General features: G+C 38.0%; 50 protein-coding genes across 50 annotated transcripts; 22 read left to right on the top strand and 28 right to left on the bottom strand.

Annotated features, from left to right (window-relative positions):
* Positions 1-682: 682 nt before the first annotated feature.
* Positions 683-883, top strand: BO82DRAFT_247541 (uncharacterized protein; the record flags this gene model as incomplete). The annotated part of the gene is made up of 1 exon (XM_025630837.1): positions 683-883. A coding segment is annotated over one exon (201 nt), but the record flags the coding sequence as incomplete, so codon positions are not given.
* A 779-nt stretch (positions 884-1,662) lies between these two features.
* On the top strand, positions 1,663-5,361 carry BO82DRAFT_415455 (histone deacetylase hosB; the record flags this gene model as incomplete). Its single annotated transcript, XM_025639954.1, has 1 exon — positions 1,663-5,361. Exon 1 carries the CDS (start codon positions 1,915-1,917, stop codon positions 5,359-5,361), a length of 3,447 nt encoding a protein of 1,148 aa, XP_025491662.1. The 5' UTR covers positions 1,663-1,914.
* A 435-nt stretch (positions 5,362-5,796) lies between these two features.
* Positions 5,797-6,786, top strand: BO82DRAFT_336278 (AN1-type zinc finger protein; the record flags this gene model as incomplete). The annotated part of the gene is made up of 2 exons (XM_025633338.1): positions 5,797-6,301; positions 6,350-6,786. 2 exons carry the CDS (start codon positions 5,797-5,799, stop codon positions 6,784-6,786), a joined length of 942 nt encoding a protein of 313 aa, XP_025491661.1.
* Positions 6,787-6,967: 181 nt separating this feature from the next.
* On the bottom strand, positions 6,968-8,146 carry BO82DRAFT_336274 (thymidylate synthase; the record flags this gene model as incomplete). The annotated part of the gene is made up of 1 exon (XM_025633337.1): positions 6,968-8,146. One exon carries the CDS (start codon positions 8,144-8,146, stop codon positions 7,076-7,078), a length of 1,071 nt encoding a protein of 356 aa, XP_025491660.1. The 3' UTR covers positions 6,968-7,075.
* Positions 8,147-10,099: 1,953 nt separating this feature from the next.
* On the bottom strand, positions 10,100-10,686 carry BO82DRAFT_365116 (double-stranded RNA binding motif domain-containing protein; the record flags this gene model as incomplete). The annotated part of the gene is made up of 3 exons (XM_025636987.1): positions 10,100-10,284; positions 10,475-10,534; positions 10,614-10,686. 3 exons carry the CDS (start codon positions 10,684-10,686, stop codon positions 10,100-10,102), a joined length of 318 nt encoding a protein of 105 aa, XP_025491659.1.
* Positions 10,687-13,505: 2,819 nt separating this feature from the next.
* On the bottom strand, positions 13,506-15,241 carry BO82DRAFT_85724 (uncharacterized protein). Its single transcript, XM_025641602.1, has 3 exons — positions 14,024-15,241; positions 13,598-13,966; positions 13,506-13,516 (listed from the first exon to the last, which is right to left on the bottom strand). The coding sequence occupies exons 1-2, from the start codon at positions 15,094-15,096 to the stop codon at positions 13,789-13,791; spliced, it is 1,251 nt and encodes a 416-aa protein (XP_025491658.1). The 5' UTR covers positions 15,097-15,241; the 3' UTR covers positions 13,506-13,516; positions 13,598-13,788.
* Positions 15,242-19,255: 4,014 nt separating this feature from the next.
* On the bottom strand, positions 19,256-21,137 carry BO82DRAFT_85655 (uncharacterized protein). Its single transcript, XM_025641601.1, has 3 exons — positions 20,476-21,137; positions 19,850-20,366; positions 19,256-19,781 (listed from the first exon to the last, which is right to left on the bottom strand). The coding sequence occupies exons 1-3, from the start codon at positions 20,894-20,896 to the stop codon at positions 19,559-19,561; spliced, it is 1,161 nt and encodes a 386-aa protein (XP_025491657.1). The 5' UTR covers positions 20,897-21,137; the 3' UTR covers positions 19,256-19,558.
* Positions 21,138-23,165: 2,028 nt separating this feature from the next.
* On the top strand, positions 23,166-26,447 carry BO82DRAFT_374877 (Zn-dependent exopeptidase; the record flags this gene model as incomplete). Its single annotated transcript, XM_025637448.1, has 5 exons — positions 23,166-23,351; positions 23,455-24,201; positions 24,261-24,448; positions 24,506-24,537; positions 25,354-26,447. 5 exons carry the CDS (start codon positions 23,166-23,168, stop codon positions 26,445-26,447), a joined length of 2,247 nt encoding a protein of 748 aa, XP_025491656.1.
* Positions 26,448-27,481: 1,034 nt separating this feature from the next.
* On the top strand, positions 27,482-28,541 carry BO82DRAFT_365111 (DUF1774 domain-containing protein; the record flags this gene model as incomplete). The annotated part of the gene is made up of 4 exons (XM_025636986.1): positions 27,482-27,491; positions 27,566-27,779; positions 27,839-28,278; positions 28,339-28,541. The coding sequence occupies 4 exons, from the start codon at positions 27,482-27,484 to the stop codon at positions 28,539-28,541; spliced, it is 867 nt and encodes a 288-aa protein (XP_025491655.1).
* An 855-nt stretch (positions 28,542-29,396) lies between these two features.
* Positions 29,397-33,734, top strand: chsB (chitin synthase class II). Its single transcript, XM_025640790.1, has 6 exons — positions 29,397-29,595; positions 29,680-30,070; positions 30,435-32,161; positions 32,213-32,397; positions 32,446-32,612; positions 32,662-33,734. Exons 2-6 carry the CDS (start codon positions 29,847-29,849, stop codon positions 33,563-33,565), a joined length of 3,207 nt encoding a protein of 1,068 aa, XP_025491654.1. The 5' UTR covers positions 29,397-29,595; positions 29,680-29,846; the 3' UTR covers positions 33,566-33,734.
* Positions 33,716-34,987, bottom strand: BO82DRAFT_354696 (PhzF family phenazine biosynthesis protein). Its single transcript, XM_025635262.1, has one exon. The coding sequence runs from the start codon at positions 34,948-34,950 to the stop codon at positions 33,757-33,759; it is 1,194 nt and encodes a 397-aa protein (XP_025491653.1). The 5' UTR covers positions 34,951-34,987; the 3' UTR covers positions 33,716-33,756.
* A 179-nt stretch (positions 34,988-35,166) lies between these two features.
* On the bottom strand, positions 35,167-39,041 carry tof1 (putative DNA repair protein (Tof1)). Its single transcript, XM_025633336.1, has 4 exons — positions 38,935-39,041; positions 38,630-38,867; positions 36,442-38,565; positions 35,167-36,374 (listed from the first exon to the last, which is right to left on the bottom strand). Exons 1-4 carry the CDS (start codon positions 39,022-39,024, stop codon positions 35,344-35,346), a joined length of 3,483 nt encoding a protein of 1,160 aa, XP_025491652.1. The 5' UTR covers positions 39,025-39,041; the 3' UTR covers positions 35,167-35,343.
* Positions 39,042-39,277: 236 nt separating this feature from the next.
* Positions 39,278-40,773, top strand: BO82DRAFT_354694 (3-hydroxyacyl-CoA dehydrogenase family protein). Its single transcript, XM_025635261.1, has 3 exons — positions 39,278-39,537; positions 39,608-39,707; positions 39,817-40,773. Exons 1-3 carry the CDS (start codon positions 39,409-39,411, stop codon positions 40,545-40,547), a joined length of 960 nt encoding a protein of 319 aa, XP_025491651.1. The 5' UTR covers positions 39,278-39,408; the 3' UTR covers positions 40,548-40,773.
* Positions 40,774-40,938: 165 nt separating this feature from the next.
* On the bottom strand, positions 40,939-41,920 carry BO82DRAFT_268560 (BRcat and Rcat domain-containing protein; the record flags this gene model as incomplete). The annotated part of the gene is made up of 3 exons (XM_025630963.1): positions 40,939-41,173; positions 41,239-41,763; positions 41,823-41,920. Coding segments are annotated over 3 exons (858 nt in total), but the record flags the coding sequence as incomplete, so codon positions are not given.
* Positions 41,921-43,096: 1,176 nt separating this feature from the next.
* On the bottom strand, positions 43,097-45,148 carry arp6 (actin family protein). The gene is made up of 4 exons (XM_025641600.1): positions 44,506-45,148; positions 43,696-44,404; positions 43,583-43,645; positions 43,097-43,522 (listed from the first exon to the last, which is right to left on the bottom strand). The coding sequence occupies exons 1-4, from the start codon at positions 45,011-45,013 to the stop codon at positions 43,384-43,386; spliced, it is 1,419 nt and encodes a 472-aa protein (XP_025491649.1). The 5' UTR covers positions 45,014-45,148; the 3' UTR covers positions 43,097-43,383.
* Positions 45,149-45,374: 226 nt separating this feature from the next.
* On the bottom strand, positions 45,375-48,064 carry BO82DRAFT_354691 (uncharacterized protein). Its single transcript, XM_025635260.1, has one exon. It carries the CDS (start codon positions 47,967-47,969, stop codon positions 45,465-45,467), a length of 2,505 nt encoding a protein of 834 aa, XP_025491648.1. The 5' UTR covers positions 47,970-48,064; the 3' UTR covers positions 45,375-45,464.
* Positions 48,065-50,346: 2,282 nt separating this feature from the next.
* Positions 50,347-52,110, top strand: BO82DRAFT_85469 (uncharacterized protein). The gene has a single exon (XM_025641599.1). The coding sequence runs from the start codon at positions 50,458-50,460 to the stop codon at positions 51,880-51,882; it is 1,425 nt and encodes a 474-aa protein (XP_025491647.1). The 5' UTR covers positions 50,347-50,457; the 3' UTR covers positions 51,883-52,110.
* A 669-nt stretch (positions 52,111-52,779) lies between these two features.
* Positions 52,780-54,024, top strand: BO82DRAFT_374885 (60S ribosomal protein eL13; the record flags this gene model as incomplete). The annotated part of the gene is made up of 5 exons (XM_025637449.1): positions 52,780-52,782; positions 52,910-52,943; positions 53,094-53,140; positions 53,276-53,434; positions 53,590-54,024. The coding sequence occupies 5 exons, from the start codon at positions 52,780-52,782 to the stop codon at positions 54,022-54,024; spliced, it is 678 nt and encodes a 225-aa protein (XP_025491646.1).
* A 510-nt stretch (positions 54,025-54,534) lies between these two features.
* On the bottom strand, positions 54,535-56,957 carry BO82DRAFT_336224 (uncharacterized protein). The gene is made up of 2 exons (XM_025633335.1): positions 55,950-56,957; positions 54,535-55,900 (listed from the first exon to the last, which is right to left on the bottom strand). Exons 1-2 carry the CDS (start codon positions 56,813-56,815, stop codon positions 54,901-54,903), a joined length of 1,866 nt encoding a protein of 621 aa, XP_025491645.1. The 5' UTR covers positions 56,816-56,957; the 3' UTR covers positions 54,535-54,900.
* Positions 56,958-57,528: 571 nt separating this feature from the next.
* Positions 57,529-59,337, top strand: BO82DRAFT_374865 (uncharacterized protein; the record flags this gene model as incomplete). Its single annotated transcript, XM_025637447.1, has 3 exons — positions 57,529-57,977; positions 58,462-58,710; positions 58,842-59,337. 3 exons carry the CDS (start codon positions 57,529-57,531, stop codon positions 59,335-59,337), a joined length of 1,194 nt encoding a protein of 397 aa, XP_025491644.1.
* Positions 59,338-60,057: 720 nt separating this feature from the next.
* Positions 60,058-62,745, bottom strand: BO82DRAFT_85314 (HSF-type DNA-binding domain protein). Its single transcript, XM_025641598.1, has 6 exons — positions 61,951-62,745; positions 61,757-61,855; positions 61,619-61,686; positions 61,218-61,558; positions 61,073-61,142; positions 60,058-61,019 (listed from the first exon to the last, which is right to left on the bottom strand). The coding sequence occupies exons 1-6, from the start codon at positions 62,331-62,333 to the stop codon at positions 60,211-60,213; spliced, it is 1,770 nt and encodes a 589-aa protein (XP_025491643.1). The 5' UTR covers positions 62,334-62,745; the 3' UTR covers positions 60,058-60,210.
* Positions 62,746-64,282: 1,537 nt separating this feature from the next.
* Positions 64,283-65,892, top strand: BO82DRAFT_284293 (F-box domain protein; the record flags this gene model as incomplete). The annotated part of the gene is made up of 3 exons (XM_025631454.1): positions 64,283-64,450; positions 64,531-64,931; positions 65,076-65,892. Coding segments are annotated over 3 exons (1,386 nt in total), but the record flags the coding sequence as incomplete, so codon positions are not given.
* Positions 65,893-66,373: 481 nt separating this feature from the next.
* BO82DRAFT_374863 (succinate--CoA ligase (GDP-forming) subunit beta) lies at positions 66,374-68,152 on the bottom strand (the record flags this gene model as incomplete). The annotated part of the gene is made up of 8 exons (XM_025637446.1): positions 66,374-66,508; positions 66,581-66,873; positions 66,930-66,976; positions 67,031-67,576; positions 67,641-67,740; positions 67,797-67,869; positions 67,934-68,017; positions 68,099-68,152. 8 exons carry the CDS (start codon positions 68,150-68,152, stop codon positions 66,374-66,376), a joined length of 1,332 nt encoding a protein of 443 aa, XP_025491641.1.
* A 309-nt stretch (positions 68,153-68,461) lies between these two features.
* BO82DRAFT_336206 (SDR family oxidoreductase) lies at positions 68,462-69,987 on the bottom strand. The gene is made up of 6 exons (XM_025633334.1): positions 69,900-69,987; positions 69,569-69,793; positions 69,512-69,519; positions 69,298-69,449; positions 69,127-69,221; positions 68,462-69,066 (listed from the first exon to the last, which is right to left on the bottom strand). Exons 1-6 carry the CDS (start codon positions 69,941-69,943, stop codon positions 68,688-68,690), a joined length of 903 nt encoding a protein of 300 aa, XP_025491640.1. The 5' UTR covers positions 69,944-69,987; the 3' UTR covers positions 68,462-68,687.
* A 1,458-nt stretch (positions 69,988-71,445) lies between these two features.
* On the top strand, positions 71,446-72,444 carry BO82DRAFT_284260 (xanthine phosphoribosyltransferase; the record flags this gene model as incomplete). The annotated part of the gene is made up of 5 exons (XM_025631451.1): positions 71,446-71,478; positions 71,663-71,769; positions 71,833-72,145; positions 72,212-72,324; positions 72,396-72,444. 5 exons carry the CDS (start codon positions 71,446-71,448, stop codon positions 72,442-72,444), a joined length of 615 nt encoding a protein of 204 aa, XP_025491639.1.
* A 540-nt stretch (positions 72,445-72,984) lies between these two features.
* Positions 72,985-73,857, bottom strand: BO82DRAFT_354674 (dolichol-phosphate mannosyltransferase subunit 3). Its single transcript, XM_025635259.1, has 3 exons — positions 73,593-73,857; positions 73,460-73,528; positions 72,985-73,380 (listed from the first exon to the last, which is right to left on the bottom strand). Exons 1-3 carry the CDS (start codon positions 73,638-73,640, stop codon positions 73,219-73,221), a joined length of 279 nt encoding a protein of 92 aa, XP_025491638.1. The 5' UTR covers positions 73,641-73,857; the 3' UTR covers positions 72,985-73,218.
* A 777-nt stretch (positions 73,858-74,634) lies between these two features.
* BO82DRAFT_374858 (ABC1 kinase family protein) lies at positions 74,635-81,128 on the top strand (the record flags this gene model as incomplete). Its single annotated transcript, XM_025637445.1, has 10 exons — positions 74,635-74,872; positions 74,924-75,058; positions 75,115-75,234; positions 75,293-75,414; positions 75,699-75,876; positions 75,913-76,667; positions 79,104-79,445; positions 79,506-80,848; positions 80,902-81,042; positions 81,086-81,128. The coding sequence occupies 10 exons, from the start codon at positions 74,635-74,637 to the stop codon at positions 81,126-81,128; spliced, it is 3,417 nt and encodes a 1,138-aa protein (XP_025491637.1).
* Positions 81,129-81,220: 92 nt separating this feature from the next.
* On the bottom strand, positions 81,221-82,879 carry BO82DRAFT_85019 (holocytochrome c synthase CYC3). The gene is made up of 3 exons (XM_025641596.1): positions 82,617-82,879; positions 81,894-82,558; positions 81,221-81,816 (listed from the first exon to the last, which is right to left on the bottom strand). Exons 1-3 carry the CDS (start codon positions 82,698-82,700, stop codon positions 81,567-81,569), a joined length of 999 nt encoding a protein of 332 aa, XP_025491636.1. The 5' UTR covers positions 82,701-82,879; the 3' UTR covers positions 81,221-81,566.
* A 393-nt stretch (positions 82,880-83,272) lies between these two features.
* BO82DRAFT_374854 (ubiquitin-conjugating enzyme E2) lies at positions 83,273-84,233 on the bottom strand (the record flags this gene model as incomplete). Its single annotated transcript, XM_025637444.1, has 3 exons — positions 83,273-83,996; positions 84,067-84,146; positions 84,207-84,233. 3 exons carry the CDS (start codon positions 84,231-84,233, stop codon positions 83,273-83,275), a joined length of 831 nt encoding a protein of 276 aa, XP_025491635.1.
* Positions 84,234-84,622: 389 nt separating this feature from the next.
* On the top strand, positions 84,623-87,913 carry BO82DRAFT_374852 (Yip1-domain-containing protein; the record flags this gene model as incomplete). Its single annotated transcript, XM_025637443.1, has 7 exons — positions 84,623-84,655; positions 84,737-84,853; positions 84,959-85,145; positions 85,203-86,412; position 86,585; positions 86,840-87,214; positions 87,311-87,913. The coding sequence occupies 7 exons, from the start codon at positions 84,623-84,625 to the stop codon at positions 87,911-87,913; spliced, it is 2,526 nt and encodes an 841-aa protein (XP_025491634.1).
* A 3,288-nt stretch (positions 87,914-91,201) lies between these two features.
* BO82DRAFT_84946 (uncharacterized protein) lies at positions 91,202-93,741 on the bottom strand. Its single transcript, XM_025641595.1, has 3 exons — positions 91,704-93,741; positions 91,560-91,652; positions 91,202-91,508 (listed from the first exon to the last, which is right to left on the bottom strand). The coding sequence occupies exons 1-3, from the start codon at positions 93,345-93,347 to the stop codon at positions 91,458-91,460; spliced, it is 1,788 nt and encodes a 595-aa protein (XP_025491633.1). The 5' UTR covers positions 93,348-93,741; the 3' UTR covers positions 91,202-91,457.
* Positions 93,742-95,623: 1,882 nt separating this feature from the next.
* Positions 95,624-97,233, bottom strand: BO82DRAFT_84906 (proteasome regulatory particle base subunit RPT6). Its single transcript, XM_025641594.1, has 3 exons — positions 96,848-97,233; positions 96,097-96,769; positions 95,624-95,993 (listed from the first exon to the last, which is right to left on the bottom strand). The coding sequence occupies exons 1-3, from the start codon at positions 97,080-97,082 to the stop codon at positions 95,735-95,737; spliced, it is 1,167 nt and encodes a 388-aa protein (XP_025491632.1). The 5' UTR covers positions 97,083-97,233; the 3' UTR covers positions 95,624-95,734.
* Positions 97,234-98,159: 926 nt separating this feature from the next.
* On the top strand, positions 98,160-101,793 carry BO82DRAFT_383730 (calcium/hydrogen antiporter; the record flags this gene model as incomplete). The annotated part of the gene is made up of 5 exons (XM_025638039.1): positions 98,160-98,319; positions 98,396-100,227; positions 100,319-101,236; positions 101,301-101,464; positions 101,520-101,793. 5 exons carry the CDS (start codon positions 98,160-98,162, stop codon positions 101,791-101,793), a joined length of 3,348 nt encoding a protein of 1,115 aa, XP_025491631.1.
* Positions 101,794-101,877: 84 nt separating this feature from the next.
* Positions 101,878-104,378, bottom strand: BO82DRAFT_354664 (FGGY-family carbohydrate kinase). The gene is made up of 3 exons (XM_025635258.1): positions 103,867-104,378; positions 103,239-103,799; positions 101,878-103,174 (listed from the first exon to the last, which is right to left on the bottom strand). Exons 1-3 carry the CDS (start codon positions 104,086-104,088, stop codon positions 102,119-102,121), a joined length of 1,839 nt encoding a protein of 612 aa, XP_025491630.1. The 5' UTR covers positions 104,089-104,378; the 3' UTR covers positions 101,878-102,118.
* Positions 104,379-105,159: 781 nt separating this feature from the next.
* Positions 105,160-105,840, top strand: BO82DRAFT_284209 (uncharacterized protein; the record flags this gene model as incomplete). Its single annotated transcript, XM_025631448.1, has 2 exons — positions 105,160-105,716; positions 105,777-105,840. 2 exons carry the CDS (start codon positions 105,160-105,162, stop codon positions 105,838-105,840), a joined length of 621 nt encoding a protein of 206 aa, XP_025491629.1.
* Positions 105,841-106,589: 749 nt separating this feature from the next.
* Positions 106,590-111,372, bottom strand: ptpA (putative protein tyrosine phosphatase (Pyp1); the record flags this gene model as incomplete). Its single annotated transcript, XM_025637442.1, has 6 exons — positions 106,590-106,799; positions 106,836-107,000; positions 107,043-107,409; positions 107,493-108,100; positions 109,628-109,870; positions 109,957-111,372. The coding sequence occupies 6 exons, from the start codon at positions 111,370-111,372 to the stop codon at positions 106,590-106,592; spliced, it is 3,009 nt and encodes a 1,002-aa protein (XP_025491628.1).
* A 2,033-nt stretch (positions 111,373-113,405) lies between these two features.
* Positions 113,406-113,876, bottom strand: BO82DRAFT_402446 (cytochrome c oxidase assembly protein COX16; the record flags this gene model as incomplete). The annotated part of the gene is made up of 2 exons (XM_025639321.1): positions 113,406-113,486; positions 113,553-113,876. The coding sequence occupies 2 exons, from the start codon at positions 113,874-113,876 to the stop codon at positions 113,406-113,408; spliced, it is 405 nt and encodes a 134-aa protein (XP_025491627.1).
* Positions 113,877-114,135: 259 nt separating this feature from the next.
* On the top strand, positions 114,136-117,863 carry nic96 (linker nucleoporin NIC96). Its single transcript, XM_025638616.1, has 6 exons — positions 114,136-114,192; positions 114,257-114,762; positions 114,833-115,484; positions 115,531-116,512; positions 116,570-117,315; positions 117,383-117,863. Exons 2-6 carry the CDS (start codon positions 114,329-114,331, stop codon positions 117,707-117,709), a joined length of 3,141 nt encoding a protein of 1,046 aa, XP_025491626.1. The 5' UTR covers positions 114,136-114,192; positions 114,257-114,328; the 3' UTR covers positions 117,710-117,863.
* A 154-nt stretch (positions 117,864-118,017) lies between these two features.
* Positions 118,018-120,335, top strand: BO82DRAFT_354661 (RibD family protein). The gene has a single exon (XM_025635257.1). It carries the CDS (start codon positions 118,229-118,231, stop codon positions 120,128-120,130), a length of 1,902 nt encoding a protein of 633 aa, XP_025491625.1. The 5' UTR covers positions 118,018-118,228; the 3' UTR covers positions 120,131-120,335.
* A 643-nt stretch (positions 120,336-120,978) lies between these two features.
* BO82DRAFT_354660 (RCC1 domain-containing protein) lies at positions 120,979-123,097 on the top strand. The gene is made up of 2 exons (XM_025635256.1): positions 120,979-122,007; positions 122,057-123,097. Exons 1-2 carry the CDS (start codon positions 121,192-121,194, stop codon positions 122,879-122,881), a joined length of 1,641 nt encoding a protein of 546 aa, XP_025491624.1. The 5' UTR covers positions 120,979-121,191; the 3' UTR covers positions 122,882-123,097.
* On the bottom strand, positions 122,989-124,296 carry BO82DRAFT_392374 (Chromosome segregation in meiosis protein 3; the record flags this gene model as incomplete). Its single annotated transcript, XM_025638615.1, has 4 exons — positions 122,989-123,627; positions 123,685-123,763; positions 123,823-124,144; positions 124,215-124,296. The coding sequence occupies 4 exons, from the start codon at positions 124,294-124,296 to the stop codon at positions 123,193-123,195; spliced, it is 918 nt and encodes a 305-aa protein (XP_025491623.1). The 3' UTR covers positions 122,989-123,192.
* Positions 124,297-125,472: 1,176 nt separating this feature from the next.
* Positions 125,473-126,497, top strand: BO82DRAFT_336139 (putative NADH-ubiquinone oxidoreductase 21 kDa subunit). The gene is made up of 5 exons (XM_025633333.1): positions 125,473-125,586; positions 125,652-125,668; positions 125,723-125,928; positions 125,989-126,191; positions 126,274-126,497. The coding sequence occupies exons 1-5, from the start codon at positions 125,527-125,529 to the stop codon at positions 126,340-126,342; spliced, it is 555 nt and encodes a 184-aa protein (XP_025491622.1). The 5' UTR covers positions 125,473-125,526; the 3' UTR covers positions 126,343-126,497.
* BO82DRAFT_310887 (nucleoside deaminase) lies at positions 126,060-127,662 on the bottom strand. The gene is made up of 5 exons (XM_025632393.1): positions 127,377-127,662; positions 127,213-127,317; positions 126,858-127,066; positions 126,707-126,804; positions 126,060-126,651 (listed from the first exon to the last, which is right to left on the bottom strand). Exons 1-5 carry the CDS (start codon positions 127,437-127,439, stop codon positions 126,560-126,562), a joined length of 567 nt encoding a protein of 188 aa, XP_025491621.1. The 5' UTR covers positions 127,440-127,662; the 3' UTR covers positions 126,060-126,559.
* A 476-nt stretch (positions 127,663-128,138) lies between these two features.
* On the top strand, positions 128,139-137,048 carry atrA (protein kinase MEC1; the record flags this gene model as incomplete). Its single annotated transcript, XM_025638038.1, has 26 exons — positions 128,139-128,815; positions 128,866-129,503; positions 129,561-129,865; positions 129,918-130,313; positions 130,368-130,520; positions 130,581-130,677; positions 130,738-131,220; positions 131,271-131,513; positions 131,572-132,801; positions 132,857-133,397; positions 133,457-133,934; positions 133,991-134,279; positions 134,336-134,433; positions 134,481-134,573; positions 134,632-134,793; positions 134,883-134,979; positions 135,028-135,222; positions 135,271-135,556; positions 135,608-135,805; positions 135,872-135,996; positions 136,058-136,140; positions 136,199-136,321; positions 136,392-136,479; positions 136,538-136,622; positions 136,685-136,803; positions 136,857-137,048. The coding sequence occupies exons 1-26, from the start codon at positions 128,221-128,223 to the stop codon at positions 137,046-137,048; spliced, it is 7,392 nt and encodes a 2,463-aa protein (XP_025491620.1). The 5' UTR covers positions 128,139-128,220.
* A 710-nt stretch (positions 137,049-137,758) lies between these two features.
* BO82DRAFT_392371 (RNA-binding protein with serine-rich domain 1) lies at positions 137,759-138,451 on the bottom strand (the record flags this gene model as incomplete). The annotated part of the gene is made up of 3 exons (XM_025638614.1): positions 138,085-138,451; positions 137,918-138,023; positions 137,759-137,863 (listed from the first exon to the last, which is right to left on the bottom strand). Coding segments are annotated over exons 1-3 (513 nt in total), but the record flags the coding sequence as incomplete, so codon positions are not given.
* A 159-nt stretch (positions 138,452-138,610) lies between these two features.
* On the bottom strand, positions 138,611-141,313 carry BO82DRAFT_354656 (putative AAA family ATPase). Its single transcript, XM_025635255.1, has 2 exons — positions 139,447-141,313; positions 138,611-139,394 (listed from the first exon to the last, which is right to left on the bottom strand). Exons 1-2 carry the CDS (start codon positions 140,953-140,955, stop codon positions 138,663-138,665), a joined length of 2,241 nt encoding a protein of 746 aa, XP_025491618.1. The 5' UTR covers positions 140,956-141,313; the 3' UTR covers positions 138,611-138,662.
* Positions 141,314-142,513: 1,200 nt separating this feature from the next.
* srgA (Rab family GTPase srgA) lies at positions 142,514-143,250 on the bottom strand (the record flags this gene model as incomplete). Its single annotated transcript, XM_025631452.1, has 3 exons — positions 142,514-142,836; positions 142,898-143,165; positions 143,221-143,250. The coding sequence occupies 3 exons, from the start codon at positions 143,248-143,250 to the stop codon at positions 142,514-142,516; spliced, it is 621 nt and encodes a 206-aa protein (XP_025491617.1).
* A 771-nt stretch (positions 143,251-144,021) lies between these two features.
* Positions 144,022-146,474, bottom strand: BO82DRAFT_392368 (NCA2 family protein). The gene is made up of 4 exons (XM_025638613.1): positions 146,432-146,474; positions 144,834-146,378; positions 144,658-144,783; positions 144,022-144,603 (listed from the first exon to the last, which is right to left on the bottom strand). The coding sequence occupies exons 1-4, from the start codon at positions 146,446-146,448 to the stop codon at positions 144,363-144,365; spliced, it is 1,929 nt and encodes a 642-aa protein (XP_025491616.1). The 5' UTR covers positions 146,449-146,474; the 3' UTR covers positions 144,022-144,362.
* Positions 146,475-147,909: 1,435 nt separating this feature from the next.
* BO82DRAFT_383712 (sterol desaturase family protein) lies at positions 147,910-149,411 on the top strand (the record flags this gene model as incomplete). Its single annotated transcript, XM_025638037.1, has 4 exons — positions 147,910-147,917; positions 148,217-148,460; positions 148,516-148,601; positions 148,659-149,411. The coding sequence occupies 4 exons, from the start codon at positions 147,910-147,912 to the stop codon at positions 149,221-149,223; spliced, it is 903 nt and encodes a 300-aa protein (XP_025491615.1). The 3' UTR covers positions 149,224-149,411.
* Positions 149,412-149,503: 92 nt separating this feature from the next.
* BO82DRAFT_336121 (ubiquitin-specific protease UBP14) lies at positions 149,504-152,563 on the bottom strand. Its single transcript, XM_025633332.1, has 6 exons — positions 152,334-152,563; positions 152,186-152,253; positions 151,995-152,135; positions 151,663-151,936; positions 149,918-151,607; positions 149,504-149,871 (listed from the first exon to the last, which is right to left on the bottom strand). The coding sequence occupies exons 1-6, from the start codon at positions 152,362-152,364 to the stop codon at positions 149,727-149,729; spliced, it is 2,349 nt and encodes a 782-aa protein (XP_025491614.1). The 5' UTR covers positions 152,365-152,563; the 3' UTR covers positions 149,504-149,726.
* Positions 152,564-244,168: the final 91,605 nt, after the last annotated feature.

Genomic DNA, 244,168 nt, shown 5'->3' with positions numbered 1-244,168 from the left:
TCCCCCCCCCTCACCTCGTGGTCTTATCCTCTATCTCAGTCTTCACCTTCAACTCGTCCTGGTGACTGGTGGAAGTATAGCTCATTGATATACTTCTCTTGCTGGGTGTCACTCCAACACTACGCCACTATCTATCACCACTTCCACTCACCATCTCATCAACCACCAACACGAATCGCACGGCCGTCTATCCGAGAGGGACGCTCCTAAAGAGCAAAAAAACTTTGATTCCGACAAATTGGACCGGATATCCACTTCCGCCTCCACCTGCAAACTGTCACTTTTTCTGACTTGCCTTGCTCTTCCGAGAAACGCCCGGAAGGCCGCGGGACGAAACGAAGAACGCCCAGTGCGACCTTTTTTCTCCCCCCTCAGGGCTGTCCACACCGACTGCCTGACTCGATTACTCATTCTTCACCCTCAGTTTGGGCACTTACCGGAGAACGTCTCGGCTTCTATTCTTTGGGTCTCTTTTTTCGATTGGCATATTTAACCTTGGTGTCGATCCTCCGCGAGTAACCCTGGGTTGGTGTTCGTCTTGCTATCAGACCTGCTCCGGCTAAACAGACGAGCCCTACATCTCCTACATCTACTTGACCCTTACCCGCCGAACTATATCCTCTATCACCACACTACACACTCCACACATCACATCCTCTCCACAACACACCACACCACAAACATGTGCCAACAATACTTTACCATCTACTCCTGGTGCCACTGCGAGGAGGCCGCCGGCGAGCACTACTGCACCGAGCGCAGCCGCGACAGCTGCCCCAGCCTCGATGTCAAGACGGTCCACATGCAATGCTTCTGCCACCTGCACGCCACGCGCGGCTTCAAGTCGGAGCGCAAGTGCCGCAAGCACGAGCGCAAGCAGGAGCGCAAGCGCCTGTCGATGATGAGCGCCTCCACAAGCTCCACCGGCAGCTCCAGCGGCTCCTCCAGCGGCGGCTCCAGCAGCGAGAAGAGCTCGCTGGAGCCCCGCCGGCGCAAGTGGTACCATTTCCACTTCCGATCGCGCACGATCTAGAGGGGGATATTTTCTTGAGCAACATATCTCTCGTTTACTGTTTTCCTATGTTTTCGAACTTTTTTTTTTTCTTTCGTCGTGTCATTTCCTTTGTCATGTATCGGTGTTGGTGGCTGTTATGATATTTGCTTTTGCTTTTGCTGGCAAGGCGCTGCGGCTGTGGGTTTAAAGGGTTTTCTTTGGGATGGGATTAACAGGCGTTTTGTGAACCTGGTGGAATACACCAGGGAAAGAGGGTGCAGGGCGTTATTTTAAGGTGGTTTTTTTTTTTTTTTTTTTTATTTTTTGCTGTCCATTTTCAAGCAGCACTTGAGTGTCAAGTGTGCAGTATGCATGTTACCCTGGAGTAGAGTATTTGGGCGGGACTGGTGATTGACACTGCTTCAACAACAAGAGATTCCCCTCATTGTTTATGGGCTGGGCTGCATCGGATTTGAACCTTGTGGTGGTGTATGACCAACAAACAATACAAGAAACCTTTTCAAGACCAAACAATACAATCAATTTTTTGTTGATCATTGCGTGTTTCGGAGAGAAGAAGAGAGAAGTCAGCTGTCAACTTCCTCATTAGCATAGAATTTGTGAAATGTGAAGTGATGGACTGCTCATGCACAGCACAGGACTTAAAACCCTGATTAAACCCCTGAGGGGAAGATCCAAACGTACCAAACCACACGTACTGTACAGACCACCTTCATTCCTCTTCCCCTCCCTGTTTCGCTTTCTCCCTTTCAACAACAACTCCTCCCTTCTTGTGTCTCACCTGCTCGTTTACCATCACTCTTATAAACCCTCTCTGTCTCACAATCCGTCAGACATTGGGCACCTATTCTGATTGTCGTCGTCTGTCTTTGTGTTATACTTCATCCAATGGGCCCGTCATGGACCCCTCACAACGCGATGCGGAGCCTGCGTCATTCACTGCGACTGTGTCCGATAACACCACCACCACCACAACCACCACAACACAACCTACGACCGCGATAAACACATCCAGCTCTAATTATCCTGAGTTCTCTGCTTTTACTCATACTCAGACTCTCCTAACCGACCACTCCATCGCCACTCCGCATCCACCATCTCCCCCCGATCGTGTATCGTCGCGCTTATCGCCCCCCGATCCCCCCGCGCGTTCGCATCCGCCCCCTCGGCGCATCCCCAGTTCTGGTTCCCTGGCGGATGATCGCCGCAAGTCCACCCCGGGCTTGAAGAAGCGCTCATCAACCGCATCGCTGCACTCCAACCGCGGCGCCTCGGCCTCTCCGCGTCCGACCACCGCGTCGCGACGCTCCTCCTCCTCCCCCTTGGGGTCATCTCCGCCGACCGCCGCCGCCGCCAACAGCATGCCCGCGGCCACCGCGACGGAGCGCTCCCTGCCCACGGCGGCATCGATCGCAGCCGATTTCCTGCAGAAGGAGATGAACTGGCATCAGTCCACCGACGTCCAAGCCTCCACCCTGGTGCTGCTACATGATGCGTGCTACGGCCATCGCTTCGCGCGCCCCCGCACCTCCCGTGCCGCCCTGAATTCCATCGTCGAACGCCCGGAGCGCATCCAAGCCACCGTGCTGGGCATCGCGGCCGCCTACGTGCACCTGGCGCGCCGGCATGCCGGGGGTCGACACGCGCCGCACCCGGAACTGGATCCGCGCCAGCTGCCCGTGCCGCCCTTCCAGATCCGCCGGACCGCGCGCGCCCTGTCGCTGCAGTCGCCCGCCGTCGCCCATGTGCACGGGTCGCAGTGGATGGAGGAGCTGAAGAGCATGTGCAATGCGGCGGAATCGCGACTCGCCCTGAACGGCAAGGAGCTGGTGCGACCCCGCAGCGCGGGCAAGGACAGCACCGCTGCTGCGACTGCCGCCAACAGCGCGCCCGCCCTTCATGAAGGGGACCTCTATCTCTGCGCGGAGTCGCTGGCAGCCTTTGAAGGCGCCCTGGGCGGCGTGACGGAGGCCGTCGATGCGGTCTTTGGGACGAGCCCGACCAAGCGAGCGTTTGTCTGCATCCGCCCGCCAGGCCACCACTGCTCCTCGGGCCACCCATCGGGGTTCTGTTGGATCAACAATGTTCACGTGGGCATCGCGCATGCGGCGATGACCCATGGTCTGACTCACGCCGCGATCCTGGACTTCGATCTGCATCACGGCGATGGCTCGCAGGAGATCGCCTGGGACCAGAACTTGAAAGCCGGCACCGCCGCCCGGAACGCTGCGGCGCACAAGAAAACCATGGTGGGATACTTCAGTCTGCATGACATCAACTCGTATCCCTGCGAGACGGGCGACGCGGACAAGGTGCGCAATGCGAGTGTGTGCATCGACAAGGCCCACGGCCAATCGATCTGGAATGTGCATTTGGAGCCCTGGAAGACCAACCAGGAATTCTGGGAGCTGTACACGACCAAGTATAGCATTCTGTTAGAGAAAGCGCGCGCATTCCTACGACTGCATACGCAGCGACTGGCCAGCGCCGCGAATGGTCCCCCGCCCAAGGCGGCCATTTTTCTGTCTGCTGGGTTTGACGCCAGCGAGTGGGAGGGGGCCGGCATGCAGCGGCATCAGGTGAACGTTCCGACCGAGTTCTACGCCAGATTCACGGCGGATGTGGTTCGGCTGGCGAACGAAGAAGGGCTGGGAACGGACGGGCGCGTCATTAGTGTCCTGGAGGGCGGCTACAGCAATCGCGCGCTGACCAGTGGGGTGCTCAGCCACCTGGCGGGGCTGAGCGAGACCCGGGAGACTGTCGAGGACCAACAGATCGATCGCTTGGCATCTGAGATGACCGACCGTCTGGGCTTGTCTGACACCCTGCCTGTGGAGGTGGTGTTACCCCAACCTGGTTACGACAGCGGGTGGTGGGCGCCGGGGATGCTGGAGGAACTGGAAGCGCTGGTGTATCCGCCGTTGGCGCCTGCCAAACCCCGGGAGAAAGCGGCGCCGACCTATTTCCAACCCACCCAGTCCTTTACCGCCAAAGTCGTGAACCCCTCGCGCGACCGCCGGTCGATAGGCTCTTATTACAGCGTCGAGCCCGAGGCGCGCCCGCCCTTGCCGCCGGTCGGCTGGGCCACGTCCACCCACGAGCTTTTCAAAGTGCTGATCCCGACGCATCGGCAGACGACCAGCTGTCGGCCGGAGGAGCTGAACGCAGAGGCATCGCGCCTGCGACGGGAGCGGCAGGCCGCCACGGCGGCGGCTCGCAGCGCGACCCCCAGCACCAATAGCGCACCGCCCGCACCGCCGGAGGACAACCGGATGAAACTGCGGGTGCGCAAGCCCAAGCCCTCGTTGCCGCCCAGCCCCCAGGCTGAAACGCCGAAACGGCCAGCGGTGCGCAGCACGCGCAGGACGACCATCGATGCCCCTCCGGAGCGGGGGCAGCAGACGTCACCGGTTGTGCGGACCGCGCGGAGGAAGAGTGCGGTGTCCGCCAGCCCTTCGGTGGCCGCATCAGCGGAAAGCGATGTCAGTGCACAGGAGCGGTCCAAGGCCGCGGCGGTCGCTGCCACTGGTGCGTCGAGGGTGGGCTCGCGATCCAGCACGCCCCAGCGTGAGGGTGCACATGGTGCGCCTCCTGTGCCACGAGTGCCGCCGGAGTTTCAGCCTAGCCTGGAGGACCAGGAGAGCAAGGAGGAGAGCAAGGACACCGGCGTTGATATCGACAATCTGGCTGCGGGGGTGCGCAAGTTGCATATCAAGTTGAAGGTCCCATCCCCGGAAGAGAATACCGCTCGCGAGCGACGGGCCGCGGAGGAACGGAGGCGTGCGAACGGGGCCAAGGTCCCTACGAAGACTCCCAAGCCCCCCCGGTCGCCGAAGCGGGCGGGCGCGAAGAGCAGCTCGGCTGCGTCTGCGGCCACGGTGGGTAGTCGGGAGGGAGGTGTGCGCGGCAGCAGTGAGGCGGAGGCCAAGCCGCAGCCGCAGCAGCTGATCGGGGAGGAGGGGGAGATCAAACCGCAGCTGACCGGGCAGGAGACCACATCGCAACAGCAGAAGACGAAAGCCCCTGCATCAGTTATGTCCCCGTTGTCGGTGGTCTCGTCGCCGGTTTCGGGGGGTGGCTCTGCAGGAGGGAGTTGGAAGCATTTCGATGGACCCGCGCGAGACGCGGTGCTGATGTCGCCGCCGCTGACTCCGGGGCAGCCGCAGTCGAGGCTGTATCTACCACCGGCGTCCGAGCCCCTGGGGAACGGGCTGCCTGTGTTGATGTCGCGGGGGCCGATTCGGTTTGCACCGGCGGGCAGCACTGGGGTTGGGGTTGGGGTTGGGGTGGGGGTGGGGGTGGGGGATAAGAGGGAGAAAGGGGGACATCAAGCGGAGGACCATTGATTGAATGGTGTATTTGTGGAGAGAAGGCCTATGCTGTAATTTGCTGACCTAGTTTGTTTTGACGTGACGTGTTGTGATATACCCCTTGACTAGCTTTTTTATTCTGCAGAACTTGAGTGGTACGGTATTATCTCCGTGGCAATCTCCGCCATCAGATAAGTGGGTGGGTGGTGCACCGCCACGCTGAGTCAGTTTCAGTGACTCCCATCTCCGCTCCGCATCTTCCAGCAACCGCCAGAAGACATGAGTAATTAAGAACATCGCCTTGCCTTGCCTTGCCTTGGCGTGCCTTTGCCTTTGCCGATAGCATTTCTCAGCCACCCACCTTCTTTTTAAACACCAACTCTTTCATTACACCCAACCCATACCACTCCTTATACCCCCGAACACACCACACCCCCCAAAAACCTTCCCAAGAAAGAAAAGCAAGAAAGCATGTCCACCCTCCCCACAAGCCCAAGTGGCAACGCCCGGGAAATGCCCGAAACCGACCTCGACAGCATCGGCCACCACTGCGACCTCGCCTACTGCCACCAACTCGACTTCCTACCCTTCCGCTGCGCCTCCTGCCGGGGCGTATACTGTCTCGACCACCGCACCGAATCCGCCCACCAGTGTGCGCGTTCCGCCGCAGCCCCAGCCGCAGCGTCAACCACCACCACCACCACCACCTCCTCCTCCTCCTCCTCCGCACCGCAAACCAAACCGACCATCCACAACACCGAACAATGCAGCCACCTCACCTGCAAAACCCTCATCCACACCCTCACCGAACCAGGCGTCCGGTGTCCCGAGTGCAGGCGGGAGTACTGTCTCAAGCACCGGTTGAAGGAGGGACATGCTTGTTCCCCGTTACCCTCACGGGGGGGTGGGGGTGGGGGTGGTAAGGCAGGCGCAGGCGCCGACACGTTGAAGGCGATGTTCGCGCGGGTGCGAGGGAGTTTCACTACCTCTCTCTCCTCTACCTCCGGGGGTAGCAGCGCAGCAGCGGGGAAGGGCCCAGGGGATCCAGCTGCCACCACCAAGAAGAAGAAGCCCGTCAGCCGCGCGATGGCGGTGAACGCGCTCAAGCGCACGGCGAAGGGGGATGCGAGTGTGCCCGTTGAGCGGCGGGTGTTTCTCTCTGTGGAGGCGGCGGCTTCTCCGACGAAATCGGCGGCGGCGGCTGCGACAGGGGCGGCAGGGGCAGCGGCGACAGGCGCGTTCTGGTTCGATGGGAAGTGGAAGGTCGGGCGGGTGCTGGACGACGCGGCGCGGCGGCTCGGGGTCGAGAATGTCAATAACCGGGTCGCTGGGGAGGAGGATCGCTTGCGCGTGTTCCATGTGGATGGCGGGGTGTTTTTGGAGTTTGGGGATACGTTGGGCGACAAGGTGGTCGCCGGGGATACGTTGGTGTTGTTGCGCGGGGCAGGGGTTATTCTTTGATTGGGGGAACGGATTTAAGCTGATTTGGGGGGGGGTTTGGGTTTGGCTTTCGGTTTGGGAGTTGGAGTTGGGCTTCGCGTCGCATCTAGCATCACTTCGCATCGCATGCTGAGTACTTACCACCCTATATACCACTGCTTGTTGCTTTCAGAGACCTGCATATCTATCATATTGGGGGGGGGGGGGGGGGCACATATCTATCCCAGTAAAGCCACTCGATCTATACTGTAACAGCTACATGCACCGAAACCCGAAGATTCAAGAACAGCTGCCAAACCCCGCAATCCAGCTACACACTCATCTTCATCTTAATCGCCCTATGCGGTTGATACCCCAACACCTCAAACTCCTCCTCCCGCCACCCATCCACAACCCCACTCCCGCGATCCGCCCGCGAGATCCGCACCTCCGGAAACGCCGTCGGCTCGCGCGTCAACTGCTCGCGCAACGCCTCCATATGATCCAGATACACGTGCGCATCGCCCAATGTATGCGTCAAACTGCCCGGCACCAGATCCACCGCGAACGCCAACATATGCGTCAACAGCGCATAACTGGCAATATTAAACGGCACGCCCAGCCCCATGTCCGCCGAGCGCTGATACAACAAACAATGCAGATGACCCTTGCCCCTTCCCTTGCCGTCCTCCGTGATGCCCCCCGGGTAACTCACGTAAAACTGCGCGAACATGTGACACGGCGGCAGCGCCATCTTGTTGAGGTCCGCGGGGTTCCACGCGCTCATGATGATGCGGCGGTCGAAGGGGGTCTCGCGCAGCTTGCGCACCACCTCCGCCAGCTGGTCGACGCCCTGGCCCGCGTAGTCGGTGGACGCGTCGACGTATTCGGCGCCGAAGTGTCGCCATTGGAACCCGTACACCGGGCCGAGGTCGCCTTCGGCGCGGTGCGAGAGGCCTACGCTGTCCAGGAAGGCGCGGCTGCCGTTGCCGTCCCAGATCTTGATGCCGGCTTCGGAGAGCGGGCGGGAGGAGGTGCAGCCTGAGATGAACCAGAGGAGCTCGGCGAGCACGGCGCGCAGGAACACGCGTTTGGTGGTGAGGAGGGGGAGGATTGGTGTGTATTCTGGTTGGTCTGGGCTGGTGGAGGCGGCGGGTTTGGACAGGCTGAAGCGCATCTGCGGCGGCGCGAAGATCGACCGTGTGCCGGTGCCCGTCCGGTCGGGCCGGTTCTCGCCTTGCGACAGGATCGTGCGGATGAGGTGGAGGTATTGGTGTTCTTCGTGCGAGGGGTCGTGCGGTGGGTGGAGGGGGGCGGTTGGCGGAGGGGGAGGGGTCGAGGTGGTGGAGGGGGGGTTGAGGGCGGGTTGAGGGGTCGGGGCGGATTCGGCGGAGGGTGGCATTTTGATGGTCTGTTGGTGGGTTGGTGGTATCCTCGGGGTATGTGAAGGGGTGAGGTGGTGGTTTGAGGTTTGGGGGAAGAGAGAAAAGTGTATGGTTATGGCGAGAATGGTGGTCGGCGGGGGACGCGGTCGCGACGCGCCGCGAAGTCACGTGGGCTGTATTGCCCGATTGGGTGTCTTCTGCGTGTTCACTGTCTACATGTCATCTTCAGGCAATGATACTCGTACTACGTATGTAGTTACAACCACCATTCTACCCGAATGGCTCAATCAATCCCTCCCGACCAGTGCATTCATGTGACCCTTAACCCACCCAACCACCATGGCAGATAATCCACCAAGACCACCACAAGCTAGCTAGTTACGCACAAAGCTCTACTACCCCCCCGGACAGCACAGTACAGGACAGGACAGGACAGCACAGGACAGTAAAACCAAACCAACCACTCCCACTCATATATAGTTACCATCCTCACTCTCATTCCCTGTGACCATAAAGCAAAAACCAATTCCTCTCACCAGACTCACCACCAAAAAAACAAAAAAAAAAAAAAAAAAAAAAAAAAAAAAAAAAAAAAAAAAAAAAAAAAACACGTGGAGAGCGCGGACCAACCTGCTACTATCCCCCCACCACCGCCCAATTCTCGACCAGGATCACGAACTAAGTTGACTACTACTATGTACTAGTAGCAGAGTAGTTCCAGGGCGTACCAGCGCCGGGGCCCGGGGGTTTAACGATGCGTGGTTAGAATAAATCTGATGATGTGCGAGTGAACCATGGTACTGGGTTCGGGAGGGATTCATTATGGAGAATTGGAGCGAAGAGGAAAAAGGACAAAAGCGCGCAGACGCCAAAGGGCAAAAGCAAGGCACGAAGAATGGTCCGTGTGTTTTTGGCTCTAAAATATTTCTCCGAGGTTCTTTGGTATCGTCAAGTGGTTTTTTTTTTTTGTTTTTCCCCCCGGTAAGTGAGTGCAAATGCGGTGAGTGCTGCTTGTCTGCCGCACACACATTTGCTTGTCACTACGGGGGAATGGGAATATTATTCACAGCAGGTTTAAGGTTAGGTTTGAAGTCAGGGGAGAGGAAAGTTAAGTTGTTTGTCTGTCCAAAGCAAAACAATCAATTATGATGAAGTAGAAGATAACATCAGTCCTTGACTCAACTCCAACAAAATTACAAATTACAACAACTTACAACTTACATCATTTACACCCGCCCCTTCCCTTCCTTTCCCTTTCTTCACACTGATACACTCAGTGAGTCAGTAGTCGTGTAGCCTTGCCCCCTCTCTGTTTGAATCTGTTCCATCCGACCCCCCCATTGTCAACCCCCCCCCCCCATAAACAGTAGAATGAACCAGTAAATCATCAATTCTTCATCATAAATTAGCGGTGCTGTCGTCAAAGTCAATTAAAGATCGTGCCACAGTCCCCCATAGCACGTCCAGGCGAGCCATCCATAGGCAACCCCCAGAAGAATGAGAGTATAATAAGCCAAAGAGGTGGGCGCATGCATGCCTTCGTCCGTTGCCTGAGAACACTGCGATTCAGCCAACGTCATCGTCAAACCGGCCAATTTCCAAACCCTGCCCCAACCCCGTGGATAATGCTCTCCTGCTGAGATCCCTCTCCCGCAGTCTGCCCACCACAGGAGAAAAAGAAGTAAAATAGTATGCTGCTGTCCGGATCCGCCATCTGCCCCGTATGGTCTGTTCCCGTCCCAACACTCGAAGAGAAAAAAAAAGAGAAATGCACAAAAGAGATTGTCGACCGCCGAGTTTCCGTGTTGTACATGTTGGCGAGATCCGAGGAATTCGCTTCAGTCCGGGACGCGTCGTACACAACACAACGTATTGGCCGTAGCGACAGAGAAGGAAAACAGAAACCACAAGCCGTCCCGAGATACGCCGATTCCCAGTATGTCCGTCCGCACGAGAGGGATCCCTCTTTCCTAACGACCGGCCCCCCGAGGGTACACTCCCGGCCGGGCATTCTGATTAACCCCCTGGAAGTAGTTCACGGCCAGTTCGGCGGCGTCTTCCCGGGCATTGTCGAGGTTCTTGCCATCGTACCAAAACCGAGCCTTGAATAACATGCCTTTGACGGTGACCGAGCTGGACCAGGCCGTGCGACCTCCTGCAGTAGAGTGGACGGATCTGTCAGTCACTGGTACCACTTTCCACGGCCAAAAGGACAAAAGTCGGTGAAGAGGGGGTAGAGGGGCTGGTAGGCATAAACATCGACTCCACTCTTTGTCTTCCTCGCTCGGTGTCGAAACGCACGTCTTCGAAGATACTCAGGACGAACTGGAAGATAGTCTGCTTACCTCGACGATCGGAGACAAACACGAAATTCGGAGCAGGGACACCGCTCTCTTTGCAGTGATCTGGTTTCCGAGGGTTAGTTGACCGGATCAAAAGTCAATCGACGTAACTCCTGAGGGATTGCAGGAAAGTGGGGCTTACCCTCCAGTCTCGCTTGCCATGTTTTCCCCTGGGATGGCGTAGTGTCCGCATACAAAGCATGGGCACCGGACATTGTGAAGAGTCTCGTCGATCAATGGCTGGCGGCGGGTTTTTTTTTCCCTGGCTGGCGGGACGGAGAGAGGGACACAGTGGGTTGAATTTCTGGGCTGCGTTGAGGCGGAGTAATCTCTTCTCTCTCTCACGCTCCGGAGTACCTAACAATAGCCAGCAGTTGTCCCAGTTCCAATGCTGGATGTTGGATCGGGCCTAAAGGCAAAGCGTAACCGACAGGATAATTAAATCAATCGGGTTAGGTAGGGTCTTGTCCTGCTTGACAAGCACGAAACGGCCAGGAGATTCGACCCACGAACTCAATTGACGGTGGGGTCTGCAACAACCAGATAGAGACAATAGAGAAACCAAACGAATATTATAAGCAATAAGAAATTCTCTGCGCGGGTCCCTTCCAGGTTGTTCTTGCAGTGCGTCTCGGACTTCTTTTTATTTTCTAAAAACCATCGGGACAGTCCTCGAGGGATATGGGAAGCGGGGAGTCATATAAACTGTGGGCCATCCCTCAAAGCCCCAGAGGGGAGTTTCTGTGCAAGACAGTTTCGGCGTGTCAAACACGGCACCTAATCATCAAACCTAACAGACGGGCTTATGCATATGTGGCAGGTAAACATGGCACGGCGTCAGCAAGTTCCCCCCCTCCATTATCCTCCACTCAAGGCACGTCAAGTAGCATGGAGAACCTGCGGATCATTCTGAGGCTGCAAGCTGGAACGGCCCGCCGCACGACGACTGAGGGTGTGCCCTTTGAAGAAACGCCAGAGACCATGGAGGATGGCCGCTAGCCCCCACCCAAGCCCGATGCATCGACTGGCCAGCAATTGTAACCAGAGACCAAGACGGCATGTTGTACAAGGCAAGTATGTCAGTTCACAGCCAGTTTGCTGGCCAACTCAGCAAGACCGCAAGAAAGACCACCAACCCCTATCGACGGCGTGGCTCGCGGCTCTACTCCCGCTGCTAGGGGGGTGGGGGGGAGACATGCTGGTGCTGTTTGCGCTTGCGCATTCCCTCGCTTGCTCGCTCTTTCTTTCTCGCATATCCTCTGCTCCTCCGCTTCCGTAAGGGCATGGGAGAACATCGGGTATGAACAAGCCACTTCGCCTCATAGAAGCTCTTCAGGACAGGGACCCCCGTCCCTTCTGGAAGGAATACACTGGTGGAGGCCGGCCTGGTCTAGTTGCCCAAAAGCGGAGGGAAGCCCCATAGGACGGTCGAAGGACGAATGGAAGCCAGATATTGGATCGAGGTAAACCTCCATTGGACCACTCAGCAAATTCGAAGCGGGCCCCGAGGTCCTGCTGCCAGCTCATCAACGATTTAATGATTTCATTCAATTCGGACCGAAAGCGTAGCCCTGATTCCATCCACTCGTTGCCTCCCCGTCAGCCCTAGAATCAAACGGTTACAGACCGGGCCGCTCTGCATGAGCTCATCCCTGGGGGAGGGGGGGAGGGGGGGGGAAGCCGGAAGCTGCAGACGCTAGGGTGACCAGGGCTTGCTCGCATGCTGTGACTATCGCGCGGCAAGTCAACCTTCACGGGTGACAGGGATGCAGCCGAGAAAGAATCAAGAGTCAGGTCAGAATTAGCGTGGACCAGCCCAGCTGGCTCTAAGTACCGGGGAACGAAGAAAATTATTATCTGTCTCTGCAGGAGACACCAGATGCCAGCGAAGAGGAAAGAGCATCGGGGTCTACTCGACCCAGACCAATTTTCACCATAAACGCCAGTATGATTCGTTGCTTTCTTTCTGGCGCGTCAGTTGGGCATTCATACGTGTGCTTTCATTCGGCCCTTGTCGCATTTTCATTTCATTTCTGATTTCTTTTTTTTTTTCTCTCTGGGAGTCTGGCCCATGCGGCTGTTTTAGAATTAGAACCATGACGCTGGAGAGAGGTAGGTATCTCTTTCAATCTGCAACATGACAAGTAGATCGACTTGTGCGAAAGCATGCCATAATGACAATGGGGAAAAGCACCTGCATAAGACAGCAAGACAGCAACGAACCATTAGGCTAGGCGAGAACGGAGTAGTAAGCTGATTGATAGCTCAATCGCTAGCCAGCTAGCCAGCGCTAAATGGAGAAAAAAGAATGGAGAAGGAGAGATGAAGCGGGGAGAAAAGGAAGGAGAGCAACAAAGACAAAGACAAAGACAAAGACTGGTACGCTTCCGAGGCCCGGCGACAAAAACAATCAATCGATCCATGGAAACAAACCTCGCCTGGCCCCGCAACGGCCTCAGGCAAGCGTGCTGCTTGCTGCTACTCAATAGCTTTTTTTGGTTTTCAGAAGCTTCTCAGAAATTTCCCACTCATTGTACGAACCAGGGACTTCAGGGACAGATTTGGGCGCAATCCTTCCCACCCCCCCCTCCCATCGCGCATTGAAAGGAAGACCGGGAAGCCAACAGTCTTGACCCCGTCAACTCCACCTCACAGTTCCTTCATCTGCACGGCTAATCTTGGTCCAGACCGGGGTAGAAAACAAGTCAGGCAGAAATCCATCCATGATTCATCCATGATCCATCCATGATAATTCCATGCTCTCCACTTCCCCTCAGAAGCGAGTGACAGCTTGCACAAATGGACTCTCTTTCTTAGAGGTTCGCGGTACATGCATCATTCAAAAGTGACTCGCGTAAGCGTCAGTCCACTAGATACATTCGGATTATCCCAAAATAGTCTTAGTCGAAGATAACTATCAGCCTAGCCAGGCGAGGCTGAAAACTATGAACCAACCGATTGTCCTACATACAACCCCCTCCCCTCTCACGCCTGCCAGAAACGAGCAATATAACATGCATTCATGCATGCATGACCCTCCGGTTCCTGTTACACCTAATTAGACACTAGATAGATAAACAGATAGACATCAGGCCGGACTGGGCTTCCGATTACCGCCCAACGCACCCATGTCTCCGTTGACAAAAGCACCTGGTCGGCCCACCAATATGCAAGATGACCTTGAGGCCAGGGGTGAGGACGCCATGGTCAGGGTTTCATTAAGTTCCTTAGATTCAAGGAAGGGGAGACGCCGACGCGAACATCCGAATGAAGGATCACCACGTCATATCACTGTTCAACTCGTCCCAGACATCAGCTCAGGCTGATCCCCGTCGATGGAACACCTCATCAAGGAACCGCCTGGGACCCATGAGCTCGATGCTCTTCGACAACGTTGATCGCACGGGATGGATGAGTTGCGAATGCTTTTTCGAATGCCATTTCCGGCGAATACAATCGTCGACTAGTACCACTAGCCCTGTGGCAACAATCACACTATGCACTAGTCAGCCTCAAACTCAAAACTGGCAGAAGACCAAGAAGGATCCCTACTCGGCAACGTCAGGCATCTTCTCGTACACGGCCGGATCACTGATCCACATGGAGGAAGGAGGAACCCAGCCGCCCTTGCGCTCCTCCTCGACGGCTTCCATGGGAGCGAGGATTTCGGGTACGATATGGGCGACGGGCTTGGAGGTGCGCAGGTTGATCAGGTGATACGACAATTCCCGCAGGTCGCCCTCTCTTCGGCACTCCCGTCTCCATTGGTATCTCGTGGACCAATACTCAAACTCATATCGCTTCGATTGCCCGGCACCTCGGCGTCTCAGCTCTACATGAGCATAGTTGGAAAACTCCAACAACGTGCTCTCGGCGAGTACGGACGGATGGCGATCCATACCAGTCCTGGTCTCTAACTGTTTGTCCTCCCACTCTTCATCGTTGTCATCTGCTAATTTGTACCCTGAGTCCTGGCGCCTATGTTCCGCAACGGGTACAGATCCATGTCCATTTGACCCAGGCCGCAAGCTAGCCAACACACTGCTCCACGACTTTCGAAAGGCCGCATGTCTGTCGGAGCCTGGCACCGACCTCCTTTCCGAATGACATACTTCTCGTCCCGAATCGCGGCTGTAGCGACGGAATGAGAATTTTCGCGAGAACAGATCATACATGCGGAGATGAAATAAGGTCACGTCCTGTTGGTACCCCCCACGTTGCGGAACCATGGTGTCGACCCGCAGGTTCATGTTGCCATCCAGCGTCGCATCGTCATGTCGGACCAGAAGCCGTCGTGACGAGGGGAACAAATGTCCGAAGGTGGACGGATTTGACGGGATGACATCCGGGGAGAAGATATCCAATTTACGGTCGGTTACCTGGTAGCGCGGCGGTTCAGGAAGATCATCAACGGAGGGATTGGTGGACGTGTAGGTCGTAACCGAGGCTTTGGGGTCGTCCTCCCCATCGAAGGCCATCGTGACCCCCGTCATAGGAGTGGGTCGATCGCTGTAGATCGTAGGGGCCGTGCTTTTCGAACGGTCCGAGGCATCACTGTTGGTCGAACTTGAACTTCCGCCGGACTTTGGACCACGCTGACAGGAGGATGTACTGTAGGAACCCATGGTGACGCTAGTATAGTGATATTAGGATGATCGGCTAGGATAGGGTCGTGGAGGGCAGAGCAAAGGAACCTGCTGAATGAATGTGCAGGGGGGGTAGCGGTGGGAGTACGGGGCGTATAGTAATAGTAGTAGTGCCTTTTGGGTATCGTTTTTGTTTCAGCCGGACAACACTGGTCGCGCTTCGATGCCCGAGTCGGAACCAGATTATAGCTCGGCTGTGACACTGAGATCCCAACCACGGGGTAGTCTAGAAAAAACTTGCTGGGTATGCAGAAGGAAAACTCGAAAGACTAGCGAGGCCAACATGCAGGTAAGAGGCAGAGCCTGTATGTATACTCACACCACAGCCGGAATCGATCTCGTGGTTCGAAAGTGTTTGACTTCCAGCCGCACGTCCAGCCAACCCGACTCTCGTTTGCGCAGGGCTTACCAGACCGAAATGAGGCAGGCAAGTATCCCAAGCAGGGTAGAACTAGGTGGTCATTTGGTAGGGACAGCAGGCTGAAGGGACAGGCGGGGAGGAAGCTGATAGGGAAGTTTGGGATTGTAGGTAAGAGAATAAATAATAGTAACAATAAAGACAGCGGTAAAGGAGAGGGTCTGAGAGGGTCTGAAAGGGTCTGAGAGGGGAATTTGTTCATTAATCCAGTCGCCGTCGGTTCAATTCGCTTCCATCCGTCACAAAGAGAAGAAAGAGCGGGCAGTGCGAGTCGGGCCCCAACTAAACCAAATCAAGTCTGGGAGGGCGATCCGAGGGGTACGAAAGGAATGGATGGGTGGATGGATGGATGATGATGGGGGCATTGGGGCATGGAAGGCATGGAAGACATTGGGGGGCATGGAGGGGGAGGAAAATGTGTGAAGGGGGGCCAGAGATGGAACTGAGCATAGCAGATGACGCCAGGTCCGAGACTGGGTGTTTCATCGAGTCGCATACACGTTGAGTAAAAAATCGAAAGAGAAAAAGCAAAAAGGGAAAAAGAAAAAGAAAAGCAGAAAATAGAGAAAAACCGATTGGAGGGAGAAGGGCCGTCCGTGTGAGAGGGTAAGAGTCGGAAAGCTGCTGATGCGCGCGTGTTGTCGGATAAGTTCGTTGACTGGGTGGATGGCAGGATGGATCAATGATTGAATGGAATAGGAAAAGAGGGGGAAGGAGAGGAAGGAGAAGCAGCCACGTCGGCTCAGGAGGAAGTACTCCGTAGTGACGATGAACACCAACAACTAAACAACTAACTCACTAACCAGCGAACAACACATTACGGAGTAACAACAATGATCGGGTGCTCTTGTCTCTGTTTCTGCCTCATCAAAGTGAACTAACTGTTTCCCTACTTAGGTATGGCAGGCAGGGACTGTAACCCCCAACCAACTGGAGTTATGCCGATTTACGTACTTGCGGTATTCCTCGCACATCTTCCTCCTCTTTCCCGGTTCTAGTTGTGGTTATTGATGTCGCGCACGTCCACCTCGTCAGCAAGAATGTGTCTCCAGTACAGCCTCAAAGCCTTCATGTCCAAGCCCAGCTTCGACGCCTGAGCCGTGGCGAAGGGGGACGGATACTACTCGCGGAGGAGATCAAGGCGCAAGGCATCTCGCTCTTTCTTCCTCTCTCACAAGCACAACCATCCAACTCGGCTCATCCCATACGTGGTTCTCGGCAGAGGTCTTACCTCGATCGCTGCGATCGTCTCGTTCTAGAATCTCACTGCTGGGCGATTAGTCTGCTACTGGCTGCGCTGTTCCCGCTCGGGCTAAGATGATCGCAAGTCAAGTGCCTGCTACACTGGCGACGATATTCTCCGGGCCTGTAGGATGGGCGAACGCGGAGGATTACGGATGACGACCATATCGCTGTTGCCTCCGGAGTTCACAGGATCATCAATCAGGTTGTGACGGAAGTCCTCACCCGGCCCAGGTTATGTATTGTCCCTGCAGGGAATCTGCGACTACTTGACCGTTTTCACACGCAAAGGGCCTGTTCGTCAGGAAGTGGGGGTGCGAGCGGTTGCCAGTGGTCATTAGAGGCGATCTCCTCGACACCAATAGGGCTTTAAGCAACGATATGCATTGCACACTGCCGTAGAAGGGAAGCGTAAGAGTCCTCTAGCTACGGAACAGTAAAAGAGTAGTCCATACTAAGTTCGTGTCGACGCCTGATTGTGATGACCCAACGATCGTTAGCCACGGTCCCATGGAACCCTGATGGGGAATAGCCGGATCGGACCGACTGCCTGTGCATCGAACCGTCCCCCGACTACCTACAGTGCACTATCTCAATGTCATTGTACAGAGTAGCTCTGGGGGATATTCCCCAGGATGCAGAGTCTAAGGACGGACTTTTTCAACCAAGGAGTATAGAACTGAGGGCTGGTTGCACGGGGTTCTCGCGCATGGGAAATCAAATACGAGTGATCCCGGTTTCGGGAGACTGAGGGGAAATCCCCCGCGCTGGATGGGGGGGAAAGGGTCAATGCCCTTGCCTCGCCTATTGACTATGGCCTGATATTATTCCCCATGATAGTAAACTACCGACCACTACCAAGGATAACTGACCATTGTACTTACTGTAACAGATAACAGATAACAACGTCAACAACACAAGCAAATGGACATGGACATCTTTCATGGTCCTAGGTCCAACAACCACCATTGCCTCTAGTCCTCCAGGTTCAGCACATCACTAACCCAAGCCCGACAAGGAAATAACTATCGGGCACAGCGCGTCCCTTGCACCGCGTATAGAACCCCTCCACTCATGAGGATGCACCATACGACAAAGTACAACAAGCTGACCTATAACAATGCTATCGTATTTCCCTTGCCCACCCACCCTCCATCAAAGATCACATTGAGTCTGGATCACATTCGACCCCCATCCCCGCGGCCACTGCCCCGCAAAGAGCAAGAAACAGAGTACAGCTTCCCCGACAACCATCATGTATCCTTACGTAGTATCATGTATGATTTTTCCCCAGCATCATCATCATAATCGCCATCATCAATCCTGGAACTCAACCTCCGACAACAAGCGCAAGAGACAACAAGGTGCAGGATAGGTAGATCATTCAGTCTAACCCCGAACAAATCCAGATAGCAATGCCTACTAGCTATCTTTCTTGGTATCTGTTACTTGTTTATCGATTAGAACAAGAACCTGATGGAAGTAAACATGGATAGTGCTGGTTTCTTGACGTCACACATAGACAGACGTCTGTCTGCACAACCGGTTGAAATAACCTTCCCCCACTATGGCCACTTCGGTAGGCTTGACTTACCTCCAGGCTAGTAGTTCCGAGTCTTACCCACCTACTACTTACTACACCATTTCCAACAATTGACCCAAGGCTGCAAGTACGTACAATACATATGTAAGCCGAAAAAGCAAGCTTACTACCCTGTCAGCTGTCATGCCACCCAGACGGCTTTCCCTCCTCTCCAACCAGAGTTCGTCCGCTTCATCGCAATCCCTTCCGTGCGCTGCATTGTTACCCGATGTCATCGTATCGTCTGGTCAAGAAGGAAAGCACATCCCTGATGCGATCGAACGATGCTTTACTTTGCAGTCGATGCAACCAGCAGCACTGCATGAGAATTCTACGTACAGTCCGCATTGCACCAGTGGCCACTGAGTGGAACTTGCGGGAGAGGGGGCAATGAGAGCTACGTGCATTGCACCCCCCATATTTTTCCACCTGCAAGATTACCTCGTAGGAGGAAGACCTTCGGTCAGTGTGCATTTGTTGAGTGTAGCATGACCATTCTAGGCGGCTGAGTTGGAATTTAGACCGAGACTTCTTCATTCCCATAGAGATAGACATACGGAAAAGAGCTATGGTGATGATGATCATTATCATCATCCCCGTCGCTTATTGTCGGTCTGCTGTTGGGGAATTGGGCCATATTGAAAGACATGTGTCAATGACACATTCGAATGCCTGGGAAGATTTCTGGACGTGGCCTTTCTTTCTTTTTTGTTCTCTGTTAAAGCAGCCTCTTCAGGATACGGTGGTCTTGCTCCCAATTTTGACCGCGGCATATGTGCTCCACGCTGCGCCTCCAATAGCTGAAATCGCTGCAACTGCTTGCGTTGGGGCGTTCAAGACCATCGAGACACGCTTCCACGGCAGTCCAGCACCATCCTGACTCTTGGTGGGGGACCGAAGGGAAAATCCAGGCTATCGACACTCGTTTAAGTACTTCGTATACATCGGCGAGACACAGTCGCAGAACCCACCGCGGCGCTTGCTGATGGCGAAAAATGAAATGAATCGGTTGAACTTACACGACTATTACAAAAGTTATTACACTTTGCCCGAAACCAACCTATCTACAGCTTCACCCGGAAGGTCTAGATCGTACAGCCCAAGCCCGCGCTATAAATCAAATCTAAGAGAGACTGATCCCGAGTCAAAGATTGCGATCTCTTCATCCACCCCCATTCCCGAATCCTCTACACCAGGCCTTAAACCTGGGCCCACAGCGGTTGCGGAAGTTCGTCCCCAGGCTGAATCATCGCTTCGCGGCGGCAGCTTCCAAATCCGGCCATTTGATGTGCAAACTCGGGACGGGTGGATGGTGTCGGCGGACGGAAGCCAACGTAAGCCTCGCGACGGGCTGGTTCACCCACGGTGACCGACCACGTGTGCAATCCATAATAAGATGCGATTGAGTGGACAAGCCAGCGGCTAGTCAAGACACACGTTAGCAAGGGTTTGTTCAGCGAAATCCTCTGACAGGTGTCATCAAAACTTACCCAAAGCCAGCACCCCGATCGTCGACCGGGCTCTCGAACACCATCTTCGCGCCGTCGCGCTCGTTGTGAGCGTTCATCGCTTCTCGCATCTGCTGCAACTTCGCCTTCCGTTGAGGCGAGTCATGCATCAGCCCATTACGACCCACGAACACAACCTCATCCTCAGAGTCATCCTCATCGGACGACTGAGGGGCATCGGCCAGCCCCTCCTTTTGAAGAAGAAGCTGCTTTTCGCTCCATCGCCGAATGAAGTGTCTTATATCCTCTTCTAGGTCCTGGAGCATACCCCGAGCGCCACGTGCGTGCTTGAGCTTCATGCGCAGCTCCTTCGGTACGCGGTGCTTCTCATTACCCGCACCAGCGCCGGCCTGCTTGAGATTTTGGTCCAGTTGTGCATAATGGGAATCCCACAAGGGCGCAAGATAGTATGGCATGGGGTTGTGTCGGGTGTAAGTTGGCTGGATATCCCAGTCCTTAGAAGAAGGCGGCTCAGCCCAGGGATTGTGCAGGAGACGATCTGATTTCGAAAGCGGTTAGTGGATCTGATATGTCGACTAGCTAACGGCAGCGAGTGAAGTCTAGTGCGAGACCTCCAAGCAATGCAGTTGCAATTAAAGGGGACCAACCGTTTTCCCAACGTTTTCTACGACGGCTGCCATCCTTCCCCTTCAGGAGAGCCTCGCGCCTCTTGAGACTGTCGCGTCGCAAGGGTTCTCGGCGACGGAAGCTGACCGACGCCACCTGTTGAACATCCTTTGATGGTTGACCAAGAAGCTTGACGCGAGCCGCAGACGCGCTTTCTGTCTTCGGTATCGGGTCATCCAAAGGAATCGACAGAGATACCGTGGTCCCGAGAAAGGATGTCCGCGTCGGTGTGGATTGCGACAAGGAGACAACTCGATCGCTGGACGAGGCCGGCTCCGAAATGGTCAAGTTTTCCAGAGAGGCAGCAGCCTGTTCTGTCCAGATCGAAATGGCTCGGGCTTGCTGCGGCGACAGGTTGCCTCTGGGGTCTGCCTCGGACGGGAAACTGGGGTGAATCGCCATCGCGGGAGCGCAACGCGGTTCGATTGAATCGTGGAAGCGGCCGGAAAAGGTACGATGGAAGTAGAGCAGATGGCGGAAGGCTCAGCACACGGATGGCGTCGCAGCCTTAGGCGATGATATCTGCTAGATCGACCAACACCGAGGAAGGATATGCAGCAGTGACAGTAGGTAGAGGGCCGAACGAGTAATCGTCAAGGGGGGGAGGGGAGAAGGAAGAGCGGGGGGGCGAAGGGAAGGACAAGCAAGATAAGAGAGATAACCGACAACTGCGGTTCCCGGTCGCGTCCGCGTCCGGGGGCGAGCAATTGAGTTCCGTACGGTAAATACCTATGTGTAAGCCGCCGAGAAATTTTCGAAGTCAATCAGCCGTCCATGGACCTCCCTTTGATGGGACACGAGAAGCATCAGGTGAAGGTCATTGGAGAAGATTGAGTTCAAACCTAGCCCTACCTGCCACTTCAGGTTTGGCCTCAGGACCGCAATCATGGATGACTCACAGTGACTGGCCTGGGAGTCACTGGGTGATGTAATGGATGTAATCGGTGTATTCGATGAATGAGAACTGGACCGATCTTATGCTGTCTGGGGCCCAGGTGTCTCAGGTGGGCGACTCCCTTGGTGAGAAGTGTTGGTATTGTGGTGGAGTTCATGGAGCCTGATCTACGGTACATACTGAGTTGCTTGTACTCAGTATGAGTATGAGTACAAATGCTCACTAACCTTATTGAGTGGTTTCTACAGTACGAACTCGACAGCCAGGGCACAGTAACCCTAACCAGGAAGTCTTTTTGTCTAGGTAATTTAACTATACAGAGAGACCCCGACATAACTATTTGTTTGCTCTTGCCTTCCCAGATCTCCACTGTCGAATTGGTAATGAAGGTACCTAGCTTACTCTATATCGTCCAGCATACTGCTCAATGCTTGACATTGTGATGTTGATTAATCGAGAAAAGTGGTCGAGCTCATTGGCGTTCTGTCTATACAGAAAGAAGGATAGAAGTGCGAGCTCGCCATCACGGTCTAAGTATAGCTATACGTAGGTCGAACAGCAGTGAATGTATACGGCTGCATTGCAAGGCTCCCCGCACGATTGAGGTCTATATATTATGGAGACCAAATTAGATCTCTTCATCCAGCTAAGAGCAAGACAGATTTCCTTGATACTTTCTTGATATCTTGCGCAATTATCCAAGGTATACAGCAGCCTTTCAACTAAAGTGAATCGCATCAGCTCTGATCTTCCATCTTTCAGAAACAGAATGATCGCACATCGGGTAATGTTTAATGCCTGTACACAATGTAGAGCCATCGAGGTTCCCATATATTTGATGGGCCCACAACCTCTTCTTATTCTCGTTCTTGTGACTCGACTATAGATTGCCTGCTGACAGTTTATGCTTGGGAACTGAGCAACCTGGAGTCACGTCCCATTTACTTAATGTATGACTCAGCTAGGTGGACAACTTCACATGAATTCATTTCTTGTTTACTCAATCTTCCAGGCACACTGAATACAAACTCTGGGGTGTATTACGCTCAAGCTTCAATGGCAAGCTAACAGTCCAATAGCATGATTCTCTGAACAGTAGTCTCACACAGCCTCAGATCACCAGGAGAAGCAGTCCTAGCCTCTGCCTGAATGCCAAGTGCCAATGCCAGTCACCTAGACCTTGGAAAGCCAACCCCACTGGGCGGCTAGCGTGGTCCCTGTCTCTCATCCTCTCAAGTGTACTCCGCAGTAGAAGACCGAATTGATTTAGACTGCCATGATGCTAGTAAGACCAAGAATCAATCAATGAAAAAGGTCAGGTGGTTGCTGGAAACCTTAGTTCTGCCAAGTCGTACCAGCATCTTTTACTACAGCCCGGCCCGTGTGGGTGTGTGCCTGGCAATATTATTTAAGCAGCGTTCGTCACTGACGCAACTGGGAGGGGGCACTTGCGGTCGGTACCTTGCTCCATCACCTCTGCCTCTTCTGTTGCTCCGCCGTAACATCCTCGGTATCATTTATCCGCTTATTCCAAGCAGGATCAACAGGTTCTTTAAGTATCAAAGCTGAACCTTTGCTCACGTCTTGCATTGCCCCCTTGATACCTTTCCCATCCCCGTCTCAAAGCTGCTCGGGCAGCCCTTATCCCCGACGACTCCTCACGGTCGTGCTTATCATTAGTCGTCAAGCGCCTGTCGCTCCCTTTCTCCGCATCACTCGACCGTATATTGTTTCTTATTATCGCATCTGCTTGCTTTGATCTACCGTCAGATCGCCATGAAGCTTATCGCAACCCTTGCGCTAGGCGCAACAGTTTCCACGGCCGTATTGGGGGCTGTGCTACCGCAGCAAGAACCATTAACAGAACACAGCGTTCACCACGGGCAAGAACGTTATTTGATCGAACTTGCTCCTTATCAGACAAGATGGGTGACAGAGGAAGAGAAATGGGCTCTAAAACTGGTAAGACAATGCGGTTGAGTCCAGCCATACGAATCTCCCGCCGATTTCCATCTGCCTATTATGCTTTCCGATCACTAACCGCTCTCCTCGACGCTCGGTCTAGGATGGCGTGAACTTCATCGATATCACCGCTGAGCGAAACACTGGCTTCTACCCTACACTGAACGCCGGCAGCTATGTCCACTACCCGGTCCAGATGGAACACTCGGAGGAGGTCGCCCCACTCCTCCGCAATCTATCCAAGGATAACATGGAGAAGAATCTGGAGCATTTCACTTCCTTCCATACTCGTTACTATCGGTCAGCAACCGGCGTCGAGTCAGCGACGTGGCTTTACGAGCGGGTCCTTGATGTGATCAAGGAGTCGGGCGCCTCAAAGCATGGCGCGACCGTGGAACAATTTTCCCACCCCTGGGGTCAATTCAGTATCATCGCCCGGGTTCCAGGGCAGACAAACAACACTGTTGTGCTGGGTGCTCACCAGGACAGCATCAATCTGTTCCTCCCGTCGATTCTGGCGGCGCCTGGTGCGGATGATGATGGAAGTGGTACCGTTACTATTCTTGAAGGCTTGCGGGGTCTGCTGCAGTCAGACACCGTTGCCAAGGGTAAAGCCCCGAACACAGTTGAGTTCCACTGGTACTCGGCGGAGGAAGGTGGTATGCTGGGCTCCCAGGCTGTTTTCTCTCAGTACAAGAAAGATAAGCGGGATATCAAGGCCATGCTCCAGCAAGATATGACCGGATACATCCAAGGGTCGTCTGATGCGGGTCGCAAAGAAGCCGTCGGAATCATGGTCGACTATGTCGATCGGGGGCTGACACAGTTCCTGAAGGACGTCATTAAAGAGGTAAGGCTGAAGCACCTCGTCGCAGACATTGGAGCAGTCGCTAACATGCTCCTGTGCAGTACTGCAAAATAGGACACATCGAGACTAAGTGCGGCTATGCTTGCTCTGACCACACATCAGCGAGCAAGTACGGGTACCCATCTGCAATGGCCACCGAATCTGAGATGGAGAACAGCAACAAGAAGATTCACACAACCGATGATCGAGTCAAATATCTGAGTTTCGATCACATGCTGGAGCATGCGAAGTTGACCGTAGGCTTTGCCTATGAACTGGCTTTTGCTCCGTTTTGATACTCTTCAAGATGGTATCCATATTCACCTGTTGGCAGAGATAGTTGGTGGTATCTGAAAGCTAGATTTTTTGATTTTTCACGTCGAATTCCATATTGCCAAAGTGATTTGTGCTGTGATTACCTTTGCGTAGTTTAAACTGGCTGTGAGCTTTGGGACATTGCGGTTCTTGACTAAAGACAAGTTGTAACCATGTCATTTGATTTGACTGAATTGTAACCTTCGGTTTCTAAATCAGCATAACTTCATCAGTTGTCTTCGAGTCCAGCGCGGAAGAGTACGTACAGTACGTACAGTATGGCTGTTGAGGTGCAGTACGATAAGATAAGAAGAATAGTGCTGTAGAGCCACTCCTGGCTAGCACTGCAGACGGATTTTTCACCAAGCCCGAAGCAGACCCGAGTTGCTAACCCAAAGGAGAAGAGTAGTCCTCTCCGCCAGGCGATCACTGACTTGGCTTGCAGTGCAGAAGAATCATAATCCTTCGAAATTCCCACTCCGTTTTCGTCGGAGTCACAATTCTTTTTCTCGCCCCCGAGCCCCTCTTCTTGCTGAGAAGATAAAGTGTCTCTTTCTCCTGCTGTCGCATCACACCTTGCTTGCCTCTCAAGGATTCTCAGCTCACGGTAATCATTTTGCTCTACGTCACCGGGCGCCCCTCTCCGACGAACAAGACCCCACACCAGGTTTCAGTCCCTGCGTGCACCTGAGTACGAGGCGGTCGCGATTCCCCTCTCTCACCGTTATTGCTCAACGTTCCGTCCTTTCTTCGATTAGACCCAAGTGGCTTCGAATGAAAATCAATTCCTGCACCAGCCTTTGGCGACACTGTCTATACCTCTTTGCAGCCCCTAAAAAGCTCACTCCCTCGAAACGCACACTACACGCTACCTTACCATGGACTCCTCCATCCCCTACTCGAAAGAATTGCAATTGGCCTGTCTGACGGTGCAGAGAGCTACGTTAGCGACCAAAAAGCTACTCGAGGCTGTCGATAAAGGGTCGTTCGACAAGAGTGATTCTACCCCTGTCACCATCGCCGACTTTGCTGCCCAAGCATTGATCATTGCCGCTATTCATCATGCCTTCCCTGATGACGTGTTTGTTGGTGAGGAAAGCGCGACTGCCCTGCGATCCGACCCGGCTCTGCTCGAGCGAACGTGGGAGCTGGTCGCTTCTACTCGATTGACAGACGAGGAAAGCGATGCGCAGCTCTATACTCCAAAGACAAAGGAGGAAATGTTGGAGATCATCGACTTGGGGGCCCAGGGTACATGCGGCTCGCAGAATCGTGCCTGGGTGTTGGATCCAGTGGACGGGACGGCGACCTTCATTCAAGGTCAGCAGTACGCCGTCTGCCTGTGTCTCTTGGAGAATGGACGCCAGAAAGTTGGTGTTCTGGGCTGCCCAAACATGAATCTGGAGAAGGGATATATCCACGAGGAGATAGTAGATCGAGAAGGTTATGGGCATCAGGTATTTGCCGTTGCTGGTCACGGCGCATACATGAGAAAGATGGATACGGGCGCTCTCCTGCCTGCCCACAAGCTCGAGCCTAAACCTACCATCACAGACCCCAAGGACCTTGTCTTCGTCGATTGTGCGGGTGGATCATCGGATATCAACGTACATGCCCGCCTTGCATCTCAGCTGGGCGCCCCTTGGCCGCCTAAGACAGATCTCTGGGCTACGCAGTTGCGGTACATCGCGGTTGCGGTTGGAGGATGCAATGCCTCCATGAAGATTCCACGCAAGGCTTCTTATCGATCGAAGATCTGGGACCATGCGGGCGGGATGTTGATTGTCGAGGAGGTTGGCTGCATTGTTAGCGACCTTGCTGGTCGTCCGGTTGACTGCAGCCTGGGGCGTACTTTGGCGGGATGTCACGGGATGATTGTTGCGCCGTCGTCAATCCACCAACGGTTTGTGGACGCTGTGCAACAGATCATGTAAGACAAGGCAAGGTTGCTTAGTGGCCAGAATCGCAAGGAGTGAATTGTGAGACAGCACCGTGGAACCTCTTCCGACTGCTTCTCATGGTAGACTCATATCTCTAGCAATCGAAGGGGGCTAAGGGAAGACACAAGCGGTGATTATCTAGATGCTCTTGGTGGGTATACCATCATACACCCAAACAGAAGTTATCCAGAGCAGTCTGGTGGCAAGTCCACGTGCATTGCGGGTGGGCTGAAATGCAAGATGACGTGCCAATGAAGGAGGCAACTGGTGAAGCCAGCTTGAGAAAGCCGCATTGGTTGGAAGGCATACCTCAAGCAGTCCAGCTGCAGGCGCTTACAGGACCGTGCACCGATCGACAGCGTGAGACGTCGATCAGCTCTTTAGGAGCGACGGGTGAAAAGAGTAGCCTAGCCTAGCGAGTTTTCCAGTGGATGTTGGCTGAAGGAAGGGGTGGGGAGAGTGAAAACAGGGTTATGGCTATAGTATCGTCCCCTTCCTACATCTACTTACCAAGCAAGGCGTCCTCAGCTAAGTGAGTCTAACGTTTCTGGCGTGTCAGAAAATGAGAAAGTTGAGAGTCCAGACCGGATGATGTCATCACCAAATGCATACAATCAATCCTTCCTGAACATGAAGTATTTCGCTTTTGACAACCCACAAGAAGCAACAATAGCTGTCAAAAATGATCTCGTAGCAGCGGCGAAGTAGAGGAAATTCAATTTCAACGAGGAGGAACTCAATCAGCGTTGAGTGGGCAGGGGAATGGTTCATTGAAAAGAGTACTAGTACTGTGGCTGTTGGTCTGTCCTGTCAGGTCAGAAGATCAGGCAATGCGGGGTGCAGCCGCCGTGACGATGACGGGATGACGACCGCTCCCGAGTAATTGTTCTTCTCTTTCACTTATTATTCCTCTTCCTCTTGTCTCTTCTCATTTTCCCATCCCCTTCTGTACTCCTTCAAGTCTCGACCGCTACTCCTCATCCGTCTGTACTGTATCGACCATCCTCGTCGCAGTCCGGTGATTCATCATGGCTCCTTGTGAGTAGTACTTGAGATTCCTCGCTATACTTGGCTATTGCATATCATCACTGACTACTTTAAACCTAATCCAGACAATCCATTCGCTAGGCACGAGTCCCATAGCCGGTCTACCTTAACTGCATACCGCATTCTCGTTCCTTTGTCCTGGTTGCTGGTGTTGATTGTCGGCATCTACTATTCCTCCAACTCGCCCGACGATGTGAAGCATGGCCATTCCATTTGGAAGCAAGCCAACAAGCATATCACTGCCTTTAGCTTGAGTACTATTATCACACGCATCTACTGGTGAGTCTCCCCCCTCCCGTCGGAAGCAGACTTGATATTGACACCTTATGTTCCTTCAGGGTCATCCTTCTTATCTCTCAGGTTGGCTACGTTTATCATCTCTTCTCGCGGGATGCTGTGCTGGTTACCGGCGCAGCGAACGTGGGGACCCATTTCATTCTCAACAACCTGTTCACCTTTGCCTGGATCCTCCTGTGGACCCACAGCCATTTCTGGGGAGCGGAGATCATCCTGATTGCGCACTTCATCAACCAACACGCGACATACTGGCGCCACCGCACCCTGAGCCCGCTTGCTCACCTGTCCGCCGTCGCGGCTCCTTTCGCGTGGACCCTCATCGCGCTCTTCTGGAACGGCGCCGTTGCTGTCAACAGCAACAGCCTGCCCGCGAGGATCGTCGCAAATATATTCATCTGGGTGCTGTTCGCCGTGGGATCCGGTCATATTCTCGTGGCCCAGGATGACCTCCTCGGTTATAGTTTGAGTCTGCTGACGCTTGGTAAGTACTACATAATCGCCTGGTCGAGCCCCTATAGCCATGCTAATCTCTGGTTTACAGCCCTTGCGGTCAAGCAAGTTGGTGTCAAGGTGATCTCGTTGCAGTGGATCTTTGCCATCGTCGTCTTCGCCATCTTCTTCGTGGAATCCCTCTACATCTCCATGACCAAGTACACCGGCCGCAATGTGCTGCTCCGTAGAACTGGAGAGTCCGGTACCACTGACCGCGAAAGAGAGCCTCTCCTTAACGAGCCGACGGCCTGAATATAAGTGCTGCCCACCTGTGTTCCAAAGCCATTAGGAACACTGGCTTGCCTGTAATCCTGGCCGTGGTCAAAATGGAGTTGTCGTCGGAAAAGAGATATTTCGTGCAGATGGTGTTGCTCTTCCACTTGTACGCCAGTTCTGTGGTCCCCCTAAACGTATGTGATTCATGATGGGGTCGGGTGTTGTAATGTTGACTATGGGTCAGATGTCGATTGTCTCTCTAGTGGATTTTCCCTCCCATGTACATTTGTTGGCAGTTATAGCATGGCGTTTCTTTTCCATGGGTCCGCTGGGTGGTTTTGTCTCGGTTGGGTCGATCTGTCCCCACTGTATCCTCTCTTTAGTCTCAAATTGAAAGTGATTCGGTAATGATAACTGTTGAGGAATTTCGATATCCTTTGGAAACACTGCTGATGGTTGGGTCATCGGGTTTTAAGATTAGGTGCTCCACCGCGTGCCTGAGGAACCAAGAGCCCGTGCGGCTTCGTTTCCATTGTTTGTACGAGCGTCGGAACGACAAGAACATAAAATCAAGTGACACAATTACATCCCTTCGAAGGTTTACTTTAACTCAATTTACAGGCTCCTAAAGGTTCCTACTAAGACTACGGTACTTTTCCATCCGGAGTCCCACCAGCCAATATGTTTCTAAGCTGCAAGGATTGTGGCCCCGCCCGTTTCCCCCAGCTCTCTGGTTGCCCTGGAGACAACCACCCTCCCCACGGTGTGCCGGTCGTCAGCGCCGGGCTTGCGACTGGGTTTAGGCGCCCATAGCCTTGCCCAGTCTCTTAAGAGGAGGAGCACGGCTGACACGTTATGAATTTTGTTTGCTTGCTTGCCGTGGGTCGGTGTTGAAGAATTGATTTTCTGAAGATCGTGGTATCGTTGTTTACACCGCTTTACGTCTCCCTCCCACTCAACACTTCATCCGGAGGGTTACCACATACTTTAATCGCACGATCTTCTCAGACACATTCCTGGTAATTTCCCAGAGCATACTGGGGGACCGTTTGGGCTCGGTAACCAGCTTACCTATTGGCTGCAACTTACTGTGAGTGCTCTGTCTCTTGTTCTCCGGCTGGTTGCTGAGATGGATGGGAGAAGACGAGGCTAATTTGTATGCCATCTTCTATAGCAGCCGAATAGGCAGGATTGTGCTGCGACTTCCTAGAACGATAGACCCGAGAACCCATCACATTGGGGCACGTGCTTAGACGAAACAATCTCGAGGATTGGCCGTATCGCTGCATTTGGCCGGTGGATACTATGAACAATTGAACACGTGTGGGACGGACAATCACGATGTCGCAGCGCTATATACCGGCGCGGAGCCAAGAGGAAGAGCCACCAGCGTACGGGTCGTATGGAGATGGATCTTATCTCGACTCTTCGCCCGCGGCGTCACGTCTCCATGGCGCCACAATGCGATTGCTCCCCACGAGCTCGGCGGTAGAGAGTGATATGAGCGGAGGCACTGGCATGACCTCAGAGTATCACTATGGTGATTCATTCACTTATGACGCAGGGTAAGTCACTTTATTTGAGTTCACCCCAGTTTCTCGACTTGATGATTCTTCGGCATGCTGGCGGAGCCTTTTCTGCTATCCCCGTATACTACCACCATACTTGAGCCCCCCTTGTTTGCAACCTCCACCCAATCATAATCTGGGTTCGGAACAAGCTCAAGGTCCGGGACAGAAGAAGCCCAAACGTTGTTCGCAATTTATACCTGTGGTATAAACGCACAATGTCCACACCGTTTTAGGATCTTTGTCCATCACAACTGCCACTTGCGAAACTCTTCTAGCGGGCATAGCAACCGCAAGAAACATCCGTCGAGATGCTTTTCGAAATGTTCTATATGAGGCGTACTGTTAACAGGAATCGCAGAGCGGAACAGCAAGAGCAGTATGCTCAGAGCCAATATCAATATGACCCGGAAGACTCCCCGTCGAGACCTACATCGAGCCTTCGACACGCGCCTACCATCCCCCCACCGGTAGCATCTGCAGCCGATCTACCGCACTATGCGTCTCGCCCCGGCTCGCCTACACGCCCTTGGTCCCCATCCCGTGCACCCAACTGGAGCGGACCTCCAGCACCTCCGTCCGTGGTCGGCTCGCATTATGAGCGTGCAGATCTCAACGGCAGCCCTAGGCCGGGAACCCCGAGTTCGAGATACGGGGGCAGTCCCAGACGACCGCTTCCCCCGGCGCCACTGTTTGCACCCCCCGCTGGCTATGACGCGAGTATACCCATCGGCAACTCGGACGAGGATGTGCTTGGCGGCGGTGGTCGCAGTGCCGACCCCTACTTTGACAACCGCGCCAGCCTGCAGTCGTTCATGAGCGAATCGACGATCATCACGGACGACAAGGACGCAATGGCGAAGATCGACTTGGACGACGAATACGACGAACGCGGCGAACTGGTCGATCCGAACTTGCATTACGGCCCACCCCCGGAGAAGCAGAGCCGCCGCGGTGTCCGGGAAGCGCAGATGTCGAAGAAGGAAGTGCAGCTCATCAATGGCGAACTCATTCTGGAGTGTAAAATCCCGACAATCCTGCACAGTTTTCTGCCCCGGCGAGATGACCGCGAATTCACGCACATGCGGTACACCGCTGTGACTTGCGACCCAGACGACTACATCCAGCGAGGATACAAACTCCGTCAACAGATTGGCACGACTATGCGGGAGACCGAACTGTTCATCTGCATCACCATGTACAACGAAGATGAGATTGGCTTCACTCGCACCATGCATGGTGTCATGCGGAATATCAGCCATTTTTGTTCACGCTCCAAGTCCCGAACATGGGGTAAGGATGGATGGAAGAAGATCGTCGTATGCATCATCGCAGACGGACGCAAGAAGGTCCATCCCCGGACGCTCAATGCTCTCGCAGCCCTGGGTGTCTACCAGGAGGGCATTGCCAAGAACGTGGTCAATCAGAAGGAAGTTCAAGCCCACGTTTATGAGTACACAACCCAAGTTTCCCTTGACTCGGATCTGAAATTCAAGGGAGCTGAGAAGGGCATGACGCCCTGTCAGATTATCTTTTGTCTCAAGGAGCACAACAAGAAGAAGTTGAACTCCCACCGTTGGTTTTTCAACGCCTTTGGGCGGGCCCTGCAGCCCAATATCTGCATTCTTCTGGACGTTGGAACCCGACCCGAGTCCACGGCGCTCTACCACTTGTGGAAAGCATTCGATCAGGATTCAAATGTGGCCGGCGCTGCTGGAGAGATCAAGGCGGGCAAGGGTAAAAACATGAGAGGCCTACTCAACCCGCTGGTTGCGAGTCAGAACTTCGAGTACAAGATGTCCAACATTCTGGACAAGCCTCTGGAGTCAGTGTTCGGATACATCACTGTCCTTCCCGGTGCACTCAGTGCATACCGATTCTTTGCTTTGCAGAACGACGCCGACGGCAATGGGCCTCTGAACCAGTACTTCAAGGGTGAGACATTGCACGGCAAGGACGCGGATGTTTTCACAGCGAATATGTACTTGGCTGAGGATCGTATTCTCTGCTGGGAGCTGGTGGCCAAGAGGGAAGAGAGATGGGTTCTGCGATTCGTGAAAAGTGCTGTTGGTGAAACCGATGTTCCTGGTCAGTGACAATAAATCCGTAGCCACCTGGCATGACTAACTATCCTTGCAGATACAATTCCTGAGTTCATCTCCCAGCGTCGGCGATGGCTGAACGGTGCATTCTTCGCAGCCGTATACTCGATCGTCAATGGAAGGCAGCTTTGGAGGACTGACCACTCGCTGGTCCGCAAGATTCTTCTGCAGATCGAGAGTTTCTATCAATTTATGCAGCTCCTCTTCACGTACTTTGGCTTGGTAAGCGTTTTCGGTGATATGGACAGCGGGAGACTTACATTCGACTAGGCAAACTTCTATTTGGTCTTCTACTTCATTGCTGGATCACTTACCGACCAGAAAATCGACCCCTTCGGACACAACATCGGGAAGTACATCTTCGTTATCCTACGGTATGCCTGCATTCTGGTCATGGCCCTGCAATTCATCATCTCGATGGGTAATCGACCACAAGGGTGAGTTTCCCTCGTTCCCGGCACCAGCAGCAATTCTGACTTCCTGCAGTGCCAAAAAGCTCTACCTGTCCGGTATCATTGTGTACGGTATTATCATGTTCTACACAATTTTTTGCACGCTATACTTGATCGTCATCGAGTTCATGGCAAGATTTGGTGGATACAAAAAGGTCACTGTTAGCAACGGACTGTTTGTGAACATCGTCATGTCCATGCTGTCAACTGTGGGCCTTTACTTCTACTCGTCCTTCCTATACCTGGACCCCTGGCACATGTTCACCTCCTCCGCGCAGTACTTTATTCTTCTGCCGAGCTACATCTGTACTCTGCAGGTCTACGCCTTTTGCAACACCCACGATGTCACCTGGGGTACCAAGGGTGACAACGTGATGAACACTGACCTTGGAGCCGCACGAACCATCAATGGCACCACGGTCGAAATCGAGATGCCCTCCGAGCAGCTCGACATCGACAGCGGCTACGACGCCGCCCTGCGGAACCTCCGTGACAGGGTGGAGGTTCCTGAAGCGCCCATCTCGGAGAGCCAACTGCAAGAAGACTACTACCGCGCCGTGCGAACGTACATGGTCTCCATTTGGATGGTGGCCAACGTCGTCCTCGCCATGGCAATCTCGGAGGTCTACGGCCCCGACTCGGGCGGCACGAACATCTACCTCTCCATTATCTTGTGGTCGGTGGTTGTTCTGGCGCTCATCCGCACCATCGGATCCACCACCTACGCCATCCTCCTGGTGGTGCAGAAGATCGTCGAAGGCAAGACCAAGTTCGATGCGGGCAACCTCGCCAACGCGAGTGCAACGGCTAGCTCGTCGGGCCGGACGAACACCACGGCTTACCGGTACGGTGGAGGCGCGACGATGAAGGATAAGTTTTCGGAGGCGGGATGGACGATGAAAAGACAGTTGGGGAAGGCCATGTTCTGGAGGAAGTAGATTTCCTCTCTACCTGGTGCTCTACTCTATTTCCTTTGGTTTCTTTTTTTTTCTTATATCCCATGTGCATGACTTGATGGCATGATTTGATTTGCAGATTACTTATGTGTATGTATTGCACGATGATTGATGGATAACGGGACATAATGGATATACGTGATGCATGCCGAACACTTTGTACGTAGTATATACTACTCCGGGGGGATCGCAATCGTCCCCTCGGACACCTTCACAGCACTCCCCCTGAGATCCACATACGCGATCGTCTGCGCATCGTCGCCCATCTCCACCTCCACGCCAATCTCACTCCGTCTCCCCATCTCCACCCCCTGCACAAACTCAAACACCCTCTTCTTCTCCGTTGGGGTGCTCTCCTCCGTCAAAGATAGATAAGCCGCCAACCCACACGCCGCGCTCCCCGTCGCCGGATCCTCGACATTCCCAATCATCGCCCGCGTGCGTATCACCTCTCGGCCGCTGTCCTCCTGAACCCCCCTCACGTAGAAATAAAGCACACAATGCCCCACCGCCCACCCATCGGTGACATCCATCAACCCACTCTCCGGACCCACCACCTCCCCGCCCAGAGAGGTCGTCACCGCCTCCAACGCCGCCAACGACGGCACCTCCACGTGAACCTGCGACATGCCCTTCACGATCGAGAACACGGGGAAGGAGATTCCTTCCTGGTGTTGCTGCTGATGCTGCTCCCCCTGGTCCGAGTCTTTTGGACTGAAGAACGGCGCCAAAGACCCGTGCAGCCGCAGGAGTTCCCGTAGAGGGAACCGCTTCCCGTGCAGGTGCGGGTTATGTGCGATCCGCGCGGTGACGCCCTCGCCTGCGTCTGCGCCCTTCCCCGGTGCCGGTGCCGGGGCCGTGTTTGAGGGGATGCTGGGGTTGGGATTGGGGCTGGGGATGGGGCTTGTTGGGGGGCCAGCAGCGATGGGGATCGTCCCAGATTTGGTGATGAGGTGCGTTATCCCATTTTCTTTGTTGTGGTTGGAGGTAGAGGTAGCGGCAGGGGTAAGGGATGAAAGACGCAGGTGGAGGAACCAGACCGCGGCGCCGATGGTGGGGTGGCCTGCGAAGGGGAGTTCGGAGGTGGGCGTGAAGATGTCAATTGTGCGGTGAGTTTTGTTGCTGCTGCTGCTGCTGCTGTTACTGGAGGGTTCGGGGTGAATGAAGATGGTTTCAGAGAAGTTGAATTCGCGGGCGAGGGTTTGTTTTTGGCGTTGAGTTAGGGTTTTTGTGTTGGTGGAGGTGGAGGTGGCAGGAGGTGGAGGGACGAAGACGACGGCCAGCGGGTTGCCTGTGTAGGCTGTGCTGGTGAACACGTCTAATGTTATGTAGTTGACATGGCCCGGGGGTGGAGGTGGGAGTGGCATGTTGGGTGTTTTGGTCTGGTTTAGTATATGGGGTGTGATGCGTGGGGAACTTGGGTTGGTGGAGGAGGTTCTACAGATGCTTTTATAGACGTTGTTTACTTCGCTTGTGAGTCATCATTGTAGATTAAATGACCTGTAACTACCTACATTGTGTTTACAAATCAATGCTACAATGCTGGGGATCGTGCAATTGACGCTTGGACGATTCGTTCATGGCTCATGGCTGGCTCGTATTCCGGGTATAAGCCGGTCGTTGCATTTCTTTTTACAAGGATTTAGGTCGCTGGATGACTGGCGTACATCCATGTCCAGGTTCTGGATGTCCAACACAATGCTTCCACAGCACCAAGATCTCCCGCTCATCACATCATTAAGCTACAAGTAAAGACCATCTCACTCCGAATCGCTGTCGATCACAAATCCAGCGCGCATCCGCCGGCGCGAAGCAGCGGCAGCGACCGGGGCATCCTCATCCTCCTCATCCTGTGCGCCGCCTTCTACCTCGGGTTCGCTAGTATGTGCGGCTTCATCGTCGCGAGCAGGTCCCAACAGGTCCTCCCGATTGCGACTGAACGCGAGGTCGTCATCGAAATCCAGAAGATCGTCCAGTTCATCCCGGGGCATGTCGTCCTGTGGCGACTCCGGCGACAGATCCCCCGTGCCCCCCATGATAATATCCTCGTCCTCGTCTGCTCCGTCAGTCTGACTGACTCTCCGCTGCCGCTTGTTCTGGCGCTTGCCTTGCCCTTTCTTCCCAATGCCGTCCAGCGCTTCTGGCGGAACCCCGTGGAGCATGGCCTGTTTGATGCGCTCGGCCTGCGCTTTGCGGCGCTGTTCTTCCAGGCGGAAGAACTTCTCGTCTGCATCATCGTCCGTCTCCTCGTCACTGGCATGTACGTAGAGGTCACTCTTGATCTTCGCGATGCGAGCTCGAGCATTCTCCTCGCGGGCGCGCCGCCGCTCCTCGAGGGTTGCCTCGTCGAGGGGTTCGCTTTCATCGTCCTCATTCTGCTTGCGCTTCTTGCGCTTCTGCTTCAGCGCCGAGAGCGCATTCACCTTTGCCCGCGGATTCGCCGGAAACAAGAACCCGTCGGGTACTTCATCTTCGCCCTCGGAATCCGATCCAAAATGAATGCCGTCTTGTGCCTCGGACTGGGGCGTGTTCTTTTTGGGACCGTACTTGCGTCGGATCAGTTCGCGCGGGTCACGTCCGAGATTTCCCTTCTCCGCTTTGGCGAGATACTTGTCAATAAATGACTTCATCTCGCGCAGATACTGCGCCGTCGCCGTGGAGGGGATCACCCAAGAGGCTCCCGCTATGTCTTCCACACCAAGTCGCTCGAATTTGACGAGCGTCATCAGGAGGCGAAGTTTGGCGTTCGAGAACATGGCGCTCTGGCATGTCTCGTCTCGAGGTTTCACAGCTGCGCAACGGTCAGTACATGTGTACGATCTACACTCACCCACGTGAGGGAACCAGGGATTACATACATATCATTGGGTTGGGAATCCTTGCGCTCTCTGCACCTGCTGCGCGTAGGGCTCTCTCCTGCTCTTCCCAAGTATCTCGTTCCTCCACGGCCGACCCCAAGACGTCGCTCACCCACTTGACGAGGTCCGCATCCCCATCTAGAACCAAGGCAGGCACCATGATGCTCAGCTTCTCCTCGATAGTATTTGCTTGCTTGGGATCGATCTCCAGCTCAGCGGGGGGTCTCCGGATGGTCGGGAGCGTCTGCCGCTCGTGTCCATATTCAAGATAATAGGTGGTCGCGTTGATCTTGCTGAAGAGTAGCTCGACGAACAGCGCAGGGCGCTGTTCCAGTTTCTTGGTCAATCTCCTGATGATTTGCCGGACTAATTCCTCCCAGTCCTTGAAGATCGGCTTGCTTGAATCCAGAGCTCCGGGCCCCTTGATCATGCGGTAGAAAAGATTAATAATATCAAGACGGAAGAGCAAGACGCTCATCTCCTGCTTGAAGGCGATTCGGTAGAAATACCGGTGGGCTCGTTTCAGTTGCTCCGTGTTGAGCTCTCTGTAATGCTTGGTGAAGTGGACGAAAGTGTCGACGCATTTCTGGTTGCAGAATTTGGCGGCGAAACGCCGGAAGTCGAAGCTGCGCTCCTTCGACATCCTTTCCGCCTCCATCACATCCTCATCCTCGGATCCGTGCTCTTCGTCGTTCTCTCCCTCAACGATCCCCTCGGTTTCCTTCTGCTTACGTCTGGCACGCCGCCGAGACCGCACCTGCATGTCGACATTCTCCTTGGAGTAGCGTTCCAGCATACGTAAGAAAACATGGGTAAGCTCGGTGCATGCGTTCAGGTAGCCGAAGCCCTGATCGGTATAACCGCGAACAATAGCAATCACGCGATCATGCGTCGTCTCCTCGTAAAAGATCCGATTCTGGATATTTTCGGCAATCTCTTGGTCCTCCTCCAGTGGCGATTGGACCATATCCTGGACAGTCAACAGAATCTGCGTAAAACAGCGCATCTCAGCGATGAGATCTTGCCAGTCTTTGCTGTCGACTGCATACTGCATGGCCCTGTTCAGGAAGACGAAAGTCTCCTGGTCCAGCACACCGGCCACCAGACCGAAGCTGTCCGGCTCGATCTCCTTCCCGGGCTTCTCGCTCTGCGCCCGTTTCTCCCGCTGAAGTGCACGTCGCGCCCGTTCCGCCTGCAAAAACCAGGACACGGTGTAGAAGAACTGGCGGGAGTTGATGTCGACCACCCGATCCGCTTCCCGTTCGATTGCTTTGCGCACGTGGGTGAACAGAGGGTTGAACCCTGAATCCAGGAACTCTTCGACGAACTTCCGGAGGTTTTCCGAAGCCGCCCCGTTGAGGTGCACAGGAGTGCTGAAGTCGTTGTACATGGTCAAATCCTGTACCTTCCGGCGGAATTGAGGCTTGTTCCACTTCTTGCTTTCATCCATCTTCTGGAAGGTCGTCTGGTCATCTTTGAGGACGCTCTGCCCGGACACTGTGGAGTATTTGGCGTCGTCGCGCTTCACCCAGATCATGGTTCCGAATCGACCGTGACGCGTGGGTGCATTCTTCGCATATTCTCTCCGCAGCGATGACTCCTTCCGTAACAGGTCATCGAGCTCGTCGGTCCGCTTGGCAGTTCGTTGGGTGTTGTTCATGAATAGCTTCTCGACGTCGACACCCCTGACTAGATGGAACAAGATCTCCAGGAGAGCCACGTCTTGCAAATTGAAGTCGTCTCCCACATTGGAGCACATGGTGAGGAGGAGGGCGAATACGTCCTGCTCCTGAAAGGCATTGATGGTTGCCGAGCGGGACGTTTCCTCCTCATCACCTTCAGCTGCCAGGCGAGTGTTCGGAGTTATCAGGGCGATATTGCGTAGGAAGAAGAGCATCAACTTGAGAATCCCCTCATCGCGAGTGGCGCGTTCGGATCGCGGGGTCGCCATGCTCGGGAGGCCGATGCGGATGATCGTGCGGAGATAGCCAGTGCTGGCATGGCTGAGAATCCCCCGCTTATATGCGACATGCGAGTGTTGTAGGTACGGAATGTGTTTGAAGTTGTCGGCCGTCAGTTCACCTTGCATCTCCAAAGGCCATGTCAGAGGCACCAAGATTTCCACTGTAAGACCCGTCAGTCACCCTGTTCACTAGTGTAAAGATGGCACAATACGGCAACAACATACAACACGCCAAGGCAATCCGCGACATATATTTGGTCTGCTTGGTGCTGTTCGCAAAGGTCGACAAGATCGGTAGCAGGTCTCCGTTGACCAGGTTCGCTTCTCCCAGGCATCGCGCAACGTCCATGCGGTTGTACTTCTCGTCGTAGAGTTTCAGCCAGCGCTTGATATCCCGCAAGCATGCCAACGCATCGTCACCCAGGACGTACTTGTCCGCATCTTCTCCGTTGAAGCCTCCGAGCTATGATTGACCACATAAATTAGGATTTCACAGCAAGGCGGTGCATGAGATGTAGTTGTATACTTACCGCGGTGACAAGACTGTAAACATGGGCTCGGACTTCCGGATCCACCACGGTGGACTCGGTAGTCGCGAGCGCTGGCTCTTCGACCTCCATCTTGGCCGGTAATGCTGAACTCCTGGTCGCTTTCGACTTGGATAGCAACCGTCCATCATCTTTCGGGCAATCTGTAAATGATCCGGCGCGAAGACGGGACATTGTACCAATCAGAACGCGCCATTCACGTGTTATCGCGTCTTCCGCCTTCGGGTGGGCGGCGAAACGGTTCGGCCGGTTGAGCCGAGGCTAGCCGATGACGTCGGCTCATATGGGCCGATACCCGCGGGATGGAATGCTGAGCCATCACAAGCAAAGAAGCGACCGTCTGAGTGCGGAGAACGGTGAGGGTGAAGGTAGTCTAGTCTCGTTTGATTTGGTTTTCTGGGCGTGTTCTCATTCCTTTACTCGACACTGAACAAGTGCCGTGTTCCTGCTACAGCCATGTTGTCGTCTTCACTCCGCTCCCTCTGCTACAGAGGCCCCTCAATCGCCTCCCGGGCCTTCAGTACATCGCCCTCCGTTCGATCTGCCGAGGTCAAGTCGCTGGGTGTGATAGGAGCTGGTCAAATGGTCCGTTCCAGCATTCTCCCCCTCATATACATACATGACTTTAAGTCAGTATACTAAGAGTTTATCATAGGGACTGGGCATCGCGCTGGTTGCCGCCCAAAAAGCCCAAGTTCCAGTAACATTAATCGACACATCCCAAGCATCTTTAGATAAGGGACTCAAGTTTGCCGGTAATTTCACATCCCTTCTACTCTTAGAGCTCATCCCACCTACAGAGCCCCCGCATATATTCTCGAAATAACTAACCATCCCCGCCTGCGTGTTTTCCCCAAAATGCAGACAAACTCCTCGCTAAAGAAGTAGCCAAGGAGCGCCTGACGCAGGAGGCGGCGGACGCGGCGCGGGCGCGCATCACACCGAGCCAGAAGATGGAGGATCTGAGCGGGGTGGACTTTGTGATCGAGGCGGTGCCGGAAATCGAGGCGCTGAAGCGGCGGATCTTCGGGCAGCTGGCGCAGATCGCGCCGCGGCACGCGATCCTGGCGACCAACACCTCGTCCATCTCGATCACCAAGATCGCAGCAGCGACGACGGCGGACCCGACGGACCTGCAGGCGCCGGCGCGGGTCGTCTCGACGCACTTCATGAACCCGGTACCCGTGCAGAAGGGCGTCGAGATCATCGCGGGCCTCCAGACGGCGCCGGCGACGGTCGCGGCCGCTGTCGACTTCGTCCGCCGCATGGGCAAGATCCCCGCCGTCTCGGCGGACTCGCCCGGGTTCCTGGCCAACCGCATCCTCATGCCCTACATCAACGAGGCCATCATCTGCCTGGAGACCGGCGTCGGCGCCAAGGAGGATATCGACAGTATCATGAAGAACGGCACCAATGTGCCCATGGGCCCGCTGGCGTTGGCAGATTTCATTGGCCTGGATACCTGTCTGGCCATCATGAATGTCTTGCATCAGGAGACTGGGGATAGCAAGTACCGGCCTTCCGGGCTGTTGAAGCGCATGGTGGATGCCGGGTGGTTGGGCAAGAAGTCGGGCAAGGGCTTCTATGACTACTGATCGCGCGATGGCCCTGAGCCCATTCTCGTGCATCGCGATATGTTTCTCAATCAATACCACCATGGGTTTTTCATTCGTTTTGCTACCATTCCTGGGTTGCAATTCAGGATGGAAGATGTAGTGATCAATATCTATCCATTGTGACAAGGAGACATCTCTCTACGGGTGCATAAAGGTGCATAAAGGTAGATATTCACTCCGATTCTCGCAGTCTGGCAAATTGTCGGCAGAGATAAAAACAATTGTAGATCGTTCGCATCATAATTGATATGACAAAGGAAAAATCAAAAGAATGGCTAAGTCAGCACCGCACGCCTCTTTGAAATCAATCGCATCAAATCATTATTCCTCGCCGTCATAGAATGATGTCTCGGCGCAGTAAGTCTATGCTCAACCGGGAAAGTCTCTTGCTCTCCCTGCTGGTCCCCTCCATCTTAGCTTTGGCATTGGCCGCCTCCTCATCACGGAGTCTTTCGTTGCGGAGGATGGCAGTGACTACCGCAGACAGCTCGGCCTCCTGGTCTCGGCTCAACTTGGTGTGTCCGATAAGCACGGCCAGGAAATCCGCGGGCCGCTGTCCGGACGCAGCGCAGGCACAAGCAGACCAAGGATCTCCACATTTGTAACTAGAGCAAGCAGTCAGCCTTTATTATTGCTTTGATGAATGTATGGAGGGAATTGGGAACACTACCAGAATTGTGCCTTGCATCTGCAGGTGACATGGTCGCAGCCAGAGACAAGCTCTACCATGGAGCCGCAATCATAACATCGTTTCCATTGCTTGAGTCGGGCCTCCTCAAGAACAGCCGCGAGGCCGGGATCGGGCGCGCACCCTCTCGACGAATGAGCCAGGTCGCGACACCCTGAACATATCTTGGTGCTGCAGTAAGGGCACGTTTGCGATGAGGATGCGCTCCTCACATACTGCGGCGGAATGAAGCGCCTACACGTCGCCGCTGAGCAGTACCACCGTTCTGCAGCTGGTGTTGCATACTCCTGCGCTTTCGAGATGTAGAAGCTTCTCTCCTTGGGCGTCAACACGGGCAAGATAGTCTCGACTGGGATATCTAGCTTGCAGCATCTGGGTGGGAACAACCCTTCCTCGGAGATGACCGTGAGCACCATCTGCTTCATGCATCGGCTGCAATACTTGTGTTGACAAGGCATAGTCGCCAGGCACTCGGCGGGCATGATGTCGAGGCAGCACACACAGCGTCTACGCCACGTCAGTTAAGTCTCGAGTCAAGGGTCAACCGAGCAAGAGGGTAAACTAACTCGTCGACGATTTCACTCTTAACCTGTTCTTTGGTGAGCTTGCCACGAAGCTTGGTGAAGAAGCGCTTGACCCTGAACCTTGCACGACTCTTCTTCTCGCCTGATAGCGGATCTGGAAGAGCAGCGTCGGCCCCGGAAGAAGCACTTGATGACCTGGTATATGACCTCGACCCGCGCATGGTGCGGAGCCCTTCTGGCATCGGAAGAGCTTCAGCTGGTTGCGCAACAGCACGAAAAGACAGTCTTCTGATCATCATTGGAGGCATTCCCTTTGATGCACCACGTATTCTGCAGTTTCAGGACTTTAGAACGGATCGCGAGACGGCCCTACGAGGATCGATGGTCTCGAGGGTGGGTGAAAGCAGGTCGGACCGGTTGATTGCTGGGGAGTATTCTAGAATACTGGAATCCATAATCGCAGATCGAGTCTGGGCAAGAGCGGTTTGGCGAGAATACTAAAGCTGGGTGCCGGATATCAATAACATAATTCGAACGATGTCAGGTGCTCTGCTGTTTGGTATATTGAATGGATGGTCGAGGAGCTGAAAGAGCAAGAAGATCAATCTGAGGAAGAACGACATTTTATTCTATATAAGCTGTCTCCTACGCTGACCGGAATGCTCTTCCGGAAGGCTGTCGCATGATGAAATTCGGCATATGCGACAACTAAGCGGCCACGCCATGGGTACGGCGGTCGAATGCCACATGTTCAGGCTTCATCATTCGCTACCATGGGAAATGGGAGGGTCTCGTCAATCGCCAATTCGCTGATTGCACTTGAATGGGAATCTCAGTAAATTTGGGAATGGCGCTGTTTAAAGTGTTTGGACCAACCATGGCCACAATCGAGCGTGTCAACAAGGGTCAAATGTCGGGGAGGATGGTTAACCATGAGGGTACCGGTATGCTTTCCGTCAAGCCGGTGTCGACGTGTCCAAATGTGGGGGGGGGAAGTAGGGGAGGGAAGATGTATGGAAGGAGATCATAGGAGGAGAAGGTCTAAGAAGAGGTTGGAGGTTGAAGGGAGGGAGTGGAGGGAGAGCAGGTTAGGTAGCAACTAAGCAAGAAGCAACCTCAGCTTGATTGGGGATGGATCATGGATGCAGCCTCACCTCACCGCAACAAGCGACAATCCAATCCCATCCAATCCCATCCAATCCCATCCAATCCCATCCAATCCCATCCAATCCCATGTGACTCGCCCGCATCCTTTCTGCCCAACCGATTGACACTGCGTGCACCGTCGATTTCGCCCCCTTCCAGACGATGAGGTCGGTCAAGCTAATAGACAAAGGCCGCCATCGAGCTGCTGAGAAAAGAGATGATTAGATGTTTGTATCATCCTCGCAAATGACATTTTATCAAAATGCTTAGACGCGGCTGTGTCCCGCACTTTCGATCGAACCAGCTGATAGCTTGAAAAGGGGTATCAAGGACACATAGCTACTACACAATACACACGCAAACAGGAAAGGTGCCAGCCTGGAATAACAAACGAAAAGCTGCAGCTCAAACCTCCGAAGACGCCAATCGCGCTTTAAATCTATAACTCCCCGACCGGTTATAATGCACCAGCAAACTTCCGACCAGCCCATGAGGAACCATACTCTTGGTATTCCTGACGAGTGATAGCGACTTTCTTTAACTCTTCTCTATTGGTGGCCAGTCGCGATGCCCCCCGCCAAGTGGATCGTATTGGGCTATCATCGAATCTCATTAGTCTCTCTTAGTTGGAGTCACAGGATAAGGGATAAGCTTACTCTCGAGGGCATCGCACTCTTACAACACATTCGGCGGATGCCAGTTGGCGCAGCTCGGTCTCCCTACACAAGGTTAGAAAACAAGTAGATCATTTCATAGGAGATCGTCTTACAGTCTCTCCATGAACCCCGATAGTAACGAGTTCCCGCCAACAACCAGGACGTTGGCTAAGAAGGCCGGGTGCAACCCGGTAGGCAGTACAGAAAGACTCTGCAGAACGATGTCCGGGATCCCGGCCTGTTTCATGCCAATATCACTGGGAGTGAACAAGACTTCCGGGACAGTGAACCGCTCGTTGCCCAAGACCAGGGCATCTTCGGACAGTGCCTCAGCGCTGGCACCGGACAGCGCTCCTTTCCTCTTCTTAGCGTTCAGTAATGGATCGTGTGGTCGCATGAAACCCTTCTTTCCCGCATTGGGGTCCGGAAGGACATAGTCTACTGCGACGCCCTCTTGCGAATCAGAAAGGTCACGCTTTCGATTGCCTTTCCAGGTCTGCTCCAAGTCGCCAACGAAGTTGTTGCTCACATAGCAAACAGCCTCTTTGACCTCATTCATGATATAGGTTTCATCCACCATGTTATATTGCCGCACGGACACCATTTCCTTCAAGTAATTCGTAAGGTGTTTGCCACCCAGGTCGAGTCTGCGTATGGCACGTTGAAGCGGTTGGCCTCGGTAGACAGGCGTCACGGTGGTGTGGGAGTAGCCAGAGTCGATGACCAGTAAACATTCTCTTGGCGACACGACAGAATCCGCCTCTTTCACAACCGGGTCTCCGAAGACAGTGTTCAACTCGTTCCAAGCATTCAACGGCGGCCCTAGATAGAGCGGAAAAATTGCATCAGCAACAGGACGCAAAGCCAAACGGGCTATTCGTGCCCTATCTGGTTTCAGACTTGGGAGGGAAGGGATCCCGTACCTAAGCTCCTGTAATAACCTCCAAACCCCCACTCCTCCATCACAATCTCGTCGGCGTTCTTTTGCAGGACGGGCAACGCATTGGGCGCCTCCGTCAGCACCAAGGTGGTGTCTTCCGGGTCGGTGATGCGCAGCTCCTTGCTTCGCACGGTCTTCTCGTCGAAGAACGAGTGCTCCCAGATCTCTTTCTGAGCTTCCCAGTTGACAATGTATCCCTTCTCTACCGGTCGACGAAAGGACATCTCGTTCCAGTCGGTCACATGTGTGTTGAGTTGCGAGCCGACGTATATGCGGTTTCCACGTGTCTTCACAATCGTGTTGGGGATCGTAGCGCACGCCAAAAGCGCCTTTTCCTCGTCCTCAGGAGGCGGGTATTCCGGCGCATATCCGGCTTTCAGGGTATATGCGCCATTGTCGACAATGAAGGTTTTGTCCGGCAGAGCTTGGAGGGTCGGAGCTTTGGCGACGGGAGCTTTGCCGCCAGACGGACGCGGCTTAGCTGAGCCCATGCTGAGGAAAGAATGATGGGACGGTTGCGGTTTGATAAAGTGGCTTCAGACGCCTCGAATCCATGCATGAGCAAATGGCACGGAGTCGAAACCCAGAATTGTTGAACTTGGTGGTTCGAGTTGTTACTTGCTGGATGAATGAAATGCTCGTCCTCCGCGGCGGGCGGCGATGCCAAGCAGTCAATCCTCCAAATCGGGAAACTAGGGCTCGATATTAGGGCCACTCTATGTATAGTATACTGTCTGGTACGGTACGGTACAACACCACCGGTCCTTGCAGATGGTGGATGGAAATGTGTAGGCGTCTACCACATGATGTTGCAATGACATGACATTCATTATTTCTTAAACAACGGACTACACAATTACCCGGAACAAGGACATCGATACAGGACATTAAGATCTGCTCACAAAGATGATGAGTGCCGCGCAAAATCAGACAGTTTCCATACTATGTAGCAGTCCAATCTTCAGTCGAGTCGTCGAGCGACTCATATTGAGAGAGCTCTTCTGCAGTCATCCGATCCTTGAGCCATTCAAGAATGGCATCAGTACCCTTGGCGACAATCTGCCACCGAGGAACACGGAAGCTATTTCCGGCAACCTCGAACCGTCTTAGGGCAGATCCATTCCCCCAATTTCTGCTCGAGCCTTCTCCTCTCAGCAAGCCTAGCTTAGGTGGAAGCATGCCGATATCATTATTTCCCACGTCTAATACTTGAAGGCCTTGGGCGGCATCAAAGTCCAAGTTGGTATATCGATTGTCTGCGGCCACAAATGCCACCAGGTTGGTGTAAGTGCGACGTACGGCAGGCACCTGGCCAGACAAGCGGTTGTAAGAAACATCCAGGAATGTCAAAGCCGGTGCCACAAGGTTTGCCAAGATGGGATCCAGTGTAGTAAGGTTTGTAGCACTCAGATTCAGGCTTTGAAGATTGGGAAGCGTAAGAGCTGAGGCGAAAAGTGTTGTGCTATCTAGTGGGTTGTTGGAAAGGTCGAGATCTGTGAGAGTAGAGGCCAGTAAACTGAGGGCAGATATAGGAAAGTAGCGTAGCTCGTTGTGATGCAGATACAAACATCGCACTTCGCTTAAGTCAATTCGCCTCAGCTCGTCCAGCTCTAGCTCACGCACATCAGTGTAAGACCGATCAAGAACACCACCAGGCTTGATCTGCCAAGCCGCCGTCTGAGCTGGGGTTTCCGGTGCTAATGTGAACTGGGTCGCGACAGAGCCCGCGTCATCGTCGGTATCCTGGGGCTCTGGCTCGCATCGGTTTCGCAAGTCGCGCTTCAGGTCCTCAGTGCCCATGGTCAGGAACTTGCGTTCGCGCAGGGGATTATTAGCCACTCGAAACGTGAACAGACTCTCCATCAAGCCGATTCTGTCGTCCAATTTGGAGATATCGTTGCCTGTAAAATCGACGTTTCGAATATTCTTCAAGCCAATGAAGCCTTCTGGGAGATTTGGAATGCTGTTATCTTCGGCCGACAATGTCAGCAAGGCCTGCCAGGACGACAGATCCGGCAAGGACTGTATACGATTGCAGCTAATTGCTAGAGTCTGGAGATTGGGCAGCTCCAAAGCCACGTTTTCGGCAAGCTTCACCAATGCATTATTGGCCACATCAAGAACCTGCAGTGCTTTGAGCTTATAAATCGAAGCTGGGATGAGTGTGCCTTTCAGTTTGTTCTTTGGGGCTCGGAGCTCCTTCAGAGAAAGCTGGCTTAAGGCTTCAAACTGTAATGAACTCAGCTGATTACCACCAACATCCAAGACTCGAAGCGAGCTCAATTGTGACACTTCTGGGGGCAAGTCAGTGAGAATATTATCATGCAAATCCAAAGTCTCCAGCATATTCAGGTTCTTGATCTCTGGTGTAAGAGTGCCTTCCAATCGATTCTTGGCCAGCTTAAGATCTTTCAGGGATACCAGTTCCATAACGACCTGTAAATCGTTCATTTTGAGATTATTATTTGACAGATTCAAGGTGTGAAGTCTTTGTAATCTTCTGAAGCCTATCGGTAGAGATTGTAGCAGGTTACCGTGCAAATCTAGCAGCTCAAGCCCGCCAAATTGGTTTCCCTTCTCGTCATCAGAATCCCTATCTATATCGTGCGGGTCGATGTCAGGGAAAGCTTCTTCAGGAAGTTCCGTAAACTCATTGTCAGCCGCAATGAACTTAACCAGGTCTACACTCTGGTACCATTCAGTAGTAGCATCAGGATCGAAGTCGTACATCGCCATAACTTCCTTGGGAAGTTCTTTCAGAGACATGGCTGCTATGTTGAGATGCCCAGAGGTTCTGCCTGTTTCAAGGCGTTTTTGAAGAAGACCAATATTTGAATCCTGGGGGTTCTGATTGAACGGATCTTCGGTGTTGAGCCGATCCCAAGCATCATTCGATGACGAGGGTTGCATGCGCTTTTGCGCTTCTGCTTTTCTTGCCGCCTTAGCTTTAGCAATGCTCTCTCTAAGAGCGCTTGAGGACTTCGAGACCTTCCTTGTTTCCATTTCCGACTGTTGCTCTGGTGTTAAGTCTGATGCCGTGGATCGTGCGGACGGTGACCGGGGGGCGACCGATGATTGCCTTGAAGTTGAAAGCTTTGGCTGCGCTCTTCGTGTTTTCTTCACATCTAGGCTAAGTAATGACGCATCCGGGCCCGATCCAACGGCGTTCATGTGGGTTTGAGTCAAGGCCGGACGAGGCTTTGTCGTGATAAATGCCAGATTAGCATTTCCCTTATGTCCACCCATTCTCGTAGAGGGCAGCTTCAATTTTGATGGGCTATTTGCAGTAGCCGGGGCAAGGCCATGATCACCCGATGCAGTATTCGTGGACAAAGATGGGCGAGGTCTGGATGGCAGCCGCATGGCAGAGGGCGGTCGTGCAAGATAATCGCCCCCACTAGGTTTTCGAGATGAGGATCTGGATGGTGACCTTGAATAGCTGGTCATTGATGATGATGGGCGGGATGGGGACCGCATCGGGCTCGTTGCGCCATAGAAACTCGACTGTCTTCTACCTGGTCCTGGGGATGGCGGAATTCTTGAGAGTGTCTCGATTGTTCTGTCTGCGAGGGAAGGTCGCGTACGGCCTCGCGTTTCTGTATCTTCGACCAGGATATCGTCGTGCTCTAAATATGGAGCAGTATTCGAGTTTGTGTTCGCTTCGGGCTTCGCACCCCCGCCCGCCCTTGTCTGAGATCCATCGATTTTCCGAAGTCCGGTGGAGAGTTTCTGAGGCGCTGTGTATTTTGGCAGCGGTTTCTTGAACACAGTATCTTCGGAAGGTCTGCGGAGCCTGTTCGCGTCCAGGCCCGAGTCGGTTTGTAGCCTCTCACGAGATGGCGAAGGTCGGAGAGGTTTGGAGTTTGCGGATGTCGTCGGCAAGGGGAGTCTGGATGCTAAGCGGGGAATGCCACTCGCTCGGGCAGGTGTTTTTGGTTGATTGTTCATCTTTGCACCAATTTTGTGGAGTCTTTGACTATGATCGGCTGTGGGAAGAAATTGAAAGGGGGCTTTTCCACCACTATAGCAAGCTCATTGCCGCAAAGATATATTGACCAGATGGAAATATATCGATCAATAAGGTTCGGAAGTTCCAAAGGGTTCAAGCAGTCATGGTAGAGGTCAACCGTATTGTAAGTTCGAGAGGTGGTGGTCAACCGTCGATCTGGCGCAGTGACCTCACAGTATGCATGTTGTCCATAAGATGGCTGTAATTATTGAATTGATTGTTTACCATTTAATTTGTAGACCCGCCGCGGCTATTGCATGTTCTGATGCCTGAGGCTGCATATCCCCACCTTTGAGGCACTCCTTGGCATCGCCCTTGTTCCTAAGTATTTATCAGACGAAACGTTCAGGTTTTGTTTAGGTACTTGAAGCATTGCTGATGAATGTAGTCTCTGGTATTAAGGGCACTATCTAGCAATTCAATACAAGGAGGATGGAATTGCTGTAGAGTCTTATCACAAATCCATGTTTACATGACTCATTATATTGTTACCTGCCACTAGACCGAGCTGCATCTTGAAGATGAGAGAGATGACTTTCTGTGTGAAGTGATCGATAAGTATGGTACTGAGTTGTATCATGTGACTCCGATAAACAGTACATACACTCTTGAGGACATAAAGGGACCCGGCTTAGCAAGGATCGAACCACAGAAGGCAATTCTAGGCCTCTAGAGAAACAGAAGCTATGCTAGGTTCAGAGTCAAATTCAGGTTTCCAGCACAGTATTTCAAAGCTCTGAAATGATTACATTCCTACCCCCGCCGATGCACGCAATTGCTGCATTCCTTCTCTTAACAGCCACGCTGTTCGGTCTATTCCACGATCCAGATTCATTCTTGCAAGGCTGTTTAACAAATGAATTGTGAGTGACAAGTCGACAGACCTTAACTCTGTTATCTAATAGTAGGTCCTTTGCAACCCGACTACTGTACTATCAGGCTCTGAGATCAAGACCGCAGTAGACGGAGTAGTATAGAGGGTCACGGGTAGACGGGTGACTGGGTGGCTGTAAGGACTAGACAAGTCGCAAGCACGGAAATAAGCCCAATGCTAGCTGGGCTGGTTCATCCGTCTGCTGTCATCGTGGATCGGTTGCCTCAGCTACAATCAGAAGTGGCCCTGGGGTTTGAGTTGTTTACCTTTTGCAAGCGTCATCGATCTCTGCTTAGCCCAAGCAGGAAAGGTGGCATTTTAGCGCGCGGCTGGGCTCACGTGGGTGACAGTGGTTGGAGATGGTTGGTCGAGGCAAGCGATGGTTCCCAGCCTCCTCCAATTGTGCGCCAACTTACGCTTGCAAACACCCTTAAGGCATCAATCCGGCCCCTCAGCTTCCTCCTTGCTTCTCCTCATCATATCATCTCTTACGCCCACCCCCCTCATCCATCAACTAATTTCTTCATCGCCGCCCTTTCGTATACCTTATCGCGCGTACCTGCTTCATTCCTCTGATCTCCTTACTCCCGCTGACAGCTTCCCTCAAGCTTCCATACTTACCATCTCTTCTTACTTTGGACTCCTCTGCCATACTGCCATACCCGGAGCGATCTGTTTCCGACTTCTTATCGTCAACTCCCATACCTTGCGAAACGTGCCCAATCCGGCTATCAGTGATAAGCGCATGCCCCGTCGCAAAGCTATTACTGCGACGAATCGCGCAGCGCTTGCTGTAAATTTGCCATCCGATTGCATTCATCCAACCTGACAATTCTGCCCACCCGCTCGACGACATACTTCGTCTCGTCGCATCCTCGTACTCATCAAGGATATTGACGTCTCGCGTGCGCTTGCGCCCGACCGCCTCACGCTAAGTTCCGGCCCACCGCATACAAGGTTTGCCTACACGGTCCTACCTACAGACTGCGTCGGGCTTGGCTGCGAACACAAAAACAGTTAATTGCCTGCTCCCTGGATGCCATATCTTGACTATGTCGCAAGAATTTGAGCGTCCGCTCTCGCAAGGATCGCTTGCTCCCCCAGTCGAAATTTTAGGGGCAAATCTATCCGCATCACCGGACTTGAGTATCAAAGCTGGAAGCCAAGCTTCGAACTCCGATCAAAGCAAACTCCTCTCGCCCCCATCACTACCTTCATCAGACATGACACCGCCCCCCTCATCCCAGATACCCGGAGCTCCCCTGCGGGAATCAAGGTCTCAATCAAGCTCATGCCTCGAACCCCCGCTCAATATCGAGAAAACCCTCTGTGTGGCATATGGTGCTTCGGAGAACCTTCCAACTGCCGATGAGATTGAGAGTGCGGACGAATTGAAGCTTCGCATGATCGCCAAAGACCTCCTAGGTGTAGCTCAGGAAGCCCGCATGTCAGCGCTCCATTTCAAATTGCAAAACAGTCTGCTCTCATTCACAAGTAACGAAGCGATCAAGCGTGCAGAGGTTGAGCATCAACTCGCGCGAAGGGAGGTTGAGATTCTTCAGAGTTCGGAATACCGCAGTCGCCAATGCCAGCATGATATAAAACCGATGCAGACAGTTTCCAATGAGAGGCTTGAGCTTTCTCTCAAGCGCAATCAGGAACTCGAGAGGGTTAACGCTACCCTTGATCGAAGGCTTCGCCGAGCAAAAAAGCTTATCGAACAGGAGAGAAACACGTCCGAGCTTCTAGGAGAGGAAAATAAAATGTTGAAGGAGCGAATCCGCGACAACCGAAGACACTTCTCTCGGATGATCGAGCATGGAACAATGTCGCCAAGTCCCCAGAACGAGGCCCACACTCCCCATAGAGGGACAATACCTCAGTTCGCTGACAACGCTGGTCATCATTTGAACGGAACTGAGAGACATGACCCATTTGAAGCTCTTCTAGCAGCTCACCGCGTCCTCAACCAAGAGTCGCCAGCTGTCGCCTCGACCCCCGATAGACAACGCAATCATCGAGAGAATGCGAGTCGCCACATGCGCGGCGCTCACTCTTTGTCGTCTTTACCTATGACTCCATCCCATCCTCGGTTGACGCACGGTAAGGGTCGAGTCTATACTCCAGGGACATATTCTTTTGATGATCGTCGTGATCGAGACAGTACCATTTCGGCATCTGACATTGAAGAAGCCGAGACCGAGGAAGATGTCCCCGCCGCAGGAACACGGGCTGTCTCCAGTAGCGTGCACCACCGCAGTCATTTCAGCAACCATCCAGAGAGTCGAGGCATGGCAAGTGCTGCAAAGTCTAGTACGTTGCTGCAAACAAAACTGTTTGGGCAAGTGAGGAAGTCCGGCGTTGATCGGCCCCCCAGTAAAAATCTCAAACGCAAAGCAAGTTTTGATGGTGCGACCCCGAAGAGATCAAAAGCGGAGGAGAGGGTGGGTCTCGGTATTGGCACCTGGAACAACTAGACCAAGCAGTACCCGTGCACAACGGCAAAGCGTTGCTGTTTCTACCAAATCTGAACCATTATCAGACATAGTATCCTGCCGTCAATGGCATGAGAGACGCTTTCCTATGTCGACACGGATGGTCTGATCGCGTTATACCTTGCTTTCTGCATATGAGCCTTTTTCCCAGGACATGGAAAAGTGATGAGTGATGACATTCAAAGAAACGATGAAAAAGACCAGTCTTATCTAAGGGCAGCTTGTTCCCCTGTGTGATCTTATCTGCCCGGGCCGGGGTTTTGTCTTGGGATATTTTTGCGTTGACTTTCGAGCATATATTGTGAACCACCAGGGGCTCTTACTTTAGGAGTTATTGATCGATCTAGCGGTAGTTAAAGATGAATAAAATTCAAATTGAGCTGAGCTGAAGCACATTGGCAATGAGATCTTAAATGGTATACCAGTGAAGACCGGCATTCATGGAAGTAGTTCGTCAAGATGTAAGACGGGTGGTTTGACTAAGCAATATTGACAAGTGACAAGGAAGTCAGTGGTACTGTAAGGTATGGACAAGGGGAGATAATGTGGTCCGTAGGGTTGATCAGTGAAGCTGCATGTAAGGACGAAGAAAATGAGCCAGAAATATGACTTCTTGATCACCAATTTTTCATCTACTGGGGTATTCAAGTAATGGCAATTGCGGTTCGGAAAAGGCGGAGACGAAGGCGGACAAGAGGACGAGCCTTCCAGATTGGGTAAGCAGGGTAGGGCTCGCTAAGCGAGGCGATGCGGCTCTGCGCGGGTTAGCCACACCAAAAAAAGTTCCACCTAATATTGAGGCGAGTCGTCTTGAGATACGACCGGCAACCACCCACGACGACGACGACAATCTCCCGGCCTTGATCCCTATCCGTCACAATGGTGCGTTATGCGTCCCTCTGCGAGAGTCTCTTGATCAATTACGATGACCATGGGCTTTTTTTCTGTCTCGCTACGTTGGTTTCTCGACACGGTGGATGCTGATGGATTTCTTCTTGGTGTGATATAGGCGATCAAGCACAACAACCAGATTCTCAACCAGCGTGAGTAATGCACCCGCCGCACGAAGCGAATACTGCAGGGCGAACGAGAGAGGGATGGAGTCGATAAGAACGAAAAATACACTGGATGATGGACGATCGAATGGGGTCACTTGGAATTGATCATGGACTGATGGAATTTTTTCATCTCAGACTTCCACAAGGACTGGCAGCGTCGTGTCCGCGTGCACTTCGACCAGGTACGCTCTTCCTTCTCTACGACACAAGATTACGATCCTATCGCAATTCGCCTGGATTCGAACCACGACATGGGAATGAAAGGATCGCTGGGAAAAGATGGTGTGGACTGACCTGTTTTCTTCTCTGGTTTATAGCCTGGCCGCAAGCACCGCCGTCGTGAGGCTCGTCTCGCTAAGGCCGCCGCCGTTGCTCCTCGTCCGGTTGACAAGCTGCGCCCCGTTGTGCGCTGCCCTACCGTCAAGTACAACCGCCGTGTTCGTGCTGGCCGTGGTTTCACCCTTGCTGAGCTGAAGGTAAAGAGACACTCCTACGAATCCTGGGCGAAGAATGATGAAGGGGGTGCCACCGCTAGGAGCCTGTCCTATGCGACCTGGGACCCAGCGGCACGCACAGGAAGGAATCAAATGAGGATGGAAGGGCTTACATTTTTGGTTTCGCACTTGAACAGGAAGCTGGTATCCCCAAGAAGCTCGCTCCCACCATCGGTATCTCCGTTGACCACCGCCGTGTCAACTACTCCAAGGAGTCCCTCGTCGCCAATGTCGCCCGCCTCAAGGACTACAAGGCTCGCCTGATCCTCTTCCCCCGCAAGAGCGGTCAGTTCAAGAAGCTCGACTCTTCCGCCGAGGAGGTCAACGCTGCCAAGGCTGCCTTCGCTGAGGGCAAGACCGAGGGCTTTGTCACCCGCGTCAACCCCACCCTCCCCATCAAGAACGTCTCCGCCGCCGAGGCCGTCACCGAGGTCAAGCGCGACGACCTCCCTAAGGGTGAGGAGGCTGCCTACCGCCGCCTCCGCGAGGCCCGCTCCGAGGCCCGCTACAAGGGTGCCCGCGAGAAGCGTGCTAAGGCCAAGGCTGAGGAGGAGTCTGCTGCCAAGAAATAAATGTGATTCACCACTAATGATGATCGGGTCGATTTTCAAGTCGGGGATTATTAGTCTACTGTGGCATGGCGTGGCTCCTCTTTTTCCTCTCTTACCTTTGTCCTTAACTTAAAAAGCTTCCCAAACACCTCGAAATGCAAATGTCCCAAGTTCATGTCCCACCACTACGACTTTCGATTTTTGCCCACGATCTTCCCCGGACTTCGGTTCTGTGATCAAAGTTTTTTTTGTCTATCACCAGAAATCACATCGAGACCTTGCAGATACCCCCCCCCCCCCACCACTTCAGAATTACCTAACATGTTTTTCCTGATCTGACGAGTAGACGGTAGAAGGTCACTATCACGGTCTTTCCATCTGGTTATATATGTTGTAGAACAGAGAATCCTTCACGGTCTAGTATCCTACTTCGAGCCTAGTTATGTGCTTGATAGAGGACATAAGTGGGGAACATATAGGCCTAGATCGCTCTCTGTAATAAAAACTGCCCTGTCAAAATGTACGAGGATAAAAAGATTCGATGCTGTCATTCTTCCTGATTAACATGTGCAGGCATGTCGGGGGGTGGAAGCTTGCATTCGGAACCTCTCTCCCTATCACACCCGGCCCAGCAGCCTATCGTATGCAAATTAAATCATTTCACTGTACCTCCCACAACAGAGTTTCCCTTAAAATGGCCCGTGCTATAAACTGTGCCTCAACCCTATACCAAACAAGTACTCATGGAAACTCCCCGATTCGAAACAAGAAACACGCCAAACCTTAGCACGCAACAACGCCACACGCATGAATTCAATCAAACGCCATAGACATAGATGCGTGTAAACACACTTGGTCATTACCTAGACATTTCTGAACCCGTATGTCCGATATCTCTTAAGGTGTACCATGCACGGAACCATGATCGAGCTCACCCCTATTTCCAAACAGAACTTTTACAACGCACTGCGTAGCCCGCAATATGGCGCCGGTCTGGGTTTCGCTGGAGTCGTCGGTGGCGCCTTCAGGCTGGCTGTCTTGGTTCTCCGTCAACATAGTATGAAACAGCTTTTTACACTCTTGCTCGACTTTTCGGCCAGGAGCCCCGTCGGAGGTGATGCTCGAAATGCTGATTCCGGGGACAAGCTGGGGTTCGCTGGACCATTCGTCGATTCTCAACTCACAGGAGAGAAGCAGGCTGAGGCGTCTGGCCTTCGATTCAAAGAGTATAGACGTTCGCTCGAGGTGAGGCAGAATGCGGCGCAGATCCAGCGTGCTTGATTTGTCGGGGCCTGCTGCTGGGGAGGCACCGGGCCTCCTATGGCCAGGGATCAAATCTGCATGTTGCTCCTCCATCTGCGACCACAGCTGTGCCCGTGATATTACAGCTTCCCAGTACCGATTGATCCCCCAGCAAAGTCCCGTGATGTCAAGACTCAGGAGCGGGTTGGCGAGTCGGATCTCCGTCCAATGCTGTAAGGAGGCGGGCATTCTGGCCTTGTCGGTTTTGGTTGTAGGTGGTACTCGTATTGAGACCAGTGTTTGTGTCTGTGGGTTGGCATCATACGTAATGGCTACATGGAAGCGATTGGAAGGAAACGGATGCGGCGCGGTGAAAGTTAGAACATGTCTCTCCAGGGAGGGCTCAGTTGGGGTTGATGGGACAAGCTCTGAGAATGCGGTGAGGTCCAATGGTGCAAAAGCTGTGAGATAAGGTTTCTTGTGGGCATGTTCGTCCAGCGCGAACGGATTGATCGGTAGTGTATCTTCAGTCGGTGGTGGGGGGATCTTCGTAGCGAACGGAAGCAAAGCCGCGATAAGAGACGGGATCGATGTCGCAGTTGAGCGAGGACCAGATGGCGCTGTTTCGGTAGGGTGAGCGGATGATAGCAGGGCACTAGGACCGGTCAGTGCTCGTCCTACAGCAGTTGTCAGGAGGAGCTTACATTAACTTTGACAAGTCACGTTCGGTGTGTTCATCGCCCTGGCTCAACTCCTTTGACCAATCTTCCAATTCGGCAATCTCCTTCTTGAGTTGTTCCAGCTCGTCAGAGAGCTCATTCCTCAGCTTTCGCTTTTTCAAGATGTGCTCCGGGAACGACACCCAATCCATGGTGGGTCCCGATTTCGTCGTATCGTCCGCCTCGCCATAATCGACGCTCCTCAATCTCGAGGGTGTTTGCTCAGGGTTGTCCGTCGTTCGTCGTCTCCCCCATTTCGCTTGTTGTGAACTAGGGCTGCTGCTAAGAAGCCCCTTTGAGCGTCCCGGGGGCAGTTCCAACCCCAGCTGTGTCGGTGTCGGCGGGAGATCCGGCTCTTCGAGTATCTCCTGTAAAGAAGACTGACTGAGGTCCCCAGTCACGTCCAGATCCCCGGTCACGCTACCCAGCTCCGATGTCAGTTGGTCACCTGGCGTATTGATGTGTCGCGGTTCCTCGAGACTCCGCTGCGTCGAAGCGGGGGACCCAAAAGCCAAATCAGCGGCGGTTATTCGAGTTGAGACTCGCCTCGGTGGCGCAGCAAAGACATTGAGACTGCTTGATAGTCGGGGCGACGGCTTCGCCTTCTTGCGGTGTTTCAGTGGACTGCCGGATGAAGTCAATGATGGTCTGAGAGCCTTCCGGTCTCTCAAGCCGACAGCCCGTGCATCCGCCTGAGTCGGTCTCTGTGGGCTTCGCACGGGCGATCTGCTCAGCGCGCGTTCGAGGAGAGTGGGGTGTGCTCTTGCTAAGCTGGCTCTTGTCGGTGCCTGGAACGAGGCACGCTCGTTCGTTTGTGGTTGCGCGACATTCGGTGGAGGAGGGTTGCTCATTTGCGACGCGCTGACCTCAACAGCCACTGAATCGCTCCGCACAGGTGGCTCTCGGGGTGCGATACAAGCGCTAGAATAACCACCCTTCCTAGTACTGATTGATGTTGTGAAAAGAGACCGAAAAAAAAAGTTTGCGTATAAGAAACGAACTGAGCTGAAGTTAGATTGAGCCGGTGTTTACATGCGCCCGGACGGTAAGTCAACTAAGTTAAGGTTTGCACTGTTTGCCTCCATGCAATCGATTCCTCCCGCCCGCGGAACCAACTTATGACATAACCGGCCGCATCGGCGATCCTCAAGTTTCTCTTTCTGCCTGCTTTTCTTTCCCCTCCTCCGTCGACACCCCAGAACAAATGGAACGCCCCTTCCTGGCTCTTGCGCCGTCTTTCGCGCGAACAACATCCTTAATCTGCAGCAGCAGCAGCAAGGGTCTGCGTCGATGGTCGCAAATCGCGCCCTTCATTATCAGACAACATGCATTCTCCTTCTCCGCTCGCCCTCTAGCCACGCATGGCCATGCCGCCGCTCTGCGCAACGGAACGGTCAAGGCCGACGAGAACGGGCATACACAAGCGCAACCACTGGCCGGTTACTACCACGATATCCTCTCAACCCGCTCCCCGTACGACCGGCAGACCAGTCCCCCGCAACAACCCCGCGAGCCACTCGAGGAACCGGCCGCCTCGACAGGACCCCAGACACCGGAGGAGAAAATGGCCATTGTCTTCGGGACGCGTCTCGCAGGCCCCGGCCGAGCCTCGCGATACGATCCCGGGGCCGCACCGGACGCGACCTGGAAAACCGTGAACGGGGTCGCGATCCCCCCGCGCCCGGAGGAACCCGACAACTGCTGCATGAGCGGCTGCGTGCACTGCGTGTGGGACGACTATCGGGACGAGCTGGAGGAATGGGCCGCGCGGCTTGCGCAGGCGAAGGCCAAGGGCTCGCCCGCAACAAGCGACGGCAAGGACCAGCGCCAGACGCCGAGGTCCGAGGTCAACGCCGCCAGTGGTAGTATGGACGACGATGGCGGGGGCAGTGAAACGAACTGGACGCTGCCGGATCCCAACGAGGACCTGTTCGCTGATATTCCCGTCGGGATCCGGGAGTTCATGAAGACGGAGAAGAGGTTGAAGCAGAAACATCAAGAGGAAGCCCACACGTGAGACAATTGATGAAAAGACTTTACGCCTCTCCCGATCCCTCCCTCCGCCTTTAGACGATGATTATACCCTGTCTTCCATGGTTTTGTGCGTGTGCGTGTGCGTGTGCGTGTATATATTAAGAATATAGATGTTTAGAGCCTCCCAGATATGCGCGAAGTGTATATAAACTACTATGGTAGTAACAAGATGATCCCCCAATAAACTTCTCCGACGCAATCAGTAACTGCGATATCACTCCAAGCATGCAATCCACGGTACATGTGCAAATGAACAATAAATACTCTATGTAGAGCATGCAAACCATAACTTGGTAGTCCTATAAAGATATTCCAAACCAATTAACCTTATCGAAAGATTACAAAGCGGTGAAGACCCCGGCCCAGTCTCCCGCACCCCGTATGGATTCTGCCCCAATCTGCCGCCTCGCTATCGCAAAAAAAGTTCAATATGAATGAACCAGTTCTCTCTGAGACAATAGAGATCCCAGAAGAGCAAACCCCTCCCTTATGAGCCAAGCCAGATCATCAGATCAGAAATTAATGCCAGGATGTCAATATCACAATCGGAAACAGACATCATCCTCAACAAGGCCAATGTCGCCCTGGCCCGCAGTCAACGGCTTGTCGCATCATGGCTCCCAGCTCCGACGACGGAGGACCAGGCCAATGTGAAATCCGAAGAGGAGTTGCAGCGCGAAGAGGATGAGATATTTACAGCGGTCCCAGAAACGTAACCGAACCCCCCCCCACCTCCCCAACCCCCTTCACCAATATTTAGACACAGGAAAACGTGTTTTCCTCTCGTGAGATATATTTTGCTCGTGTCGCTGACCTCTTGATTCTGGGCGGCGATAATCACAGGCTCGGAGTTGGAGCGCCTTTGCCGACGAAAGCCGCGGATGGAAGTTGGAATCGCACGGAACTGGACTCAAATGACAAACTACGGAAACAGCTTCTCGGTCGCAATTACCAGAAAGTCATGGCGGCCAAGGCTAATGCAAAGACAGGGCCGTCCTCCGCTGGTACAGCGACAGGTCGACCGTTGGTGAAGGCGGCGGCGTCCGGCGCCGGTCACGGGGCTGACCAGGAGGATGAGGATGAGGAGGAAGGTCGCCTGGCTCTTATTGGCACAAAGAATAACTCTTTTTCAAGGAAGAGGAAAGCAGCTGTTCCTCAACAAATTCCGGGAGAAACCGAAAACATGAGCTCGGAGGCCAAGGTGACAGATGTTGGTGGCGAGGATAAATCAGAAGGGGCTCCATCGCAACCCTCAACTGGCCGAAGAGGTAGGAAAAAGGGCACAAGCTTTTTGGATGAGATCTTGGCCGAACGGTCGAAGAAGAGAAAGAAGAGGTGACTACTAGGTGCATGTTTCGGTAATCGACCACTCTTGTGTATAGAGGCATAAATCAAACACAATATTGATACCCGCTCGATCCGGTGGCATACAGCATCGTCCATATTTCAAGCAACCACCTACCTCTACCAATGTTCATTCGTTCGTTCTGAATTTAGTGATCATATCGATATACTCAGCATTAGCCAACACAAACCAGTCTTTGCCTAGTGTGAAAGCTGAATTCTATACATTGTCTTAGTCAAAAAGTCACTATAGATTCATTTCTAAATTAGTGTCCCCAAGCAGTATTCTGTTCCACTCAACCCAGGGTATATAGTATAAATAAACAGAAGTGGCCTAATTAGCCTGAAATGCTAGTATGCATGGTCACCTATCGATGACTGGGGGAACCAGCGGTGTGAACTATGGGAATTGATAATGATAATCCCAAAGTGTTTGGTGCAGGTAACACCACCAATGATGCATGCTGTCCAAGTAGTGTAAGAGGGTAGCAGGATTGAAGAAACACCCTGCGCAAAAGTAATAGGCTACAAACGAGCCAAGCCCTCTTTCACACACCCTCATGAATGATTGTACAAAAAATGCTCCGACCCAATTAAATTATCGAAAGAGCGTGTAAGGGAGATATGAAAAATTACAGGCAGAGTGATGCCCCCAGTGCGCAGACTTGGCCAGTGTACGATGGGGAGGGACTGGTGTATTTGTTGTCTTTTTCCAAATCGATTTTTCTTTCCAAGCGTCTGCGCCACACCCAGAGAGAAATTAGGGAGACTGTATCGAGAAATCGAATTCGCTGCAGTCGCGTACTATGCGAGAAGCTGCCTGAGAGCGCTGCTTGAGACAAAACCGAAACTTTGCGCGTCCCGTGGTCTACTCGAGCCGCTTCCGCTTCCGATCGTCCGCCAACGCATGTTGGTCTTCGTCCGGTCGCTCAGCCGTATCGGCGGGGTTAAGAAGTGAATGAACATTGCTTGCCATGCTGGAGCGCCGTGTTGCGGGAAGGGATATTTCGTGGCGAGGGAACCTGGGACCTAGGGGCCACCCATTATCGGCGGGAACAGTCTGATCAGGGTGTAAGGGAGGAGTCGCATGACGATTGCTTTCCTGTAGGCGCCGTGGGGCGCCCATTTCGTATTGTGCCAACACATCGCGTACTTGCTGCTCACTTGAGGTCGGAGTTCGGTGTCGCGACGGCGACCAGGGATTCGCCGCATGGGTGGGCAAATGAGTTGATGGGAATGGCGACACTCCCGGTGGCGGCCAGCCATGCTGTCTGATATCGGCTGAAGTATGGCGACGAGTGAGGTTGGGGCCTGGAGGAGACGAGACCGAAGATAGGGGATGAGGCACAGGCTGTTGTGGGGTGACCACAGCCGGCACCTGGGGGCGGCTGTAGTTCGGGGAGGAATGCCCAGTCCCAATTGAACCAAAGCGACGGGGGGATGCAGCCAAATGTGGGGGAACAGGAGGACGGATCATGGTGGGCCGAGACGGGTTCTCCATCATCGAAGGACGACGTCCATCCTCCTGAGGGATTTGACGCGGGGACAACGGCGGGCCGGGTTCGATGGAGATATTGGCAACGTACGGCTGGCGGACTGATAGGTAAGGATCCTGAGAGTGCTCGAGAGACCGCACGGCATCTAAATGTTTCTCTAGTTCGGCTTGCATGCCGGTCACTACTACAGGTTAGGTCACCCGAATTTCAAGGACTAAAGGCGACGAAGCTTACCATCACGATACAAGATGCTTTCGCGATCAGGAATCATCCCTTGAAGGAATCGAGAAATCGAATGTGTCCACTATTTCGAAGACGAAATCAGTACTGTCGTTGCCGCACAGCTTGCATGCAATCTGAAACGATCGGGCCCACGCACATGATAACAACGGATCAAACTCTCCGCCATCGATTGGCATCGCGCATTGAGCGCCACGTTCCCTTCTTCGGCGCGCGTGAGACGGGCATGCATATCGAACATTGAATGTTCCAGGTTCATCAAGCGTGCTTCAGTGGCATCCGGGACAGGCTCAGCTGGCGTGCCCGGTTGCGAGGCAGCCTTGTGGCCTGGAAAAGAATCGCGATGGATCAACGCATGGCGGGATGCGCGTCGCTTAATTTCACGCAACCCGACAAGATCGCCACGCTTGAAGTTGCCATTTCCGTGCTTGAACTCCCAGAGAGCAGAATCCGGAGACCCAGTATGAAAGACATCGCTCACTGGTGTCCAATGGCATCAGTAACGGTGCACCCATCCATCTTCCACCTGGACCAGCATACCTTTGTGAAATCCATACATATTCAATTGCCGGACGAATGAGGATATATTGGTGTGCTTGAAGTACTGGCTGCATAGATCTGTCAGCGCCTTCTCTCCCGTGGGCGATAGATGCGGTGCGCTGGAGTAGAGAAACTCACGCGAGTACTTTGGAGAATTCGGAGGTGGGCGACATAACGAAGCTATCATTGGTATTGGACCACGATATTAGGTGCTGAATGCTAGGATCTTCGAGCATACTAATCATTTCATTTGATTGTCAGTGTGCGAATCCACAGAACAGAGTGGCATCCCTGGGGGAGACGAAGACGATTGAGTCCGGCGGCTGACGTACTTGTAAAGCTTGTGGATAAAGGCTGTTTGAACGACCTTTGGCTGCTGCGCGGCGGCCGCGGCACCGATTGCCTGATTAGGGCCTAGGTGATGGTGATTCACACCCTGTGAGTCGGCCGAGCTGTTAGGAGCTGTCGTGGTAGTGATGTTGAGGTTCGTGCCCGTTCGATCGCTATCCGGGCTGCTGTGGATGGGGGGCGCAGGGCCCGGGGCTGGAGGTGTGACATCCATGGGATCACCGTTCGATTGGAAGGATGTTGGAACGACGGAGGAGGAGAGGACAGGGATCTTTCGGACTTTGCCCGGCGCATCGGTGGCAGCAATAGCAGAAGGGGCAGCAAGAAGGGAGTTCCTGGAGGGAATATCGGCGAGGCTGCTGCTCATCTCGCGCAGTAAGTCCAGAGGAAAAGAGAATAGGAAGAAGAGGAGGCGGCGGCGACGGAGGAGGAGGGGGGGGGGAGAGGTGGAAACGAAGTACGGGTGACCGAAAGATAGACCGGTAGGAAGAGAAAGACCCAGCAAAATTCAATGCTGCTTTTCGTGTTCCGGTCTTCCTTCCTTCCAGTCTAATGATAAGGTTGGGTGCCTTTTTCGTTATATTCTGTCCGGCTTCTGGATTTCTGTCGAACCATGTAATTGAGAGAGGAAGAAAAAAAGGAAGAAGTTGAGGTTGCCCTGTGGGGCGGGTTTAGGGTGAAAAGGCAGATGGCGATAGGAGGAAAGGAACAATAGTAGATTGGGCAATAAGAGAGCTAGATTTGAAGAAGAGAGGAAAAGGGGAGGGGGGCAAGAGGGAAAGAGGGGAAGAGAAATTGAAATTACAGAAGGAGGAAGAAATAAATCGAGGAAATGGTGTCAATAGTGGTAGGGAAAAATAGATGATTTAAATTGATGGTGATGAAGATTTACAAGTCCAAAGCGAAGAACGAGACAGAGAGGCTGCAAGACTGCGAGACCGCGAGATAGAGAGAGAGAAAGAGAGACAAGAAAGAGGGTAAAAAAAGAGGGTCTGGGCCGAACGGACCGGAACTGAGGATCAACACTTCAGAGGTAAGTTCTTCGAAGTCTCCGCTGCCTCGATCATCCTGGGCTTGTTCCATTGGTTGACCCTAGCTTTGCTTGCCTATTTTCAATTTTCGGTTCTCGGGGTTCTCTTTTCTTTTCTTCTGAAATGCTGATCGAGGCTCATTCTGCTGGTTAGTCCGTTGGATGGATGCTTCTCGTGTACTATCCGTAGCTTGTTCGGTGGAGCTCAAAAGCAACTTGGAAGAGAAGAAATCGCCCGTGGGTGGTCAACAAGTCTTGTTGTCTCGTGTGTTGCTAGTTCCATTCGATGTCAAATCATCCTCAATACTAGAAGCTTCCTCTTCCTTCCTCTCTTCCCTTCTGAACCCCCTAAGATACGACGGGATGTGTATTGAATAGCAGTGCGCCGAGGACGAAGAGGGGGGCAGTTCATCATCAGAACATCCGACATCAGAAACAGGGAAGGTCTTGGCCCAGCCGACAGCAGTCCCTGAATACGATCAGGGACGAGGCGTTGTGGAAGGGGGCCAGAAGGCGATCAGATCTGCAGCGCAGGCTGCTTCTTCCGTGGGAACTACGGAGTAGCATCCTCGTACTAGTCACTCATAAATAAGCTGCTGGAGAGCCTTCCGTACTTTGTTCTGATGAAGGCAGCGGGAGGAACCGCCGAGGAGAGAACAATGAGATCAATTAATCAATCACAAACAACAATAGTAACAACCCTAAATAAGGGAGATGAACAAACAAGGAAGTGCGTAACTTGGAAGAATAATGTATTTACCACAGATTTGATATATATTCAGTATTTTTGCCTACATTGTATGTACTATGCGAATCATGACTAGGAAGTAAAGCTACATCTTTCTCAGTAGTTTGGAATATATGAAGACACTCCAGCAGATCCATAGCCGGAAATCCTGTCTTGTCAATAATCAAACTTAATCTACAATAGTCAATGCGACAGCTCCATCTTCTCTCCTCGCATTCTATTCTTGCAACTTTCCCTGTCTTATTACGCCACAAGCACTGCTACCTATATTCTACCTGTTCTTTTCCTTTGATGATTCCTTGTTCCCTATCCCCACAACATTTCCCCCCTCCCGCGTGTAGTGCCCGAATTCAGTTATGAGTCTGGATTCCCCATCTAGTGATAATGCCACAACCATCCAGCAGATCATCTCCCTTTTTAATAGTCTGAGCACAAATTCCGCCCGGAGAGCTGCGTATGAGCCCACTCGTTCTAAGCCCACCTCCCCCATCCTATCCTGTTCCCCGCCCAGATGTGATAGTGCTAACTCCAAAGTCGAAGGTATCATGGACTGCTGAACCAACTGAACTCCGCCGAATGGTGCGATTTACGCGCACGCATCGAACAGCGAACCTTCCAGAAAGACATCCTCGGCGAGTCCCTGCCCGAGATCGCCCTTCAAATTGTGCAGCATCTGAGCGTGTCCGATCTTCACGTGCTCAAGAGAGTAGGTGGTTATCAGGGACAAAGGAGGAGGAGACTGGATCTGTTGATGGACCGGGACTTATCGCAGCTCGTACTTCCCAGGTCTCGAGACGATGGCACGCTCTCCTGTCATCTGCTTCCGCCCAGCGCACCGTATATCGCCAATGGACGAACAATCCCAGTGCGCACCTCACCACGGCCCAGATCACGCGGTACGCGCAACGGAGGCTCTCTCTGGAGCGCGGCCCACCCGTCGCTGCTGCCGCCGCCGCCGCACGGAGGGCCGTGAGAGTTATCGATGGCCAACCAAGCCCCCACAGCGCCCCCGCGCCCAACACCTTCGCGTACGCCCACGGGAGGTTTGCTTGGCTTAGGTGCCCCGACCTCCTCGTCGTTCATAGTATTCGCAACGGTGCAAGGCAGCAGTTCTGCACCGAAAACCGGGATCGCTTTCGATTGGTAGGGATCTCGAAATCCGTGGTTGTAGCGATCAGCACTCGCGCGTAAGTTTTTTTTTTTTTTTATTTTTTTTTTTTCCTTTCTTTCAACCCCCGCTTTGTCTAGATGATAGCTCGAGAAACATGATCGGACGATCTTGGGGTGTATAGTGCGTGCAAGGGCTCATAGGACAAAATGATTTTCCTCAGGTATTGTCATGTATGGGACCTGGAGACCGAGGAGCACGCCTGGTTCCGTATCCCATCCCTCAATGTGACCGGCTTCGTTGTACGCGACAACACAGTCGCTGTAGCCTACAACAGTTCTACGGTCACGGAATCTGGGGACAAGATCGATAGTGAATCCGTCACCTACTGGGACATGTGGTCGCGTGCCGCTCACACCGTCGAGAATGTTCCCCAAGTGGCATTACTAGACTTGCTGCCCGCCACAAAGACCCTCGTCGTTGTCCATATCAAACTTCAGGAGACGTACCGAGTGTGCATAAGAAAATATTCCATGGATGGTGAAGGACACGCGCACACCCAGCGCGCTTTTGCGTTATCTGCCGTTTATCGGGATTGGTCGCTCGAGATACTGAGCCGGTCTTGGGACATTAATCATTACCGGTTCGCGGTGTTCTTTGTGCAGTCACCATTGAACGGGGCCGCCACACGATCATTTCAGTGGGTTATAGCTACTTACGACCCTGAGATGGATGAAATCAGCCTGCATGAATTCACCTGGGATGACAGGCCCTATCATTTTTTAAGTGCGGCGGCTGTGGACCACAATCTGCTGTACTACCTTAGAGAGGACGGCGGCAGACCAGCTCTATGGATATCTAACACATCAGCCCAACCATCCCATCGAGCGGCGAGAGGAATGGATCCGAGCTGTCACGAAGCGGACGGTTTTCTCCTTGGGGATCGGGAGTTTGTTCTCCAGGTCCACCAGACCGAGACAAGAGCCTGGCCTGTGGATGATGATGCTCTGGCCAACGCTGAGTTTACGGCTGATTCTTAAGACCTGATGGTTCGCTGATCAGGCTCTAAGATCGAGAAGCCAATTCTAGCGGGACAGCCATCGTTCTCAAACGGCACGAATAGTCTAACTCGTTGTAACGAAGACATTGACAAAAGAAATAAACCTAGACATGGACGATATACAGAACCATCTATAAGAATTTCCCAGGTACTTTCGCCTGGATCGATCTCGTGTATCACCATTAAGTTTAACTCGTGGGCAACTCCCTTATGACCGATCATTCTCTAAGCAGCAGCAGTGCGTTAGCATCAAACCTTAAGAAAGAAAGACTGTCGCCCTCCTTGGCCAATAACTCCGCATCTCGCTGCATCTTCGAATTCGGATCTTCCTGTCCTCTCGGCCACCGGAAAGAAGAATATAGATATCAGGAAAAGAAATTGCAGAAAGCCAAAGAGGAGAAAAAATACAAGAGATAGTGGAGCATCAGCTAAGGAGACGCAGCTCTATGTCGACATGGAATTTAGATACCAAGAGTAAACTCAACACCGACATCAATCTCGCGGGCCAACTTGACGACCTTGGAGAACTGAACCGACTTCTCGGCAGCGCTCTGGAGATCCTCAATGGAGAAGATCTTGAGGCCAGAGTCGTTGAGCTACAAAGAAAATACAGTTAGCTCGGTACTTCGCTAATACTAAGAATGATGAAAAGCCATGGGTGTTCATACCAGCTTGTTCGCCTGCTCCATGTTGGTGCCCTGAAGACGGGCAACGATGGGGGTACGCAGGCCCATCTCCTGCACGACGTTGATCAAGCCCTGGGCGATAGCGTCACAACGGACAATACCACCGAAGATGTTGACAAAGATGGCAGTCACCTTAGGGTCGCTGGTGATAAGCTCGAAGGCGGACTTGATAGCAGCCGGGGTGGCACCACCACCGACGTCGAGGAAGTTGGCAGGGTTACCGCCGTTAAGCTTGATGATGTCCATGGTGGCCATGGCCAGACCAGCACCGTTAACTGCACTGGAGATTAGCGGAAGGCATGCTAATCTGAGTTCTTGTATTTGATCTTACCCAAGCATCCAATGTCACCGTCAAGCTTGATGAAGTTCAAGCCGTGTCTATACCCGGATTAGAATCTCTCCAAATCAGTTTGATTCACTTGGAAAACATACGTAGCAGCCTTGACCTCATCAGCGTCCTCTTGGGTGGTGTCTCTCCACTCGAAGACCTCCTTCTGTCTGAATTCGGCGTTGTCGTCGAAGTTCAGCTTAGCATCCATGGCCATGACCTTGTGGTCAGAAGTCTCGGAGAGGGGGTTGATCTCGATCTGGGTGGCATCCCTCTCCATGAAAACCTTGTACAACTTCTGGATAGTGTCGCGGGCCTCGTCAATGCATTGCTCAGAGAAACCAAGCTCGGTAGCGATCTTCGTGGCGATCTCGTCGGTAACGCCGACCTTGATATCGATAGGAGTAGTAAGGATGGCGTCGGGGTTCTCCTTAGCGACAGCTTCAATATCCATACCACCCTGAGACGAGGCGACAATGACAGGACCCTGGGTAGCACGGTCCATGAGAACGGCGAGGTAGAACTCGCGACGAGCGAATTTGCGCTCACAGATGTAAACGGAGTTGCAAAGACGACCGGCAGCACCAGTCTGCTTGGTGATGAGCTTCTCTCCAATCATCTGTCCAGCGAACATCTTTGCCTCGGTAGGCCTGAGGAAAAAATGGTTCATGTTAATAGGCAGAAGCGAATTATGACGCTACGAGTCACACTCACGAGTAGATCACGCGCACACCACCCTTCAGACCGTTACTGAAAGTACCCTTGCCACGGCCACCAGCGAGAACCTGAGCCTTGATGACCATATCATCGTTACCTATAACCATAGTCTTAGCGAACCGCGACTCCAACTGTAAGCATGGGAAAACGCACCGAGGGACTTGGCAACAGCCTCAGCTTCCTCTGCGGAGCGGGCGACTTCACCCTTGGGCATTCCGACGCCATACTAGCGACTTGTCAGCACCGCAAAAAGCCAGAACATGGTTGTAGATAGCGCGCGTGTGCCGTACCGACTTGAGCAAGTTCGCGGACAGGTATTCGTGGATGGAGAGGTTTCTCTGCTGCTGGCCCAGGCGGGACTGAACGGAAGATTCCTATGGGCAAGCAAAAGTATTAGCAGGTGAGACCATTTGGATTATGGAGAACTCAATTTTCAGTAGGCAAGGATAACTCACCGTCGCAGCTCTCAAGGCCGCGGTAACCGGTTTGCTGCGGGCAAGCTTGAACATTTTGGCACCAAGTAGGAAAAAAATCTATAAAGAGGGGAGAGGGATCAAGAGACACTTGTCAGAGAGGCAGGATGTAGGATAAAGAGAAGATCCTCCAAAGTGAGGTTTGGTGATAAGGGAGGGGGGAAAGTTGGGTGCTGATGGGAGAACAGCTTTCTTTTTCGCGGCTACGAAACTCGGGATGATATTATTACCTTGGGACGTTACGGGCGGTAGCAATCGGAGAGGTCACCTGACGGGCCAACCAGCGTGCGTTTTCGGCATGAGTAAGCCGTAGAGATCCCGAACGACTGACTGAGCAGAATAGATACTATGCCTCGTTTCCTTAACTTTATCTTTCCCTACTTGACCCAATCCTTCTCATGATATCAATAGACGGCGCAAAAAAAAGGGGCGCCAGCCTTAGCCCGGAGCTAAGTTGCTCATACTTAGATGTCCCAAGACCAGATCAATCTACCTCATTGGATCTTGCAATCTTGTCCTCAGCACATGATCCCACTACAACGGGCTCCTTACCATGTAAACCTGGAAGGACTCACACGGCTTTCTTCCCATCTTCCACCTTCTTCAATCTGTAAAGCTTGAACATCCTTGTCATCATAAACTGGAACAAGCCGGTCCAAGCCCACCCCCCACTCAAAAGCCAAACAACCCAACTTTTGTTACCTTCCCAGATCCAGCTACGGCTTCGCGCCCATGGCCAGACCCAACGCCATGGGGCTGGTCCATACAGTATTTGTGAGGCCACACTCCGCGCGTAAGCGGAATTTGGCATGGCTCCATCCTGACTGTGAACCACGCGTCGATTGTACTCCTCTTCGATCGGGAGATACATAGAATTGGGAGCGAGCGTACGTTCGATCCGAGCAATACGGGATTGCACACCTCCGGTGACGATCGTGGTGACATTGACCCTAGAAAGGTCAGAGGCTGCCTTTGGGGCAAGAAGGAGGGCAAATACGGGGTACACATACCCGAACGGAGCGAGTTCTACCCGTAAAGTTTCACTGAATGAATGCAGTGCGGCCTTCGAGGCATTGTAGACCGACCCAAAGACATATGGAATAATCTGGGTCAGTATTAGCACCAGCCTGCGAATTCCGACGCCTCTCTCTCAGTATATGATTCAGGTAGTGGATGCATACCCCAGCGACACTTCCGACTTGTACAATGGTTCCTTTGGCTCTAATGAGAAGAGGTAAGAAAACTTGACAAATGTAGATAATTGAAAAGAGGTTGGTTTCGAAAGTTGCGCGGACTTCCGAGAGCTCAGCCTCCATTGCTGGAACCGTGTAATCTGTCCATTGTGCGATCAATCTCCATCCATTGATCATCCGTCCATTGCCAGTAAGGACTTACTGCGGCCTCTAAAGATCATGTTAGCGCGTCAACTCGAACGGTATAAGGATTTCTCACGCATTATTCACTAGGTAATCGAGGCCTTTGCCTCCGAGTCGAGCCTTTATTTCTGAAAAGCAAGACTGTACGCTTTCTTGGTCATCCACCTCAAGGCTCAACGTTTCGATCCCAATTGATGCCAGATCTTGAAGGGTGTCCGCACTTCTTGCTGTCGCGAACACGCGTAGCCCATGTCTGTGGAATTCACGAGCCAGAGAGTTACCTATTCCACCAGGAGAACATCTATGTTTTTCGGAGTCAGTTTCTATTTATTCAATGCTTGTGTCAGGCTGCTACACTAGGTGTTGTGGAAATTACAAGCACATCCAGGAGATGTCTTAAAGCTTACCCTGTGATCAGGACAGACATTTGCTTGTCATCGATGCCGGCCATTGTATGAATATTCTTAATTTGCGTGTTTTGTCCGTAAGTCTTACTACAAAGGTGTTGTTCGGTACAGTTGCAATTTTTTATCACAGTGGTTACACGGTTGGGGACATATATTTGAACCTCGGCATTTACTCTTGCCATGAGCTTGCAGGGGTGGGATTATGCCAAGAAACCCATTTCGTACATTGGGGTAGTGACCATCGGTAGGTATGTACCCGTGCGAGTGCCTGCCTGCCACTACCCTTGACGATTTTGGAAAAAGAAAGAGATTCCATCTATAAAACAAACCACAACGGAAAGATAGATTAGTAAGAGCTATTTCTGCCACAAATGACGGTAGCAGATGATGGCTTCGTGTCCATGAATATTGAAGAAAGATGACCCAATCCATAGGTCTTGAGGCGTGCGTACTACAACATGCATTGGGTGATATATACACTCAGTACCTGCAGTCATACTCTCCCACAGAAACACCTGCCACTCCGTTCTATTTTGAAGGCTATCGATCTGATATCCTGTGAAAGGCTCTAAATACACGATCTGGGAGCTTTATCACCCAATCTATATTGTTGCTTCAGATCTACCCCGCTAAACCATAGTCTGGGACCCAATGAGGCGGGATCCCCAATGTGCATAGTCGCTAGTAATTGCGATTTAGATTCCGATTCCAGATAAAACCGACTGGGCTAGTACAAAAGAGGAGATTGTTATAGTTGAATTAACTTGATCCCTTATTATTATTCGTATCTTGAGCCACCAAGCACTAAAACTCAGGTCTGACTATAGACAATCAGGTAAGGGCGACTATAAAAACCCATACTAGCAGAAGCGTTAGGCTAAGGTGCTAGTGCGCCTCTTCGAGCAATCGCACGGACCCCTTTGACAGACGGCTCGAGGAGCTTTGTAGCCACAGGAAAGAGTTGGATTATTTGAGTATATTTCTTGAAGTGCCATAGACGTCCAGTACATGCATGGAATCGATTTTGAAGACCATACAAACATTACCTACAAGCTAACATATGCTACCGGAGGTCTCCGGACTCCGTCTCTGCGGAAGCGAGACTGCGGGGCAGTTCAGGGATTTAGCGGCCGGAACTGTATGCTGATAGGTCCCTTGCATGTCTAGTTAGGCACTTGGCAGGCGGGCGATGGCGGGCAACCTTATCCTCTGCTTATCCCCAGTCTGTGACTCTGTGCAGTCTTGACTCCTTTAGTGCGTCATTAAGTAAGGAAACCAAAAAAAGGGAAAAAGAAGAATAAAAAAAAAGACAAGAGAAGAAAATTTCGGATTTGGATAATTATTTTCTTCTTAAGTGCCCTTAAATTTACCCCTCATTGCTTGTCTTATCTTTGTGGCACGATCATTTTCTAAAAAATTTTCCCCCTCTACTTCCCGCTGTAGTGCTCAGTCAAAGCTCCAATCCACCAGATTCAATCTCCGATCTCTCTACTTTCGTACGCACCATATCCAACACTCTGTGTTTACTTGCCTCCCCGCCGCCAAAATGACGCAAAAGTACTATGTCACCTATAACCAGGTATGCTTGCTTACTTCTTTGTTTGTGGCCTCCTGCAGACCAGACCTTTGCTTCGCCCGCCCCTCTCGCGCAGTATCTCTTGCTCGCTATCACTGTCCGCATGCGCGCACTGTCTCGCCAGGTCCAGCATGGGTTTATAAAATCACCGTCGATCATTTGGTTAACGTCTACCGGAACGTGACAGGTCCACAAACTATGCCAGGACTCTGCCGACAAGATCTTGTCCACTATCCGCCCTAATTTGATGATCGCCATTGGTGGTGGTGGTTATGTTCCTGCTCGTATCCTCCGGTTCGTGGCAGCCCACTTTAAGTGAAACCCAGAGCTGCTTATTCTAATTCTTCTCTCGCCTAGATCTTTCCTGAAGCGCTCGGGCGAGCCCAACATTCCTATCCAGGCTATCGGTTTGTCCCTTTATGAGGACCTCGGCCGCGGCGATCCGGAGGAGGTTCCCGGTACCAAGGTCACCCGGACACAGTGGCTCGACCTTAGCTCTTTGGAGATGTCGAACTTGATCGGCAAGAACATCCTTATTGTTGATGAGGTTGACGACACTCGCACAACCCTCGAGTACGCCGTGCGCGAGCTCCAGAAGGATGTCGAGGACGCGCAGAAGCAACTCGGACGGGAAGGCGAGAAGACGAACTTCTCTATTTTCGTGCTTCACGTATGACATTTCTCCATGCTCTCCCACTCCGAGAAGAGCATCCGACTTTTCTGACTCGATATACAGAACAAGAACAAGTCCAAGAAGGGTGTCTTGCCAGCTGATATGATGGAATCCGGTCGTTACCATGCCGCGGTTACTACCGAGGATGTGTGGATCTGCTATCCTTGGGAAGCCAAGTATGTTATTCTTCCGCGAATTGTCCATTGCATTGCAGCCGTTAGAAGGTGTTATTGACACACTACAACAGGGACATTGATGAGCACGACCGCTTGGCCAAGGAAAATCCTCTCTTCTAAGCTCCTCGTCCGTCACCACTTGTATAACTTATCCGACGCTCGATGTCCCGGGCCCGCCGTTCCTGCATCCCAGTTCATCTATCATGCATACACATTGCTTCGCTTTACAAGACACTTTATACTCTTTTTTTCCGACATCGGACATTGCTGGATGGTGTTATTTGATTGATTTTTATAGAACAAAAGCAAGAGACCACTGAAGATCAAATCGTCTGGCTTTGCATGCCAAAATGCAGCGACTCTCTATTCGATGTGGACGCTCCCGCCCGCTCCGCGAATGGGATATTTCATCATTCCCACAGAACTAGAAAGACGGCCGTAGCGTCTTCGAGTACTGCGCTTACCCCTCCGGAACCACCATGACTGGTTAGGGGAAACCCCTACATTTCAGCGTATCTGTTGGATCTTCATCCGGCACAACAAGATGGAAGCAGCTACTTCGAGCCATTGTCCTTGGCCTATCTGGTTTTTGGTCTAGATTGCCTATAGGGCCCTGCATAACTTATAGGACAGACTACTATATCACAGGGGAAGCGATATGATCATAGGAATCATCCACTAGATAAATCTTAAGCTACAGCCATTCCTGTGCAGCCCCTGTAATATCGATCCTTGCCCTTAGCAATTCAACGCTTGTGGATGTGCCGCACCAAACGCCAACCCCTCTCTCATATGCGATGCGTTATAGGATAAACATAAATTGTACAGAGTCCACACAATAAAGTACATTGGTGGAGATTTGAATGGTCCAATCGTCCGCCCGCATCAAACACTTCAGTCAACGTCGATATTCGCCCTACGCAATTCGGCCTTGGCCTGTTCGATCTCCTTTTGCAGCTCCGTGTGCGCCTCCGGGACATCGTTGAAGGTGAGAATCGCTAAGCCTAAGCGGCCAAGGAGGTAGCATCCGAAGCATATCAGAGCATAGAAGGGAAGCTAGTTCGGAAGACGCAGATGGTCAGCGGGGTGAGAGGCAGGGGACAGAGAAAGGGCCGGGTTGCATTGCAGGACGCACGACAGGGATTATCTCATTCTGAATGATTTCGTTGAGGGGCACAAGACCCAGGTATAGAGAAAGGTAGAGCTGAATCCAAGACTCCGCATTAGCGATCAATATAGCGTTGAGGGGGCGAGGGTATCCATCATACCGAGGAGACGAGCAGGAGAACGGAGAGGGTCTGCTGAGCACGCGTCATGGTGATGGTCGTGGTTTGGAAGTTGAATACAAGTCCAAGCGCAAAACTGGAAGCCAGGCTGTTGCGATGTAATTGATGAGGGGAGAGAGGTTAGTTAAAGGATTGCTTTGAATTATAGGAATGAGTGACTAGATTGAAGATCCGCAGTGCTGTCCTTCTTCGCCGTATTGACGCGCTGTAGGTGAGACCGGCTGCGCCCCTTGGCCGCTGTGTCTACCGTACTGCTGCAGCCGCCCCTCATGACAGGTTGGCATCTGGTAAGATACCTGAGGTACTTACTTCGTATTACCACGTAGCCACGTTACCCTTTGTTGCTGACACATTGGACATACGTCAACAGGAGATCATTGCATTTCTTGATCTCAAGATGCCGGAGAAAGTGACTGGGGCTTCTCACTCAAATGCTACCAGATGGGAAGTAAGCAGTTATAAGAAAAGCTTCACCGTGATCATGTCGCATGTCGCGTACTGTAACAGAGTCTTAGGTATACCTCGACTTTAATACGCCCTGATCCGTCACGTTTATTAGACCCAAGGTATTATTGACTTGGTGCCTGAAGAAAGGTGGTTAAGATTCATACTCGATGGTACTACGGACAGGCCGATTCTCTCTTCTGCTTCTGCAAAGAGAAACCCGAAACACCTCGTTTGTCTTTTAGTGGGAACCGAGACCCCGGGCCAAGGAACAGACAGAATTTATATATCCTTCCAGCGATACTTTCGACCTGACGGAAGATTCAGTTTCGGGTATAATTGATTGAGCAGAAACAGAGGCCTCCCATTGCCCACCCTTGTATCCAAAATAAACGGACTCCACTGAGATTATCAGACAAGCTTGATGCACTGATACGTTGTTCTAACCGCAAACTGAAGGATGAGCACTGCACCAGACGTACCAAGGGCGCAAGGAGGTGATGATGCAGCCTTCAATTCGTCGTGTGTATTGACGGAAGTAGGGCCATCAAAGGGAATTGAGTGTCCTGACTTGGACCAGATGTTCTCGACATTGGCCCTATCACCTATGGGACCTGTGGTCGAAGAATTCGAACCTGTGCCACTTGAAGATCAACAGCCTCTATTGACTTCCTTACAGGAGTCACTAAAGAAAGCAGAGGAGCGATGCACCATTGAAGCCTTTATAGACGATGAAAAGATTCTCTATAAACTCTGGAAATGCAGGTCCCGGTATCTGCTGCCGGCCGCTGAGGCTCTGGCCAATGGAAGTAGGAATGGTAAGGCAGCCGTCCATTGTAGCTATTGTTGTTATTCTGATCAGGCTACAGCACCCTGGCGCATTTTGTATGGACAAGCTGGTATACTAGACTTCTTTCTCCAGCTTGTAGCATCAAAGGAGGCTATTGAGGATGATCTTCTCCTGCATTCACTGCGACTAGTTGGTAATTCCTGCGCTGATACGAGTAAGTTTCGCCATTTATCCGTGACATAGCGCAGCCTAGCACTGACTACTAGGTAGACGAGAATCGGGAGATCCTAGTTAAAAACAACTATACCTCCGCCATTATACGACACCTGGCCAACCCAAAGCTTATTCAGGTGGCTATACCTGTTCTATATAATATATGCATTGATTTCGGTACATGCTGATCTGCGCTTTTTCCGAATGGACATTCCCCAGAGCTGACATTGCATAGAACCCGCCCAGTCTCAGATAGCTGCCAACAAGATTGTCTATATTCTTCTGAGATTGTTGAAGGATAACGCTCTTGCGAAGCACCCGGCTCTACTTGATTATGTCTACGAGCTTATTGATTTGGTTGGGGAACAAGGCATGCGTGACGAACGACCTCTAGAGTTCATTAGACTAACGGTATCTTCACAGAGCAAGGAATCTCCTCGTCCCCAGATGCCACATTGGTGCTTCTTCTAGACGTGCTGAATGAACAGAGGGCGGTTTCGTCTCCAGCGCACTATCCCTCTCTCGTTACTTGTCTTGGTGCTTATTTGGACAAAACACGATTTCAAACCACGTGTCTGTCCAATGGCTTGATGCCCCAGGTTCTATCAGTTCTCGAGCGATCACTGTTATTCAAGGATGAGGAATGTTCTAAAGAGGACATGCATGCCTTGTCACAGGCTCGGTTGAAGATAAATCAGACACTAGCCGAAGTCTCCGCATTGCCACTATTCGCAGAGCTCTATCCGCTTGATTCCGATCTTGTGCGCTTACTGGGCTCTTGGCTGGAGGCAAAGGAGGACCAGCTTCAGATCTGTTCGTGTGTTGTCCTTGGCAATTTGGCAAGATCGGACGCAGTCTGTGAAGAGATGGTTGAAAAGCTGAACATCCACAAGGCGCTCATATCGCTCCTGAAAAGCGAAGCCAGGGGCGCAGTGCTTCACTCGGCACTCGGCTTTCTGAAAAATCTGGCAATTGCCGGTAACAATAAAGATCGGCTCGGAGAGGCCGGTCTTATTCCTGCCGTTTCAGGCCTCTGGCAGTATGAGACAGTCCCCCAGGTTCAGTTTGTTGCAACTAGCATCACACGGCAGGTGATCATCTCCTCAGTGGGGAACATCGCTCGCTTGCTTGAGGAGGCACCTGTGGGTGACAAGGAGATCGAGGGTGAAGGGAAGACCTACCTCTCATTTCTCCTCGCGCTGTTTGCAAAGACAGACTCAGCCCCCATCAAAACGGAGATCGGGCGTATCGTGGCTTCTATATGCCGCACCTTGGTCCCCAGAGTGCGTGAGAAGGATAGCGGTGCCGAGGCCCTCCTTAGAAAAACCTTTGAGCCGCACGACGATATTCCGTTACCTGTGGGTGCCATGATCACTCAGTCACAATGGCCAGTTGTTCGGAGCGAGGGCTGGTTTACTCTTGCTTTGATGGCGTCGACACAAGGTGGGTTGATTGTAGCCTCGAAATGTATAGAGAAGATGGGCATTATGCCAGTGCTCGAGGAAGTGTTTGCTGCAGATTCGACCGATTTTACCGAGGCAGACAACCTGCAACTCAACAAGGATCGCGGCAACATCATTGTGCTTATGCAAGAGTTGCTGAAGAGTGATGTAAGTTAATCCGGACTCTAATCACCGCGTATGCGATGCACTAATCATATTCTACAGGTGGACACTCTCCCGGACTCTTCGAAGGCCAGTTTTCAAAGGCTGATGAACAGCCATGCCTCCAGATATTTTCAACTCACTAACTGAACAACCACAATTAAAGAGCCTTATATAAGGCGTGCCAATCGGAAAAGGAGCAAGGTGCTCATATACTCACATGAAACCTTGGGCCTAGACTCTCGATATCTATTGTTGGTCCAAGATGTGCATTTTAGTCCACCAATAATTTCTAAATAGAACACCCATGGTGCTGCTTTAGTTGGATCCCGGCCACAGAGAGCCTACATGCCTTTACAAATAGCTTCTTCTGCAAACAATTGATATCGTTTGAGCAAATCAGTAGAATCTAGACCCTCCAGACCCTGGCTGCTTGAGTAGTGTACAGCCAATCCTTTCCCATCAATCATGCTATTTTCTTCCACTTGGTCGTCTGAGAGAGGTTTCAAAAATGTCATGCTATCGAACTCCTTGAGCAACCGTTTCGTTGCGACACTCCCCCAGAAGCAAAGGAAGTTCAGGCTGATGTTTGTTGATGGTACACTCCACGTGGGGAATTTGTACCGATTGAGATGATTTAGCTCTAAGTGGTGCAGAAAAGAGTAATGTTGCTGAGCGTTGACAGTCCAGTGGTGCATACTAGGTCCTTTCGGAGCGTACTTCGCCATACTAATGGGAGTGAGGCTGTAATTGTAGTAGCCCGAAAGGAGCCATCGGTGGCTGGTAAAGGGCGGAGCGAATTCCTCATCCATGGTAAAGTCACTAGGCCCCTGCCATGGCGGAAGACGAGAGGCACGCCAATCGTGCATTTCGATCTTGGAGGACGAATGCGTGGGACTCAGCTCCGGGAGATAAGGCAAGGCGACGCTGGCATGACTATGGAGGGCCTCCAAGGCTGCTTCGTTGATGACGTTCGCCGAAACTAAGGGCAGATCGGGGTGTTCGAGCTTGGTTTTGACGACCGTCGAGATTGTATGGTCTTCTAGAAACACGATGTCGCCATCGATCCAAATATAGAGTGTGTCCTTTTTAAGCTGATCCAGTTGCGAACGGGGATCTCCCTGCACGAGCGTGTATGAGGGGTTCTGCTCGACTATCGATGCGAGCCATTCCAGACCCCTCGTATCGTTGGTTTGGGGCAGAAACATGACTTGGTCGACGAGCCCATGGTTGGATACGAGATTGTTCTTGCGATGCAAGTAAGCCCATGAATGTTTGGACCTACAGAGAGCGGACCTTACTCACTCGCAGATAACAATTCAGGATCTCGGTGCGCTGCCAATGGCGGAACGGAACCAAGGCAACGATATCAAAGCCCTGCGGCTTGTCGAATTCCCCCGAGCCTTCCGAATAGGCATAAAAGGGAGCGAGCGAACTGTTCTTTCCAAGCTGATATAGCATGTTCCAGCTAAATGACCATCGGCCGAAGCAGTGAGGGACTATTGTGACTCTGAGCAGACAAAGGCACAGAAAAGTGAGGCACAACGAGAAGGGCGTCCACCAGGGGCGTTTGGACGCAACATCACGAAGCGATTCGGGATCACGTTTGTAGTCAGAATGGCCCATCTTGAGATCGAATGATCAGGTTGACTTGAAATGCTTTCACATTGCGCAGAGCTTGGACTAAGTAGAAAGCTATCGAGCGACTTCGGTCGAGTGCAGTGGGCTCTGCCTAGTAGAATACAAGATCTACCGCAAAAGCAGAGACAGAGACCCTGTTTTCGTCGATAGTTCATGCCGAGCAAAGCATGACGGCCGGATTTGGACTTTTTCCCGAGTCAACCGGGTCGAGAGGAGAGTTCCCCGTGACAAATCTCCTTTGCCCAGACATCAAAAACAGCGGGAAAGCGGGTATGGAAAGATTCCAAAGCAAGGGTCAGCCATTTCGCTTAGTAGCATAGTACAGTACAGTACATGAGGAGTTTGTCTGTTGGTCTTCGTGGTGTTGATGTTGATGATGACGATGACGTCGCAACCACGTGCTCGCCCGCTGCCCGCTGCCCGCTGCCCGCTGCCCGCCGCCTGCACAGCTCCAGTTCTCAACTCTCTTTTTGCTTTCTTCCTCCTCCTCTTCGTCCTAATGGCCGTACCGCTCTTATCGTTATGCTCACGCGGGGCCTTTGTCTTGCTCTTCAATGACCGTTCTATCCGCTACTCGAAACTTTTCTATATGAGAATATGAGGACGGCCGTCCTCTTTGGCCGCTTCATTGTGTGTCGTGGTAGAGGCCCGCCACTACTATCCCGCTTCCCCCAACTATCTCGACCGCGCTTCGGTCGTCAGCCAATATGGTCGCGACAATCCGGGTCGGGACGGTCAGGAAATACCCCTGGGTGTCGCACGGTACTCCTTGCTGCGCTGGCCCCGGGGGCATTTCTGAAGCTTGCCGAGGAAGGGGACGGGGAACGCGGCAAGACAAGTGAGATGCAGATGCTAGAAGTCTCGCGCCGAGAGATCCAGAGGAAAGTCGACGAGGAAGCAAGTGGTTTGTCTAGGCTCTGGCAAACCTTGGTCCTTTACGGGCATCGCTTCGTATACGATCCGATAGCTACCGGTTTTCGCTTTGTCCACCTGCTCATAATTTTCCTGCCTGTCGTGTTCACGGCACCCATCTTATGCCTTGGAGGAAATGGGAAGAATCGGGAAGCGGTGTCGTCGGGGACCATTTGGTGGTACAAGTTTCTGGTGCGGTCCATGGAACGTGCAGGCCCAGCGTTCATCAAGGTAAGATCCAAGCCGTATACTTTTGTTTGCTGCACCTAGTAACAGGCGTGTCTGCTTCAGCTCGGACAATGGGCAGCATCACGTACCGACATCTTTCCTCCCGACCTGTGCGACATCATGTCTTCTCTCCACTCGAACGCGCCTGCACACTCGTTACGCCAGACCAAGAAGATCATCAGCAAGGCTTTCAACAACCTGCCCTTCGAAGATATTTTTGAGGAATTTTATGAGGAGCCTTTAGGAGTAGGTGCCATCGCCCAGGTCTACAAAGCAAAATTGAAGCCCAACCTGGCGGGAACAGACGATGGTGCTTTCGACGGTCAACCGTCCGGTTTACGAGGGAAGGTCCGGAAGAATGTCGAGGCCTTGGTCAAGAGCAGCCCTCAGCGGGTTCCGTCGTCATACGTAGCCGTCAAAGTGCTGCATCCAAAGGTGGAGCGCATGATCCATAGGGACTTGAAGATTATGTCCTTCTTTGCCTCTCTGATCAATGCCATCCCTACAATGCACTGGTTGTCTTTGCCGGACGAAGTCAACCAATTTGGAGAGATGATGAAGCTGCAGCTGGATTTGAGGATCGAAGCAGCAAACCTGGTCATGTTCCGGGAGAAATTTAGGACCCGGACTACAGCCTGGTTTCCTTACCCGTACATAGACTATTCGACCCGGGAGGTGCTCGTGGAAGAGTTCGCCCAAGGGATCCCCCTCTCGACCTTCCTTGACGTCGGCGGAGGGGTTTACCAACGAGAAATTGCGAATGAGGGCCTGGATGCCTTCCTTCACATGCTATTGATTGACAACTTTGTCCACGCTGATTTACACCCAGGAAACATCATGGTACGATTCTATCAGCCAAGTGAATTAGACCTGTCCCTCCGCAATAAAAGCCGTGCATCGGATGCACCAACTACAGCCGAAGTTGATGTCACAGAGTCGGTGCTTGCTCGGCTGCGACCGCATGCCAGTAACCGGCGCAATTGGGAGTCGGTACTTGATCAATTGAATGCAGAAGGATATCGACCCCAACTTATCTTTATTGATACCGGACTCGTGACACAATTAAACGACCTCAACCGCAGAAACTTCATCGATTTGTTTCGCGCGATTGCCGAGTTCGATGGATACCGAGCAGGTGAGCTTATGGTCGAGCGCTGCCGCCAGCCGGAAGCTGTGATTGACCCTCATTACTTTGCATTGAGAATGGAGCATCTGGTCTTGAATGTCAAGTCGCGGACGTTCGCACTGGGCAGCGTCAAAATCGGCGACGTTTTGAGTGAGGTGCTGTCCATGGTCCGAAGTCATCATGTTCGAATGGAAGGGGATTTCGTCAATGTCGTCATCTCCTGTCTTCTTCTCGAAGGTATTGGCCGGAACCTGGACCCGGACCTCGATCTATTCAAAAGGTGGGCTGTCCAATGAATGACGCGCAAAGCTTGTATACTGACGCAGCCGATAGTGCCCTGCCGATACTGCGAAAATTAGGTTCGAATGTCACATCCCTGAAATCAGTCCGGTCCGGGGATGTGTCTATGCTCCGTATTTGGGTAGGACTTGAAGCGCGTGAACTGCTCCAGAGCAGCATTGACAGCGTTGAACAGTGCGTCAAATATGACTTGCTGTCCCCTAACATCTGAAGACAGATCGGATCAGAAGGTCAACAGCAAGATCTCGGCACTGATGTAGAGAAATTACGTAATCTCATTTGATGCTTAGAACATGGATAGAATATGAACCCCGATGAATACAAATCGCGATGCAACCACCGCATCAACATAATCAGAATGCACTCTATTATATATGTAGAATAGATTCCCTGGACGAAGTATAGGTCCTCGGCCCCAAGTAAAGAGATGAGAAAATTATACCTGAGCCGAGTACAAGTAACTTAATCATTGCGGCCGTTGTCCTCTCTCGAGAACTTGACCGTTAAAGGAGCTCACAGCAAAAGATAGTAAATAATACATGATACATGAGAAGGGTGTGAAGAATGAAAAGCCACAGAATGCAGAACAGTCCCACAGATTAGGACAACTGGTCAGACGCCCGCGCCTTCTGGGAGTGTATACCGGTGCAGAAGATCCAAAAAAAAACCCAACTTTGAGAAACCACATTCATGGTCGGTTAGTTTCCGCCAATCTCCCGAACTGAGGCGCCGCTAGCCCGCCACCAAACATCTCCTCCCCATCTCATCAGCCGCTCAACGGCAGCGGTCGGTGAGTCCAGAGCTGGTCTGATGTCGAGGAAGAACACCGGTTCTCCGTTGGGTTCCGGTGGGCCGGAATAATAGTCGATAACATAGCGGACTTCCTTCGGGCCCGACGGGGTCTGCCGCATCACAAACCAGTCGTGTCTATCAAAGGGCGGGCTTGATCTGTAGTAGAGGAGCGGTAGTGTTAGTAGATAGGACGCGCATGAACGGCGGACGACCGCATGGGGGGGAATACTAACTCATATTTAGCCGGATAAAGCCAGCCCAAGGCTTGAAGAATCCGTGCCTTGGGTGTCAGCTCCTGAGGCCGGCCCTGGAACCGGATGAGCCGCGGTGGAGGGATCTGCTGGGAGGAACCGGAAATCTGCTCCCGGAGTTCCTCCATTGCGAGATTCTCTTCTCCACGTCGGCACTTCTCCCAGCCCTCCGAGAGGCCCTTGGAAAAAATGCGCTCCCATCTCACGATCTCGTCCCAGGCACCCTCATTCAGGAAGTTATGGACGGCAACCATCGCCTCAACGGCATCCTGCGGAGTATCGGTATAGCCCTTGCGAAGCATGGCATTGTACATCTGTTGCGGAGAAGGGTATTCCCAGTTGCCATCGGTGTCCGATCTTGGGATGGATGAGAGTTCCCGTTCCACGGGGAGATCCAAGGTCTGATTGGGAGCTCTTTCTTGAGAGATAGACGCGAACATGTAATTCAGAGGATTCAGTTTCGAGAGGGTAGACTTCGTCTCGCCTGGGGTAGCGGATGGTGGTGGTTGATTGCCTGGAGATTGCGGCTTGGCTGGCGCATAGAAAGGGGAGTCAGTAGGTCGGACCGGACAGGCACTTGGTGCCTCCGAAGCAGCTGGAGTCGGCGAAGCAGAAGTAGTGTTGGAAACGTGCATTGGACACCCCGGCTAGACACGACATTTAGTGATTTTTGATATGTTCCTCAGCGTCGCAAAATAGACATACCGGAGGCGAGGCATCGGAGGCCGCCAGCGGGTTCGGAGCCGCGGGAGTAGGCTTGGGTTGTGAATCTGCCCAGAACCAGCCCATGGTGTAGGAGAGTATGTTGATGGAGATAACAAAGTATGGCAGCTGAAACAGACAGAGATGATGTCGACGATGTCAAGAAAGGCCTTCTTATTTGAATCTGCGAGCGGTCAACAGAAACTGTCGTCACAGAAAAAACAACTTTTTCCTGGATTTGGAATCCGGAGGAAATCCCGCCCGCCGCCCGCCGCCCACGTGATGTCCCGAGTTTGGCGACCAATTATCAATAGCCGATATACGACAGGATTCTCAAGATCTGTCATTCTTGCGTTCGCTAAATTGTATATGTACAGTTTCGCAACTTGAGTGGTTATTGTGATGCGAAGCTCTTGAAGATCTAGAGCAATATTCCAAGTGTGATCAAATGACGCCTTGCCATTCTTCGAACGCCCTACAAAACATAGAATCACATAAGTCCGCAAAGCACTCCCTTTGAGTCAATTAAATGGATTAAACGTTATGCCCTTTTCCGTGAAACAATATGATCGGAAGGACGAAATGTGCTGAGGGTCAATGCAATACTCACCCGGAATCGACCCAAAATTTGTTTGGAAAAAAAGAGGTATTTAAGCGGCTCATCCCTGGACATCGTTTACCAGCCTTGTAAGCAGCGCATACCCGAAAATGATGGCAAAGCCTAGCCAGATCTTGTTGCGGCGAACCCAACTTTGACCAGCTTCTCGCGCAACGTGGCCACCCTCCACAACAACTCCCAAACCTGGAGCACTACCGTTGGGCCGTCTGCGGAGAGCGCTGGTTTCCGGGGAGCATTTGGTGGCAGCATTGGGGTCTGGCAAAAGCTGGCCTGTGTTCGTGTCGATGCGGCTGTCCTTCATCCATCTCCAGTTCTCGTGGTCGAGTTCTGGCCATTCCGTACGAAATTTCAATCCCCCATCTCCAGCCTTGACATTGTTGATTCCTTTGGCGGAAGGAGTGACTCCAGGTTTAGCACTGATGTGAGAGCCTCCACCGGTGGAATTCCACCATCTTGACCGTGCAGCTAGCACTCTCCGTTCCGCCTCCGAAGCACTCACGCTCCCAGTGGTCATCTCTTCACTTGTCATGAAAGAGAGCAGTCCGATCAGAATCGTGGAAACCTCCCAGGCCGGGTTGAATGACTTTGGATGGTAGTCGCTGATGCTGAGGCAAAGGCGAGTGGATGGTTGGAACCGACCGCTCGGGGTGTGCATGCGGATGGCGGGTGGCGCAAATGGGTATTCAGGGGGAAACATCAGTGTACCCCAGTATTGTCCATTTTCGTAAGGCGTACCCGGAGGACCGGTGAGGATGTAATGCCACCTGATCCAGAAGGTATATTAGCATGAATCCAAGAATGAACGGCTCGTGTCACGGAGTGAGGGGTACACACTCGAGGATATTGGTTTCTGAGGGGTGGGCAATGATGTATGGCGGAGGATTCTTTTGAATGTTTTGATATTCGCGAGTGAGCTGCTTAAAAATTAGACAAGACCGCATAGATGGCCGCAAGCAGGGAGATATTCGACCCACCCGTTTATAGGCTGCCTTGGTCGCCATGCTTTATAGTTCGTAACGACGGCCGTGCGACGCACGTCGAGGTATTGAAGACGAAAGATGGATAGCGGTAAAACAAAGAAAAGAAAAAGGCAGTAAGAACTGAATCAGGACGCAGGACAGTTCTTCCTTTGTATAAAGCAGGCAGGTTGCCTATGAAAGTGAATGTTGAAAAGACACAAGAAGGATGAAACGTCAGAAGGCTGGACAACCCGGAAGGCTAACTAACTACGTATAAGTTAAGCCCCCCTCCCTCTCCGAAGGATGGGAGACCACCGGTCACGTGCGCGGGAGAATCGCCTCAGCCTCTCCGAGGTCTTCGCATCACCGTGCCAAAGTGGAAAGCGAAGGAAGCAAGCAAGGTCTCTCGTTTGGCCATTGCCGCCGCAGCAATGTCTTCTCCACTTTCCGTCGACGACGGAGATGTCAGTCAATTCCTTCTTTTTGTCCCACTGACTATCACAAAGCGGCTAGACTGACAATGTGCTCGACGTTCGCGCTTCTAGATCTTCGAGCGTCTCCAACAACGTACCGACCCGAAGGTGCAGGAAGAGCAGCAGAAAGCTGTCAATGAACGGGTCAGAGCAATTTATGAGAAGGCACAAAATCGCCTCGGTGAATTGGTCAGTTTCGCAGACTCATCTATCCTCGAATTGCTCTGCCTTGGGCCAGGGAGCCCGGATAAATCAGCAACAAATGACTAACGCGGTTGTTCACGATGGCATCAGATTGACCAAAATTCCACTCTACCATGTGTCATTTCTTCAGTGCAGGTTCACGGAGCTCGCCATACCCGCAGAAGCTTTTTGGAGCAGATATTCAATCCTCTGCTTAGCAGCAATCAAACTAGGCCCTATACGCTCTCGGAAGCCTTGCAGGAAGTATCGGCACGTGCGGACAAGCTTGGCAGGTTTGGTGGGTTGTTTCCTTGTATCATTCTATGCTACAGATTAACTGCTAATACGGGTACAGATGTCTTTCAACAGCCGATCTCGGTATATCTAGATCAGTCATCACTGGCTGACCCGCAAACTGGTCTCCCGTCCATTGATGTCCTGCTGTCGGTCAAGGAGAAGTCTCGCGTCTTGCTCAAGACGGGTACTGATCTTGGAAATACTGAAGGGTCCGCTTATGGTAACCTTCTCTGGCGTAATATGTTTGGAGGTGCAGAAAACCTGAACTTGAATGCTTCGCTGGGCACCAGGACAAGATCCGCGTACCAGGCCACCTTCGACACCCCACTTTTCAGCGATCCCGATTTCCGCTTGGAGCTTGGTGGAATTGCTAGTGCCACACAGAAGTCTTGGGCAAGCCACGAGGAGGTTCTGAAAGGCGGGTGGAGCAAACTTCGCTGGATAAGCTCGTCCGGACACCACCATGAATTTGGATATAACGGTTTCTGGAGACAAATGACTGGCCTTTCCGAAAATGCATCCTCGACTGTTCGCGCCGATGCCGGAGACAGTGTGAAGAGCAGCGTCTTCCACAGCTGGACTAAGGACCGGAGGGATAATGCGCTCCTTCCCTCGCGGGGCTACTACGCCAAGGCCTTCAATGAGCTGGCTGGCTGGGGTCCGCTCAAGGGCGATGTCTCTTTCTGGAAGTCGGAGATTGAAACACAAGCTGCGGTCCCCGTCCCCATCCCTGGTCTTAAGGGCGACAGCGGCGTCAGCTTCACAACTGGATTCCGCGCGGGACTTCTGTACCCTCTCGGGCTTGACTCGGATTCTCGACCACAGTTATCTCGCGTTAACGACCGTTTCCTCCTGGGAGGCCCCACAGATGTGCGTGGGTTCCGTCTTTGTGGCCTCGGACCGCATGACGGAGCGGATGCGGTTGGAGGAGACGTGTATGCTGCGGGAAGTGCCAATTTGCTGCTTCCACTCCCGAGAGTGGGTGCCGACAAGCCTTTCCGTCTACAAGCATTTGTGAACGGTGGTCGTCTTCTGCCGCTGCGCACGGCTGACAAGAATGTCCCCACTTCCAGTGGCGAGGTGAAAGATGCCATGGTATCGACCATCTCCGAGCTGGTAAATGGTTTGCCCAGCGTTGCTGCAGGTGTTGGACTGGTTTATGCTCATCCAGTTGCCAGATTTGAGTTGAACTTCTCGCTGCCGCTAGTGTTGCGGAAAGGCGAAGAAGGCCGCAAAGGCCTTCAATTGGGAATCGGCATTAACTTCCTGTAAAATTAAGCCAGAGCGATGTATTGTAGCATTTTGAATAGAAGGATATTGTTCCATTCTCTAGCAGCCTGAATCGAGCGTTTTGGAGGCCGTGCCAATGTGCATTTATGTGCTGTGACCAAATGTACTGTACACTCTCAGAATTCATAGATCAGATAAGCTGTTACATAGCGTAAACTGAAGTGGGTCGGCGGCTTGCCGTGTAACTTACCGTACATTACACATCTCAGGCACCAACAAGGCCCCCATCTTTCATCACCGCCAGCCAGCTGTTCTTCCGCGCCTCTCTCTCATACATCTACTTCAATTTCCCTCACCCACTCACAGAACTTGCCATTTACATTTACTCGCCGACTAATTTTTCTTCAGTGGCGGCGCAATAGAACACCAGTGTCTTTGTTTCACCAAACATCTCCTCCCCTCCAGCTTCTCCCCCTAACCCTGGCCGCAATGGCCCAGTATTACCCGCAGCAACAGCCTTACGGAGCGCAGGCCTCTGCGCAGAACCTTCAATTCTACCCGACATCCTACCAGTCTGTCTCCGGTCATACAACCCCTTCTCAAGCTTCCTATGGGGGCTTTGGAGGCCCCTCCAATCCTGCCGCCCAAGCTTATCCCGTCGGAGGGGTGGGAAGCGGATATGGCGGCTTCGGCTCCCCATCTGCAGGAGTGAGCGGCAGGATGGGTGAACAGGGCGGTTTACGGACGGGGTGGCTTGCTGCATTTGGGACTGAGGGGTATGATGGGGAGCCGCCGCTTCTGGAGGAACTGGGAGTCAATTTTGAACACATTCGCACCAAGGTAATGGATATCATGACGCAGAAAAAGAGAGAGAAAGCCGCTATATTGAAGTTCTTCACTGACTGACCTGAAATATCATTGATGCTGTATGTTTAGACCTTAACCGTCTTGAATCCCTTTGCTCGCATTGATCAGCACCTGATGGACGACAGCGACCTCTACGGCGCGCTGCTTTATATCGTACTCTACGGCACCTTCCTCCTGCTGTCCGGCAAGGTCTTTTATGGGTATATCTACGGCGTCGCGGTATTCGGCACGGTTGCCTTGCACTTGATCCTCAGCTTGATGTCGCCCGCGCTCGACGCGGTCCCCGTAGCCAACGCCGCCGATCCCACCAACTATTCTCCGCACCACAAACCCACCATGTCGGACGCCTCGGCCGCCGGCCATTTCTCTGCAACCCTGACCTTCCCCCGCTCCGCCAGCGTACTTGGCTACTGCTTCTTGCCCTTGGTGCTGACGAGCTTGGTTGGGATTCTCATTCCCATGGATACCATGTTCGGCTATCTCCTGACCACCGCCGCCGTTGGCTGGTGCACCTACAGCTCCTCGGGGATGTTCTGCGCCGTCGCCCGTATGCGCGGCATGAGAGGCCTGGTGGCCTATCCTCTGGCACTGTTCTATGTGGTATTCGGTATCATGGGAATTTTCTCCTCCCGAGGAAGTGGCACCCTGGCTGCCAAGACGGGTGCTGCCTGACCGAGACTACGGAATCGATATCCGGGGCGCTCACTGGAGGCGCGGCCATCAAGTTTTATGCACTGGAACGACTATGCGTTGCACTTGGGCTGTTTGCAAGTCGAACCGCACCTTCGCAGCGAAGGCACCGCTTGATTGGCTTCGCGGCAGCTTTGTATGAATATCATGATTTCTCTTGCTGCTTTAGTTATACCATACGTGCCTCTTCGAGTTTCTGAGCTAGCGGTGTACTTGATCCTTCCTTAATTGACGGGTCTTTAGTTACTCTGGTATAAAAAAAAAGAGTGTATACTTCGCCAAACCTTTGTCCAGTCCCCAGCACTCTAGTATGACTCCGCATTTTAGTGTCATCACAGGTCCCGGTCAGACGTCCCTTAGGCTGACCCTACAATGATCTCACGCGGATCTACACCCGAGTGTTGATTGAAGCCATTTGGTGCAGGGTAGTGGTCGAAATCAAGGGGAAAAAAAATCAGAATCCCCCACCGGCAAAATTGACTACGTTATGGGCCAAAAATAGAAAGACCAACTCTCTTGTGATTTCATGCTTTAGCTTAATGCAATTGGCTATCTACGTGAACATACTTGTTTTCTCGCCACGAGCCGGAGCCCAGTTGTCCAGCCACTCGCGCGATCGTTCAAGATTGCCTGCAGAAGCTTCGACGGCAGCAACACACCATGCCAGATCATAGGATTTCCCCTCTGCTGCTGCAGCTTCTCTGGCGAGTAATTCCGCGAGAGAGCGTCGTTGCTGGCCTACTTGATCCGTACATAGGTGGAAAGGCGCTGCATTCGGCGTATCTCCTTGAAGATTGACTGCGTCAATCAGTGGCCGCACTACCGCCAGGATGGCCGCCGCACTTTTCGGGGTAAATGGCTCGCTAGATTGTCTGGCTTGCTTTCCTGTCTTGCAATACTCATTCTGACACCAAGATTTACCGCACCCTGACATCATCTGCGAAAGATACCGGCGCTCAATGCGTCTTCGCAAAGCCTTTCCCTCTGGGTCATAAGTGTCCACATAAAGTGGACCAAAGCAAATGCTACATAGGCCCAGGTGATTCGCGTTCTGCGTCCCACGGCCGTCCAGAGTCCGGCCGCAATTTTCATTCAAGCAGATCCGAGGTGTAGGCCGAGACAAACGCTCCAAATCGTGATGGCGTAGGTGAGTCTTTAGATCCCGCATCCGAACAATCTTGTTGCATAAATGGCATTCCGTGGTCCGCCCTCCATCCACCAGCTCGTGCGGGGTAAGACCAGAAACTAGAACTTCTGGATCTTCCATGCTGGGGTCTGACTCGCCTCGTTGGGGTACCACAAGGTGGCAGAATTGGCAGAGGATAGGCTTGGCTGGGCAGACGGTCGTGCGATGTTGCGCAAGGCGTGGGAGGCTCCCTGTCTGGTATCCACAAGCACGGCAAGAATGCTGTGTATGGAATACATCATTGTGCTTTTGCTTGTCTAAAGGACTATTTCCATAAGATGAATCATGTGGACAATGCCAATGGTCCTGCCATTCGGGAGAACGCTTCTGAAAGACATTATGGCACTGGGGGCAATACACGTTGTTCCGGATACAAAAATTCTCGTGAAGCACCAGAGTCCGCTGTGGCACCCACTGGCGGCAGTTCTTACACTGCACGTCCTCAGGCGCATGATCACTCGGACCCTCGCACACATTAGGCCCGTCTTCCTTAATTGCCATGCCGTTTGAGAGCTGCAGCTTGTAAGGCACTGGTGAGCTGGCTCCGGAACCTTGTATCGAGGAGGCGTCAGGCATCATCATATGAACCGATATGTATATAGCATCGGCGCTCTCGAGCTCAGTATTTGTCGGTTGAATCATCAATCGCTTCGAAAATTGCATTGAAAAGTCACCAAAAACATGTTCGTCCACCCTTGGTCGATTCCTTTGACGAGCAGAAAGCGGGCTGGCAAAAACGTACACATCTGCGTTGTCAAGGCCTTCAACGCGAATTTCGAGGGGGGCTCCACGATCCCATCTGGCAAGCTCATAATCGACATAATCACCCGGTGCTAGTTGGCCAGTGACCGAATGGCCGATGTGAAGTTCGCCACCAGGAGAAGTACCATTCTTACTGCCCACGGTGCGAGATGAACTTTCTAGCCGTTTCTGTAAAGTTTCTCTTGCTTGGTCCTCGTTCAAAGCAACAATGTCGACTTCCAAATCCGTATCCACAACGCATATTCCGGGGCCCTCGGGTTCCACCTTGTCGACCAGAAAACGGAACGGCTCACCCTGACCGCTAACTACCTTTAAGACCTCGCCGATGGTAAGAGTCGTATAGCTATCACGTAGCACGCGCTCCAACAGGGCCTTCCAGTCTTCCGGGTCGTATCCGGCTGCAAGCGGGCGCAAGCGCACATACGTGCCCTTCGGTAACTGATGCGCGTGCACCGTCACTGTAGCAAATGAGGACTTTTCTGGCATGTTCGAGGTAGCATTTTCTGCTGGAGGCGATGGCGGGAAATTGTCCAATCCGAGCGCGCCTCGTAGGAAGGTGCTCAATCCGATCTCATTTTCCCCTGAGGAGAATTCTCGAATACCCGCATAGACCACGCGGTCATTTTGAGGATTCACGATGCGGAATGTCAGCGGCTGAGGTAGCTGATGTTGGCGCTCTGCAGCGCGATCGAGTGCTCGCGACTCGGTCTCAAATGTGTAGGGGTTGAAGAGGTCGAAGGCGGTGGTGACAGGAAGCGCAGGATTAGGCGAGACGGTGTCTTGAAGCGGGGCCGCGGCAAGGAGTTGCTCGAGAGCAGACTGGGGCAGTGTGATTTTATCACCCGGAAGTTGAGGGGTGAGATCCGAAGGTGTGACAGTCAATTGCGCTGACCAGCGTAGAGAGCCTTGTTCGGAGGCCATAACCTTAAACTCGGTATGTACAGTACTGTATTTTATAGGTACAGTATTCGTAGGTGATGGGTAAATGTGATGTTTAGTCCTAGCGGGGGGAGGGGGGCTTATACTAGGAGACTTTCGGACCTTGGGGCAAAGCAGCCAAAGCGAAGAGTGGAAATAAGGAGGAAGTTTTGGATGGAAGGAGATTGCTTGATAAACTGGTCATCTTCAAGATTAGATAATTTGCCTACACGCAGCTTGAAAGGGTGGTTGCTTGTTGCAGGCAGCAGGAGAGCAAGCCTTGGGGGAGGGAGAGAGAGAGAGAAAGAGAGGGAGAACCGAAGCGCCGCGGGCCTTCTGGAAAGAGGTCGGGGATTTGTCATCCTGATTGGCCTTTTTAACTTACTCTGTAGTTACTGTTAAGTTACTATCAATTATGTTAACCTTGAAGTCAACCAAACTAACTAAACTAACCAACAATTAACCAACTACTCTGGAACCTGGAAAATTTGACTAGTCGAACTATAGAGAGTATATGGTATAGTGACATCGCTCTCAATGCATTCATTCCATTCCACCCTCAGCCCTAATCCTCAGCTGTTTCCCATGCTGACAAAGATACGCTTGCTTGAAATGATTCAGGACCCACAATGATGTCTTTAGAGCACCAGTCCAATCAAATCAATATAATTCTCTCACTCGATGGCGTGTGCTCGTGTTGCACCAGTCACACTTCCCCCTTGGTCAGCCTTCCCTTGTCATAGATGAAGTCTTGGTACATACCAGGGTTGATGAGCACCCTTCATTGTGCTCAACACAGTAATCTCCTCGGCAGGTGTTGCATGTCCGTTGGCACTCCGCCTTACACATGGCACACTGGATAACCCATCAGAAAGAAGCTAGCTGGACACTAATCACGGCACTCACCGTTGGACCACATTCCCAGCAGTCCTTGCTCACACCAAGCCCGCCTATATTCAATTCGTCCCCTCTGGGTTCTCTGGTAGCAGTCTGATGCGGGGTGAGGTTGCTTCTTACGCGCTCTGGATATGGCAAACAATCGGTGCAAAACCATTTATTACAACGATGACACCAGCGATCGGTCAGACATTCTGTACACCGAGCTATCAACACTGCTTGTTTGTCAGGAATTAACGCAGGGCGTCTCGCTGCTGCCACTGTAGATGAATGCAATGGAGGTGGCGCAAGCAGAGGAAATCGCTCCTCGAGGAATTCGCCCCAAATCGCCGGTCCTTCGGGTACTGAATGGCATCCATCGCAACCTTCGGGACCAAGTGCGACAGTAGCTATTGCCGGCGCAAGCATTCGACTCTCTAGCTCGGAGCTCTCGTCGTTCGGTAAGCTTGGATCTTGCAGCTCAACATTGTGCCGCGGACCCCGACACAGCACGGTGTCGAAGGCAATGATACCCTCGCATTTTTGAATTGTTTCTGCCCACCCTTCGTCTATCTTCCGCTTGAACAGCTTCCCTGACGGATAGTACCAGGGATTTTGACTGCATGTATCACTCGTTGGCTCGCGACGTGATGCTGGATTTTCGCCGGGGGTGGAAGGCTCGCTTGATTCTTGGCTGGAGCATCTTGAGTTCCACCAGTCGCGGTAGTTCCTGCGTACAGCACCACGCGGTTGTGCCATGGGTGTAAAATGGTATATCCCCTTCAAACGCGGAGTTCCTTTGGGGCGTGTAGGTCTGACCGCATAATTCAGCACCTGCATCAACTTAGGTTCGTTCAGATGCCGGCACTCCCTTATCGACAGAATATTGATGTTGAAACGATCTGTCAGAAGGATGTCGGCAATCAATTCCGCCGGCACAGACAGCCCGTCTAATATCAGTGTCCGCACATCTTGCATGATTGATTTTCGTTCGAGGTGGGAAAAGATGCCTCGCAAAGGTGTCGCATAAAAATCATCCGCCGTAAGTGCGTCACTCAGCTGAACCTCTCTTGCGGCCTGAGCCTCAAGTTTGTCTGGTACCTCGCTGGCAATGTCGGCGCCGCGACATCGGCTCAGGTCGAGATGCCGGAAAACATATGGCGTGTCTATGACCAAAGATCTAAGAACACGCGAGGTCGAGGCCACGGCGAACAAAGCTGGGGTCGACAAATATGGGGCGATATGGTCGAGAATAACATTATTTGACAAGACATCGGTGAGAGTAGCCGGCTTACGCAATACGGTGGTTATGGGTTGGGATTTCGCGGTGTCTTCCTTGACCGCCCCGTCACTGGCCTCGTCATCTAGTAGCACTTCCTCTACCACTGGCACAAGCCCCAATTCTTTTGAGGTCAATCGACAAGTACCGTAAAAGAAATCAGGGGCGCGGCCGATGAGGTTTTGGCGATAAGCAGTCATCGCACCTAGAGCGAGTTCATCTCTTCGCGAGAACACAGGAGCAGCATTGGGCTGGAGTTCCTGGAGCGCAGCTCTAGCATTGGCCAGTTCCGTCTCCAGCAGTTCGATAGTGGACAAAAGAACGGCTGGCATGGCCTTGATATGCTCGGGATCGGTGGCGGTGACTAAAGTAGACCATAACTCCTCCTCGGGCATGTTAGGGAATGTCAATGGCGGACTTTGATTATGCGCCAATGTGGAGAGGGAGGGAAACTATGAAGAGGACGCACGAGCCAGAAAAAAAAAAGAGAGAGAGAGCCGATGTATTATGAGAAGTCTGCGCGTAGCGAAGGAGGGGAACAACCGTAGTGATAAGAAGCGAGTGGCGGAGCGACAACCACAAGAAGAAGGAGGAGGAGGAGGAGGAGGAGGAGAAGGAGAAGACGGAGAAGAAGAGTATAGTATGAAACAATCTCTAGAAGCTGCTCACGGGAATGGATGGCTTCGAATATTCCAGTACAGACAGAGACGATCAGCGAACTACGTCAAGCGCCCGTAAGGTATCCCAAAGATAAAGCGAGGAATTCGAGTGGTTTATGGGTCAAGAGGGTGGAGGGAGTTGGGGGAAAGTGAACAGTAGAAGTAGGAGGGAGGCATAGATATACCGTACACCTGTTGCCATCGTAAGTACGACGACATCCACTAACCGAGAGATTGTCAGACATATTGTCGTCCAACAGTGTATAACCATGATAGAATTGGGTTTAGTCTAGAAATATTGTGAGTTCCGTATGTACTGTGCAGTACATACATATGACTAGTAAATACTTCATTGCACGGAGTACTCTGGCAGCATCGGCGAAGTCGGGGGAAGGTGGCATTCATGCATACGATGCATACATTGACCGGTACGGAGCACCTTTGTGTGCCTATCTACCTGGGCGCAAGGGCAGCAGGGGATATGCAATCTAGTACGTATGTATAACTACTTCATGTAGAAAGTCACTCCCCAGTCTACACGTACTGTACAGTACACCATTGGTACCCGCACCAAGTGACCATGAGTATGGAAGAGGATTCGGCTGACTTGCATGATTTAGGAGACAACAAGACACCCTGGCCCTCGTTCACGGCTTCAATTTCTCCGTCCCATTCCAGGGCTCGGACCCACAGGACTAATGGGTAGTTAGCACCTGTACGAAGTACGGAGTACATTCTACAGTATTAGATAGTATCAGACTCTAACTAGGGGTTGTTGCTCGGGGATCTGGACCGCCCCACTGAAAGCCGAGACCCTACTCTATAAACACTACGGAGTACCGGTCCGAACATTAACTTATTCACTTTATGGGCTCATTCGGATATCTGTGCAGTATCTGTGTGCATCTATGTGTAGAGTATTAGTTACAGTGGATGTATAGGTATGCCAAATATTCCAGCAAGCGTAGGGATGAACAATCTGGCAATTTGTGATTGGGAAGGCGAACAGAAAGGAAGAAAAGAGCAAAGCTAAAAAGGGTAACCGAAAGGAAATGCCAGAATTACCGGCTGGTCACGCGCACCCTCACCTTACGACGAGGCCGCGATCAACAGGCTTACCGATGGAGGTCGATGGATGCCAGGTGGACCCCACCCACCTCCCCCTTCTCCAGGCCCGGGGCGAACGGACGGGGGGCCGACTGGGTTTGATGTTTGATGGCTCCGACACGGACGGTACTGTACGTATCTAAAGCAGTTGCTTGATTGATAAACAAAAGTTAGATAAGGGGATTCTTCACTTACTCATAATCATTCAATTGAATTCCCGATTCCGTATATGTTCATATGTTTATCGGATCTATCTAGTAATCTAATCGGCTATATACTACTCCGATATTAGCAAATGACTGAACTTGTATACGTATACTACGGAAAAGACCATCAGGCCACCACAGACTGAGTACCGAATAGTCATCTCATCATCTACCATTTTGCCAAGCCGGATAGCAGGCAATATGATTACAATGTCGACAATCTCTGCTTAAATTTGACTTCCTCACAATGCTGCCAAGCACAATTAATGCCCACTGATCGTCGCCCTGGTATTTCTGCATCCTAGACCTAGCGTGTAACTGCATAGTTACAACGTATTAGCTACCCGGCCTATCGAACTCGTTTGCAGTGCACAGTATCTACTCGTACTATGTATAGACTACAGGAGTCAGTAAACTCCCGGCACCTTACCAGGCAAAGAAGGGATGATGACAACCCTCGTTGTCCCGATTTGCTCCTGATTTGCTGCTCACCCTTGAGAATGGGCATGGGCCTGAAGTTTAAGGTATAGGCTATCGCTACAGAGCACACGCATCTTGAATTGCTTCCACAGAAAATCTTGGTGAACATACCGTGTATACATCACTCCTTGCTTGCATTTGACCTGAAAGACTTCCCCCAAACACCATCTGATCGTGACTTGGCGACAACAAGCAGAAGCCAGGGGCTTTAAGATCGATCGAATCAGCTGCCGGCGAGAGCCCACGAAAACGAATGACATATATTGGACAACCATCATGACCACGCTGGTGGACGGTGAAAAGGGAATCCTGGTAAAAGTACCGGTTCATTTACTTGAAAAGTTTCGACACTGCGACCTCCTTGTCATCATGCTTGTTGAGAATCTTCGCAGTAGCCAAATCGAAGTCTTCCTGAGTGACATGCACACGTCGCTCCCGAAGTGCATACATGCCCGCCTCTGTACACACTCCTTTGAGCTCGGCTCCGGAGCATCCGTTCATCTTTTCGGCAATCTTCGTAAGATTGATTCCTCGGGTCAAGTTCATTGACCGCGAATGAATGCGTAGAATGTCGGCACGAGCTTCCACTCTGTAATAGTAAAGATCCTGGTCAGCCAACTAGTGGTGGAAAATGAATGATTGAACAGTGGCAGCATCAGAAAATCGCAGGACAAGGGTCAGCAACTCACGACGGCGGTGGGAACTCAATCTTGCGGTCAATGCGTCCAGGGCGCAGCAAGGCCGGATCCAGAATATCAAGTCGGTTGGTGGCCATGATGATCTTGATGTTCTTCGTAGGTTCAAATCCATCTAACTGGTTAAGAAGCTCCAGCATCGTCCGTTGTACCTCCGAGTCACCCGACCCGGCCGAGTCTATCCGGCTGGATCCAATACTGTCGATCTCGTCCATGAAGATGATACTCGGGGCGTGCTCTCGGGCCATAACAAAAAGCTCACGGACCATGCGACTTCCTTCACCTATGTACTTCTGCACTAATTCCGATCCACTGACTCTGATGAACCGGCAGTCGGTGTGATGAGCGACAGCTCGGGCAAGTAACGTTTTGCCAGTTCCCGGGGGGCCGTAAAGAAGCACACCTTTCGGCTGTGCAATACCAAGCGATTCAAACAGCTCCGGGTGCTTCAAGCCCAGCTCGATCACCTCCTTGATTTCCTTGATCTGCTGGTCAAGACCACCGATCATATCGTAGGTACTATCGGGTACTTTCTCGACCATCATCAGCGACACCAGCGGATCGACGGAGGAAGGCAGCATCTTTTCCAATTTGTACGAGTCGGATAACAGCGCAACTCGCTTTCCAACTGTCAACTTGCTGATATCGACACCATCTGCGATGTCCACGACTACACAGAGAGGCTAGAGTCAGCATGTAATGAACATATCAAAACCAACAATGTGCATGATGTGGAGAGATTGCTTACCATATTTGCCTTCCGGGTGGACTTTGACAAGGACCTTCTTGGTGCTCATGACCTTGACCACCTCGCCAACATAGGAGCCAGGTTGCTGAAGAAGGCCTAGCTCCTCCCTGAGTAGACGTACCCGCGAATTGTAATCGTTCCGTTGTGCTTCAAGCCGTCTGAGAACAGCCTGGCCTTGAATTATTTCGAGCTTCATGCTCTCAATCTTGTTGCGGTAGTAATTGTCGAGCGCCATGATGGATGACGACAGATAGTGCTGCCACGGCAAGGCAGAACGGGGGGTGGAGTCTTATCAGTTTCGATGGGATGGAGAAAATAGGTTGATATATCTTCTGCCAGACTTTGGGGGAAGGACAAAGTAGGTAGAGTGTGGGACAATAAGCAGGAAGAGTAACAGGGCAGAGAGATGTACAATACAAGTGACAGCGGACGGAGGGTGAGGATGAGCTCGCTCTTGCGTGTGTAGCTTAGCTTGTCCGCCCTCGTCGACGAGAACGCCGTCGCCGCCGCCGCCGCCCAAAAGCACACCCGCCACAACCTATTCATCAGCCACAGTAAGCTTATATAACGAAGGGATTTGCGGATCTTGCCCCATGCCATTGCTGGGTGCCCAGTGATTGCCCGGTTTGCCCGGTGAGCTGAGTGCGACGTAGTGTACTTACGGTGTACTCTGTACTGTACAGTACTGTGTCTACTCAACCTCAATTAAGTGTTGAACGTTTGTTTCTATATGCATTATTCTACACTCTTTCTCATTCCAGTTCCCTTCCCCACTACTCTCCCTCTCTGCTACTTTTCACAATATCCAGCAAATTATAAGAGACTTACTAGTTAGTTCCCTAGTCATTGTCCGTCTCATTTGTAAGAATCCCCGTGACTTGAGGTCCCGAGTCTCAGCTGACTGCGGGGATGCAATGAGGCTGTATCTCATGATCTCACTGAAGTTAGCTGCTAGCTACTAGTTCTGTACCAAGACTCAAGTTGACTACCATCACTTCTACTCCTTTCCCCCCCCCCCCTTCTTCACAGTCAGCTATTCTTTCCCTCTTTGATTCTTTTTCCCTTTTACGTTGGAACAATATGTAACTCTCGCTGTGACGCCTCAGATCATAATTGTTTTGTCAATTGATTTTTCCTTGCTCTCTAGCCCTGTTTATCTTGTTCGCTGCTGTTCTAAGTGCAGGCCACTATCTCACCAGTGCTTTTCCCGAACTATTCCCTTTCCATAATTGCCCAGCTAGCCTCCCCCCCTCTCTCTCTCTCTCGATTCTTGTATCACTTATAAGCGAGAAGTTGGCAATACGCCAGAAGGATGTCCGACAACCGACACCACCACGACCAGCTTGAGGAAGACGAAGAGCAGGACCCCTACCTCTTCGTTCCGACTGAGTCCTCCTGGAACCTGACCAACGAGGATATGTCAGGAATCATTCGTCAACAGAGGAATGCAGGGCATACCCGAAGGGACTACGGTGCGTCACCCCAACCCAAAAACACTAGAAATTCTGCATCTCTTTCCTATCCAAGAAAGTAACTCACATGCAGCAGGTACCATGGATTCTTCTGCGAAAACGGACAACGACCTACGACCCGACGAGAGCCAGCCCGAGAGTTCAACTCGCGTTCTTGCCTCCCAGTCACCATCGGGCCCACTAAGAAAGCCATCAGTAACGCGCCGTATATCCTCGAAGCGACAAGTTCCTCATAAGGGACAGGAGTTCTCTACAGATGACGATGTACAGGAGGTGGAAGAGGATATTGCTAAGCAACAAGGCTCCAATCCGCAAGCATCGCCAAGAATTCGCCCTCTGAGAAAGCAAAGCTCAACCTTGCGGCGACGGTTGAACGCCCGAGTAAGCCCCCTGGCTCAAGCAGGCTCAGATGTAGATGGTGAGGACGATACCGCTTTACCTGATGCTGCCATGGAAGGAACTGGGCCGGAGCCTTCTATTCAACGATCTGAGACCGGCAGCCAAACTGGGAAAGGTATTCACAGTGAGGAGGATGAGGCGGCGTCAAGTGATGCTGAAAGCTTCACATTGAAGGATCGCCAGCAAGCAATAAACGAAACGCACCCGTTCGGTATTAGGTTGTGGAAACCCGCTTTGTACAAGAAGAGTCGCTCGGTGGAGAAAACAGCGGAGGGTGACATCCACTCTTCGCCTGGCGGTCGAGTGGGAAACCTCTTATTCTTCATCAACCTCCTGTGGACCCTGTTCTTCGGGTGGTGGCTAGCTTTGGCGGCATTGACAGGGGCTATCGCATGCTTCGTATTCGCATACTCGCCAAGTGCAGTGGAGTACGGACGAGTCTTCTCCGGCCTTTCTTGGTATCTAATCTACCCCTTCGGCTCCTTCGTCCGCCTAGATACGGATGAGAATTACGCCGAGGAAGATGAGGGAGAGGGTCGCAGCATTAGCGAGTATGAACAATGGCAGAACGGCGACCTTGAACATGGTAGACTATTCTTCGGTCCTCGACGCGACCGGTCCCTGGTTGGAAGAAGGAGAAACAGTGTCGATTCGGCCAGTGAACAAGATAGCCTGCTAGGCCGAACACAAAGAGGCCATGCGAGAGAGAGCCCCCTTACTCAGCCGAAGCGACGATTGTTCGGCCGTGGCGAGTGGACGCTTGGCCGCGTGGTATTCTTCATCTTCTTCTACTTCCTTGTAGGACCGCTAATGCTCATTGTCTCGCTTCTCTGTTGGTTGCTGGTTTTCTGGATACCTATGGGACGTGTGACCATCATTCTGTTTGATCACCTTCGCCGACATCCTCTGGCCTTGTCGTATCATTCTGATACAGCACATACCAGGGTCAGCCCCGGTTCTTCCTCGTCTGTTCTGTTGTGCACCTATCGTGCAGCTGGTCTGCGATACTGGAAATACACGGTCGGCGGAACGAACATCTTCTTCATCAACCTACTGGGTGTTGTCTTGTTCGTTATCTTTGACTACTTCCTTCTCAGCAAGACCCTGGGTCTCCAAACGGCCATCACTCATCCGGGCCTTATCTTCACCCTGGCTCTTGTCTCTATCATCCCCTTGGCTTACTTCATCGGACAGGCTGTTGCATCGATTTCAGCTCAGTCGTCTATGGGTATGGGTGCTGCTGTTAATGCTTTCTTCTCCACAGTAGTCGAGGTCTACCTTTACTGTGTGGCACTTACTGAGGGAAAGGGTCAATTAGTAGAAGGTAGTCTTATTGGGAGCATATTTGCAGGCATCTTGTTTCTCCCCGGCCTCTCGATGTGCTTTGGCGCTATCAAACGCAAAACACAACGTTTCAATGTGAAATCCGCTGGTGTCACTTCCACAATGTTGATGTTTGCCGTGATTGCCGCTTTTGGACCAACACTATTTTATCAGATCTACGGCAGTGTAAGCATGGTTCCTCTCATACCCTACTCACAGTTCCACTCTATTCATCCCCTCAAATTCTGCCTTTGCCCCCTGCTAATGAGGAATTCAGCATGAACTTAACTGCCGATCCTGCGTCGAAACCGTGAAGTCGAGTGGCAGCGATTGCCGCCGCTGTTATTTCTCACAGGTTCCAGCTGTCAACGATAGCTTTTTCCGGAAAGCTGTTCAGCCTTACTCCTGGTTCGCTGCGTTATTTTTGTTCCTGTCATACGTGATTGGGTTATGGTTTACGCTTAGGACTCACGCAGCCCTCATTTGGGCAACAGAATCCGAGGAGAGAAAAGCGTCGGCTCTTGCCAACGAGCAAGCCACGTACGAGCCTCGAAATCTTGATGCCGCTCAAGCCTCAGCAATGGCTATTGGTGGCTTTGCAACATCCAGGGGCTCAGTGCGCGATTCGCAACTGTACAAACGCATTTTAGGGCAATCCCTGAAGCATGTCGGTCTATCCGAGACTGCGGGGGAATTCAACCTCTCCGCGCATGGCAAAAACGCAACACCCTATCTTGTACCTCCTCAAACGACGACCGGGGACCACCACGCAAGCTTCAAGGATTTTCGAGACTTATCTAGCGAGGAGAATGAAGACCTTGTGCGCCGAGTAACTGAGGTAGCAGCTACGGCGGCTACCGTTGCCGCCCGTGACGCGGCCCGGTCCCGGAAGCCGTCCGTTCAACTAGGTTCGCTCCGTCAGACAACAAAAGCTCCCGCTGATTTGGCAAAGTCACACTTGGATGAAGCCGATGAAGTTGGCCTCGAAAACACTCACACCAGCGGTGGGCATGATGCGCCGAATTGGAGCAAAGCCAGGAGTTCGATACTTCTCTTGGTGGCAACCGTACTGTATGCTATCATTGCTGAAATCTTGGTCAACACGGTAGATGTGGTTCTAGAGAGTGTCGACGTGGATGAGAAGTTCCTAGGGATCACACTCTTTGCCCTGGTACCCAATACGACTGAATTCTTGGTATGTGCAATGAACTCATCTTCCCTTGCTGGTTGCTGGATTGCTTACTGCCAGATTTCAACAGAACGCAATCTCCTTCGCTATGAATGGGAACATAGCGCTTTCTATGGAAATTGGATCAGCCTATGCATTGCAGGTCTGCCTCTTGCAAATTCCCGCATTAGTGCTTTTTAGTGCCATTTACTCTCGCCTGATAGACCCATCGGAATTACTCAGTCATACATTCAAGTACGTTTCTTCGTACTTTCAAGCCAGCTTTAGTCTCTCATCTAACGCCATCCAGCTTGATCTTCCCTCAATGGGACATGATCTCGGTCATCCTTTGTGTCTTCCTCCTCTCCTATGTTCACGGCGAAGGCAAGAGCAATTACTTCAAGGGCTCGATTCTCGTCCTTACATATCTCGTCGTTGTCATCGGGTTTTATCTATCGGGCTACAGCAACATAGAGACGATGGGTGTTGACCGGTTTGACACGCTTGCTCTCGGTTTAAGCTCATCGGAGAAGTTTTACACTATCGGTCGGGCAACGAATGGCCAAGCCTTTGCGTCTCACTGAGAAACTCTTTCCCACCCTTCGCATGTTATTTTTCATGCTAAATATTTGTGCCGAATCTTGGGAGTGTATTGTGTCGCTTGCAGAGAAGAAAATTGCATTTTACCAGTCTCTTGTCATATCTCTAGCTAGAACTGCTCATCAGTTGGCATCATTTTGCCTTTCCTCTTCCGAAGAAGCCTCACCATGGGTGTTAGCAATGTTTTGTCGAAACATTCTTCACCACGTTTCGTCCTGCCAAATTGGAACCATTTTATTTGACGCAGCCTGCAAATGCCCAACAAGACAAGTCCCCCTTGGAAGCCTCCCCTTCAGTGAGGGAAAATACTTACGGTTTCCACGAGCTCACGGTTCGATCGACGAGAGCCCGGTACTCCTGTTGCTTATAGCATTGTTCAAGAAAAACCTTGTATTTGACGTCGAGCAGTGCCTTCTCCTTCACATCGCTTGTTGGAACGACCTTCCTTCCTGGTTTGCTCATCCGATCCATAATTTCCCAAAGGTCCTCAGTCTTGCCCTCCGGATCAGCACTAGCAGCTTTGGCACCCAGCATCGCTGCTCCATGACACACGGCAGCATGGATATACCGAGGAATAAGTACCGGCATATCGCACGCCGACGCTATTAGTCTAACCAAAATATCATTCTGGCACTGAGAACCAGACATGAAGATTGACGTAATCGTGTGGCCGGCTTTGTTCATGGTTTCCACGATTTGTCTAGTTTGCAGTGCAATGAACTCGAGAGTAGCATAGTAGAACACTGCAAGACCATCGACAGATTTATCACTTGTCAAACCGACGACGGATCCCGTCATGGCAGCATCCGCGATAGGAGAACGGTTTCCCCATAAATCTCCGTAAAAAAACAAATGCCGGCCTAGATAAGAAATGTTAGGGGCTTCCTGCTCGTGGGTCATCTCCTTCAGATGTTCGTTTAGGTATTCATATATATTAGCATTGTAGGACTCGGCGATTGAGGCCGCTTGATTGAATGCTGGATGAGTTTCAATGACATGCTTGAGCAACTCGCCAGTCGCGGATTGGCCGCCCTCGGCCATCCAATATCCCGGCTGAATGGTATCGCGGTACGGCCCCCAAACACCAGGCACAAAGACAGGGTCCTGCGACATCGCAAGGTGGCACGTTGAAGTTCCAGCGACAGCGGCCAAGCGTGAGAAAGCCTGAGTCTTATCATTCTTCGAGACTTCGGAGCTCAATTGCCCGGGCTCCAACTCTACTTTTGCGCCGACTGTACCGATCCAGCCTGCATACGCGTCAATGACACCGCTGCCAATCGCGATCCCTGGCGGAAGCCCCAGTTCGGATGCTGCCTTGTCACATAGAGTTCCCACTAACTCGCCAGCACTGAGATAATCGCCATTCTAGAGCAATGATCCGTTAGTCGCTCACGTCAAGAGAAATTGTCACAGAAGAAACAAGGCTCACCACCCGGTCAACACCGCCCATGCGCTTGAAGTTACCCTCGACTAGGTCACCCAAGCCGATTTCAGTCAAGAAGTCGTCTTGCCAGCCTTTTACACTCCCGTCCACACCGACAGGAACATACCCCTGCTTACAAACCACACTGCAGAAACTCCTTTTCTCGGTTCCTGTGGCGATATGGGTCAACGCGTCTGCCAGGTCGTAGAATTTGCACTGATCGAAGAGCTCTTTCGGCATATTGTTCTTGAGCCATAGAACCTTGGGGATTTCCATCTCGATCGACATTTTGCCGCCCACGTAGCGAAGAATATTGTGGTTCGTGGCATTGATTTTCTCGGTTTCCTCGACGGGACGATGATCCAGCCACAGAATCACATTGCGGTCGGAGTCGAAATTGGGGCCTGTGACTGAAATAGGCTCATCGGTTACATTGGAAAATACGGACAATGAACAAGTCGCATCGAAACCAATGCCTCTCACAGTCTCGGGGTCGATATTATGCTGGCTGATAGCCCGTTGAACAGCCACACAGATACATCTCCAGATATCGTTGGTAGATTGTTCCTGAGCCATATTAGCCTAGTCCTCCGATGGACACAGAGACCACACAAGATGATCGTGGGGGGCGAACATAGTATCCCTGCTGAGGTTGCCAGAGCCCGATGTTTTCAGACGCCAGTCCGACAATGTCCCCTTTATCATCGATGATACATGCACGTGCACTCCCGGTGCCGACATCGATGCCAATATAATGGTCCACATGCACCTGGATTTCATCCCGGTTGTCTCTCGAGGCCTGCCTAGAGCTCTGGCGTGAGGGTCGACGGTATGGCAGGGAGCCCAGAGAAGCCATGGTTGAGATAGATCCGGATCGGACCTGATGTCTCTGATAGAATGATGGTGTAAAATTGAAGTTTTATAAGAACTTCGAAGTATAGAAACGTAGGTCTGATATCGATGGTAGTGGCTTTCTCTACCGAGGGGTTCGAATTGCTTCAAAATAATCGTGGTAAAAAGATATAACAAAATCGCAGGTTTCCTAGGATATAAGGGAAGGAGAGAAGGCAGAGGCAGGTGAAAGAGAGGGGCGTTGGGGGAAGAGATGCGCTGTACAGTATATGCAGTACGAGGGTACAATACTATGGAGTAATGACTTACTGACTTGGAGAGTAAGTTTGGACTTCGTATGACCTACGATGATTTCCCTACGAGCTAGTCTTAAGTGTGAAGGAGTAGCACTGCAGCAGTATATCCTGTACCGTATACAGGACTGAGTACAGTAGCAGCAGGGTTGGGCGAGGATAAATCGCGGGATAAATCGCAGGATAAATAGCGGGACAAAGGGAAGGTACTCAGGTCATTCATTGGAATCCAATGTCATTAGGAGGTTCAATGGTGGTTGGGTCCATAATCACTGGCATGGATCATTCGTTTCCAAGTTGGGAAAAAAAATGCCTGCCTATCTAGGCAATTCTGAATCGTAACAGTTAAGTTACATAGTAGTTCCAATAGTTAAGTTTGATACTTGTGTGAAGATGTGTGCAAAACTACGGAGTACTGTACAGTACATCTGTGTTATATATATCACATACGGTATGGATTGTATGAAGACATCATAACTCACACTGTCGCCGTACCAGGTTCTCCCTGAGCTTGTATCATACTGAATGATACCATACATCTTACACCGTCGCAGTATGACCTCAGCTGTATTAAACACCAATTTACCCCAGGAACGTTAACTAACTTGTTGCTGAACGAGTAACTACTCCGTTCTCCGTAACTACTCTGCCTGGCTAACTGAATTAACCTCCCACCTAACAAGCTCCCTCTCATCAACCTCCTTCCTCCCTATCTTCCCGGTCATCGGAGCTATTTACTTAGATACTCCTTCCCCCCTCCTACAAGTGCATCTTTGCCCACCATGTGGCCGTTTCTATCTCCTATGCTTCTGTCACTATTATACTTTTTTCTTTCCTCAAGCGTGGTCAATTCCTCGCCATCCCCCCAGCTATCATCTGCTGCTGTCTTCTACTGGCCCGCCGCAGCTTCGGGACCTTCTTTCCTGGCCCAGATATCCTACAACTCGACTTCCATGAATTCAGAGTTGGTCTCCTATTCGCCTCCGACCCCTGCTCACGCACACGAGTCGTCGGATTTGATTCGCATCGGTCTCTTCGCAACCAACTCTTCAGGTTCCAAGCACTGGGTTGGGACTGCTACTTCCTGGTCATCGTTCTTTGGAGATGAGGACCACCGCCCTATCCTTCGACTTTACACCAAGTCGCCTTATGAGGACGAATTGTATCACGTTGCTCTAGTATCCTCGACTGCATTCGCTGCTTTCTCGACTCTGGTCAGCCCTCGCGTGGAACTAGTATCGAATGAGGCTGGCCCGCGTCCGCACCTAAATCAACCTGTCATTATCGGCCCGGACGGAAAGAACGCAGACGACGTTGTCGAGAAGACATTCTTCCAGAAGTGGGTCAAGCTCTTACCGATATCTTCTGCACCTTATGTGAACTAACTTGCATCACTCAGGTACTGGTGGATCTTCCTCATCGTCACATTTCTCGCCATGTCTGGTGGAGGGGAATCGCAGTAGTTCCCTAGGCGCCCACGCTCAGTTGCACATTTCGATCAACCACCTACCCGCTCCAGCCGCAATGTGAATCACCCCTACCCCTCAGCTGTCGGAAAATCGCCCCCGTAGGACGTCGTGTGCCTTGTCCATCATATATCCATCACCGCCATGCGCCCCCTCGTCCTCTCCCAACGGGGATGCGTCCCGCAGGCTCTATTCGCATCCTAGCTAGGCAGAGAGTACGATGCCCATATCAGATGTTCCGTAGTGTGTCGTCTGCAGCTCCTGAGTGCGAGCATCGAGCTCGTTGGCTGAGCTGGATTAGGTCCTCGATCGACTAAGAACCTCAGACAAGGTCGCCAATGGGGTCACAGAGTCTAGACACGAAAAGGACAGATTGCAAGCTATGTAGCTCAGATTACTCCTCCAGTCAATGCTTGCCTTAGCCAAGATCTGGCGTCTACAAGCCTGCACAAGACGGTCTTGGCGAGCTTGGTTTCCCCTTTCTTGGTTCGGAGCGACTAGAACACTCTGGAGCCCGTGAGTCCTTTTTTGCTAGGGTTGGGAACGATACCCATGTGCATACATACAAAATAGCTCTACTTAAAGAGGCTTAGCGGGCAGAGAGTGGGCGACGGGTGTTGCATGACACAAGAACCCGAGGCCGTCTCGCGTTGAATACTGGATAGATGTTCCATCAATAGCTCTTAGTTTGTCTTTGTTTGCACTGGAATGTCAGTAAAGATACTGCTCTTAGGATTTGACTATTATCAAATATGCTGAATCAGTCGTCGCCCTCTTCCCCGCGGACCTAAATCCCAGCACATGACGCCCCTATCTGTGATTGCTATCAATCCATCTTCTTCCTCAGAGAAATGCAATTGAAAGCAGACGGCTTCAAGCGACAATACTATTGGTCGTAATTCAATCATGCCGGAATTTTGTGCTTGTGATGCGAGTGGGTAGAATCCGTTGGAATTCTCTTCAATTAGCGCACTTGGCTCAAGAGCCCAAACATAGATTGTTTTCCAGTTGGCGACTGCAAGCCTTGTTCCCTGCCTTGAAGCTGCAACTATGCAACCAAGGGAGTTGGTCGGATGCTGGAATCCCCAGAGGCGTGCAACGACGCTCCAATCAGGCAATCGCCGTCCACGCTCAAGTTGCAAGACATGCTGACAATTCTGTGCGCGACAGAATGTTTCGGATGTCAACAAGCACGCGACGGTCCATTGTTCTTCGCGATGAGTTGCTAAGCCGAAAGCCAAGTATTTCCATTGACAACGAGCGAATCCATCTAGGACCTGAGTTTGATGGGTCCCGAAGAAAGGAACCTCGATTGAGAAAAGAAGGCTAAGGGAGTCTGTGAATTGTACAGGGCAGGAGTTTTCATACAATGTGGGCTGTATGGGAAAGGACGACATGTCAATTCTCTGGAAAGAGCTGTACAACGTCTGAGCGCGATAATAGTAGAGCAACTGGCTGGACTTGTCGTTGAAACGAAGACCTACTACAGAGCTGTTATCGTAAGGAAGAAGACCCCGAGCGAGTCTGCCTTGTAAGCCCCGATGGCCATCAAACCACAGCCTTCTGCTGTTATGGAGGACGCAAGAATTATAGCTAGTTTCTAGGCTATGTCAGCATTGGCAGCCTTGGCTGCAATGACACAGAAAAACCTACCGATTACCCCCGGCCTCATATCGCAGTTGGATTCAGAGGAACAGGTATATAAAACTACCTCGAGGTCACTGGTGTCCTGAGCATTTTGCCAGGAGATTGCGAAAATGCCTCCGCGCGCAGCTGCCAGAGCCAAAGGCTCGTAGTCTGCATGATCAGGGAAAGCACAAATGCGAACAGGGCCGTGGGGAGATTGTATTGAATTTCGAGAGAGATAGACCGTCGTATCAGTCCCAAGCTGCATGGCGTGCCTGACGAACGGATGCCTCGCATGATCATCACTGTCGTTCAGTGAAGGCCTAAAGCGATGGAGTATGTATAATGTATCATCGCCGTCAAAGGCAGTTCTAAGAATTTCAACAGCACCTGGCCGACACCACTGGAGCTCCAAGCGAGCTTGGGGTCGGAGCCCACCCCCTATAACCTGGAAAAGATGGATGCTTTCTTGTTCTCGAAAAACAAGTGCGAGCGTCAGAAACTCCCTAGGGATCAATACAGATGCCTTCACATTAAGGGAGTTGGTCCAGGGCTTAAAAGTGACACAGTCCGCATGAAACTGGGCACCATAAAGTTGATGTGATGCTCGTCTCAAAAGCAGTTGAAATAGCTCTTGGGCATGCATAGAACGGAGGTCTGCGGGTAGAGTCCCCGGAGTTCGTTGTAGGTGGTGCACAAGGACCTCTCGACAATTAGTCGCAATTTCATACATGGTACGACATGACATTGCCGCCTGTAGGAAAGTTGGGGTAGAACAGGATCGAAGAACCCATTGTATGAGCTCCGTAGGAAGGTTCAGAAGCATGGTCACCAAACCTTGAGGGAAGGGAAGGCAGGTAGTAAGCAGACAGGCATTCAAAGTTGTGTTCTACCTGCCCGTAGGTAGCGGGTGAATGGGCGTATGGAAGGAATCAAGCCCCTTGAAGAGGAGAGGATTGATGTTAAATCCCTTTGATTAATCACGGCTGGCGGGTCTGCCTGTTTCCTATAAGGCACCAGAGTCACTTGCTGCCTGGAAGGTATAACAAGAGAAACCCCACTACAACATAACGAAAATATGTTCTGTGCCTCCCCGGAACAATCTCAGAGGCAGCAATCACTGCTCTTTGCCAGGCAGAAACCTCAGTTCAAGATTCTAAGACTCACATTAAAGATTTTAGCCGGTACGGAACTCAGATGCGGAAGCACTAAGGGAGATCAGGCCTTTTAAGGGGTCCATCACGTCCATATCGCAGCCGGCACTTACACCAACTACAGATGCGGTGTAGATATCAGATATATCTTCAATAGAATAATACTTGACTTGAAAGGTCTTGGTTCCATCAAGAGGATAAGGAAGAATATTGCCATGGGTCAATCATTTTTGATTTCAAGTAATATCTTATGTATATCTATAATATTATTTTGATACCCAAGCCACACAGCTTATAAAGTCTCATCATAATCAACTAGAACTAAAGGAAAACAACACCCGAAAATGCTTTCATATACACATATTGACACGGTGACCAAGGTCTAGAATGAAAGCGATTAAGACATCCCAGAAGTATAATAAACACCCACGCCGACATGATTTCAAGAGAAGCCCTTGTGATTTCATCATCCAGTGATGACCAAGAGATACTATAAATTACCTAATCGTACTCTATTCCCCTATGTGTGATACAGCCCATTCCAACACGCTTTCATAGCACAGAACAAACTGTGAAAGATTCTGAACCATGCTGGGTCTTTGTCTGCGGAAGTCGTCCACAGTCTTCTCAATGAGATCCAGACCCTCATCGAGATCCCATTGTTTCTCAGTGAGCCTTGAACTCAGCTCGACCGCTGTGCCTTGACCCCTTCGCCGCTTCAGTATGTCCAGGACAGTATCAACCGTACAGAAAGCGCCGGTACGTCCACACCCGGCACTACAGTGAACCAAAACCGGTCGCTGATCCACTGCGTGTCTCTGGAATGTAATGGGAATAGGACTATTCGTTGTAGTGAGAACCCGATCACAATATTCGATAAGTCTGAGGAGGTGTGTAGGCTGCGACGTTGTTCCAAAGTCAGGCCAGTGTGGGTATTGCAATTGAGTGACTTCTCGCAATGGCTGAAATGGGTATGCTGAATGTGACAAGCCGAAGTGCCTGACAATGATGTATGGATTACCAGGGTCGTCTTTCACGTCTGGCGGTAACTGGCTGCCTTCTAACTCAATATGTGGTGATTCCCGAGAATTTAGGTAGATCAACTTCTGCGAGAAGTTGTTGACCTGGCATTGTCCATACTCCCCTGACTTCCAGTAGGGATGACATTTGACCTGACCCCTTTCGACTTCGGCAGTCAATGAAACAACAAGTCGGACATCCTGTTCCCATATCACTCGCCAAAAGTCCTATGGGCATGATGAGCAGATGTTTCAACCACACTTTCGCCACCGGAGACACGACAAAGAGGAAAGACTGCACATATCGCACTTACATCGAAGGTATCGGGGACTGGGGCCTGGGTGGCGATATAGCATTTACGACTCTTTTCCGCCTTTAAATGGTTCCCATTCACGTAGTCGCAGCCACCAGGAGAGACATTCTGGAGTCTCACTCGGGTATGTTCAAAAGGATAGATGTCGTTATATCTATTCTTCGTTCCTTTCTCAATACCGGCAACGCGGTACCTTTCTGGCGAGGAGTCAATCGCTGCGGACTCGTCGGATTTATTATAAGACAGCGCTCGTTTCATGCGTTCGAGCTCCCTCTTCTCAAGCTTCAAAAACCTCTCGGAGACTTTGCGACCTTTGTCGGAGGCGTCTGACACATCGCGTAGCCAAGCTGGAAGTTGTTGTCTCTTGAGCTCTGTAAGATCAGAAGGGAGTTGTAGAGGTATCTGTCCAACACCATCAACCAGATCCATGTGTTGTCTGATGTTCGCAAAAAAAGGTATCGAAGCATGGGATGACTCGGGAAGAGCACATCCGCCTGCAACAGGAGCTGCCGAAGGGAGATCAATATGCATTCTGGGTGTTTTCTTTGTAGGCGCCCCTGAAGCTTGAAGCTGCTGTAGCTTGATCAAATGAGGGAAGCGAGATGAGAACATTTTGTAGCCCCCGAGCAGAATTCGGGCCTCCCCTCCCCACCCTTCACAGGTGAATTTCTTCAGCACATTAGCCAGCGACCCTGCATCTTTCATGTCACATGTAGCGGCATCAAACACGATTATGTATTGGGATTGCCGCCACCGCGCGAACTTTTTCTTATCATGATCGGCTGTGAAGGTATTCGCTAATTTCTGCGTGTCGAATGAAGGGCGCTTCAACAGTGTTGTCGGTATGCAAAGGTTGAGAGACCCCTCGATGGTCCCTTTCGCGAAATGCGCGTAGGGTCGAACATCTAGAAGCATAATATCACGATTAGATGATTCGAGAAGCGCTGCACATTCATCTAGTGAGATGGAACGCCCGTCCATAGAAGTCATCTGTCCTGAAGGTGCACCAGCACCTGGGACCATTAGGTCTCGGCTCCGTGGATTCTCGTGACCCGTGGATTCTTTCAAGTGGTTGTCGAATGTCAATCCGCTTCTTGAAAGAGTCAGGTTGTTATCGAGGGGTCTGTTGGTTGCAAGGTGAATTCTTGGATAAGAGATTGCAGAATGAGCGTGTGGTCCTGCTTCTCCAATGTTCCCAAAATTGCCCGGATTGTCCACACTAATTGAGAAATGCTCAGGTCCCGAACGTTCCAAGACTGTATTCGAGGGACCAAGTCCGGGAGGTCCATGAGACGAAGGGTGAGTTTCGCAAAAAGAGAAAAATGATGTTGAGTTTGCAGGGTGGTCAAGCTGCAAACTCTGGCACTCTGATGGCCAAGGAGACGTAGGTGACCTTGAGCCTGTCATAGCCGACATGATTCTATATCAAGACAGAGTAACGGTCTGCCTTTCTAGCCGGAAAGTCGAAAGTTCGTGATCAGATATAAACCTGCTTTGCCATCGCGATATTAAATCTAGCCTGGCGAGCAGATTGATAGTCGAGTCTAGCCGAGGAGTGGTGTTGCCTACACCAACCACCCAGACTTGCCAACTAGTTGCTCCACACCATATGACCCAGCGAGCAAATGTACACTTGACTGACGTTGTTGTCTAGAAGTCTGGATTCTTCAAGTACAGAGCCTGGCCTTTAAATGGCGAAGCAGCGGAGCGAAGATCGTTATAGGCGGATGATGCCCACTGGGGTCCAGACGGGCTGGCTGCAAACTCTGGCAAACTCTGGCAGGAGGCGGTAATGTTACGGCTTCGACGGTGAAGATGATTTAAGAAGCCAATAAGCGGGTTGGCGAAGCAGCGTTGAATCAGAAGCTTGAACAGAGGTAACGGAGTTTTCCAAGCTGATATGTCTGCAAAAGGAAGACAAAGCCCATGGGGAGAAGTGGGCAAGAAGGCTGGCAGAAAGGTAAAGGGTAGGTAAATAATTTTGGCTCCTCGCAATCGGGGAATCCCAGGTCTCAGCTAAGGGGGGAGAGAATTGTACGCCCGACTGCAGTTAAGTTCCTAGACCAATGGAATATGAGCAAGGAAAAGTGGGGGAAGACTGTTGGCTGATATCACTGATCCACTGCCATTGTTCGAGCATGAGGGGGGGGCGGTCGGGGGTCAACAGCCGAGCGAATTGTGCGGAAGAGCGAATGGAGGGTAAAGGAAACGGAGGGAACGATGTTGTTCTCGTGGATATGACGTTATAGGGTGGGTGGCAGAGGGTCGGAAGATGGCACGTGTGCAGAAAGACTCGAAACCCATGCGGCGGCGGCCGGTCTGGATCTCCTTGATCTACCAAGAACTCAACTGAAGGGTGGCGATTTTGTCAAAATCCAGCATGTAGCATTTATTGTATGTGAAGCAGGAAAGGGAGAAAGATGTAAAGAGGGCGCAAACAGTCACCACTATCGTTGGTACTTCATTCAAGACATATCTCACGTTTATTGACGAGAGCAGTTCAAGCTTTTCACTATGTATAGAATTCAACAGGGGCACAATGATCTGTACTATACCGTATAGAATACTCGCTACACGCTACTGTGGCTACGTACTGATCACAGCATGGGAAATGAATGAAGAGACCGAGAAGTCAAAAAAAGGAGGGAAGGAGGAACCCACAGCACTAAGCAGCTGTAGTCGACTATAAGAATGAAAATGTTTCGAGTGCGCTGTCAACAATTGTAATGGAAACCTTTGTGTAGCAATGCCGACCATCTTCATCCAAAAAAAAAATGGTCTCTCGCATCAGACGGGCGAGGCAGATTCTTAATTTTGCATGAAAGCGCAGGGTAGTCATGTTCATGAGCGCGTCGCCGCCACATCCATACATACATAGTAAGCAAAAGGAGGCCTCTGCGACTATTTTGAGGATGTCCAAGCTCAATAATAGGGCTGCTTATCGAACCATTTATAAAGATAGACGGGGATGAATATATGATTTCTGTCTCAACTGCGACACCTTGTTAAGCATGATCGCTTACCCGTCGTCGGAGTCTCAAGGTGGGAGGTTCCTAGTGCCCACTGGCCGCGCCTCATTTAGGCCCTTCATTCTGACAAGGCATAGCCGAATCGAGATGTCTATCAATATTGAAGATGTTCTTGGAGGTCAGCGCAATTGATGCTCCGGTACGATCGGCTTTTGTAAGCCGCATCGATCAGAGGGGTACTTGTTGGCACGTCATCGTTAAGCAAACGCATCGAGGGAAGGCAAGAAATGGTTGGCTGGCTTCTCAACATGTTCTAGCCAAGAAAGTACAAGGAATCCGTCCCTTTTCGTGACGAAGTGGGTTTGTGTTGACTGCGGGCTCGATGTAGAATGACTGAGTTCATGGGAATAACAAGCTGCTACCAAAAATGTTGTGATTGCATGGGGGTTCGTGACTCTCTCAAAGCTGAGGTCAGTGGCTTTAAAGCCTGCCATCAGGTTCACCCTTGAAGCGCTGCACACGCTTTTGTTCCCAGTCATCAAGGTCCTTGGCCATAAGCCTCTTGAATGCAAAATCAGCAAGTCATGTACTTTTGCAAGTCTATGTGACATGGAGACGATCACTAACGTAGTATTCTTCCCGTTCGTCTCCAATGATCCTTCTTCGCGGGTTTCGTTTTATGGCTTCCTCGCCGTCCGGCCCCTTGAGACCAAGGTTAAAGGCTTCCTCTTGGCTGAGTTGTTTTACCTTGCGATCGTAACGTTCATATCTCAGAGCGGCAGCCGGTGTCAATGCGAAAGACCCTGCGACTATGATCACGATAAAGGGAAAGCCAAACAGTAGGAATGGATGTCTGGGGAGACGGGATCTATATGCCGCACCGACTCGCTCCCCTAGGGTTGATGAAGCGGTTGTCGCACGCCGAAATTTCTTGGCTTGGAAGACGGGCATTCTGATATTAATCTCAAAATAAGCGATCTTTGGTTATCAATCGAGTCGTCAAGGTAGGAACTCGGAAACGAATTGAGCTCTGGGTAATACATGGACGCTGCGGCAACTGTAAGGCACATACCTAATGCCGTACCATTGACAAATTGTGGGAAGCGCTGGGCGGCTAGAAGTTCCTCGGCGAAACGAAAGTCCGCCAATTCCACCAAGCCTAGCTAGCAATCGCCAGCCAGAAATCTGCTATAAACACAAAGTTGTTGAACTGCAACGGAGCAGAGTAACCAAAGAGGAACGACTTTCCGCCAAAAGAAGAACGCTGGTATGTTGCTCTTAGTTTTGACTGTAGCCAAAATCCCGGGATCTGAAGCTGATGGCCATTTCAGTATCGCGGACTCTACTTCAAAGCTTTTTGCTCCTCCCCTCATAGATTTTACTACGGCAGCGAAGCTCTCTCGATGACATCCACGACCCCAGGCTCCCTATTTGGGGTCGCTGGCGTAGGGGCCGCAACACAGCCAGGAAATCTGTTGCAGAACAACCCAGCAAGTATGCTTGGGAACACCACAACACAAACGCCTTCAGGCGGATCCCTGTTTGCAAAGCAATCGCAGACTCAACCGCAACCCACCCAGAGCTCTTTATTTGGACAAAATGCGACACAGCCCAGTGTAGCGCAAGCAGTGCAGTTGTCTAATCAGACGCAACCCGCTTTCTTTAACAGCTTACTAGAGCGCGGCAAGAAGAGGCCTCTCTCTGCGATCGGTCTGAACAGCAATTTCGACGAGCTGCCCACATTGCAACTGGGTCTCGATGATATCCGCAAAAAGGCGCGAGAGCTTGGTACCAAAGAGTCCAACAATAGACAACAATATGCAGCGAATAGCAAGGCGTAAGCTGTCTCTCCCCTCTATCTCCCCCACCTTTCATTGCATTTCAAATGACATACTCATGGCTCTCAGTCACTACATGCTGGCTGCATCCGGGGTCTCCCCTGGTCACGCGCTACGGGACCTCAAAGCTCTAGATCCGCAGGCTTCTCTATCGGTGACTCCTAAAGAGCAGGAGACGTTCGATCCTGATAATCAAAAGTACCTTAGGAACCTACAGCAGCGTGGTCGTCAAGTCATGATAACGGAAAGTCTTGCCCGCACGCAAAGAGATTTTGACCTGTTTCTGGAAGAGAAACTCGACCTGAATTGGGAAGAACAGCGGCGAAAAATATTTCAACACTTCGGGTTGACACATAAAGACGAAAAAGCTAAGGATGGGAAAAGTGCGTTTGGTCGTTCAGTCCAGAGGACACAGCAGTTCGGTACTGCATCTGCCCATGATCCTGCTTCGGCCTCGCGTCGAAGTGTCTTTGGGCGCTCCGGCTTGGATAAATCGGTCATTGGAATGCCGGGGACTGGAGCGGCGGGTCTTCAGATATTTGAAGATTCAATGGAGCGCAATGATGGTCCGGGTAGTCACTCTTCTGATCTTCGTTTCCTGAGGGAGAAGATGGGGTACTATGCGGAGAAAGTACAGCTGCTGAATTCGGCCAGACTCCAATCTCGGACATTTCCGATTCTATACAACTTCTGTGACGTTGAAATGCGCGCAGGTGGTGACGTGAGTCCGGCGATTCAAATGTCAATCTATTACTGACTTGCGTTAGGTTCCACGGCAAATGCATGATGCGTATAATGCCTTAATCAGTATTGTTGGGGAGTCACCGGAAGCGATGAATATCTCGGCACCTTCCGCATTAAGGGAGCGTCAATTTTCGGCAGACTACTTGAATGAAACGCCAACCTCACGCAAAGCGACTAATCTAAAGAATCGTGTAATCGAGGGTTCACGGTCATACCTCGAAAAGCAATTCTATATTGATGTGGAGGGTGCGATTGCGAAAAATCCCCGAGAAGCACAACTCGGCGGCATCCCAACCGTGGTCAACAAAATTAGGGCTTATATAAGGCTCAGGGCCGCAAGAAGAGACCTAGCCCCTGACGGAACCGAGTTGCAGATGGTCGGCGAGGATTATTGCTGGATTCTTATCTTCTATCTCCTTCGCTGTGGATTCGTCACGGAAGCAGCAGAGTACGTTAGCCAAGATCCAGGTTTCCGCTCCTTAGATCACAAATTTGTGACATATATGACCACCTATGCCCAGAACAGGCGGCTGCCGAGGGACCTGCAACAAAAAATCAACGGAGAGTATCAACAACGTTCGCGAAATGCCCCCGATAACACTGTCGATCCCTATCGCATGGCATGCTACAAGATTATTGGGCGCTGCGATCTCACTCGTAGACGCTTAGACGGCATCAACCAACAAGTGGAAGATTGGATGTGGCTGCAATTCACCCTAGCCAGAGAAGATGATCGCGCGGAGGAGGTTGCAGGTGATGTGTTCGGGCTTGAAGACATCCAGACCGATATCACAGAAATTGGGCAGAAGGTCTTCAGCAAAGGTCAAGACAGCCAGGGTGGTTACGGAACCTTTTTCCTCTTGCAGATTTTAGGAGGCATGTTTGAGCAAGCTATCTCATATCTTGTGTCTTATGCTCCAGTTAGTGCAGTGCACTTTGCCATCGCTTTGGCATACTATGGTCTACTTCGCGTGTCGGATTTCTATACTTCGGGCGAAGGATTGTGTAAGTGGCACACTTTGGAGTGTTATAACTTGCTGGCTCCTTTATTAACGAAGATAGTGTCGTACACTGTCAAACAATACCCACAGATTAATTTCGCCTTTCTCATCACACATTATACGAAGCATTTCCGCACAGCATATGTTGAGGCAGCGATCGATTATTTCTCTTTACTGTGCCTCAATGCCGACTTGCCCGGTTCCTTGGGTAAATCTCAAGCAGCTGTGTGTCACGAGGCTTTGCGAGAATACATTCTGGAAACCAGAGATTTTGCTAAGCTGTTGGGTGATGTACGTTGTGACGGAAGTAGGATCAAAGGTTTGATCGAACAGCGAATCAGCTTGATCCAACTTGTGGACCAAGAAGAGTTCCTGAAGACAATAACCGTACAAGCAGCGGCTATTGCTGACGACAAGGGGCTGACCACTGATGCGGTTCTCTTATACCACCTTGCCGAAGACTACGATCGCGTCATCGAAATCATAAACCGAGCTCTTTCCGATGCTGTCGCTATAGATCTAGGAGGGCCAATGTTGAAGTTGCAACCATTGAGACCCCGGGCTAATTTGCATAGTGATAGTCATGGTTCAACCCAGGGGTCTCCGCTCGAACCCGGGAGTAGTCTCAGTCTAACTGCTGTGGAAGATCCGGTTGTTTTGGCCAAGAACATGATCGGTCTATACAACGCCAATGCTTTATACTACCAACGAATCCGACAAGTCAACCGTGACTCCTGCGGGTTGTTACTTCGGATGATGGAGGCGAAGGCAGAAGTTGAAGCGGGAAACTGGACTCCTGCCCTTGATGTAGGTTTCTTCTATGCTATCAGCCCTCATTCATGGTCGTCGTTGCGCTGACACTAACAAATCGTAGGCTATCAATGACCTTAACCTGCTTCCGCTACGGGCAAGAGGCTCTGTTCCCTACGTACGAAGTGCTGCACAAGCTTTCTCGTCGTTCCCTGCCATAATATCCCACAATGTTGGTCATATCATTATGTGGAGCATCACTTGCATCGGCCACGAACGTGACCGTCTTGGCTCTAGTGCATACGAGAATGAGATCAGACAGGGATTAGCCGACGAGCTGCTTGTCATGGCCAAAGACTTGATGGTATTTTCCGGAATGGTCAAATATAAGCTCCCGCCTAAAGTGTACGAAACACTTGCGCGCGCTGGGGCTGAGATAGGAGCATATTAAGAAGATGCCCTTCTGCCTATGGAATTTCGATTGCAGGCTTCAGGTTCAGTTGCCCTTTGTTCCTAGGCTTGCCGACTCAGAACACCTCGTAGTTTTCAGCTAGGATTAGAGACCCCGAAGATACACATTGACTTCTGATATTGTTTGGTCAGCGTGAGTTACGCATGTCTGCTTTTCCCAGTACGTACGAGTTCAATAGCCAAAAGTAAGCCATGCGCCGGTGCTTTCCCACAATTAAAGCTCAGACGCCAAGACCTAGACCCGCCTCGATCGTTCAAACCCGCTCACTCTCAGCAACCAACCTACCACTAAACTCTCAGTTGGATCCTAGATACCTCGAAAGTGAATGAACGCCAGAGAGGAGTCTGGCAGAATGTCGCATCAGCCTTCATCTTCCACACAACACTAAGCATTCGCAATCCCATCATGGATATATGCTGCATCGCGCGACCTAAAAACATTGCCCTGTGCATACACCCTTCTTCACAACATCTTTAAGACGAGGGTGCAGTGCCCGACATGGGACATGACCATGATGACGCATCTGACACGACCACGAAGTCTACGCTATCCAGCCCCGAGGATGAACCGTTAATTGATGAAGTTTTGGCTCGAGCGAATTATCAAGGGGAAGGGGCCTCAATCACGAATATGGTGACATCCTGTGAAGAGGAAGACCAAAACGGTCAGGAACTCGGCAACGTGTCAGATAGTCTGACTACTGGAAGTCAAGCTGCGTCTGGAGCTGTTGGTGCTAGAAAAAACGGGACCGCTTCGAGCTCCGACGCCCCGGCCTTGCAGAACAGCACGATTTTCCCGTCAAGAGAGATGAGCACCAATTCTGCCGACACACCCACGTCACAAAATTCGGGCTTGCCCAAATGTGACTGTCTTATCAACAACCCCCCCAACATTTCCAGAATTCGACGAGTAATGTTCGAGTGCAAGGATCCTATAGAGATAAGTCTTGAGGAGTTTGAGACTTACTGGCCGTTCATTGATAACGTGTGGGTAAAACAAAGGTCTAATTCCAGCAAAGAGGGACACTGTACTACAGACTACTATATGTGTCGGTTGCGACGTCCAACTCATCGTACATCAGAAACACGGCCTCTGCCCGAAGGAAAACGGCCTCGGAAGAAAAGGGTGCGAGAGGGTGGCATTTGCAATTTCCAGATCAAAGTGGTGAAGTTTGAAGGGGCTTATTCAACTGTGACCATTGCGAGGACTCCGGGAAGTAGCCGTGTGCATTCGCATGACCTCGATTATATCGACAAGGTGAAGCGAAATTCGGGGCTCATGGAGTTTGCACGCAGGGAAGCAGTGAAGGGATATCTACCATCTTCCATCTATACCAAATTCCAAGAAGCACCTGCGAAGCTCGAGGAGTCAGGTGGCAAATTCCTTACGGTGACAGATGTCCGCAATGTTTCAGCAAAGTGGAGAATCCAGAACCCTGAGGTGAAACTCGTACCGCATGATGGTTATGAATACCAAAAAGGCCATGGAATTGTGAGAAAAGGGGGAAGTGAAAGCAACGGCGGCAGTCCGGTTCCATCGAGTACGACCCCGAAGTCATCGCTACCACCAGACACTCTTTCATTTCCTCAATTTTCCTTGGAGTTCCTCGAACCCTATCTCCCGAAGCACGATGAGCGGCGCCCATTTCCTCATGTCACCCTATCTTACGCATCTTCCATGGACTCTAAGATCTCACTTCTTCCAGGCATGCAGACAGTGCTCTCGGGGCCCGAAGCTAAGCTTATGACGCACTATCTGCGATCTCGTCACGATGCTATCTTGATTGGAGTTGGGACGGTCCTTGCTGACAACCCGGGCTTGAATTGTAGATTGGAAGGGGCGGGAGGCTACGGCGGCCTGGGGAGAATGTGGCAACCGCGACCCGTGGTGATTGATCCCACCGGAAGATGGCCCATTCATCCTGAGTGCCGCATGCTTAGGACTGCAGTGGATGGTAAAGGCAAAGCGCCATGGGTTGTGGTATCGCCGGGCGCCCGCATCCACCCCCAGAAACTAGTGATGCTCAAAGGCTATGGGGGCGACTTTCTTCGAATCATGGAATACAATCAGGATTGGCGCCTGCGCTGGGAAGCCATTCTGCGCGCTTTGGCATCCGAGGGTATCAAGAGCGTTATGATTGAGGGCGGAGGAACTGTCTTGAGTGAGCTGTTAAATCCTGAATATGCCGATTTTATTGATTCCATAGTTGTGACTGTCGCCCCCACTTATCTTGGCTCTAGTGGAGTGAGTGTGAGTCCAGACTCTAAGCGCGATGGAGAAGGAAAGCCGAATGCGGCCTTAAATCCCAAGGATGTGAGATGGACGCCATTGGGTCAAAATGTTATCATGTGTGGCAGAATCCGCTCAGAGATTTCCCTCAATTCCCACATTCAGGAATGAGATGACTTTTTCCCCTGCTCTTTCTATCTTTATTTCCCTCTATGCCCCATTCATCTGTCACTCTGGTCCTTCCTTGTTGACATGGTACTGCATCCCTTTGTACGATGCACATAAAGTTGATGTCAATCAAATCACCTTGAGTCCAAGCCTTGAGCTCATAATCATAATTTGATAGCTATTAGTAACATCTTGCAAGTGCATTAGAGGTAGAAGCCATATACAGATATCTGATTAAAAGCCATGTGAGTTATATTTGAGCCCTTATCATAACAAAAGGGTGCATATTTGTCACATGGTCAGAAAAAAAGAGTGTAGCCAAAAACACTACTTACTGTCAGTACTGCTATTTCTTGAAAATAATAAAGTGCCAGAGGTTCCTGGAACAACTTTATAGTTCACTTATCCAACATTTGCATATTGCTGACATGCTTTGTAGATAGAAGACTATAGAAACAAGAAAAGTATAGTTAACTTGCTCTTTCAGACTTTCTTAGTTTACCTGCTAATTATATATTGCTTATATACAGTACTTTAAGTAACATACTTGCTATATAGACTAGTACAATATAGGTTGTTGTTGCTATTATTATTATTATTATTACTATTATTATTGTTGTTGTTATTATTATTATTATTATTATTATTATTATTATTATTATTGTTGTTGTTGTTATTATTATTATTATTATTATTATTGTTATTATTATTATTATTGTTATTATTGTTGTTGTTTTATTAGTATACCAGTATCTGCAATAGGCTGTTGTTCCTTTCAGCTAAAAACAGCAACAATGACACCAGTCACGGGTGGAATACCCCAGTTTCTAAACCCGCCCCCAGCTCCCCCACGGAAAACCATCTCAATTGAACGGGTGTTGTCTGCGATATCCTCCTTAGATACTGAATAGCACGCCAGCCTATCTTTCATTTGATCTAATTGTTTTCATCTGTCTCTCTGTAATACTCGGTATAAACATATCCCCTCCCCTCTCTTTTGTACAGCCCTTTCTATACTGGGTTTAAACCCAACTCGTGGCGGTTTGGTCTGCGATTTCTTAATAATGCCCCCAAAGAAAGTTGCATCTAAGTCTGCTGGCAAAGGCAAGAACATGAAGGCAGCGACTACTGCAGCTGCTACGACGGCCATCAAAGCGAAAGCAATGAGCACAGCTCCAAATACCGCAAACCACTCTATCAATACTAATGACGCAGCCATTGTCAATACCAAGGCTCCAAGGGAGACCAAGCTTAGCAAATCTAGTGGACGTTCTAGCCAAGGAACGACCAGAGCCGTATCCGCGAAGGCTGGAAAGCGAAAAGCTGATATCGACGAAGAGAAACCGACCCGCGAACCGAAAAAGGCTCGTGTAGCCCGACCTCGGGTGCCGAAGTCAAAACCAAAGATCATCATCAACAGTGCTCCCACCATCCGTCTAAATGTCTATGTTTGTGGCGAAGGCAGCTCTGGTGAACTCGGTCTTGGAGCAGGAAAAGCTGCCATCGATGTAAAAAGGCCTCGTCTCAATCCGCATTTGCCAGCAGACCGGGTCGGCGTTGTACAAGTCGCAGTTGGTGGCATGCATTGCGTGGCACTTACGCACGACAACAAAATCCTCACATGGGGTGTCAATGATCAGGGGGCGCTTGGGAGGGATACCACCTGGGAGGGTGGTTACAAGGATGTGAACGAGACTAAAAGCGACTCGGATTCAGACTCTGACGATGACACTGGCCTCAACCCGCACGAGTCGACTCCTACTGCTATCCCTTCTGACGCTTTCCCAGAGGGTACCACTTTTGTGGAAGTCGCTGCTGGCGACAGCTCTAGTTTTGCTCTTACAGATGAAGGTCAGGTCTATGGTTGGGGAACTTTCAGGGTATGTTAGCTCACGCGCCAGCTGCTTAGATTAAGCTGACCATATCAAGAGCAACGATGGGATTCTAGGCTTTGACCCTAATAACAAGGTCCAGGCTACTCCCACACATATCCCCTCGTTGAAAAAGATCAGGCACGTGGTCTGTGGTGATAATCACGTTCTCGCTCTAAACGAGAAAGGCGCCGTATTCTCATGGGGTTGTGGCCAGCAGAACCAGCTAGGCCGCCGTATTATTGAGAGGAATAGGCTAAATGGGCTTCAGCCGCGCGAGTTTGGTCTACCAAAGAATATCGTGCATATTGCTTGTGGCGCTTTCCACTCCTTCGCCGTCCACCAATCCGGCAAAGTCTACGCTTGGGGCCTGAACAGTTTTGGAGAAACCGCTATCAGAGCCGGTGTGGGTGACGAAGATGCTGCTATTGTCCACCCTACCATTGTTGATTCGCTGTCAAACCAAGGTGTCACTCAACTTTGTGGTGGCGCTCACCATTCACTCGCCGTCACTAGAAGCGGCCAGTGCCTCGTTTGGGGACGATTGGACGGCTACCAAACGGGACTGAGGATTGACACACTCTTAGATGAAGCGGTTATGAAGGATGAGCGTGGGCGCCCTCGCATCCTCATAGTACCGACTCCTGTGCCTGGAATTAAGGCCAATGTCGTGGCGGCGGGTTCAGATCACTCAATAGCCATCGATAGCAATGGCCATCCTTGGTCGTGGGGGTTTTCTGCTACTTATCAAACCGGCCAAGGGACACAGGATGACATTGAGGTAGCAACTGTTGTCGAGAACACTGCTATCCGGGGAAAGAGACTGAACTGGGCGGGTGCGGGGGGCCAATTCTCCGTATTCACCGAACCTGTGATGTTATGATCAGCTTCGAATGGGCAGAGCCTTCCACAAGAGCTATAGCTGGTTCGAGCCCGACAGTGCTGATCTTAGCCTGACTTTGTAAACTTGCAATTTTCTGGCTCTCTTCTCTCAAACGGCTGCGTTCAATACTCGAGATCTTGCGCACGGCATGTAGATCGACTCTCCACTTTCTTATTCGGAATTTAGGCTCAATAGCACCATCATCCGTATTATACACGTGTCCTTGGTTTGGAATAACGCCTGTGCGTCTCAAATCTCAGTAATATCTAAAAGTCCGGCTTCGAATGCCAATTAACAGGTAGAACAAAGACCTAGGCGCCATGGTTTCCATCTTCAAATTCTCGTAGAAGGACATCCAACTCATCATCTTCAGGAGTATCATCCGCTACGCGACTTTCCGGTATCTGTTTGTTTGACTCTCGAGTTGGCGCATGTAGCTGTGCCATGTCAAACATTATGTCCCCGCGTTCTGAGTCAGAAATCGTTCCGCCCAATGCTGTGTCAGATGCCTCTGCCGTAGTAGCAGGGTCCATGTCTGCACCGAGATCATCGAGAACTTGCTGGTTTGTTTCAGCCGCCAGCGCTTTCGGCTTCTCTTCATCAATCCACTCCCTTCTCATCGTCTGCAAGCGCTTAGAGTGCCCAAGTTTCTCGATCATGGCCAGACCATCAGCGAATTTGGCACGAGGATATAAATCATCAAGCCATAACTGGTAGAAGTTCAAAAGCCGGGCGACGTCAGAAAACTGTTCCATGAGATTAGCAGTCGGAGAAAAGTGATCTCAATGTTGGTGGTCATAGACCTCGTGCCCTTTGCCCTTCAGTCTCAGCCTCTGCCTGGACGTGCGGCGTAGCTTTGGAATCCCCGAGTGCGAAAGCAATCTAGGCGATGGATAATTAAGCAACTCGGGTTCTAATGAAGTTGTGATCATCGGCCTTACCTGCTCTCATCTAGTTTCGCGAAAAATCGGCGGTGCTTGCTAACCTGGACCTTATCGTCCACCCCTAGAATAGGCTCTGTTGGGTCCTCGTTCTGAGACCCTACAGTGATGTTCGTTTGAGGCTGTTGCCATGCAGCATCAAGGCCGGCGTCATAGTCAAACAAGGAACTGTCATGGCTCGTTAGTGCATCAAGTGGTTCCGTTGAAGTTTCCATATTCCAGGCAATCCTCAACTCTGAAGATGACGGGAAGAAAAACAACACACTCAGTTTGTGGAGTGGCAAGTCAAAAAGGAAAAGCGGCGAAGTTAAGGTGGGCAGAACTAGGTAGATTAAGTTCATGGAAATATGGAGTAAGTTACCGTTTGCCTGCTAGTATAAGCGTGTATGTACAGTGCTTGCAGTGGGCGGCGACGCGGTCTGCAAGCTCGGGACGCGTATGACCAATGAGACAAGTTCTGGGCGATTTACTCATTGTAGACTGATAAATGAATGCAAACCGGCTGAAATTCTCTTGCTACCGGCACTGTATTTGAAATACAAGCCCCGTGGTGATAGTATTCTTATATCAGGGACTATCGGGCATCTGAAGATTAGTACTACTATCAGAATTCTTTGTTAAGTTTTTTAATTCTTATCACTAGAATTATTGGGGTCTATAATGATGTTAATTATCTTATTATGTATGTGTATCAGTTAGTATAATAGATACAAATTTAAAGCCTTCACTATCTTAAATTGTAATGGGCTTAGACCAGTAGTATTAGAATTACAGCCAGTATTAACAGTGATCATCGAGGCTAGCAGTACTGTGGTTGTTGGAATAGAAGCTCTTGTCACTTGATACTTATATTAGGGATTATTAGAATTTTTATAGCTGAAAAACATTGTAATTAGAGTTCTTGCTTAGAGATTTTTTTGTTTTATTCTGGTTATTAGGGCCTTTAGAGTATATACCAATACTATCATACGCTCTTTGGTCAAACTTGCATATCATAGTATTAAGAATAGGAAACCAGGAAAGCTATACTACTTACTTGCAGGGGCTTGGTTCCGGGAGCTTTGTAATCTCAGCTGGTGTTGATAACCATTACTGTGACCTCCCGATATAACGAAATAATAGAGGCGCATGTCCAAATATGTTATATAGAGTTTTTCGTAATATTGATTAGGTGCAAATAAGGATCCATGTAATATTCTCTGTTATTATTGACTAAGCAGACCCTCTCTTTTGACCCATTTATTTCCTATATAAGCAATTTTTAGGCCTTCGATATAGCGAAATTTAAGGATTTTGTATAGGGGAGAAAAGGTGTTGGACCGAAATCCGTAATAAGGCGATCAAGCGAGATTTGTATAGTAAACTAATCAGATTATTATAGGAATTCATTGTATGCTAGGATTACGCTCTAACGCGATTTGTTATATCGGGGAGGTCACAGTATAGACTCAGGCCGTCTTCCAATGTACGAAATATCCTGTACTCCGTAAATACACCATCATTGGTACATTAAGTGCGGTATCCCATGTAGTCCACCGAAGTATATTTTGTGATGACTAAGTCATATGCTAACCGCTAGACTCCAGCAGGTAAGGCGGTGGGCTTGCTTGGCAAGACTCCCTTCGAGTTCCAACTTCATCGCGGCAGAAGCCAATCCCCAAAGCACGATTATTACGCACCTTCTTCTGGCCACGCCAAACGATCATGGCTACCGATCACAAGGCAACGCTTGTCCCCCCAAAGCGGGCCAACACCGACTATCCGGTATGGTTCTAAGAATCTCTGCAAATCAATCCAATGGACAACTAGTACTAATTGATTCTCCATAGCTAATTGACTCCGACCCGTATGGACCCGCCTTCAATCATTGATAATCGCAGAATCTCACACTAGAACTCAGGCATTTGAGACGAGTCGTCGGTTATGCACGACCCTCTGATTATGCTGTAGCAGGTGGACTGGCTGGTGCTTCGCCACTTGCTTTCTGGATCATGGAGAGGGTGAGCCCGTCGCATGTCGGCAGAGGCGGCTTCGCTCCTGTCATGCGACTAGCAACAGCAATTGGTCTCGTTGGAGGTCTACATATCTTCTACCAACGATCTTGCAGTGAGTCCCCTACCGCAGCCGGGGAAAAGTACCATTACGGATGCTAATCTGCCATTGTAGATCGCTTCTATGGTTTCACAGAAAACTCACGGGAAGTCGAAATGGATATGAGAGAAATGGTAGACAAGGTCAAAAAAGGGGAACCCCTGTACGGAACTTCTCAGGTTTCTCCATACTTGCAGGGTGTTGCTGCTAGAAACTCGCGTTATTCTCAGCTTTTCAGCCATGTCATCCCATGGGTCAATATCGTCAACCACGATCAAGTAAGTACATCAATATCCATGCAAGCCTGGTGAACTGGCGGAGACCAGGCATTTCAAAGCTCGGATGCTAATTCTTCAAAAGCATGGCGTCGACACCGCCAAATATTATCAACAAGCGGAACGGGAGCTCGAAGCGGAACGCCTGAAATAGCCGTATCGCTCACTGAGTATCTGGCGGAATGAGTAGTGACAAACATTAGATATGCCCTTGTTTCTTCTGTTACCGCGAAACCTGTTGTATACGTATTTATATTCTAGCGCAATGTGAAACCCTCTTTAACAGCTTGCCTTTATATTGGGTAAATCCAGACAATTGGAGATTTTCGCTGCGGGATACGAAGGAATATAATGAGCTGGTATTCCATACTTCAGATAGACGGGCTCGAAGCTTGACTGCCCGGTATGCTAGTTTCAAAGCTCGTCTTGAGCTCACGGTGTTTCTTAGGCCGAGGCTTGGGAGCTGAGCTGCAGTCAGCGAGACTTAAATGACTGATAATAACCGGACTCGTGCATACCATTTTCATTCTCTTGTATGTAGAAGCGCCGAAGTAGCATTATGGCTTCTTCTCGAAATAGCCCCCCATGTACTGCATATGGTGGGTCTATCGAGATGCTAATGAGCGACCTGTTAGTGGCAAGAAACTATCACGGGGGGTGAAAACGAACTCAGAATGCAGCGAGAGAATGCTGCCGGTCCCCCCGAATCTGTCGTTTCCGCAGCCGAAATAAACGGTACGTATCTGATATTGCCTCAAAGCAGAAGCACACATAACACACGGCTCAACAGTCACATATAGGTCTGTCGAACGAAGAAGCGATCTAGGGTGGTTTTCAAGCATTTGCTCGATCGCGATGAATTCAGCATGTCTTGTGCCCTGTGTTTCATTAGCTAAGATTTTTCGTAGGGTTAATTCAAGCGAAATCTGTAAGAGAAACCATTATCGTAGTTAAATTACATTCCAAGAAACCCAAAACCATGATTAGCGCTATTTAGGCCTACCGCGCCCGGGCATTTACCTACATTCATGGATTTGTTGGTGTCATTCATCCCTGAACCGACGATCTCGTTGTTGTAAACAAGGACGCATCCTACCGGCGTCTCGCCTGTCTCAAGTGCCTTTTCACCCTAGAGAAAAAACAATTAGTTTTCTATTCTTCTATAGCGATATTGGTATCCACAGATACCATTATTAATGCCTGCTTCATAAAGTACGCATGACGTGAGTCCATGCGATCAGGCACTGCCATGATGATTTCCGGGTTGAATGATCGTGAGGCAGTTGACAGAGGAATTGTACTGGAGGAGAACCCAAGGAGAGGAAATTTTTAGCACCTAGAAACTACGGCCGTATCAATTTGCTGGTTTGACTTGCATGCAATTGCAGAGATCGCAACGGTGATGAGATTAGTAAATTTTGTCTTGTTTCAATCGATTCTTATGTAAGTAATTCCAAACTGAGATGCAACGGAGTCATCTCCACAATTTTCAACAGTCTACAAAGTGTACTGTGAGGTAACTACAGCATAGTCCTACCCTCAAAACATGTAATCAGTTATCTTATCTGGACTAAGTGGCGCAGTGCCCCACTTCAAAGTATACACGTACAATAAATAGTACAAGTGCCTCGGGGCCGGGGTAGTAACCATATAGTTACGAGTATGAGGACGTACGAAGTATAGCACATGTAAAAGGACTCGGTCGTCATCCTTCACTTTGGGACTTGCATCAACAGAGAGTATCAGACCTCGAAATGACAGGCCTTAAAACAGGAAGTGCCTAAAACAATTCCGAACTCCAACGAAGGCGAGGTAGTCGGTAGTTCTTGTGGATCAAAATGTGGAAATGTATGGAAATCTACGATTCTGCCCGCCGCCTTATGTGATTATGTGATGATCGGATCGAACCCGGATAATAACCCTCTCCCCCATCCTCCAGAGCTTGTTCGATTCGCCATCACCTGTCAATGCCCAGCTTCCGCATCGCTTAGGATTTTTGAATACACATCCACCATGTGTGGTTGCATCACCAATGGCAACATTTGAGCGCAAATCGTCTCGATTCTCCACATCGAAGACCAGCCGATCGAACGTCGCAGGAACGGTTTCTACGACCCTGGCGGCGCAGCTGGTTCCGCGTCTGTCCTCGCAAGGCGACCAGACGCGTATCCTAACCAAAGAAGCTTTCTCACAACTGCGGCATGAACTTCTTGAAGGCAAATACAGCCAGCTGCTATCCAATGACAGCGTCGCCGATGTAAAAAAGCTTCTTTGCATCGCCCTCAAAGCCGGTCTCGAGCCATGTATCGAGGATCAGGGGCGCCACCGGGAGGCCCTAGCAAACCAGCTCTGGGACTGCCTGGATATTGTACAGGCCGTTGTCGACAAAGCACCTTTGGTTCTCGTTGAGGTTGCAGATCCGGAGATTCTGGGAAAGGATGAACAGGTTCCCCTGTACTCGTGGCTGCTTGTCCGACTCCTGCGAGCGGCAAGTATCTGGGAGATAGACAGACTTAGAGAAAAAGTCAATAGCATCCTCTCGAGCATAACGAGTGTGCCCAATAATCATGCCAGAATCTTCCCTTCTTTCCTTTGTATCTCTTCGTTCTTACGATCATGCACCATGGGTTTGTTCATGCGTCGCATCTGTGTCGGATGTCTGGCTAACCTACTCTAGACCTTCTGTGCTCTCTAGAGGCTTTTCATTCTCAAAGATTATCCAATGAGCATGCGACCAGGTCTCCTGTAGTCAACTTGAAGCAACAATTCTGTATAGACCTTGTGAAACTCCGTCTTCCGCATGGCTCATTCAATAGGACCATCAACTCAGGGTCATTGCTCCAGAGCTTCTTACTCTGTGCTGATATGTTCAAGTCTAACATACACGCATATACTTCATCTGCCGCCCCTTTTGATCGGCATGATAAGATATGGCTTTGGAACGGTTATCAGCGCCTGTGGGACCTGGCCATTTCCTGGCTCCAAAAGACTTTGCCCGCTCCGAAAGAGACAACCACACAAATTTGTGTCCGTGTGATAGCCGCAGCTGGGACTCTCTTCACCGAGGGGAGATGCACAGATCAAGACTTGGAGTTGGTCCACATTGTTCTCCAAAAATTGGCAGATATATTGACCACAGACGACCTAAGGGATTTTCCAGTTGTTCAACTAGAATTGAGCCACCTCTTAAACAGAGTTGTTGACATTTTGAGATGTACAGTGCGTTGCACTAGCATCACGGACAAATCGAATCTGTTGAAGAAGGCAATGACGGAGAGACTTGCATTCTTTCGGTCTTTAGAGCCGCGTCTTCAGGTGACTGAGCACGAATAATCTGTATATGTGTGCATTTGAGGCTAATTGTATAGGTAGACATCGATTGAGAATCTTCTGAGAAGAGCCTTGCCATCAAAAGCGGAGTGTACCACTGTCTCTGAGACTTCTGTCGCTCTCACACAGCACGTAGTGCCAGGGATTGTTCAACCACAAGAGTCACGCACCACTAACCCAGCAGTTGACACCACTGAAAGTGGTAATTCCGTGAAGCGCCGCCGTGTTTCGCATCCTGATGCAACTATAATCAACCGCAGTATGCCGCAAAGGCTTGTGTCTGAATTACTCAAGTTGCTTTGTGATCAAGACTCCAGCGACATCAAGGACCTTGGACCTTCCGTGTCGTAAGTCACACTGCAATAAAATGCTATAACAGATACCTAATCCCGGCTGTAGTGAGTATTTTGGCGAAATTAGTGAGGAGAAAAAATGCGAAGTTCTACACACCCTAGGGCTTTTACCTTGCGCTATGGCTAGAAGCTTGGCACGCATTGACGGCGCTACCTCGAACGATGCATTGCATTGTCGCTTTTGCGACGATGAAAGCAGAAAAGCCCGTTTCGACTCGAACGATCAATGTCTCAGGGCTGACCTACTGGGTGATGTGTTTGCCTCCATATTACCTACGCTGTCCCGCACTGCGCCTTTGAGAATAGCTGCAATATCTGCTTTACGTAGGGTCATCATGCATGCTCCGAACTCTGAATATACGCGGCTCGCCACCTCCGTCTTTGGGGACTTCTATCTACACTCTATGAGGAGCTCTATAAGAGAACTACGAATTATGGCTGGGTATGTACTCTTGGAACTATGCGGCCTAGCGGTGGATGTTGATGATGTTCCTAGTTTTTCAATTACTTCGTTTGTTCAGAGAAAACTGGACCGAGATGTTAGGCACGACAACTTCATAAGAATCTTGGATTGGTTACGCGGGATCGCAGAGAAGAAGGACGTTCATTATCATGAAAGTTGTATCTTGACACTTTGTCGGCTTGCGATGTAAGCCTTCCTTGATTCATCATCTTGCTCATGTTGCTAATAATACTTTCAACTATGAAGGTTCTCCTATGACGAAGAAATGAACATCATTTTGCTGCGCCTTGTTGAATATCTGGGTCACTCGAACCCATTCGTCTGCTCCATCGCATACACTGAAGTATGTGTGCTTCATTGGAAAATTTCCCTTCAGATTAACATTGGACTAACCTCCTTCTAGCTCTCCAGACTGGCGCAAAATCTCTCACTTACTCCCGGTGGCTTGTTTCGACCATTCTGGAGTACCATCTCTGTGACCGTGGTCAAAAGTTTCCAATCTCGCCCTTACATGGCAGAACAGCTGTGCGATCTCCTAGGGATGAAAGTCGATGACTTCTTACGATTAACTGAGGTTTATGTTTTACCTTACCTCGTGCTCACACAGAAACGAGACATCATCGCTAGAGTAGGCGCCACGTACAAAGAAGTCAGAACGCCGTTCGATATATGCTCAGAGAAGAACAATCTCGCCGCTATACTAGCGTTCTTGTTGAGCCAGCCATCATCATTGGACCCGGAAGATAGTATAATGTCCACCCTATCCACAGTGGATGCCGCCTTCGCTGGACGTACCTTAGCCGATCTCTTGAGGGTCGAGCCGATTCTCATCGCATGTGAGATTCTCAAGAACTTGGGGGACTCGAGCGTCAAGAAAGGAGCAAGGGTAGGTGTGCACTCAAGGCTTGCTGGCCATGGTCACTAATTGTATTAAAGTTCCAGCGAGCACTTCATCTCCTCGCCACCCTTGTCCCACGGAAATCTGCCAATGCACAAAAACGAGGCAACTTGATCGGTCACTTCATCGAAGAGCATGTCCTTGGCATCATCACACAATTTGCACATGCCATAAACGATTTTCAAATCAGACAGTCACTCATGGAAAAGAAAAGAAATCTTGCAGCTATTGGAGAGATGATCAAGGTCGCTCGAGGTCACGTCAGTAGTGCTTTGCCGCAGGTCTGCCCTCTGAACCTTCCTTGAGTCATGTTAGTGCAATGTGGCTGACTTAAATTAGATATGTGCATGCTTACGATCCGCACTCGAAATCAAGGATTTGTGCAATCATGCATTCATGGTATGGAGAGTCCTCATTAGCACTCTTCAGGGGGAAGAGGTCGAGCCCCTCATTGATCAGACAATGTCTATAGTGATAAAGTACTGGGACATGTTAACCGAAGAAACACAAAGCCATGCTCACGACTTGGTTGGTTATATCATACACCACCATAGTGATGTGGTACGCGATATTTTCCATACAATGCCCTCTCTTTCTTTGATCCCGAGGCTAGCCAGCCTTGAGGTGGAGATCAGCGAGCTTAGAGGAAAGATGGACGTTCGGAGCCAATTCTTAGCTTTCATTCGTCGCAGCCAAAGTGAAAACGCGGTGGTCATTGAGCAAACTTTGAAGGAGCTCGTTGCCTTTCTTTCTGGCAACGAAGAATTTGTTCATGCCTCGGTGCTTAGTGAGCAACCAGATCCGGTTGTTTCACAGCTGACTCGAGCCTTGCTTGATTGCTGTGTCAAATTTAATGCGAGCTCGGAATCCATCACTATTCTCTCGGCTCGGTGTCTGGGACTAATCGGCTGTCTTGATCCCAATCGAGTAGACACGGTAAAAGAGAAGAAAGATATACTGGTCCTATCGAATTTTGACAGCATGGAGGAGACTTTTGACTTCATTCTGTTCTTCCTGCAGCACGTTCTCGTCGAGGCATTTTTGTCAACATCTAACACGAGAGCCCAAGGATTTCTCGCGTATGCAATGCAAAATATGCTCAGGTTCTGCAACCTTGACTCGGCCGTGATTAACCGGTCTCGAGATGTTCAGGGGGAGGAAAAATATCGACGCTGGATGCAACTGCCTGAGGCTGTTCGCAACATCTTGACTCCATTCCTAACATCAAAGTATACAGTTACGATTGGTGCCATCAACACTAATTGCAAATCTCCTCTCTTTTCTTTGGAATTGACGCATGGCAACTGGCTTCGAAGCTTTGTGCAAGATCTGTTACGAAGTGGGAACGGCGATAATGCACGACTCATATTTAGCGTCTGCAGTCGCATCGTTAAGGGGCAAGATATCTCGATAGCGTCATTCCTTTTGCCATTTGCGGTTCTAAACCGCATAGTTGGCGGAACGGAAAGTGAGAAGCAAGATTTGCAATGCGAACTGGTACATACCTTGTCTTATCCTCTTCCGCAATCGAACAATTATGCATACGAGAACATATTATTATGCAGTCAGGTCAGTTTCCCCTAGATTGCTCACTTCGCAGGCCACTGACTAGCACCTGCCCCAGAGTATCTTTGAGGTTCTGGATTATCTTTCGCGATGGCTACAAGGAAAGAAGAAACAACTCAATAGCTCCAAGCATCACAGCCATTACATTAGTCGTACTCACAAGGAAGCGTCTCGCGAAATGCTACTGGATACGTACGCATCGCAGGTGAAAGCCGTGGAAGCCTTGTTGATTTCAATACCCCCAGAGATCATATCAAGGAGAGCAGTCGAGTGCAAGTCATTCTCACGGGCCCTGTTCCATTGGGAGCAGTACATTCGTCAGTCCAATCGTCAGTCCGGCACACGGCAGCCTTCCGGAACCGAGTCTCTATACCAGCGTCTTCAGGATATCTACAGCCAGATTGATGAACCAGACGGCATTGAAGGAATTTCGTCTAGTCTTCATGCGTTGAACATCGATCAGCAAGTGCTTGAACATCGCAAGGCAGGAAGGTGGGCTACTGCGCAGAGCTGGTATGAGCTACAGGTCCAGAAAGATCCAGACAACGGCGAAGCGCAATGGAATCTGCTTACTTGCCTTAAGGAATCAGGACAGCAAGGTATGCCGTCAATTCACATTTGTTTGCTGCAACTTTCCAGACTCACTCGTGCTGCACAGATGCTATTCTCACCAGATTCGAGGTTCTCACAAGTCCTGTTCTAAGGAGTAAGTTTCTTCCCTTCGCAGTTGAAGCATCTTGGATTACCGGGAACTGGGATCGGCTACACAATTATCTACGACTTGGCTCGCAGGATACGTCGGATTTCAATATCGGGATTGGAATCGCTTTCGACGCACTTCGTCATGATGACAGGGCAAGGTTTGAGCAACTAATCAACGGTCTACGACTGAATGTTGCCAAGTCACTGACAGCCAATTCGGTGACTTCCTTGCAATCATGCCATGACAGTATACACAGGTTGCATGCTTTATGTGAGATCGAGTTCATTGTCAAGATAGGACACGAGCCTTGCATCGAGCAAAGATCACGGTCAGAAGTGCGTGCTGTTTTGGACCGTCGCCTGGACATTTTAGGAGGATATATCTCCGACAAGCAATACCTGCTTGGCCTTCGGAGGGCAACAATGGAATTGACGTATGGACATTTCTCCTGTTTTATGATACTTACGCCGACTGACTATACACTTGAAGGGGCAAATTTTCCGATTCCGAAATAGCAGCTGCTTGGCTGGCTAGTGCCCGTCTTCTCCGGAAAGGCAATTATACCAACCAAGCATATCAGTCGATGCTTCATGCTGCCCGCTTGAAAGACCGAACAGCCACTATCGAACACGCTCGACTTCTGTGGAAAGACGGTCACCATCGGAAAGCGATACAGACGCTTGAAGGTGCAATCATGGCTAATGAATTTTCAACGTCAGGCGATTCCGATTCCGGATCCCTACTACGTGAAAAACACCAGAATATTCTTGCAGCTAGGGTATATCACCTTTATTGAATGATGTAAAGCGTCTAACCCGGGCCACATCTCTCTAGGCCCACTTGCTCCTGGCAAAATGGACGGATCGTGCCGGTCAAACTCAATCGGATGTTATCGTTCAGAGGTTCAGGGAAGCCATAAAACTTCAGCCAAGGTATTTGTCGAAGTTCTCTGTGAGGGACTTATGTTGATTTTAAGTAGGTGGGAGAAAGCACATTATTATCTGGGAAAGCACTACAACAAGATATTGGATTCTGAGAAGGCAAAGCCACTAGGGAAGGAGGCACAGATCTAGTACGTTTGCCCTGTCATGTTCCCAGAGCCTGAAGCAGTTCTATCTTACACGTTCTAGTTTGAGTGGCGAAGTCTCAAAGCTTGTTGTCGATAATTATCTACGATCATTGGCTCATGGAAATAAATATGTTTTTCAATCACTCCCCAAAGTGCTGACGCTGTGGTTGGAACACGCATCTATCGTGGAACAGCCATTTGACCCTAAGCGTGGAGACAATGAGTAAGTCACTTTAGTCTACTTCTTCGTTGTTTCGACAACAACGGCCTTTTGCTTGTCTAGTCACATCAGTTGTTGACATTCCTGAAAAGGGATTTTCAAAAGCATACCCTACAGCAGCGAAAGAGAAGCCTCGAAGACATACATTTGCAGCTAAAGAAGTACATACATCGAGTCCCAGCTGCGTTGGTAGGTCCGGTGACTTCAGTTTGCAGCATAACATACTAACAAATTCAGCTGTTCACAATTCTTCCTCAGGTCCTAGCTCGTATCTGTCATCCGAATGCCACAGTATACGACCTCTTGACAAAGATTGTGGCCAAAGCTGTGAATTCTTTTCCTCAGCAAGGGCTATGGACAGTTCTCGCTGTGGTCAAGTCGTCATCTAGAGACAGAGCCTCGAGAGGTATTAGTTGTCTCCAGAGAATTACAGTATGTCAACATGAAAAATGGGCAGATCCTGAAGGCTAATCGATGCAGGACATGAACAAGAAATCGAAAGCAGAGTCATCCGTGTCTGACATGCGTGCATTGGTTAATCAAGGCCAGAAATTCTCAGATGAGATGTTGAGACTATGCATAGCACGCATCGAAGAGAAGGTATCAAGGGTAAATCTTAGAACTCTTGGTTTCAATCATAAAGTGGCCCCTTGTCGACTTGTCGTGCCTTTTCAGGCAATGTTAACGCCGATCTTACCAGCCAGTCATGATTCAGAATATCTCAAGAGTTTCAGGGCCTTCCCCAGAGAAGCAATCACAATCGAAGGTGCGAAGTCAACGATGACCACAACTTAACGTGCTTGCTGATCATGTATAGCTGTCCTCGATGATGCTCAAATCCTGAATTCACTTCAAAAGCCGCGTCGTATCAGTATTCGAGGGTCTGATGGAAGGATTTACAGTATTCTATGCAAACCTAAGGATGACCTTCGCAAGGACCAACGCCTCATGGAGTTCAATAACATGATCAACAGATTCTTGAAGAGAGACGTCGAATCGAGCAAACGTCGAATGTGTAGGCATTATACTCCCGGACAGCTTTTTCTTCTTCCCTCTTCTGATCTTATGTATTGCTCGACAGACATCAAAACGTATGCGGTGACGCCACTGAACGAGGAGTGTGGACTCATTGAGTGGGTGGATAACCTCCGCACGTTGAGAGAACTTGTCATCAAGCTTTTGAAAGAGAGAGGAATTTCGCCAAATGCAGGTCTCCTACCGCGCACGGGTCGGAAAGCTGAGTGCTAACCCGGCTTCTACTATACAGTACAGCGAGATCAGGCAAAATCTCATTGAAGCCTGCTCAGAGGCTTCGAAACTCGATTTGTTTTCAACCAAGATTCTTGCTAAGTACACGACACGGAAGACAAAATCCCGCTACAGGCTGGTTGGGCTAACAGACAACTAGATTTCCTCCGGTGCTCTATGACTGGTTTGTCGAGATGTTCCCTGAAACGGAAGCATGGTTTGCAGCCAGGATACGTTACACCCGATCCTGCGCTGTTATGTCTATGGTTGGTTATGTCCTAGGGTATGGCACCTAGTTTTCTTAGACTTCCTAGCATTATTCCAGGATGTTGTTCTTAACAGACTTCCAACAGGTTAGGTGACCGTCATGGTGAGAACGTTCTTTTTGAGGAAGGGACAGGGGGGGTACTACATGTTGATTTCAATTGCCTTTTTGACAAGGTGCGTTGGAACTTCCCAGCTATAGTCATGTTCTTCCAAAAGCTAATTCCTTCTCAAGGGCTTGACCTTCGACAAACCTGAGCTAGTACCTTTCCGCTTGACACAGAATATGGTGGATGCGTTTGGCGCCTATGGGTACAATGGTTAGTGGGTTGAGAAATTTGAAAGGCACGAGCTCTGAGATATTGACAAGCATTCAAAACAGGTCCATTTCGCAAAACTTGCGAGATAAGTCTAAGATTGCTTCGCCACAATGAAGATGCACTCATGACTGTCCTGGAGACTTTCCTGCACGATCCGACCACAGATTTCATAGGGAAAAAAGTAAGCGTGCCGAATCCCCAGAAAGAGATTTTGAAATGCTCAGTAATTTATAGCGTCGCACACATGCAAGTGTGCCCGATACACCCGCCGGGGTACTAGAAAATGTTCGCAACAAACTCCGAGGTCTCCTACCGGGGGAATCTATCCCACTTTCCGTCGATGGCCACGTCGATGAATTAATCATACAGGCAACCGATAAGCGAAACCTGGCAGCTATGTATATTGGCTGGTGCTCCTTTATCTAGACAGGACAGACCCGCACCCATATTTGTCATATTATAAGTACCTCGATAGCTATCTCGGTAGATACTTGAATGCACAGGGCCACGGGCCGTTTGACTAGGAAATAATGTCCTATTTTGTTTAGCTATTACTGGTAGGACTGGCCCTTCTGCTTATTTTGCCTGAAAACTTCACTTGGTAAGTTGATGACATTTCGGCTTGGGGACCATCCACAATCTAGTAATGAGTGCAAGTGGTGTGTAGATTGTTCCAACGACGACGGCAAGTTGATTTGGAGTTTACCGTGTGGTATCATGCCGATAACGGCCTTTGGTCTGACTTGGGCTCCGACTTCTCTCACTGCGACTGCTGTAATCATAACTGCTGTAGCTGGGACTGCGACGTCGACGACGAGTGTCCACTCGTGGGTGTGGCATCCGTCCTTTCGATGATGCCGAGGGACTTCTTGAGGAACATGATCGGGAGCAGCGCGGTGATCGAGAGCGCGAAGGAGAGCGTGGCCGGTAGATATCATGCCTATCCATAGGCCGCGAGCGTCGGGCCCTTCGTGGCGGTGTTGACCTTTGCGGGAACGGCGAACGGCGGGAAGCACGACTTTCTAAGGGTGAAGGGCCAAGGCCCTGGCTCTGACGGCCGAAGCTTCCTCTGTTGCCTTGGTTTTGTGGCGGCGGCGAGCGCGAGAACGCACGCCTGGGCAAGACAATGGACACACTTATAACAGCACCGTCTAGCTGCGCTTCGTGCATGTGTGCGATGGCGGCCTCTGCATCAGCAGGATCATGGTAAAGGATGTAGGCAGTGCCTCTATTGGTCATGACTGCGAATGGTTAGCATCCATGGGATTATGACCCGCGGGAGCTCGTCGAATTACAAGCTTTGTTCATGGGCAAATCGAGACTTTGTATCTCGCCGAACCCCCCGAAAATTTCGTGTAAATGTGATTCGGTAACATTTTTGGTGAGCTTTTCTACAACAATCTTTGATGCAGTTAGTGCGTGAACGTGTAGCTAGCCAAGCTTGTGTTCGTGATCAACAAACCTTGGAGCTTCGTGGCAAGGCGAGTGAGGGACTGGGCGACCGGCTGTAACCTTCCCTCCCATATAACCTAGAAGTCTGACTCCGACTCCGACTCCGAGAATGCGTTCGAGATCGAGACCTGCTTGTGAATCGAGTGCCATTGCGCCTGCCGGAAATGCGATCAACAGACGGACTTCGCGTCCCACTCTTGTATCTAGTCTCTGAACGAGGGGATTCAGATCGTCGCGATGATCTAGTGTCTCGATTAAGAGTAGTGTAGCGCGGTGAGCGGTTCGAAGAGTATTCCCGAGGCCTGTCAGACATGCTGTGTTGTCGGGCCTAGATCTGGAAAGTTGAAGTCAGAAGGTTGGCTGGAAGTTTGGCGAGGTACTGGCAAAGAGGGTGGGTGGTGTGGAGCTTCCCGCCTCCAAATGTCATAGAGCCGCGGCGGCCAGTAATCAGACAACGGATTCGCTACTCGGGAATATAGATACGCAGGATCTATTTCGCTTGTGACCTTTATTTTTGAACCAAGCCAGTATTAGATGTGCATTTTCAAGTCTTAATATGAATCAATATCAGACGCATCGTGTATATTTCTAAATATCAGCTGTAGCGTTGCCCCATCGTTCGTACTCCTCCACAACGGCGGCTGTTATTTGCCTGCGAACCTGCTGGAGTGCATATTCGAAATGTTTCATTCGAATGTCCTGCTCCTGTCCGGTCTCCTCTTCCTCATCTAAAGCAGCATCACCGGCTGTCTCGCATATACTAACAATCTCCGCTCCGGAGTATCCTTCCATTTTCCCAGCTAGAGCTTCTATCTCTACTTCGGGATGGACCACAGACTTACTGAACCAGATGCTCAGGATCTCCTTCCGGGCCTCGAAATCTGGAGGCCCTATATAAAGGATATTATCCAGTCGGCCGGGGCGCATCAAGGCCGGGTCAATGACCTCAGGCTTGTTGGTAGCCGCGACGACCAACACATTCCTCAGCTCTTCAATTCCGTCCATCTCGTTCAATAGTGTTGTAAGAACATTGACCCCGCCCTGGGATGAGCTGCCACGCTTCGAGGCTATTGCATCAATTTCATCGAAGAAGACGATGCTAGGTCTTGCGGACCGTGCCTTCCGAAAAATCTCTCGTAGTGCTCTTTCTGACTCTCCAACATACATGCTCAGGATTTCAGCACCCTTGACTGCCAGAAAGTTCAATCCTGCCTCCGTAGCCAGTGCTTTCACAGTCAGCGTCTTGGAGCAACCCGGTGGCCCATATAGCAAGATGCCCTTTTTACTGTTCACATTCAATCTCCGCATTCGTTGTGGGTGCTATTCCGGGGAGTCAGCGCTGTCAAGACATGATTAAGATATGAAAATCTACCTTCAGAGGTCTCTCCACTGCCTTTTGGAGGCGTCTTTTGATCTCATGCTGCCCACCAATGTCCGACCATCTCACTTTAGGGGTTTCCAGAAAGACTTCCCGCATTGCAGTTGGTCGCGTCTCCTGTAGAGCAGAAAGAACATCATCATCCTCGATTTTGAGGGAAGAATCTGCGTCCAAAACTATTTGGCCTGTATTTGAGCCACTGTCAGTGGCACAAATATGTTTCTCCGTCGACTGGCGTTTCCGTGCCTTTCGACAGACCAATTGGAGCAATGCAAATAGATCAGCACCGACATAACCATGCGTTTTTTCCGCTATGAGATCTATTAGCGTGTCACTCAGCGTAGGGGACGGGTTTCCGCATATGGCATGTAAGATTTCACTTCGAGCCTGCGCTGTTGGCACTTGAAGCTCAATCTCAATCGCTAATCGATGGGGGGTCCTTAAAACATCATCAACATCGTTCGGGTGCCGAGTCGCGGCCACAATCAAAACTAGAGCCCCTTTCACCATGTCCAGACACTCGCACACAGCGGCCGTCAATGATTGAGTCTCCACGGTGGTTCTTCTCGGCGCTATATACTCCAGTTGGTCGATGATTATAGCACTTGGTTGACAACGCATTGCCTCCTGAAAAGCATTGCGCAGCTTAGTTTCAGCGTCACCAGAGTTTCTACCAAAGGTAGAGGAGCCAATGTTGAAGGTTTTTCTCCACCCTGCCGCTTGGATTTGGCCCAACAGCGCCGTTTTGCCGGTGCCCTTAGGACCATAGAGCAATATACCTCGGCTATGCTCATAGAACGGAGGCATGGTCAGAGTACTGGCATCCGAGTTGAAATCAGCGAGACTTTCGTTGATACTATCGATCTGTGGCTGCATCCCACCCAAACCAACTGAATGCACTTTCAGATATGCCTCCCTACGACTCACTGGTGCCACGTCCTCACCAATGATGATTTTGCTAGTGCCTGTGAATTTGAGCAAGGTATGATCACCATTTTGACTTTGGCCTGACATGCCAGCCACTTTAAAACTGCGTCTCTGGCCTTTAAGCTCCAGCTCGAAAACAAGACCGATAGCAATTGCATCACATCTCGTCAGAGGGAATTCAAGTGACCATGCCCAGTGGTTTATGTCGCTGGAAGGTATGATGCCAAATTTAGTAATCTTGTCATCATCTGAGCAATCCACTATGGAGACCGTCTGTGCTTCTTCAAGTGGCGCATCAACTTTGCTAATAGTAACTTTTTCGCCAATTTTATATCCGTAGCAATCCTGAAGAGTCCGAGAGGTCTGAACAACGGTATTCTGGATATTCTCGACTGCATTCCAGGCTATAGCATATTTGGAAACTTCTCCAGGGATATAGAGTGCGCAAACATCCCCAGCCCTAAGTTTAAGGGCGGCTAATGAGGAAGATGATAGGTATACGCGAAAGGCATCTCGATGATCGTTTCTGGTCTGTTTTGAGAGCGGTCGAACGGTGAAAGACCGAGTCTCAGACATTGTGTATAATGCGAAGCTTGCAAGTATCGGCCGGACGAAAATGGCTTCTGGTGCAAGGATCCCAATCTTCTGAAAGAAGGCAGACCACGAAGTTGAGGAGGTTTCAATATCAATTAGGTTATGCCCAGCGCTTACTGAATCATTTTTTGGGTGGTCGCGCGTGATGCAATGGTCAAGGAACAAGGAGAGCGAGCACTTCGAATGCGTACCAAGGTCTGACGAGGTTGGGAACCTTTTTAAGAAGCAGAGACTTTGTGGAAGCAGAGACTTTGTGGAGGCGGATAATTGTCAAGAGCTCACTATATTTGCGCCATATCTGTCAAGGAAAGAGCCAGGGTATAGAGATAGGGAGACGGCGTAGACACTTTATGAGCTTAGATTTCTTTTTTTTAGAGGAGCGGGGGATATGCAGGTTGCCCCACTCGCACACACTTCTACCTACGTAGTAGTCTAGCTAAGCACAAAACCAATTGCATTTGTTCGTGTATCGCATTTGCCCGATCCCGAGTCAGGGAAAGTGTCACAAGCAATGTATTCTCGGGTGTGTCTTTTCTTGTAGAGGGCGTTAATCTGACACATATTGGCTTGTGAAACCGCCTGTCAGCACTTATGACTCTAAAACTCGAGGCACAGTACCTTGTCCGCAAATAAGTTGCGAAGGAATCACAAACATCAATCCGAACGCCAACTAGGTCCTGGACTATTTGCAAGTTCCTACTTAGACATTTAATTTGCTCGCATGGATTCTCCGTATGAGTGATCACTTTTGAGCCGTCTTCTACAAGTACCCCACATGAATTGTTCTGTTTTCGGACTTCATGCCGCGATGGACCAAGAGGCTGTTACTGAGATTAGACGGTTTGTCATTCTAAACAAATCATATTCGTCTTGACACCGAGTACGATCGTTGTCCGAGACGCTGTATACCAAAGCAATATGACTGATATAACTACTACCAACAGGTGCCGAAATTCTGAAATGCCGCCCCGAGTACATATCATTACTGTTGATGATGTATGAGTATGATACCCATAACATAGAATGAGCCCCTGTTGATGCCTGTATAGCCCTCAAAGCAGAATATCCAATACACTGTTACCATTCCAAGCACCATTCCCATTATATCAGGAGCCAGAATATGTTGGAGATAGGAGGTATGTCGCGAATCGCTTCCGGGGGAAAGATACCACCATACTATCTATCCAAAGAATGTATCCCTGGGAGTCGGCTACTTTGCTTCATAACAGTTTTAGCGGGCCGATGCCAGGTTCGAGAGCAGTAGTGTAATAGAGCTAAAGTGACGCATTGTTAAACACACGAGGTTTCAAGCAGAAAGAGACAAATTGCAGAAATAACAGTGTTGTACCTTCACTTAGGCGTAAATCTTAGCACCAAGACTTTCATACGACCAGGCTATTTCCTTAGCAACTACTGGAGTGTGAGAGATTTGGTATATTCCATCCATGACACGTGAATCGGCCAGATGTGGGGCAAGGTGCAGGGCCATAGAGGAACAGGAGGGAGAGAACTTGAAGCATTCAGAGGTGGAGAATTGAGATTAGCAACACTTTCCGCTTGTGTTGCCGTTCAAGCCAGAACCTTGCTGGTCTATACTAACGCCCTGAGAGCTGACCTGCTCAGACTTTGATGTGTCCATTCCTTTCTTGATATCTGAAGCAAGATCATAGAAAGCTTTTTCAATGTTGATGTTGTTCTTGGCCGAGACTTCTAGAAATGGAATACCTAGCTCATTCGCTAGCTGCTGGCCTTGCTCGGTCGATACTGCTCGCTTCTCTTCCCAATCACACTTGTTGCCAATAAGTATCTTGTGAACACCTTCACTCGCATGCTGCTCCACATTGGAAAACCATGTGCGGATATCTGATTCAATGAGTTAGATCATTAGCATATCAATCATGCCAGTAATTCCAGGAGTCCTTACTCTGGAACGACCGTTCATCAGTGACATCATAAACAAGGAGAATCCCCATTGCTCCTCTATAGTAAGCTGTTGTAATTGTTCTGAATCGCTCTTGCCCAGCTGTATCCCATATTTGGAGCTTCACGCGCTTGCCATCGAGTTCGATAGTGCGGATCTTGAAATCAATGCCAATAGTGGTAATAAACGACGGAGTGAATGAGTCCTCGCTGAATCGCAGTAGACAGCATGATTTACCGACGCCCGAGTCACCAATCAACAACAGTTTGATCTGAGGATAAATAAGATTAGAAATATGATTCGCTAGAGATGAAACTGCCACCTACCAAAAAGTCGTAATTCCTTGTACCGGCCATTATTGGACTGGCCCTGACTACAGAGGTCCAGCAGAGTCAAGCTTCAAGAAATACCCCAAGTGAAGACTCGTGCTCAGAATTGAGACTGATCCAAGCAAGTGTTGCTTTCTACTCCGTAATTCGCCGCTCAACCCTGCCTCCTCAGTTTCCGTTTCACTGATGACTATTAGTACATCACTTCTCTGGAATTTTCTTTAGAGGTGCAAATACCCTAAACTGGTCCGTGAGAGCTTCTCACACACAGCGCTCAGATGTGACCTCTGTAAGGCCTGGTTTTACCCAAGTGATGATAGTTTGGAGGACTCCGATGATTCAATCGTTTGCCCGGGAGTACGGGGGCTCAGGGGCCGGGACCGGGAGACAAAGGACAGTGGGTTCAAAATCCTTGTGGCTAACGTTACCTCCGATCTCTGGATCGACTCCGAACAGATCCTGAAGAAATGTGGGGTGAAGATTGTGCGTTCTGGAGAATGTATGATATTGAACGATGCCTGTGATAAGATGGCGAGTTTGAGAGTAAGCTAGGGATGCCGATAAGTTGCGTTTACAAAGAAGGCCCAAGGCGGAGTAGAACTCCGTAGATCCACTAGTAATACACAGACCAGTAACACCACAGTATCGAACCGCTTGCCCCCCATACATACACAGGCCCGCCACAAGGATCATCTAAATCAGAAAGAATCCTCAATATCACCCTCCGAGTAGATTGTCCTAATCAATTCGGCGCAAAGCAACAAATATCTAACTAATATTGAAGAATGGAGCTGTCACCTCTGCTATTTAGTACGACAAGCAATGATATGTGTCAGTCCCTATTATTTATAATCAGCTAGAATTGCCAGTGCCTCCTCTCCCTTCCGCTGCCTATTTCATCCATGATATGTATGGTTTTAGAAAGAGCATCCTCAGCTACTGTCTACCCATTGGGTCTGGCCGGTGACGGTCAGACCTTAAGAGTCTATACAACCCAACAATAACTAAGCTGTGGCAATTGTCATTCTCGATGCAGATAGGATGACTTGAGTACCATGTACAGTACCTAGCAGGTTGGTCCAGTCGAATCATCATTGGTTTCTATGGCTGTGTGCTAGCAAGGCACGCTGAAGATAGTCTTACAGCCATCGGGAATAAACCCAACCCATCCGTTCAACAACCTTAATCTGTTTCTCCGCGCTTGTTTTGCCGATGATATCATTAATGTCTTCCTGGAAGGCATGGATGTCAGCGCCTCTAAGCATGGCTCGTGCTTTCTGAAGTAAAATCTCGGTATTGCATATCAGCAGACCGTAGTCTTTGAAGGCTAGGGTTCCGCTGGTCGTCACAGTCGATAAAGTTAGGGTACGGTGAACTTGTCTGGATTGGGCCTCATTAGACTCGTCATCGACTTCGCTAGAATAGCCTACTAACCTCAGTGCGTGCCTTAATTCATGCTGCCGCCGACCAATGCGCAAGCCCTTCCTGCTGCCAAACAAGCCGAAGAGCCATTGAACGGAGGCATACGACACCAATAGACCAGGGGTCAATCCAACGAAACTATGGCTTGTCAATACCGCACCTACTTGTTAAAGTAGGGTAACACTTACCCAAACACCAGCTCCTGGCTTCTCAGCAAAGCATCGATGCCCCCAATAGCAACCTCGACATCCACTTTTGTCTTTTGTATCTGTATCAGGAGGGCTCGTACTAAGTCACCTCGAATAGTCCCAATGAACGGAGTTCGTAAATCCTTCTCATACGCCCTCAACACAGGCGTGAGATCACCTTCCCTGACTTTGTTCATGATCATGTTCATTTCTGCGGATGCGAGAGACTCATCGCTGGGCTCGCGATGGTCTAGGACGAAATCTACCACCATTCTTTCCAAGCTAGCCCGATCTGCCTCAAGACTGTTCTTGCTCATCAACGCGATCTCGCTCTTCTCATCGTGTCTTATTGTACCAACGAGTCGCTTCAGTGGGTCCACGACCCAGTTGTTCCAGAACTCGATTGTTGTGGATCCGATATCTGTGATCCACCCCAGAAGTTCACGTCTTCGAGCCTTGAATATTTCGAGAATTGTACTGGTTGACAAGGTCGCGAGTAAAAATGGGAGCCAGTAACGCACTATGAATGAAGGTCGCCCAAGCCCACTGGTGCTTTTCTGTGTAAGCGCAAGGTACTGTGGAATCAATGTCCGGTTTATTTGGTCGAGTTTTTCAATAACATAGTAAGGTCCCCTAGGACACATGGTTCCGTTAGAATGCATGTGAAGCAACGAGCCCTCTTTCTCGGCAGCCGCGGTAGATTTCAGTTCGAATTCATGAAGTGTGCCACCAGAGGCCAGATGCTGTAGTACTAAACCCAACAAAGTCACACTGTTAATAATCTTACTGCACCATTCATCACTAACAGAGCTGTCACCATGGCTGCCTGTGAGATCGTCATCAAGTTCAATCTGAAGGCATCGTTCCACCAGGATTCCCAGTGCACTGGCATTGATATCTTTCACCATATGCAGCATTTTCCGTTTCTGGCGTACCTCCAACTTGGATGCAAGAAGTGGATGCAGTAATCCTTTTCGCACAGTGGACATTGTCGTAGAGAATACACACCGACGGGCTGAGTGGTAGAAATGATTCCATGCATTTGAGGTACGAATTGCTCGGTTCCATATTCCGGTGGAAGACCAGGCAGAGGATTGGTGTCCAAGATTGTGCCAGAGCCACACAGGGAATGTCTGCGCAGTATAGAGTCCCATGTACCATTGAGATTCCAGAAGACTGTCCCAGTAAGTGAGTTCATCAGTGATGGCGAGGGTGTTCTCCGAAAGCGACTCCAAGACTAATCCAAAGGTCTGAACAGTAGCCCTAGCGGCGACAATCCAAGATAAATCTGTTACGGGAAGAACTGAGGACTGGCCACATACTACCCGAGTCTGGGGACACTCGGAGATCAACCGCGCAATGCGACTGGCGCGCAAAGCCGGCTGTGAACGTGATTCTATAGAAAGCGAGTCCGAGATGCGCTCCAGGGTTTCTATGTCCTCTATTCGGCTAACATCGCTGGCGGTTTCCTGGAGCTCGGCATTTGAGCTCTTCGTGATGCGCTGCTGTAATTTATGAAGCTGTATATCGAGGTTATAGACTATGCTATTGTCAAATAAGCAAAGATCCAGGGCGACTGACAAACAATGGGTACTTACTTATTGACAACGAACATGGTTGGGATTTACTCGAGGCACCGAGGCTCAATCTAAGTCCAGCACTCGTTGCGAGGAGGAAATCCAGGGAACAAAAGTACCCAAGCGTCAGCCAATGGCGTCATATTTAGTAAGCAGGTTATTTTATCTCAGCTTGTCCTTGACTTTACTCATACGTAGTACACGTAATTAACATGATCGGTAAGCGCGAGCGGATCATCCTGTAACCTTCATAGAAATACCCTCTCAAATATATTATCTCCATCATTATATACTCTAAGGGCTTTCTACTTAGTATATAAGATATATAGACTTGAAAGTATTTTGATGCCTGGTTTTATATATATGTAGAGGCTAATCCAAAGGCAATCAGTTATATAGCTTAATACCAATGTCTGCATACTATAGGGTTATAATGAGGTATTTTCTACTTTTCCTAAGCTTACAATGTTTATTCATAGTAGATTAAGAGAGTATCCAGATTCTTCCATATAGGACAGATTGGTTCGATTTATTAGTACTTTGAAAATCATCTCTTATATGGGTTTCCAAGGTGATCCGTTGGCTTGCCTGATCCGTTCGCTTACCGATTACGCTAGACACGTAACGAGTCAACAACTTAGTACTGAAGCGTAAAGACTAGGTACTGGTGGAGATTAAGGAAGGCGAAGTCCTCCTCGTCGCCCGTGCCGCCACAGTACGTACAAACTATGGTAGGAAACTCGCGGCAGCTGCCAGACATGCATCCAGCGCAGACACTCGGAGGAGGAAGTTATTACCATCATCTGGCATTCGGAACGTCCTCCCTTTTCACTGGTCAAGTAGCTGGTAGCTAGATCTACGCGACCTACATGAGTACCTCAGACCTTTTCTAAGTACGGGATGATATACAAATGTGTTGTGTCTGTGACAATTGTGGACATCTCCAGCCGATGGGTCACTCAACGCTTTGGCACTCATCCCTAGCCATATTTCAATTGTACATAGTAAGATAAAATAAACTTACAAACCTACCTTGAAGGTGTAACTACTCATAATAGGGAGTTTCAAATGTAGAATAATTTGACTGATATGAAATTTACTCAAGGCGGTAGGGAAACGAGAGAGTTGGAACCCCGAAGCCAGGGCACCCGGGCACCCACAAGTTATTCATACGTACAACCTTTTCTTTCTGCAAGGCTCTCTCTGCAAGGGGAATTGCAGCAGCCAGCCGCGGGCAGGACAGGTTAGTACCTTAGATCGCACACGGACCACGGCAGCACCAACGGTTTCTCTTCATACAAAGGCGGTGATGATCTAAGGATAAAGAATGGTCAGTATGTTAGATACTGGCCCGTGGTGATTGGAGATCGAACCAAGCCCATTCCCAACCGGGTGGAGCTAACATCGGCCCCAATCGGCTAGGCAGTGGTGCCAGCCTGGAAAGGTCGCGGCCAGGGGGTAGCCGAAGAAATCTCGCCACCCCGGGAACAATACTCCTGATGGCGCAGTTCTTTACCCGGCTTCTCTGAAATACTGGCCCAGTACCTACCAACTACTTTTACAGAGTTCACATCTCTCTCCCCCGGTGTTATCCAGAGGATCTGCCCTCACTTCAAGTTTTCTTCTCTACTCCAATAGCTTTTCATTCGTCCAAACCCTCAACCCCATTGCTTTCCCAATCTCTCGCTCGCCTGCCCCTTATCGAAGGAACCTGGGAAGGAGTAGCTGAAGGGAAGCTGACCACCTGCTTTAAAAATGTGAGCCTTCTTTACGCAATGCCACTCGATTACCTCTAAGATTTGATAGGAATACGACGTCGTTTTCAACCCCAGAAACCTACTGGGGCCAATTTGAGGAAATTTCCAAATACAACACCCATCTCAATGTCGTGGAACGGCTCTGGACGGCATGGTACGCCTGGATGCAGAACGATGTTCTTGCGACAGGTATCATGTCATTCATGATGCATGAACTTGTTTATTTTGGACGCTCGCTGCCATGGATCTTCATAGACAGCATGGGCTTTTTCAAGGGTTATAAGATTCAAAGTGTATGCATAGTCACTGGCAATTGGAGTTGGATGTTAACTGACAGTTCTCTTATAGAGCAAAGTTCCGTCCTTGCGCGAACAGTGGGACTGTGCCAAGTTCGTGCTTTTAAGCCATTTCACCGTCGAGTTGCCTCAAATCTGGTAAGTTCAGTCAGCATGCTGCTTAATTCAGTTGATATAGCCGCTTACCTTGGCTAGGCTTTTCCATCCCATGGCCCAATTCTTCGGCCTCTCAACTTCCGTCCCATTTCCTTCAATCTGGACCATGGCTTACCAGATCGCTATATTCTTTGTCCTTGAAGACACGTGGCACTATTTTTCTCACCGCGCTCTTCACTGGGGACCACTTTACAAATGCATCCACAAGATTCACCACCAGTACTCAGCGCCCTTTGGTATGGCTGCTGAGTACGCCTCGCCCATTGAAGTCATGATCCTAGGATTTGGCACGGTTGGCTGTCCCATTCTGTGGTGTGCGATGACTGGGGACTTGCATATTTTCACCATGTACATCTGGATTGTCTTGCGGCTATTCCAGGCAATAGATGCACACAGTGGCTATGAATTCCCTTGGAGTCTCCACCATTTCCTCCCCTTCTGGGCTGGGGCCGATCACCATGATCTGCATCATGAGAAGTTCGTTGGCAATTACTCCAGCAGCTTCAGGTGGTGGGACTATATGTTGGATACCGAGTATTCTCCAGAGGCGATCAAGCGCAGAAGACAAACAAAACTTGCTGGGGATATGAAGAAGGGCCAATGATGCGATTGCTACTTGCGCTCATGTGCACATTCATCCGAGAAGCTCCTTGAGCACTGCAACTCAAGCAGCTGTCAAATCTGAAAACAGATTTTGTTATCATGCGAAAGCTGCAATGCCTTGAGGGCTTCTAACTCATTTTACTTAATACCGTTGGGATGAAACTCGTATAGACTTATTTTTTAATTATGCTTCTGAATGATAATTTTTGCAAATGCATTGGATAGCCGACATGTTGGACGCATATCTTCGTAACTAGAATAAGGTGTTCCAGGATGGCATAGTCCGTTCCAAAAAAGGGTCTCTCACGCGATACATATTAAGGTTTTGCACGCCCTCTTGTACGTCCGCAGTTAATCCGTGTGCCAGAAGTGTATGGTATAAATATGCACTTCTAAGACTCAACACTAAGATCCAATAATTGGCATCTTCCTACAGCAGCTGTAACCAACGCTAAATTCCATCTAGGGCACTTAAAACTGTATTGATGGTGCTTTATATCGGGTCTAGACCCGAGAGAAGAAGTAAAGATAGGCAGACTTCTTCAGTTCCTGTACATCGTCCACCTGCACAACCTTCTCATCATTACACATGATCCAAGAAGGCCCCTCCTCACCTGGCAAAGTTTTGCGCACGACTGCAACATAATGTCTTCTTTCAGGTTAGCATTGATCGAATCTCTTCAGTACCCACTTACCCAGCATGTACAGAGGAGCCTTTGTGGCACACTATCGAATGAAGGCGGTAAAGAGCTGGAGTAGTATCGAAACCGACGGCACGGTTACTAGGACTTTCAGTCGCTTGAGGAACGGTTCCCACTTCTATTGTGTCTTCGGGATGACTGAAAACCCAATCAATTGCTCTGTTGACATCATTCCCTACTGCAGCCAAGGCGATCCTGGCCCGATCAGCATCAATACCCATTTCAGACAGCTGCAGCACTTTAGCTGCATCGTGTGGTGTCTCATTCAACGGCTGAGCGAGGCCTTTCTGAATTAGAGGTTCATCAATATCAGGGTCTTCCATATGCGCAAACAACCAATTCATGGCAGCTTCGGCATCCGAATTGCCTGTCATATAGAGCGCTTTTTCACTTCTGGTCCGGGGAAATCCCATGCCGAGCAACTGGCTTAGTGCAATTTCGTCAGGAGTGAATTTTGGCGTAGGCGCCTCGACATCCGGGAGAAGCTCTTCGCCCTCGCTAGGGAAGGGGGTGAGATATTTGGTGAAGTCTATCGGCCCTTCGTCCACTATGACAGGAATGTCGAGCTTCGTTGGTACCCAATTCACCAGTTCGAACCGTCGAGCGTTGATGACCAGCTCCTGCGGTAATGTCTTAAAGAATGAGCGCTTGGAGAAACCATCCTCACTATGGCAGGAAGGACAGCGCAGTTCCACTCTTTCTTCACTCGTAAAGGTATCAAGACATTCTAGGATGGTCACACTTTCGAACTTGGCGACGGCATCCTTGCCTTGTAGAGAGTTTGTACGGCGAGCAGGAACAGAAAGGGAAACATTATCCTGCTGATCCACTTTGTATCGCACCTTTCTGCAAGATAAGCATTGGAGACGTTGCTCTACAGAAAAGGCAAACGACTCTACTGGATTAAAGGATCCTCCTGTATTGTTAGACAAGCTTACAAGCTTGAAAAGATGGAGCAGAAATTCGAAAGCATCCTGCTGTCTCATTGTAGAGAACTCTTCGTGACCACGACCAACAAGGTGTTTAAACATGGCTGGTGCTAAGCCATTCTGATGCGGAACTTCAGCTGTTTCAGGCGAGGCCCTTACATCAGTGGCAGGTTTGGAGTAACGACCAGACAGGATTCCGTCTGCCAGTTTGCGCATCTGCGTCTCAAGATCTTCGGCTGGCTTCTGTGTCAAGGGGGGCTCTTCACTGGGATGATAGTACCGGTCTCGAAAATGTGGCAAATTGAAGAGGCACTGTAGCACACTTGACAGGTAACAACTGTTCCCTAGGTTTTTGAGGCCAGTGAGACCTGGACCAAACACCGGTCTAAGCTCGTGGCCGTCCTCTGTAGTCATTGAAAACTCCCATCTTAGGTTGTGCTCAACCTGCATTTCCATCAAGCTCTTCTCCGTTTTCTCTCTGTCCGCTAAATTGATACCCCAGTGTCCGAGGTGCTGGGCAAGATCAGGATCGGTCCTTTCTTCATTGCACTTATAACAGAAGATATCAGCGGATCCCTCGGCTGTTATTGAACCAAGCTTTACAGCAACAGCGTGCGAAGTCATTTCAAAGTGCGCAAGTCCATGGGAATTGCCGCCGACGCCACCAAATTGGCTACGACCACAGCCAAGGTTACCACATTCTAGACATAGCCAAAGGTTTTCCTTGAGATTGCACATCGAACATTGCGCAAGTTCTGCATGTATAATGTCAGATTCCTGTAAATGAAATTGGTCAAGGCTTAGATATACCTTGCGATTCAAGTTGCCGAGAGCTGCTTTGCTCCACGCAAAGAGTATGTTCACAGGGGATGAACTCTTGCTCCCAGGCTTTGACTTCTTCCCTTCTGGAAAAAGTCATTGCCGTCAGAACCCCGTCAATAACAGATGGTAAATTGCCACTCGATTGATCAATATCATCCTGGCAGCAATCGTAACAGACAACACGAGTGCTTGTGTCATATCGGTCCTCATCGGTTTCAGCAGCAATGGCAAGTTTGGAAACTTTCTGGGGTGGCTCATCTCTCTATCATGTGGTGTCAGTTACCGATTAAAGCCATGTATGATGCTGACAGGCAACCTACTTGAACCTTCTTGCGCAACCGTTTGATATTGAGGGCTAGCGGATGGCCAGATCTTTTGAAGTGCAGAAGAGCATGATTTCTATCATGAGCACAGCCGCCATTGAAACAGGAGAGGCAAACGTTTATTCCAGAGCTTTGATCCTACTAACGTCAACTTCCAGCACGGTAAGTATTGTGAGAGAAACGCATACTACAGAGTCAAAACATTGCGTACAATCCTCCCTATATACAACTTGTGAAGTTGATGGCGGTATTATGTCTAGAGCATGTTAGAAAGCTCGAGGTGTGGCACTTGACTGTAAATAGAGGGTACTGCGTGTATTTGATCGATTTGCTTACCGTCTGACTGAACATGGAAACAAGCAGCCATTATGGTCGAACCCCGAAGGTATATGCGAAAAGGTCGACAGTGCCCTTGTTGCGCTGACTGAGAGGAGGGGTTTAAGGTGGTGTTAGTGGACTTGTCAGGTGGATGTTGTCAAATACATCAAGGTGGTTAGAACCCTTTTGTGGTCTCTTGATAAGGACAAGGGTGATGGAAGCAGTTACAACTAGCTGACTGATGTGGGGTAACTTAAGTTATTACCTCACTGACAACTCAGCAAGGTGCCTTGAGACTATAAACAGCGGGTCTGATTATTTAATCCCAGATCTGCCGATTCTACTCAATTTTCATGAATCTCATTTGCTGGACAGCTTCAAAATCTATGCCTAAAGAGGAAGCGGCGGAGTGAATACAAAGCGGTCAGCCAGCGCCCCGTTGCACTGGGGTACTTGTTGCTTTGCCGCCCACTGAGGGAAGATGAGGGGAGTGTAAAGCTCTGCATCCAGTGTAGAGTATATAGCGTATACAAGCTAGCTAAATCTAGCTACAAAACAATAACAGCTGATTAACTATAAACAGAATTCTACTGCCTTCTTATAGTCAGTTAGCTTATACTACTTTTAGATAAATTTAGATAAATTTAACTAGCTTATGCTATATAAACATTAAAAGCTAAGCAACTGTGGGGTGTAAATTAAGATGAATCTTGATCATAGTTGATTAAGCTTACTGAAATCTTTTATTAGTTTTTACTGGGATTAGTCTAAGATTAGCAGTAGTTTTAATAATATATTTTTTAATTTTTTATAGCTTTATATAATAATAAATATTATAGTTTATTATATATTTTTTTATAAATTTATATAGTTTGAAAAAACATTTTAAGTTTTTATAATTAATTACTACTATAAACTTTAATATTAAATATAATCTAATATTTTATATTTTTAGATACTATATAACTACTAGTAGGTTTTTATTATAAATTTTATAATTATATTTAGCTAAGGTATTTTATTTAAAAAAGTAGATATAAAAATATAACTTTTTGTTTTTATTTATTTAAAAACGTATTTTTTATATTATAGTTTAAAAAATATATTTCTACTACTATTATATATTTGAAACTAAAAAAATAATAAATTAGTTTACTTCTAACTTTTTTTAATATTTAAAAGCTGATTTTATACTTTTAGATTTATTTAAAAAAACTAATTTTTATATTAGATTTATAAGCAGTTATACAATACTTTAAAAATCTAAAATCAAATTTATAATAAAAATTTATAAATTTTAAAAAGCTTTAGACTATTTTTACTAATTTATGGCTTTTTTATTAAATAATTATTTAAATTTTTTAGAGTCTATTTTAATACTTTGTCCTATGTATATAATAAACCTAAAATAAAGGTTTTTTTTAATTTTTATAGTACGTGTAATACATATTTACAGTATTTTTTCAAGTCCCTATTTATATAAATTAATATATTATTGATATAAACTAAGCAGACTTTACTTAAATATTTATATAATATCTAGTTAATATATTATTAAAATATATTTAAATGTCATGGGTAATCCCTGAGAGCATGGTGAACCACCAACAGCTTGCCCATATATTCCTAATAGAAGGGTTGTGATGTTAATAACTTAAACTTTTTTTAATATTTAACTTCTAAAATCTTACTATATTTTTCAGAATAGTAAGAATTAGTTTTAAAATGAATAGATTACTATTATTTTATATCTAACTAACCTATTTTTTCTAGATATTTATAGGATACAGTATATTATTAGAACTAATATATTTAAGTAGTAGTTTAAAGTTAGAAAGCTTTTTTACTGTTAAAAATTTTTTACTATTAATATTTTTAGATTTTTTAGTATAGGATCTTACTATAGGTAAAAAAGATATTTAGTTAATTATAAGATTATAAGTAACTATAAAGATAAGCTGCTAAATTATAATAAAAAATATAATATAATAATATTAAATTAGTACTAAATTAGCTAAAAAAGCCCTTTTTACTATTAATTAAATTTAAAATAAATATTAAAATTAAAAATATTCTGTATTAAAATTTTTTTAATATCTAAAAGTATTAGGAGTAGTTTTATAATCCAAATTATAATTTTAAAAAAATACTATTTAGATTTTATAATAACTATTATAAGATTTTTAAAGCTATAAGCTATATAAATATAACTTATTAGCAGAAATATTACTACTATTTTAATAAATTACTACTAAAATATAAAAGAAATATTAGCTATTTATAGTCTGTTTCTTTTAAAAAATATTTTTTTATCTAAAATACTACTATATTTAAATTTAATATAATAAATTAGTTGGAAAAAATCTACTAATAAATAACTAAAATTCTTATGAATTTTTAACTTACTTTAACATTTTAAAATAATATTTTTTACGGCTACTAAAAAGAAGCAAAGCTTTATTTTTTTATAAAATTATTTTTTAATTTTAATTATTATATTAAAAAGTATATATATTAATTGTCTAAAAAATAAAATAAAATAATATTTATTGCTACTTATTATTAGAACCTATATATAATAATAAAAATATATAATCTTTAATCTTTAGATCTGATTATATTAATATAATTAAGAAATTATTATAATATTTTTTATATAACAGTACTAAGCATCTTATATATTAATACCTTTAAAAAACTAGTTTAAATTAGAAAACTATAAACTAAAAAATTAATATAGAGAAATAAAATATGCTAAGACTAACTCCCCTGTTTTAGTATTATATTAAAAAGTAAAAACTATTAATAAGATATTAATACTACTATAAATATTTTATATTAAAAAAATCTATATAAATATTAATAGCTGTATAGTCTATAATTTAGTTAATATTAACTTAGTATAGTAATTTTTTAAAATTATTAAAACTTTTATTTTAACTGGAAGTTATTAATTATACTATTATAACCAGCTATAAAATATAAAATATTCTATTAGATATTACTAATTTAAAAAAAATATAATAATATTCTACTAAATTATATATTACTACTGTTTAAAATATTTTAATATTACTTTTTATAACTATTCTACTTAACTATAAAATTTATTTATTTTTATAAAATAAGTAATAGTAGTTTAAATTTAATAAAATCTAAAAACTAAATTTTTAGAAATTTACTAAAACTTTATAAAAACTATATTTATATTTATATTATTATTAAAACTCTAGAAAAGCTGTGGCTTTCTGGTAATAATAATTTATAAAAATATTATTAAAATAATTCTATTCTAGCAATACTAATTACGTTTTTTAATATTTTTTTATTTACTTAATCTAAAGTTTTTTAAAATACTATAATAAAAACTATACTATTAATTTTTTAGAAATAAATTACTATTGTGTATGCCTATTTATTTTTTTATTACAATAAAAACTTTCTATGTTTAAAAACTATATTAATAAAATACTATAAATAAAAAATATATTTTATAAGGACTAGAGGGTGAAATAGTATAGTAAACAAATACCTTATTATAATAGCCAAAATAGTAGTATTATATTTTAAAATATTATTACTAATTTATTTAACTTTATAGGAGTACTGCTGTTTTAAATAGTTGTACAACTACTTTATTTAGCTGTTATATAGCTAATATTTTAGGCCTTTTTTTATATATAGTTTTTTATAATTAATATTATAAAGATTAAAAGGGCTTATAAGACTTCTATAATTTTTTTTATATATAAAATAATTTACTTATTTATAATAGTACTACTAAAACCTCTACTTTATAAATATCTTTTATAAAAAATCAGACTAGTAAAAAAAACTAACCTTTCTATTTTTTTATAAAAATATAATATATAGATCTTATCTGCAACTGCTTTATTTACTGAATTACTAGATATATAGTCTACTATTTATTAATTATTTTTATAAAATATTCTTTTTTAATAAATAGTATTAATTTTTTCAATTTACCTATTTAGATGCTTTAAAATATTTTATAAAAAATACTAACAGAGCTATTTTTATAGAAATATAACTTATTTTTATATAAATAAACCTTTCCCCTTTAGATCTCTAATTTTTTTAATATACTTTTTTTTCTTACATCTGCAGTAAGTTCTGCTGTTATAATTTAGTATTATTTTTTAAAATATTTAGTTTAACTTTATTTTTATTATTATTATAAAGTTAATAATAATATTTAGTATATTTTATAGAATTTAATTTTTTCTCCCCCCTATAAAAAGCAGACTAACTTTATTTATAGCTATTAACTATATTATCTTTATTTTTATAAAGCTAATTAGCTTTCACACCTCTATTTTTTATTATATAAATTTTTACTAAATAGATTAGAATTTTAGCTAATAATTTTTAATATATTATAAGTTTCTTTTTTTTTAAAAAAGCCTCTACTACTGCTACTGCTGCTACTACTTTCTTTATTATATTTTTTTATATTTATAAATATAAATATTTTTATTTTTATTTTTATTTTTGTTACTACTACTACTGCTGCTGTAACTATTACTATTATATTTATTATTATTATATTATTTATTATTATATTTTCTACTATTATTATTATTATTTTTAATATAATTATATATATTTATGAAGGGTGGGTTTAGTAGTTTATTATAATAAATATTATTACAGCCCCTACTATTCCTATTTTTATAAATCTAAGATTTTTTTACTTTTTATAGATATATTTAAAATTTAGTAGGATTAGTCTGCACCCTGCAAACAGACTAATAATAAAAAATAAAATCTTTTTTTATTAAATTATTTATAATAGTCTGGGTTTTAGATTATAGTACAGCAGTACCTGCTAAAATACTAGATTTTATTTCAAATAAATTTACAGCTTTTATTAGATTATAAGCAGGTCTAGATCTATAAGTCTATTATATAGCCTATACTATATATTAAATAATTAAATTTTAAATAGCTAGCTGTCTGGATTTAGTTTTATAAAAATATTTTTATAATTAAAGCTGGCCGGTAGATACTGCTTAATTAAAGCATATAAATATTATTATAATTTTTTTTAAAAAAATATTTTATAATTATATTAATAAAATAATTAGCTAGTAGTATAATAACTATTTATATATAAATAGTAAATATTATTTTTTTATAAAATAATATTTTTTATTTGTATATATTCTAGCTGTTATATACTATAAATATATACTATAATTTATATTAGACTTATAAGAATTTAGAATTAAAAATTATTTATAAAATATATTTAGTTTTTAGCTTTTTTTTAGGTTTTGATTTGAATTTTTTATATCTTTATAATATAAATTTTCTATAAAAATATAGATAGTATAGGTTTATAGCAGGTTTTTAAATATTTTTTATTATAGCATTTTTTATTTAATTAATAATATTATAAATCTAATAGTATTTTTGAATAATATTAACAGTTATTTAAACTTTTATTTTTTTTAAAAAAATATTTTTATAAGTCTACTTTTTTTATTATATAGTATTTATATAATAAAAAAATATAAAAAATATAAAAGAGTTATAGATCTATAGATAGCTTTAATTTATAGATCTGTTTATGTAGTTTTTTTAATTGTATTAAATAATCTATAGTAGTATTTTATTTAATTTTTTTATAGTAGGTTTTTTATAAAGAGCCAGACTTTTTAATTTACTATAAAAGTAATAGTTTTGTAACTTTTATTATAGATTTATAAATACTTTTTTTATACTTTTTTAATCTTTTAAAACTACTGTTCTAATTTTTTTTATAAATTATTTAATATATATAAGTCTAGTACTATTATCTACAAATATTATATAGTTATTGTAAAAAATAAAAAATATTTAATTAATATTTTTAAAAAATTATTATAAAAAAATTCTACAAATAATAGTATTTTTATTTAATTATTTTATTTAAAATTTATATAATTTTATAGATATTATTTTAATATACTATTTAGTTGTTTTATTTAGCTATTTATTTATAAATAGTACACTGTATTTAAGCCTTATCTAATTATAAAAATATAAATAAAATTTATTTAAAAAAATTTTATAAAAACTAATTTATAGTCTGTAATTACCTTTATAGGTATACTATATAATTAAAAGATTTTTTCTAAAAAAATTATTATAAGTCTTTTTTTAATAGTATCTTATAAATAGAAATAAAGTAGACTATTTTGCTAAACCAGTTTATTATAATTATAATATTATTTTAAATTTTTTATAAGTTTATATTTTTTTAGTACTTATAAATAGGCCTATAATAAAATTTATAGTTACTTTTTTTTAGAATCTTACAGCTAATAATAGTAGTTTTAATAATTTTTATTACTTTTTATAAACTACTTTTTTTATTTTAATATATTTTATATATATAGTAGTAGTTTTATATAAATTTAGCTAGCCCAGACTATTAGAATTCTTTTATAAAATTAGTTTTTAGATTCTTATTTTTATAAAATATTTTATAATAGGATTATTATATAGTTTTATAAAGATTTTTAATTTTAACTAGTAGTCCTCTGGAATATATAAGTTTTCTATAAAATAAAATAGTTTTTAACTAATACTTTATTATAAGTAGTTTTTTATTGGTAGATATTTTTTTTAAAATAGGCCGCCTCTACAGCCTTTTTTTATTTTATTTAAAATATTTTTATAAGGCTATTTTTTTAGCAGTACTAGTAGTACTTATAATAAATTAGTAGATAAATCTTTATAGTAAATATTTTTATGGCTTTTTTTATACTTATATAAGTATTTATTTAGTTAGTATTTCTTATAGTATTTTTTACTAGAAAGACTTCAGCTTTTATAAAAGTTATTATTCTAGTTTTTATTATATAAAAGTATATTTTTTATAAAGTTTTTATAGTATTATAAGTAGATATTTTCTATATACTTTCTACAGCTTTATAAAAATATATTTTTTATAACTTCTTTTTAGTATTATAAAACTATTTTTTTATATACTTTCTATAGTATTATAAGATTACTTATTTTATAGGTTTTTTACAGCTTTATAAAAATATATTCTTATAATTTTTTTAATATTATAAAACTGTAGTTCTGGTATATTTTCTATAATATTATGAAATAGCTTATTTTATAAGTTTTTTACAGTTTTATAAGGGCGTATTTTTTATACCTTTTTTTAGTATTATAAAACTATACTTTTAGTATATTCTTTATAGTATTTTAACATAGTTTATTCTATAGATTTTTTACAGCTTTAATAAAATATATTTTTTATAATTTGTTTTAGTATCTACAGTTAGCAATAGCCTTAAATAAATAAATAATTATTTTCTAATTTTAAAAAATTATTTAATTATTATAGAGCTATTTTTTAGTTTTTTATAGTTTTATTTTATAGTCTGCTTTTTAAAGTTAAATCTCTGTAATAGTATATCTACTGGGTTTTATAATTCTAATCTATATATTAAAAGAATTTAAAGATTATAAGCTGTTATATCTATCTAATCTATCTTTATAAAAGTTTTTTATTTATTATAAGATATTATAGATTTTTATAATTTATTATTATTTTTACTAAATATTCTATACCCTTTAGCCAGTATCTCTACCTTTTAAATAATGTTTTAATTATAAAAAGTTTTTAATTATAGATACTGTAGTTCTGCTCTATAAAAATTATTTTTTATAAATAAAATACTACTAGCTTTTATTAGTTTTATTAGTTCTTTTATAATAATATTCTGCTAATTATAAAAATCAAGATATCTGTTTTAATTTATAAAATCTTTGTTTTTAAATATACTATAATTATATTTTTTATAAATATATTTTTTTCAGTTTTACAAAGCTTTTACAGGCTTTAGATATTAAAAAACTATATCTAACTTTTTTTCTTTTTATAAAATATTTTAATAAGGTTTGTAATTAGTACTGTAATTTATAAATATTATTTAATAAAATATCTATACTAATTTATAAAATTTATAAACTTTAGAATATTTTTTATATATTATAGTTTAGACTAATTATAAATGGTTATAATATATTCTAGTTTATATAGATATTCTTACAGTTTATTAAAAATTTTAAAAAGTTACTTTTTATTACTATAAAATAGTACTTACTAAGTTTTATATATAATTCTATATTCTATAATATTTTTAATATTTAATAAACCTATATTTTATATATCTTCAGATTCTGTAAGTATATTATAATATTATTTAAATAAATAATTATAAATTTATCCAGATATTTTATAAATAAAAAATTCTGTAAGTATATTAGTTAGTCTGAATAGTATAATTAAATATTTAAATAACTTATACTTTATTTTAAATACTATTTTTTATTTATATTTTTTTATAATTTTAATTTTATAATAGGCTTTATATAAATCTAATTATATAAACTATAGGGCTTTTATAAGTTAATTAATATATTTATTAATCTATAATAGTAGATAAATGTTATGGGACCAAGGCCCTGTTATAGAGCTCGGCTTCAGGCACCAGTTGGCACCTGAGGCCTCGCATACTAAGTACTAAACTAGCACTAGCTTAGCGCACACATAAAAGAATTTCGTACGAACAGATGAAATAGCTCCTCAGCTATTTCTTCTTGTTTAAAGGCACGTTTCGATTAGCACAATCCATCCGTCCCGTAACAATAAATATTTTTTTATTATTTATTAATATTATTTATAATAGTTTATATATACTTATAAACTATTATTTTTTTATATAAAAACCAGTATATTTACTGGCAACTTAAAATACTATATTTATTTTTTATAAGTATTTTCTATAAATAGTTTTATAATTTTTTTATAAATAATATTTTATATACCTGTTCTACCTTCAGCTAAAAGTTTTTATAAAAATTTATTTTTAAATTAATCTTTAATTTTTATACTAATAAGCTTATAAGTTTTACTTTTATAAATACTATTTTATATTTATAGTACTATACTAATATTTCTTAGTTAATAGTCGTCTTACAGATTTTTTATACTATTATTAAATAAAAATCTAATTTTATAAAAACTTTTAATATAATTTTCTCTGGTGTAATCTACAGTATTTTTAGTATATAGAATCTATAAAAATAAAACTTATATTTATTAAACTTTATAATAAGCTTCTATTACCTTATTTAGAGTATTTTTAAAATAATCTTATCTATTTTTAGTATTATAATTATTAGATTTATATAGTTCTTATAGTATCTTTAAATATTTTTTAAATATATTATAAATATAATAATTTCTTTTAACTATAAGCTTCTTTATCTAAATCCTTTTCTAAGTATTTTTAATAGAATAGTTAGTTATTTTATCTACTTAATAAGTATTACAAATACTAAATTTATTTATATACTATTATTTATAATAATATTTATTTTTATAAAATATTTATTTTTATAAAATATTTTTTTGTAAGATATTAGCTATTTTTTAGTTTTAAACTAAAATGAATTATAATTTTAATTTAGCTTAAAATAAATACTATAATCCTATCTACTAGTTATTTTATAGATAGTCTAAATAAATAAGACTTTTTAAATAGTAGTTTATTTTTTATAGTTAAAATAAGCTTTTAATCCGATGGCCTTTATAGGTGTTTATAGTATTAAAAAAATTATTTTAAGTTTAAACCTTTTTTAAAAAAACCTATCTAGACTTTTAGCTCTCAAAATTTTTTTATAAAAGCTGTAGATTTATAATCTTTTTTAGTAGTTTTTTTATAAAATATTTTATTTTATACTTATTTATATTACTAGTTTAATATTAGGTATAACCTTATAAATAGAGTAATAAAATCTTATTTTATTATAAAAGAATTAGCTTTTTACAAACCTTTTTTTAAACTATAAAAAAAATAATAAAAAAATATAGTTATATAATATTAATATTTTATATTTTACAGTCTAGCTTGGTTTCTATTTTTTTTAATATTATAAATATATAAACTTAGATTTTTTTATATAGTTTAGTTTTAGAAATTTTTAACCAGGTCTTTTATTATTTACTTATAAAATCTTTTAACTGTATTTTTAAAAAACTTATAAAAACCAGCCTTTTTTTATAATAGGATTCAGCTGTCTTGCCTTTTTATAAATTATTTAAAATATAAATTAAATAAACTACTATAATATATACTTTTTAACTTTTATTTTAGTTATTTATTTTTATAGTTAATTCTTAATAAGTTATAAATATATAGTAGATAATATAGTTGTAGGTATTATATTATTTTTTATTTATAAATAAACTAATATATATATTAATTTTTTTTATAATACTAGAGTTAGAGTTTTTTAAATCTACTTATAAATATTGTTTTATAAAGCTGATTTTAAAAGTATTTTAAAGTTTTATAATCTATTTTAGTAAATATAAATATTTATAAACTTTTTAAATAAAGACTTTAATTTCTTTTTATATAAAATTTTTTTTCTACAGCTAACGTATAGCTTTTTATAATTAAATTAAAAAAATTACTTTTAGTTTAGTTTTATATTTTATATTTTACTATTACTTACTAAGCTATTTTACTGGGTATAAATAATAAGATTATAAAAAGTAAAAAATAAAATAGTATAGTAAATAAATACCTTATTATAATAGCTAAAATAGTAGTATCATAATTTAAAATATTATTACTAATTTATTTAACTTTATAGAACTACTACTATTTTATATAGTTCTGCAACTATTTTATTTAGCTGTTATATACCTAATGTCTTAGGTCTTCTTTTATATATATTTCTTTGTAATTAATATTGTGAAGGTTGGAAGGGCTTACAAGGCCCTTATATATTTATTTAAAAGTTCTGCAGAGGCCCCTATTCTTTTTATATTTAAAAAAAAAAGGTTTATAATTATAGAGACTACTATAAACTTAATAAGATTATAGTTAAAAATTAATATTTATAATTTTTAATTTTAAAAATTTAGGATTATTTTACAGAGTATGAATACTTTAGTAAAATTGATATTTAAAATACTTATTATTATATTTATATTAAAAAAATAAGAAAAACTATATTTTATATATATTACAGCTACTTTAAATATATAATAATATAATTAAGCTTAACTGATATATCTCCCTAAATTAAAAAAAGATATATACTCTGTATTATATAATATCTTTAATATTATTTATAATATATATCTAGATAATATTTTTCTATTTTTTATAATAAAATCTAGATATACTAAATAAATTAAAAATATACTAGTATAATTATAATAAGCTAATTTATATACTAAATTTTTAAAATACTTTTTTTTCTAGCAGTATATTAAATTTTTAGACTATATTATATTTTTTAAAAAAATGATAATAGATTTTAATTAAATTACTACTATTGTTTTATAACTATTACCTACTATTTATTATAATATTTAGGTTTTTCTAGAATTTTATGATCCCTATTGAAGGTTTATTTATAACTTTTTTTTACTTGTATTATCTTTAACCAACCTGCTGAAAGAAAGTTAAAATAATAAAAAACCTAGTAATAATTATTTAATTTTAAAATAAAAGAACTAGTATTCTGCCGGCTTATTTATATATTTTAAACTATTTTTTTATTTCTTTAATATTATATAACCTATTAGGATTAAAACTAATATTTATAATCAAGAAATAAAGGTATTTCAATCTAATCTAGACTTTTAAAATAATATTATATAGTAGCTATTTAGTCTAGAAAGCTTTTTAGTATAAAGTTAAATTAAAAGACTTTAAATTAAAAACTTTTTACTATTATCTATTTATATAGATATTAATACTAATATTTTAATAGGACTTAATATATCTAATTAAAGTATTATTTAACTATATATATTTTATTTTTTATAAACTAACTATAATTTAATAGCTGCTAAGTATACAGGTATATAATTTTAACTTTCGTTAATTTTATAATTAAATATAAATTAGATAAAAATAATTTTACTAATATTTTATTTAGATTATTTAAGCTAATAAAAGATTTAAATATTACAGATATTATAAAAATATTTTAAAATTAGTTAGTATTTATTTTGGCAGTATCTAAAGTTTTAGTAATATGTAAATTAAAAAGTCCTAGTTTAGATATAGTAAAATATCTTTATAAAAAAGATCTAGATCTAGTATTTATATAGTATTAAGTAAGTTTATAAGTACTACTAGTATAAAATTATCTGACTAGACTATAGTTTATATAATAAATTATAAATAAACTACTAGTATTATAGCTATAAGAAAGTAGGTAAAACAAAAGAAATTTATAAATCTAATTATAATAATAATCTAAAAAACTTAATTAAAGCTTTTTAAAATAAAGATTTTAATATTTAAAAGAAAAAAAGTTAACTATCTAAAAATTAGAAAACTACAACTAATAAAGTATTATATTTTAAAAGTAGATTTTATATACTAAAAATAAAAAATCTATATTAAAAGCTGTTACAGTAATACTATAATAATTTATTAGTAAATTACTTAAAATAAAACTAAGTAACTTTTTTTAAAAAGGTTTTACTATATTAGTTTTTAAAATAATATGGCAAATCATACAGTAATATATTCTATCTACTAATATTAAACTATATTTAGATATTAATTATATAAAAAGTTTAAAAGCCTACTAATTCTATTAAAACTATAGGCTAAAATTATTATAGATTTTATTATAAAATTACTTAAACTGTATTATTAGGGCTATTAGATAGATTTTATTTTAATAATAGTTAACTAGTTCATAAAGATTTACTATTTTTTTAATATTATATATAACTTAAGCCGGAGAACTGGCTAAACTGTTTTACTAAAAAATTAAATTTCAGTATAAAGTTTTATATAATATTATAACTAATAAAGACTTTCTGTTCACTAGTTAATTCTAGTTTAATTTTTACCATTAAACTAAAATTATATAATAATTATTAATAGTATTTTACTTCTAAACTAATAGCTAAACAGAATAGGTAAACTAAGTAATTAAATACTATTTAAAATATTTTATAACTAAAAATTAAAACTATTAGATAAATCTGCTCAGCAAAGCTAAATATGCTTATAATAATTATTTAAATATATCTAATAAAATAATATTTTTTAAAATACTAATAGGTTATTTCTCTAAACTTAGACTTTGAATTAAAAATAACCCTGTAAAAATAAACATATTATTAATATTTAAAAGACCAGAGAGGTTAAAAACTCTTTAGAAAAATCTATAAAAAAACTAGTAGAAAATAAGTAAAAGCTATTTAACCAACTATAATTATTATTATAATATACTATTTTTTAAATAAAAAAATAAAACAGTCTATAGTTTTAAATAAAAAGATTTAGTTAAATTATCTATAATAAAAATTAAGTTTAAAAAAACTTTTTAAAAATTAATTTCAAAATTTATAGGGCCTTTTAAAATTATAAAAATTATAAAAAAATAAATATTTTACTTATATCTTTTTACTTAATATACTTAGTTGTATAGTATTTTTATATTTTATTACTAAGTTATTAAAAAGTTAGAAAAGATATCTCTAAAATTTTACTAATACCAGATCTAGATAAGAATAAAAAATAGAAAATCAAGTAGATACTAAATAGCCTGTACTACTAAAAAAAGCAGTTTTATTTAGTAAAATAATAAAAATAGCTTTTTTAATATAATTAATAATTATTCATAAAGAATTTAGTAAATATTTAATAAAGAATTTATAAATTTAATAAATAGATTATAGTTACCTACTTTATAAAATATAAATTAAGATTAATATATATTAAAAATAAAGATAAAGTAATTATAAAGTATATATAATATATATATATATATATTATAATAAAAATATTATAAATTAGTTATATTATATATTAGTTTTATTTATATCTATATATCAGAGCTATATAGTAAATAATAATAAAAGTTTAGATTATATATATTTAATACAATAAAATAGTATTATAAAAATATAACGTATTAAAATAAGCTATAAATACTAATAAAATAATATTAATTTTATAGATTTTTTCTTAATTTTGTAGAAAGACTATTTAATAAAATCTTTACTAATAGATTTTTTATTTTTTATTTAAATATAGACAGGTGATCTTTTAGATAATATTATTTAAAAAAGTAACTACTACTATTAATTAAAATAAATAGCTGGTAGTATTAAATAAAATATAAAAATATTAATAATTACCTTTAGTTCAAACAGCTAAAATATAATATTTAAATATAAAACTATAGTTGATATCTGTATATTTTTATTAAACTATTAGTATTTATTTATTATATTAATATTAAACCTTATAGTTATAGACTTTTTTATAATAGTAAAAATATAATATTTTATATAATATATTGTTTATATTAGTAATTTGCCGGCCAGGGCAGCACCAGTATAAATAATTAAAAAATATAATATCAAAATTTAGGTTTTTTTATTTTTAATCTTCTAAAAAGATTAGTTTATTTTAAAATTATACTACGATTAATAGTATTTTTAAATATTACTATAGCTATTTAAACTATATTTAGTTTATATACTAAATAAATATAAAAATAAAAAAAAATAGATTTTAAAAAAAAACTTATTAACTGTAGTTTACCTTTCTACCAGTATATTACTAATATTTTATTAATAATACTATATTAAAAACACAGCAGAATATAAAGTTTTTAAAGTTTTTAATTAAAATATATAAGTATTTTAAATACTATATAATATAAAAAAATAAGAACTAGGCAGCCAGAAGATAAAAAGTTAATAATATAAGTATTTTAATTTATTAATAAGTTTATAATAATCTATTAGTATTTTAGTACTACTAAAAATATAAAATAAATATATACTTACACTTACTAAAGCAGATTTAAAAATAATTAATAATAAAAATAATATAAAAATATAGGCAAAGCGCGGCAGTAATAAAGTTACATAATAAAAAAATTATTTAAGATAAATATTAAAATATAATTATAATATTAATATTTTATATAAAAAACTATTATATTTTTAAAATAAAATAGTATTAAATTATAATAGTTATTAGATATAGCTATATCTAATTAAAACTAGTTCCGGCTAGATTTTACAAGCTACTACTATACTAATTAAATAGATTAGTTTAACTGCTAAAATAATACTATTATACTACTATTATACTACTAAAAACAGCTATATATAAAAAAAAGCCTAATTATTATAAATAATATCTAAAAGTATAGTAAACTAGTAATCGCTTGCCTATATATTTTTAATAGAAAGGTTGTAATATTAATAACTTAAACTTTCTTTAGTATTTAACTTCTAGAATCTTGCTTCACCCTTAAAATAGTAAGGCTTAGTTTTAAAATTAATAGATTGCTACTATTCTCTACCTAACCGACACATTTTTCCTTAACATTAAAATATTTACTAGCTTAAAAAGTGTTATTACCTATTTATATAGCCTATACTATATATAAACAACTATGATCTATTTTAATCTTTTATAAGATAGGTTTTATAAAAAACAAATAAAATATCTAGTTTAATAAACTATTTTCTTTTTCTAATTTAGTTGAAAGTTTTATAAATTACGAAAAGCAGGTAGTAGTTTTTTTATAATTATATTAGATATGTAGTAATCTATATAAGATTTTTATTTTTTTTAAGTTTTTATATAAAAAGTACTGGAGCTGCTACTAAGAAGTAGCTAATTTATAAAAGGTTTTTTTAATAGTTTTATTACTATAGACTATAGAACTGTTAGTTCCTTTAAAATATATTATAAAAAAGCTTTACAGGACTTTTAGCCTTTTTTTATTCTAATATATAAGCTTGATTTTATAGTTAATACTCTTCTAATATAGTAGTAGTTTCTTTATATTCTTTAATTAAAAAGAAAGTAGAAAGTTTTAATAATATTTAAAAAAGATATTAGTAGAGAAAACTATAAATACTTTTATATTTTTTAGATCTGCTCCGCAGATAGTTTTCAATTTTTATTTTTATAATTAGCTAAAGTTTTAGTTTTATATATTAAGAATATAGTAGATCTTTTAGCCTTAATCTAGTTGTATATAAAAATACTTATTTGTGGCCTAGTTTTAAAATCTTATTATAGCAGAACAGTTAGCTTTTTCCTTGGATTCAATTATTTTTAAATTATTAAATACTACATAAAGATATACTTTTTTATATAAGATTTTATATCTATTTTTATTTATATAATAAAGCAAATTAGTATTTTATTATCTAAAGTCTTCTATACTAATTTTAATTAATACTAATAATTAATAATTTATTACTTTAGTAAATATTTTATTTATAATAATATAAACTAAGTATTTTAGATTGATAAAACTATAAATAGTTATAGTAAAATTTAAAATAATCTTTGCTTATAAAATATAGAACTATATTGTTTAACCCTTTTTTATTGTCACAGTGCAGATCTAAGATATCTAGTTTATCTAATTTATCTAGTTAATCTAAACTATTCTATAGGCTCTAAACATTCTAATAACTCTATTGCCTTTTTTAACTGCTTTCTATATAATATATAACTTTTTTAATCTTCTATCTGCTCCAGATTCTGTTTATAGCTTTTTAAGCTATATTTTATCTATAAATATAGCCTACCCAAATAGCTAGTTAAAAATAAAAGAATAAATTATCAAAATACCTCTAACTAGGTTTACTATTTTTATTATTTAGTTAGTATTTATTAGCTTAGTTTATATTTTAATATTATATAACTCTAATTTTAAAAATAGTAGTTTAATAAAATATTAGTAATTTTATAACCTTTAGTAATACTAAATACTTTAGAAAAGTTTATCTAATATATTAATAAATATTTAAAAGAATAGTATTATCATTATAACTAAACACACACCTTTGCTGCCGAAGTAGATTATTAAAAAAACTAATTTAAATAAAACATAATTATATAAAATATTATTTCTACCTACTAAATAAAGTAGATTCTAAATTTAAATTACCAGCTTATAAAAGTAACTACTGCTAGAAAGATTATTTTTAAAAAAGTTAAATTTTAAATAAATATATTAAAACTATTTAGATTACTACTTTTATAATAAATACTTTAATATAGATTTTAAAATTTATTTTTATTACTAAAAATATTACAGCTGCTTTAGCAGAAGTAATTATATTAGTTAAGTTAAAAGTTTTTATTTATATTTTTTTAAATATATATTTAATTTTAATAAGTGTAAAGGTTTCTGAAAAGACTTTTTTATTTTATTTTTGAAATTAAAAATAAAATAACTATTAAAACTAACTGCTTTTTAACTATTAAGATCTATATTGATTATATTACCAGCTGTTTAACTGGATTTATTTATATCTAAATACTACGATATATATAGTAAGTACTACTAAATTTAAAACTATACTAATATTTGAAAACTATTTAAATAGGTTTTTAAAATTCTGAGTAGTATTTGCAATATATATATAATAACTATAATATATATATTAAAAAATAAAAGATTTATAATATTTTTTATTTAATTTTAATATTTAGCTATAAAGGCTCAGATGCCAGATACTTCTTTTATAATATTAAAATAAACTATTAATAAAAATCTTATGAGTATATTATTTTACTATAACTTTTGAAACCACAACTACTTCTATATGAAATTTATTATTTTTTATAAGGTCTGAAAAATAAGCAGACTTTTATATTTAATAATTTTTAGAACTGTTTTTAAAGATCTTTTACTAATTTAGTACTATATATTTAAAAAGATTAATATAAACCCTAAAATAATAATTACTAAGAATGATCTGCTATATTTAAATATAATTTTATAAATTTATTAACTATATACTGGTAGTTTTTATATCTAAAGATATTTTAATACAATAATAATAAATATTTTTATTATAAATTAAATTATTATTATATTAGAAATTATTTTAAATTTAATACTAAGACCCCACGCACAATGCCTGTATAACTATAATTTTAAAATCTTATATTCATTTATTTTTTAAATATTATTTATCTTTCTACTACTTAATTAAGACTAGTTTTAGTAGATTAATTTATTTTTAAATATTATAAATATTATAGTTTTGCTACCAGCTTTAGTCAGAATACCTATATCTTTTTAATTTTAGTAAATAGTTAAAAGAATTAAGCCTATCTTAAGCTGCTAATAGGCTAAAATCTTAGTATAATTATATACTATTTTTAAAACTGTAATTAAAGAAATGTCTATTAAAAAAACTTTAAAAACTAATTTAATAGTTATTTTTATTATTTTAAATCCCCAGAGCCATAAAGATCTAAATATGTATTATAATTAATATTAGATATTTTATATTAAAAGTAATAGATAAAAGTTGGGCTGAAGCCTATTAACTACTACTATATTTTTTTAAAAAATCTATAAAATTATAATAAAATTTAATAGCTAATAGAAGAAGTCGGGCTGTTCTACCCAATATATTTATATAATATTAAAAATATATAATTGTATTAAAAGAATATTATTCTTAATTATTTAATTTATATTTTATTTAACTATTATTAGACCTTTTTAGCTAAAAGCCTATATTTTCTAAGTAGAATAAACTAAATATATACTTTAGTTTATCAGCTAGCATTACTAAATATACTATAATACTCTTTATACAGCAAAAACTTAAAACTTTATACAATGTATGTATACAGATCTACTTAAAGAATTTTATATTTAAAAGATTTTAGAAAAAAGGTATATACTACGTTTTATAGTAGTATATATTACATATATCTACTAAGCTTTATAGTAGTATATATTATATATATTTACTAGAAATACTTTATATATATACTTATTATAATTTAGATTAATAATAAAGTACTAAAGAATACTGCTAAAATATAAAAGTCTATACTATTTAAAAAGTTTAAAACCCATAAAAATATTTTCTTTTAAAAAAGTTAAAAAACTACTTCTGTACTAAAATTATAACTATATTATTATTTTAAAAAATGAAAAGACCCCACTGTTTAGCTTTTTATATTAAATAATTAAAAAAAACTATAAGCTTTAGGAAATAGCTTTTAAAACTAAAAAAGGGGTTTATTTACTTACCTTACTACTTGTTGCCTTTTTAGTACTGTTTATTAAAGGTTTTTTTAAAAATTATAATTCTATATTAACTATTATATTTTAACTATTATTTTAGTTAAAAACTAATATCTGGTACTGTTTATAAAAAAACCCTAAATAATCTTAAAAAAAATATAATATTTTATAAAAATTAATATTATCAGCGTCTTTAATAATATTAGAATTAAAAAAACTAAAAGTATCTAACTACTTTTAAAAGCAATCCAAAATTTTATAAGATTTTAATAATATTATTTAAACTTATAGAAGCCCCTACTAGAATTTAGTACTAAATTAATAATATTTTAAAAAACTATTTAGATGTTTTTTATACTATGTATTTTAATGATATTTTAATATACAGTTGTATTTATAACAAATATTTAAAATATATTTATTATATTTTATAAAAGCTATGTAAAACTAATTTTTATATAGAACTTTTAAAATATAAATTTCCTATTGTAAGGGCCTTGCAAGCCCTTCCAACCTTCGCGATATTAATTACAAAGAAATATATATCAGAAAAGACCTAAGGCATCAGCTATATAACAGCTAAGTAAGATGGTTACAGAACTATATATAATAGTAGTAGTCTTATAAATTAAATAAATTAGTAATAATATTTTAAAATATAATATTACTACTTTAGCTATTATAATAAGCTATTAATTTACTATACTATTTTATTTTTTAATTCTTAGAATCTTATTACTTATATTTAGTAAAATAGTTTAGTAAGTAATAATAGAATATAAAATATAAAACTAAATTAAAAATAATTTTTTAGATTTAATTATAAAGGGCTACGTATTAGCTGTAGAAAAAAATCTTTATATAAAAAAAAAGTTTAAAATCTCTATCTAAAAGGTTTATAAATATCTATATTTACCAAAACAGATTATAAAACTTTAAAATACTTTTAAAATTAGCTTTATAAAAAAGTATTTATAAGTAGATTTAAAAGACTCTAACGTTAATACTATGGAAATAAAAAGAATTACTATATATATTAATTTATTTATAAATAAAAGATAATATAGTATTTATAACTATACTATCTACTATATATTTATAATTTATTAAAAATTAACTATAAAAGCTTATAATTAAAATAAAAGCTAAAAAGTATATATTATAGTAGCCTATTTAGACTATATTTTAAATAATCTATAAAAAGATAAGACAGCTAAATCCTATTATAAAGAAAATAGACTAGCTTTTATAAATTTTTTAAAATATAATTAAAAAACCCTACAAACAGAGAGTAAAAAGGCTAATTAAAAATTCCTAAAATTAAACTATATAAAAAAAAACTTAAGTTTATATATTTATAGTAGTAAAAAAAATAAAAACTAAACCAGACTGTAAAATATAAAATATTAATACTATATAGCTGTATTTAATTTTTATATTTTTATTTACTGTCTAAAAAAATTTATAAACAGCTAATCTTTTTATAATAAAATAAAATCTTATTGTTTTACTTATAAAATTATATCTAATATTAAATTAGTGATATAAGTAAGTAAGAAATAAAATATTTTATTAAAAAGCTGTTAAAAAAGATTATAGATCTTTAGTTTTTATAAAAAAGACCTAAAAACTAAAAGTCTAAATAGATTCTTTTATAAAAAAGATTTCAAATTAAAATAATTTTTTAAATACTATAAGCGCCTACAGAGGCTACTGGATTAAAAACTTATTTTAATTATAAAAAATAAACTACTGTTTAAAAGTATATTATTTATTTAAATTATTTATAAAATAATTAGTAGGTGAGGTTATAGTATTTATTTTAAACTAAATTAAAATTATAACCTATTTTAGTTTAAAACTAAAAATAACTAATTTTTTATAAAAGAAATTATTATAAATAGTAGCATAGAAATAAATCTAGTATTTATAATATTAATTAAATAAATAAAGTAGCTAACTATTCTATTAAAAATACTTATAAAAGGATTTAAATAAAAAGGCTTATAATGAAAAAAGACTGTAGTATTTATAATATATTTAAAGAAATATTTAAAAATACTTTAAGAATTATACAGATCTAGTAATTATAATACTAAAAATAAACAAGATTATTTTAAGAATACTTTAAATAAAGTAATAAAAGTTTATTATGAAATTTGAGGAAATATAAACTCTACTTCTACAGATTCTATATACTAAAAGTACTATAGGTTATAGTAAAAAAAACTATACTAAAAAATTTATAAAATTAAATTTTTATTTAGTAATAGTATAAAAAGTGTATAAAATAAGTACTTAACTAAAAAATACTAGTATAGTATTATAAGTATAAAATAGTATTTATAAAAACAGAAGCTGTAAACTTATTAATATAAAAATTAAAAATTAATTTAAAAATAAACTTTTATAAAAGCTTTCAGATAAATCTAAAATAAATATATAAAATATTACCTACAGAAAAAAAACCTTTATAGGCCGATTCATAAAAAATATTTATAAAAAATAAATATAGTATTTTAAATTATTAGTGGGCGTACTGGTTCTTTTTACAAAAAAAATAATAGTTTATAAATATATATAAACTATTATAAACTAAATAAGTAGATAGTAAAAGTATCTATCTATTACTATAAATTAATAAATATATTAATTAATTTATAAGAGTCTTATAGTGTATATAATTAAATTTATATAAAACTTATTATAAAATTAGAATTATAAAGAATATAAATAAAAAACAGTATTTTAAATAAAGTATAGATTACTTAAATATTTAGTTATATTATTTAGATTAATTAATATATTTATAAGATTTTAAAACTTTATAAATTTTTTCTTTACAGCATATCTAGACAATTTTGTAATTATTTATTTAAATAATATTATAATATACTTATAGAATTCAAAGATATATAAGATATAGGTTTATGAAATATTAAAAATACTATAAAATAAAGGATTATATATAAAACTTAGTAAATACTACTTTATAGTAATAAAAATTAACTTTTTAAAATTTTTAATCAGCTGTAAAAGTATTTATATAAAACTAAAATATATTACAACTATTTATAATTAGTCTAAACTATAAAATATACAAAATATTTTAAAATTTATAGGTTTTATAAATTAGTATAGATATCTTATTAAATAGTATTTATAAATTACAGTACTAATTATAGACCTTACTAAAATATCTTATAAAAAAGAAAACTAGATATTGTTTTTTAATATCTAAAGTCTATAAAAGCTTTTAAAAGCTAAAAGATATATTTATAGAAAATATAATTATAGTATATTTTATAAAGAAAAAATCCTTATAAATTAAAATAAATACTTTAGTTTTTATAATTAACAGAATATTATTATAAAAGAATTAGAAGGACTAATAAAAGCTAGTAGTATTTTATTTATAAAAAATAATTTTTATAAACCAAAACTTTAGTATTTATAACTAGAAACTTCTTATAATTATAAAACTATTTCAAAAAGTAAAAGTACTGGCTGGAGAATACAGAGTATTTAATAAAAATAATAATAAATTATAAAAGTCTTTTATAAAAATAGATTAAATAGGCACAACAGCTTACAGCCTTTGAATTTTTTAATATATAGATTAAGATTATAAAGCCCAGCAGATATCCTATTATAAAAATCCAATTTAAAAAAAGCAGGCTGTAGAACAAATTATAAAAAACTAAAAGAAGTAGCCCTGCAGTAATTAAATAATCTTTTAAAATTAGAAAAATAATAATTTATTTATTTAAAACTATTGCCGACTGTAGATACTAGAAAAAGATTATAAAAAATATATTTTTATAAAACTATAAAAAACCTATAAAATAAGCTATCTTATAATATTGTAGAGAATATAATAAAAATACAGTCTTATATTATTAAAAAAGAATTATAAAACATATACTTTTATAAAGCTGTAAAAGATCTATAAGATAGGCAATCTTATAATACTATAAAAAATAGATATAGAGTTTTATAATATTAAAAAAAGTTATAAAAACATATTTTTATAGAGCTATAAAGAATATATAAAATAGATAATCTTATAATATTATAAAAGATGTATAAAAAAGCAGTTTTATAATACTAGAAAAAAATTATAAAAAATATACTTTTATTAAGCTATAAATAGTATATATAAAGTATCTATTTATAATACTCCAAAGATTCTGTAAAAGATATACTTTTATATAATAAAAACCAGAATAATAACTTTTATAAAAGCTAAAGTCTTTCTAGTAAAAAGTAATATAAAGAATACTAACTAAATAAATACTTATATAAATATAAAAAAGATTATATAGAAAAGAATATCTATTATAAAATTTATTTTCTAATTTATTACAGATACTACCGGTACTGCTAAAAAATAGTTTTATAAAAAGAAATGTTTTAAATAAAATAAAAAAGGCTGTAGAAACAGCCTATTTTAAAAAAAAGGTACTTATAAATAAAAAACTATTTATAATAAAGTATTAGTTAAAGACTGTTTTATTTTATAAAAAAGCTATATATTTTAAAAAATTACTAATTAAAACTAAAAATCCTTACAAAACTATATAATAATCTTATTATAAAGTATTTTATAAAAATAAAAATTTAAAAACTAGTTTTATAAAGGTTTTAATAGCCCGGACTAGTTAAATTTATATAAAACTACTACTATATATATAAAATATATTAAAATAAAAGAAGAGTTTATAAAAGGTAGTAGAAACTATTAGAACTACTATTATTAGCTATAAAGTTTGAGAAAAAAATAACTATAAATTTTACTATAGATCTATCTATAAATACTAGAAAAGGTATAAAGTTATCAAGAATTTATAATAGTATTATAATTATAATATACTGGTTTAGTAAAATAGCCTATTTTATTTCTAATTATAAAATACTAAAAAAAAACTTATAATAATGTTTTAATTATATAATATATCTATAAAGGTAATTACAGACTATAAATTAGTTTTTGTAAAAAAATTCTAATTAAACTTTATTTATATTTTTATAATTAAATAAGGTTTAAATACAGCCTATTATCTATAAATAAATAGTTAAATAAAATAGATAAATACTATATTAAAAAAGTACCTAAATAAACTATATAAATTTTAAATAAAATAATTAGATAAAGATATTATTATTTATAAAAATTTACTTATAATAGTTTTTATAAGTATTAATTAAGTACTTCTTATTTTTTATAATAACTATATAGTATGTATAAATAATAGTATTAAATTTATAAATATTCAATAATTTTATAAAAAAAATTAAAATAATATTTTTAAAAGATTGTAAAAGTATAAAAAAAATATTTATAAATCTTAAGCTAGTTTATAAGTATTAAAAAAACTATTATAATAAAAATTATAAAGCTACTGTTTTTATAATAAATTAGAAAATCTGAGTTTTTTTAAAAAGTCTATTATAAAAGAATTAAATACAAAATTAAATTAATACTACTGTAGATTATTTTATATAATTAAAAAAATAAATAAACAGGCCTATAGATTAAAGCTATTTTTAAATCTATATATTTATAATATTTTTTATATTTTTCTACTATATAAATATTATATAATAAAAAAAGTAGATTTATAAAAATATTTTTTATAAGAAAATAAAAGTTTAGATAGCTGTAAATACTATTTAAAAATACTACTAAATTTACAATACTATAAAAAAAGTATAAAACTTTTAATTAAAAAAATACTATAATAAAGAAATATTTAAAAATTCACTGTAAATCTATACTATCTATATCTCTATAAAAATTTAAATGAAAACTTAAAAGTTAAAAACTAAATATATTTTATAAATTATTTATAATTTTAAACTTTTATGAATTTATTACAAATCATAGTATATATTTATAGTATATAGCAGCTGGAATATATAAAAGCAGAAAATATTATTCTGTAAAAAAATAATACTTATCATTTATAAATAAATAATTATTATACTATTAGCTAATTTTGCTACTAATACAGTCATAAAATACTTTTTTTAAAAAGAATTATAATAATATTTATATATTTAATTAAATAGCAGCTGCCGGCCAACTTTAGTTACAAAAATATTTTTATAAAACTAAATCTAAACAGCTAGCTGTTTAAAATCTAATTATTTAATATATAATATAGAATATATAATAGGCTTACAGATTTAAATCTACTTATAATCTAATAAAAGCTATAAATTTATTTAAAAAGGCCTAGTATTTTGGCAATTACTACTATATTATAGTCTAAAAATTAAACTACTATAAATAATTAAATTAAAAAAAATATTTTATTTTTTATTATTAATTTGCTTATAGGGTGCAGACTGATTCTATTAAACTTTAGATATATTTATAAAAAGTAAAAAAATCTAAGATTTATAAAGATAAAGGTAGTAGGGGCTGTAATAATATTTATTATAATAAACTATTAAATTTATTTTTTATAAGTATATATAACTATATTAAAAAAAAGTAGTAGTAGTAATAATAGAAAATATAATAATAAATAATATAATAATAATAAGTATAGGAGCAGTATTTATATTAGTAGTAGTAGTAGTAAAATAAAAATAAAAAATAATATAAATATAATTATAAATATAAAAAGTATAGTAGGAGTAGTAGTAATATTAGTAGTAATAATAAAGGTTTTTTTAAAAAAAAAATAGACTTATAATATACTAAAAGTTATTAGTTAAAATTTTAATTTATTTAGTAGAAGTTTATATAGCAGAAGATAAAAATATAAAAGCTAATTAGCTCTATAAAAACAAAAATAATATAATTAGTAGCTGTAAATAAAATTAGCCTATTTCTTATAAAAGAAAAAAAAACTAAGTTTTATAAAATATATTAAATATTATTATTAATTTTATAGTAATAATAAAAATAGAGTCAGCCAACTAAATATTTTAAAAAATAATATTAGATTATAACAGCAGACCTTACTGCCGAAATAAAAAAAATATTAAAAAAAATTAAAGTCTAAAAACAGCTTATTTATATAAAAATAAATCCTACTGTTATAAAAATAACTCTGCTAGCTTTTTTTTATAAAGTTTTGAAAACATCTAAATAGATAAATTAAAAAAGATTAATATTATTTATTAAAAAAAATACTATACAAAAATAATTAGTGAAAAGTAGATTATATATTTAGTAATTTAATAAATAAAATAGTTATAAATAGGATTTATATATTATATTTTTCATAAAAAAAACAGTAAGGCTATTTTTCCTATTACCCTAATTTTCTATAAAAGGTATTTATAAAGCAGAGGTTTTAATAGCGCTGTTATAAATAAATAAGCTATTTTATATAAAAAAAATATAAAAGTCCTATAAGCTCTTCCAACCTTTATAACATTAATTATAAAAGAAATATATATAAAAAGGGCCTACGGTATCAGCTATATAATAGCTAGATAAAATAGTTATAAAACTATCTAAAGCAGCAGCAGTTTTATAAAATTAAATAGATTAATAATAATATCTTAAGATATAATACTACTATCTTAGCTATCATAATAAGATATTTGTTTACTACACTATTTCACCCTCTAGTGCTTATAATTATATTAGAAATAAAGTTTTTAAATTTAATAAAGTATAATAGATTTAAAATAGATTTTAAAAAAATTAAAATAATAGTTTAGTAGCTAATTTTAACTTATATAGCTAATATATAAGTTTTTTAGACTTTAGCAACTTCTACTGCTAATTCATTAAAGGTTCCCTAAGCTAACTGTATTATATATACATTTAATAAAAAGATTATTTTATCTCACTGGTCCTCTATCTGCTAGACAATATTTAAAAATTTAAAAAATAGTTTTACTAAGGTTTTTATTTTATAATTATTTAATTAGATCTGTAATATTTTAGTAGAAACTAATACTTTTAATTTTATTCTAAAAAAACTTTATTTTAATATAAAAATAATAGAGTATTATATTTAATCATTTATTTTTTGAAAAGGATATATACCAGCCAAGTATAATTATAAGATTTATAATAAAAAACCACTTACTATTATCTACTACTTTAAAATAAAAAAATACTATTTTTAACATAAGTCATATTATCCTACTGTAATTTAAAATATTTTATATTTACTAAATTATTAGATTATTAATAAGTTAAATAATTAGAACTTTTATTTTATTTTAATTTTAAATTATTTACTAATACTACCCCCAATTCTGCCAAAAAGTAACAATCATAGTAAAAAAGATTTTTAAATTAGTTAGAAATAATAATTTTTTTAAAATAGACTAAAGTACTAGCCCTAATTATTAGAACCTAAAATATAGCCTTTAAAAATAAATAAGATTTATAACTCTTATTTAAAATATAAAAACTATTCTTTACTATATATGAAAAGGATAAATAAATTAGAAAAATATCAAAAGTGTTAGCTACTACTAAAAACTGCTATTTAAAAATATTACTTATATTGTATAAAAAAAGCTTTCTATTTTATAAAAACCAACTACAAATATTTAATAATGATTAAATTAAAATTAAATTAATATATAGTATATAACAAGCCTGTTTTTAGAAACTTTAAAAAGGTTTATATTTATAAACTTTTAGTCTAAAAATAATACTGGCCTAATATCTACTATTATATAGATTAATAAAATTATATTCTTAAAAAGCTAAGTAAAAAATCCAAAAATATTATTTATTTTTAAATAAGTTTAGTAAAATATATTTATAGACTTTATTATATATTTACTAAAAGACTAGAGTAATAATATTATATTAATTATTATTAATTATTTAATAAAAATAAAGCATTTAATCTTTTATACTATAATGGTAAATACTGCTGCTGTTATAATATATATATATAATATATATAAAGACTATATAAATTATTTTAATTAGTTTTTTTAATAGACTTTACTTTATTATCAAAATTTAAAAATATTTAATATAATAACTAGATATTACTAGTAAACCTTTAACTGTATATTATTTTAAAACTAACAACCAGATAAAATTTTTATATTCATATATATTATTTATAAGATGACTAGAGCTATTGACTTTTACTACCTAAATTTATACTAAATATAATTTATTTAAATATAATTAAAACTATTTTATTTTTTATACATTATAGATTTTATTTTTATATAGATTTTAAGCTAGTTTTTATTATAAACAGCCCTACTGTTTAAAATATAGACTAGTTTACTATAAAGCTATAGGCTATTATTAAATCTATTAAAGTAGAAATAGCTACTGTCGAAGCCTAATATATAAAATCAGCTAATTAAAAATATAAACCAGCTAAAGAATTTAGAAAGAACTAAGAAATATAGCTAAATATATACTATTTTAGACTCTAAGACCCAGTAAAAAGCTTAAAATACTTTAAAACTATATAAAATTAAAAAGATTATTAGTTTATATATATATAAATTAGCCCTACTACTAAGTATAAAAATATACCCTATATATTATATCAGCTTATTAATTTTTATTAGTAAAAGTTTTTTACTAGCATAATATCAGCTATTGCGACTGTATATAAAAGTTAAAAAATTACAAGAAATAAAAAAATAAAAATATTTTCAATTTTATATAAAACTATAAAAGATGCAGCCGTTTTTGTTTAATATATATTAAAAAACAAATTAGTTATTTAGATTCTACAGTTAAATTAGTACAGTATTTTAAAAATATTTATTAAATAGTTAAAAACTTCTACTACTGTTATTTTAATAAACTATAATCTATATTTTAACAGAGTTTAGCTTTCAAAGAATATACTGTTACAGTATAGATCTAAAATATTTAGTTTACCTAATTTATTTAGTTAATTTAGATTATTTTCTAGATTTTAAATATTTTAATAATTCCATTACCTTTTCTAACTGCTTTATATATAATATATAACCTTCTTAATCTTCTGTCTACTTTGGATTCTGTTTATAGCTTTTTAAACTATTTTTTATTTTAAATTTAAAAATAGCCTAACTAAGTAGCTAGTTAAAAATAAGAGAATAAGTTATTAAGATAGTTTTAACCAGTTCTGCTATTTCTACTACCCAATCAGCCAGTACCCATCGGCCCAGCCTGCACCTTGATATCTATCTTTTTTAAGTTTTGTCTTGTAATTATTATTCAAATATATAATTTTATACTAGACGTTTTTCAAATTAAAGTTTTTATTTTTAAAAAATATACTATTTTTATTATTGAAAGGCAGCCATAGCTGCAGCTATATTCATTAGTTATATAATAAGTTTTAAAAAACTTTAGTAAATAAAATATCTATTTTATTTATAATAAAAGTAGCAATCTACTGTGTATTGTTTTTATATTTTATTCAAAATTATTTATTAAGCCTATTTCTAAAGACTATTAGTATTTATATAAGAATATTAATCGTCTTACTATATAGCAGCTATTTAAATAAATTTTGATTCTATTAGTTTCGAAATTAGATTATATTATACTAGTATAATTTTAGTATAACTTTTTTAAAAAAAGGTTTTTTGATAAAATTATAATTTATATAGTATAGTTAGTTATAATAATATTTATATAGAAGCTTTTAAAAATTTTTACTTTATTATTTTTATCCTTTTTAGTCCTATTTTATTATATTTATATATCTAGTTGGGCTTTATTTAGAACCTTTTAGTAAGCTGTTTCTAATATTATAAAATAGATAGATTATATTAATTGAGATATATTTTAAAATAGAGAAATAGCTAAAAGGCTATTCTGTCTGTTTATATAAAATCTTTTTTTATATATACTGAGCTAGTGCTACTTTAGTATATAGTATATAAAGCCTTAGATGCCAACTGGTGTCTGAAGCCGAGCTCTATATCAGGGCCTTGGTCCTATAACTTATACCTTTTATAGTTTAGCTGCAAGTTAATATCTTTTAATATTAATTAATTTTAGTATTTTTAAATATACCCTTAGATAGTTATATAGTATATAATAAACTAATTAAAAACCATTAATCAGCTAGTATATAGTTATACTAGTTTAAACAGCTTATAAGATTATGAGCTGGCTGTATAATTAGCTTATATTTATAAAATATATAAATATATAAATTATATTAACTATATTATATTACATAATCTTAATAATTCAGTTTACTTTTCCAAAAACTCTCTTATTAGTTATTTTAAAGGTCTATACGGTGGAGCAGTGAAACTTTAAAATATTTATTATGATTTTATTAATTTTTGATTATAATTTACTCATTAGTTTTCTAGTAGTATTTAATAATAATATTTTTTATATACAGGTACAGTAGAACAGGAATTTGGTTTTAAATAGAAAGAATTATTTAAAAAGGTTTCATAAGCAGATCTAAACAGCCGTTACTAAAATTAATAATATAATTATAAGAATATAATTCTAAATAGCTAAATATTCATATTTTAAAATTTTTAATTTATATATTATAGTTCTGGGTACTACTAAGCAGCTAATTTATGATATATAATATTAGCTGCTTTCTTTTAAAAAAGTATATATTAATTATAAACTACTGAGGAAGCGTGAAGATGGATGGATTCCAGGCTATCTCTATGGAACTAACTAAGGGCCGCCGAAGGCGGTGAGCTGCCCAGCTAATCAGGCAAGGCCTTAATACACCCCCCCAGCTCGCTAAAAGGCCCAGATACCGTAAAGCCATCCAAAATATATATAATTACCATAAAAAAATATTGGCTACTCCCCTGGCGCTAAGACTTTTGAAAAAAATCATATAAAATAAGATTGATAAAGCTGCAGGCTGGCAGCTGTAAAAAATAAAATCTATTCTATATACAGTAATATTATTAAAAAAATAATATAAAAAATATTTAAATAGCCTGTTCCAGTAGGCGTTCAAATACTATAAGATCTATTATAAAAAAGGCTTAATAAAACTATTTATAAAATTTGTTTTTATATAATATAATAAAAATCTATCTTACCGTTCTAATATATATTTTTTATATAAAATAATTTAATATTAATCTATCTTATTAACTTTAGAACTGTAACTATATATATAAGATTAACTATATTATTAAAGTTAATATATATTATAATCTTCTCAGCAACAGATAATTCTAGTTTAATTATAAATTTATATAAAAAGCTAGTTTTATAAAAAGTTCTATAAAATATTATATATTTAGCTAGTATAGATAATATTACTAAAGCTATTTACTTATATATAGCCTATAATACTAGTAATTTTATATATATAATAATATAGGCCTTAGTAGATTTTATATTATTATTATTTATATATAAAATATTAATATAGATTTTAAACTGTTTACTAAAGTCGCACCTATATATAATATTAAATATAGATTTTTTAAAATAATATAAAATATATTTAACAGTATTTTTATTAATTAATTTTAGTAAGATAATATAATATTATAACTAATATATAATATATTTAATATTAATATATATTTTTATTATAAGTTAGTTTAATTTATCTAATATTTTTTATATTAATTAGTATTGATATTAATAAGGCCTTTATACAGGGTATTATAATATTTAGAATTTATAAAAGTTTTTTTTATATAATAATTAGTTATACTATAGTTTTTAAACAGTTTGGTAATATAGGCTTTTTAGCTGACTATTACTATTTCAGCCTTATGATTTCTAAAAATTAAATAATCTAAAAACTATACTAGCTTATTAAAATACTTTAATTTAATTATTTTTTTTAACTTTATATAAAATAGTATTAATCTCTGCTATATCCAGTACAGTAAAAAAGAATTGTCTATATATAAAAAAAGTTATTTTTCTTTAGATATAGATGCGGGTATTTTATTATAATAGTTTAAATCTAAATTTATATAGTATTTTATTAATTATTTTATTTTAAAAAAATACTGCCTGTTGGAGTCTGTATAAAACTTTTTTTAAATATTAGATTTTTTAGATAACTTATAGAGGCCTGTTAGCTAATATATATAAACAGCCTATTTATACAGTTTAATATTAAAATATACTATAATAATATTATACTATAAATAGTATAATTATAAAAGTATAATAGCTATAATTATAAGTTTTAAAATTATATTATTTAGTATTAAAATATAATTATTATTAAAATCTAGTTTAAAGTATTATATTATCTGTTGCTATAAATAATCTAATATATTTTAAAATATTACATCCAGCTGCTGTTATCTGCTTTAACTATATATACTTATTTTTAAATAAAATATAGATTTTAAATAGCTTATTAATAAATTTAAATATATTTTTTTATATTAGCTATTTTTTTCTGTTTTTATAGCTTACTGCTAGTTAGGCTATTAAAAAATTCCTTAACAGCAGTATATATTTTTAGAATAAAAATATTATTAATATAAATTAGTATTATACTATATAATTTAAAAATACCTTTAAATCCTAGCTACTTATATATAATATTTTTATTAGAATAGTCTAAAATTTATAATAGTATTAATTTATAGTTTTTACAAAATTATCTTTTTAGCTTGCTCTGTATATTTTTAATTTATATATTATTATTAGTGATAAATAGATTTATCTTATTAGTAGAGTATATTAGCTAGTTAATATAAAAACAAAAATTAAATAATATTATATATTATAAAGTTTTTATAACTATATCAGCAGCTGTTTTTTTTAGCTTTTAAAATTTTTTTTATATTATAATTAAATATAGCTTTAATAAAATATTTATATTATATAATTTTATATTTTTAATTAGTATATATAATCTGTCCAGCTGCAGATCTGCAGGCGGTATTAATATAATATATTTTCTAAAATTATAAAACTTATTATTTTTAAAATAGTTATCAAATATTTTTCTATATTTACAGCTATATTTATTATAAAATATTACTAACTTTAATAATACTTAGTCTTATAGTATTTATTAAATATCTTTTTAAAATTATTATTTAAATCAAACTTTTAAAATAGGTATATAAAATAAGTATAAAATATTTAGAATATTATAGATATTATTTTTTTATTATTTAGTATAGCTTTGTTGTTAAGTATATTACTTTTAATAGTTAGATATATTTATAATAAAGTATACAGTATTATTTTTATATTTATATTATTTAAAAACTTTTGGTATTTTTTTATAATTATTTATTCTGATAAGATTTTATATATGGTTATAATATCTGAAGATGTTTTAAAATATTAAGATTACTTTAGTATTTATATATATATATTTAAAATAAATATTTTAAAATTATTTATTATTTGCAGAGAATAAAAATAATTTTTATTTAAAATATTAAATCTAAACCTCTACAGTATATAATAAAAGTATAGATAATTCTTATTTAAAATATTAAACCTGTCTTTTTACTTCAAAAAAAGTTGTTTTAATATTTAATATTATCTAAAATATTTGCAGGTATACTTTTTCTAATAAACTTATATCTATCTTATTATTTACAGTTTATAGAGATTTTTCTATTATTTTTTTTATATATTTATAAAAACATCTGCAACTATTTTTTATAGTTATATATATTAAATATCTTAGAATACAGAAACACCTAAATATAGAAGACAGAGTTAAAGTCTAAACTTAACTATAAATTAGTAATTTTATTATATTTAATAAATTATTTTAATGTTTCTGCTAAATTAGCAAGATAAATATTAAAATACTATTTTTTAGTAGTTTTTTAAACATAATATTTTTATTATTTTATAGTATAAAAGGTCTGTTGGAAGGGTATATATTTTAAATATTTTTTATACTATTATTATAATTATTACTATATATATATTTTTTAAAAAGTTTAATACTACTAGAATATATAATTTTTTAGATTTTTACTTATTAAATACAGAATATATAACTGTAATTTTTTTATAGCTAATAAAATAACCAATCTGTATATACAGTTTAAATTTATATTTTTTAATATATTAAAAATTATTTTAGTTAATTAGAATATAGGCTTTATAATTATATATATATAAATATTTAACCAGTACTGTATTATATTTCATATTAAAGTATAAATACTATTTTAAAATTAGTAATAATATTTTATTTAATTAGACTAGTTATTTAATAATATATATAGCTGCTTTGACTACCTTTACTTAAAGGTACTTTAAAAAACCTATATTAATTAATATTATTTTTAGTATTAAAATAATATATTATTTATATTATTTTATATAGATATTCTGGTAGTGATGGTATAAAGCTAATATAAAATATATAATATTTTTAAACTTATACTACTTTCTAAATTTTATAAATTTCCAGCTATTATTTAGATGCTATTTAATAATATATTAACAAGTACTAATCTTATACTATTTATTAAATATAATTAGTATATTACTGGGATTATTTTTAAAGTTTTTAAAAAGTAAACTTCTATACAGTTTATAAATAGATTAATAAAAACTAAATAGTATTTTTACCTCTAATTCTAACTAGTTTTAAATATTAAATATTATAACTCCAGATATCTTACAGGCCCTGTTTTTTAATTATTAATTGAAAAAAAATCTTTTTCTGTGCTTTTACAGTATTATATATACTATATTAAAATATAAGATCATTAACAACTTTATTATTAGTATTTTTTAATATTGTAATTAATTTTAATTTATTTATATAGTTTAAATAATAGTATAATAAGTATAGATCTGCAGCTGTAAGTTAAATATATTAGTATAATTTAATATTAGTATATATTTTAATAATAGGTACTTTACTAGTTTATATATATTTAATAGTATAACTAATATTGAGATCTTTAGTCTTACAGTTTTTAATATATTAGATAATATTATAATTTTTAAATATTTTTTCTGCTGATAGTAAGCTATAGAGAGTATTAAAACTATATTTTATTTTTATAATCAGTTTAACAGCTTTACTATTTCTGATATTAAAATATATATTTTAATTTTTTTATATTTTTTAGTTTTATTAAAGCTGTTAGATAAGTTAGAATACTAATATACCTTACTAAACACCTATATTTTATATTTAATAAAATAGTTAAAGTCTGATATTAAAGTATATTTAAAACCAGAGTTCTATATTTATATAATAGATTTGTTTTTTCTATTTAGATTTTTAGTAATAGATATATTCATAAATATATTAATACTATAGGAATATACAGTAGCTGTAAACTTATTTTTAGTAGTTAGTAGTTTATAGTACTATATACAGATTTATAATCTTTATCTCTATAAATATATATTTAGATAAAAATAAAAATATAAATTAATATTATATTTAAAACTATTATAGAAGGCATACTTTCTGTTTTTTTTTATATAGAAAAAATCTTTATATCTAAATAAACTAATTATTAGACTGGCTGTCTGCTGGCCTTTTAAAAAACTATATAATATTATTTTTTTATTTTTTTTAATCTATTTACCGAGGTTGAATTCTTTAGTTTGTTTTTATTATTTTTAGATATTTTTAGGACTGTATTTATATAGCCGGTGTTCTATTTCTATTTTGCAGCTATATTTTTAAAAATATAACTAAGTTAAAGAACTTATTATTATTATATATATTATTTTTAATTTTATTAATATTATTCTCACAAATTGTTACGTATAATAAAAAGTTATTTTTTAAATAGTAGAGAAAAAAAGGATTATAATATAAAGATTAATCCTACAGCCAAAGGCCTTTATATTAATATATCTATATTAAAATATATTAATAAACTAAAATATTTTTATATACTATAATGGCTTTATTATAAGAAATCTAATAATCACAGCCTACTTTTTAAGTATATTTCTTCTATAGATAATCTAATAAATAGCAGAGAAGATTTTATCAGTATAGTTAAAATCTAATAACTAGGTTAAATACTTTGTTAGTATATTTTTTAATAATAAATTTATAAACTATTCTTTTATTAATATAGACTATTATTTTTATTTATTAAAGTATTTTATACCCGGGGTTAGATGTGGCAGTATAGTATTAATAAAACCTTTTACTTAATAAAAATAAAAATTTATTCTAATAGTATAATTTTAGATATTCTATTTTTATTTATTAATAAAAAGTATTAAAATATTAAATAGGGCGTCCAGCAGCCTGTCTAACAAAACTTTATATTTTTAATAATACTAAATATTTTAGTAGTTAGTAGTACTATTATTAGTTTTAAATTATCTATTTAATATTTTAACTAATATCAGCAGCTTTGCTGTATTGTAATTACAATCTTAGTATTATTATTTACTTATTTATTAGTATAAATTATTAATAATATAAAAATAGAAAAACAGAGTGTAGAAATAACACTAAATCTTATTAAAATAATATTAAATAATATTGTTAATAAAAAATAGGTAAATTAAGCAGGATGGCTCATAATCTAAAAAAGTATAAAGATAGATGGATCTCAGGCTATCTCTATAGAACTAACTAAGGGCCGCCGAAGGCGGTGAGCTGCCCAGCCAATCAGGCGAGGCCTTGACAACTACTAATATACTACTTTTATTCACAGTATTTTTTAAGCTGGTTTCTACTGTTTTAAATTAAAAGATTAAATAAAGAATTATTAAAATTAATATAAAACAGCTTAATAGGGCTAGTGTTTTTTACATTAACTAGTTTTAAAGAAGCTATAAAATAAAAATTAAATTATTTTTAATAATTATTTATTTAGATTTTTATATAGCTAACCGGCTTATCCGCAGCCAGCTGTTTTTATAAAAATAAACATTAAATATAAAGTAGTTTAATTTTTAGCATTATATAATTTAATATAGCTGATATTATATTTTTAAATATATCTAGTACTGCTGTAGTACTTTTAAATACTATTTATACTATATTAAAACTATAATTTATGTTAATATTATTATTAATTTTTTAAATATTTATTAATACTGCTTTTACTGTAGGAGCGAACCTACTATCTATTAAATTTATTTAAAATTAAAAAAGAAAGCAAAGAATTTATTAAAAAAAGATCTGCTTTTTTTCTAAGCCAGTTAATAAAATAGGACTATTAAGATTTAATAAACTATAATAATTAATTAATACTATATAGGTAAAAATTAAAACTAATATTAAAGCTAGTACTATTATTAAAGCTGTTATATTATTTATTAAGTTTTTAAAAACTATTAAATATATAGATTAAAACTAACTATAGGCTTATAAACTAAAACAATATGTCTAGTTTATACTAAATCTATAAAATTTAGTTATTTTTTAATAATAGATTTTTCTATAGTTAATTTAATTATGTAGATATTTTATTATATTTAACTACTAGTTTAATTTATTTTTATTATTAGTTTTTTAAACAGAAGACGCCTTTGTAAATATTTTGAAAAAGATTAGACTAATTTTAATTACTAATAGATATTATTAGTAGTGTAATTTTTCTTTGAAAACTATTTTTAATAGATTTATTTTTAATATTATTAATATACCGCTATAGCTGTTAACTATTCTAGTCTTTATTTGGTATTTAACTAATATACTATAATAAAAGCTGTTTACTAAAGCATTAGCTATTTTTAATCATAATATATATATTACAGAAAATTGAAGCTGGTAATATTAGAAAAATATTTATCTATTTTTTTATGTAAATTTGAAGATTATATTTACTTAAATGATATTATTAATATTAGTATTTTAATTACCAGTAGTCCTAGTCCAGCCTAATTCAAATATAAATATATATTAGTTTCTAAAAATATTCATAACTAAAATAGTATTTATAAATCTAGATTTAAAAATATATAGTAGATATATACAGTAAAAAGTACAGTAGAAAATATTAAAATCTAATAATAGTTTTTATAAAAAGTTTTAATAATAAACTTATACCGCCTACTTAAGCTTTTACTAACTTTAATAAGTCTAATAAACAGTCTATTATAATTCTTATTTGTAAAAGCTATCAACTATATGGAAATATTAATATAGTTTAGATTATAATATAATATATATAATTTAATTAATTAATATAGCTATAGTAGTTTTATTATAAAATATTTAACTATAAAACTTTAATACAATTATTTTATAAATATTATAGATACTACTATATATCAATACTATCTACTATTTATATAAAAGTATAAAAAGAATATATTTTAGTATAGCTAAATCTGCCCTTTCTACTTTATTTCTAAATATATATTTTTATTTACAAAAGTTTTACATAGATATTTTATACTATAATTAATTTATTAAATTTAAATATATATTTAGTTAGTACCAGTAAAGAACCCTATTTAATTTATTAAATACTATAAAAAATCAAAAGGTTGCTGTTTTTATAAAAGCTTTTATAACAGTAAATAAAATCCAAATTAAGAATTAGCTTCAGTATATTATTATTAGTAACTTTAATATTTATAATACTTTCTAAATAAGGAACCGGCTGCTACTAAATCTATAGTCTAACTTTAAAAGACCTATTTAATTTAAAGCTTTTATTGAAAATAGCTGCTGGTAGCAGTTATTTCAAAATGTTTAATTATTGGATTAAGTTATATTAATATAAAGCTATTATATCTAGTTTTAAAGGCTGCCAAGCCAAAGGTTCTTTTACTATATAGATTTAAATATTTAAAAAGTTTTCTAAACGTTTTTATTCTTATTAGTTATTTCTAACAGTATAGAGGTATTACAAGATTACTATAATACTATTATTAATTTTTGTTTTATTTTTTAAGAATACTAAAAGTAGATTTTTTATATTAAGGAGGTTAAATACCTTTCTAATATTCTTAACTATTTTCTAATTAAATTTAAATTTAAAAAGAAAAAGAAAAAGGTGCTGCTTAAATAGAATTAAAAAGCTTTTAAATAGTATAAAATTAAACAACTGTTATTAGTGTTTTTAAAGACTGGCTGGTAGTATGTAATATTTACTTTAATTATTAACAGCTTCACTAACTAGTTAATTAAGTTATGTGAAATATTAATACTTTTATTTTATAGCTGTAATTTATTTTTTATTTTTAAATAAAATATATTTTAATACATACCGGCTGCAGAAGGCTATAAAAGCTAAATATAAAAAAGTATAGCTTTTTAATAAATTTATTATTATATATTAAAAGTTTCATAAACTATATACTATTATATAGTTTAAATAGGTTAATATTAGTATTTTTAAATTTATTATTCTATATATTATATATGATAAAAATAAAATAGCTGGATAAAATATAAAATTCAATATACTTTAGCTTATTTTAATTTTATAAAAGTTTAAATATATTATTAATTACCTTTATTTGAAAACCGTATATATGAATTTTGAAAGTTTTATTTTTTAATTATAATAACTATTATTATATTACTTCTGTCCGGCTGTATTTAAATATTATAATTATTAGTTATTTTAATTAATCATTTAATAGTATTTTTATAGTACTTATATATAGTTATCCTGTTTAGTAAAACAGTAATATTTTTTATATTAGACTTAATGAAAATATAAAATTTATAGATATATTTTTTATAATATTTTTAAATATAATAATTTTAATAATTATAATATATATATCTGCCAAATCCCTATAGATATAATAGTAACAATTAAAATTAATTATATTTATATATATTCTACAGCTAGACTTTTTAGTATTATAAATATAAATATTTTAAATATAAATATGTTTTATATAGTTATAATTAAGATAGTATACTATAATAAACTTACTATTAAACAGTATACTAAAATAAGTATAGTAAAGTAAAATAATTAATTTATTCAGTTCGTTAAATATTTTAATAAAAACGAATCTTTACTCTATTAAATATATATAAAATAGCATTTTTAGTAAATATAATAGCTATTAACCTAAAAATATAACTATATATTCTAAGAATATTATATAAATCTTAATACAGTCTATGGTCTTATAATAGATTGTAAATATAAAATATTAATATAAGTATAATATATTAATATTTTATTTTATTTTAGAAACAAATATTTTTATAATTTTTAATGATATTTTAATATATAGGTTAGGCTTTATACAAGATATTATTTAAATTTAAACAGTAATATAGACAAACAGACATTATTTTACCTAAAGATTTTTAAAAATATATATATATAGATATAGTATAATTTAAAGTATCGTAGCTAGACCTAAGGGCCTTAATACTTAATACTTTGTAAAATAATTAAATATTAATTATAGTTAATTTCGTAAATTTGTTTACTAATAGTAGTAGTAAGATATCTAAAGTTAAAATATATACTATAAGGGCCCTGCGACCCTTCCAACCTTCGCGGTTGATATTATGAAAGAATGTAGATAAAAGAAGGCCTGAGGCATCAGCCATATAACAGCTAAGCAAAATAGTTATAAAATCACCTAAGGCAGCAGCAGTTGTATCGAATTAGACAAATTAGTAATAATATTTTAAAGTATAATACTACTACTTTAGCTATTATAAGAAATATATATATATGTTTACAACTACAGCTGTATTAGCAGTTAAATTATAGAGAATAAGATGTTTTAGTTTAATTAAATAAGTTATAATAATTAAAACTATATTATAGCTCTAATTTTTAAATAAATATATAATAAAATTTATAAATATATTTTATTAGGCTTAGTTAAAAATAGATAGTAGTTTAAAAACCTTTATTTACTTATTTATAAAATATCATTTATTAATAGATATAGTAGTATTTTCCCTACTAGTTTATATATTAGTAAATATTAGGCTAGTAATATTTTTATATATAACCTTTTTTAAAATATTTAGAAGCTGGTTTATTATAAGCTAGCTAAATTCAATCAGCTTCATTGTATTTATTATTAGATATTTATAATTAGCTTTATAAGATAAAAAACTTTTTTTATATAAAACTAATTTTATATTTAGATAGTAGTTTTTATTAGTAGCTATAACTTTTAATCTTTTTTTAATTTATTTATTTTCTATATATAGTATAAAGTAGTTATTATAATTTAGGTAGAAATCATAAATTATATTTATTTTTAAATATTATATTTTAAGTTCTGGTTAATAAGAACTAGTATTTTTTATATTAAAATTATTATGTTGAGTTACTTTAGAAAGTTCTTTTATTTTTCTTATTATTTATATCTTATAGTAGGATTAAAAGTAGCTTAAAGAACTAAATAGATTTAATATTTTTTATTTTGAAACTATTTAGCTTCAATGTAATAGATATCTTTAAGAGGTTATGTAGTTCTCTGGTTAGACTATGAGATTTAATTTTATATCTTTTTAGTTGATAGATAATTTTAAAATTAAAATAAAATAAAAGTTCCAATTATCTAACTTATCAGAACTTTGGTAATAAGCAAATGACCTCAACTGCTGAAACAGTACTATTATACTATCATTATACTACTAAAAACAGCTATATATAAAAAGAAGCCTAATTATTATAAATAATTTTTAAAAGTGTAGTAAACTACTAATAGCTTATTTATATATTTTTAATAAAAGGATTATAATTTTAACAACTTAAACTTCCTCCAGTATTTAACTCCTAGAATCTTACCATACCTTTAGAATAGTAAGAATTAGTCTTAAAATCAATGGACTGCTACTATTCTATACCTAACCAACCCATCTTCCCTTAACAAGTAAATAATATTTAAGTAATAAATAAATATAAGATTTAAAATATAATAGGAATATTAATACTATATACAGAGCTTTAGTATTAAATTTAAAATGATTTTTAATATAGTAATAGTTTAATTTATTATAAAAATATTTCTTATTATTACAGCAGAAGGTCTTTAGATATAAAAACTACTAGTATATAATAAAAAGATTTATAAAGTTATATTTAAATATAGTACAGTTGCTGGGGTCGACAAGGTTAATAGAATTACTAGAGTTACTGGAATTATACTATAACAGGTAGTTAAGAAAATAGTAAGATTATTAAAATAAAATAAACTAAATAAATAAATTAAATTAACCAGATAAAATAAATAAAATAAATTAATTAAATTTATACTATAATAGTATTTTTCTTTTCAAAACTAAGCTTTATTAAAATATAAATTACAGTTTATTAAAATAATAATAATAGAAATTTAAATTATTTAGTAAATATTTTTAAAATACTACAGTTATTTAGGTGTAGGATTGACAAAGCAAATTTATTTTATAATATATATTAAATAGAAATAACTATATACTTAGTAATTTTATATAAAATTAAAAATAAGTCCAATTCTTTATTTTTTTAAATCTATTAGTCTTTATACAGAGTAGGAGCAGTTAGTATTAGCCTAAAACAAAATCTTTATTAAAAAAAAAAAATTATATTAAATATAAAATCTTATTTTATATTTAAAAAGGTAGAGCCTACTAATAGATACATAAACTAATAATTTGTTCAATTTTATATAAATTTAAAATATTTTAATAAAGCTTTTTGCTAGATTTCAATATTTTAATATAGTAAATATCCAGCTCTATTTTTTTAATTTTGCTTTAGATTTTCTAATAGATTTGTATTTTTTATTAGCTTATTTTATATATTAGATTTAAATAATAGCTATTTCTACATTAATAAATTTAATAATAATTTATTTTTTTATAGTAAACTAGTTTATGTTTCGAGCAGCTGGGGCACTTAAAATAAAAATAAATTTGGAACTATATAAATAAAATTTATAACTAAGAACAAAACAACTTTATTTTAATTATATAAAGATATATTATATCTAATATAAACGTAGCTAAAAAAAGCTACTGGTGTTAGTGATTTTATAAATAATTAATATAAATATAAGAAAACTATTTAAATATAGTATTAATTTATTTATTTAATTAGTTTTAAAATAATATATGGTTGAAAGCTTACTAGTAATATCTACTTATTATATTAAATATTTTTAAAATCAAAAAGGAAATTCTATAAGGTTTTGCTATGGTATATATATATAGTTACAATTACAATCAAATATTTTATTTTTGATAAATTATTTATAATAATTAAAATAGTATTGTAGTTCTAGCTTTCAAATATTTAAAAACCAGCTTATTATACGCCAGTTAAATTAAATTGATCTTAATCTATTTATTTTTAAATATTTATAATTAATATTTATGAAATAAAAACCTTTTTTTATATAAAGCTAATGATATATTTAAACAATACTTTTTCTTAGTAGCCAAAGCTTTTAATATTTTTAATTTATTTATTGTTTTGTATATAGTATAAAGTAACTTTTATATTTTAAGGAGCAGTTACAGATTTTATTAATTTTAAAAGCTATATCTTAAATTCTAATGAAACAAAACTTTTTTAAGCTAGTTTAAAAGGTTTTTTAATTTTTTATTATTATTTTATTTTCTTCCGGTGGAACCAGAGGTAGCCTGAGTAGATAAATAGATTTAATATCTTTTATTTTAAAATTGTCAAATTTTAATATAGTAGAGATTTACCGTTTTTAAAAAACATCATCTAACTTGATACTTAGGCTGGTAGGCTTAATTTTATATTTTTTTGATTAATAAATAATTTTAAAATTAAAATAAAATAAGAATTTTAATTATTTATTAAGTAGCAGTTCAACAGCGTAGTTAATATAAAGTTTTTTTCAGTTCTTATAAAAATAAAAAACATCTCAAAAATAATATTTTTATAATTAAAGTACTGCTTTTTAAAGTGATAAATAATAGTAAAAAGCTTTTTATTATAAACTTTTTAATTCATTAATAAATATATATTTTCTAAACAAAGTAAATACTTAAGTATAGTACTTTCTTAGATCTATATTGAAATAAAAAATTTTTTAAAAAATATAATTAAATATATGAGTTTTAACAATATTATTATAGACTTAATTGAGCAGCTGTAGACGAAAAGCTTTAGTATCTTTTTTTATTAAATATATAAATAATAGAGTAAACTTAAGACATCTTTTAATAAATTAATAGTAGAGAGTAGTAAAGTTTAAAGAGATTTATATATTAGTTTTATAAATTGAAAATAGCTACTAGACTAATATTTTGGTTCATTCAAAATCTATTTTAAATTTATTATAATTTATAATTAGGTTTAAGAACTTTATTTTTTATATAGTAAATTTATACTTTAAAAGCCTTATATAAAAACTGGTTTTATATAGCCTTTATAAAATGTAAATATATTTTGAATATTTTGAATCAATACTGCTATATATTAAAATATTATTAAAATTTACTAAAATATAGCAGGGGCTTTTATAAGTTTAAATAATATTATTAAATTCTTACAAATCTTTAAATAAATTTAAAAACTATTAGATATTTTTAATCTTTTTTAATTTTAATATTATTAAAGGTACTGAAGACATTAATCTTTATAAAATATTATATTCTTTTAAATTTGATTAAAGTTATTTATATAAGCAGCAGCGGATGTTAATTTTTAATAAATATAACAATTAATATATAATAATTAATATAAAATCGTACCTTTTAGATTCGTTTAATAAATAATAAATTAAAATACAATTAGTAATAAACTAGAATAAATAAAGCCTTTTTGAAAGTTTTAAAAGCTATTTATTTTAAAATCTATAATCTATTTTAAAATATTTTATATAGGAAATTCAATAGTAGAGATTTTAAATTTTTTAAAATAATAATATAATTATATTTTTAATATAAGAGTAGTCTTTCAGCTTTTTTTAAATATAGTTTTAAAGTAGGCTTTTACAAATATCATATATAGTATTAACTAATAAACATAAATATATATTTAGCCTATTTTATTCGAAAATTCCAAAATTGTAATTAAAATCTAATAATAATTAAATGAAATAAAACCTGTATAATCAAACATAGTATATTTTTTAATATAATTATATATTTTTAGAAATCTGTAAATATAGTAAATAACATAGTATAATTCTTTTATTAGCTATAAACTTTATTATAGTTGTACAAAACTTTTAAAGAAAATAATAATAGCTAGTAGTGTGATAAACGCGTATCGCGGATGATGAGATGTAGAGAAGTTGTTCTATTCTAAAATGGCTGAAAGGCTGAGAAACTAAGTATATTACCTACAGCAAACTATAAACACCAATACTGCAGACGGCAATATAAAAAGGTATAAAAATCTTAATATACTAAATTAAAAAATAATACTTACAGTTGCCCTCTTTGGAAGATTATATTATTTTTAATACTGTATACATAGACCGGAATATATAAAAATAGTATTAGAATATAATAAAAAATATATGTTAATTAATTAACTTTATTTGTAAATATATAGATAAGATTGAGTAAGTTAAGATTATATTTATATATTTACTTATTATATTCTAAGCTGTATCTAAGCTAATATACTAAATACTTAGTATATATAAACCCCTATTTATAATAATATATATATTTATTAAAAATATATTTAGTTTCCTACTAATCTTTAGTCTTATTAATAGGAGGTAGTTTAGATGGCTGATATTTAAATAAATTAATATTTTAAGAGATAAATTCCAGCTGTAATACTAATATAACTGGAAAAATCTTAAACATATTGAATAATATAAAATAATAAGTATGGCGTCTAATATATTTAATAATATTAAAAAAACTAGAAAATTATCAATATTCTAATTTAAATTAATTCAGTATTTTTAATAGTAGGTATATTATATTTTTTATATAGTTTTCAATATATTTTATTACCTATATTAAAGTATATAGGTTTATATTTAGTATTATACTTATATTTTATATAAACTGCAGTATATTTAATAGTATTCGTTATTCAAATATATAATTATAAAATTTTAATATATTTAATTTGATACAAGCAACTTCAGCAGGTTTTGTAGCTGATTTAATTTCATACTATATATAAGTTTATATAGTATATAATCTATTTAAAAATATAATAAACTTTAGCAGTTGTATAATCTAAAACAGGACCTTAGTAGTAGTATACTATAATATAACTTTTAAAAACTAGATTATATAGTCTAAACTACTATCTGTTTAGGAATAATAGGCGGTGCTAAATAGCTATTAATATTTTAAACTATTAAAAAAATCTTAAAATATATTAGTAAAATTTTAATTTTAGTTAGAAATCTATATATAAAGTACACCCCAGTTATGGGCTTATAAATATATAAGTATAGTTTAATTTTATTTTAATACTTTTTAGTCTGCCTTCCCTGGGATATACTTTACTCTTTCAATAAATATATTTACTAAAATAAGTCAATAATTATATCTGTTATATAAAAAAAGGTTGGTCATAAAATTAAGAATAATAATATAAAATAGTATAAAAAGTAACATAATAGGCGGTAGATTACTATACAGCTTATATTTAAAAATTTGATACAGATAATGATTGAAATAGTAGTATATATAACTGTATAAAAAATATTAATAATAGTAGAATATCTCACTTTTAATTTGTTAAAATACTTTTTTAAGTTTTAGTAGTATTGATTATTATATACTATATAAAAATATTTTAGATAAAATTGTATAGTAGATATAGCTAAGGCTTTTTAGTTAAAACAGTATCTTTATTACTGTTAATATAATATATAAGGCATTTTAATATATATAGAAAACTATTATACTTAATATAGAAAAGAATAGCTGAATTTGTGGTTTTAGTATTATTATAAAGTATATTTAAAAATTTAAATATATAAAAATTAGATATATATTCTTATTTAATATACTTTTTAAACTGTTTGGACATATATAGAGCTGTAATAAACAAATATTGAAATATATAAATAGTAAATATTTTAACAGACTTCAATAGTCTAGTGTTAGATATCTTAATATATTTATTAATAAATACTTTATTTTTCTATTTAAAGTAAATATAGTTTCTGTGTAGTTGTCTAGATTCATATTATACAGCAAAGACTTTTTTAAAAAGGTAAAACAGAATATCTGTTATAGTATTAGTAATTTCTAGTTTATAGTAAATATATAAAATAAAGTACTGTGTATATTATAAGATATAGATAAAATATAGGTTTAATTCTTTAACTGTAATAGTTGCATATAAAGATATAGTATAGTAGATATAAACACCTATAGTAGATATATAGTTAATAAAAATAATAAATAGTTAGATTATAAGTTTAACTATATAATAAGACTTATAAATAGTTTATATAAAATAAGTAGCTTTTATCTTAGTAGGCCAGTAGCAAGTTTTAGCAGGATATAAAAAATAATTTATAAAAAAACTATGTGTATTTTTATATCAAAAGACAGTAAGGTTTTTGCCAGGGGTGATAATATACTTAGAAGTATAATATACTATAATATTTTTATTTTTTAATATATTAAAATTAATATATAAATATTCATCAGGGTTAAAATAAAAGAATATATATAGATTAGTAAAGTTATACTAAATTATTTTAAAAATATTGGGCTTTTTTTTAGTAGACTAAATTAGTATATAAATTGAATAATTTTTTCCAGAATATTTTTTAGTAGAGCGGTTTTTAAATAAAATATTTTTTATTACTACAGTAGAGCAGCCTCTAGAGTATATTAATATACTGAATATTAAAAGTAACTAGCAAGTCCTAAACAGTACTCCAACTTAATAAATATATATAAAGATAATAAAGTATACAATATAGTTAATTTTAATTTAAGTATAATAAGTGTTAGAATATTAATATATAAACTTAAAATCCTTACAGATAAAAATATATTAAAAACCTTTCTATGTTTAATCTTTAGATTGACTAATTTTATATATTTAAAGATTTTATAGAGGTAATATAAATAACTATTAAAGTTAATCTTACTTTTTTTTACTTATTATTATTAATAATGCTATTAAATATTTTAGAGCTGGTGATTAAATTATTTATATAGAATTTGGTATGTACTAGGCCTTGTAAAAGCAAATCTATATTATATTGAATATAGAAAATATTATTAAAATATCCTATAATAGTAATATAAAAGATTTTTTAATTTTAATAGCTTAGAACAGTAAAACAGCTTTAATAATTATATTATATAAACTATTAATAAAATATTTTAGTAGTCTTAACTACTATAATATATTAATAACAATAAATAAATTTAAATGTATTTTTTAGTATACAATAAAATAAATATTTTAAATAGGTTTTATATTAGTATTTTATAAATTAATTATTATATATTTATATTCATATTTACTATCTTTAGTCCAGATGTTTTTTATATAATATAAATAAAATAGCTAAATAGTATATAAAACTTGGAAAACTTTAGCTTCTTTTACTTGTAAAAAATTCTAAATATATTATTTATTATTTTTTTATTTTAAGAATTTATATAGTAAATACAGGCATTAGAAATTTAGTTCTTCCAGCCACTATATAAAGGTACCTGTATCTATTATTTTTTAAATATAATAACTATTTTTATATTACTTTTATTAGATAATATCTAAATATTATAGCTATTAATTATTTTAGTTAATTATTTAATAGTATTTATTTTATAGTAGTTATATATAGTTACCCTATTTAGTAAAACAGTAATATTATTTATATTAAAATTAGTAAAATATTAAAATTATAAATATATTTTTTATAGTATTTTAAAAATAGTATTTCTAGTAGATATAGTATATATATCTGCTAAATTACTATAAATATAATAGTAATAATTAAAATTAACTGTATTTACTACTATTTAATAATAAGGGTTTTTAAATATTATAAATACTAGTATTTTGGGTATAAATATATTCTGTATATTATAGCTAATATAGTATACTATAATAAACTTACTGTTAGATAGTATACTAAAATAAATATAATAGGCTAGAACAATTAGTTTAGTTGTTTTATTAAATACTTTAATAAAAAAGAATTTATAGTTTATTGAATATATATATAAAATAGTATTTCCAGTAAGTATAGTAGCTATAGAACTAAAAAATATAATCTTACTTTAAAAAAGCTTTAGATATTCTAATCTTAATAAAAATAAAGATTTATATATATAGAGATATAACTATATACTTTTAGAATATTATAAAATTTTTAATATAACTTATAGTCTTGTACCGGATTATAAATCTAAAGTCTTAATATAAGTATAATATACTAATATCTTATTTTATATTAAAATACTATTTTTATAAGCTATAATAAATAAATTAGATCTTTTACTAGATACTATTTAGACTTAGACAGTAATACCGGCAAAGAGAAATTATTCTCATTAAAAATTCAAATAAAAAGATTTATATAAAATATAGTATAGGTTAAAGCTTGGTGGCTGGAGCCGAGGCCTTTAATACGTAATATCTTATAAAATAATTAAATATTAACTACAGTTAATTTAACAAGGTTTTTACTAATAATAGTAGCTAAACGACCTAAGTTAAGGTATATATTATATTATATTTCAGTATAAATCATTTTAATACTAGCAGCTATAAAATATAAGTTATATAAAAATATAAAATAGTTAAAACTATATATCTAGTTAATTAGAAATTATAAAAATTTAATAATATTAAATAAGGCAGGCAACTGTATAACCAGGGTAATTAAATACATAGTATTTATATAAAAAGAAATTTTATACAGTTAATTATTTCATATAAAACTGTTCTATAATTATTATAATATATAATAATTAGATTTTATATCTAGATGCCGTCCAGACTAGTTAACTAAATGTTTTTATTAGTATCTGTTTTTAAACTAGAAGATAAGCTAAAATTGCCTTAAATAATATATATTTAACTATTATATAAAAAATAGTTATAATACAGGAGACTAAAAAAAGATTATATAAAAATAGTAAATATTTAGCTTAATAAAATTTATAAAATATGAATAGTTAGTTTACTTTTAGTAGTAGCAGCAGCAGCAGCATCTACTCACTAAAAATAATATTAATATTATATATATATTAAAATAGTCTTTTATTTTAATAATTTTATAATTAATAATTATTATTGTTTGAAAAAGATAGTTTTAGAATTAATATTAATTTATATTAGCTTTATTTTGATTAAAAAGGTTTTTAGTACTTTATTATTAAAAATATAATTAATATTAGAATAGTAGCAACTAATATCATATCTGTTACTATAGTTTAGAATACTAGTTAGTAGTATTTAATATATATAATATACTAAAGAATCTGCAAGATATATAGGGTATATTTATCTAGCTATATTTATATTTATCACAAGAAGTCTGAACCAAAATTGCAGCTGTATTACAGCCGACTGTTTTTATTTTTTAATTATAATAGTTAAATTACTTCTAATTATTATACCCTCATCTCTTATCATTATAAGAGATTTTTTTATTATTATATTCATTATTATAATATTGATTATTATAATATTGATTATTATAATATTTATTCTAATCCTTCTGCAACTGTTGTATTTAATAATTTTATTTTACTATTAAAATATTTATTTTTAGGTACTGTAGAAATATTAATAATATAGTATATTTTTTAGATTTAGAAATATTATTTTTTAGATTAGTTTGAAATATTCCTATACAGTATACAACTAATTATATATATTATTAATATAAGTAGACTATATATAGAGTAAGACTATTCAGATCAATATACTAACTAATTAATTTATATAAATCTTTGTATATAAATATATAATACTGTTTAAATAATATATAGTATTATATATATTAGGATAGAATTAATATGGTAGCCTATAAAGCAAACTATTTTCTAAATTAAGAATATAAATTAAATATTTTTTATAGTCTAAAAGTTTAGAGTAGTACTACTATAATATAATATTAAAAAAAAGATATCTAAATATTTACCTTAACTATAGCTTTACCTTTATAGTTAATTATATCACGAAAATAGTTAATAAATAAATATATATTTTAACAATATATTTTTTAGCAATTTCAATTTTTATAACAGCTAGTAATTAGATTATTAGAAAAACAAATAGGCTAAAAATAGCTATTTTTATTAGTCTTTTATCAAGATAAATATGTAGAAAAGTCCAGTATAGGACCGTAACTATTATACTTAATATTATATTCAGAATTAAAAAGATTTTAAGTATTTTAATTATAATGATATTTATTATTTTTGTTATAGTTACTGCCATAGCTATTTTAGTATTAATTATTTTGGAGAAAACAGTAGAACATTATTACTATTATTTTTATTATTTAAACTAAAATTACTAGGGTTGTTACTAAATTAAGAATAATATCTATTAGAATATCTAGTATTTTTAATATCGTAATATTTTTTTATCAGCGTTTAGGTATCTTGTATTTTAAAATGAAAGCAGATTTTTATTAAGGGAGTTATATAATAATTATTAAAACCAAAATATTAATTAATGTATTTTATAGTATTCTTTTATTAAAATATCTATTAATATCTGTTTCGCAGATATTAATAGTCCTATTTATTATATATGTATTAGTTTAGAAAGTAATAATCAAAGTATATAGAATGTTTTAAAAGATATTCTAATATATTTATATATCAAAAAATATTAAAAATAATAATAAGATTAGTTAATAATTTAATACATAGTTTACCAGTACTAAATGCAGAACAGGCAGAGAGCTTTTTACTAAAATTAATTTATTTGAAATTTAATATTCTGAATATATTAATATTTTCAATTTTAGTATATTAGTAACATACAGTCGTCATGGGCGTAGTAGATAGTATATATATATAATTAAAAAGATCAAACTAGCTAAATATATTAAAAGTAATGGAATATTTAAAATTAGTAATAGATATAATAAAATATATACTTTTTAAAAGATTTATTATATCTATTCTGAATCTGGTGTTTAATTGATATTAATTTTATTATACATTATAATTAGGCAGGTTTAATATGTAGTATACTAAATATAAAAACTTAAAAACAGTTTTATTTGAAAATAGGCAGTTATAGTCTAGTTAGATAGCTACTTAAAATTATAATTTTAAAATAGATTATAAATATATAACTGTATATATTTAGTATACTACAGAGTATTATTATTAAATTAAAAAATAAATTTATACTACACATATAATTAAAAGTCTTATAATTAGTATACTAGTTCAGCAAGGTGTTTTTACTTTTTAGAAAATAAAAACAGCTGTTGAGGCTATACAAAAAATAAAATTAATATTAATTATTTACTTTGTTTAATACTTACCTAAGGTATTTTTAAAAGATTAAAAAAGTTATTTAAAAATATAAAAAATAATTTCTACTTAGTATAATTAATAAACCAATACTACTTCCCCTTATATTATTTTAATAATATAAAATAAAGTTAATAACTAAACACCTGTTATATAAAGACTGAATATTATAAAAAATAATTTTAGAAAATAATAAAAAATATAGTATATAAACTATATAGAAGTAACAACTTTTTAGTATTTTTATAACAGATAAAAGTTTTAATATAGTTAGAGAACTTACAGTTAAAATAAGACATAGAAATACTATATAAAATAAGAATATATAAAAATAAATAAAACTATTATTTATTTTTAGTAAAAAAACGGTAGTCCGCAGGTGCTAAAACAGAAGGTACTATTATAAACAGTTAAAAAATACTCTAATAGATAAATATTAAATATAACAAAAATAAGTAACCAGCTCCCTATATAAAATCTAAAAATAATGTATTTTAATATATTTTTATATATTACAAAGTAGAAAGATATATAATATATAATATTAAAAAATATATATAATTTTTAGATATATTATAAAATAAAGCAGTTAAAAATGTATATAGGGTATACTACTAACTGCAATAAATATATATTATCAATAATAAAATATAAAGAAATTACTTTATTCTAAAAGGCTGGAAAACTAAAAAACTCAGTATATTACTTACAGCAAACTATAGATACAAATACTGTAGATAATAATAGTAAAAGGTACAAGAACCTTAATACACTAAGTCAAAGAGACAATAGTCACAAATAGACTTTAGTTTAACTTTTATTTATTACCTTTAATATGAAATATCTAATATTAACTGTAGTACAAATTAGAATTCTTAGAATTTAAAGTTTTATAATAAAAATAACTATTAAATTAGGTTTTTAAAATCTTTTTTTACCAGAAATTCTTTTAACTGCAGCTTGAGAAATAATATATAGTTCTATGTAAATTTTAACTTATCAGCAGCTTAAAGTAGATTTAAATTTTAAATTTTTTATTAAAATTAAAAATATAAAATATACTAGCTAAAGCTGGTAATAAAACTATAATATTTACAATATTTAAAAATAGCTTTAATTATATAGTAGGAAGGTATACAATATATAAAAAATAATAATTATATAAATATTATGTATAGGATAATAATGTTCAATTTACAATATTTCTAACGTAATAGTAGTATAGTTTATAATATAATATAAATATTTATTATGCTTATAGTAGAATATCTTTAAATATAGAGACTATTAGTACATAGTAAAAAGATTTATAGAATTATATTTAAATATAAAAAATATTTTTAATAATTCTCATTTTTCAAATTTATATTAGTTTTTTATTTATATAATATTAAAAAAATAAAGGGATGTTAAAGGACTGATGGATTATACTAATTAAATATATTTTAAAATACAAAAAAGTAGCTAAAGAGCTATTTGATCTGTTTATATAAAATTCCTTATTATATATACTAAGGTAGTACTAGTTTGATATAAAAAATAAGATTTTAAATATTAAGTAATATTTAAAACTAATTTTTATATTAGGACTTTAGTCCTATAATGCCAGCTTTTTTTATTATCTTCTAACGCTTTTCTTTATATAGAAAGTGGCTTAAAGTCTAAAGTAATAATCTTATATTTTAGCTTTTTTTACATAATATTATAGCTAGTTAGTAGACAGTATAATAATGAATATAATATATTCTATTTATTATAGTTTCTTCTAATAATTTGTTTTATTTAGTAAATATAATAATCATTTAGTAAATAAAGTCTTTTTTATACTGTTTATACCACTGGCTTTAAAGATATAGTTAGACTTAGCTATTAGTTTTATATAAAATATATAAAATATTATATGAAAAGACTATCCCCTTTTTAGCTTTTTTTATATATTTTTTTATTACTAGTTTATTTTTTATTTATGTAATTTGTGTTATTCTTTTTGCTTGCCTATACTCTATTTACTTTTAATACCAAAGCTAATAAGTCTAATTATATAAATAATATATTAGTCTTTATTTATTATAATTTTCTTAGATTTTCATCATTTTTACTAATTATAATGTATTGTTTTATTTTTTGTATAATTATTTATAACCCCTGTACTAGTAATACAGAGTATTAAAGGACTATATAATTAATAACATGTAAAGTTGAAACTTTATTTTAGCTTTACTATACTTTCGATTAGTAGTATATTTAGTATCTGTTATTATAGATTTGAAATAAAGGGTAGTACTTTTACTGTAGTTTAAATAAAGAAATCTAACAGTACTTTTATCGACATTCAATATATAATAAATATTCTTTTATATAAGCAGCCTTTTAACTATGTCTTATAGTTCAGTAATACTATATTATTATAAATATAAGAATTAAATAAAGTTTTAATAAATCATATAACTATTTAAATAATAAAGTAGTATTTATACTGGATATAAGTTTAAAAATTATACTTTAAATAAGTTTAAATATAAGCTTATAACAATTACTACTTTCTTTATACGTTATTAAAGAACTAATAGACTAAATTAGGTATACAAACTAAACTTAATTGATAGTAGTTAGTTTCTTTTATTAGATTAAATACACCTCCCCTTAGTTAATTTAAAAAATTAAAAATATTTCTTTTTATATTTATATATATATTTTTTGGTTTTCATTTTTTTATATAATAGTTAATTAAAGTTTAGCTGGGGCTGCAGCTGCTATTTTATAACAGCTTTTATATTATAAATACAACAGGCTAATACTTCCGCACGGTGCGTTGATCGAACTGATGAGTTGCCTTATTAAAATTAGTTTGTAGATTTAATTTTTATATAATTCTTTATTTAATTTATTAAATATTATAATTAGCGCTCACGGCATTTCATTATATATTATTTATTAAAAAGATTTTAATTTTATATTTTTGTACTGTTAACTATTATAAGTAGTAGTTATAAAACGCTTTAGTTTGGTAATAGTAATATATTATTAGCTGATAGATAAAGTAGGTTAACATAAAATATAAAATAAATACTTTTCAATATATTAAATTCTCTAATATATAATTTTATTTTTTTATAAATAATAGATTTTTTATATTTTTAATCTAGCTTTTTAGTAGCGTGATTTATATAGATATTTTATAAATTTGATTATATTTAGTTATTTTTTTAATATAATAGAACAGCTTATTGAAATCAATTAGTTTATTTTTTAATATTGTATTATATATATATTATAATATTTTACATTTAGTTTAAAGTATGATATATTTTTATATAATTATATTTCTTTATTAAACAGGGCTAGAGGCAGCGACCTTTAGATTTATATTTTAAATTATTTTTTAACTATTTAGACTTAACTTATTATTATAGTTTAGGAAAATATTAAAGATTTTAGAGCTATACTTATACAGCTATTACTTACTAAGTTAATTAAAAATAATAAATTAATCTAGTTTTTTTAGTTATAGTTTATATAAGTTTTTAGATATACTTTAATAATATTATTTATAAATTTAATTATTTTATTATTTAAAAATAATGGACTGTAGATAATCTTTTTATAATTTTGATAAACTATATACTTTTTTTATATATAATTTATAAGCTAGATGCCCTAATCTAAAGCTACAGTTTTTAGAAAACTATTTTAATTTGGTTTTAGCTGTGGTTTTAGTAGTAATTTTCTTTATTATGTAAAATATTATTTTTCTATTAGTTTATCTATAATTATAAAAAACTTATATATAATCTATTTTTAAATCACTTAATAATAAAATTTATTATAAGTTGTTATTAGAATTAGTTTAGTATTAGCAGCAGATTTAGTAATCTGTACTATAATTTCTTTATATTTTGATATAATTATAAATATTATAATTCTAAATATATTTGGTATATTTTAGAATATATTAGGCTAAAAGTATATTTTACTACAAAAGATAAGTTTACTTTTAACTGCAATATCTTATTATAAATTTGATTAAAATTACTTTAAATAAGATCGACATAAAATAATTTATAATTAAAGATTTATCATTTTTTTAAAGTATACCTAAGCTTCTTTTATTAAATATTTACTTAAAAAAGCTTTAATTCCAATGAAAGTAGAAATATTTATATTTTATATATAGATCCTATGAGGTTTTAGTAATTTATATCTACTGTTAAAATATGAATCTTACTGTTTTTGGATTTATTTAAGTTTAATTATTTTATAATAGTCTACTATATTTATTTTAAAGGATTTTTATTTAGTTTTATTTTATATTCTTATAACTATACCTGGGCTGTAGTAAGTAAACTAGTTTAAAGTTTTAAGTTTTTATTAATATTTTATTAAAAATTCAAATTATATAAAATAATATTTGAAGATTTTATTTATTAGATATATTTTATTTTTATTATGAAGAAATGGCTACTTATTTATTTTCTGTTTTTTAGTAGACTAGTTTAAAGTTAAATTTATTTATAATTAAACATTGTTATATTTGTTTTTTTTATAAGTTCATATAGTTCAAAAAAGTATTTTAAGTTTTTATAGTTAATTACTACTATAAACTTTAGTATTAAGTATAATTTAATATTTTATATTTTCAAATATTATATAACTACTAACAGTTTTTTATTATAAATTTTTTAAATATTTTAGCGGCAGTATTTTATCCAAAAAATATAAAAATACAGCTTTTTATTTTTATTTATTTTGAAAAGTATTTTTTATATTATAGTTTAAAACGTCTGTCTTTACCACTATTATATATTTAAATAAAAATAAAAAAATTAGCTTAGTTATAAAGTTGTTTTTAGTATTTAAAAGCTAATCTTATACTTTTAGATCAACTACAAAAGCCAATTTTTTTATTAGATTTGTAAACAGTTATATAACACTTAAAAATCTAAAAGATTGATTTATGATAAAAGTTTATAAATTTTAAAAATCTTTAAACTATTTTTACTATGTAGGGCTTTTTTATAGAATAATTATTTTAATTTTTTTTAAGTTTTTTTTAATATCTTGGCGTATATATATAATAAGGCCAAAATAAAAAAGTTTCTTTTATTTCAATTTATACTTTTAATATTTAAAAACAGACCGGCCTTTTTTAGTTTCTGTAATATTTTTTATATATATTTATAGTATTTTTTAAACTTTCTATTTATATAAATTAATGTATAATTGATATAGGCTAAGCAGAATTTATTTACTGGTTTAAAAGTCTTACTAGCTATTTCTATAGCCTATAATATAAATATAAAGGTATTATTTATTTCAATTTCTTATAATATATATTTTATAAAAGGTAGATAAAATATTTAGTTTAAGAAACTATTTTATTCTTTTAATTCAGTTTCAAGTTTTAGAAGTGAAAGAAAGTAGACAGTAGTTTTTTTATAATTATATTAAATATTTAATAATCTATATAAATTTTTAAGTTTTTTTAAATCTTTATACAAAAAGTACTGAAGCTGCTGCTAAAAAGTAGCTAGTCGCTTTATTTCTTTATTTATAAAAATTCTAATAGCAATGTTTAATTCTATATAAAGTATTAAATTTTAAATATAATAATAAGGTAAGACTACTTCTTACTACTGTTTACTAAAAAGGTTTAAGTAATTTAAAACAAATATAATACTTTATAAAGATTAATGTTGTTAATATATTTAATAATATTTAAATTAAAAGAATAAAAGTACTTAACTGCTTTGTATATCTAATTTAGACTATATAAGTTATTTATTTTATTTTTTGAAAGAATTAAACTTTTGCGTATTTGAAAGAATATATTAATAATATTTTATCTAACTATTTCAACATTTTAAACTACATATTTTAATCTTTTTATACTAATATTTCAATACTATTCCAATTTATAGCAGAGAGTGTTTTAAATATTTTAAATTTATTTATTATATTTTAATAACACTATAGTAAATAAAAATATATATAAAACTATTAAATACAAATTTATAATATTTAAAATAAGGTTTCTAAATCTACTAATACTCTAAAAAGAATGTTAAATAAGAATTTAAAATTATGGCTAAATATTGAATTTTAACTTTTATAGCTAATATATATCTTTTTTAATTGTAATACCTTTTATTGGTAGTTTATTTTTCTTTTTTAAAACTTATTAATTTATTTATAAATCCAACTAAAACGATTTCTTTTTAATAAACTTTATTATTCTAAAATATATTTAATAATTTAAAATCAGTTTCTATAGCTGTTCTAGTTCTGCAGCTATTTAATTAAATCTATAGTATTATTTTAAAACTTAATATTTTAAATTATATTTTTAAACACAATATTATTGTAATATAGTGATAAGAGACTATTTTGTTTTATTATATATTATTTTAAAAAATACATTTTAAGTGAATATAATTATAAAATTGACCATAAAAAGTTCTTATTATTATCTACCATTTTAAAATTAAGAAACTTCCTATTTTTTATATAGATTATTATAAACTATTCAATTTTGAAATATTTTATATTAATTACATTATCAAATTAAGAATATGTTTAATACTTTAGTTTTTTTTATACATTTAGTTTTAAAAAGTTTTAATTAGGCCTTTACTATTTATTCATAGAATCTTTTATCTGTATTTCTAAAGATTTATAAAAATCAAGCTGTTTTGCCTTTTTATAAACTATTTAAAAATATAATTTAAATAAACTATTATAATATATATATTGTTTTAGGTTTTATTCTAATTATTAAGTTTTGTATTTAATCTATATTAAATTATAAATATATGATAAATAATATAGTTATAAATATTATATTATTTTTTATTTCTAAATAATAAGATATATATACTAGTCTTTCTTACTTTGACAGTACTGGAGTTTAAGGTTTTTAAGTTTATTTATAAATACCTTTTTATAATATTAATTTAAAAAGTATTTTAAAGTTTTATAATCTGTTTTAGTAAACATAAATATTTATAAAAGTTTTAGATAAAGATCTGGATTTCTTTTTATATAAAAGCCTTTTTCTATATTTAATATATAGCTTTTTATAAATAAATTTATAGAGTTATTTTTAATTTAATTCTATATATTATATTTTAATATTATCTACTGGACTATCTTACAAAGTATAAATAACAGGATTATAAAAACTGAAAAATAAAATAGTAGGATAAATAAATATTATAATATAAGAGCTAAAATAAGAGTATAATATTTTAGAATAATATTACAAACTTATCTAATCTTATAAAACTATTATTATTTTAGATAGTTCTGTAACTATGGGACTTAGCCGTTATATAACTGATATCTCAGGCCGTCTCTTATGTATTTTGCTTTGCAATTAATATTGCGAAGGTTGGAAGGGCTCGCAGGGCCATTATATTTCTACCACTGCTATTATATCGTAGCTGGAGTAGACTATAGTATAAAATTAAAATAAAAATAATTAATATACAATTTAATATAAAATATTAATCTTTTTATATACAGCACCTAACTAGTTGATTAGCTATATTAGAAGTAGTTTATATTAGATCTAGAATTAGTTAACTGCTTATAGTATTAGTATTGTTATTAAAAATAACTATTTTAAGAGATATAAGTAATTTAAAGAAATTTAACCTTTAATCAATTTAATTAAAATATTAGTTTATATTTTCTACTACATACAGTTCTTATACTTTGAAAAGAAAAATACAAATTAAAATATTGAATAAAAATGTAACTTTTATTCAAAATTCTTGAAATGATTTAAATATATTAAGTCTGCATCTACTGCTGCCGGTACTACTTTTAGCAGCATTTAAAAAGCTCTACTTTTTTATAGATGATTTAAAATAAATACGCTTTATATATATTTATACTTATATATGTATATTGGACTTTAATAATTTAATAATAATAGTTTATTTTGTTTAATCTAGTAGCCTTCTTTTTAAAATTAATATTAAAACTATTAATAATCATATATAGATAAACATGTCTCTACTGTACTTACAGTAATAAATTAGTCTAAATAAATATTAAGAATTTTATATAAGTAAAATTTTATTTTACACCTAATATTTTAAAGTTTATACTAAATAACTAAATATTAAAAGGAAATAAGTAAAGAATATCTAAATAAGCAGCCGGATACTTTTATTTATATTTATATATTTAATAACTTATTCTATTAACATAGAATTGTAAATAGTTTTGTTTTGTATTACTATATATTAAGAAATTTGATAACAATATAGTTTAAAAATATTAGATTATTATGGTTTTACATATGTATGTATAAGCGAATATATAATATAAAGCTTAATTATTGAAACTATCTAAAAGCAGGAACTTATAAGATGCTGCTAATAGCAGTACCTGGCAGCAGAACACCTATAGATTTAATAGTATTTTTTATAAGATTTTGTTATTTTTAACAGATATATAAAGTATTAATATAACAAATCAATAAATAAATAAATAAATAAATAAGTAATAATTAAAAATCTGTAAAATAATTTTATAGCCTTAGATAATCTTAGTATAATTAGTATTAATAATATTATTAATATACTTATTAATTTTAATAAGCTTAGCTTAAGCTTTGTTAAGCTGTATCTGTACAGTATCTATACTATATATATAGTTATTAATTATTTATAAAAAAATAATATATTAAATTAAAAACATTTCTTAGTATTTAGTAGTTATAGTATTAGTAGAACTAAAGACTTATAATAATTAAAAAAAGTTTAAAGATCTACTAAGGTACTAGCAGGTATCTAATAGAAAGATATAAATAGATCTTTATTTAGATTAAAACTACTATTACTATTATTATTACTATTATTATAAAACAGAAATTAAATATTTTAAATAATATTCTAAAAGATATTATATAGGGTATTTTAAAATTAATACTATACTATATTCTACTAGGTGTTTAGATTTATAATCTACTATATATTCTATTAAATATTTATATTCTGCTGTATATTTTACAGCAGCTGTATATTATACTACTGGATATTTTACTATATATTTTACTATATGTTCTGAATATTATAAAGTATTTATAAATATATAGATATATCTAAAGAATTAATATTAATCCTATTAGCTTTATTCAGCTCAGATAATTTGGTAATATAATAATTATAAAATAGGTTAGTTTTAGAATATTATAAATCATTAATAAGTATTTATCTGTTTATTTTATATATTACTACAGATAATATTAAGAATATATATATTTTATTTAAAATAAGATTATTAATTAGTAACTACTAAGGCTGCCTAGGAATATTATAAATTATATATTACTTATAATAATTAATTTAAAGTGTATAGTAATCATTAAAAGAAAATCTAGTAAGTAAATATCTAAAAATAAAAGTATTATTAATATATTCTAAGTTTTTTTATAATATATTTAAAATCTAGATTTAATTTATATAGGCGGCTTTTCTGCTATATAATATATACTAACCCTTATATTAAAAAAATATATATTATATATATAAAAAACAAATATAGAACTAAGAGAAACTCTATTTATATAAATTTTATTTTTAATATTAAAATTATTTATATATTTTACTAATCTTTTAGCTGGAGTTATCTTTTTAATAATAAAATATATTTAGTAATTAAATAAATATATATTAATTAATAGCTAGATACTATTAATAGTAGGATTTTAAAATATAAATATTTTTAGCTATAAGTCTGTTTTTATAGTTAAAATAGTATTTTATTTTTTAATAGAAGCCGTTTTAAAAGGGTAGGATTACTAATATTCTAGATTAAAAACTTATATCTCGCCCTCTTTATAATAAAAAGATTCTAATATTAAATATAGTAAAGAGAGTAAGTTAGACAGGGCTTTCTGTCTTATATCTATTAAGTAATATCTAAACAAAAACAGGCGGATAAAAAAATAGGCAAACAAAAAGACAGGGTATTTAAAAAGAATAGTATTTAAACTTTCGTTTAGCTGGTAAAAAGAGTGAGATAAAAAGAATTTTAAAAAGAATTTAGTATATAAAATAAAATAAAATAAAAAGTAAATAAGGTTAAAAATAAAATAAAAAAACAAATAAAATAATTTAGAAAAATAGGAGAAAAAAGTAATATTTATATATAAAAAAATATAAACTAATTTAGAAGTATTTGAAGTACTAGTTGTAACTTTATTTATAATACTATTTGTATTACTATTTAGAGTCTTTAAATAACTTATTTATATTAAATTATTTACTTAAAACTCTACTTATTATATACAGGCCTGTAGTTTCTTTAATAAACTAAATATCCTTTTATTTTAGTACTATTATAGTAAGAATAGCTAACTGCTAAGCTTTTAAAAATATATTTTATTTTATAGTAGTTATTCTTTTCCTATTATTTATTGTATACAGATAATAGATATAGTAACTAATATTACTAAAAGTCTTTACTAGCTGGTATAGGCTTTAATTAAATAACTATAATAATTAAATAAACTTTCTAAATAATAGAAAGTTTAAGCCTATATACTAATCTACTTATATATTTTAGAACCTAAAGTAGTTTATTATATTAATAGTTAAATTTATTTTTTAATATATATATATAATATAGGCAAGTCATAATCCTTATATAATTAAAAATATATAAAACAGTTTTCTTTAAATTTAATAGATTTATAATTTTAATTATAGTACTGTTTTATTAAGACTGCTGTATATTTATAGGTTTTTTTAATATTAAACTAAGTATAATAGAATTATTTATAAAAAAACTAAATAACAAACTAACTATAAAAAGTATAGCTTAGTTCTGTATATTAATTTATACAGTATTTTGTTTATTATTATACTTGGCAAACTGTTTATTATAAATATAATAAAAAATAAATAGTCTGTTTAGACAGTATTATTAAGAGATTATATATATATATTTAAATATAATCTTTATAATTCAAATAGTGTATTCTAACTATTTATATATCTATAGATAGAATACTGTACTGTAGTACTAATTAATTTTAAAAAATTTAAATATATTTTTTTATAGTTTAGCTATAAAGTAGAAATTTTTATTAAAAATAAAAACTATTAGCAGGCTTTAATTATTAGTTTATAAATAATAAATAAAATTTTTACCCTATTTTATTATTATTTAGTTTAAGAAACTAAAAATTATTCCAACTTTTTTAAATAAATATATACTGTGCCAGCTACACGAAACAGCACACTATTATTAATTATTAAATAAAAAGAGTAGAAAGTTATATTTAATTTTATTGTCTATTAATCTATTACTTTGTTTAACAATATTTCCAGTCCTTATAGTTGTATATTAGCTTAATATTATTTAAAATATTTTTAAAAAGATTAATATAGCTTTAACTTAGGGCTAACTACTACTATAAAAATCTCTATATATATATAATAGTTATTAACAATATTTTTAAGTAATCTAAAAAAAATAGAAAAAACAGATAATAGTCTGCTAAAATTAGTTTTTTCTAATTAAAAATCTTATTAATTTTGCCGGCTGGGTTGTAGAGGCGCCTTTAGTAAATACTTTTTATAAAAATCTTAAAAAGATTAAAAGTATTTTTTCAATATAGATAAATTAGCAGCTATAGATTACTAAAACTATTAATATTTTTAATACTAAATTTATAGTTTTATCTAAAGAAATACTAAGAATATACTTATATATTAATACTAATTACTATATAGTGGAAACTATTTTTAGATTTTATATAAATAACTAGCTTATTAAAATCTCAACTAATACTATTAATATTATAAATAAATTAATAGATTTAAACAGCCTACCAGCACAGCCGGCTCTTACTAAAATCTTATTATTTATATATAAAAACTACAGATACTTTAGTTAATCTATTATAATAAAATAATATAATTTCAGTAAACTATATTAATAAAAATATTATTAATATAAAAAATAAAAATATTATTAATATAAAAAATAAAATAATTATCTGTTATTAGATTTTTATAGGTACTATAAAGCCTAGTAGTAATATAGTTTTACAGCTAATAATTTAAAAAATTTTAAGTATTTTATTTATATATAGATTTTTTAAATTAAAGTTTTTAGTTTAAATATAATAATTAAATAATACAGCTATTTAATTATTATTTATAATATAAATATTAGCTATATTAGCTATAAAAATCTTATAAAATAAGAAAAAATCTTAATTATAAAAGTTAAACTTGTTAATATTAGCTGTCTGGCTGTGATACGTACTAAAATTATATATATTAATTAAATATACCTATAAAAAATTATTATTTAAAAAAATAAGTTTTATATATTTATAGTTAAACTTAACAATATAAATATAGTAAATATTTTTTTAAAAAGAATTTATATTTAATAAAAGTATTTTAATATAAAGTATTATAACTATAATTAGTAGTTTTTATAGTATTTTAAATATTAAAAATACAGTTATTTTAAATAATACTATTAAAAAAACTAGGTCTGTATATACTATATTAGCTTATATAAATCAATAAACTATATATCTAAAAATAATAAAATATATACTAAATATACAAATTATAAATTAAAGTATTTTATTTTTAATTATATTTATATAGAAAAAGAATTAATTAAAAGCTATCCAGCGATACCAGCTGAAAACTTTTATATTATATATTAAACTTTTTATTAATAATAATAATACAACTACTTAAACTACTTTTACTGTAAGTTTTAAGTTTATTTAATTATAATATATTTATAGCTGTTTAATAATAATTTAGACTATAGCTGTTTACAGTAAAAGCTACTATAAGTTAATTATAAAATTAATAATAAAAATTAAAGCTGTAACTAAAAATAATTATAGTGAATAATTAAAGTACTACTAGAAAAAAAATAATTAAGAAATTATAAAAATTAATATTTATAGCTAAAGCCTTTTTATTAATCTAATACTAACTAAAATAACTTTAATATTTAATTTTAATAATATTATCTATATATTTAAATCTGTAAATTAATACTGCAGTAATTAATATAACTAGTTTATTATTTTAAATAAAAATAGTAATAATAAGTTTAATATTTTTACTTTAAATACTATTAAATCTACTGTAATTATTAATAATAAATAACTACTATAAACAGCTTAAAATTATATAAATAAACTATTATAAATCATAGTATTTCAATATATTTTTTTAATAAAAAAATATAGAATATAAAATTTATTACTATCAAAAAGCTTTAGATAAACTACTACAATAGTTAGTTAACTATATACTTTTAGACTTTAAAAAATATCTTTATTTAGCTATAAATTAATACTAAATATAAAGCTTACTTTATAGATCTGCTTTTTTATAAATAAATGTATCAATCTAAAAATATAAATAGTCTAATATTGATTGTAGTTTATTAAAATTAAAAAAAAAGCTGCATTTATATTTATAATATATATTAGTCTAAAAAAAGTAGTAATTCATATAAAATTAATATCTCCAAACTAATACCTAAGCCTAAAAATAAAAATATTCTAAAAAATCTAAATTTTAAGCTGCTTTTAGTAGCTTTATAAAAGTTTAGTAGATATATAACTTTTAATAATTTTAACTTATACTATCTGTTGTAGAACTTATTAAAATATATCTATACTAATAATACTATAAGCTAGCTGTTTAATATTACTATTAATAAAAATCTTAAACTACTTCTGTTAAAAGAAGTAATTATATAAAAAAAATAATATTTATACTATTATTAATTTAATATAGACTATATAGTAGTTTAAAAAACACTTTAGCTATTATTTTATATAAAAAAATTAATAAATTAAAATAAATTATATATTAATATATATAATATTTAACTTGAGTCCTGCTCCTATACCTGCAGTAAAATAATAAAATTAAATAAATATTAATTGACAAGTTTATTAAAATAAATTAAATAATTAGCTGTATTTATAGTTAGTAGTATACTAATTAGCCTAGCTAGTTATAATTAAAATAATAATAAAAGATTTTATTAAAGCTTTAACTACTACAGCTAAAATTACTACACTAAAAAAATCATTACTCAATATACTAAGTCTAATTATACTAAAAAACTAAAAAATTAAAATACTATATATAATAGATAAAGTAGTAGGCTAAATCTAGCTACTATATAAACTACTAAATCTATAACTAAATTTAGAATATATTTTATTAATAAACTATTAAATACAAAAAATAATTTTATTAAAAAAAAGGAGAAGATAGGGGGTGTTTTATTAAAACGTTTTAAAAACTAATCTAATAAATCTATATATAAAAAACTTTTAAATTTTTATCTATACCCACACTTTAGTTACTAACCAGAAAATTAGTAGAAAAATCTAAAATTAAAATTAGATTTTTTCAATAAATCTTATTTTTAGCTGTTAATATAGTTATATTTTTAATATTAAGAGCTATAAATACTTTAAACTATATAAAGTATTCCGGATAACTCTAAATAAAATATACTAAATAATCTAGTATACTATATTTAAAAAAATATCTAATTTTAATAGGCTGTTTAATCTAATTTTGTAGTAAGTTTTTTTATTAAAAATTAATTAAAAGATATTTTTAATATATATTTAGATATAGGCTACTGCCCCTAGTATTTCTACTAATTAATTATTATAATTATTTATAAACTAAATAAAAATAACTATATTATATTTAAAAACTACCAGCTAATTACCTTATTTAATACTATAAATAAAGTTTTTAAATTAATTATTATATTTTATATTAGCTATATAGTAGAAGCCTATAAACTATTTTTGAAATATTATATTAGTAGATACTAAAAAAGAGCCTATAACTATATCTTATATTTAATTTTTAAATAAATTTATATTATATAGGAAACCAGTTATTTTATAGCTAGTTTATTTATAGTAGATATCCAGATAGCTTATAATAATATTATACACGAATATTCTTTTTATAATTTATGAAAATATTAAATATTAGTCAAAGTTATTAACTAGACTGTTTTTTTATTAACTAAAAAACTTTAATTATAATACTGGAGAAAGTTATAAAACAATATAATAGTATTTATTTTTTTATTTATTTTATAATACTAATTTTTTAAAGTTTTTATTAATAGACGGCTGTACTCTAATAGTAGGCTATATTAATAATATATATATATTTATTTAAAAAAGTATTATTTTTAAAAACTATATCTATCTACAGATGCTTTACTAATATATTAAAATTTAATAATACTAATATATTTTAGTATTTTTATTTTTAAAATATAGTTTTATTAATATAGTCTGCGGGCTGCTTTATATAAAAATACTTTTAATTATACAGCTAAATAAACTATTAATTATTATAAATATAATAGTTAAACTAATATAGACTCTCTGCTGTATAAAGTCTTTTTTAATTTTAAATTTATTAAAAATACTTATTTTATCTAACTGGAAACCAAAACTATCTAGTTAATAGTTATATTTTTATTAATTATAGGCTTTATCTAAAGTATACTAATTATTAATTTATAATATATATATACTATTATTCTACTACCCCAGCTGTTTTTAAATATTTTATTTAATTAATTTATAATATTTAAAACTTTTAAAAAACTACTAATAATATTATAAAATATTTTAAAAATATTTAATATAAGATTTTTTATTATATAGCAGGGGCCTTTTATATAACTGTTAAAACTATTTTTAAAATATAATTTAATATTTTATTATTATCAATTTTTTTCAAACAGGCTACTAAAAATACCTATTTTTACATTATAATCTTACTATTCTATTATTAGGTTTTATTTTTAATAAAATAAATATACCCCGGCCGGTACTGCTTTAATAGTTTGAAAGCTAATCTAACTATATTACTACTAAATTAGCTAAAATAATATTTTACTAAAAATTTAAAATTTAATCTAAATATTCTAATATTTATAAAAATTATTAAATTAATACTAGTTTTACTATAGTAGGAACCTTCTACTATTAAAATTACTAATTTTAAAAAAAAGCTTTTTAATAATATATTTTTCTATTTTTTATTTTTTTTATGTATACTAACAGCAGCAGCTACTTTAATAGTATTAATATTATAATAGTAATTTATAATAAAAATTATATTATATTAATTAGCTATAAGAATATTTATACAGTATATTTAATAAAGCTAACTAATATTAAACTAGTATTAATTCTTACTAACAAAAAGTCTATAAAACTTAAAGTATCTGTTTATAAAAATATCAGTTTTTAAATAATATTAATTTTAATTATTTTTTAACTTAAGTTAGTAGTAATCTTTACTAATAATTAAATAATAATATATATATATACTAAATCCTAATACTAATTAAAATAAGTAATTATTAAATAAGTAGTTAATTAGTTTAACTATATATAAAAGGCCGGCTGGTAGATATATTTATAATAGTTTTTAAACTATAAAATATATTAAATAATAAATTAATTAAATGATATATTAAAATTATTATTTTTTAAATTATTAACTAACTAGTATTTTTTTATATCAATCTTTATAGTAAAATAGTATTTTTAGAACTTGACTAACTAGTAATAAAAAGCTAAGTAAACTAATAATTTATATAGTTTTTATATTTACTATATTTTTACTAATATAATAAAGAATAAGTATATTTTTAGTCTATATACTAGTCTATACTAAATATAATTTTTAATATTAGTTTAAATACTAACTAATAAGATTATTTTAAAAATATATTTAAAAATTATTAAAACTACTAAAATAATTATATATTTTTATAAATAAAGATCCTAATCCGTTAAATATATTTTTATTAAATATCTAAAATATAATTTTTTTACTGGAGTACTTCTTAAACTAAAAAGAAACTTACTAACTTTTAGTACTTTAAAAAGAAAACAGTAAAATAATCTGTTTTATACTATATATAAGATTTTTAGCTTAATTCCAAAGTTTAACTAATATTATTTTTAATATTATATTTACTAAAATATAATTATTATTAGCTAGTAAGTAGACTACTAACTACCAGTCTGTCTACCAGCTATTTATATTTTTACATATATATATTATATAAAAAAGTAACTAACTAGTTTTTATTCATAAAAAGTTTTTATTTATTATATTAAAACTATAATATTTAAGGGCTTTTAAATTAACTAATAAAAAAAACTATAAATAAATCTAAATACTAAACTGTATAGTAACTAGCAGCTGTAGTAATTACTAGTTAATAAAGCTAATTAATTAAATAAATATAAAAATAGATATATTTAAAGACTACTAAGACTGCTAGCTTACTATATAAAAAAATTATATAGTTTTATACACACTATATAAAAATCAAGATTTTAAAGAAAATATAAAGCTAACTAATAAAAGCCAACTGGTTAAGTTTTTATATTTTATATATCATTTTAGTACTTGGATAGCCTGTCCGGCTGTTGGACTTGGACCTGCTGCTACTCAGCCAATAGGGCTGATATATATATATATAATAAATTTAATTTAATTCAATTCAATTCAACTTTTTTAATAAATTTATCTATTATAATAAAATACTGGTTGTGTTTTTTTATAAAAGAAAGAATAATAATAAAATCAAGTATTATAATATAAAATAAAATAAATGGTAAAATAATTAGCTGTAGATTACTATAAAAATAGTAGTAATAAATTTTATTAATAAGATATAGAGGGCAATACTATATATATTTATATAAAATAAGACTTTTAAAAGTATTAGTATATTTATTAAATCTGTAATAATTATATTTATTATATATTATTTTATATACTTTACATGCAAGTAAACAGGGAATAAAAAGCCAAAGTTCTTTAATAATTTTATTATTATTAATAACTATATATTTGAATATATTTAATAGATTAATTTTTTTATATATAGTAAAGTAGTATTGAAATATTTTTTAATTATATTAAATATGCAGCTTATATAGGTATCATTTTAATATCTTAATTTAACTTAGGCTTTAAAGTTATTTAATAACTATACTACTAATCTAATATACATAATAATATATATATTACTTATATAGGCCTTATTAGTATCAGTAAAATCAGTATTTAAACGTGTATTAAAACTAAACTATAGTATATATAAAATATCTTTATTTAATAATTAGAATAGTATATCTGCTATGATATTTATTTTACTAAATCTATAAAAAACAAGCAATAAAAACTGTTGAATGTACTTAAATACTTTAGCTATATAAAAATTTAAATATTTAAAAATAATAGTATTAAAACTAGTTTATTTAGTAATAGCTACTGTAGAATTATAATTAGTATATATAATACTTAGCTTATTTACAGTCTAAATTTTATAGTAAAGTTTATAAATTATTCATATAAGATATAAGACTTTTAGTTTAATTAGCTAATAGTTTTTTTTAACAGAAGTTAAAGTACAGCTAAAAATAGTATAAAATATATTAATATTCTAAACAGTAGATAGCTGATATTTTTATGAAAGCCTACTATATAATAAACTACTACTTTATATTCTATATAAAAAATATTAAGATTAATATATATAATTACTTATTATAGTAGAAATATATAAAAAATATATTCTGCTTCAACTTAGTTTATAGGTTTTTTAAATACTTTATTCTTATATTTATTTAGCTTAAAAAATATAGTTTAAAAAATTATTTATGAGATTTATTTTTATTACTAGGGGATGCCTTTAGCAGTACTATTTTATATTTTTATAGTAGTATAGTTTTTTTAGATATAGTATAGTATATAGTATTATAGATAGCTAATTAGATTTAAATAATACTTTAAAACTATAAAAATATATAAAATCTTTATTATTTATATAGCTATAAGCTTGTTTATAGAAGTACTAAGGCTAAGGCTGTTAACTTTTTATCTAAATAGTTAAACTAATAAAAAATTTATAAAGGCTTTAGTTAGTTTATATTTAATATTTCTTTATTTAAAATATTCAAAAACTAAATACAGGTATATAAGATGTTTGGTAAGAGATTTGGATATAATAACTATATTATTTATATGAATATATTTAAATATATAAAAGTCTTCTAATATTAGATTTATCTGGTGTTAAATATATAAGACTAAATTAATATAGCCTATAATTATGTCACAGTGCAGACCTAGCACACCTCTCCCACCTGTCTTACCTATTTAACCTATTTTACCTATTTAATCTAATCTACTCTAACAACCCTACTGCTTTCCTCTGACCGCCTAGTATATAATATACAATTTTTATAACCCCCTATCTGCTTCTTATTCTGTTTATAGCTTTTTAAACTATATTTTATTTATAAATCTAAAAATAGCCTGATCTAAATAGCTAGTTAAATATAAAAAAAACTAGTTATTAAAATCTTTCTAGCTAGCTCTGCTATTTCTACCTCCCAGCCAGCCTATATTTTAATATTATATAGCTCCATCTTTAGAAATAGCAGTCTAATAAAATACCAGTAATCCTACAACCCCTAGTAATACTAACTAATTTTAAAAAGTTTGCTGAGTATATTAATAAGTACTTTAATAAATAGCTTGCTTATTAAAACTAGATCTACACCTACACTGTAGAAGCTGACTAGTTAAAAATAAAGTTTTTTTTATCTACTACTCTAACTAAGTTTAGTAGAAGAAAATTAGAATAACCCAGTAAATTATTAAAACTACTACTACCTAAAAGATTACATTTAAAAAAAAGACTAAGTTAAAGTTAAATTTATTAAAGCTATTTAGATTACTACTCCTACTATAAGCACTTTAGTATAAATTCTAAAATTTATATTTATTATTAAAAAATCTACAGCTACTTTAATAGAACTAGTTATATTAATTAATTCTAAATCTTCTGCCTTTATTTTTTTTAAAATATATATTTAATTTTAATAAGTTTAAAGGCGACTGTATTAATTTCTACTACTTTAATAATTAGATTTAAAAAAAATAAAAATTAATATAGACTGCTTTACTACCCCTGCAGCCTGTAAAATCTATATTATTAGTTATTTTAAAAAAATCCCAGACCTAAATTCAGCTATATTTAAAGAATAGAGAATATACTTTTTTAATTACTTAAATATTTTTATTCTTTTAAAGTATTTACTTAGAAACTCTAATAAAAAATATACTATTTAAAATAAGCTATTTAACCTGTATTAAAGGTAGAAAAGCTTTTATAGTTATTTTACAGAGTTTTAAAAACTTACCTATAAAACTAAAATATATCTAAATATACTTTATTTAATATTTAAATAAAATATTAAATATAATCTTAAGTCTATATAAATAAATAATATATTTTTAAAAAGTAATTACCTAACCCTGGTCTACTTTTTATAAGATTTAAAAAACTATCATATCTAATACTATATTAATATAAAAATTTAAAACTGCCTGTAGAAACCCCCAGCTAATTTAATTTTATATACTTTAAAAGACTAATATAAACCCCAGAACAACAACTACTAAAAATAATCTATTATATCTAAATATAATTCTAAAAATCTATTTATTATTTACTAATAATCTTTTTATTTAAAAATCTTTTATTATAATTATAACAGATACTTTTATTATAGATCTAACTAGTATTATATTAAAAACTATTTTAAATCTAGTTTTAAAGCTTTATATATAGTATTTATATAATTTTTATTTTTTAAATCTTATATCTGCTTGCCCTCCAGATACTGTTTATCCTTTTATTATATAATTAAAATTATATTTTATAAATTAGTTTATTTCTAAGCTTTATAAATATTTTAATTCGATTATCAGCTTTAGCTAAAGTATTTTTACCTTTTTAATTTTAATAAGTAGTTAAAAGGATTAAGCTTATTTTAAGCTGCTAGTAGGCTGAAGTCCCAGTATAATTATATACTATTTTTAAAACTATAATTAAAAAAGCTTTTATTAAAAAAAACTTTAAAAAACTAATTTTATAGTTATTTCTACTACAGTAAACCACCAGAATTAGAAGATTCTAATATATACTATAGTTAATACTAAATATTTTAAATTAAAAATAATAAATAAAAGTTAGGCTAAAGCCCACCAACTACTACTATACCCTTTAAAAAGTTATAAAATTATAATAGAATTTAACAGTTGATAAAAGAATTTAGACTGTATTATTTATTATATTTATATAATTCTAAAAATATATAACTATATTAAAAAAATATATTATTTTTAATTATCTAGTTTATATTTTATCTGATTATTATCAGACTCTTTTAGTTAAAAACCTATAATTTTTAAGTAGAGTAGATTAAATTTATATTTTAGTTTACCAGCCAGTACTATTAGATATACTGTAATATTTTTTAATACTGTAAAAAATTAAAGTCTTATATAATATATCTGTATAAGTATACTTAGAGAATATAGTAGCCCTAAAACTTTTAAAAAAATATTTATTCTATTTTTATAGTAGTATATACTGTATATACCTGCTGAAAATATTTTATATATATAGTTACTAAAAAATAGGATTAATAAAGTACTAAAAAGTATTACTAAAATAAAAAAACCTATACTATTTAAAAAATTTAGAAAATTTAAAAGCATTCTTTTTTAAAAAAGCTAAAAGACTACTTCTGTACTAAAACTATAACTATATTATTACTTTAAAAAATAAAAAAATATCTTTATTTAGTTTTTTATATAAAATATTTAAGAATAAACTACAAGTTTTAAAAAAATAGCTTTTAAAAAGTTTAAAAAAGGTTTTATTTATTCCAGCTCGTCGCCAGTTGCCTTTTTAGTACTATTTATTAAAAAATCTAAAAGAAAATTGTAATTTAATATTAATTATTATATTTTAAATACTATATTAGTTAACAACTAATACCTACTACTATTTATAAAAAAATTTTAAATAATCTTAAAAAAATATAATACTTTATAAAAATTAATATTATTAGTATCTTTAATAATATCAAAATTAAAAAAAATTGAGTATATTTAACTGTTTTTAGAATCTGTTTAGGACTTTATAAAATTTTAGTAATACTATTTAGACTTATAGAAGCTCCTGCTATATTCTAACATTATATTAATAATATTTTAAAAAACTATTTAAATATTTTTTATACTATATATTTTAATAATATTTTAATATACAGCTGCATCTGCTCTAAATATTTAAAATATATCTACTATATTTTACAGATGCTATATAAAGCCAGCCTTTATATAAAACTTTTAAAATATAAATTTACTATATTAAAAATAAAGTTTCTAGATCTGATTATAAATTATAATAGATTTAGAATAGATCTAAAAAAAGTTAAAATACTAGTTTAATAGCTAATTTTAAGTTATATAACTAATATATAAGCCTTTTTAAGCTTTAGTAATTTTTATTACTAGTTTATTAAAGATTTTTTAAACTGACTATACTACTTATATATTTAATTAAAAAAAGTATTCTGTTTAACTAATCCCCTAACTACTAAAAAATATTTAGAAATCTAAAAAAATACTTTTACTAAAGCCTATATTTTACAGCTGTTTAATTAGATTTATAATATTATAATAAAAGCTAATATCTTTAACTCTGTTTTAAAAAAATCTTATTTTAATATAGAAATAATAGAATACTATATTTAGTTGTTTATTATTCTAAAAAATATACAGCAGCTAAATACAACTAAAAAAGTTATAATAAAAACTACTTACTATTATTTACTATTTTTAATATAAATTATATTAGACTACTGTAATTTAAAATATTTTATATTTACTACATTATTAAACTGCTAATAAGTTAAATAGTTATAATTTTTATTTTACTTTAATTTTAAAATTACCTACCAACTAGGAAAATATAAAATTAAATCTAATAGTCTAATTAAAAGATTAAGTAATTTTTTAAAAAAAGAAAATAAGTACTTATTAAGCTAAATAATCTTAAAATAAAAAAATATTAGTTTTATCTATTTATTAATACCACCCACAACCCTACTAAAAAGTAAAATAATAGTAAAAAAGAAATAAAATAACCCTTTAAATAAGCTAAAAATAATAATTTTTTAAAACAAACTAAAGTACTAGCTCTGATTACCAGAATCCGAAGTATAGTTTTTAAAAATAAATACAATCTATAATTTTTATTTAGGATATAAAAACCCCTTTATACTATATATAAAAAGAATAAATAGATTAAAGAAGTATTAAAAGCCCTAGCTACTAATAAAAACTACTATTCAAAAATTTTATTTATATTCTATAAAAAAAAGCCTTCTATTTTATAAAAACTACTTATAAATATTTAATAATAATTAGATTAAGGCTAAACTAATATATTTAATTTATAACAAGCCCGTCTTTAGATACTTTAAAAAAGTCTGTATTTATAAACTTTTGGTCTAAAAATACTACTAGCCTAATATCTACTATTATATAAACTAATAAGTGAAAAACTACTATATATATTAATAAACCACAGCCTTTTAAAAGGCTAAGTAAGAAACCCTAAAACTATTATTTATATTTAAATAAATCTAATAAAATATACTTTTAAACTTTATTATATATCTATTAAAAAGCCAGGATTATAATATTATATTAATTATTATTAATTATTTAATAAAAATAAAATATTTAATTTTTTATAATACAACAGCAAATGCTGCTGCTGTTATAATAATATATATATAATATATATAAAAACTATATAAGCTATTTTAATTAATTTCTTTTAATAAATATCTTTAGTTTATCTTCAAGTTTTAGAAGTATTTAATATAATAACTAGATATTACCAGTAAACTTTTAGCTATTTATTATTCTAAAACTAACAGCTAGATAGAATAAGTTAATACTATATTTAAATAATATTTTGAAATTTATATAAATTACTTATAGAATACCTTAAGCTAATAGCTTCTTCTAGCTAAATTTATATTAAATACAACTTATTTAAATATAATTAAACTACCTTATTTTTTATAAACTATAGATTTTACTTTTATATAGGTTTTAAACTAGTTTCTACTATAAACAGCCCTACTATCTAAAATACAGGCTAGTTTACTAAAGAAAATATAGACTATTACTAAGTTTATTAAAATAAAAATAACTACAGTCTAAGCCTAATATATAAAATAAGCCAACCAGAAATATAGACCAGCTAAAATATTTAGAAAAAATTAAAAAATATAGCTAGATACTTGCTATATTAAAATCCTAAAATATATTAAAGACTTAAATAGAATATTCTAGAATTGTATAAGATTAAAAGAATTATTAGTTTATATATATACTAACCAGCCCTACTACTAAATATAAAAATATATTCTATATTCTATACTAGTTTATTAATTTTTATTAATATAAATTTTGTATTAAAATAAATTTTTTATTAAAATAATACCAGCCGCCGCCGCTGCATATAAAAGTTAAAGAATTTCAAAAATAAAAATCTAAAAAGATTTTTAATTTTATGTAAAATTACAGAGAACGCGGCCGCCCCTATTTAATATATATTATAAAATAAATTAGTTATCCAAATTCTATAGTAGAATTAGTATAATATTTTAAAAATATTTATTAGATAGTTAAAAACTTTTACTATTACTATTTTAATAAGCTGTAACTATACATTAACAAAGCTTAGCTTTAAAAAAAGATATACTGTTACAGTACAGATCTAGTACACCTCTTCTATTTATTTTATCTATTTAATTTATTTTACTTATTTAATTTAATTTATTTTAATGATTCTACTGTTTTTTTTAACTATTTACTATATAATATACAACCTCTATAACCTTCTCTTTATTTCTAATCCTATTTATAGCTTTTTAAACTATATCTTATCTATAAATCTAAAAATAGCCTAATCTAAATAGCCAGTTAAAAATAAAGAGAACCAGTTATTAAGACCTTCCCAGCCAGCTCTGCTATTCCTACCTCCCAGCCAGCCCGCACCTTGACAAATTATAATATAAAATTACTTCTGACTGCAGTATATAACAACTACTATTTAATTATAATAGCTATATTGATGATAATGATAATGATGATATGTTTATTTTTATATCTGGCAGCCATTCAGCTGCTGACAGTAGTTATATTAGCCAGCTGGTAACTAGTATAGTAGGGCTATATATAGAAATATAGCTAATCCTATATATAAACTAAATATATATATATATATTAAAACCCTGACTTTATATTTAAATACTTCTATAACATTTTAAAAGGATTTTTAACCAGCTATACTAGTTAGCAGCTATTTTTCTCCAAAGTAAGATCTTACCCAGTTTTTTTATTTTTTATTTATTAAATCGAGTTAATCTAAAGGCCAACTGGTCTGGCTTTTGCTGTTTATATATATAAACTTTTATCTATTATAAATAAAATATTATAAATTATAAGATTAATTAGATTTTTAATAGGTCTAGAAGTTGTATAGTAGGCCTTTAGATTAAATAGAAATCTTAGTAGCTTATATAGAATTAGCTGTATATCTTATCTACTTAAAACTATTTAGTATCCAAATAAATAAGATTTTTTTTATAAAACTATACTTAAAATATACAGATCTGCAGCTCTATATATAAAAAATAGTTAAAAGTATATAATATACTAACTGTATTTTTAAAATATAGGAGTAATTAGTACTAGTTTTAGATATAAACTAACTAAAATATGTTTTTAAACTAATATAGCTGGTTTATATTTATACTAAAACTATTAAAGCAGCCCAGTAAAGGCCCTTATAAAAAGTAAAAACTATTAAAATAAACTATAAAAAATAAGCTTAATAATAGTATTATAAAAAATAATACTTTATACAGCTAATTTTTTTTATCTAGTTTTTAAACTACTATAAAACTATAGTTTTAAATATTAAATTAGAGTTAGGCTTTAGTTTAGAAAAAGGCTTATTATTACAGGCTATAGATTTCTTAGTATTAAAAACAGCTTTAAAAGTAGATTTATTATTAAGATTTTTTTAGCTTTAATTTTAAAAAACAGTTCGGCGGCTTGCTTAATTAGTTTATTAGTATATTTATTTCTGTATATTTTAATATATTCTAAGACTTACTACAGACGGACCTTCCAGGCTTCTTCTATTTAAAAAATATTAAAATATTTAATAATCTTTTATACATAGCCCTGTTTAAAATATTTTAACATAAAATATATTTGAATAGCAGTCTAATTATTAGTAAAAATTACTGCTGTATACAGCTTTTTTAAAAAGCAGCTGTATAGATTTAAATAGTTTTTTTATAACTATAATAAAAGTTCTTAGAAGTATCTACTATAAAAGTATTATTTATAAATACATTATTTCAAATTATTTAATATTAACTAGTACATATAGTTTTAATTAATAAAATAATAAAAGTAAAAAATTTTAATTAGCCCCCTTTTTATACCAGTAATAAAATTTATATTATATAAAAAAGCAGTTCTAAATTATCTTGATCTAAATATATATTAGTAAAATATATATTTAAAGATAAATTTAAAAAATCTTTAAATCTAGTATTATTATTATTAAAAGTATATAAAGATAGGTGGCCAGAGTAAGACCAGCTGTAGTATAAAAAATATTTATAATTTATATTAAAATCTATTTTTATATTAAGTTTTTAATTTATATAAAATAGTTTTAGACTGTACTAAAGCTGTATACTATATAAATATATTAAATTAAATATTTATACAAAATCTACAGCTAGAAAACTTTTATTTATATTTATACAGCTGTAGAATTTAAATACTTTAAGTAAAGCTGGCTATTAATATTATAATTAAAATTAATAAAACTATTTTAGCCCGGTAGAAACTAATATAAATAGTTTTAATAAAACTAAAGTCTAGAATTACTTTTAAATAATATATTAATAAGCTTAGTTTAATTCTAATTTTTAGATTATTACTAGGGTGTTTATAGAGCTGGTTGGCTTTAAAATATTTTAATAAATTTTCTAAAAATAAATTAAACTATATTTTACAGGTATAAAATAGAAAGTATAAATAATCTTCTACTATTTATATATTTTATAAATCTTTTTTAATTAGTAGTAGTTTATATTAGTTAAATTATTCTATACTATAATCTTAAGATTATTAATATATATAGTGATAAAAAAGTAGAAAAAGGCAGTATAGATTTTTTAATAAAATTAGTATTAAAAATAAAAAAAAGAATTAGTAAAGAAGGCAAGTTTTATAAAATATCTATATAAAAATTAAACTTTTTAAAAAGGCCCTTCTACAAAAATAAATTTATATAATAATTTATAAAAAAACTATATATTTAGTAATTAAAGTTAGAGATATTTAATACTTATAAAGATTATACAGCAGCCCTTTTAATACTATATTATTAAATATACTAGGTATATTTAAAAGTAAAAATAAAACTATTTAAAATTTTATATATTAGACTGTATAGGCTTATTTAATAAAAAAATAAATAATATATTTAATGAAGCAGCTACAGTATTTTTTAATATAATTATATTAAAATAATTTATAATATTCTACTAAATAGCTAAAATATATAGTAATAATAATTTTTAAAAATTTTCCAGCAGTACTTAGTAGTATAATAAAATAATAAATCTTAGGATTACTATACTTAGATTTTATAAACTTGTAAGTTACTACTATAGTAAAAGATTAAAAATACTTAAAATAATAATCTAGTCTAAAACAGATATTAAGAAAATTATTTAAAAAAATAAAATTAATATAAAGATATATTAAAAAGTTATACTTAATATTTTATTCAGTCTAGGGGTTTTAAATAGGGCAGAGTTAGTAATAGTAGTAGTAATTTTAGCTTATATTAAAAATAGTTTTATTTATATTAGTTTAGAATATTAATAATTAAAAATATTAAAAAGATCGGCCGGCAGCAGTATAATAAATAGAATATTTTAAAAAACTTATATTTTAGCTTTTAGAATAGTAAACTTATTTCCTTTATTTATAATATTAGTATAAAAATGTGTATTAGTATACTACAGATCTAATACTATTTAATAAATTTTTAAAAGCTTTAGATTAATTTTATAGTTTTTATTAAAGTATATAGTAGCAGCTCTGTAGTAGGCTGTTACAGCTAAATAGTAGAGATTATAAAATAACTATATATAGCCTAGTTTAGAATAGTATATTAAAATAATTTTTAAATTAATACTTTTAGTAGTATAGAAAATACTTATAATTAAATAGCTAACTACAGAGTTAACATTATTAATAGTAGTTAACTAATATAATAACTAGTTATTTTTTATAATTATTTAGTAAATATTTTTGAATCTAGTTTTTATTACTGTTACTATATAATAGCCGGAGTAGGCTGCAGTATAAAATTAAAATAAAAAATAATTAATATATAATTTATAATAAAGTATTAGTTTTTTATATACAGCAGCTGACCAACTGATTAGCTATATTAAAAATAATCTATATTAAATTTAAAATTATTTAGCTGTTTATAATATTAGTATAGTTATTAAAAATAACTATACCAGTAGATATAAGCAGTTAAAAATTATAGTTTTTAATAAGCTTAATTAAAATATTAGTTTTTATATTTTACTGTATACAGCTTTTATAGTTTTATAAAAAAATAATATAGATTAAACTTTTTAATAAAAATAGAGTTTCTACTTAGGGCCTTTTAAATAGTATGGTTTAATATTGAATTAAATTGAATTTATCCTACATATATATGTCAGCCCTATCGGCCGAGTGGCGGCAGGTCTTAGTCTAAGAGTTAGACAGGCCGTCAGAGTCTTAAAATTATATATAAGATATAAAAACCTAACCAGTTGGCCTTTATTGGCCAGTTAGTTTTATATATTCTTTAAAATTTTAATTTTTATATAGTCTGTATAAAACCATATAGATTCTTTTTCTATATAATAAGCTGGTAGTTTTAGTAGTCTTTAAATATACTTATTTTTATATTTATCTAGCTAATTAGTTTTATTAATTAGTAATTACTACAGCTACTAGTTACTATATAGTTTAGTATTTAAATTTATTTTTGGTTTTTCTACTAGTTGGCCCAAAGGCCCCCGGATATTATAGTTTTAATATAATAAATAAAAGCTTTTTATTTAAAAAAAACTAATTAGCTACTTTTTTATATATATATAATATATATATATATAAATATAGATGGCTGGTAGATAGAGTAGTAGTTAACAGTCTATTTATCAGCTACTAATAGTTATATTTTAATAAATATAATATTAAAAATAATATTAGTCAGGTTTTAGAATTAATTTAAGAGTTTTATATATAGTATAAAGCAGATTATTTATCTTACTGTTTTTTTTAAAAAAAAAATTAAAAATTAGTAAGTTTTTTTTTAATTTAAAAGATACTTCAGTAAAAGAAGTTGTATTTTAGATATTTAATAAAAATATATAACTATTTTAGCAGCTCAAATAGTTTTTAGATATATTTTTAAAATAATCTTACTAATTAGTATTTAAACTAATCTTAAAAATTATATTTAGTATAGACTAGTATATAGACTAAAAATATACTTATTTTTTACTATATTAGTAAAAATATAGTAAATATAAAAACCATATAAATTATTAGTTTAGTTAGTTTTTTATTACCAGTTAGTTAAGTTCTAAAAATATTATTATACTATAAAAATTAATATTAAAAATACTAGTTAGTTAATAGTTTAAAAAAAATAATTTTAATATATTTATTAATTAATTTATTATTTAATATATTTTTATAGTTTAAAAACTACTATAAATATATCTACCAGCCAGCCTTTTATATATAGTTAAGTTAGTTAACTACTTATTTAATAATTATTTATTTTAATTAATATTAGGGCTTAGTATAGGTATAAATTATTATTTAATTATTAATAAAAACTACTACCATCTTAAATCTAAAAGTAATTAAAATTAATATTATTTAGAAGATAGTATTTTTATAAGTAGGTACTTTAGACTTTACAGACTTTTTATTAGTAAAAGCTAATACTAGTTTAATATTAGTTAGCTTTATTAAATATACTATAAAAATATTTTTAAAAATAATTAATATAATTTAATTTTTATTATAAATTATTATTATAATATTAATACTATTAGAATAGCTGCTGCTGTTAGTATATATAAAAAAATAATAAAAAATAAAAAAATATATTATTAAAATTCTTTTTTAAAGTTAGTAGTTTTAATAGTAGGGGGTTTTTACTATAATAAAACTAGTATTAGTTTAATAGTTTTAATAAATATTAGAATATTTAAATTAAGTTTTAGATTTTTAGTAAAGTATTATTTTAGCTAGTTTAATAGTAATATAGCTGGATTAGTTTCTATATTATTAAAATAATACCAGCTGAAATATACCTACTTAATCAAAAATAAAGCCTAGTAGTAAAATAATAAAACTATAATTTAAAAATAAATATTTTTAATAGCTTATTTTAGAAAATTTAATAATAATAGAATATTAAAATATATATCAAAAGCAGTTTTAGCAGTTATATAAAAAACTCTTACTATATAAAAAGGATTCTTATATTAAATACTTTTAAAATATTTTATAGTACTAATAGTAGTTTTTTAAAAGCTTTAAATACTATAGATAAATTAAATAAAATATTGAAAAAGCAGCTGAAGTAGTAGGATAGTAGTATATATATATTATAAATTAGTAATTAATATATTTTAAATAAAACCCATAATTAATAAAAATACAGCTATTAGCCGGATAGTTTTAGTTTTTAGTTAAATAAAATAAATATTTTTAATAAATTTAAGATTAAAAAAGATTTTAAAATAATAAAGATTTTATATTAGCTTAACTATTATATTTATAATAATTAATAGTTTATTTAATTATATAGTTAAAAATATTTTTACATAGGGCAGCCTGCAGACTATATTAATAAAGCTATATTTTAAAAATAAAAATATTAAAATATATTAATACTATTAGATTTTAGTATATTAGTAAAGTATCTATAAATAAATATAGCTTTTTAAAATAATATTTCTTTAAATAAGTATATATATATTATTAATATAGCTGACTATTAAAGTACAGCCGCCTATTAATAAAACTTCTAAAAAATTAGTATTATAAAATAGATAAGAAATAGGTAAAAGTAGTAAGTTTTAGATAATATCTACTACTATATTTTTTTATAACTTTTTCTAGTATTATAATTATAGTTCTTTAATTAGTAAGAAAAAAGATAGTTTAGTTAATAATTTTTACTAGTACTTAGTACTTCTATAGGTTGTAGAAAAGATATTAATATATAATATTATTATAAATCTTTTAAATATCTACTATAAGTAAACTAGCTATAAAATAACTAGTTTGCTATATAGTATAGATCTATTTAAAATCAGATAGAAAGTATAGTTATAAAACCTTTTTTAATATCAATTAATATACTATTTTAAAAATAGTCTGTAGGCTTTTATTATATAATTAATATAAAAAATAATAATTAATTTAAAAGTTTTATCTACAGTATTAAAAAAGTAATTAACAAGTAGTTTTTGAATATAATATAATTATTTTTATTTAGTTTATAGATAACTATAATAGTTAACTAATAAAAATACTAGAGATAGTAGCCTATATTTAGATATATATTAAAAATATCTTTTAATTAATTTTTAATAAAAAAAACTTATTAAAAAGTTAGATTAGGCAGTTTATTAAAACTAGATACTTTTTTAAATATAGTATACTAAATTATTTAGTATATTTTATTTAGAGTTACCCAGAATATTTTATATAGTTTGGAATATTTATAATTATTAATATTAATAAAATTAACTATACTAACAGCTGGAAATAAGACTTACTAAAAAAGTTTAGTTTTAGTTTTAGATTTTTTTACTAATTCTTTAGTTAGTATCCAAAGTATAGATATAAATATAGATTTAAAGTCTTTTTCTATATAGCCTTATTAAACCAATTTTTAAAATTCTTTAATAAAATACTTTTTATTTTTTACTTTTTTTTTAATAAAGTTATTTCTTTTATTTAGTAGTCTGTTAATAAAGTATATTATAAACTTACCTGTAGATCTAATAGTTTATATACTAATTAAATTTAATCTACTATTTTATCTACTGTATACAGTACTTTAGCTTTTTTATTTTTTTAATATAGTTAGACTTAATATATTTAATAATAGTTTTTTTGAGTATAGTAACTTTAGCTGTAGTAGTTAAAGCTTTAAGAAATTTTTTACTGCTATATTAATTATAATTAGTTAAACTAATTAATATATTACTAGCTGTAAATATAGCTAATTAGCTAGTTTATTTTAATAAATTTATTAATTAGTATTTATTTAGTCCTACTGCTGTACTATAGATATAAAAGTAGAACTAAAGTTAAATATTATATATATTAGTATATAATTTATTTTATTTTATTAATTTTTTTATAAAAAATAATAGCTAAAATATTTTCTAAGCTATTATATAGTCTATATTAGATTAATAGTAATATAAGTATTATTTTTTTTATATATAACTACTTTTTTTGGTAGAAGTAGTCTAAAGGTTTTATTAATAGTAATATTAAACAGCCGGCTGGTAGTATTATTAGTATTAATATACTTTAGCAGATTTTATATTAAATAATATAAATTAAAATTACTAAAAATTATATATTTACTAGGCTTTTACAGAGCTACTAAAAGCAGCTTAAAAACCAGATTTTTCTTTTTTTTTAAATATTCTTATTTTTAGACTTAGATATTAGTTTAGGATTGTTAGTTTTATAATAGTTGCTGTCCTTGCTAAACTAATATATATTATAAATATAAATACAGCTTTTTTTTAAAACTTATAGTATTAAGGTACTAAAGAACTATAATTAATATTAGACTATCTATATTTTTAAATTAATATATTTATTTATAAAAAAGCAGATTTATAGAGTAAGTTCTATATTTCATATTAGTTTTATAGCTAAATAAAAATATTTTTTTAAAATTTAAAAGTATATAATTAACTAGCTGCTGTAGTAGTTTATTTAAAGTTTTTAAATAATAATAAGCTTTATATTCTACACCCTTTTTTACTAAAAAGATGTATTATAATACTATTAGATTTTTAATAGTTATTTATTATTAATAATGAAAATAGATTTAGTAGTATCTGGAGTAAAAGTATTAAACTTAATATTATTATTTTTATTTAAAATAGTAAACTAATTATATTAGTTACTATAGTATTAACTTCTAGATTTAAATATATATATAATATTATTAAAACTAAATACTAGAGCTGTTTTAGTTGGTATTAAGCTAGTAAAAAAACTTTAGCTATAAATATTAATTTTCTATAATTTTTTAATTATTTTTTTATAGTAGTACTTTAGTTATTTACTATAATTATTTTTAATTACAGCTTTAACTTTTACTACTAGTTTTATAGTTAATTTATAATAATTCTTACTATAAGTAGCTGTAATTTAGATTATTATTAAACAGCTATAAATATATTATAATTAAATAAATTTAAAACTTATAGTAAAAGTAGTTTAAATAGTAGTATTACTATTACTAATAAAAGGTTTAATATATAATATAAAAATTCTTAGCCGGTGTTACTGAATAGTTTTTAATTTATTTTTTTTATATAAATATAGTTAAAAACAAAATACTTTAATTTATAATTTATATATTTAATATATATTTTATTATTTTTAAATATAGAATTTACTAATTTATATAAGCTGGTATAGTATTTACAGGCCTAATTTTTTAATAGTATTATTTAATATAGTTATATTTTTAATATTTAAAATACTATAAAAACTACTAATTATAGTTGTAGTAGTTTATATTAAGATATTTTTTATTAAATATAAATATTTTTTAAAAAAAATATTTACTAGATTTAAACTATTAAATTTAACTATAAATATAAAAAGATTATTTTTTTAAATAATAATTTTCAATAATTATACTTAATTAATATATATAATTTTAGCAGGTATTACAGCTAGACAGCTAATATTAATAATATTAATTTTTTTAAACTAAAATTTCTTATTATTTTATAAGATTTTTATAGCTGATATAGCTAATATTTATACTATAAATAATAATTAAATAACTATATTATTTAATTTATATATTTAGATTAAAAATCTTAATTTAAAAGGTCTATATATATATAAAATATTTAAAAATTTTAAATTATTAACTATAAAACCTAGATTACTACTAGACTTTATAATATTTATAAAAATCTAATAATATATAATTATTTTAATTCTTATATTAATAATACCTTTATTAATATAGTGTACTAAAACTTTATTATTTTATTATAATAGGTTAATTATAGTATCTATAATCTTTTATATATAAATAATAAAGTCTTTAGTAAAGGCTAGCTGTACTAGTAGACTATTTAAATGTATTAATTTACTTATAATATTAATAGTATTAATTTATATTTTAATAAATTAATTATTATATAAAATTTAAAAGTAACAGTTGTAACTATACAGTAAATAATATTAATATATAAATATATTTTTAGTATTTTTTTTTAAATAAGACTATGGGCTTAGTATTAAAAATATTAACAGTTTTAGTAATCTACAGCTACTAATTTATTTATATTTAAAAAAACTTTTAAAAACTTTTATAAAAAATATTTATTAAAAGCGCCTCTGCAACCCGGCCGGTAAAATTAATAAAATATTTAATTAATAAAAAAAAAACTAATTTTAGCAGACTGTTGCCTGTTTTTTTCTACTTTTTTAAATTACTTAAAGAAATTGTTAATAGTTATTATATATATATATAGATTTTTACAGTAGTAGTCAGCTCTAAATAAAACTATACTAGCTTTTTAAAAAATATTTTAAATAATATTAAACTGCCACACAACTACAAGGGCTGGAAATACTGTTAAACATAATAAATTGATAAAAAATAAAACTAGATATAATTTCCTACTCTTTCGATTCAATAATTTAATAGTAGCATACTGTTTAGTGTAGCTGGTACAGTATATATTTAAAAAATAGTTTAATAATTACCTTAGGGTTTTTTATTTAAAAAATATAAGATTCTAATAGCTATATTAAATATACTATGAATAAAAGAATTTATACATATTTATAATAGTAAAATTTCTCTTTATAAAGGTACTAGATAAAGGTCTGATTTAGACTTTTAATTTACTCTTTATAAATTAATAACAACTTAATCTTTAGAAGTTGGAGGCTTGTTAGAATTATATAGATTAAATATATAATACTAGATAAGAAATACTAAATATACTATTAGTATATAGCCGCAACTAAATAATATTTTTTTTATTTATATAATATATTAATAGTTTTAAAAATTACTGCTTAATTTCTTTTACTAATTTTATAAATATATAGTTTAAAAACTCTGCTTTTTTAGTTTTTTTAATCAAATCTTTATTTATTGTTCTTTTACTATATTAATAATATTAATATTTAAAATATTAGAATTTATCTATATATTATATTTAGTAATAATTCTTTTAGTTATTTAACTGTTTGCTTATCTTTATATATAGTAATACTATTATTAAGTATTATTATCTTATTTTTATTCTTATTAGTAGAAGCTATTAATAATTTTTTTAAACTATTTATATTAAATAATATATATTATTAAGCTGGTTGTTAATATATACCCTATATAAATTAATCTTTAATATATAATATTAATAATAATACTAATTTTAGTTTAGACTATATAAACTATAGTTTTTGAAATTATAAAACTAATTTTTTATTTATTTATATATCTATAGTAATAATATACTTATTTTTATAATATATTTATTTATTTAACAAATAGTAATATAGTTGTTGTTTATAATAGTATTAAAATAAAAGTATTACTTAAAAAGTTTTTTTAAAAATTATTTATTATTTAAATAAAAAAAATCTAAATTAATAAAGTATATACAAATAGCTACATCTGTTTTATCAAATAATTTAAAAATATAGTTAAAATCTTATACTAGTTTTGTTTTAACTTTAATTAGTAGATCAGCTGATATATATACAAATATAACTATATACTTTTAGATATAAACTAAAACATTAATATAGTTTTATTTATACTATATCTAGATTAAAAAAAATATTTATATATATAATTTATTTACTGTAATACAGTAGTTTATCTTTTCTACTAATTATATCTATACTAATTAAGAAATCTGGCTTAAATCTTTCACCTTTTATAGCTAGTAGTTAAATTATAATATATATAAATAATAGTTTGTTCGGACAGCTGTTTAAACTGTTATTTAGATTTAGATATTTTTTTAAATATATATTTAAACAGTTGTTATCTAGAGAAGATTAAGAAAAGTATATATCTATTTCTATATATATAGTAGTAAGATATTTTAATCCTATTCTAAATATATAGATATTTCTACTAATCTTTTTATAAATAACATTTTTAATCCTTGCTGTAAAGTCTTTGTAAATAATAGTTATACTATATTTTATATTAAAATATATTTACTTATATTTAGTTGTTGTATTAAATCCTAATATAGTAGTTATTGTATACTATATTTTTAAATAGTATAGTATAGTCTTATTATTATATTAATCTAATACTATTATTATAGTTTAATTAGTTCTAGAAGTAAGAATCTTATTTTTAACTTTATTTCTAACTATATAGAAAATATGCTTATACAGTTGGTTTTTAGACTTAAATATTATATAGTAAGAATTATTTATAGCAATAACTCTATTAGTATTAATAAATATAATATATATACTATTATTATTATTATTATTATAATCATTATTATTATCTTACGTATTATAGTACTTTTTTTTATTGCTTTTATATTTATAATTATTTTTATTATCTTTATTATTCACTTTAGTATTTTTATTATTTAAACTATTTTTTAGATTTAATAAAACTAGAAAGTATATTATATATATATTTATTATATTAGTAATAATTATTATAGTTCTTTTTATTCTTACTATTATAGTAATAGAAGTATATTTAATTTACTTAGCAGTTATCTTTATATTAGCTTTATAACTATTTTAGCTTATTTTTTAGATATATTATATTTAAATCTATCAGTTAGTAGTAAATAGCTGGAATAAGAAGAATCCTACTATAAATTTTAATATCTATTATATTAGTTAGTATCTTTTTATTTTTTATATTAGTTTTTAATTTTTTAAGTAGTTTTTTTTATAGGAGTAGAAATCCTTATAAATTTAAAATAGTTTATATTTAGAAACTTAGTATTTTTAGATTTTATTATTCTAATAGAAAATTTACTTCTGCAGTTACAGTTATTTTAATAATAATTTATATATATTTTTTATATATATCTATAAAATATTATTATATAAATATTATAAAATCCAGTTTGGTTAGAAAGTTGCTTTTAGTTGTTTTTTTATTTAAATAACAAATATAAATAATAAGTTTTAAATATAGTTAAATCTAAATTCTATTTAATTAATTATATATATCTGTTATATATACTGCTTTACAGTCTATTATTATATTCTAAACAAATATCTAAATTAAATAATCTATTTAAATATTTCTTATAGTATATATAATATTAGTTAGCAGACAACTCTATACTTAACTAAAATCTAAGAAAAAACACTTTTAAAGGGTTAAAAGAAAGACCTGTATATATAGACTTATATAAAAATTTTTTAATTAAAAAAAAGAAATATATACTAATCTAGTATAGATTCTTAAAAATATATTTATAAATTATAATATATAATCTTTTTATAATAGGCAATATTTTTAGTGCGGTCTATAAAAGTATAGATATTTTTATACTATATAGCCTTACTATATTACTTTATATAAAAGTTATTTTTTATATTTAAATAAAAAAAACCTGTCTTCTTTAGTTTTATATTTATATTGGATATTTCCGGGTTGTATAGAATATATTTATAATAAAAATATTTTATATATTAGTTAGAATAATTTAATAGTAGTAGTTAAGGCGGTTAATTTAGTTAAAATAAAAATAATATTTAATTCTAGCTTTATAGAATTTACTAGCCTGTATATCTTCTATTAGTAAAACTATACTTAGCTGATACATAAAAATTTATTTATTTAAAATTATAGATTTATATATTTATTTAGTTTATCTAAATACTAATTTTAATAAAATAAGTATTTACATCTAAATATATATTACAGAGTTTTTATAGAATATTGTCTATATTATTCTTTTAGAAATATTCAGAGGGGTGTTTTAGTATTTTTTTTAGATTTATAAAGGGGCCTATATTAAAGGATCCCGCAATAGTCGGCAGAGCTATGTCACAGTGCAGACTTAGCGCACCTATTCAACCTGCTTACCTGTTTTACCTGCTATGCCTATTCTATCTGTTATACCTGTTTTATTTATTATACCTGCTTTATCTGTTTTAACTAATAATCTGCTATTTTTAAACTATTTTATTATATAATTTTTAACCTACTTAACATTCTACCTGCTTTTAATCCTGTTTGTAGCTTTTTAAGCTATATCTTATTTATAAATCTAAAAATAGCCTAACCTAAATAGCTAGTTAAAATAAAAAGAATAAGTTATTAATATTCTTTTAGCCAGCTCTGTTATTTCTACTATCCAGCCGGCCCGCACCTTAATACTATATAGCTTTTTATTTTAAAAATAGCAGCTGATAAGATACCAGTAATCCTATAATTTTTAATAATACTAAATAATTCTAAAGAATTTATCCAGTATATTAGTAAGCATCTTAATAAATAGTTCAACTACTATAATTAGATTTATATATATACTATAAAAGTCTGAGACTAGTTAAAAATAGAAAAAGTTTTTCTTATCTACTACTCCAACTAAGTCTAGTAAAAGAAAATTAGAATAACCCAACAGCTTGTTAAAGCTACTACAGTTTAAAAAATCACCTTTAAAAAAAAACTAAGCTAAAGCTGAACTTGCTAAGGCTATTTAAATTGCCACCCCTACAGTAAGTATTTTAATACAGATTTTAAAATCTACTTTTATTACTAAGAAATCTACAGCTGCTTTAGTAGAAGTAGTTATATTAATTAATTTTAAATCTTCTACTTCTGCCCTTTTTTTTAAACACCTATCTAATTCTAATAAGTTTAAAGGTAAGTACTCCGATCTTAAATATTTTACTAACTAGATCTAAGAAAAGATAAAGATTAATACTAATTATTATATTATATCTGTTTTTTATAAGACCTATACTATCAGCCGCCTTAAAAAAACTATATAGTTAAGTTCAGCTGTATATTAAAAATAAAAAACACTCTTTTTAATTACCTTAATATTTTTACCCTTTTAAAATACTTATTTAAAGATCCTAATAGAAAATATATTGTATAAAATAAATTATTTAATCTATACCAGAGAAGCCAGAACTTTTATTTTTA

The sequence above is a fragment of the Aspergillus uvarum genome (assembly GCF_003184745.1).
Source record: "Aspergillus uvarum CBS 121591 unplaced genomic scaffold BO82scaffold_29, whole genome shotgun sequence".
Taxonomy (NCBI): Eukaryota; Fungi; Ascomycota; class Eurotiomycetes; order Eurotiales; family Aspergillaceae; genus Aspergillus; species Aspergillus uvarum.
Note: the sequence above shows the minus strand (reverse complement) of the source record. Positions and strands in the feature narration are given on the sequence as shown.

Excerpts from the sequence above, each read along its gene's own strand:
- BO82DRAFT_354691 (XM_025635260.1), bottom strand. The coding sequence starts at position 47,969 with ATGACCAGCTATTCAAGGTCACCATCCAGATCCTCATCTCGAAAACCT.
- arp6 (XM_025641600.1), bottom strand. The coding sequence starts at position 45,013 with ATGGGCTCAGCTAAGCCGCGTCCGTCTGGCGGCAAAGCTCCCGTCGCC. Across the intron at positions 43,646-43,695 it reads TCGGGGTTCATGGAGAGACT|GGAGACCGAGCTGCGCCAAC; the intron begins GTAAGACGATCT and ends AACCTTGTGTAG. Across the intron at positions 43,523-43,582 it reads AGAGTGCGATGCCCTCGAGA|CCCAATACGATCCACTTGGC; the intron begins GTAAGCTTATCC and ends ATTCGATGATAG.
- BO82DRAFT_354664 (XM_025635258.1), bottom strand. The coding sequence starts at position 104,088 with ATGGCTTCTCTGGGCTCCCTGCCATACCGTCGACCCTCACGCCAGAGC. Across the intron at positions 103,800-103,866 it reads AACCTCAGCAGGGATACTAT|GAACAATCTACCAACGATAT; the intron begins GTTCGCCCCCCA and ends AATATGGCTCAG. Across the intron at positions 103,175-103,238 it reads TGGGCGGTGTTGACCGGGTG|AATGGCGATTATCTCAGTGC; the intron begins GTGAGCCTTGTT and ends TCATTGCTCTAG.
- BO82DRAFT_354660 (XM_025635256.1), top strand. The coding sequence starts at position 121,192 with ATGCCCCCAAAGAAAGTTGCATCTAAGTCTGCTGGCAAAGGCAAGAAC. Across the intron at positions 122,008-122,056 it reads ATGGTTGGGGAACTTTCAGG|AGCAACGATGGGATTCTAGG; the intron begins GTATGTTAGCTC and ends GACCATATCAAG.
- chsB (XM_025640790.1), top strand. The coding sequence starts at position 29,847 with ATGTCGCAGCGCTATATACCGGCGCGGAGCCAAGAGGAAGAGCCACCA. Across the intron at positions 32,162-32,212 it reads TGGTGAAACCGATGTTCCTG|ATACAATTCCTGAGTTCATC; the intron begins GTCAGTGACAAT and ends CTATCCTTGCAG. Across the intron at positions 32,613-32,661 it reads ATGGGTAATCGACCACAAGG|TGCCAAAAAGCTCTACCTGT; the intron begins GTGAGTTTCCCT and ends GACTTCCTGCAG.
- BO82DRAFT_336139 (XM_025633333.1), top strand. The coding sequence starts at position 125,527 with ATGGCTACCGATCACAAGGCAACGCTTGTCCCCCCAAAGCGGGCCAAC. Across the intron at positions 125,929-125,988 it reads CTTCTACCAACGATCTTGCA|ATCGCTTCTATGGTTTCACA; the intron begins GTGAGTCCCCTA and ends CTGCCATTGTAG. Across the intron at positions 126,192-126,273 it reads ATATCGTCAACCACGATCAA|CATGGCGTCGACACCGCCAA; the intron begins GTAAGTACATCA and ends ATTCTTCAAAAG.
- BO82DRAFT_85019 (XM_025641596.1), bottom strand. The coding sequence starts at position 82,700 with ATGGGCTGGTTCTGGGCAGATTCACAACCCAAGCCTACTCCCGCGGCT. Across the intron at positions 82,559-82,616 it reads CCTCCGATGCCTCGCCTCCG|CCGGGGTGTCCAATGCACGT; the intron begins GTATGTCTATTT and ends TGTCGTGTCTAG. Across the intron at positions 81,817-81,893 it reads CTTTATCCGGCTAAATATGA|ATCAAGCCCGCCCTTTGATA; the intron begins GTTAGTATTCCC and ends CCTCTACTACAG.
- BO82DRAFT_310887 (XM_025632393.1), bottom strand. The coding sequence starts at position 127,439 with ATGGCAGTGCCTGATCGCATGGACTCACGTCATGCGTACTTTATGAAG. Across the intron at positions 126,805-126,857 it reads ATTCTCTCGCTGCATTCTGA|CATCTCGATAGACCCACCAT; the intron begins GTTCGTTTTCAC and ends GTCGCTCATTAG. Across the intron at positions 126,652-126,706 it reads CATACAAGAGAATGAAAATG|CTCCCAAGCCTCGGCCTAAG; the intron begins GTATGCACGAGT and ends ACTGCAGCTCAG.
- BO82DRAFT_392368 (XM_025638613.1), bottom strand. Across the intron at positions 144,784-144,833 it reads AGCCAGGAGCTGGTGTTTGG|TTTCGTTGGATTGACCCCTG; the intron begins GTAAGTGTTACC and ends GACAAGCCATAG. Across the intron at positions 144,604-144,657 it reads GAATTAAGGCACGCACTGAG|ACAAGTTCACCGTACCCTAA; the intron begins GTTAGTAGGCTA and ends GGCCCAATCCAG.
- BO82DRAFT_354656 (XM_025635255.1), bottom strand. The coding sequence starts at position 140,955 with ATGTCTGAGACTCGGTCTTTCACCGTTCGACCGCTCTCAAAACAGACC. Across the intron at positions 139,395-139,446 it reads CAGTGGAGAGACCTCTGAAG|CACCCACAACGAATGCGGAG; the intron begins GTAGATTTTCAT and ends TCCCCGGAATAG.
- BO82DRAFT_85314 (XM_025641598.1), bottom strand. The coding sequence starts at position 62,333 with ATGAGCAGCAGCCTCGCCGATATTCCCTCCAGGAACTCCCTTCTTGCT. Across the intron at positions 61,856-61,950 it reads TTTATCCACAAGCTTTACAA|TATGCTCGAAGATCCTAGCA; the intron begins GTACGTCAGCCG and ends TGAAATGATTAG. Across the intron at positions 61,020-61,072 it reads AAGCATCTTGTATCGTGATG|TGACCGGCATGCAAGCCGAA; the intron begins GTAAGCTTCGTC and ends AACCTGTAGTAG.
- BO82DRAFT_354696 (XM_025635262.1), bottom strand. The coding sequence starts at position 34,950 with ATGCCACTCCCACCTCCACCCCCGGGCCATGTCAACTACATAACATTA.
- BO82DRAFT_85655 (XM_025641601.1), bottom strand. The coding sequence starts at position 20,896 with ATGGCGATTCACCCCAGTTTCCCGTCCGAGGCAGACCCCAGAGGCAAC. Across the intron at positions 20,367-20,475 it reads TAGAAAACGTTGGGAAAACG|ATCGTCTCCTGCACAATCCC; the intron begins GTTGGTCCCCTT and ends TTTCGAAATCAG. Across the intron at positions 19,782-19,849 it reads GATCGGGGTGCTGGCTTTGG|CCGCTGGCTTGTCCACTCAA; the intron begins GTAAGTTTTGAT and ends TGTCTTGACTAG.
- BO82DRAFT_354661 (XM_025635257.1), top strand. The coding sequence starts at position 118,229 with ATGGGACATGACCATGATGACGCATCTGACACGACCACGAAGTCTACG.
- BO82DRAFT_354674 (XM_025635259.1), bottom strand. The coding sequence starts at position 73,640 with ATGACGCGTGCTCAGCAGACCCTCTCCGTTCTCCTGCTCGTCTCCTCG. Across the intron at positions 73,529-73,592 it reads TTCTCCTGCTCGTCTCCTCG|CTCTACCTTTCTCTATACCT; the intron begins GTATGATGGATA and ends TCTTGGATTCAG. Across the intron at positions 73,381-73,459 it reads AGAATGAGATAATCCCTGTC|CTTCCCTTCTATGCTCTGAT; the intron begins GTGCGTCCTGCA and ends CTTCCGAACTAG.
- tof1 (XM_025633336.1), bottom strand. The coding sequence starts at position 39,024 with ATGGAGGTCGAAGAGCCAGCGCTCGCGACTACCGAGTCCACCGTGGTG. Across the intron at positions 38,566-38,629 it reads GCGGATTGCCTTGGCGTGTT|TGGAAATCTTGGTGCCTCTG; the intron begins GTATGTTGTTGC and ends CGGGTCTTACAG. Across the intron at positions 36,375-36,441 it reads GATTCCCAACCCAATGATAT|CTGTGAAACCTCGAGACGAG; the intron begins GTATGTAATCCC and ends ACCGTTGCGCAG.
- BO82DRAFT_336121 (XM_025633332.1), bottom strand. The coding sequence starts at position 152,364 with ATGGCTGCTTGTTTCCATGTTCAGTCAGACG. Across the intron at positions 152,254-152,333 it reads TTTCCATGTTCAGTCAGACG|ACATAATACCGCCATCAACT; the intron begins GTAAGCAAATCG and ends AACATGCTCTAG. Across the intron at positions 151,937-151,994 it reads GGTTGCGCAAGAAGGTTCAA|AGAGATGAGCCACCCCAGAA; the intron begins GTAGGTTGCCTG and ends ACCACATGATAG.
- BO82DRAFT_85469 (XM_025641599.1), top strand. The coding sequence starts at position 50,458 with ATGTCGCAAGAATTTGAGCGTCCGCTCTCGCAAGGATCGCTTGCTCCC.
- nic96 (XM_025638616.1), top strand. The coding sequence starts at position 114,329 with ATGACATCCACGACCCCAGGCTCCCTATTTGGGGTCGCTGGCGTAGGG. Across the intron at positions 114,763-114,832 it reads TATGCAGCGAATAGCAAGGC|TCACTACATGCTGGCTGCAT; the intron begins GTAAGCTGTCTC and ends CATGGCTCTCAG. Across the intron at positions 115,485-115,530 it reads AAATGCGCGCAGGTGGTGAC|GTTCCACGGCAAATGCATGA; the intron begins GTGAGTCCGGCG and ends GACTTGCGTTAG.
- BO82DRAFT_336224 (XM_025633335.1), bottom strand. The coding sequence starts at position 56,815 with ATGAGCAACCCTCCTCCACCGAATGTCGCGCAACCACAAACGAACGAG. Across the intron at positions 55,901-55,949 it reads CGTGACTTGTCAAAGTTAAT|TGCCCTGCTATCATCCGCTC; the intron begins GTAAGCTCCTCC and ends GACCGGTCCTAG.
- BO82DRAFT_336206 (XM_025633334.1), bottom strand. The coding sequence starts at position 69,943 with ATGGCCGGCATCGATGACAAGCAAATGTCTGTCCTGATCACAGG. Across the intron at positions 69,222-69,297 it reads AAGTCGGAAGTGTCGCTGGG|ATTATTCCATATGTCTTTGG; the intron begins GTATGCATCCAC and ends ATACTGACCCAG. Across the intron at positions 69,067-69,126 it reads GTAGAACTCGCTCCGTTCGG|GGTCAATGTCACCACGATCG; the intron begins GTATGTGTACCC and ends TGACCTTTCTAG.
- BO82DRAFT_85724 (XM_025641602.1), bottom strand. The coding sequence starts at position 15,096 with ATGGGTTCCTACAGTACATCCTCCTGTCAGCGTGGTCCAAAGTCCGGC. Across the intron at positions 13,967-14,023 it reads AAGATGCCTGACGTTGCCGA|TGTGATTGTTGCCACAGGGC; the intron begins GTAGGGATCCTT and ends ACTAGTGCATAG.
- BO82DRAFT_354694 (XM_025635261.1), top strand. The coding sequence starts at position 39,409 with ATGTTGTCGTCTTCACTCCGCTCCCTCTGCTACAGAGGCCCCTCAATC. Across the intron at positions 39,538-39,607 it reads TGATAGGAGCTGGTCAAATG|GGACTGGGCATCGCGCTGGT; the intron begins GTCCGTTCCAGC and ends AGTTTATCATAG. Across the intron at positions 39,708-39,816 it reads TAAGGGACTCAAGTTTGCCG|ACAAACTCCTCGCTAAAGAA; the intron begins GTAATTTCACAT and ends CCCAAAATGCAG.
- BO82DRAFT_84906 (XM_025641594.1), bottom strand. The coding sequence starts at position 97,082 with ATGGCGCTCGACAATTACTACCGCAACAAGATTGAGAGCATGAAGCTC. Across the intron at positions 96,770-96,847 it reads CCACCCGGAAGGCAAATATG|TCGTGGACATCGCAGATGGT; the intron begins GTAAGCAATCTC and ends CTCTCTGTGTAG. Across the intron at positions 95,994-96,096 it reads AAGATTGAGTTCCCACCGCC|AGTGGAAGCTCGTGCCGACA; the intron begins GTCGTGAGTTGC and ends TTACTATTACAG.
- BO82DRAFT_84946 (XM_025641595.1), bottom strand. The coding sequence starts at position 93,347 with ATGCCCGAGGAGGAGTTATGGTCTACTTTAGTCACCGCCACCGATCCC. Across the intron at positions 91,653-91,703 it reads GCTGGGAATGTGGTCCAACG|TGTGCCATGTGTAAGGCGGA; the intron begins GTGAGTGCCGTG and ends TGGGTTATCCAG. Across the intron at positions 91,509-91,559 it reads AAGGGTGCTCATCAACCCTG|TGTGACTGGTGCAACACGAG; the intron begins GTATGTACCAAG and ends CCAAGGGGGAAG.